At 56.6% G+C, this 263,025-nt stretch overlaps 84 protein-coding genes across 84 annotated transcripts in view; 44 read left to right on the top strand and 40 right to left on the bottom strand.

Moving 5' to 3' along the window:
• The window catches only part of PHYSODRAFT_354313 (hypothetical protein), a 4,043-nt gene extending 1,028 nt beyond the window's left edge, over positions 1-3,015 (top strand). Inside the window, exon 1 of the mRNA XM_009524928.1 lies at positions 1-3,015. This exon is cut by the window's left edge and continues 1,028 nt beyond it. Coding sequence (XP_009523223.1) covers positions 1-1,296 — 1,296 coding nt within the window. The 3' untranslated portion in view covers positions 1,297-3,015.
• Positions 3,016-5,842: 2,827 nt separating this feature from the next.
• Positions 5,843-6,967, top strand: PHYSODRAFT_558872 (hypothetical protein; the record flags this gene model as incomplete). Its single annotated transcript, XM_009524927.1, has 4 exons — positions 5,843-6,019; positions 6,090-6,521; positions 6,607-6,750; positions 6,825-6,967. The coding sequence occupies 4 exons, from the start codon at positions 5,843-5,845 to the stop codon at positions 6,921-6,923; spliced, it is 852 nt and encodes a 283-aa protein (XP_009523222.1). The 3' UTR covers positions 6,924-6,967.
• Positions 6,968-6,997: 30 nt separating this feature from the next.
• Positions 6,998-8,399, bottom strand: PHYSODRAFT_496396 (hypothetical protein; the record flags this gene model as incomplete). The annotated part of the gene is made up of 4 exons (XM_009524926.1): positions 6,998-7,084; positions 7,136-7,291; positions 7,378-7,498; positions 7,546-8,399. 4 exons carry the CDS (start codon positions 8,397-8,399, stop codon positions 6,998-7,000), a joined length of 1,218 nt encoding a protein of 405 aa, XP_009523221.1.
• Positions 8,400-10,566: 2,167 nt separating this feature from the next.
• PHYSODRAFT_410641 (hypothetical protein) lies at positions 10,567-10,815 on the bottom strand (the record flags this gene model as incomplete). The annotated part of the gene is made up of 1 exon (XM_009524925.1): positions 10,567-10,815. A coding segment is annotated over one exon (249 nt), but the record flags the coding sequence as incomplete, so codon positions are not given.
• A 975-nt stretch (positions 10,816-11,790) lies between these two features.
• Positions 11,791-12,396, bottom strand: PHYSODRAFT_403766 (hypothetical protein; the record flags this gene model as incomplete). The annotated part of the gene is made up of 2 exons (XM_009524924.1): positions 11,791-12,149; positions 12,204-12,396. Coding segments are annotated over 2 exons (552 nt in total), but the record flags the coding sequence as incomplete, so codon positions are not given.
• Positions 12,397-12,521: 125 nt separating this feature from the next.
• On the bottom strand, positions 12,522-13,173 carry PHYSODRAFT_384899 (hypothetical protein; the record flags this gene model as incomplete). Its single annotated transcript, XM_009524923.1, has 3 exons — positions 12,522-12,644; positions 12,714-13,073; positions 13,126-13,173. Coding segments are annotated over 3 exons (531 nt in total), but the record flags the coding sequence as incomplete, so codon positions are not given.
• A 2,194-nt stretch (positions 13,174-15,367) lies between these two features.
• Positions 15,368-18,869, top strand: PHYSODRAFT_354312 (hypothetical protein). Its single transcript, XM_009524922.1, has one exon. The coding sequence runs from the start codon at positions 15,385-15,387 to the stop codon at positions 16,945-16,947; it is 1,563 nt and encodes a 520-aa protein (XP_009523217.1). The 5' UTR covers positions 15,368-15,384; the 3' UTR covers positions 16,948-18,869.
• Positions 18,870-19,533: 664 nt separating this feature from the next.
• PHYSODRAFT_298608 (hypothetical protein) lies at positions 19,534-21,531 on the bottom strand (the record flags this gene model as incomplete). The annotated part of the gene is made up of 4 exons (XM_009524921.1): positions 19,534-19,605; positions 19,971-20,233; positions 20,339-21,287; positions 21,361-21,531. 4 exons carry the CDS (start codon positions 21,529-21,531, stop codon positions 19,534-19,536), a joined length of 1,455 nt encoding a protein of 484 aa, XP_009523216.1.
• A 417-nt stretch (positions 21,532-21,948) lies between these two features.
• Positions 21,949-23,876, top strand: PHYSODRAFT_298607 (hypothetical protein; the record flags this gene model as incomplete). Its single annotated transcript, XM_009524920.1, has 4 exons — positions 21,949-22,081; positions 22,162-22,367; positions 22,443-23,551; positions 23,624-23,876. 4 exons carry the CDS (start codon positions 21,949-21,951, stop codon positions 23,874-23,876), a joined length of 1,701 nt encoding a protein of 566 aa, XP_009523215.1.
• Positions 23,877-24,094: 218 nt separating this feature from the next.
• Positions 24,095-25,341, bottom strand: PHYSODRAFT_245857 (hypothetical protein; the record flags this gene model as incomplete). The annotated part of the gene is made up of 2 exons (XM_009524919.1): positions 24,095-25,311; positions 25,335-25,341. The coding sequence occupies 2 exons, from the start codon at positions 25,339-25,341 to the stop codon at positions 24,095-24,097; spliced, it is 1,224 nt and encodes a 407-aa protein (XP_009523214.1).
• A 359-nt stretch (positions 25,342-25,700) lies between these two features.
• On the top strand, positions 25,701-27,407 carry PHYSODRAFT_497016 (hypothetical protein; the record flags this gene model as incomplete). Its single annotated transcript, XM_009524918.1, has 9 exons — positions 25,701-25,793; positions 25,936-26,055; positions 26,137-26,247; positions 26,346-26,405; positions 26,475-26,564; positions 26,650-26,730; positions 26,801-26,958; positions 27,022-27,160; positions 27,246-27,407. The coding sequence occupies 9 exons, from the start codon at positions 25,701-25,703 to the stop codon at positions 27,405-27,407; spliced, it is 1,014 nt and encodes a 337-aa protein (XP_009523213.1).
• Positions 27,408-27,706: 299 nt separating this feature from the next.
• On the top strand, positions 27,707-28,033 carry PHYSODRAFT_328602 (hypothetical protein; the record flags this gene model as incomplete). The annotated part of the gene is made up of 1 exon (XM_009524917.1): positions 27,707-28,033. One exon carries the CDS (start codon positions 27,707-27,709, stop codon positions 28,031-28,033), a length of 327 nt encoding a protein of 108 aa, XP_009523212.1.
• Positions 28,034-28,704: 671 nt separating this feature from the next.
• On the top strand, positions 28,705-30,138 carry PHYSODRAFT_298604 (hypothetical protein; the record flags this gene model as incomplete). The annotated part of the gene is made up of 2 exons (XM_009524916.1): positions 28,705-29,779; positions 29,975-30,138. The coding sequence occupies 2 exons, from the start codon at positions 28,705-28,707 to the stop codon at positions 30,136-30,138; spliced, it is 1,239 nt and encodes a 412-aa protein (XP_009523211.1).
• A 188-nt stretch (positions 30,139-30,326) lies between these two features.
• On the bottom strand, positions 30,327-31,028 carry PHYSODRAFT_245966 (hypothetical protein; the record flags this gene model as incomplete). The annotated part of the gene is made up of 3 exons (XM_009524915.1): positions 30,327-30,500; positions 30,605-30,852; positions 30,923-31,028. The coding sequence occupies 3 exons, from the start codon at positions 31,026-31,028 to the stop codon at positions 30,327-30,329; spliced, it is 528 nt and encodes a 175-aa protein (XP_009523210.1).
• Positions 31,029-31,316: 288 nt separating this feature from the next.
• Positions 31,317-31,760, top strand: PHYSODRAFT_245891 (hypothetical protein; the record flags this gene model as incomplete). The annotated part of the gene is made up of 1 exon (XM_009524914.1): positions 31,317-31,760. The coding sequence occupies one exon, from the start codon at positions 31,317-31,319 to the stop codon at positions 31,758-31,760; it is 444 nt and encodes a 147-aa protein (XP_009523209.1).
• A 1,358-nt stretch (positions 31,761-33,118) lies between these two features.
• PHYSODRAFT_328597 (hypothetical protein) lies at positions 33,119-35,041 on the top strand (the record flags this gene model as incomplete). Its single annotated transcript, XM_009524913.1, has 1 exon — positions 33,119-35,041. The coding sequence occupies one exon, from the start codon at positions 33,119-33,121 to the stop codon at positions 35,039-35,041; it is 1,923 nt and encodes a 640-aa protein (XP_009523208.1).
• Positions 35,042-35,509: 468 nt separating this feature from the next.
• On the top strand, positions 35,510-37,909 carry PHYSODRAFT_328596 (hypothetical protein; the record flags this gene model as incomplete). The annotated part of the gene is made up of 1 exon (XM_009524912.1): positions 35,510-37,909. The coding sequence occupies one exon, from the start codon at positions 35,510-35,512 to the stop codon at positions 37,907-37,909; it is 2,400 nt and encodes a 799-aa protein (XP_009523207.1).
• A 904-nt stretch (positions 37,910-38,813) lies between these two features.
• PHYSODRAFT_285436 (hypothetical protein) lies at positions 38,814-39,473 on the bottom strand. The gene has a single exon (XM_009524911.1). The coding sequence runs from the start codon at positions 39,348-39,350 to the stop codon at positions 38,862-38,864; it is 489 nt and encodes a 162-aa protein (XP_009523206.1). The 5' UTR covers positions 39,351-39,473; the 3' UTR covers positions 38,814-38,861.
• Positions 39,474-49,248: 9,775 nt separating this feature from the next.
• PHYSODRAFT_328592 (hypothetical protein) lies at positions 49,249-50,344 on the bottom strand (the record flags this gene model as incomplete). Its single annotated transcript, XM_009524910.1, has 4 exons — positions 49,249-49,277; positions 49,524-49,800; positions 49,878-50,169; positions 50,235-50,344. 4 exons carry the CDS (start codon positions 50,342-50,344, stop codon positions 49,249-49,251), a joined length of 708 nt encoding a protein of 235 aa, XP_009523205.1.
• Positions 50,345-50,471: 127 nt separating this feature from the next.
• PHYSODRAFT_383918 (hypothetical protein) lies at positions 50,472-51,641 on the top strand (the record flags this gene model as incomplete). The annotated part of the gene is made up of 4 exons (XM_009524909.1): positions 50,472-50,645; positions 50,748-50,966; positions 51,027-51,186; positions 51,301-51,641. Coding segments are annotated over 4 exons (894 nt in total), but the record flags the coding sequence as incomplete, so codon positions are not given.
• A 4,626-nt stretch (positions 51,642-56,267) lies between these two features.
• PHYSODRAFT_492958 (hypothetical protein) lies at positions 56,268-57,149 on the bottom strand (the record flags this gene model as incomplete). The annotated part of the gene is made up of 1 exon (XM_009524908.1): positions 56,268-57,149. One exon carries the CDS (start codon positions 57,147-57,149, stop codon positions 56,268-56,270), a length of 882 nt encoding a protein of 293 aa, XP_009523203.1.
• A 2,160-nt stretch (positions 57,150-59,309) lies between these two features.
• PHYSODRAFT_391499 (hypothetical protein) lies at positions 59,310-59,516 on the bottom strand (the record flags this gene model as incomplete). The annotated part of the gene is made up of 1 exon (XM_009524907.1): positions 59,310-59,516. A coding segment is annotated over one exon (207 nt), but the record flags the coding sequence as incomplete, so codon positions are not given.
• Positions 59,517-59,615: 99 nt separating this feature from the next.
• Positions 59,616-61,012, bottom strand: PHYSODRAFT_419527 (hypothetical protein; the record flags this gene model as incomplete). Its single annotated transcript, XM_009524906.1, has 2 exons — positions 59,616-60,628; positions 60,652-61,012. Coding segments are annotated over 2 exons (1,374 nt in total), but the record flags the coding sequence as incomplete, so codon positions are not given.
• Positions 61,013-61,345: 333 nt separating this feature from the next.
• On the top strand, positions 61,346-62,006 carry PHYSODRAFT_285435 (hypothetical protein). Its single transcript, XM_009524905.1, has one exon. It carries the CDS (start codon positions 61,470-61,472, stop codon positions 61,956-61,958), a length of 489 nt encoding a protein of 162 aa, XP_009523200.1. The 5' UTR covers positions 61,346-61,469; the 3' UTR covers positions 61,959-62,006.
• Positions 62,007-63,092: 1,086 nt separating this feature from the next.
• Positions 63,093-66,222, bottom strand: PHYSODRAFT_558865 (half transporter ABCB family; the record flags this gene model as incomplete). The annotated part of the gene is made up of 1 exon (XM_009524904.1): positions 63,093-66,222. The coding sequence occupies one exon, from the start codon at positions 66,220-66,222 to the stop codon at positions 63,181-63,183; it is 3,042 nt and encodes a 1,013-aa protein (XP_009523199.1). The 3' UTR covers positions 63,093-63,180.
• A 1,725-nt stretch (positions 66,223-67,947) lies between these two features.
• Positions 67,948-70,477, top strand: PHYSODRAFT_494583 (hypothetical protein; the record flags this gene model as incomplete). The annotated part of the gene is made up of 3 exons (XM_009524903.1): positions 67,948-68,675; positions 68,793-70,300; positions 70,383-70,477. 3 exons carry the CDS (start codon positions 67,948-67,950, stop codon positions 70,475-70,477), a joined length of 2,331 nt encoding a protein of 776 aa, XP_009523198.1.
• Positions 70,478-71,196: 719 nt separating this feature from the next.
• PHYSODRAFT_354308 (hypothetical protein) lies at positions 71,197-73,797 on the top strand. Its single transcript, XM_009524902.1, has 2 exons — positions 71,197-72,902; positions 72,994-73,797. Exons 1-2 carry the CDS (start codon positions 72,624-72,626, stop codon positions 73,645-73,647), a joined length of 933 nt encoding a protein of 310 aa, XP_009523197.1. The 5' UTR covers positions 71,197-72,623; the 3' UTR covers positions 73,648-73,797.
• A 316-nt stretch (positions 73,798-74,113) lies between these two features.
• On the top strand, positions 74,114-75,226 carry PHYSODRAFT_245923 (hypothetical protein; the record flags this gene model as incomplete). The annotated part of the gene is made up of 1 exon (XM_009524901.1): positions 74,114-75,226. The coding sequence occupies one exon, from the start codon at positions 74,114-74,116 to the stop codon at positions 75,224-75,226; it is 1,113 nt and encodes a 370-aa protein (XP_009523196.1).
• Positions 75,227-77,887: 2,661 nt separating this feature from the next.
• PHYSODRAFT_298594 (hypothetical protein) lies at positions 77,888-79,533 on the top strand (the record flags this gene model as incomplete). The annotated part of the gene is made up of 3 exons (XM_009524900.1): positions 77,888-77,946; positions 78,060-79,081; positions 79,316-79,533. The coding sequence occupies 3 exons, from the start codon at positions 77,888-77,890 to the stop codon at positions 79,531-79,533; spliced, it is 1,299 nt and encodes a 432-aa protein (XP_009523195.1).
• Positions 79,534-85,261: 5,728 nt separating this feature from the next.
• Positions 85,262-85,681, top strand: PHYSODRAFT_328582 (hypothetical protein; the record flags this gene model as incomplete). Its single annotated transcript, XM_009524899.1, has 1 exon — positions 85,262-85,681. One exon carries the CDS (start codon positions 85,262-85,264, stop codon positions 85,679-85,681), a length of 420 nt encoding a protein of 139 aa, XP_009523194.1.
• Positions 85,682-87,099: 1,418 nt separating this feature from the next.
• PHYSODRAFT_245865 (hypothetical protein) lies at positions 87,100-88,134 on the top strand (the record flags this gene model as incomplete). Its single annotated transcript, XM_009524898.1, has 1 exon — positions 87,100-88,134. One exon carries the CDS (start codon positions 87,100-87,102, stop codon positions 88,132-88,134), a length of 1,035 nt encoding a protein of 344 aa, XP_009523193.1.
• A 215-nt stretch (positions 88,135-88,349) lies between these two features.
• On the top strand, positions 88,350-89,955 carry PHYSODRAFT_328580 (hypothetical protein; the record flags this gene model as incomplete). Its single annotated transcript, XM_009524897.1, has 2 exons — positions 88,350-89,536; positions 89,622-89,955. The coding sequence occupies 2 exons, from the start codon at positions 88,350-88,352 to the stop codon at positions 89,953-89,955; spliced, it is 1,521 nt and encodes a 506-aa protein (XP_009523192.1).
• Positions 89,956-90,139: 184 nt separating this feature from the next.
• Positions 90,140-91,266, bottom strand: PHYSODRAFT_313130 (hypothetical protein; the record flags this gene model as incomplete). The annotated part of the gene is made up of 2 exons (XM_009524896.1): positions 90,140-90,282; positions 90,357-91,266. The coding sequence occupies 2 exons, from the start codon at positions 91,264-91,266 to the stop codon at positions 90,140-90,142; spliced, it is 1,053 nt and encodes a 350-aa protein (XP_009523191.1).
• A 1,036-nt stretch (positions 91,267-92,302) lies between these two features.
• PHYSODRAFT_543825 (hypothetical protein) lies at positions 92,303-93,826 on the top strand (the record flags this gene model as incomplete). The annotated part of the gene is made up of 1 exon (XM_009524895.1): positions 92,303-93,826. A coding segment is annotated over exon 1 (1,329 nt), but the record flags the coding sequence as incomplete, so codon positions are not given.
• Positions 93,827-94,764: 938 nt separating this feature from the next.
• On the bottom strand, positions 94,765-96,002 carry PHYSODRAFT_298590 (hypothetical protein; the record flags this gene model as incomplete). The annotated part of the gene is made up of 3 exons (XM_009524894.1): positions 94,765-95,280; positions 95,330-95,462; positions 95,557-96,002. 3 exons carry the CDS (start codon positions 96,000-96,002, stop codon positions 94,765-94,767), a joined length of 1,095 nt encoding a protein of 364 aa, XP_009523189.1.
• A 74-nt stretch (positions 96,003-96,076) lies between these two features.
• PHYSODRAFT_328576 (hypothetical protein) lies at positions 96,077-97,802 on the top strand (the record flags this gene model as incomplete). The annotated part of the gene is made up of 5 exons (XM_009524893.1): positions 96,077-96,092; positions 96,183-96,446; positions 96,553-96,863; positions 96,910-97,422; positions 97,497-97,802. 5 exons carry the CDS (start codon positions 96,077-96,079, stop codon positions 97,800-97,802), a joined length of 1,410 nt encoding a protein of 469 aa, XP_009523188.1.
• Positions 97,803-98,791: 989 nt separating this feature from the next.
• PHYSODRAFT_376366 (hypothetical protein) lies at positions 98,792-99,853 on the bottom strand (the record flags this gene model as incomplete). Its single annotated transcript, XM_009524892.1, has 2 exons — positions 98,792-99,050; positions 99,516-99,853. Coding segments are annotated over 2 exons (597 nt in total), but the record flags the coding sequence as incomplete, so codon positions are not given.
• Positions 99,854-104,879: 5,026 nt separating this feature from the next.
• Positions 104,880-107,704, top strand: PHYSODRAFT_345470 (hypothetical protein; the record flags this gene model as incomplete). The annotated part of the gene is made up of 7 exons (XM_009524891.1): positions 104,880-104,930; positions 105,041-106,141; positions 106,214-106,549; positions 106,619-106,705; positions 106,778-107,241; positions 107,329-107,485; positions 107,570-107,704. 7 exons carry the CDS (start codon positions 104,880-104,882, stop codon positions 107,702-107,704), a joined length of 2,331 nt encoding a protein of 776 aa, XP_009523186.1.
• A 488-nt stretch (positions 107,705-108,192) lies between these two features.
• On the bottom strand, positions 108,193-108,884 carry PHYSODRAFT_354301 (hypothetical protein). Its single transcript, XM_009524890.1, has one exon. The coding sequence runs from the start codon at positions 108,866-108,868 to the stop codon at positions 108,260-108,262; it is 609 nt and encodes a 202-aa protein (XP_009523185.1). The 5' UTR covers positions 108,869-108,884; the 3' UTR covers positions 108,193-108,259.
• Positions 108,885-110,724: 1,840 nt separating this feature from the next.
• On the top strand, positions 110,725-111,402 carry PHYSODRAFT_489010 (hypothetical protein; the record flags this gene model as incomplete). Its single annotated transcript, XM_009524889.1, has 3 exons — positions 110,725-110,760; positions 110,830-111,151; positions 111,248-111,402. 3 exons carry the CDS (start codon positions 110,725-110,727, stop codon positions 111,400-111,402), a joined length of 513 nt encoding a protein of 170 aa, XP_009523184.1.
• Positions 111,403-111,489: 87 nt separating this feature from the next.
• On the bottom strand, positions 111,490-115,926 carry PHYSODRAFT_493908 (hypothetical protein; the record flags this gene model as incomplete). Its single annotated transcript, XM_009524888.1, has 2 exons — positions 111,490-112,462; positions 112,538-115,926. 2 exons carry the CDS (start codon positions 115,924-115,926, stop codon positions 111,490-111,492), a joined length of 4,362 nt encoding a protein of 1,453 aa, XP_009523183.1.
• Positions 115,927-116,043: 117 nt separating this feature from the next.
• On the top strand, positions 116,044-119,910 carry PHYSODRAFT_313125 (hypothetical protein; the record flags this gene model as incomplete). Its single annotated transcript, XM_009524887.1, has 6 exons — positions 116,044-117,328; positions 117,599-117,711; positions 118,222-118,556; positions 118,665-119,466; positions 119,647-119,820; positions 119,857-119,910. 6 exons carry the CDS (start codon positions 116,044-116,046, stop codon positions 119,908-119,910), a joined length of 2,763 nt encoding a protein of 920 aa, XP_009523182.1.
• Positions 119,911-120,990: 1,080 nt separating this feature from the next.
• PHYSODRAFT_558846 (hypothetical protein) lies at positions 120,991-122,739 on the top strand (the record flags this gene model as incomplete). Its single annotated transcript, XM_009524886.1, has 2 exons — positions 120,991-121,347; positions 121,420-122,739. The coding sequence occupies 2 exons, from the start codon at positions 120,991-120,993 to the stop codon at positions 122,737-122,739; spliced, it is 1,677 nt and encodes a 558-aa protein (XP_009523181.1).
• A 202-nt stretch (positions 122,740-122,941) lies between these two features.
• Positions 122,942-125,337, bottom strand: PHYSODRAFT_298582 (hypothetical protein; the record flags this gene model as incomplete). The annotated part of the gene is made up of 2 exons (XM_009524885.1): positions 122,942-123,001; positions 123,268-125,337. 2 exons carry the CDS (start codon positions 125,335-125,337, stop codon positions 122,942-122,944), a joined length of 2,130 nt encoding a protein of 709 aa, XP_009523180.1.
• A 697-nt stretch (positions 125,338-126,034) lies between these two features.
• PHYSODRAFT_354299 (hypothetical protein) lies at positions 126,035-128,739 on the top strand. The gene is made up of 6 exons (XM_009524884.1): positions 126,035-126,134; positions 126,209-126,283; positions 126,413-126,460; positions 126,536-126,958; positions 127,035-127,103; positions 127,181-128,739. The coding sequence occupies exons 1-6, from the start codon at positions 126,066-126,068 to the stop codon at positions 128,057-128,059; spliced, it is 1,563 nt and encodes a 520-aa protein (XP_009523179.1). The 5' UTR covers positions 126,035-126,065; the 3' UTR covers positions 128,060-128,739.
• Positions 128,740-130,709: 1,970 nt separating this feature from the next.
• PHYSODRAFT_285418 (hypothetical protein) lies at positions 130,710-131,723 on the top strand. The gene is made up of 2 exons (XM_009524883.1): positions 130,710-130,790; positions 131,182-131,723. The coding sequence occupies exons 1-2, from the start codon at positions 130,788-130,790 to the stop codon at positions 131,425-131,427; spliced, it is 249 nt and encodes an 82-aa protein (XP_009523178.1). The 5' UTR covers positions 130,710-130,787; the 3' UTR covers positions 131,428-131,723.
• A 500-nt stretch (positions 131,724-132,223) lies between these two features.
• Positions 132,224-134,796, bottom strand: PHYSODRAFT_328562 (hypothetical protein; the record flags this gene model as incomplete). Its single annotated transcript, XM_009524882.1, has 3 exons — positions 132,224-133,843; positions 133,953-134,141; positions 134,218-134,796. 3 exons carry the CDS (start codon positions 134,794-134,796, stop codon positions 132,224-132,226), a joined length of 2,388 nt encoding a protein of 795 aa, XP_009523177.1.
• Positions 134,797-136,154: 1,358 nt separating this feature from the next.
• Positions 136,155-136,604, top strand: PHYSODRAFT_328561 (hypothetical protein; the record flags this gene model as incomplete). The annotated part of the gene is made up of 1 exon (XM_009524881.1): positions 136,155-136,604. The coding sequence occupies one exon, from the start codon at positions 136,155-136,157 to the stop codon at positions 136,602-136,604; it is 450 nt and encodes a 149-aa protein (XP_009523176.1).
• A 368-nt stretch (positions 136,605-136,972) lies between these two features.
• PHYSODRAFT_438975 (hypothetical protein) lies at positions 136,973-137,914 on the bottom strand (the record flags this gene model as incomplete). The annotated part of the gene is made up of 1 exon (XM_009524880.1): positions 136,973-137,914. A coding segment is annotated over one exon (942 nt), but the record flags the coding sequence as incomplete, so codon positions are not given.
• Positions 137,915-140,054: 2,140 nt separating this feature from the next.
• Positions 140,055-143,548, top strand: PHYSODRAFT_442857 (hypothetical protein; the record flags this gene model as incomplete). Its single annotated transcript, XM_009524879.1, has 6 exons — positions 140,055-140,114; positions 140,203-140,385; positions 140,456-141,662; positions 141,966-142,087; positions 142,148-142,963; positions 143,366-143,548. Coding segments are annotated over 6 exons (2,571 nt in total), but the record flags the coding sequence as incomplete, so codon positions are not given.
• A 908-nt stretch (positions 143,549-144,456) lies between these two features.
• Positions 144,457-145,173, bottom strand: PHYSODRAFT_494165 (hypothetical protein; the record flags this gene model as incomplete). Its single annotated transcript, XM_009524878.1, has 1 exon — positions 144,457-145,173. The coding sequence occupies one exon, from the start codon at positions 145,171-145,173 to the stop codon at positions 144,457-144,459; it is 717 nt and encodes a 238-aa protein (XP_009523173.1).
• Positions 145,174-145,345: 172 nt separating this feature from the next.
• PHYSODRAFT_489197 (hypothetical protein) lies at positions 145,346-146,500 on the bottom strand (the record flags this gene model as incomplete). The annotated part of the gene is made up of 2 exons (XM_009524877.1): positions 145,346-145,481; positions 145,548-146,500. 2 exons carry the CDS (start codon positions 146,498-146,500, stop codon positions 145,346-145,348), a joined length of 1,089 nt encoding a protein of 362 aa, XP_009523172.1.
• A 1,019-nt stretch (positions 146,501-147,519) lies between these two features.
• PHYSODRAFT_359917 (hypothetical protein) lies at positions 147,520-149,856 on the top strand (the record flags this gene model as incomplete). Its single annotated transcript, XM_009524876.1, has 1 exon — positions 147,520-149,856. One exon carries the CDS (start codon positions 147,520-147,522, stop codon positions 149,743-149,745), a length of 2,226 nt encoding a protein of 741 aa, XP_009523171.1. The 3' UTR covers positions 149,746-149,856.
• Positions 149,857-150,809: 953 nt separating this feature from the next.
• PHYSODRAFT_493546 (hypothetical protein) lies at positions 150,810-151,736 on the top strand (the record flags this gene model as incomplete). The annotated part of the gene is made up of 1 exon (XM_009524875.1): positions 150,810-151,736. The coding sequence occupies one exon, from the start codon at positions 150,810-150,812 to the stop codon at positions 151,734-151,736; it is 927 nt and encodes a 308-aa protein (XP_009523170.1).
• A 634-nt stretch (positions 151,737-152,370) lies between these two features.
• Positions 152,371-153,789, top strand: PHYSODRAFT_494417 (hypothetical protein; the record flags this gene model as incomplete). Its single annotated transcript, XM_009524874.1, has 5 exons — positions 152,371-152,583; positions 152,654-152,935; positions 153,004-153,279; positions 153,356-153,541; positions 153,610-153,789. 5 exons carry the CDS (start codon positions 152,371-152,373, stop codon positions 153,787-153,789), a joined length of 1,137 nt encoding a protein of 378 aa, XP_009523169.1.
• A 249-nt stretch (positions 153,790-154,038) lies between these two features.
• Positions 154,039-155,164, top strand: PHYSODRAFT_543804 (hypothetical protein; the record flags this gene model as incomplete). Its single annotated transcript, XM_009524873.1, has 4 exons — positions 154,039-154,071; positions 154,151-154,255; positions 154,322-154,679; positions 154,773-155,164. The coding sequence occupies 4 exons, from the start codon at positions 154,039-154,041 to the stop codon at positions 154,958-154,960; spliced, it is 684 nt and encodes a 227-aa protein (XP_009523168.1). The 3' UTR covers positions 154,961-155,164.
• A 546-nt stretch (positions 155,165-155,710) lies between these two features.
• Positions 155,711-158,069, bottom strand: PHYSODRAFT_354295 (hypothetical protein). Its single transcript, XM_009524872.1, has one exon. The coding sequence runs from the start codon at positions 158,032-158,034 to the stop codon at positions 156,076-156,078; it is 1,959 nt and encodes a 652-aa protein (XP_009523167.1). The 5' UTR covers positions 158,035-158,069; the 3' UTR covers positions 155,711-156,075.
• A 990-nt stretch (positions 158,070-159,059) lies between these two features.
• On the top strand, positions 159,060-159,933 carry PHYSODRAFT_388504 (hypothetical protein; the record flags this gene model as incomplete). Its single annotated transcript, XM_009524871.1, has 3 exons — positions 159,060-159,229; positions 159,325-159,474; positions 159,546-159,933. Coding segments are annotated over 3 exons (708 nt in total), but the record flags the coding sequence as incomplete, so codon positions are not given.
• Positions 159,934-160,317: 384 nt separating this feature from the next.
• Positions 160,318-161,690, bottom strand: PHYSODRAFT_354294 (hypothetical protein). Its single transcript, XM_009524870.1, has 3 exons — positions 161,433-161,690; positions 160,630-161,344; positions 160,318-160,547 (listed from the first exon to the last, which is right to left on the bottom strand). Exons 1-3 carry the CDS (start codon positions 161,663-161,665, stop codon positions 160,470-160,472), a joined length of 1,026 nt encoding a protein of 341 aa, XP_009523165.1. The 5' UTR covers positions 161,666-161,690; the 3' UTR covers positions 160,318-160,469.
• Positions 161,691-161,976: 286 nt separating this feature from the next.
• Positions 161,977-163,597, bottom strand: PHYSODRAFT_543796 (hypothetical protein). Its single transcript, XM_009524869.1, has 2 exons — positions 163,020-163,597; positions 161,977-162,919 (listed from the first exon to the last, which is right to left on the bottom strand). The coding sequence occupies exons 1-2, from the start codon at positions 163,564-163,566 to the stop codon at positions 162,015-162,017; spliced, it is 1,452 nt and encodes a 483-aa protein (XP_009523164.1). The 5' UTR covers positions 163,567-163,597; the 3' UTR covers positions 161,977-162,014.
• A 1,000-nt stretch (positions 163,598-164,597) lies between these two features.
• Positions 164,598-167,808, bottom strand: PHYSODRAFT_496955 (hypothetical protein; the record flags this gene model as incomplete). Its single annotated transcript, XM_009524868.1, has 4 exons — positions 164,598-165,662; positions 166,005-166,151; positions 167,155-167,253; positions 167,332-167,808. 4 exons carry the CDS (start codon positions 167,806-167,808, stop codon positions 164,598-164,600), a joined length of 1,788 nt encoding a protein of 595 aa, XP_009523163.1.
• Positions 167,809-168,140: 332 nt separating this feature from the next.
• PHYSODRAFT_328545 (hypothetical protein) lies at positions 168,141-169,394 on the bottom strand (the record flags this gene model as incomplete). The annotated part of the gene is made up of 2 exons (XM_009524867.1): positions 168,141-168,746; positions 168,792-169,394. The coding sequence occupies 2 exons, from the start codon at positions 169,392-169,394 to the stop codon at positions 168,141-168,143; spliced, it is 1,209 nt and encodes a 402-aa protein (XP_009523162.1).
• Positions 169,395-170,444: 1,050 nt separating this feature from the next.
• PHYSODRAFT_489963 (hypothetical protein) lies at positions 170,445-171,623 on the top strand (the record flags this gene model as incomplete). The annotated part of the gene is made up of 1 exon (XM_009524866.1): positions 170,445-171,623. One exon carries the CDS (start codon positions 170,445-170,447, stop codon positions 171,621-171,623), a length of 1,179 nt encoding a protein of 392 aa, XP_009523161.1.
• An 874-nt stretch (positions 171,624-172,497) lies between these two features.
• Positions 172,498-173,700, top strand: PHYSODRAFT_491051 (hypothetical protein; the record flags this gene model as incomplete). The annotated part of the gene is made up of 1 exon (XM_009524865.1): positions 172,498-173,700. One exon carries the CDS (start codon positions 172,498-172,500, stop codon positions 173,698-173,700), a length of 1,203 nt encoding a protein of 400 aa, XP_009523160.1.
• A 460-nt stretch (positions 173,701-174,160) lies between these two features.
• Positions 174,161-175,451, top strand: PHYSODRAFT_328542 (hypothetical protein; the record flags this gene model as incomplete). The annotated part of the gene is made up of 2 exons (XM_009524864.1): positions 174,161-174,517; positions 174,549-175,451. The coding sequence occupies 2 exons, from the start codon at positions 174,161-174,163 to the stop codon at positions 175,449-175,451; spliced, it is 1,260 nt and encodes a 419-aa protein (XP_009523159.1).
• Positions 175,452-176,079: 628 nt separating this feature from the next.
• PHYSODRAFT_328541 (hypothetical protein) lies at positions 176,080-177,312 on the top strand (the record flags this gene model as incomplete). The annotated part of the gene is made up of 1 exon (XM_009524863.1): positions 176,080-177,312. One exon carries the CDS (start codon positions 176,080-176,082, stop codon positions 177,310-177,312), a length of 1,233 nt encoding a protein of 410 aa, XP_009523158.1.
• A 1,138-nt stretch (positions 177,313-178,450) lies between these two features.
• On the top strand, positions 178,451-179,830 carry PHYSODRAFT_245916 (hypothetical protein; the record flags this gene model as incomplete). Its single annotated transcript, XM_009524862.1, has 1 exon — positions 178,451-179,830. The coding sequence occupies one exon, from the start codon at positions 178,451-178,453 to the stop codon at positions 179,828-179,830; it is 1,380 nt and encodes a 459-aa protein (XP_009523157.1).
• Positions 179,831-179,938: 108 nt separating this feature from the next.
• Positions 179,939-182,298, top strand: PHYSODRAFT_328539 (hypothetical protein; the record flags this gene model as incomplete). The annotated part of the gene is made up of 4 exons (XM_009524861.1): positions 179,939-180,343; positions 180,413-180,937; positions 180,987-182,036; positions 182,113-182,298. 4 exons carry the CDS (start codon positions 179,939-179,941, stop codon positions 182,296-182,298), a joined length of 2,166 nt encoding a protein of 721 aa, XP_009523156.1.
• A 105-nt stretch (positions 182,299-182,403) lies between these two features.
• On the bottom strand, positions 182,404-186,191 carry PHYSODRAFT_313107 (hypothetical protein; the record flags this gene model as incomplete). Its single annotated transcript, XM_009524860.1, has 5 exons — positions 182,404-182,655; positions 182,676-183,095; positions 184,083-184,178; positions 185,775-185,977; positions 186,134-186,191. The coding sequence occupies 5 exons, from the start codon at positions 186,189-186,191 to the stop codon at positions 182,404-182,406; spliced, it is 1,029 nt and encodes a 342-aa protein (XP_009523155.1).
• Positions 186,192-186,295: 104 nt separating this feature from the next.
• PHYSODRAFT_488507 (hypothetical protein) lies at positions 186,296-187,435 on the bottom strand (the record flags this gene model as incomplete). Its single annotated transcript, XM_009524859.1, has 1 exon — positions 186,296-187,435. The coding sequence occupies one exon, from the start codon at positions 187,433-187,435 to the stop codon at positions 186,296-186,298; it is 1,140 nt and encodes a 379-aa protein (XP_009523154.1).
• An 805-nt stretch (positions 187,436-188,240) lies between these two features.
• On the bottom strand, positions 188,241-189,302 carry PHYSODRAFT_298559 (hypothetical protein; the record flags this gene model as incomplete). The annotated part of the gene is made up of 1 exon (XM_009524858.1): positions 188,241-189,302. One exon carries the CDS (start codon positions 189,300-189,302, stop codon positions 188,241-188,243), a length of 1,062 nt encoding a protein of 353 aa, XP_009523153.1.
• Positions 189,303-189,730: 428 nt separating this feature from the next.
• Positions 189,731-191,049, bottom strand: PHYSODRAFT_345458 (hypothetical protein; the record flags this gene model as incomplete). The annotated part of the gene is made up of 3 exons (XM_009524857.1): positions 189,731-190,766; positions 190,836-190,950; positions 191,037-191,049. 3 exons carry the CDS (start codon positions 191,047-191,049, stop codon positions 189,731-189,733), a joined length of 1,164 nt encoding a protein of 387 aa, XP_009523152.1.
• Positions 191,050-191,247: 198 nt separating this feature from the next.
• Positions 191,248-193,785, bottom strand: PHYSODRAFT_285410 (hypothetical protein; the record flags this gene model as incomplete). The annotated part of the gene is made up of 3 exons (XM_009524856.1): positions 191,248-192,214; positions 192,290-192,353; positions 192,411-193,785. 3 exons carry the CDS (start codon positions 193,783-193,785, stop codon positions 191,248-191,250), a joined length of 2,406 nt encoding a protein of 801 aa, XP_009523151.1.
• Positions 193,786-194,987: 1,202 nt separating this feature from the next.
• On the top strand, positions 194,988-202,950 carry PHYSODRAFT_496566 (hypothetical protein; the record flags this gene model as incomplete). The annotated part of the gene is made up of 5 exons (XM_009524855.1): positions 194,988-195,069; positions 195,135-195,365; positions 195,446-195,501; positions 195,565-198,348; positions 198,490-202,950. The coding sequence occupies 5 exons, from the start codon at positions 194,988-194,990 to the stop codon at positions 202,948-202,950; spliced, it is 7,614 nt and encodes a 2,537-aa protein (XP_009523150.1).
• A 3,322-nt stretch (positions 202,951-206,272) lies between these two features.
• On the top strand, positions 206,273-206,704 carry PHYSODRAFT_328534 (hypothetical protein; the record flags this gene model as incomplete). Its single annotated transcript, XM_009524854.1, has 1 exon — positions 206,273-206,704. One exon carries the CDS (start codon positions 206,273-206,275, stop codon positions 206,702-206,704), a length of 432 nt encoding a protein of 143 aa, XP_009523149.1.
• A 78-nt stretch (positions 206,705-206,782) lies between these two features.
• Positions 206,783-207,232, bottom strand: PHYSODRAFT_313101 (hypothetical protein; the record flags this gene model as incomplete). Its single annotated transcript, XM_009524853.1, has 1 exon — positions 206,783-207,232. One exon carries the CDS (start codon positions 207,230-207,232, stop codon positions 206,783-206,785), a length of 450 nt encoding a protein of 149 aa, XP_009523148.1.
• A 3,551-nt stretch (positions 207,233-210,783) lies between these two features.
• Positions 210,784-213,212, bottom strand: PHYSODRAFT_350551 (hypothetical protein; the record flags this gene model as incomplete). Its single annotated transcript, XM_009524852.1, has 2 exons — positions 210,784-212,881; positions 213,009-213,212. 2 exons carry the CDS (start codon positions 213,210-213,212, stop codon positions 211,004-211,006), a joined length of 2,082 nt encoding a protein of 693 aa, XP_009523147.1. The 3' UTR covers positions 210,784-211,003.
• A 23,940-nt stretch (positions 213,213-237,152) lies between these two features.
• PHYSODRAFT_463052 (hypothetical protein) lies at positions 237,153-237,755 on the top strand (the record flags this gene model as incomplete). The annotated part of the gene is made up of 1 exon (XM_009524851.1): positions 237,153-237,755. A coding segment is annotated over one exon (603 nt), but the record flags the coding sequence as incomplete, so codon positions are not given.
• A 1,077-nt stretch (positions 237,756-238,832) lies between these two features.
• PHYSODRAFT_490137 (hypothetical protein) lies at positions 238,833-239,726 on the top strand (the record flags this gene model as incomplete). Its single annotated transcript, XM_009524850.1, has 1 exon — positions 238,833-239,726. One exon carries the CDS (start codon positions 238,833-238,835, stop codon positions 239,724-239,726), a length of 894 nt encoding a protein of 297 aa, XP_009523145.1.
• Positions 239,727-239,992: 266 nt separating this feature from the next.
• PHYSODRAFT_359907 (hypothetical protein) lies at positions 239,993-241,314 on the bottom strand (the record flags this gene model as incomplete). The annotated part of the gene is made up of 1 exon (XM_009524849.1): positions 239,993-241,314. One exon carries the CDS (start codon positions 241,312-241,314, stop codon positions 240,043-240,045), a length of 1,272 nt encoding a protein of 423 aa, XP_009523144.1. The 3' UTR covers positions 239,993-240,042.
• A 531-nt stretch (positions 241,315-241,845) lies between these two features.
• PHYSODRAFT_328528 (hypothetical protein) lies at positions 241,846-244,446 on the bottom strand (the record flags this gene model as incomplete). Its single annotated transcript, XM_009524848.1, has 4 exons — positions 241,846-241,941; positions 242,008-242,156; positions 242,267-242,520; positions 242,654-244,446. The coding sequence occupies 4 exons, from the start codon at positions 244,444-244,446 to the stop codon at positions 241,846-241,848; spliced, it is 2,292 nt and encodes a 763-aa protein (XP_009523143.1).
• A 1,655-nt stretch (positions 244,447-246,101) lies between these two features.
• PHYSODRAFT_285409 (hypothetical protein) lies at positions 246,102-247,389 on the bottom strand. Its single transcript, XM_009524847.1, has one exon. The coding sequence runs from the start codon at positions 247,346-247,348 to the stop codon at positions 246,140-246,142; it is 1,209 nt and encodes a 402-aa protein (XP_009523142.1). The 5' UTR covers positions 247,349-247,389; the 3' UTR covers positions 246,102-246,139.
• Positions 247,390-247,980: 591 nt separating this feature from the next.
• PHYSODRAFT_407887 (hypothetical protein) lies at positions 247,981-249,609 on the bottom strand (the record flags this gene model as incomplete). Its single annotated transcript, XM_009524846.1, has 1 exon — positions 247,981-249,609. A coding segment is annotated over one exon (1,629 nt), but the record flags the coding sequence as incomplete, so codon positions are not given.
• A 459-nt stretch (positions 249,610-250,068) lies between these two features.
• Positions 250,069-251,121, bottom strand: PHYSODRAFT_245930 (hypothetical protein; the record flags this gene model as incomplete). The annotated part of the gene is made up of 3 exons (XM_009524845.1): positions 250,069-250,139; positions 250,207-250,754; positions 250,802-251,121. 3 exons carry the CDS (start codon positions 251,119-251,121, stop codon positions 250,069-250,071), a joined length of 939 nt encoding a protein of 312 aa, XP_009523140.1.
• Between the last annotated feature and the right edge of the window lie 11,904 nt (positions 251,122-263,025).

Below are 263,025 nucleotides of genomic sequence, written 5' to 3'. Positions count from 1 at the left end.
GACAAGGCCACAGCCTTCATGGCAACCAATCTTAACTGTCACCTAGTGCGTGGAAGGCGGGTGCATCTGGCAGACGATGCTGAGAGAAGCGAGCAGGCTCGACGAGGCAGTTTAGCCTCCACATCGTTGGACGAAGACTCTACATCTGATGATAGCGATAGCGAGACGTCCGCCGCATCCGAGTACGTGTACTCAGTGGTGACCCACGGCTGTGCTGCCGCTCACATTATGGGGTTCAAGGAGGGTGGCTTGCGTCGCCTTCAGCAGCAGTTGGTGTCTCAAAGCCCACCGGACCCTCGTCTGCGCGAACGCATTGAAATGAGAGAAGACATTGTGCGCTCGCAGGTGCTGGCTATTGCGGGTGCTTCATTCCTGAATGCCGTAGGTCTGGCTGCAACTCGCGGTGGTCTGCACCGCCAGCGCCTGCAGTTGTCCTGCTCGACGGGCTTTTTGCTGAGTATCGAGTCGTTGCTGAGCACGGTTGGTGCCGAGAAGGGAATGCTTGAGGATATGTCCGAGGGCGTGCGGTGGCTCAACAGTGTTGTCAGCTTCCAGCTTGTCCAGTCTGGAGAGACCAACCCGCGCATGGAAATGTCGAAGTGCGTTAGTGTCACAAGCACCCCAACCGGCGACCACGTCGTGGTTGCGTTCGCTGTCCCGCCTGACGTGTTTGCGAAACTGCCGGAAGTGCTCCAGCAAGGCCACGCGATTAAACTGCACGGAGTTATGTTCACCCAGGGCATCAATGAGATGCAGTCAGTGGCTAATCACTACCTGAACTCCAGTCTGCAGGATGAGCTCAACTTCGAGAGTGTGCAGATGTTGCAGCGGTATTTCCGAGTGTACCAGACCCAAGTGATGGCTGGCGCAGTTGATGACAAGAAGCGGGGAGCAGATCTAGCGGAGCTGGCTGAGCTACAGTCAGAAATTGAAGCGCTGACGGGCCGACTCAACATTCGCACGGAGAATGTGCAGAAGAAGTTCGTGAATATCCTCATCACGTCCAGTGATATCTGTCGGCGTCTAGGGGCAGGACGCACGACGTGCTGCAAGAGCGGCAAGGACCGCACGGCGATGTCCGTGACGCTGGAGACTTCGCGGCTGCTGGTGGACCACTTCCACGTGAGGCAGGGGGTGCACCTTTGCAACGCCATGAGGGAACGCGGCGTGCGGCGGGTCAACGTGTTGGCAAATACCGGCAAAACCAAGTTCGCATTCAACTCGTTCCAGCTCAAGTACATTCCTGACTGCTACAAGCCGCCTCTCGCCTGCGCGGACTCCCACGTGGCTTCTTAAAACAAGCCGTGGGGCTTTGCTGAAAGGTCTAGTAGGTAAGCTTGCCGTGCTCTTAGCCGTCTGTGAATTGAGTTCGTTGTACTCTGTAGGGTCGAGGTGTCAATCCCACAATGGATCGTTCATCATTTTGAGCTCCTTCTCTCGCTTCCGGCTGCGCTGCAACTTCTGGACCTGTGTCATATCCGATGAGTGAGTGAGTGACTCGTCTCCCACGCCAGGACTTCCAAGTGACGCACCGCAAAGCGAAGCTTCTGCTCGTGCTCGCGGTTGCTCTGCTCCAGCTCCTCGACCTTCGCTTGGAGGGCGGCCACTGTCGGGTTGAAGTGGGTGGCTTCGTGGAGCTGCTCCTCCAGCGCGTTGATCTGCTCGCGATACTTCTGACGAAGCTCGTGCTGACAATATTCGTGAGAGAACTGCAGGCCAGTGTAAAAAGCGACGACGGGAACCCAAGGCTCACCTGCTGATGAAGAAGCTGCGCGGCGATTTTCTCTCCGAGTGCTGCCACCTCTGAGCGCTGCGTGCGCAGAGCGTCTTGCTGTTCCAGCAGATGGAGCAGCAGTTCATCTTTCTCACGCGACCCGATTTTCTCCAGCGCCGCTCTTACGGTAGGCGAGGATCCTTCGTCCACACTACCGGTCTGCTCCTGGTCTTTCTCACGTTGCCACAGGGTTCTGAGCTGTATGGCGAGGTCCTCGACGGATGCTGACGGCGAACTGGCGAGATCAGGGCCTGGGTCAGCTTCATCACTTGCCTGTCTGGAGGTTGGCGCGTCCGAGTCGCCCGTCGGATGTTGAGAAGTTCCGGACTGAAGAGCAGCGTGAGCTTCCATGGCTCGTTGCAGACGAATTGCAGCTGGCACCTGGGGACCGATGAGCCAAGCAAAGGTAAAGTGTGGATGATGCTAAGCGAATATGGACGCGGAGGGAGACTTACGACAAGGCGCTCGCTAGATCCATTGCTTCCGCTGAAGAAGGAAGAGCGCGAGTGAGCCATGACCGGCGGCTTCAAAGGTAAGGTGAAGCAACCGTCTTGCGCTCTGTTGGCTTGGTGAAGAGTCGTAACGACCATCGTCATTTACAGACTCGTCACAGAAGTATTTGGAGTCTGTTCGACGGACAGGACGGAACCTGCTGAGTATGATGCGAGAATCCTTTTATTTAGTGGTCTATGAAATGTGCAAAGTTTGGTGAAGGAGGCCGCGGCAGGAAGCGAGCGACTCAGAGATCGAACTCTTCCTCGTGGACGTCAAAGTGGCACATGCCAATAGCCGTGATGGCGTTCTCAGTGGATCGTTTCAATGCTTCCGATCCCGACACAAAGACCCCCACAGTCGAGTTCCCATTGGAAACAACTTCCGGGTGCGTGGCCACGAATTGCTTGTGCGAGTCGTACACTTTCCGCATGAGCTCGTCCATACTTGGGCGATGGCCGACGTCCACCTGGTACTCCGAGATGAGGTCGCGGAATGTGTGCACGTCGCTGGCGTATGGCTGGACACCTCCCGGTGTGACCGACTGCCCGAATGCGTCCACAGTCTCCTTGTTCGTCTTGGCTTCCGCAAAGGTGAAGGCGTAGACCACCAGCATGACGACAAGAATCACCACCACAATCTCCACGAAATTCTGCAGTGGCCAGAGGTTCTTGTCGTCCACCTGTACCTTGGTCCCGTACTTGACCGCGATCCAGATCACCAGCGTCAGGAAGAACGACAGCGTGTACACGACCGCCTTACTGGCGCGATAACGGGTGAGCGGTTGGGCGAACGGCTGAGCTGCTGTGGACGTAATGGTGGTGTCATATCTCGTTGCCGACACGTGCGGCTTCCCAGTGAGTCGGTTGTGATCGATCGGAACGGCGAGCTGGTCGTCGGTTGGTGCGCGTGTGAGACTGAAGTACAGCGTGAAGTGGCTCTGCTGCAGGTCGAGCTGCTTGATCTGCATCAGCAGCGGGTGGATCTCCTCCAGCAGCGACAGCTCACGGAATGTGAAGATGAAGAAGGTCTTCTGACGCAGTGGCGCGCCCTGCCGCAGCTTGAACACCACGTCTTCCAGGATGGCAATCAGCGGAGTGACTCCAATCCCGCCGCCAACGAGGCACAGCGTCGGATACTCGTCGTACAGTTCCAGCGACGCGCCGTAGAAGCCGTCCATGTACACGACCGGAAGTACGTCCTTGGTTTTGCAGTCCTCCGAGTACGCGACGAGCTCCTGTGTCCAGTCACCGAGCGACTTGAGTAGAATGGTTATCGTGTCGGGACTGGTGCGCGGCGACGAGCTGATAGTGAAGGCGTGCCATTGGAGTTTGGAGATTGCGGGCACGTTCAGGTACACGAAGTGCCCGACCTTGTAGTCTCCGGCTATCGTGGAGGAACGGGCGAGCACAACCTTGACGACGTCATGCGAGAGCGTCGTGAATTCGCGCACAGTCACAGGCGTGAAGCCATTGGCGCTGGAGAGCACGCGGCAGAACGTGTAGAGCATGACGGACGGGAACAGCCAGGCGAGCGTGTTGTTCCAGTGGAGTACAACGAACACAGTCGCGAGGATGAAGAGGTGGTGCACCGAGTAGAACGTGTTGTACATCTTGCGGCGCACCCACGGGATGGAGGTGAAGCTGATGGCCAGGAAGCACAGCAGAGCGATGGTACCAAACGTGTTCATCCACCGATCCTTGCCGTCGTCTCCAACCGCGCAGTTCCTGAAGCACGGAAGTGCCTCCTCGACCCACGTGCCCTCCTTGATCCAGGCCCAGTAGAACCCGGTGCAGTGCAGGAAGGCCGTCAGCACAGTGATAACCCCGAGCCAGCGGTGATACTTGATGCCGTTGGCGTACGAGATATTGAGGAACTCCATCCACATGCAGTTGCGCGTGGCGGGGAGGAAGAGGAACGCCATGTTGTAGATGCAGACGAAGCCGAAGGTGAGCGCGACGATCTCCAGGTACCCGACGAAGTCGAGCTCTGGATTCTTCTGCTTCATGCGGGTCACGCGCGCTCGATAGAAGTACTGAAACACGTAGATGTTGCCCCCGATAAGGAACGCGAGGATGAGCAGCTCTCCGATGCTGGTCTGGACCACGCGCCCCATCACGCGCGGCTTGACACGGAGAAATCTGGTTAAGGCGAGCACATAGCGCGATGTGATCCGGCGGACGTTGAAGTGGCGAAGGAACTCGATAAGGAGGATCGACGCGGCCAGCGGGATGAAGCACAAGAAGAAGAAGTACGTGGGCCGAACCATTTCCGAGTGGCCAACCGGAGCGCCCTTCGGTTTGACCGCGGGCACGCCATACCAGGAGCCGATGGTCACGCTCACTTTGGTGGTGTACGAGTCCGAAAAGTGGAAGAGCTGCCCGTACGTGTACAAGAAGATCGACGCCAGGATCACGACCTGGGAGACGTTTCCGAGTGGAGCCAACTTGTCAGCCCAAGCCGAGGGTCCGAACGTTTGACGAGCAGAGCTCCTGTCTTGACCCTGGTCCGCGATGGTCTTGATATTCGTGAATGCTGCATCCGGATCAGGCGAGGCCATGGCGCTGCCTGCCGTCATGGTGGGCTGAAGGTTGGTCGGTGAGAGTTGCTGGAGCTGGGGACTTGCGGGGGAATCGGGAAATGAATCGGAGGAAGGACGACACACGCAACCATTGTTGACTTGGCGCTACTGGACCCTGGACGTTGATAGTACAGGCGGGTCACTACAGCTATGCGACGAGGGTGAACCAGGGATACCGAACGGAGCACAACGTCGCCGTTAAATCGTCCAAAATACCTGCTCAGCATGGCATGGCACGCGCTCCCGGCGGTCTGGACTGGACGACATATAACACACATGCGTTGTTGTATGGCTATGACGGTTAAAGGCACGCGTCGACCAGAGAAACCGCTAGTACTGAGCAGCAGTGTCTGCGTGCCTCAAGCCAATGAATGACCTGGATCGTAACATGCGATTGTTTCCTCGTGTTGCTCGTACGAGGCCACCCCATTGTTCAGGTTTGCATCTTATCTCCAAAGGCATAGTATCGTTGGGAATCCCAACTATTGTACGTTTCGTAGGCAGTTGTTTGAACTAACTACCTGTATGAAGACTGATTGAATGATATTGTAGCGATGTGGGCGAGGAACATCGTTCATACATGAAGCAGATTGCATTGGTTTGCGTTTTGCACAATCCCAAACGGACACTCACAAGGAATGAAACTTTAGTTTTGTTTCATGCCTCAATCTTGCTACGGTTCATTTTAATACCGACATGAATCGATGAAAGCTTAGTGTGAATCACCTCACGTGAAGCGCAGACGTAGTAGGTCACTTGGCACTGAATGATCAGAGCCCACCAACTGATGCTTCCCTGAGGTCTATCGCCGCCACTACAAGGCAAGCTGTGCTACAAGCGTTTAAAAGTAAAGGATAATGCACCTCCATCACTACTGCAGCATCAAATGCACGCCTACGGTTTAGAGAAAAGCTAACCGTGAGCCTGACCATTCACGCTCGTATCATGAAGCGTCGCTATCAGTTGCAGTTCGCCTCTAGGAATCTCCAGAAGATATGAACCAGCGCGAGGCATCGGAGGACGGCGTCCAGCCCGCGAGCGATGCCAAAGAGCTGCGCGAAGAAGATGCGCTCGCAGCGGCGCAAATCGGGATGACGGCGACGCGCAGCAAGTTGGAGAAGCTCATGAGCGGCTTCACCACTTTCGACGACGTCATGCGCATCGGGACGCGGGTAAGATATAGGACTCTTGCTATGCATGCAGCTGTGTGTTGTTGACTGACGACTGCCGGGTGTGATACAGCAACGCCGCGAGAAGGACGAGTATCGGTTGGCCGAGATGCGGCAGGAAATGGGGCGGCTGGAGCACAAACTGGAGGCGGAGATCAAGAAGCGCATCGAGATGAACAAGTCGCTGCAGAACTACTGCGACGAGCAGGTGGCGCACATGACGGAGGCCTTCGAGGCGCTGCTGAGCGACCGCGCCAAGCAGGTGGATGACCGACTCGACCGCCTGACGCAGGAGATCAACGACCTGCAGGCGCTCGTGGCCAAGGAGAAGCGCGACATCCCGCTCATGATCGAGAACAAAACGAACGAGCTGACGCAGAAGCTCGTCGCCTTCATGGACGCGTTCGAGGAGGAGAGACAGCGACGAACGAACCAGGAGGCGATGATTCTCAAGCGCCTGAGTGACCATGAGCACCACACGGCGGAAACCTTCGAGCGGGAGCGGGTACGATACGGAGGGAGCTGTAGACATTGTTTACTTTGTGCTATGCGGCTTAGCGTATCTTCTGTTGTTGGTGCATGGATTGCAGCATGACCGCGAGCTAAAGTACTCGACCCTGAAGAACGCGCTGGACACGTACAGCTCGACTCAGATACGCGGGGATGAACGCTTTCACGCGTTCGCACAGGAGGAGATCGCCAAGATACAGAACGCTCTGGTGGCTGAAGCGCAGGTACAAATTCAGCTCTACTTGTTGTCTGCATTGCCTCAGCTAAACTAAACCCAGACTTTGTATTTCCACGACAGGCTCGCGAGCGCGAAGACGACGAGATCGTGGAGGCTCTCAACCGCTACACCGCCAAACTGCAAGACAGCCTCAAGGTCATCACGAGTCCAGATGCGTAGAATGCACAGGACGATTGCTCGAATGTCCATGTAGAATGCTATGTACTAGTGCTCAATATCGCGCATATCTAAATCTATGCTAGCAGGCGATCCAATTCTTGAGGAGAGGCGAGTTCCTTCTCCTTCAACTGCGAGCGCTCGACCGCTTTCTCTGCCTCTTTCTACCAATTCGGTCGCCCGAACGCCGGGATGAAGCTAGCGATCGAAGTCACCGTGTATCCGCATATCATGCCCTCCCAAAGCCCCAGGAGACTGGGGTGAGACGTGCGGACACCCAAGAAGTAGGCCGAGGGGATCCCAACCAGCCAGGCACCAGCAACCATGCCAACTGCCAGCGGCATCGGTCGCGCCTGAGCCTGCAGAACGGCCTACATACAACATTTGAATTAGTGTAATACTCATAACACTCGTGGTCTTGATCTGCTCAAGGAAACAAAAGCAAAGCGTCACTTACCAGCGCGTAGCAGAAGAACGACAGAATGAAATACGCCAACGCCGCAAGGCCACACACTTGGCTGAAAGTATCGATAACCTCAGGACTGTCGGAGAAAATCCGACCAAGGTGTTTGCGAGAACTGACGATGACCACGCTGTTCAACGCGGTGAGCGTGGCAATGCAGACCCACATATTTGGGCGGCAAGAATCGCCCGCGAAGGCTCACCAGCCCCAAGGTGGTTCCCGATGCGAGTGACCGAGGCATTGATGACAGCGTAGAGGGGGCTTGTGGCGAAGTAGAACAGCTCCATCATGGCGTTGTGCGTTCCGAGTTGAATTTCACCGATCTTCGCGGCAAACAGCGTCAGCACCGTCAGTTGAGCGTTCTCCAACAGCTCCCTAACTGCAAGTGGCATCCCCACGGACACCAAGTTCCACACGATTTCCTTGTCGAGGAAGCTGCTGTCCCAGCGCCAGGAGCATCGTCGGTGATACTTGCGGTACCAGTTCATGTAGGCGACATAGCTAACCAGTCGCAAAGCCACCGCCACCGCTGTGCCCAGCGGACAACCCGCAAACCCAAGCTCGGGTAGTCCGAACCGACCGTAAGTGAGCCCGGCCGCGAAGTATCCGTTGAACGCGACCATGAGCACATCAAACACGGCGGTTGGGAGGACGATGTTCTGCGCCTGGAAGAAACTCGCGAGCACCTGGAACATGCTGCGAGGCCACAGCCACAGCAGCGACAGCCGCCCGTACTGGCCTGCGAGAGACGCCACGTGCTCTGCGACCCCCGCGGTCAGCAGCAAAGTGTCCAGGTTCCACCAGAGCAGCGCCATCGGTGCGCAGACCACCGTGACCAGCAGACACGTGAGCAGCGTGTACTCGCCCACTAAGTGGTAGTTCTTGGCGCCGAAGGCCTGCGAGCAGAGCGAGTTCATGCCGCCGTTGAAGCCCTGCATGAAGACGAGCGTCGACAGGTCCAGGCACAGTTGCGCGTACGCGACGGCCGCGAGCTCGTCCACGCCCAGGTGGCCCATGACGCTGTGGTCTTTTGTGCTGTTGAATGCAAAAGCGATAGTGTATTGAATGCAGCTTCGCGAAGCTCCTGCCGGTTGGTTTCTAGAACGACTGCTAGCACGGCGACTCCTGGCAAGGATCGCCATGCGTCCGTTGTAGATCCTGCGTCCGTTGTGGATTCAAGTCTGAAACTACTCCACACAGCTCCCGAAGACTTGATTATGCTCTGTTGCCGTCTTGCAACGTCTTGCGGTATTTCTTGAGCTTGGTGTCCGAGCAAGTGTCGACGTACCGATCGACGATTTCTGGTACTGCATTGAAGATACCACCGAACTCTTCCCATGAGTCCTCCGTGTCCTCCAGTCCTTGCCAGCTCACGAGCAACTGCCATTCCTTTGCCTGGCGGTTGTACCGCCCATCTCGTACTGCTCGGACGCCCAGCTTTATCCCTTGGAGAGCGACATGGTGCTTGAGCTCTTCGGTGACATCGAGCGTTCCGTCCGCGTAGTGCTTTGGTCTGATGGCATGAACGTCAAACTGCTCACCAGTTAGCAGGTGCTCTATCATGTAGCTGGTAGGGAGCTCTTGGACAATCCGGAACGGTCCGACCCACCGGACCATCAGCTTCTTCCCCGACATCCGTGGTCTGCCCTCGACCACAACACAAAGTCGCCGACTGAAAATGCACATTCCCGGCCCTTCTTCGCTGCTTGTTGTCGTAGTCGGCGCTGCTCCTTCGCGTCAACTACTTCTGCATGGAGTTCGCGTAGACTGTTGCGCAGTGAGTCTAGCTGATCCTCGTATTGATGTAGGTCCCCTTGCGCTACTTCATGCGCTGTCGAACCCGCTCTTGGCTTCAGGACTACGCTCACGATGGGCTCACGGTCCAGCCCGGTGAAAACTTCCAACGGGGACTTCCCCATTAAGGAACGGACTGGTGTCTGGTTCAAGTTGGATTGCACGACCGGTAGTAAATATTCCCAGTTTCGTGAGTCGAGTTGAAATTCGAGCAGGAGTACACGAACGACCTGAAGTATATCCCGATTCAAGCGCTCCACTGTGCCGTTAAGCCAGGGCGAATAAACAGGAACAAATCGCTGCTCAGCCCCTAGCCTGCTCTTGAGATCGCCCATGAGAGTGTTGCGGAAGTGCGATCCGTTATCCGACATCCACGTCTCTGGCAATCCGAATCGTTTGTACCAGTCGAGTACTGCCGTGGCGGCTACTAGCCCGTCGTCACTCTGACATGCCACGAGCTCACAGTAATGGGACAGATCATCCTTTAGGACAAGCAAGTACTGTGACTCGCCGTAGCTGTCCCCCATGGACAGGAAGTCCATATGCAGCAATTCGTTCCGCCGAGTCGCCGTGTGTGTGCTATTCCACGGACGCTGAATTAGCATCCCGCCCTTGACATGCTTGCACAACACTCAGTCAGCCACAAATCGTTCGACACGGTTCCGGAGGTCTGCTATCACGAACTCATCGCTGAGTAATTGTAGCATAGCGTCCGCTCCGCGGTGTGCTCGTACGCCACAGTGAGCAATAATCATCACACGCGTAACGAGACCCTCATCACTGGATGGCAGCCATATTTTACCGCCTGCAGTCCAAATAGCATTCCCGTCCTGCTCAAATCCTGGACCTGGATTATCTGCGGCGGTCTGCGACTTCTTGATCGACTCCAATGTTGGCCACTCGAACTGCTCGTCCTGCAGTGGTCGCAGCCTCGAAAGTGTCGTCCCATTACCCACCCGTGCTGCCTTCACCTGAACGATTCCTCGCTGTGGTGGCTGTCCCTGCGGTGTCCACCGCGATACTATATCCGCCCACAGGTTCCGTTCGCCGTCGATATGCTCAATCGTGTATCGCAAACACGAAATGCGCAGCGCCCACCGGAGTAACTTGCCCCGGGTGTGCTTCTTGACGTCTTCTGAAGGCGAGAAAATCTGAATCAAATTAGAATGGTCACAGAAAGCTTTGAACCCCTTCTCTCTCCAGGATGCAATCCAATGAGATACACGCTCGAACCACGGGGTAGGCTTCCTTCTCGACGACTGACCAGTGCACTTGTGCGCCTCTAAAGACACCACCTTGGCAAATCAAAAGTTCATGGGCTTGTTCTTCAACTGGAACTCCATCTCTCCAATCTCGAACCTGGGTCAGGATAATTGACCACCCGTAGTCACTGGCGTCAGTCAGCAGACAAATTGTTGTCTTATCTTCGGGAAAATAGAGTTCGGCCGAGTTTGCAATACTCTGGAGCGCTTGCGAGTATGCACCTCGTTCATCATCAGACCAAGTGAGGGCTGCTGCTCTTGCTGAGTGCTTGTTTCTGCTGCGGCTCACCAGCGCTCCATTGAGCTTCGACTGCATCGGCTCGAAGACTCGTGCAAAGTCAATCACGCTGTCTCGAATCCAGTTGCACGCACACAGAAAACGCTGGAGGTCAGCTGTCGTTTGAGGCAATGGCAACGACACTAGAGCCGACAGTCGCTCCGGGTCCTGCCGGATGCCTTGGCCATCGATGATCCGGCCGCACCATGACACCTCAAACGCCATCAGCACACTCTTCTTCGCGTTCAATTTCAGGCGATGCTTGGCCGTCAACTCGTAGAAAAGTCTCAGGTTCGCCAGAAACTCTTCCTCCGTCCGGCCGTAGACAATAATGTCATCAATCCAGATGAGAGCTCCTTTGTACAGCAGTGGCTTATATACTGTCTGCATCTGATTCTGGAAATGTAAGGCGGAATCTGTCGCTCCTCGCGGGACACGTAGTGGCGTGTAGACACCATCATGTGTCATAAAGCTGAACATCTCCTGGCACTCCTCCGCGAGCATGATCTGCCAGAATCCCTTGAACATATCGAACTTGGCAATGAACTTCACGCCCGAGACGAACTTCAAAATAATCGAGAAGTGCGGCATGGTACCCGCAATTGGCACTGTCTTGTTGTTGATCTTGATGTAGTTGTTCGTCACCCTGAAGTCTCCGCTACTACCGGGCTTCAGCGCTGGCACTGCATTAGACGCCCACTTACTGAGATTATTTTTTCGCACCAACCCGGACTCAAGCAGCTGAGCGGCGTGGACTTCGAGGAATTGAAGCTGGGCAGGAGGATATCTGCGAGGCTTGCAGCGAACAGGCTCTTCTCCCTTCTTCAGCGTGACAACCAGGGGTTCTACCAGTGCTGGCTCATCATGTCCGATCCGTGTCCGATACAGTCTGCTGAACTCCCTGCTGAGCATAATTACATCATCTCGAAAGTCCTTGTACTGGGAGTCACTTAGCACCTTCTTCACCTCCTCACACATCCGATCCAACTCAAACTTAATCTCTGCATCCACGGTTTCACCCACCTCAGGTTCATCAGGAAAATCATCGTGATTAAGCTCAATACTGGTATTTACGAGCTGCTCGAACGCGCGCTTCACGTCAATGCCCAGTCGTTTCATCACTTTTCGGCTCAGAAGGAATTGTTTTTCACCTTCCACCACCAGACAGTCGAGCTTGTAGAGATTCACTGGCCCTGCAGACGTGCGGATCTGCACGTCAATCTGCGCTGCTTCATGACAAAATGTGACATTGCCGCCGACTCCTTCTACTGGTTCAGGTTCGAGTAGGCGTGTAGTCGTAAGTGTGCGGCCCATCGCCCGCACCTGGTTCACTGCATCCGCCGGGAGAATGCACTTGTCTGCTCCCGTGTCTGGACACATCGATATCTCCACAGCTCCGTTAATAAGGACTGTATACTCCTCGTCATCACTGCCTTTTGCTGGAGATGCGCCTTCTTCTGCTCCACCCCCACATTCCTGCTGCTTACCAACGACCGCTCTCTTCACCTTCCAATTCTTGGACTGCTGTGCCTCCCGTGCAGCTTTCTTCTCATCAGGTGTGGCGACCGGGCAATCCCGCAGCCAATGTTCTCCCTTACAATGTAGGCATCCCGTGCGCGGCGGCGGTCGTCCTTTAGGGCCACTACCTTGTTGGGGCCGTGCAACGTCGCTGCCTCCTGCGTGTAGCGTTGCTTGGATGCTGCCCTTCGGGCTCTGTTGCACCGTTTCACGACGATATTCCCCGGCACAGACACAGCCTTGCCGCTCTTCCGGTTACTTGATTTAGACGTTGTGTGCGCAGCATCAGCTTGTCGGAAACGATTGTAGAATAATTGCTGCAGCTCAGCACGCTCGAGTACCAGTTTGTACAGTAACTGATCGTTAATGCGGATGTGGCGAAACTTGACTAACTCCAGCATCCCTTTGATCTCGTCCCGCAGCATGGGTGGCGACAGGTTATCGACCAGAATCTTGGTCCTCTGCTTCATCCGTGCCACATAGTCATCGTCTGTCGGGGAGCCACGGCCCAGATTCTCGTGGAAGCCGTTGTCGGCAATGATTTTCTCGAACTGCCGGAAATACTTGGACACACGGTCAGGCACATCCTTGACCGTCATGTCCATCTTTAGCTGTTGCGCGAAAAGCGCTGAGGGATTCGCAAGATAGTCGCGATTCGTGATCTCGCACCTCTCCTTGACCTTGCTCATGATGTCCTCGTCCGTGATCTGCGCCTTGTCCTTGCCAATCTCGTACGTAGCGAGGAACGTCATCATGTCAGGATGAATAGCACTGCGTACACTCCGGACGACGGCCTTGTAGTCTTCGCCCGTCCACTCGCAGCGCTCCCTCACGTTCTCCTCGCTCTCGTGCCCTCCGCCACTTCACTAGCGATGCTTGGTCCCAGTCGACCAGCTTTGGCGGCACGATGTACTCGTAGACCGGCTGCGGAACCGTCATCTCCGCGTCGCCGTCGCTATCCAGCCTGAAGCGTGACGACATCTTGGTCTACTTGACTATCGATTGCGAACTGCTCGCAACTAAAGTATACTTTGTGGTTTTTTGTGCTGTTGAATGCAAAAGCGATAGTGTATTGAATGCAGCTTCGCGAAGCTCCTGCCGGTTGGTTTCTAGAACGACTGCTAGCACGGCGACTCCTGGCAAGGATCGCCATGCGTCCGTTGTAGATCCTGCGTCCGTTGTGGATTCAAGTCTGAAACTACTCCACAGACGCTCAGCTCTGTGATGGAGACGGCGAAGTAGCAGTACGTCGACAGAGCGCTGGGCAGCGCCAGCGCCAGCAGCGCGCGGGCTTCCTGTTCCTGTAGGCCGGCCGGCATGGTCGGGAGTAGGTAGAGCAGAATGCGCGATGTGTCGCGTCGTTTCAAGATCAGTGTAGCCATGTCTGCTTCAACTTTGCCAAATGTTGACACACTTTCGGACGAATGCAAATTTGATCTTGGTGGCCCACCAAGAGCAGGGCTGCTAAAGGGGGGATACTTGTTAGACTGTGGTGTGCATATACACGTTTACTGCGAGCAGTATCTGCGACCGGGATACAACTACAAAACAAAAGTACAAAGGCTCTTCTGTTGGTTTGCCTAATCAAATCAAACTTTGACTCAAGGTTTATCACGCAGGATACGTAAAATCGCACAATAGTTCAGCAGTTATTGGTCCGTTACATAGTCACTAAGCAGCATAGCAATGAAATTGCGAGCCCAGACCAGATAAAAAGGGGTCCATGTATCCTCGCTCGGCGCAGTATCCTCGTCAGCAAAGCCAACGCGTAGATAAGTCGTACGCTATCCCAGTCCGTCGCTGGTTCCTCCAACGGTAAAACTACCCACAGAGGTGGCGTGCCGGAGACAGAGGACCGCAGCGGTCTCACCTAGCTTCTGCCAAGGAGGGGGTGAACAGGCCACTCTATCCTCCAAATCAGCTTGACATCCCTCCTCCCACTCGCGCGCGCCCATTGGCCGCCTGTCACATCGTCTGATTACACTTGACAAGAAGATCACTTTCGAGCCCTGCTCCAAGCAAGCCGCGCTTGTCTCCGCCGCCCGCGCGTGTTGACGCGACGCGCTGCCCACAATGAGCCGCGCCCCTCCCCCTCCACCCGCCGCCGCCTCGGAGCGCACGCCGCTGCTGGCGCCGCCTGCTGACGTGCGCCTGACCGTCTCCTCGCCTCCTGCCCACTCGCCGCCCTCCCGCCTGCCGCGCTGGTTCCTACTCGCCATGCTGCTGAGCGTGTGCTGCACGCTGTCGTGGCTGGCGCTGCTGGCGCTGGGGCCGCGCCTGGACCTGCGCCTGGACGCCGCCTCGAGCCTCTACGCGGGCGTGCTCAACTCGCTGCTCGGCAGCTTCCTCTCGGCCAGCGGCTACTGCTGCCAGAAGTACGCGCACATCCGCGTGGCGCGCAACTCGGCGCTGGGCACGGCCACGATGCAGAGCGCGTACCTGGCGGGGCTCTTCCTGCTGGCCGTGGGCACCGTCTCGGCCGTCATCAACCTCGGCATCCTCGGCCAGGCCGTGCAGGCGCCCTTCGCGGCGCTCACGCTCATCTACAGCGCGCTGCTGGGCCGCTTCGTGCTGCGCGAGAGCTTCGGCGTCTACGACCTGCTCTCGAGCGCGCTCATCGTGCTGGGCGTCGGCGTCGACGTGTACGCGGCGCAGCTGGCCGACGTGCCGCAGCAGTCGTACACGCTCAAGTCGCTGGCCCGCCTGCTGGCCCGAGACTCGATTTTCCCGCTGGCCTACACGGTGCTGGCGCTGACGTACGCCACGCTGCTGCTGCGCCGCGTGCACACGGACAAGCTGCAGCGCCACCCCGTGGGGCTGCTCGCCTTCAGCTCGTGCGCGGGCGTCATGGCGGGCTTCACGTCGCTCGCGACCAAGTCGGTCGTGGAGGTGGCCAAGTCGGCGCTGCGCCACGAGGACTGGCTCGTGCTCCTGAACCCGTTCTTCCTGCTCCTGGTGCTCGCCATTCCATGCGCGCTCGTGCCGCAGCTCTTCTTCCTCAACAAGGGGCTCGAGTTCTTCGGCACGCTCAAGTTCATCCCGCTGTACCAGGCGTTCATCATCATCGGCAACATGGGCTGTGGCATGATCTTCTACAACGAGATGGCCAGCTACAGCTCCGACGCGCTCGTGTACTTCCTGGGCGGCATCATGATCACCATCTGCGGCGTCTGCGTCTTGCTCGTCAAGGTGGACTCCGATGGCAATGGAGACGGCCGAAGGTCGACGGCGGTGAAGGCAGTCGACCGCCCCATGGACGAGCTGCTGGACCAGAAGAGCAGGGACAAGGAACGGTTCGAGACGGACTTCACGTTCCAGCAGATGAAGTGGGCGACCGAGGGGGACGGCCCCAAGGCGAACGAGCTGCGCGCGTTCCGCGACTTCCGTGAGTGCCAGGAGGCGATCGTTGAGCTGCTGGTGTCCGCCCGCAAGTCGATTTACTACTCGACCTTCTTGTGTGACTTCACGCAGGTCCTCCACACGACCAATGAGGATCACAAGGACAACACGTTCGTGTCGCTACTGCGCGACGCGGTGAACCGCGGCGTCGACGTACACATCTTGTACAACCCCGTGCGCGACTACGGGACCAACTCGATCGCTGATCTTCGCCTCATCTTGCCGCCGGAAGTGCACTTCGCCTGCTCTGTCAGCGACCTCGGCCCGAGCTGGTTCACGCGATACCTGTCCAACAACTCGCGGTACGCGTTCCACCACCAGAAGTACCTGTGCATCGACGAGGAGACCATCATGGCCACGGGCTGCGACGTGAACACGGAACGTGAGGGCTGGCTGCGCAAGAACCATCTCGGCTACTACTGGCACGAGCTCAGCGTCATCTGCCGCTGTACGTCGGATATGGTGAGATGGATCCACGCTAACCACGAGCCGGCCGAGAAGAAGCGCTACTACGACCAGTTCATGGAGTCGCCCCCGTTCCCGCTCGTGTCTGGAGGCTGGAGAGAGGAAAACTGCATGGTCAACATGATCATGAACGCCAAGCACTCGGTGCAGCTGGAGAGCCAAATCATGATCTCTGGCGGCTCGCTGCAGCACAACCGCATCTGCCCTGCGATCGTGGCGCGTATTAGTCAAGCTCATCGCAAGGGGGAGCCATTCCACGCGCTCATTCTGACTAACGCCGCTCAGAAAGACGAACCATCGTTCCTGGCTCGCACGTACTGCACACTGTCCATTCAGTGGTCGCTCGAGCAGCTTGAGGACTGCGCGTTGGCGTACGGCCTCACATTGGATGAGTTGTGGCAGCACCTTCAAGTCGGCCGTCTCGAGCATGACGGTGTGCTGATCAAGGTGCATTCCAACATCCTCATTGTGGACGGGAAGTACGCGCTGAGGTCGTCGTCGAATCTGGCCGACCGCAGTCTGAGCGCGCGTCCGAACGACACCGAACTGGGTCTCCTCTTCTCGGGCCCCTGCGTGAACAAGCTGCAGCAAGACCTTCTCAACATGTACCTGGGCACGACAGGCGAGAAGTACTCGTGGACTCAAGTGTTCGAGCGCATCAGGGGTACACCCATGACCAAGCCAACCGGGGTCATAAAGCCGTTGGAGAAGAAGACGTGGAGTCCCGTGTTCACGTGGTTCATGATGAACGTCTTCATCTACCTGAGCGAAGGCGCCACAGGCGGCAGGGTCAAGGTGACGTACGAAACCACCGTCATTGGCGAAGACAGGCACGAGTTCGAGACTTAAGAGTGCTTGCTATGCTAGAAAGATATCGCTGGGGATACTTACTGCAACTTACATGTTACTTTCAAGTGTTATTGCCTCCAATACAACTCGCTAATAGCCCATTTCCTTGATGAGGGTTTTGTAGCTCGCCTCTCCATGCGCGGTCGCCTTCGTCTCTGCAGTTGGCGCCGATCTGGACGCGACAAAGCACCGCCGATCGTTAGCTGCGCAGAAACCAATGAGAGAACTACAACACAACGCGAAGTTTGCACGTACGTCTTCTTTGAGGGAAGGCCCATGCCTAAACGTTCTAGCAGCTCATTTCGCGCAGTGCGCACCTGGGAAATCTGTGGGTTAACGTAACATACAACGTTGTCAGTTGATATCGGTGCGGGCGTCTCGAGTCCAATGAAGCTGCGATCTTACCGAAGCGTCCCATGCTGTGTCACTCAAGATCTCGACCACGGCATCGTACTGGAGACACAACACCATATAAGTGCACGCAGAGGAAAAAAACTGCGCACTTGTATCGAGCCACCAACCTTTTCCTCGTCAATGATCTCATCGTGAAGAAGCAGCCGCGTGTAAAGTTTCTCCGCGGTCAGTTTCCGCACCTTGGGGAATTTGTGCCCAAGGAACAGCACCAGAGCTCGCAAAGTCTTGGATTCTGTCTCGGGGTCACTTGGAAGCAAACCAATCAGCACGCTAATCGCAGCACTAAGCTTTGGGACTGCCGTGCACTTCTGAATTTCGTCGCGTAGAGCTGTGTACAACTGTTCCCCAAAGTCGGTTGCAGCCGTAACACTTCCATCTTCCGCCGTCCGCTCTTCAAACAGAAAGCGTAGCAGGTTCGACTCCAGCAGCAGCGCCATCGTCTTCATGAGGGGAATTGTAACGCGGTCGTCCTGGTGGTGTCGTGTCAGCAGCGTCACCAAGAAAAAGCTGAACCGACTCAGCAACCCGAAGTCTTTCGCCTGCAAATGTGCGCGCACCCACTCAAAGAGAGCGTTCTTGGAAGCCTTCACGACACTCTCAGTCAATCCTCCCACGCTGATAACCAGGCCCGCCGCAACTTCTTCCATGAGTTCCGGAATATCCATCATCTTCACGACCAGGGGAAACGTGTCGTGCGCCATGGACCAGTTCACAGTCAGGTTAGGCGGGAATATCTGGTTCTCGAGCTGGAAACGGTCCGGGATGCCGTTGACGCGGGCACTGGCTGAGTGTAGTAATCGGAACAAAATACTTCCAGCTGTCATCCTCATGTTGTCAAGCTTCTCAGCTAATTGCTTCGCCAACGCTCCGAACTGTACATGAACGCAAGGACAAGGTGCACGTTAGTTTCAAGCAACGCAGTGACCACAAGTAGCGCAGCTTACAACTGCGCCCACAAGATCTGGCGACAACCGTCGAGCAAATGGCAGTGACGATGCTGAATTGGGCCTCTTGGTCTCTGCTGCAAGTTGCATGCGGTCGGCAATGTCCGGCATTTGAAACTCCGCCCTGCTGACACAATTGCCGTCGGAGTTCATAGACAGCTTCTCTGCGCGAAGTAGACCGACTCCGTTGGGGCCAAAGTAGTAGTAGCCCAGCGCCGGTTTCTCGAATCTAACGCAGCATAGCGGGTCCGAATCCGACACACCGCTGATTTCTTCAATCTTGCGCTTTCGCTCCGAAAATCCGTCGACAATCACACCTTGACCGTACTCCGTACTCACGACTGCCCCAACAAGACGAAAGTGCTGGTTTTGTGCGTGCGTGCTCTCACCAAGCAGCAGCTTCTCCAAGCCCAGCATTGCCTCTTTGCGAACCCAGGAGCCGACATCTCCACGCTCGTCTAGCCGATAGTCTTGATGGATACACCGAACGAGCGTCTGCACAACCGCATCTTCCATGCCGTGGAGATCAACTTCATTTGGCGGTCGGGAACTCAGGTCTACGAGTGCTTGAACTGCTGCCACCCGGCTTCCGGGATCCTCATCCTCTGTCGCAGGCACCTCAAGCGATGCTGATCGAATGACAGCACCCAAAACTTCCTTTATACATGGCTGAACCAGCTCTTTTGCAGCGACTCCTACTGCACGGATAAATCCTCGGCGAGCAGCAACGTTTGGGTTTGGTGCCTGGACCGATACACCCTTTTCCTTGGAAGCTACCATGATTCCGGAGCGGATGTATCGCGGGATTATTTCCTGCATGTACTTAACATGGGCTGGGCTACCTTTGTCGAATATCCTGGGGCAGTACTGAGCTGTGAAGGCACCGAAGGCGTCAATAGCTGAGTCACGGACACCATCACTCGGGTGGACAAAGCACTCTTCGAGCATTGCTAAATACTTCTTCACGTGAGCAAACCCCAGGCTCAATCGGGAATTCGAGATCACTTCAATCACATTGCACACACCGGTCCGGATCATCTCCCCACCGCGTCCACGGAACAGACGCCGCTTATCCACCTCAATTGGGAGCATCTTGATCTTCTTTTGCAGCTCTCCATCAATAAATACTGGTAGCTGGGCCAAGCAGATTAGCATCTCGGCGATGCTGATCACTGCGCCGTGTCGAACTATGACCTCGGCATCAGGAGATAGAGCAGAAGTCAGCAGTCTAGGAAAAATGCGAGTCATGGCGTGTGGCGGGTCCAGCGCTCCGATCTTTCCTAGTGCCGAGGCAGCGAGGCTACGAATTTGGACGTCCCAATGAACAATCTTCGACTCGATGAGATGTTCCAAGAGTGCGTAACGATACTCCGGGTACTTCGCAACAAACACACTCACATCCAGGTAAGCATGGCGCAAGTTCGCCACGGAAAAATAGTCGGCTTTGGTGAGTAGATCAATGCCATTCGGGAAGTTCGTCCGGCCTTGCCGCCCAACGTTCTCTTGAAACGCCGCGGATGCAGCTCGACGGCAGTTCAGCTCGCGATCGAAAACACAGTTGACCAGCATCGCAGGCGCGAGAACTTGCTTTAGCCACGGCAAAAGCAACGACGGCTCATAGGCTCGCGCGAAAGACCAGCACGCATAGCACGCCGCGTCACGTACGTGAGAGCCGATGCTGTATGTACCCTTGCGAATGTCGTACTTCAAAGCATTAGCGACGCACTCCACGGCATCGGGGAGTCTCTGCGGCAATAACACACCACGGCGTGCAAGTTCTGCTAGCGCTAGACTTGCTCCATGCCAAGCTCCATCGCCCTCCGTCGCCACGAAAAGCTCGAGCACAGACTGAACGATATCGTCGGCAAACTCATACGGTAGACGCCCCGTGATTCGCCCGATTCCCTTCGCAGCGGACCACCGCACCACTGTGTCTTTGTCGCGCAACCCGCACAATAGAACTTCAACTATCTGCTCGAGCTCCTCCACCACTTCGAACGTGCTGTCATCGTCGTCATCGTCTTCAGACGCACCTTGCGCATGGCTTGGCATCGAAGTGACGGTGCTGCCAGCGGTCAGCCCCAACGACTGCATGTTCAGTTCCAGCGAGCGCAGGCCTCGACTGTACCGCCACGACCGAACCTTGGGCAGCAAATACAGCAGCCCCAAACGCTGCACAAGCTTCACGCTGAGCTTCCGGTGCAACGTGCTGCTGCTTGGTCGGTCCGACCGCGCATCGTCCTCAGTGAGGTGGGCGACGAGCTTCATCACGGAGGCGAAATAAATGCGGCTGGCCTCGATGTGCTGCTCGCGGGGTGAGTTCTTGGCGATATGCGCCAGACACAACATGATGCCCGTCACCTTGAACTGTAGCACGCGCATGTCCTTGCCCTCCGACACAGTCATGAGCTCTCTGTTGGCCCAGCTCAGGAACTGCGTCAGGTAGTGCTGCTCCATGTCCGGTCGACTCAGCAGTCGCGACAGACACACGGCCGCTGCGACCTGCGTCGCCCCCGGGTCGCTCAGATAGTCCTTGCAGAGCGTGACGATGTTGGACACGATGGAGATGGCCCCGTTCGAGCTCTCGGCGGCCGAGTCGATGGTGTTGAGGTCGAAGGGCACGAGGCATAGCATCGAGAGCCAGAGCAGCAGCACGTAGCGCGTCTCCCACGCCGAGTGGTCGGCGCGGTCCTGCGACTGCAGCAGCTGCAGCGTCGGCTCGAAGTCGCTCACCTCGTGGGGCAGCAGCTTGACCACCGTCTTGTAGCCGCGCACCTTGCACAGGTGGTACACGAGCTGGAAGAGCTTGTGCAGCCGCGGGTTGCGGTACACCTGGCACGGGAAGGCCACGCCCTCGGCTTGATCTTGAGCTTGAGCTTGGGCCCTCTCGGCCATGACCCGCTTGATCTCCCTGACGATGGGGTCCAGCATCTCGTGCAGAAAGGGGTCCAGCAGGTGCGACTGCTCCAGGTACTTGTCCAGCTGCGGAATTAATTGGGAGGAGGAGGAATTAGCCCAAACACGACAGCATCATCCAGCATCTATAGCAATGTACCGTGCTGGTGACGGAGCTGTGCGCGGCCAGGAAGTCGCGGTCCACGTCGCTCTCGGGCGTCGGTAGCCGCGTCTGCGTCAGCTTCTGCAGCAGCCCGCGCACCTGCTCGCGCTCCTCGAAGAAGCGCCTCTCGCTGCAGCTGTCGCTCTCCAGCGACGGGTCGGCGGACATGGTGGCTGGCTGACTGACTGGCGTCTCGGCACTCGGGATGGCGGTCTAAGCGCAGCGCTGGAGACTCGCGGAAAGTCGAGCGGACCTTTTCGCAATCGACTCACTTCGTCGACATAAAAGTTGCCACAAAATGTTGTGGCCTTAGGGTTTGTCCGAGATAGGGGCTTATATTTTGACGCCATGCTTAACATGTGTCGGGGGTTAAGTTGAAGCGAGTCGATGATGATCAATTCCAGTTGCTCGACGCAGGACGATGGGAATGACTGCAAGATATTAGTTACCCTCCAAGTATGCTTTTTGTATCCGAGTCCATGCCCATGTGCGAGGTCAAAGCCACACTTCGCGTTTGGCAGTCAAGTCGGGGCTCTATTTATACGGCCAATCCGTCCATCGACGCCACCGCAGATCGATCAATTCATGGCGCAGCGTGGAGCAGCATGGACGGAGGACGACGAGCAGGAGGTGAAGCAGTCGCTCCACCAGAAGGAGGCCATCACGGCGCAGATGATCGGCATCATCTCGGCGCGACTCAACTCGCTGCAGACGACAGGTCTGCAAGGCTTGAAGCAGTTAGCTTGCTGCCTCGCTGAAGGCTCACAAACTCACTCGAATGACTACCTTTTGACACAGCGAACAACCGTAAGCACGGGCTCGAGTGCGACCTGCGGGTCAACTCGGACTACTGCTCCAAAATGGTCCCTCCGCTCGTGGACACACTGGAAAGCCGAGGCGCCGCAGCCGCCAAAAGCCGAGCCACCTCGTCCACTACACTGGCGAGCAACCAAGCCATGCTGGAGCGGCTGTTTGGTCCAGACGAGAAGACTCGAACCCACGCGGTAGGAATTTATTGAGAGGGCCTATTGGTTCGCGTTAATGTCCTAACATTTGCTCGGCCTCCGCTCACTATCCAGCAAGTGCTCAAGAAGAAGAAGCTGGAGGTTCACAAGGGCGACAATCGCCGGAATGCGCGAGGACAGATCGAGAAGCAACTGCAGGCGAGCATCGAGGGCCACATCACTCGAACCGTCGAGAGCTTCGTGTATGGGATGAATGACGCAGACTTCAACACTGGCGGGGCGACGAATCTAAGGAGCAGCGTCTACATGAACACCAACCTGCTGCTGCTGCACACGTTCGAGCGGATCCACACCAACCACGGGCGGCGTAACTTCAAGCGCTTTCTATTGTCCGAGTTGTCGGGGGCGCTCTTTGAGGAGGTCTTCTGGCTCGTCTTCTGCCATTTCTACCAGAAGAACTCGCTGGCGCAGCAGCGAGCACTCGCAGACGAGATCAGCTCCAAGTACGTGAAAATGGTGGCTGCACTACGTGGGAACATGGACTACCTGTTTCGCGTTTACCCATACGCCATCGCCAGCGCGGTCTGTTGGGGGTTCCACTACCTCTTTCCAGGCTCTCGCCACCTTTACTCGACCGAGTTCAAGAACGACGTCTACCTCTTCGTGTGCCAATTGTTGCTTGGTCTCAAGATGACGCCGGCCTCGGTGCAATCCATGCGACGGCAATACTTTCCCGAGGAAATTGTGGACGATCTGGGCGCCAAGATCAAGCCTATGGGCAAATTGTCAGGCTCTGCCTCTGCTGGGGCGATAGGCGATGGCGCCACGCAAGGAGGTAGTTCGGCAAGGAATGGAGGCTTTCCTGACATTTCCCACCTCCCGAGACTTCTATCGCCGCAAACCTCGCAATCGCTTGCGAAATCGGCCAGTGAACCGTCCTATCTGGGGAAATTGGCGATCGGAGACAACAGCATCGCCAAGATCCTAGAATCGCCTGCTACACCAGTCTCAAGTGCGGATCTGGACGACGAAGATGGCTTCGGAGCTTCACACCGCCTTCGGCGCCACCAGCAGCGGGCCCTTTTTAACGCGGCTCAGCTGAGCCCTCTCATGAAGCAGTACTTCCGATCGCCGACCAAAAACGCCAAGAAGGCGAGCTTCGTGCTGCGCACCACCCCAGCTGCCGACTGCGTCGTCGGTGGGGAGGAGACATACCACAAAGTGTAAGGGTGTCGTCAAGGGAATGTAGTGCCGTGGCAAGCCTAACTTGTTGTTGTTGATGATGATGTTTACAGTTACCGGCGCAAACCGCAGAAGGGGTACGCGGCCGAAGCGCAGCGGCAACACGAGAAATGTATGCGAGAGATTCAAAAGGAGCAGCGCGACACCAAGCGCGAAATCGCCGCGCTACACGAAACCCGGGACCTCGTGCTCGGCAGCGGGAAAAAGGCACTGCAGGCGTATTGCACTGTTTTGATGAGCCGGAAACATGTGAGCGACGAAGAAGATGTGGCCCCGACCACGGCAGGGTGCGCAACGAACCAGTAGAATGAAAAGAAATAAGAGAAACAACATAAAAACTGGTGGTGGACGTCGACAGTGGCAAAGAATTTAACAGTACTTAAGTATTGGCCACCACTGAAACTCAAAGACGGCGGCTAGACTCAACTGCACAATGCCTTGTATTTGGTTGTTGTCGTGACTCCGCGTCCACCTTTTCTAGGACAACGTGATACTGAAGAACACTACGTGCGCGCTCTGATTACTTATATGTTGGCAGGGTTGAGAATGGCCCACTTCTGGTTCGCGTTGTTGGGCGAGCAGCCGTAGAGCTGCACCTTGTTGTTCTGCTTGGGGTCCGTGTCGAGGCAGAAACCCTGGTGCGCCGCGTGCTTCAGCTTGCCGGTCGAGCTCTCGAACGTCCACTTTTGGTTGGGCTCGTTGTCCATGCAGCGGTAGACGTGCACAATGCCGCCGTCCCAGCCCTGGTAGGCGCCCAGGCAGCGGTCGGCGCTCTTGGAGCGGATTTGCTTGGTGGCCGCGTCGAAGAACCAGGTCTGCTGCTCCTCCACCAGCCAGTCCCCGGACTTGCTCGACATGTACAGACCGGCGTTCTTTTCCGACAGCATCAAGTTGGTGCCAGCGTTGCGGATCGCCTTGGGGTCCTTCCAGCCGATCGTCAGCTGCTGGAAGTTGCTCTTCATCGTGTCGTCCTCCTTGAACACTCCGAAGTTGGCCTCCACGACGTCGTCGCCGTTGGTCACGCGCCACTGCGAGTCGAACGCGGTGTACCAGTAGTACTCCACGTTCATCGAGCGAGCCACCTGGAAGAAGTCCGAGAAGACCTTGGCCTGGTTGGCGGGGGAGGCCACGCCAATCTTGGCGTGCTGACCGTCGGAGCTCCAGCCCACCTCCGAGAGAACCATGCGCTTGTTCTTCTTCGCAGCAGTCACGCGGATAGCGCGAATACGGTCAAGCGTCTTGGCCGCGCCTTCATTCACGTCGACGCCTTCCCAGTAGGCGAACTCGTTGACGGAGTCGACCGCGTCGACCATCTGCGGGTTGTCGTAGAAAATGTCGATGACATCCGCGATGGTGACGGGCGTGTTCTTGCCACGGCTGCGGGGGTAGCTGCGGATCTCGTTCATGTAGCTGATAGCCGTGTTGGCAGTGATCTCCTTGCGGTAGACCGTCTCACTGCCAACGTGCAGGCCAATGACGTTGTTGTCGTAGAGACCCGAGTCAATGAGCGAGGCCAGCTTGGCCTTCTCCTTGAGCAGGTAGTCGTGGCTCTTGGTCGTCCAGATGCCGAGGTGCACCTTGAGACCGGCGTTCTTGGCGGCGGGCAGGATGAGCTCGGCCTGGTTGCAGTCGAGCAGCGAGTAGATGCGGACCTTGTCGGTGATGCCCTTGAGCGCGAACATGTCCTTCTGCACCTCGGCCGCGGACTTGCACTTGGAGCTGTCGGGGCCCAGTCCGGACCCTTGCGCGAGTTGTAGTTGACACCGTGCATTTTCACATCTACGGCTTGCGCCTCTCGGTAAACGAAATGTCATTCTCCAACTTTCCAGCAGGGCAGCAAGTCTCAAGCGAGCTACCCAGCCAAAAAGGATACCCCTTCCTTCGCTCAAGATGAAGCTCTTCTTCCCCGCTTTCGTGGCCTCTGCGCTGCTCATGCTCATGGGCGAGACGGAGTCCCTCAAGTTGCCAAACCAGCAAGAAGCCAAGTACGTCAGCAGAAGCGACGTCACCCATGCGCGTCACCAAACTTAAAATCAATTTTCGTCCAATCCGCCGCGACTCCATCCACCAATCAGGGATCGGATCTCGTGACTAGCCTGTCAAAACTCGAGAAGTATCGACCGACGGAAGATGGCGGCGAGCCTGGGGGCGATGGTGGCGGAGCTCAAGCGCCTGGCGCCGCGGCTGCGCGACTACGAGCCGAGCGACGAATCCTGGCAGCTGGTGAGCTCGCAATTTCCCCGTCCTTTGGCGTCTTTGGGGGCGGTGGCAGCCGACGTCAAGTGTGTCAATCGCTGTCTGGACGCGTGTCGTGGCCTGACGCGAGTGTTCTCGTGCTTTTTTGGCTCATTCCCATTGGCTGCAGGCTGAGAAGAAGGCGCTGGAAGCTCGCGACCAGGTGGAGGCGCTGCTGCGCTCGGCTGAGGGCGTGGCGCAGCTGCGGGGCAGTGGCGCGCTGCAGGACATGAAGAGTCTCGTGCCGGACGTGAGGATGCTCGTGGATGAGGGCAGAAGAAGGGAGGAGGGCGATGGTGCTGATACAGGGACGGTGGTGTTATTGCAACAGGTCACGCGGGAGGAGATCGCAGAGCTCAAGGTGTCAGACTTCGTGCTGGGCATGATCTTTGAGAAACCCTTCGCGGTGTTCGAGCGCGTGTACCGCGGATTCGGCGCGGAGGTTGGTGGCGCATTAGCATTTTTCTTCTTGAATCGAGTTGCTAGATGTTATGCGGTCTATTAGCAGACTGACGGTGGTGTGGTGATTCGTGCGTGTAGTACGCGAAGGAGCTGTCGAGCGAGGCGCGCAAAAGTTCGAACCTCATCAAGTCCTCTTATGTGAGCGGCATGTGCCCAATAAAACGAGGTCAATGTGTATCTCGTGTTTAACCTGTGGTGATGCTCAAGGTGTACGGCGAAATCCTGTTTTTCCCCTTCGCTGACATCATCCGTTGGGTGGCTCCGTCACTTCCTGAGTTTCCCATCTTCTACGACCTGGTACGCCGCCACCGTTACGAGAATGAGTGCTCTAAATTACACATTTTGCTAATCCGGTAGATTTTGTTGCTGTATCTAATAACAGGGCTCTGGCACCGGTAAGGCGGTGATTGCGGCCAGCTTGGTGCATCCGTTTGACCAGGCTATTGGCATCGAGTTGCTGGAGGTGAGCTTTTAGTGCTGTGGAGCTTAACACGTTTAGGACGTGCTCTTATTAGCCTCATTGTTGCGCACAGCCTCTGGTGCACTGCGCCGAAAAGCGGAAGGCCGCTTTAGAAAAGCTGAAGACTCCTCTGCTGAAGACGGATATCGATTTCATTACCGGCAGCCTTCTCACGACCAAGTGGGAGGACGGCGACGTTGTGTTTTGTCACGGCACTTGCTTCAATGACAAGTAAGTGTGCAAGTATGGCGTTGTTACAAGAAGGAAATGTTAACAAAAACTGTGTATTTGAAGGGAATGGGCCCAGATTTCTCTGGCAACTGAAAAGCTCAAGCAGGGGGCGTTTTTCATCTCGACGACGCACGTCTTGCGTACGGGTCTGTTTGAAGTGGTCAAGAGCGTCAACTTCACGATGAGCTGGGGGACGGCTACCGTCTATGTTCACGTACGTTAACACAATAGTGTTTCGTTGCGCTGTCGATTTCGCAACTAACCAACTTTGCTTTACTGATTAACAGCGTCGGCGCAAAATTGGTCGCTGGGCTGCCCAAATGCTGCGAGGCGGCCACTCCACGCGCACCGATCTCTTGCAGCAGCAGCGGTCATCGAACCAAGAGAAGGAGGAAGGCAAGGTTGCGCCACCTAGTGACGACATGAACAGCGCCAGAAAGGACGAGTAAGCTGTTCATGAAAGCGCGGACAACTGTGCTGCAGTTTAAGGCATTGTATTAGAGTGCAGGCTGTGATATACAGATGAGCTGGGTTAGTCTGGTGTTCAAGCGCAATCTTGATGGGATCCTACAGAGTCGCTAGCTCACCTCCTTCATGCTTTTGTAGCTATGTGTGCTTTGAAGCTTTGATGTGCTTCAGTGATCCAACGACGCAAAAGTTATTATACTGCCAAAGTATCCGACGAAGCTTTTTTAATCCGGTAGTTCAGTGCGTCAGGCGTACATGTATATGTAGTGTACGGGACGACATGCCCCAACAGCCGCAAGGCGACCGCAGAAAGCTCGATGGAAGTGCGTGGTGTGAGCCTCCAATTGAGCTGTGGGTCATGCTGTGGGCGAAAAACGTGACGAGCAGCATGGAAAATAAGACCATCAACACGCCAGCAATTGGACGTGCCTACGAGCAGGCCAAGCAGGAGATGCTGAACTCACACGGTCGCCCGATGACGGCTACGCTGCAAAGGGTAGCCGCTCGAATGACTCGTGCGGAATTTCCCGCGGCAGGACCGCAGTCGATGATTCACGTGGGCAATGCGCGGCAGACCCCACTCAGCGTCCTAATGCTGCCGAAGTGATGTGGCTTCAGGTGGCTTTGAGAACAGAGCTGTCCGCTTAGCCGCACTGTATTAATGTGAGTTGAAGGACGTACGTACGCGTGGCTGTAGTGACCATCGGTGGTAGCACTGCATGAGCTTCAGAGGTATTGAAAACAGTAAATTACTTGAGTAGGCAGCCCCAACCGGACGTTCAGCACGTAACAGAACGGGGGTGCCCCTCTTGTCTTCCTACGATAGGTGTCATTTTTGACTAAGGCGCGGGCGACTCTCGGTAGTTGGTCTGTTGTGCCGCGTTCTTAAACCTGCAGGTGCAGCAACAGTCAGCACTTCTCCCCGCTTTTAACGTCCGCGCAGGGAAGGACACGTACACGCCGTTGAAGATGCGCGTCATGGAGGTGACCTCCTCGTCCGTGCGCGCCATCTTCTCCACGTTCTGCGCCAGCAGCGCGACGGACGCGTGCAGCTCCATCAGCTGCGCCGCCAGCGCCGCGTACGCCTCCGTCTTCTCGTGGTCCATCGCGGCAAAATGAAGTGTTGAACCCGTCCCGCAAGCAAATCAAAAATCCGTATTTACACTACTCCAATCCATATTTACTTATATGTTCCCGTAGGTAGCTTGTACCCATGTCAAACGTCAGTCCAGTCGGTTGGTTGCTGGTCATTCGCCGACTTCCGCCGCCGCCGCCGCCATGAAGGACGAAGACGACTTCCGCCTGTCCAAGGCCGCCGAGAACCAGTTGGCGCGCACGCTGCGCAATGAGGAGAGCGGGCGCACGCGCCACACGGGCCGCGACGACCGCGCCACGACGGAGCAGGTGCTGGACCCGCGCACGCGCATGATCCTCTACAAGATGCTCAACCACGGCATCGTGACGGAGATCAACGGCTGCCTGAGCACGGGCAAGGAGGCCAACGTATACCACGCGCGGCTGCCCGACGGCCGCGAGGGCGCCATCAAGGTGTACAAGACGTCCATCCTGGTCTTCAAGGACCGCGAGAAGTACGTCTCGGGCGAGTTCCGCTTCCGCCACGGCTACTCCAAGAGCAACCCGCGCAAAATGGTCAAGCTCTGGGCCGAGAAGGAGATGCGCAACCTGCGGCGCCTGCGCGACGCGGGCATCTACTGCCCCGCGCCCATCCTGCTGCGCTCACACGTGCTGCTCATGGACTTCATCGGTCGCGACGGCTGGGCCGCCCCGCGCCTCAAAGACGCCAAGATCAGCGACTCCAGGTACCGGGAGTGCTACCTCTACTGCGTCAAGATGATGCGCACCATGTACCAGAAGTGCCGCCTCGTGCACGGCGACCTGAGCGAGTACAACATCCTGTACTACAAGACCAAGCTCTACTTCATCGACGTGTCGCAGTCCGTGGAGCACGAGCACCCGAGCGCCAACGATTTCCTGCGCAAGGATTGCCGCAACATCGCAGACTACTTCCGCAAGACCGGCGCGCTTAACCCCATGACCACGCAGGAGCTCTTCGATTTCGTCACGGACTCGCGTATTGCCGACGAGGATGTAGACGACCACCTTGAAGCCATTCAGCGCGTGATCGCTGAGCGCCCCGTGGAGCGGACCAACGAGGAGCAGGTGGACGAGGCTGTTTTCATGAGCACCTTCATCCCGCGCTCGCTGGGCGAAGTGCTGCACTCGGAGCGCGAGCAGCTCGCGTACCAGGAAGGAACGATGGAGAAGTCGTTGGTGACGGCTATTTCCCGTCTCGAAGTTGAGCAGGGGATGGTGCCTGCTCCAGCAATGCAGGGTACGCGCATCATGGATCTGCTGAATGAAGACGACGACGGAGACTCTGATGACGATGAGGAGGATGACGACGACGATGAGGAGGGCGACAGCGACGATGAGTCTGGTAGCGACTACGACGAAGACGATGAGGACGAGGATTCACCTTCTGGAAAGGCAAAGCTCACAGACGAACAGCGCGCTGCGTTCCGGCAAGAAAAGCGTGAGGAACGTGAGAAGATGAAGGCGCTGGAGAAGCAGAACAAGAAGGTCCGCAAGCAGGAGACGAAGGACGAGAAGAAGGCGAAGCGGGCGACAAAGATTCCGAAGCACGTCAAGAAGCGCCACAAGAAGCTTGCGCACCAGAAGAAGAAAAAGTAATCTAGCAATAGAGAACGGTGATCTTTGTATGTGGATGGATGTCTTACACACCTTGGAGTGAACGCAGGCCGGCAGCGTTTAGGTGCAAGGTGCCCGCTCGAATTAGTGCATGGACTGCTTAATGTGGGCCCCGTCGTTCAAGCTGTGCATGCTGCAATTAAGTTTGAAGAAGTAGTGTAAATGCGGCGCTAACGGATACAGGAGTACGCTGCGAACTGTGGCGTGGTCGCCTCGGGAATGGTCCAGTCGAGCACGTTGGCCTCACGCGGCGCGTAGATCTTCACTTGCCGGATGTGCGTGTCGCGTCCGTTCTGATGCATCGCTAGAATCACGATCTGCAAGAAGAACGTGCGCAGCGGAACCTGCCCAAGCGCACCAGCAACGACAACCAAAGGTCAGCAACAGTACTAACCGTCACTTGCCGCTCACTCACTACTTGTACATGTAGCAGTCCGACTAGACGAACCTGCTCTTCGTCCGAGTGCAACGGGATGGAGATCCAGCCGCTGGGCTCGGCAATATGCTGCACGTGGATCTCCTTGAGGTCGTGCACGGTGGAGCCGCTGCGGATGGCGATCTTCTTGGGCGTGTAGCTCTCGTCCAGCTTGTAGTCCAGGTGCAGCGCCACCTCTTTCACTGCCGTCTTGCGGGAGAACTGGATGTTGATCAGATGCGGCTGCACGCCGTCCGACTGCCAGTACGTGTCCATATTGTCTGCCCGTTGGAGACGCAAAAGATCATCAGCTCTATCACCGTCCCAGCACACAAAATCTGCAGCACGCACTGTCACGCAGCTGGTCCACGCCGTTGCCAGGCTTGGCGGAAGACAGCGACCACACGGCGTCGTCTCCCACCTCGCGCATTCCGTCGCCATGCTCCTTGTCCGTCATGCCCAACGGGCTGATCGTAAGTGACTCGGCTGAATGGCCGTTTGATTGGCTGAAAAGGCAAACTTCAAGGCAAGTTGAAGCCGCGCCTTGCCCTGAAAGGCTCACTTGGCCTTTTGCAGCCTGAGCAGCAAGTCAAATGGCAGAAGAAGCGAGCTGCTTTGTGTTTGACGGGACGAACGACTTCCGCCTGTGGCGAGCGCGCGTGGAGAGCGTGCTGATCTCGCTCGGTCTGCTCGGCGACGTCCTCGGCTCAACGGCACTCAGTCGTTCGCGTACAAGGGCAAGCAAATGCAGCCGAAGCTCCGCGAAGCTCTGTCGGACGCGGATGCGCTCAAGGAGGAGAACGATGCTGTGAACTGTATGCGGCGCTTCCTTCACCCGACGGTGGAAACGCAGATTGCAAACCAGAACGCGCATGACTCGTGGGCAACACTCTACGCGCTGTACGGAAGCGGGGGTAGCATCAAGATCAACGACATGTACCGCGCTCTGAGTCGCATGAGGTTCGGCGAGAAGAAGGACGAGTCCATGGACCAGTTTGCCACCCACTGGAACATGACGATGCAGCATTTTGAGCAGGCGACGGGAAGCGAGTTCCCCGCCTCGGTCAGATCTGCCATGTTCGAGGACGCACTGCCTACGTCGTGGCAATCGCTCGTGGCTGGTTGGCAGGGCACTCGACCGATCACGCCGTACTCCGAATTACTTGGGAAGGTGTTGGCGGAAGGCTAGCGCAGCCACGCCAGGCCACGAGAAGATTCCCCCAGGAGCAGACAACGGAGTCTGTCGCGAGCGGCTCCGGAAAGAACAAGGCAGCTCGACGAGAACGAGAAATGTTTTTACTGCTTCCGGACCGACCACTCGTTCGAGCAGTGCAATTAACTGCTGAATGACATCGAGAAAGGTGCGACGCACAACGAGCGGAGCACCTATGCGTGTACTGTAACGAAAGAACGGACGCAGCCGATGGTGGAGGCTCTCGAGGCGTATATCGCTGAAAAGACAAAGCGATCCGCGTATGGGCCGCCGACGTCACAAGGAGACCGAAAGAGGGGGAGTGAAGACGACCGTGGTCGAGGGGGACTACAGTCGACGTAGCCAGTCTCGTCCAGCAGTTCGATGGCGCAGTCCATCCCGTGGAGGGCGACCAACGCAAAATGGTTTTCGGGACGATCGGGGGCGATCACGAAGCGTGTACCGAAGCGACCGAGCGGGTCGATCCCAAAGCGTGTACCGAGGCGACCGAGCCGAGAGATCCCAAAGTGTGTACCGAGGAGACTGAGCCCAGAGATCTCACAGCGTCTATCGTGGTGGGCGATCCGGTCGGTCTCAGAGTATGTATCGCGATCGAGCTGGGCGATCGCAAAGCGTCTATCGAGGCGACCGAGGTGAGAGAGTTCGGGGCGTGGTGACGCCGATTTCTACTTCCCTCCACGGCAGCAGCCCTCATTCGAGCGCCATTTTGGCTCGTAGAGTTGGCAGCGCAAGGCAGCCGGGAGTGCGTAGTGCGTGTACTTGTGTATTGACGAATGAATCCACACTTGCTGTTTGCTGCACGATGCGACGTACTTGTGTTGAGGTCAGAAGTTTAAGCTACGCCGTCGAGCACCAAAATCGATGTTCGAGGGCGCTCCGTCCAGCTCCACTGCAGTGCGGACCTCTAAGCTTTCAAGTCTACCGATCCCATGCTCGAGGCAGATCTCATTGCGACCTTCTCACGAGCAGTGCCGCCGCAGCGAATGGTCCATTCGGGCAACAGACTTCAAGCGACGGCTAGTGTCACACGCCGTCGGTGCCGGCGATGTGCCTCAGCTGCGTACCCCCACATAAACAGAGCGTTTCGCCAGTCAGCGCAGAAAATCGTCTCGCAGTCGTTCTTCGATCCGCGACCACTCGGCAACAAGCAGCAGCAAGCGAGCAAGCAACAAGAACGGCCTCGGCCCCGAGAAGAGGAGGGAGGAAACCGCGGGTCCAAGTAGACAGACCCCCCCCATCCGCCTAATAAGACCCCCCCCCCAGCAGCGAGAAAGCCCGCGTTCCAGGCAGATAGATACAGAGAGAGCGTCAACAGCAGAAGCAGAGCGGAAGATATGGAAGGAGCCGCCGGCAGCAGCAGCAGCAGCGTCCGCGTGTTCGACGGCACGACGGACTTCCGCGTGTGGCGCGCGCGCGTGGAGAACGAGCTCATGCGCTACCACCTCCTGGGCTACGTCATGGTGCGCGGCTACGACGGCAGCCAGCCCTTCACCTTCGACGGGGAGGAGGTGCCGCCCCGGTGCCCCGTGATCCACGTCGACGACGATCAGGCGATGGTCAAGGAGGAGGCGGCGTGCGGCCACAGCTCCGCCGCCGCCGTCGCCCAGGAGAGCCGCCTCAGCCGCTGGGAGGTGCTGCGCGAGAGCGCCGACGCCAAGAGCATCCTGCAGCGCTTCCTGCACCCGGACGTGGAGTGCGCGATCCTGAACAAGAACATCTACGACAGCTGGAAGATGCTCTGCGCGCTGTACGGCAACCGCAGCAGCCCCGGGGCGCATGACGTGTACGAGATGCACCGCGTGCTGCATCACATCCGCCTGGGGGACAAGAAGGGCGAGCCGGTGCGGGAGTTCATCACGAGGTGGGAGATGCTCATGCAGCAGTACGCGCTGGCCACGGGCATCGAGCTCACGGACGGATTCCGCTCCGTCTCTCTCGTACAGACTCTGCCTAGCGCGTGGAGACCCATGGCGGCCTCGTGGAGAGGCATCAGGCCGTTCGTGCCGTATGCGGAGCTGGTTGAGAAAGTGATCGCGACGCGTGAGCGGATGCAGGCTCAGGCAGAGGCGGCAGTGAATGCTCCTAGCAGTGCAACATTGGTGAGACAAACTAGCAACACAGGTAGCAGCAGCCCCGCCGATGGACAAGTTGGGCAGCTACCGGAAAAGGCAGTGGACAAATCTGCTGCGGTGAAGCCTGTGGTCCAAACAGAGACCAAGTTTCGGGAGACGACAGTTGAGATGCCAGCGAACAAGCCAGCGGACCGGCCAGTCAGCAACCCCGCGAAAAAGCCTGGGGAGAAGCCGGCGGAGAAGCGCGCGGCTGAGGCGCCAAGCTCCGAGAAAACATCGAAGACAAGCAAACCAGTCCCGCCGCCCATTGATACAGCGAACAACACGGTGGATCTGACGAGTGGGGAAGTGTCCACCACTTCCTCGTCGGGTGAGAAGAAGACTTCAAGCAGCACTCGCTCGCAGGACGCCTCGAAGAAGTTGTCGGCAGAGCAGTCGGACAAACCATCTCGATCGTCCAAGGACGACAGCAAGCGCGACAAGAGCGACACCTACGAGAAACGCAGCCGCTACGACAAGCACGACACGGAGCGGGGCTACGACAAGTTCGCGTCCTACAGTCGATACGACAAGCCTTCGCACAAGCCCTACAACAAGTATGACAAGAAGTACGACAACGACAGCAACAAGTATGGCGGCCCGGTGTCGTGCTTCTACTGCCTCAAAGTGGGCCACCATATGAAGCGCTGCTGGTACCTCAAGGCGGACATCGAGAACGGCACAACCCACGACAGCCACAACAAGTACTCGTGCACCGTGACGCTGGACCGGAACCAGTACATGGTTCACTGCCTGGAGTCCTACATCGACGAGGAGAACCGAGTGCGCGCCGGATCATCGACGCAACGCAACCGCGGCGACTACGAGGTCTCAGAGAGTGTGGGACGACTCTACAGCCCGCAGCAACAGAACTTCGTGCCGCCACCGCCGCCAGGTGAGCCTCCTTCGTACGCGTTCCGCGACCAGCAGCAGTCCTCCTCCTCGGGCGTAGGCGCGTCGTCCCCCAACTACCGCAAGCGCTCGCACAGCGTGTTCCAGGCGGCCGAGAGCCGCCTCTCGTCTCGAGACCCGCGCCTCAACCGGTCGCACAGCGTCTACCGCAACTCGGACGCCGCTGAGGAGTTTTCGCCGCGGAAACGCTCGCGCGCACCGTCCTTCGAGCGGCAACTCCAATCCTATTACTGAAGCGTCTGTGTCACGATGCGCGACTGCCGAGATGGCTTCGCCTCAGAGTTTCTCAGATCCGTTGTGCGCTGTGATTGGCCAATAGATATCGTACTTATTCGTGCTCCGACTGTAGTGGTGTTCGGGACTGTGATGCGAGGGGGCTGCCATTTACCAGGCGCGAGAGAAAGGAGCGGAGCTGCCGACCGAGCGACGCAGCGACGGCGCGATCCGGGAGCGGCAGCCAGCGAGCGAGCAGCAGCAGCGCGGGAGGAGCGACGACACAGCGCTCGACGCTTAAGGGGAGGGCGGCGCCTGGCCTCTCGCAGGCATGAAAAAGAATACGCTATGGAGGTGCGACTGAGTGACGTGTGACGACCTGATTCAGTTTAGGCTAGTGTTAAAGCGACAGGGAGGTTAGAGAGTGCTAAACGGAAGTGTGGTGTTGCCCGTGTTGCCGTGATGTGGCTCTGCAGAAGCAACAGCTCCATGCCTGCCAGCGACAAGGGCGGTGGCAGTAGTACCACCACGACCACGACGACTACCACCGCCGCCAGCAACAATAGCCTTGGCTCCTCCAACGCCACGTCACTGAACAGCAGCCGGGGAAGCCGCGGCAGCCGCACGAGCCGCCGCAGCACGGGCAGCGCCACGCCCGAGGGCGACGACAAGCTGCCGCCCGGCTGGACGCGCAAGGAGAGCAAGTCGCAGAAGGGCCGGTACTACTTTATCTCGCCCGCGGGCAAGACGCAGTGGGTGCCGCCCCCCACCAAGAGCGCGAGCGCCAAGATCAAGAAGACGTTCAACTGGATGAGCGAGGTGGAGATCTGCTTCCAGGAGGGGCGCCTGGGCGTGAGTCTGCGAGAGGTCCACCAGATGGAGACCATCCTGTACCCGCAGTTCCAGGCCGAGGTGGACGACCTGCCCAAGATCAACGGCAAGGCCGGCCCCGCCGAGCTGCACAACTGGAGCGTCAAGCCGCACAAGCGCCTGACGATCGGCATGCGCGTCATCAGCATCGAAGACGTGTCGCTCGCGGGGCTCACGTACAAGGAGGTGGTGGCCAAGTTGAAGAGCGCGTCCAGACCCGTGCGCATAAAGTTCGCCGACGTGCACAAGGGGACAGTGGAGGAGAACGGCGGGCGCAAGTCCGACGGGGAGAAGAGCGGCAACGGCGCGGGCAATGATCCGAGCAGCACGAGCTACGCCCAGTCGTCCGCCTACATGCTGCAGAAGCAGGAGTACACGCGCGTGCTGGTGACGGGGGAGCTGCACACAGAGATGTGGACGATCGAGAACAAGAAGATGCTGCGCTCGCTCACCCGCATGCAGCACAAGTGGAGTACAGTCTCGAGCGAGTTTGACCTGCTGAACGCGCGGAGAATGGAGCTCCGGAAAGAGAACGAGGCGCTGAAGCACGACAAGGAGAAGTACGAGGTCATGATGAAGAACCTCAAGCTGCAGGCGACGTACGCGATGGAGAATCCGGAGCTTGTGCGGGCCAATGAACTGGCCAAGAGGAATACAGAGCTGAACGACGATATTTCGAAGATGAGTGCAGGTAATAAACGACTGAGGAAGGAGAGGGACGCGCTGCAGGCACAGCTAGATGAACTGGAGAAGCAGCTTGCGAAAGTGGAGCAAAAAGCCAAAGACGAGGATGAAGACCGCGTGCCGGAAGAGGACATATTTGGTATTGAGCCCACTGCCCCGCCGAAGGAGCAGCTATCGGCACTAAAGAAGAAGAGGCGTGGCCTTGAAGACGAGCTGAACAAGGAGCAGCGCAAAGCCAATAAGGTACAGAAGGAGATGGAGCAGCTCACTAAGCACTACGCCAGTCTCGGCAATGAAGAACCGGCGCTCAGCTCCTCGACCTCTTCGTCGTCCTCCTCCTCCCATCGGCAGAGCGATGATAAGGAAAAGAACTCTCTCAGCTCAAGTGGAGTCCGTGAAAAAGGGAGCAGCAGCAGCAGTAATGGTACCAGCAAGCCGAAATCGGAATATGCTGAGCTGGAATCCAAGATTTTGGAGCTGCGTAAGAAGCAGCGCTCCGTCGTGGACACGTTGTCGAAGGCTGCACAGTCAGGAGACCACAAGCTGGCCAAGGAGTGCCAGCGGCGGCGGCAGAAAATTAAGGAGGAGCTCAAGGAGGCACAGGACGAGCTGCACCGGCTCAAAAACCAAGGCAAGTCGGGAACGTCATCGTCACGAACGGAATCCAGTCGCAACCAGAAGCCTTCGACTGAGACTTCAACCGACTTATCCTCGAAGAATAAGTCGCGGCGTTCGGGGTCGATTAGCAAGGACAACTCGAGTCCGTCTACCCCAGACACAAGCGCTGACACGACGTCGGTGACCGGTAGCTCTCGCGCAGGAAAGATGCCGATGCTGAGTGGGTTCTTAGACAAGGGACCTACGGAGTGGGCCGACCGTGGCATCATCAGCGGCATGAAGACGATGCGAGGAGCGCGTGAGCGTTGGTGCGTTATCACTGCCGATGGATTCCTCAAATACTACAAGCGTCGTGGTGACTCCGTCGTCCGTGGTGAGATCAACCTGGCCGACAAGAGCTTCGAGGTCGTCTGCGAAGACATCCGGTATGGCAAGGAGTTTGTGCTGTGTACGGACGAGCAGCAGTCGCACTTCTTCACCCAGAGCCCGCAGGAGTTGAACAACTGGGTGAAGACCTTGCGCGCTGCGAACGCCTATTTACTGAATGCCGCCGCTCCGCCGCTGCCTCCACCTCGGTCGACGCGCGGTGATCCGGACAAGAGAGCAATCACGCGCAGCGACAGCAAGCAGGCGAAGGAGTTCGACCTCGACGGGCTGGAGGCCGCCTTGCCCGAAGAGGACGAACAGTTTTATGGACGAGCTACCCTGGGATTCTAAGAAGTGGTGGCTGTGGTCGCTTAGTGCTGGCGGTAAATGTAATGACTGGTTGTTATGTCACTCGATGCCGGTTGGTGATGTTGTTGTGTGCCCGTTTAGTTGACTGCACCAACGCTTGGAAGTGCCGTGATCGATCAGCAGCATGGCGCCGGCGGTCGGATGGCACGGAGCCTCCTCACTTAGTTAGTCAGCACCACGTTCTCCGGCAAAATGGTGCTGCATCTACGATCAACTAGCGTCAAGAATCCCATACATTGCGGCGGACTCGAATAGAGGTCCAACGCATTGTGTTCATTCCGTGCGGCTTGGGCGAGGAAACAAGAGCAGGTTCGTTCGATCCCAGAAGCGTCTCGGTCGATCCTTTGTATGTTGTTGTAGCTGCAGCCCCGGCCGTCCGCATCAATCTTTCGCCTTTTACTAGAGCCGCACTTCCAGCGATACACGGTACACGAGATCATCCCGCAGCAAGAGAGCGTGCTTGTGCCGTTGAACCCAGCCTATGGTGCAAATGCAAATGTCGCCCAACTTCTCGCTCCGTAGCCGTAAGAATCGGCGTCAAAGGGGGCTCTTCGTACCTGCGCTTCCAGCGTCGTCACTTTTCGTTGGACCTAGCGGCGGAGACGACTGCTTTGACAAATAACAGAGAAGAAGAACGAAGGAAGACGCATCGATCAAAATGCTGGTTAACCGGTGAACATCTCCATAAAATCCATTCATGTGGTTTGAATCTCACTTGTCTGCGGCAGCCCACCGTCTTGTCCTTCTTTTTCGCCACCTTCTTGCTTGCTGCTTGCCGCGTTCTGCACGAGATCAGTCGCCTCGGACGGCCCCCTCCCTTTGGTCTTCGACTGAAACGGGATGACTCAACGGAATACGACGGGAGACCTGGCAAACAGCACAACAAACGCTAGACAAGCACACGCAGCTGAACACACCCACGCTGCCACAGCTCCTACAGCCGTGAACTCAGGTATCTCTCGAAGGAGAGACCCCGCTGCTGCTTCTGCGGAGGGAAGCCAAAGGCTGGTTGTTCGCGACGCGCAGAGCTTCGCGATCGCACCGCCCGATAACGGCGGTCCGCAGCTCCCTGCGACAACACCGATCGTCCTCGAGACGGACTACGCCGTCTTCCTTCGGGGTGGATACTCTGCGAGCGCTGGAATGGGGTGCGCGACTGGTAGTGGCGCTGGTCTTCTTGACGTCCCCGCTTCCGTTCGCGACGCGACCCATGCGCTTCGCGGCGCTCCACATCTAGGATGTCCCTCTCGCGGTAGCCCTCGAACGGAAGAGGGTAGAACTGGGCAACCCCCATTTCATGCGGCGCGCGCGGCGGGTTCCTATTGCGCCCCTGCCTCTCTCGCGCGTTGTCGTCCTCCAGCACCAGCCTACCCGCGAGCTCGGCGAATGGCACGAAAGGCCGGGCACCCAGCCAACTGAGCATGAGTGGCCGCCACTCTCGGCAGCGCGTCCGCAAATATAGCCGACTTGATCGGGGCGGCAAGCTCAACCCCCGCCGCTTGCTCAAACTCTTGCACCTTGAGCTCCCAGTCAACGACGAATTGGCGCATCCGAGCAATAACGCGGAACTGCTCGTAGATGTTGGGGGCGGGTGGCTCCGCCGTACCCTCGCCGAGGTGTATCCCAACTACTGTGAGGGTCAGTCCGTGAGGATGACTAGTTTTCCGATAGGCGGTAAGAACCTAAGGCTGATGTAGCTATTAGTGGGGAGCCGGCGAATGCCGCAGTCTAGATCTCACTTTGAATTCTTCCTTGAGGTGCTGAACCCGCCTCGCCACGCCCTCGAATTCAAGTCGAGGCAAAATATATTCATTTGCCCCCCTTAAGCCGGTGAGATGGACGCATGAGGAAATCGTCCATGTCTCCGAAACACAGCAAAACGGGAAATGAGCTTGCCCACCTTTTGCAAACTGAAGTTGGGCGAATCGCTTGCCTAGCCGCTGCAACTCGGTGTCGCCAACTTGGCGACTTTCCGAGAAGACGCACGAAGGCCCACCAACCGTGGCAGAAACGTCTCGTGCTACAACAACCTAACGGCTTCAACTTGGTGAAGTTCTACCGAGTTGAACCCCGTTAGTTGAAGTTTATGTGCTGCAACACCGCCAAAGGAACACTACTTATTTCGGATCGTCCTTACAATTCGCTGATTTCCGAGTACCGAGTATTATGATCGGACTTTCGAGTACAGACAACTTCCTTCGAGCTCGCTGCATCAACTTGCAAGCATCGACTCTGAATAACGTGCTGCACGCACGGTATCCATATGATAGGGCATCTCCTTGGTACTCACTCGTAATGGGGGCGACCGGTCGATATCATTGCAGGGTAGGCCGCGGTGTCGGCCTTTAATGTGATCCCCGCAGGGGGTAAGTTGAAACCCTATCTAAACTATAGTGTAGTAATACAGGGTGAGGTGAGGTGGGTGCTTGCTTGGATGGCGGAAACTTGCAATCTGATCGAGCTGCCCAACAGGCTAGCGGCGCCTCGAACTCCTGCGATAGCACAGCCCCCGCCAGGCTCCCCGACCCTCGTACATGTGTGTCGATGAGTCACTGTCTCGGATACGTTTGTATTGTGCCCTCCTCCGGTTTTGGTAGGCTCAGTATCTAGGTAAGAAATACTAATGTGCTATTACTCGGACATCATTGAAGTGCACGCGAAAAAAAGTAGCACCAACTTATACTACTGCGCCCCCTGCTATCTTTGTCAAGCTTTGATGAATCCCGCTTATCCCTGGACAGCCCTAACGGACCAGGGCAGGGTTGCAAGATGCGTTGTCTGGGAAGCTCCGCTTCCAGCGTAGAGCCCCTGTGACGGGGCACACAGCACTTCTTAACAGAGGAAGCAGGAGTATACAAACTCCAAGTGAACAGCCGTTCACGTGTCCCTGGTCTGAAGGGGACGACTTGACTTGAAAAGCGGTAGATCTAAGACTGAATGTATTTATAGGTTGGTACAGATTTGGCCTGCATACAAATCCTAAGTTCCCTATAGTTTGTGTCATACAAAAAGTATCTGTTGGCTCTGAGGCCACTTGGGTCACTATCCAGGGGAGTGACCGATGTAGCCATCCCGGAATAGTGGCAGGGTCACTATTCCATGTAACCCCGTTACATCCTCCCCCCTTAGATTCGATCTTATCGACCAATCAGAGCGAGGTTACGCCGGCGACTCACATTTCACTCGCAAAGTCGAAATCCATCGACAACGGCGCGAGCTCTGGCGCCTCGGCTCCCGGGCCTCACAGAGCAACTGGCGCGTCGCCGAGCAAGCCGCAGGGTCTCCACGTCGACTGGAAGCATGCCTCCAAGGCGCAGTGCGCGCAGTGCGAAAGCACCTCCGAAACCGCGGGCCGTAGGGCCGAAGACCAGGGCGGCCACGAGTCGCCCGCGCTGATGGAGGCCACGAAGGCGGCCGAGGAGGTGGTGCGCTCTCGTAGCAGCACGCCGGAGAGTGGCCGTCAGACCGGGGCTTGGAGCAAGTCTCCTGACGCCGCGCAAGGCAAAGAGGAGAGTCCTTGGGGCCATAAAAGCCCGACTCGCGACTGGGAAGCCGCCGTCTTTGACTGCACGATGGTCCAGTACTCCGGTGAGAGTTCACCCGACGACGAGAACGTCTCGGAGGGCAGCACGCACGCTGCCGAAGGCACGGAGCTGGCGGCAGGCGACATGACCAACGCCTCGGCCGACGCAAAGGCCTCGTCAGAGAAGGAGGCGGAGGACGCCGAGTCCGGCTCAGGCGACAGCAAGCCGTCGCACGACGAAGTCGCCATGGCCGACGCTGGGGTGGCCGAGAAGTCGCCGAACGACGCGGGCTCCAAGCCCAAGGAGGTGTTGGCATCCAAGCATCTGACGCTGGCACAAGGTCGTGAGCGTGCCCAAGCGTCGAAAGCGGCTGCCGCTGCGAAGGCCGCCGAGGCCAATGCGAAGAAGCTTTCAGCTTCCAGGTCGCCTCGCGGCTCCAGCTCCAAGCTGTTCATCGACTCGGAGTCTGAGGACGAGGAGGGTGCCGTCCACGAGCCCAAGGAGCTCTCCAACAACCTCGACGAGCAGCAGCAGCAATACCATGCTGCTAGCTCGGGTGCGGATGCCAGGCAGCCGACTGCCACGACTGCCATCGAGTCTTCTTCAGGCGGGGATGCCACGTACCCGCAGGGCTACTTCCCGCCCGAGCCTGGTACTGGTGCGCCAGCGCTGTTGGAGAAGCTCTCGGCTCCTCGTGGCCTTATCAGCGGGTACACCTCAAGGGGTTCCTATGAGCGTGCTCTTGTTGAGAAAGAGCCACTCTTTCTTGGGGACGTTGAAGTCGCCCGGTGTGTGCTACTAGCACCACACAAGCTCACACTGAAGGAGTTCACCACGCTTCGCAAGAAGCCGGAGGACAAGGGTGGACTCCATCCTGTGTGGGATTTCCACTGGGTCAAGCCGAATGACAACATGACCTGGAGCGAGGTGGAAGACCTCTTCTGGCGCTACGTCCAGCGCAAAGGGTATTCCGACCAAGAGTTCAAAGAACTCCGTGAGGATCGCACTCTGTCCGTAATCCTGGACGTGCGCGAGCTCCGCATCGAGTTCGCTCAACTCGTGAGCAAGCGCAAGCTCCACTCGAAGATGGACGAGCTGAAGCAAGAGGCGAGAGCCAAAGCTCGTGAAGAGCGTGGGCGTGGTGCGACTACGTCTGCTACCGTGCGGCGAAGAAGCCAAGGACTACTTACGAAGCTGCCGCTGCTTCTTGTCCCATATCGCAACAGCCTTCGGGCAGTCAGCCTGGAGCTGCTCAACGGACTCCCACGAGTTATCCGACTCAGGGTAACCCCTCCACTTCACGAGCAGCTGGCTCTTGCCATGGAGCCGCCGCTCCCGGACGACTCGTTCCACGTGGTAGTGGATCTGCCCATTACGATCAAGGAGGGCCGGCGGTGGCCTCGCACGGCCATGGCTACGAGCCTGAGGCGACGCAGCCGTATGCTGGGGCCCCGAGTCAGGTGGTGGCCCTGCAGCAAGAGGAGATATGTCTTCTCCGGGACCGTGTGTACGTCCTCGAGATCGCGCTTGGCGTCGGCCTTGGTGGCGAGGCTGCCGCTCGTACTGGTCAGCCTGGTGCCGTGGAGCGGCTCCGTGAGGATGTTGCCGCGCTTTATCAAGAAACTCGCAGTCTCCATGGCCGTGTGGATCGTCGAGCCGACCTGTCGTCTTACGACTCGCTGCGAAACCAGCTCGCTGGCCTTCGGGCCGAGCTTCATGGCCACGCGCCGTATCCGGAGCAGCAGCAGCCCCACTCGTATCAGGTCCAGTTTGGCCAGGGCTCGTACGGGGCCCCTGCGTATGCTGCTCCGATGTACGCCGCGCCGTCTTACGACCAGCGCGCGTATCAAGCGCCTTACCGCGACTCGACGCCGCGCTTCGAGGAGCTGCGCTCTTCTCCACCGGGCCACCCACCGCTTCCTGTGGGGCAGCCAGAGCCAGAGGGTCATGGTACCTCTTAAGACGACCCACGTAAAACGTCGGGTGAGTCGTCATCGACGTGGGAAAGTCTATGGTGTACGCCGCGCCATGCCGGCTGAGGACCGTAAAGGGTCCAATGAAGCGGTGCTTCAGCTTGTTGCTCTCGACCGAGCTAACAGTGTTTAGCGGTAGGTTTCTAGTATCTAGGAGAACTAAATCCCCAACCTTAAACACGTTCATGTTTCCTCTTCCATTTCGGTCAGAGTACTCCTTCTGTTTATCTTGGGCTTGCGCTATGGTGTCTCGCATATGTTCAGCCTGTCTTCAGCAAACGAGGACAGTTGCTTCCGCAAGGTGGCTGGACTCACGTCCGAGACTTGGGAGGAAAAGGTTTTCCGAGCCTCTCCCCCACTTAGAACCGAAGCCCCGGTACTGCCTCGTAATGTGAGCGGCACCTGAGGGTGGCGCAACCCGTTCAGGTAAAAGGGCATAAAGCCCGCCGATGCATGTACCGCATTGTTGAGTGCGAACTCAACCATGGGCAAGCGATCAGCCCAAGAGCGGGGCATCTCCGCGCAGATACTGCGGTGCGTGTCTTCGAGCACGCGATTGACGCGCTCCGTCTGGCCATCCGTCTGCGGGTGGTCCGCCGTCGACATCGACAGTCGTGTGCCGAGAAGGCGAAACAGCGTCTGCCAGAACGTAGCGGTGAACCGCGGGTCTCGATCAGAGACAATGGTCTCGGGCAGACCGTGGTGTCGGAAGACACAGTCCATGAACAGGCGAGCGACCTCGTCGCCAGTGACGGTGTCACGAACTGGAGCAAAGTGGACCATCTTGCTCAGACGGCACACGAAGGCAACAACACCAGTGTTGCCATGTCATCGGCGGAAGTCCGAAGACAAAGTCGAGACTCATCGACTTCCAGCAGTCTGCTGGGACCGGCAGGCTCTGCAATGGTGCCGAGGCGTGACCGGCAGGCTTCACGCGCTGGCACGTCTCGCACGTACCGACGTAGGTGGCGACCCACTTGTACATGTGACGCCACCAAAACATCTGCGAGACAGACGCGTACGTCTTCTCACGGCCGAGATGGCCACTGGATGGAGCGTCGTGCACCTCCATCAGGATGTCGTACTTGAGATCCTCGTCGTTGCGCACGACAATACGGGGAGGATCCTCGGGCTCGACTCTATAGTGGAGCAAACCGTCAGCCCACTCATAGCGGTGCAGCCTTGCACGTTGTCGGGGCGTGAGCCACTCGGCCTATGCTTCCGAGCCAGCGGCCAAGAACCGCACAAGAGGTTCGAGACTGGCATCGTCTCGGTACCCCGGCCTGATGCGATCATACAGATCCGTCGTGACCCGACTAATATGAGCAAGCTCGTAGTCGGGTCGGCGCGACAGCGCGTCGGTAAGCACGTTCAACTTGCCCGGCTTGTACTCGACACGGAAGTTGTATTCCGCGAAGAATGACAGCCAATGCACCATCCGCTGTGAGAGATGCGGCGTGTTGACGGCAGTCCGCAAGGACGCGTGGTCTGTATAAACGACAAAGGGCGTCGAGCCCAGGAGGTGCACTCGGAACTTGACAAGAGCGTACTTCATGGCAAGTAGCTCCTTGTCGTGGACTGGATAGTTCCGTTCGGCTGCCTTGAGCTGCCTGGACTGGAACAAGATGACCCGTTCGCGGCCTTCATCGTCGGCCTGCAATAGCGCACAGCCAATTGCGTAGTCAGACGCATCACAGACTACGCTGAAAGGCTTCGTCTCGTCCGGCAATGCCAGGACTGGCGCGTGCTGTAAGCTCGCTTTGATGTCGTTAAAAGCATCTTGATGGCGACGCTCCCAGCGCCAGTCGACATCCTTCTTCAGGAGATCCGACAAGGGCCGTGCCAGCTTGGCGTAGCCTGCACTATACTTGTGCAGGTAGTTGGCGGCCCAACCACTGTCGTAGGTCCTTCTGCGACCGAGGTGGCGGCCAAGCCGCGATGGTTTTCACCTTCTCCGGGTCCGGCCGGACCCCGGCGCTGCTGACGAAGCAGCCCAGGACCTTGATCTCCTCAGCTGCGAACACACACTTGTCTATGTTGGCGTACAGCTTGTTCGCCCGCATGACTTCGAACACACGTCGAAGGTGCTGGAGATGCACCTCCATGGCCGTCTGGCCTGCCTCGGCACGGCTGTGGACGAAGATGTCGTCAAAGTACGTCTGTGTGAACGCACGCAAAGGTCGGAACAGTTGTGTGACCAAGCGATTGAACGTTGCCGGGGCGTTAGAAAGCCCCTGAGGCATGACCAGCCACTCCCAGAGCATACCGCTCGGCGTGCTCACAGCCGTAAGTGGGATGTCGCTCTCGGGCATCAGGATCTGGTAGTATCTGTCCACCAGGTCCAGCGCGCTATACAGCGTGCAGCCGGCCATGTTGTTGAGCAACACGTCCTTGCGCGGGATCGATGTCTGCGCAGGCACTGTCGCGCTGTTCAGCTTGTTATAAGCCTGAACCAGACGCCACTTTCCGTTCGGTTTGCGAACACAGAAGGTAGGCGTCGAGTGCGGGGACTTCAACTCCCGCACCATGCCTGCCTTCGCCTTGGCGGCAAAGAAGGCATCAATGACTTCACACTGCTCCCGGGGAAGAGGCCATTGCCTCGTGACACAGTACTTCGTGCCCGGCACGAGATCGATCTCGTGCCTGATTCCCCTGTCCGGAGGGAGATTGGACGGTAGATCCTTGGACACCACGTCCTCAAACTCCTTCACCAAGGGGTACACCGGGTCCCGGGGGTTCTTAAGAATCTCAGAGCCCATGCGCGACGCGCGCTGTCTCTGGAACTCCTCCAGGACTGCCTGGTCCATGACCGAGGACGAGTTCAACTCGGCCGACGTGGACTCCGGTCGGAGGAGAACCAACTCTGCGATCTCCCGGGCCTTTAGCTCGGCCAAGAAGTCCTCCATGGCGAGCTCCTCAAGGTTCAGCAACTCTGAAACCTCGGGCAGAGCTGTAAGCTCGACAGCTCCTGTCTTGACCCGACTACCGGTCACGCCGTCGAAGATGTGATAACACTTTCTGCGGCTGGAGCCTTGGCTGGAGACTCGGAGTCTCTGGCGACTGGCGTCGTCGGCCACACAACTAGGCCCGGCTTACGACGTGACCGTCGGGTGTCTTCGTCTCGAGGCGCCGCCTTGACGGCACCACCGATCTTCTCGATCTCGTGCGGAACTACGTTACCCGCCTTGTTCTTGAGCGGAACTTGGTTACCCGCCTTGCTGGGTGGAACTATGTTACCCACCTCGCCGTGTGGAACTTGGTTACCCACACCAGGAGCGCTTCCAGCGACTCCCGCATCAGTTATGGTCTGAGTGACCTCCTGTGGAACTATGTTACCCACATCGGAAGCGCTTGTAGTGCCTTCCTCATCAGTTACGGTCTGAGTGACCTCGCGTGGAACTTGGTTACCCACCCCAACGCTAGCGGCGCCTTCTCCAGCTGCCCTTGCTGCCTGCGGTACTTCGTTACGCGCGTGTGGACCTACGTTACCCACCTGGTAGGTGCTGTCCGGCACCTCCACTCTCAGGCCTTGTCCGGCCCAGTCGGAGTCGTCGTCAGTCTCGACGGACCCCAAGAACTCATTAGACGCTGCTGCGCCCTGGCGGCCCTCGCGGGCGCCCCAGCTGCTGCCAGAGGTGGGAACATGACTCACCAAAGCTCTGTCAGAGCGTGGGGGACGGCTGGTCCCGATGGGCTTGCCGCGCCAGTCGATCCAAGGCTCGTGTTTCTCCGGCCACGGCATGCCAAGGATCAAGTCGTACTTGTCCATGTCTAGGACCAAGAACGACTCCGTGCTGTCGAAGTCCTCGAACTTGACAGTGAGGTCCATGTGGACCCGAGGTACTTCTACCACCGTACCGTCGGCCAGTCTTACCGAGACCAGCCCGTTGCCTTTGCTGCCTCGTAGCGCATCGGCGTACTTGTCGCGATTGCTTGCGACAGTCTGGCGGCGCGCAAAGTTCTTGGACGCCCCAGAGTCGATCAAGATTCTCAGGGGATGACCGTATCCCGGTACACTCGCGTGCGCCCACCGCTGCCCTTCTCCGCTTCGAGAGTACAGAGACTCTCAGGGGCTAAGTCCCCCACCCGCACGCCCCTCATGAAGACTTAGTGTTTCCCCAGTAGGGCGCCCCGCCCCTACTGGTGTCCGGCGTTCCCCTGGTTCCTGGGGCGCGGCTTCTGCCAGCGACCCCTAGAGCCAAAGGGCTTCGAAGAGAACTTCTTCTTCAGTCCTCCCGCGGGACAAGCACGTTTCATGGGAACCGGCCCGTTGATCGCTCCATTGCCGGAGTTACCATTAGGCGCACCGCCAGAGGCAGGGTTGCTCTGCCATACCGTGGCGGGGGTACGAGCCTGCTTGTGGCTGTACTCCTCCTGGAGGGCGATCTGAATCGCCTCCTCCATAGTGTTTGCTTGCACGCGGAACAGTTGCGTGCGGGCAGGACCGACACGCAGACCGTCCATGAACACGGTCACCTTGATGTGTTCAGGCAGGGGGTTCCCCACCAAAGAGGCAGTGAGCACTCGCATCTCCTGGATGTACTCATGCAGCTCGCGCCTTCCTTGTTTGCAGGCGAGGAAGCGCGAACGCTGGCGGTACTCGTAGTTTGCCGGAAGAAACGCGGCCTGCAGCTGCTCGCACAGCTGGGACCATGATGCGAAGCATCCAGGCATCGTCGCTTCACGCGTATACGCCCAACTCTTAGCGCGACCACTAAGGTTGGAGAGCGCAAAGGCGACACGGAGTCGCTCGTCCGAGACGAGAGCCGCGTCCATCGCGAGCTCAACCTCTCGAACCCAGAAGTGAAGGTTTTCTCCTTCCTTCCCTTCGAAGGGGTGAACCTTCAGCCGCAGGGGCTTCGGTTGCACCGGCTTCGGCGCGGCCGCAGTGGCCTGCAGCCCTTGAACGTGGGCGATGAGCCCTCGCTCGTAGGTGTCGAACGCGTTGATACGCTCAACCTGCTCAGCCGGCGTCGCCGCCGCTAAGCTACGCAGGGCATCTGTCCCAAAGATGCCTGCCATCTTACGAACGGACTCGTACTGCGAGTCATTCAGATGGGGAAACTCCGTACGATCCATCTTGACTCACTCGATGAGACCACAGAGGATTCAGGTAGTCCAATCTACCCGCGTAGGCGTAGGATTGACTACAAGTGCTATCAAGTGTGACGGGGCACACAGCACTTCTTAACAGAGGAAGCAGGAGTATACAAACTCCAAGTGAACAGCCGTTCACGTGTCCCTGGTCTGAAGGGGACGACTTGACTTGAAAAGCGGTAGATCTAAGACTGAATGTATTTATAGGTTGGTACAGATTTGGCCTGCATACAAATCCTAAGTTCCCTATAGTTTGTGTCATACAAAATGTATCTGTTGGCTCTGAGGCCACTTGGGTCACTATCCAGGGGAGTGACCGATGTAGCCATCCCGGAATAGTGACAGGGGCACTATTCCATGTAACCCCGTTACAGCCCCAGTAGGAGATTAAGGAGTTTGGGTTTTGCCGTGAAGGGCTCGAGAAGATTCACCTTGACGGCAAGATGGACAACGAAGAACTGAGCAGCAGCTACCGTAGTATATGTTCGAGAACGAGGGTCGGGGAGCCTGGCGGGGGCTGTGCTACCGCAGGAGTTCGAGGCGCCGCTAGCCTGTTGGGCAGCTCGATCAGTTTGCAAGTTTCCGCCATCCAAGCAAGCACCCACCTCACCTCACCCTGTATTACTACACTATAGTTTAGATAGAGTTTCAACATATCCCCTGCGGGGATCACATTAAAGGCCTACACCGCGGCCTACCCTGCAATGATATCGACCGGTTGCCCCCATTACGAGTGAGTACCAAGGATGTAATGATCTGCACGTGCAAGAGCAGAACACAACCACATCATCAGTTGAGTCCGCACGCAGAGAGCCTAAATCGTCGTCTGCATACTCACCGGTTGCGCAAGATCCTGCTCCGGCACGCCTCAGCCAACCACTTCATGTTTAGGATCGAGCGCCATGAGGGTGCCCTCGGGTAGATGGATAGCAGCAAACAGACAAAGACATCAATTCAGTTTCCATTTTACTCGCAACACAACAAGCACAACCAGAACCTTACACTTGGTAGCACTTGCGAAGCCGACGCGCGCTTCAGTCCAGTTCCGGTTCCAGTTCCAGTGCCGCCACGCGTCGCCGGTGTGCACGCCGTCCAGCCTAGTCCGTCCCGCGTTGCCGTTGCGCACGCCGTCTTCCTCGCATCCGTTCTTCGGTGTGCTGCACCTGTACCTCTCGCCGTTCAACTTCTCCGGGTGCGCCGCGTGCGTGACCTTGTCCGCAGCCTCGTCCGCTCGTCGCCGACGGGGCCTCCATTTTCGCCGAGCTCGCTCCTTTTCTTTCTGGGGGAGGAGTGGCGACGCACATTGTCACACTTCACTTCGTGTCGACATCTCATTGGTGCATTTAGCCCAATCACTTCCGCGTGTCCATACGCGGCACCCACCTCGATCTTCCGCTTGTCGCCTCGGCTGTCACTTGCAAACAGTGCGCAGCCGAGTGTAACATCTGCGTCGGTGGCCGTTACGAGTTTAGTAGTAGGAGTCTTTGTGCTCCGAGGCGGGCTCGAGCTAGCGCCGGACGGAATTGCACCAGTTGCTTCCTTCGGGGCACTGGAGCAAGTGGTTGGTACTTGTCGGAAGCAGATCTCCAGGTCGAGCGTCTGTGACTTCGTTGGGGGACATTGTCGGAAGCAGCGCTCCAGGGAGTGCCTGCGACTTCAAACTTTGATTGATTTGGCTGAGGAGCTTGCGCGCCCCAGCCATCTATTGACGACGTGGCTAGCGTAGGCGCAAACATGAATGAAGCAGCGATGCAGCACGCGGACAGCGTGCAGCAGATGTTCGCCTCGCTCGTGGCGATGATGCGCGAGCAACAGCAGTTCATGGCGCAGACAGCGGAGCTGTAGCGCCAGATGGCGGCGACACTGCAACTGCAACAGCAGCAGCAGCAACCACCGTCGCCCGACTCTACTTCTCAAGACACGCGCGAGTACCGTGCCGAGGGCATCTCCATGCCGAAGTTCTCCGGCACCAAGGACGACGACGTCGCGGACTACCTCTTCAGTGCCAAACTGTACTTTGAGTCGAAGAACATCAAGTACGGCGCCGACTCACCGCAGCAACGCCCCCTGTCACTCTTGGTGGCGAACTTGAAGGGGCCAGCAGCAGCGTGGTACCGCGAGTACGTCTCCCACGACGGGAACTTCCTGCACTTGGTCTCGCAGTTCGAGGAGCTGCTGACCAGCGAGTTCATGACCCCCGATCGCCAAGAGCACCTGCGCGACCAGCTCCTACGCCTACGCCAGAACAACTTCGCCTGCCTCGAAGATTATGTGTCGGCCTTCCGGCACATCATCTGCAAGGTAGAGGACATGAGCGATATCGACAAGGTCATGCATTTTCAGAAGGGGTTGGTCGTAGAGATCAGGCAAGAGGTCAGGCTGCGCCAGTTCCGAAACACGACGGACGCGATTTCATTTGCACTGATGTACGACCGAACGCACGCTGTAGGATCGCGTCGAACCCATGCGAACCGCGGAGGTCAAGGTGGCCAACGCTTTCAACAGTCGTTACATCGCATCGAGGAGCCGACACCGATGGAGATTGGAAGCTCGCGCTTCGTTTCTCGCGACGAGTGTCTGCGCAGTAATGTGTGCTTCTACTGCAAGGAACCCGGGCATCGCCTGGCCACGTGTCCAAAGAGGCCAGCGCGCAACAACCCCCGGGGTGTATCTCGTCCTCCACAAGGGCGCGGGTCCTTCCGCGCTAACCAGGGCTCGTTCCGCCGCATTGTCGAAGACGACGTATCCGACGAAGACGAAGACGACGTATCCGACGAAGACGAAGACGACTACGTACACAGCCGTGACGACCACGTCGAGGTCATTGACAGCTTGCAGTTAAACATGGTGTCCATCGCCACCGAGCCGTCACCCAATCGTGAACTGTTGCGATTCGAGGGGGCGATGAACGGGTGGGCAGTGCGAATCTTGATCGACAGCGGTGCAGAGCGCAACATTGTGCGCCCTGGCCTCGCCCAAAACTGTGTTGAGTCCACCAAGGTCACGGCGGAGCGCTTTGACGGTACGACAACGCCGGCCCGTACGGCGCAACAATGTTTGGAGACTATCAGCTTTGCTGGCAGAGACTTCAACGGAGTTTCCCTCATTGAGTGGGAAGTGTCGACAAATCAAGACGTGATCCTCGGGCTTCCATGGCTGGTGCAGTTCAACCCGGTTATCGCATGGCAAACCGGAGTGATGCGGTTCCCCAACAAGCGCTTAGTGCATGATTTAGTTCGGTGAACGACAGTCTCGAGGTAGCGGGACCGTCAGTGGCTTCAGTGGAAGTGAAACCTGAGTTCCTTAAGCACCCCCTGCCCCCGGATCTGCGGCAGCAGCTTGACGCTCGTGTAAAGGCAGGCTACTTCAGTATGCATTTGGGGCCAAGCTCGATAACAGCACTAGAATGTCAGCCATTGCCACGCATCTTTGACAACGAAGGCGATGACGACACGGAGGCATCGTCGTCGTGTGTCCTCTCGGCGGCAGAGTTTGAGACAAAGGTGAGTACGCCGAACTGTATAATGTCACGGTGAAGACGTCGCCCAAGGTGAAGTCCGTGCCGTCGCAGCTTCAAGCAGTACTTGACGAGTTCGCAGATGTCTTTCCGTCAGAGTTGCCGCCTGGATTACCACCGAGCCGCTCAATCGAGCACGAAGTGGTCTTGAAGCCAGGTGCGACGCCCAGCAACCGCGCCCCCTTCCGTCTCTCGAAGGTTGAGCAGGAGGCATTGGACATATTTGTGGCAGAGCTGCTGAAGAAGAACTGTATCGAAGTGTCGGACTCTCCATGGGTATCAAACATCTTTGGCGTGCCCAAAAAGGATCCCGCGACTGGCAAATTCCCATCACGCTTGGAGTGGCTACATTCGAACAATCCGCACATGCCCATTCGATGGGTCATTGACTATCGCTTGGTGAATGCGGCCTCAGAGGTTGCCAAGATACCGCTGCCGCACATCGAGCAGCTCTTTGATCGGAAGGTGGGAGCAGTGATCTTCTCGATTCTCGACCTCGCCAGTGGATACCACCAGATGCGTATGTCTCCGACGTCCAAGCAGTACACGGCATTCAGGACAAACCATGATATATATCATTGGAACGTGGCGCCTATCGGCCTGGCCGGCATGCCGGGCACGTGGACGCGCCTGATGCGCAAGCTGCTGAGCCATCTACTGTTCGCGGTCGTTTATCTGGACGGCATCTGCATCTTCTCGCGGTCGATGGCCGATCACGTCGAGCACTTACGGCAAGTCTGTGAAATCCTTCGGGCTCACAAGCTTTACGCTCGTCCGGACAAGTGCGACTTCGGTCAAGCTTCGGTCGACTTCCTTGGCCACACCATCTCAGCTGATGGCTTGCACGTGGACGCTCGCAAGACTCGAGCCATCGCCGAGTGGACAGAGCCTAGCAACATCAAGGATCTACAGCGCTTCTTGGGCCTCGCCGGATATTATCGTGGCTTCATTCATCAGTTTGCGACACTGGTACTTCCGCTGAGCTCTTTGGTCAAGAAAAATGTGGCGTGGGTATGGGATGACGGTCAGCGCCAGGCTCTCAATGCCATCAAGCTTGCGCTCCAGCACGCACCGGTACTACGTCTGCCAGACTTCGACAAGCCGTTCATTGTGACAACGGATGCTAGTCACGCGTGCATTGGTGGGGTCCTCTCTCAGCTGCATGGCGGCAATGATCTCCCCGTGGCATTTTTTAGCAAGAAGCTTGGTCCGCATGAGCTGAACTGGCCTGTTCACGAGAAGGAACTCTTTGCGATCAAACAAGCACTCACCCGTTGGCGCCATTACCTCCATGGAGTCTCGTTTGAAGTGTACACGGACAACTCGGCGTGTAAGTGGTTTCTACAGCATCCCCGCCTGTCTGGTCGCCTGGCTCGCTGGCTGGACTTTTTTGCGTCCTTCCAGTTCACGCTGCATCATCGTCCAGGCGCTTTGAATGTCGTCGCCGACGCGTTATCGCGCCCCCCTGATGTTTCTTCAAGTCCGGGGGAGGAACCGGAGGCTGGTGAAACCGAACCCGAGCCGCTGGCAGTGTGTACGGCGTGTTTGACGTCGCCGACATGCACGAATATTCGCGACGCGGCATCGCGTCGTACCAAGGCTACGGAGAAGCTCCAAAGCATACCGACTCGCGATCAAGCCGTGATGCTTGCCGTCAAGCAGCCAGCCGCAAGGGCACATGGTGTAGGCACGGCACAGTGGCGTATGAGATTGAACGCAGCATCGATGGAGGACAGCACGGTGATAAGCTCACTCCAACTGGATAACCAAACGATGCGGGCGTTTCAGAAGGCATACAGCAAAGATTCAGTCTACAAGCCGCTGTGGAAGTCCGGTCGCCCGTCGGAAGAGTACGAAATCAATCGCGGGGTGATCTATTTGAAGAGCAACGATAGCCTACGCCGCCTCTGTGTGCCAAACAACCGGAAACTTCGGCTCGATGTCAACAACGCGCATGATGCGGCGATCATGGCGCACCCAGGCATCCGTCGCACTCAGCTTGCTGCGGCACAGTGGTACTTCTGGTCGAGTATGGATCTGGACATCAAAGCCTACGTTCAGAGGTGTGAGTCCTGCATGAGGTACAAGTCAAGCACCGGACGAAGAGCAGGAAAGCTTCAGCCGATCCCGTTGCCCGCTGCGTGTTGGGATGTTGTCTCGACTGACTTCATCACGCATTTGCCTGTGTCCTACGGCTTTGATGCGATCATGGTCGTGGTGGACAAGTTGTCAAAGCGTCCAGTCTACATCCCGACGCACACCACGGCGACTGCGGAAGACATTGCGAAGCTGTTCTTCAACAACGTCATCCGGTACTATGGTATCCCATCGACCATCATCTCCGACCGGGACCCGAAGTTCACGTCGAAGTTCTGGAAAGCACTGGTACAGCTGATGAAGATCAGGACAGCGATGACGACTGCCCACCGAGCGCAGGCCGATGGCCAAACTGAGCGTCAGAATCGGACTCTCGAGGACTCGTTGCGATGCTCTGTTTCGTACCATGGCAACGACTGGAATGAGCACCTGCCCATGATTGGTGTCCAGCTCGTCGAAGCTGTCGCCCTTCTTCGTCGACACCGGTCGTCACCCTAAGAACCCATTGGGTAGTGTGGAGAGCGATCAGCCGGTGGCGAGGTCTCGTGTGGAGTACGCGTCACGATTTGTTCAGCATCGTCAAGAGGTGATCGAACGTGCTCGAAAGAATCTGTTGGATGCGCAAGAGGCTCAAAAGAAGTTCTACGACCGGCGTCGTGCAACAAACCCATTCAAGGTCGGTGATCTAGCCTTGCTGTCGACGCAGGACCTGAACATCTCGCACGCCACCGCGGAAACGACGCTTCGCTCACGGAAGTTCATCCCGCGCTTCATCGGTCCGTACCCGATCCTGGAACTTCACGGCAACGTCGCGCTGCTGGATCTACCGGCCAACTTGAAGCACATCAGCCCACGCTTCAACATCGACAAGCTCAAGGTATACAACAGAAACCCTGATCGCTTCGTCGGCCGTGTGATCCCGAAGTCGACTCCCGTGATTTTCGACGACGCTGGCGAGCCACTACACGTTGTCGAAGCTCTGATCAAGAAGCGCATCTTCAACCGCCAACCTGAGTACTTGGTCAAGTGGCACGGGCTCCCTCACCATGGGAACACGTGGGAACGCGAGCGCGACATCAAACACGTCAGCCACTGGCAAGCGCTGCTAAAAGATCTTCGCCAACGCAATCGAGTGGCACGGGCCTAGTGGAATTCTCTTGAACAGAGTTTTCACGGTACTGTTCCTTACATAAAGGGTCTACGGTACTACCAACTTCAACTTCGGCGACTTCAACGTTTAAGGTGCCGGGACTCGCTCAAATCGGGGGGAGTGTAATGATCTGCACGTGCAAGAGCAGAAAACAACCACATCATCAGTTGAGTCCGCACGCAGAGAGCCCAAGTCGTCGTCTGCATACTCACCGGTTGCGCAAGCTCCTGCTCCGGCACGCCTCAGCCAGCCACTTCATGTTTAGGACCGAACGCCATGAGGGCGCCCTCGGGTAGATGGATAGCAGCAAACAGACAAAGACATCAATTCAGTTTCCATTTTGCTCGCAACACAACAAGCACAACCAGAACCTTACAAAGGAGATGCCCTATCATATGGATACCGTGCGTGCAGCACGTTATTCACATTCGTGAATGCCATCACAACACGCAACGCCTTTAGAGTGGAGACGATGCTTGCAAGTTGATGCAGCGAGCTCGAAGGAAGTTGTCTGTACTCGAAAGTCCGATCATAATACTCGGTACTCGGAAATCAGCGAATTGTAAGGACGATCCGAAATAAGTAGTGTTCCTTTGGCGGTATTGCAGCACATAAACTTCAACTAACGGGGTTCAACTCGGTAGAACTTCACCAAGTTGAAGCCGTTAGGTTGTTGTAGCACGAGACGTTTCTGCCACGGTTGGTGGGCCTTCGTGCGTCTTCTCGGAAAGTCGCCAAGTTGGCGACACCGAGTTGCAGCGGCTAGGCAAGCGATTCGCCCAACTTCAGTTTGCAAAAGGTGGGCAAGCTCATTTCCCGCCCGTTTTGCTGTGTTTCGGAGACATGGACGATTTCCTCATGCGTCCATCTCACCGGCCTAAGGGGGGCAAAATGAATATATTTTGCCTCGACTTGAATTCGAGGGCGTGGCGAGCGGCCCCAATGCCTTGATTTGCGAGTCCGCGCTGGAATGGTGGCGAGGCTAGATCATTCGCTTGGCGAGGTCCCTCGTTGATCTGGCTGATTGCACTGGATACTCTTCGAAACACCGCGACATCCACCGGCTCAGTAGTTTGATCGCGAGGCCATCCGCTTTTCCAGCGAGCAGAGCGCTGGCACCTCCGCTTCTCAAGGAGTGTGTCGAGTAGTTGGACTCGGGTACTCCAGCCTTTCGTGCCGTTCGCTTGATCGCTGTTGCTACTGTTTTCGTGTCGAGCTCCGCGCATAGATACTTGTGTTGGACAGCATTCAGGTCACGACGCGCTCGGAGAATGTGTTTTAAGGCTCGGACCGGGCATAGTGATCGATCGCCAGATTGGTGCATGGTGCGCCATGATCCCCGCCCGTACTGGTCGTTCTTGGCTCCTCGTAGGCCGATTGTGGTTGCGCTTGCGCTTGACGCGGTGGCTTGGTTACCATTCGAGTCAGCGAAGAAAACATCTTTGGTCTGGAGACAATAGAATGATCGCCGCTTGCCGATGGCGAGATATTCAGATCTCCTCAACAGAAAGGAATACCCGATAAGGACGCTGCCCCTCAAAAGGCGATCCCTCGGCTGTGTGAAGTTGAGAGAGCGCCGCAGCAGACGGAGGAATGCGGGCGTAACGGGTTGTTTCTTGCGGACTGGGTCGGACATCCTCTTGATGCCTTGGAGCAGGATGGTCATTTGGGGCGACCGACGAAGCTGCAGGCCACAATAGCGACGGTGATACCAGATGACGCTGGACAACTTCGACTGGATCGTGTTGTGCTGGTTGCCGCGGCGTGCAATGTTTCCACCATATTTCCAGAGATAAATTGCGAAATAAATCAGCTTGTTGGAACTTGCCCGACCGGAGTCTGGTAGCCAGGTGTGCCAGCCCATCAGTTTACAGAGGCGGCGCCATTGCTTCCAGTTTGCGTTGTATTTCATGTTTGACGATCTTGCCGGGGCGTGGCTGCACAGAATCGCTCCCACACGCTTGAGAGATTGTCGAAGGGAGGTACGACGTTCACCTGCGTCCACGCACAAGGAAGATCAGACCACGTTGCCCATAATGGATGAGATTCAGTCCACGCCCGTGACCCCGCATCCGCCATTGTGTTAAGCTTGCCAGGAATGTGGATGGCAGTGAAGAATAGGCCATACTTGAGCTCAACCATAGAGATCAGTCGATTGTAGAGCTGCGCCGTAGGGTGGCGGCTGTACCGACGACTCGCCCACGAAACAGCGCTCATATTGTCGATGTGAAACTGGACGTGGGTGGCTGTGTCGGAGATGCATTCTGCCAGTGCGGTCCCCACAAGAGTGCGGCGAGCACAGCACTCTGAAGTTCGCGTACGTTGATCGAATTCTGGTACGACCCACTCTGGAGCTCTGCGCATTCTTCGCCACTGTATTGCAGTCGGATATACTCACGCCGGCTGGTGTCCAAAGCACACAGACCTGTGTTGGAAGCATCCATCTCCACGATTATGCCCGGGGGCGTAGTTGCAGCAAACTGTGATACTGGAATCCCATTAAACCGGTCTTGGTTGAGCATGACCGCTCTGAACCACCGCAAATCTTCGATGGTATCGGTGTCAAGGGCGCGGGCTCCGTAAGGCAGCATTGCCACGGTTGCCGTGTGAGCCCTCTGGTAAAAGGCCCTAGCGGATGGAAAGCACGAGGCCACGTGGCGAAACACACCGAGAAGCTTCTGGAGGTCGGATTTGGAGGCACGTCCGGCATTGAGAACTTGGTCGACTTTGGTGGTAGCCCTCTGTAGTTTTTCCGCTGGGATGGATACGGTGCCGTCGGCGGCGTCCCACATTAAGCCAGGCGCAACATTCTTGGAGCGCCACGGGGTAAACTTCCGGTCATTGATTGCTGTCGGCCCTAAGACAGTGGCCATTGCTTTTCGTAACGCAACATTGGCATCGTGGCATCTTCCACCCTCATCAATCTCAACACACGTGTGATCATCACACCATACATTCCCACGAAAGGAGGACGCATTGTGGGTCGAGGAGTCCGACGGGCGCGAACCCTCATAAATATCATTGATGGCAGACCCCGCTAAAGAGTAAAAGGCTGGCGACCCACACCAGCCAAAGCCACAGGCCAAATCGATGACTACGTAGTCGTCGATGGCAAAAGCAAACATGTGCACGGCATCGTCGTGGACAGGCACGTGACGAAAGGCACCGGAGACGTCTCCGAGCATCAATAACACGTCAGCATCAGGCTAGGCCGTGCGTAAATCGTGGATCCGGCGCGCAATATCGCGGGGAGGGTTGTAGGAGACTGGCGGGAAGTTGGAGCGATCCGTAAAGTCGTTCACCGATGCCCCATCAGGATATGAGTAGTCGTTAATCATCCGTGTCTCGTTGCCGGCCTTGTCAACCACTCCAACCGGGCTGAGGAATATCTCAGACCACAAGTCGAGCACACTCGCGTTGAGTACGAGATAGCGGCCATCTCGCTGACCCTTCCTGATGTGTTTGAGGACTTCGGCAGCATGAACAATGGCGCTCTTGTGATTGGAGGGCCGAATTACTTGCCGATCCGGCTTCGTCATCGTCCAACGTGGACGTACTCCTTCCCTGACAACGCCATTCCACTGGCAAAATAGGTATGGGTTTGCTGCTGACTTGTTGGACAACTCATACAAGGCTTTGTTGGGCCTACCATCCTCCTTGGTCTGCCCGCGTATCAGACGCACGAACATGGGCAGCGACAGATTTGACCGATACGCCAACATGGTGAGGAACTCGACGGAGTCTGTATCAATCTTGGCGTCCACATGACTGGTAGGAGGGGGTGTCAACCCCAGTGCGGATGCATATTCGGCCAGGTTGGAGAGTCTGTCCCGCTCGGAAATATCAGCGTGGCGATGTAGTAGATGCAAAGTACTTGATAGATCTCGAACATCTCGAGTCCTTGTACACGAGCGCGGTTTTTCACGAACATCAATACTTGATGCAGCTTGATCTGCACAAGCGGGCACAGCACGCAAACACGGGGCACCACTGACATCACTGGAACAGCAGATGATAGTCATTGTTGCGACTGTTCTGCTAGTCCTTTGTACTTTTCGGTGATGTAGGCTTTCACGATTTCAGGAAGGAGCTTGGGTTGAAAGTGCGCGCGCTTGCTGTCAAAGCAGTTCCCATTCCCGTCGCCGGGGCAGCCGACGACCGAGATTGCCTTCATACACAGGCGCTTGTCAGCTTGACGCGGTAGTGCAGATAGCACGGCAGCTGGGATCGATGACGTGCGGGGCTGTCTGTAGACACGGCGGGTGTCATCCTGACCGTGGCGGGCCCGCGGATGGGCATGCTCGAGCTCGCGCTGAGCTCGTCGGACCTGTTCCAGTTCCAATAGATCCTCGTCCTTTCGAGTAAACTCTTGCTTACCGATACTCCGGGCCGCGTCAACGTCGCGCGAGACAATCATACTCCGAAACTTGCTAAACTTGCTCGTGATCCAGAACGCCATAAGCTTCCAGCCGACACTGTCGGAGTCGGACAGGCCTTGGTAAGAGTCGATAAAGCTGATCGCATCGTCAACAAGGTTCACAACCGTCTGAGTGTAAAAGCGCTCAGCAAATTCGCGAAGGGACCGCAATGATCTGCTGACATCGGTGCGCGACCTTGCCGTTTGAGCTGGGCGCAGCGTGTTGCGTTCCGAGAAGTCCGTAAAGCTGACAGTCGAATCATGGGCATTTACGCGAGTCATCAAGTCTGCCGGATGGCAGTGCATCAGTGAGAGTCCATGGACGCCAAATCCAAAGTCGAGTAGGCCATGGCACACGGGTGGCACGGCGAGGAAGGGGGCGTGGACTCGTTGCTGCATACGTTCGAAAATGTAGTTGCACGACTTACCTCGAAATCGCGGGTGTAAAATTGTCCGGCTTACGCGCTGCTGGGTCGCTGATGGTCGAAACGCACCCCGACTGGGCTCATTGTCATCGTCGTTTGAGCTAGGCTCGTCGTCCTCGGTACCATAACCAACTCCATAGTAAAGAAGATCGTCGTGTGCCGATGCACCATCCCGTTCCGGGGCTCTTGATCGCTTACCAAGCATACGATTCTGATTGCGGAACGCCTGGATATCATCATCCGTTGCCTTGCTTGTGATACTCAGTAGGTCATCAGGCATGTGAGATGACATGGGTCGCTGTGGTGCAGCTCCGGAGTCTGATCGATCGGCACGTGGCAGTTGCGGGTCGTTGTAAATGGCTAGAGCGTTCTTTTTGCGCTGACCCATGAGGCAATCGAGAACGTGCTGCCGTCGTACTTGCACCGTTGCCAGATCGTGGGGGCGGATGAGAGGCACGATTATCTCGCCCCAACTTGAAGGGCGTACGTTATCGGGTCGGCCTTGATGATGCGAAGGGGTTCACACAGTGGTACCGTAGTAACTTCCTGCCCGACTTGCACGCTGAGCGATCGGCCGGCGGCCAACATCTCGTAGCGGATCACGACTCCATATGCCCACTGGCCTGTTGAAGGACCGCTGGGTTGAACGAACGCGACGGGTTGTCCCACGTAATCTCCGGGCCAGAGTTCAGCCTCGGCGGCATCGACGACGCGGAGGTCTATCGCAGCGACTGGGAGCTGGAGTTCGTGGCCATCCTTCCCGGCATCAGGGCCCACAACGCGCACCGTCGCGCTATCTCCTTCAACGTGGAGCACCCGAACGTAGCAGAACTCGGTGAGCGTAGGAGCGTGAGCGGGGCCAATGAAGGCGAGCGAGTTGGCGGAAACGGCATACGGGGACATGGTCGCTGGCGTAGATGCAATGGCTGGAGACTAAAGGCGCGGGCTGCTCGAAGAGAAGTCGACTGAAGGGACACGTTGGAAACCGCTGAAAAGCTATTTCAGCACCTCAAGGAAGAATTCAAAGTGAGATCTAGACTGCGGCATTCGCCGGCTCCCCACTAATAGCTACATCAGCCTTAGGTTCTTACCGCCTATCGGAAAACTAGTCATCCTCACGGACTGACCCTCACAGCAGTTGGGATACACCTCGGCGAGGGTACGGCGGAGCCACCCGCCCCCAACATCTACGAGCAGTTCCGCGTTATTGCTCGGATGCGCCAATTCGTCGTTGACTGGGAGCTCAAGGTGCAAGAGTTTGAGCAAGCGGCGGGGGTTGAGCTTGCCGCCCCGATCAAGTCGGCTATATTTGCGGACGCGCTGCCGAGAGTGGCGGCCACTCATGCTCAGTTGGCTGGGTGCCCGGCCTTTCGTGCCATTCGCCGAGCTCGCGGGTAGGCTGGTGCTGGAGGACGACAACGCGCGAGAGAGGCAGGGGCGCAATAGGAACCCGCCGCGCGCGCCGCATGAAATGGGGGTTGCCCAGTTCTACCCTCTTCCGTTCGAGGGCTACCGCGAGAGGGACATCCTAGATGTGGAGCGCCGCGAAGCGCATGGGTCGCGTCGCGAACGGAAGCGGGGACGTCAAGAAGACCAGCGCCACTACCAGTCGCGCACCCCATTCCAGCGCTCGCAGAGTATCCACCCCGAAGGAAGACGGCGTAGTCCGTCTCGAGGACGATCGGTGTTGTCGCAGGGAGCTGCGGACCGCCGTTATCGGGCGGTGCGATCGCGAAGCTCTGCGCGTCGCGAACAACCAGCCTTTGGCTTCCCTCCGCAGAAGCAGCAGCGGGGTCTCTCCTTCGAGAGATACCTGAGTTCACGGCTGTAGGAGCTGTGGCAGCGTGGGTGTGTTCAGCTGCGTGTGCTTGTCTAGCGTTTGTTGTGCTGTTTGCCAGGTCTCCCGTCGTATTCCGTTGAGTCATCCCGTTTCAGTCGAAGACCAAAGGGAGGGGGCCGTCCGAGGCGACTGATCTCGTGCAGAACGCGGCAAGCAGCAAGCAAGAAGGTGGCGAAAAAGAAGGACAAGACGGTGGGCTGCCGCAGACAAGTGAGATTCAAACCACATGAATGGATTTTATGGAGATGTTCACCGGTTAACCAGCATTTTCATCGATGCGTCTTCCTTCGTTCTTCTTCTCTGTTATTTGTCAAAGCAGTCGTCTCCGCCGCTAGGTCCAACGAAAAGTGACGACGCTGGAAGCGCAGGTACGAAGAGCCCCCTTTGACGCCGATTCTTACGGCTACGGAGCGAGAAGTTGGGCGACATTTGCATTTGCACCATAGGCTGGGTTCAACGGCACAAGCACGCTCTCTTGCTGCGGGATGATCTCGTGTACCGTGTATCGCTGGAAGTGCGGCTCTAGTAAAAGGCGAAAGATTGATGCGGACGGCCGGGGCTGCAGCTACAACAACATACAAAGGATCGACCGAGACGCTTCTGGGATCGAACGAACCTGCTCTTGTTTCCTCGCCCAAGCCGCACGGAATGATCACAATGCGTTGGACCTCTATTCGAGTCCGGCGCAATGTATGGGATTCTTGACGCTAGTTGATCGTAGATGCAGCACCATTTTGCCGGAGAACTTGGTGCTGACTAACTAAGTGAGGAGGCTCCATGCCATCCGACCGCCGGCGCCAAACCGCAAATTGCTGCTGATCGATCGAGCACCTGCCCAGGCCGCAGTCGAGAACTTAATAAGCACTTCGGCACCGCAACTTGCGGTGATAAATCCGCAAGGCACGAACAGTTGAGTTCAAACGACATGAAATGCATTTTCGTCCGCATGAGCTGTCTTCGATACAAGTTCGACAAAGCGCGGCTACATTATCGACGTGTTTTCCTTCTACGTGCGCAGAAGATGCCGCCTTTGCTGGGTCCAGTGGAAGCTGTCTTCTTGCAGCGACTCTGGGGGGAGTTGGGTCTTGTAAGTAGCTCTTATCACAGCTAGTCTTCGTGTACTGTAGTACGAACGGACATCGACAGCGGCGCTTGCTTGACGTCGTCGACAACTGCTGCTACGAAATACGAAAAAGTGAGAAACGAGCGCTCTCTACAGCACGAAGTATTTGTTGCGCTCTTCCTCGCTAGCAGCCGACGACGTCGCGCCCCGGTTGTCTTGGGTGCCAGGATACCAGTGAGAACCCTCCACGCTGTTGTTACCTGACCGGCGGTTTGTCAACCCATCTTCGCTCGTCTTGCGACTGCGGTGCGAGTTCCGGTTACCGTAGCGGTACCACGACGTGGTGCCAGCTGGACGATTGCCGTCGCCAACGTCATGTACCACGCGCGAGCTCAAATTCTTGGTGAACTGTTGCAATGCCAACGCGCTGTCCTGCATTTGCTTGGGTTCTACGGCAGCGGCACCGATCGTGTCAGTGTTTCGGCGTGGCGCGGTTCCACGACGGCGGCTCTTGGTCATCGACACCATGTCGGGCTTCTCAACAGGGACGGCCTCCTCCTCCTCCTCGGGCTTCTCAACCTTGTGAACCATCTCGTAGAAGAGACCGCCCTTCTGCACCAGAGCATCGTAGCGGCCCTCTTCCGCAACACGTCCAGCGTTCAGCACCAAAATCTGGTCAGCGTTCAGGGCCGTGGACAAGCGGTGCGTCACCGAGATAATCGTCATGTTCATCTTGCTCGAGAGACGCTCCAACGTTGACACAATTGACGCCTCAGTCTCCGGGTCCAAGGCACTAGTGGCTTCATCGAGAAGAAGAATACTGGGACGACGGCACAGAGCACGAGCCAAACAGATACGCTGGGCCTGACCACCACTGAGATTGCACGTGGCGTGCTGACCCACAACCGTCTCGAATCCGTCCTTGAGGTTGGCAATAAAGTGGCACTCTGCAAGACGCGCAGCCTCTTCGCAGTCCGCATTGGAAGCGTTGATGTTACCGTAGCGAATGTTGTCGAAGATAGTACCATTGAGGATGCCTCCATCCTGGAACACGACGGCGGTCTGGTCCATGAACGACTTCTTGGAGAAGTTGAAAATGTCGTGGCCATCCAGACGGATGCAGCCGCCGTCGGCGTCCTGGAACTGCATCAGACACGCAAGCAGCGTACTCTTACCACAACCAGAGGGGCCAACCACGCACGTGTACGAGCCGCGCGGGATGGTGGCAGTGAGCTCATTCAGGATGTAGTTCTCCGAGGCCTTATCGTACTTGAACACGAGCTTCTCCACGCGGAGGTCCTGCTCCATCTTGGGGAGTGGTGGCATGTCCTTGTCCCCGTCCTCCTCGTTGCTGGACGATCCCAGGCCCACAATAATGTCGTCGACACGCTGCAGACTACTGGCATTACCGATAGCCACACGCATGAAGCCACCCAGCACCGTCACAGGGTTCGAAACACGACTCAGCAACGTGATGAAGCCGAAAAACTCGCCCGAAGACAGCTCCTTGTGCCACACCTTCATCGCCAGCGACGCCGTCATGATAGCCACAAAAATGTACATGGCCGACTCAATGTAAATCTGCACAATGCTCGACCAAAAATCCTTCGAGAACTGACTCTTGCTCAGCGCCGAGCACGTCTTCTTGAAGCGCGTCATCAGCGGGTCCTGAATGGCGTACGCGCGCACAACCTTCTCGCAACCCACGGCGTTCTGGAACTCGGCGGCGACGTACGCGTTCCGAGAGCCGAACTCCTTCGAGCGCTGCGCTGCGAAACCCTGCGGGCCACTGGAGAGCAGCACGGCCGTAAACCCGAACGACATGACTCCGATGCTGACGTCCATGTACAAGGCGTAACCAAAACCGAACACGACAGCCACGAGCGGGTTCAACAGGTTCCAGAAGACGGCCTGCCACAGCGAGTTCACGCGGGCCACATCACTGGAGAACAGGTTGTTCAGGTCACCCTCGGACCGCTCGGCGAAGAACTGCGTGTCCTGGCGCAGGATGATGTTGAGCAGCGCCGACTGCATGGACTCCGTGGCCTTGGAAATCATCTTGGACTGGAAGTAGCCGACCGCGTAGTCGCCCAGTACGAAGGGCACACACAGGGCCAGCACGCCCACGACGCCGAACTTGAGCGTGGACTCGTTCGGGTTGCCCGAGTCGAGCGTGTCGAAGGCGTCCGAGAGCTTGGCCAGGAAGATGGCGAGCGCCGGACTCACGGACGCGTTGATGCAGACCACGAAGAAGCAGAAGATGAGGTCGGCCATCTGGTTGGACCAGTGCCACAGCGTACTGCGCACCACGTCCATGATGCCGTAGGCCAGCGTGGACGAGGACGCGTCGATGTCGCGCAGGTGCGACAGGAACTCGGTGGCCGAGAGGTTGGGCGGGCGGTAGTGCAGCGCGCGCTCGAGGAAGTTCATGAGCTCGTCGCGCGTCATGTCGCCCTCGTCGCGGCCGCAGATGATGACGAGGTCCGTCTCCATCATCTCGATGGACATGGCCGAGATGCCCGGGATGCGGGCCAGCGAGGCCCGGAGCGACTCGATGCTCACGCGGATGTGGTCGCCGTTGGTGCGGAACTTGTGCAGCTTCTTGGAGAAGGTGCGCGCGCGCGGCTTGAGGATCAGGCGCAGCGCCACGATGGTCAGGTAGCCGAGGCACAGCCAGTACTCCTTCTCGCCCATGACGAAGCGCGCGCCGAGGATCACGACCATGGCCAGCAGACACAGCAGGTCGGCGATGTTCGAGTGCGAGCGGAAGAGCGCGAGCCGCAGCCCGAGCACGCGGATGACCATGTCGATGAAGTAGCAGAGCATGAGCCCTGCCGAGAAGAGGCGCGAGGCCTTGGCCGCCACCTCGTCGTGGAACGTGGCCTTCTGCGTGAACGAGATGGTCAGCACCTGCACGAAGAAGTCCAGGAACAGCGCGAACGTCTCCGAGTAGTGCCACTTGCGCGAGTCGATCACGCGCAGGTAGAACAGGCGGTGGCCGTTACCCGGCGCGCTGGTCGCGCCCTTGATGGTGCGCGGGTCCGACGCGTCCGGCAGCGGGCCGCCGATCTTGACGAAGCCGCCGCTGCTGTCGGGCGGCACGCGCTCGAAGTCTGTGGCCTCGCTGCTCATGTCCAGCGCGGAGTGGACGGGGGTCTGCGTGGGCTCGAAGGCGGCGGCCTTGCGCTGCATGCACTGGCGGCCGGGAGGTCAAGCAAGTGGCCCGTGAGCGAGAGAGCGAGAGAGAGCAAGACGAATGCAGGAATGCCTCGACGCCCTATCAGGTCCGCTCACTTGCGCCTCGTATGGGAACTGACTTATGCAGGAAATTTTAGCCGCCAAACGCGAGGTTTCCTAACTTGTCAGGTTTTAGGTAATTCAGGGGCAATTCGGCACCACATGGCGAAACCGTCACGAACTGGATCTTCCCTGACTCGATTTGTGGACCCAAATTCGGCGCTCGACTGGGCTTCAGCTGCAGGAACTAGCCGAGCGCCGCCGCTACGCGGCGGGGATTTTTAGTTAGTTGGCGCTTCACTCGCTATGCTCGCTCCGCTATTGGAGCAGACTGTCTACGCTTCGCTACGGCAGTGGCGGACCCGTTCCGCTCGCCTCGTCGGCTCGCTGCACTACTCTCAATGTCAGGTTAGTACTACAGAGGCTGGTGCGGGGCCGCAGGACCCGCAATATCGTATGAGGGTCGCCTTCGGCGACGGGGCCGCCTTCGCTGCGCTCGGCAGCTACTCGTACTTAGTAGGATCCGTACTTAGTGAATAAGCGTGACGATTTTGTGACGGACGGACAGCGCGTCTTTCTGATTGATTCTTTAGATGATTTAAAGGCCAAGGATCGCTGCAGCAGCGCTTTACTGGAAAGAAACTCGTTGCAACCTGCTAGTAGTATTTTTTTCAGGTCGTTGAGGCTTGCTAGTACTGTACAGCCAACGCTTATGTGAGTGTAAGCAATTTCGACTCAATCGATCTCCCCGTCGCCATGCACTCAAGTCATAGAGCCGCGACCACCTTGGTAACGCACGCCGTGCACAACTACTTCGAAGTACAAAGTAGCTGCTTAATGAATACCATCCACAACTTGCAGCGGATGGCCGCTCGTTCGAACGGCATGCAGCGCTAGCCAAGGTGTCGAGGGTGAGCGCGGGCGCCAGCACCCCGAAATTGGGCTCTAAATTTTGAAAATGGGTCTCCCCCGTCTATGCGCCCGTTAACATGTCAGGTTTGCACCCATGTTGTGGGGCCGCTAGTGGGGGCCTGGTCTCTGCGGGCTCCACTGGGAAGTTCATGCCATTGTTGTGCGGGATCGTTGCCGGCAACACCACGCAAGAAGTGCTGGCACCGCTTTGCCGAGCAGCAGCGGCTTGGGAGGCGGCAAGAGAGCGCGAATATCCGCCCAGGGTCGATCGCTCGCGGGGTCGCCGGCCGCCAGCAGCCTGTCGCCGACTGCTCACAAAGGGGTCCGGAACGGGCTGCTCCGCTTCTTGCAGCAGCAACGGCGCCATTGCTCTGCCGTTTGCACTCTGCGCATTGCGCGACGCCCTTTGAGGACGACCCGTGGGCGCAATTAAGATAACGCAGGGAATAGCCTCGCGGCTGGAGGACGTGAGCAACGGCTCGAGGGGCGAGTTTGGCTCCAGCAACATTGTTTTCCGCCGACGCACTACGGTATACTACGTAGCGATGACGATCTCTCTACGCGAGCGAACACCGACGCAAACAGAGCCCATTCGGGTGTTCAGCGGCAACAACAAGTTGCCTTTTTTGCGGCTCCGTGGCGCCAAGCAATGTCCAAGTGTACCGGTCGGATGGTACAAGTGTGAATTTGGCGCCAAAAGCCCACGACCAATCACAGCACGCGGCTGGTAGTCCCACGCGTCTTCTTCCATTCCTTCGCACTCGCACCATGAGCTACCACCGGCGCGACTACGGCGGGTCCTCCTCGCGCTACGCCAACGGCGGCGCCTTCTCCATCCCGGACTCGGACTTCCAGCGGGACTCGACGCTCAAGCGCCGGCGCCAGCTGTCGCCGCCACGCCCCGTGCACCCGCAGCCGTCGCGCCGCGCCCCGCCGCCTCCGCCTGCTGCGGACGGGGCCATCACCATGCGCGCGCGGTCCAAGTCCAAGTCCCGCGCGCGCGTCATGGCCCGCAAGACGCCGGGCCAGGAGTTCATCGCGCTGGGCAGCAACCGCGTGGGCAGCGCCTCGACGCTCAACACGAACAAGGCCAGCTACTACCGGCCGCCCGTGGCCGAGTCCTACCAGCCCCCTCCTCCGCCGCCTGCTGCTGCAAGCAGTAGAGCGCGCTCTCGCTCGCCCAACGTGCGCGCGAGTCGGTGGGATGCGGCTGCGCCTCAGGCTGCGGCCACGGGACGGCGCAACCCGTCGCCTATTTCCACTCGCACGCGCTCCAAATCCGTCACTAGGGAGAAGGAGGACACGGTCGCGGCCATCCGACGCAGCCAGCGGGAGCGCTCCAAGTCGGCGGCGAGACGCAGCGGCGGCACGCCCTTGATGTCGCGTAAGGAGGCGGCCTACAGCAGCAGCAACGGCCGAGACGTGGAGAGCAGCGAGTCCCGTCGCTCCGGGAAGAAGCGCGAGCGCTCCAAGTCCAAGACACGCGAGCGCTCCAAGTCCAAAGCACGCGAGCGAGAGCGCGGCAGGGACCGCCAGCGGTCTCCGAGTCGGGATCGCCGCTCGCGTCGCTCGAAGACGGCGGATTCCAGTGACGACGAAGAGAAACGGGCGAGACCCTCGTCCTCACGCGGTAGGAAGTCGAGCCTGCAGGAGATCGAGGACGCCATTGCAGACACGGAGCGCGAGCTTCGGCCGAGGAAGAAGGAGCTCGATGAGTTGCAGGAGCAGTTAGAGAAGCTGAAGAAGCGCTTCGAAGCTAAGGAGCTGGAGGTCTACGACCTTCAGGTCGAGCTCAATGCGCTGCGAATGCGTCGGGAGCGGCGTCTTCCCTCGCACCGGAGCGAGAGCAGCCGGAAAGAGAGTCGAGAAGAAAAGTCCTCGAGAAGATCCAGGAGCACAAGCAAGCGACGTGAAAGTCGGCGGTCGAGTAGCCGCACGCGCGCCTCCAAGCGCCCGTGCATCGTGGATGAAGAAGACGAGGATAGTGATGATGACGAGGTTGTTATTATGGATCCTAGCGAGGTGAAGAAAGAGCTGGAGAGCAGTGCCACCACAGCGAAGAGCACGGTGGTGCCGGTTGAGGAAACGATGCCCGACAACTTTTGGGGTCGCTCACACACACCCAAGCTGCTCGCAAATCACCGCTTCCGCGCCATCCCGGACGGCAGCATTCGCAAGGGCCGCCACCTGGCGTTTAACCCGATCCAGCCCCAGATTTTCGCCACGAGTCCTGATGAGGGTGGCCTTATCCTGTGGAGTTACCAGCGCCAAGACCAAGACATCGCAAAGGTGGTGACTCTGATGCCAGCATCTTTCCGCCGGGAGAATCCCTGTGCGGAGGCCATCTCGTGGAGTCCCGATGGAAACCGCATGGCTATGGCGTTCCGGGATCCTGTCGATGGAAAGGGTGAGTTTTGCATTGTGCAGCTCCATCAGTTAAAACTCGAAGACAGCGATACGCCGCAGCCGTTGCCGCGTGATCGTCTTACCTCGAAACGCACTACCCTGCATCAACGAGGTGTTTCTGCGATCGACTGGCTGCCGACTGGGTTTGGACCGGAGACCACAAGCCGCCAAGTGATTACAACCGGTAGCTCCGACCACGCCGTTGTGCTGTGGGAAGAACACGAAGATGCCAGGAAGGGTGGACTGGACTTGAAGTGGAACGTGCTGCACCGCGACCACCGCAGTGAAGTCCGATCGCTCTGCGTGCACTCGAAGCGCGACTGTTTGTACACGGGTGGCCTGGATGGCCTAATGATTCGATATGATCTGAACAAGGGCCGCGCCCAAACCGTTATCGAGCGCCGCAAGCCGAACATCTCCAAGATCAACGCGGTGCTGGAGCACCCGCACAACCCGAACCTGCTTTTGGTCAGCTGTGTGGAGCAGAGCAACCACAACTTGTTGCTGCATGATCTCCGCCAGCGCTACGACCCCAACGGGATGTCGCTGACGTGGCAGGGTGGTGCCATGAGTCAGTACGTTGTGCCGAGGTGGTCGCCTGCAGGCTATCACGTGTCGTGCGGCAGCAAGACGGGTGTGGTGAACATCTGGGACGTGCGCATGCGCGGCGAAAACTACCCTGCAGTGCTGCCGCAGCAGTCTCTTCGCGTCCACCGTAAGTGTCTGCATTCGGGGCCCTATGTGCCGTTCGTTTTTGCTTACCATTTTTGCGTGTCGTTTCCTCTTCTCCTGCACAGACAAAACGGTTCTCCACGCGACTTGGCACCCACGCTACGACGCCATGTTCAGCGTTTCGCACGACCGCACGCTGGGGTTGCTCACATTCCGATAAGCAGGGAAGGCGTTAGGCGGAACAACGCATTAGTTTGATTTAGTTAGTTAGGGACTGCGGATCACAGCGCCTTCGGGTTGCCAGAGCGAAGTTTTGTGCGCTCGGCGTTCGCTCGGCGTTCGCTCGGCGCCCCAAACCAAAAACAAGGCCGCTGTATGTTTTAGCGAGTAGAAGCGGATGGGATTCAGCACTGAATGCCATCCAGAGCCTTGGTCCAACTGTTGCATGCAAGCGTAGTCATCAATGACAAAGAGTTGCCGCCGAAATGCAAGCTGATGTATCCATTAAGCGTGAGGTTTTGCTGCATCCCCACCAGCAAGGACCTGGATGTGCCCATGGGAATGACGCCGGTCTGTCGCCTGCCAAGTGAACCATGACATCACTTTTCACTTGAGGTGAGTATGCAGGATCGTGGCGGATACCCTCGATCGTGCACGATTGTTTGTCTTAGATTGCTCCGAAAATGGCGATCCTCGCACACCCAACGTGGGGCCAGCAGCCAGCGCTTCTCAACACGAAGCACGAGGTGAGCTCCATTCACAGTTTTGACCCTTAGCCAGCAGAAGCGGAAGCAGAGATGGCGTCGGAGCTGCTGCAGAGTTACTACGAGTGGGCGAATGCCACCGAGATCAAGGTGCTCGACTGGGTGGACCCCGAAGGCGGCTGGAAGGTCCACCCCATGGCGGACTACCCGCTCGCCAACTTCGCCAGCGTGTTCGCCATCTGCGTCGGCTACCTGCTCTTCGTCATCTTCGGCACGGTGCGTGCTTGCTGGCTGTCTGCCTGGCTGGCCGTCTGTAGTCCTAGTAAATCACTAACTTGACTGTTGCTGTCGCTGTCGCCGCCTGCAGGCCCTGATGAAGATGGGCATCCCCGCCATCAAGACGAGCCCCATCCAGTTCATCTACAACCCCATCCAGGTCATCGCCTGCTCCTACATGTTCGTGGAGACCGCCATCCAGGCCTACCGCAATGGGTACTCGCCAGCTCCGTGCAACGCCTTCAAGACGGACGCGCCCGTCATGGGCAACGTGCTCTACCTGTTCTACCTGTCCAAGATGCTGGACCTGTGCGACACCTTCTTCATCGTCGTGGGCAAGAAATGGCGCCAGCTCTCGTTCCTGCACGTGTACCACCACCTCTCGGTGCTGCTCATGTACTACATCGTCTTCCGCGTGGCGCAGGACGGCGACTCGTACGCGTCCGTCGTGCTCAACGGCTTCGTGCACACCATCATGTACACGTACTACTTCGTGAGCGCGCACACGCGGGACATTTGGTGGAAGCGCTACCTGACGCTCATTCAGTTGGTGCAGTTCGTGACCATGAACGTGCAGGGCTACCTCATGTACTCGCGCCAGTGCCCAGGCATGCCGCCCAAGATCCCGCTCATCTATCTGGCCTACGTGCAGTCGCTCTTCTGGCTGTTCGTCAACTTCTACGTGCGCTCGTACGTGCTCGCCCCCAAGAAGACCAAGGCGTCCCCGGCCAAGAAGAACCTCTAAGGCGGGCGCCGCTTCTTGTACGAGCTCATACAGTCGTAGTAGTAGGCGCATGCAATGAAAGATGTCCAATTAATGCAGCGTGTTCAACGTGCTATCTTAACGCCATACAAGCAGCGATACAGTGTACAAGTAGTCTATTGGTCCATAGCTGGCCACGGTGCGTCCGCAGATGTCCTCCGCCATCGCCGTGAGCGCCACGCACGTTGCTGCAGCGCCACGCGCCAAGCCGCCACCACCAGCAGCACCGGTGGCCACCACCAGAACCCGCTGTCCCATGTTAAACAGCGCTTGCTTCCTTGGTGGCCCCGCAGCAAGCTTCGATGTTGTTGAGATAGGCGGCGCGTGCCGCCATATCCATCGGCCGTCTGCCTGTCCTCTGCATGGTTGGGTGGCCCCGGTCGCTTTAACATGGGCGCTGCGTCATCGCGGGGCGCAAACGGCTGAGCCTGCCGCTTCAAGATGGCGATGACAGCGGCGCGCTCGGGCCAGAGATGGCGCATGACATCATAACTCGGCGTCGAAATTCATCGACTTTCCCTGTCAAAGGCGATTCACTCGGTCCCAGTATGCTCGACGATGGGTACGTAGACCGACCACCGCAAACGATGGTGCTTCGAGCTTGACACGCAAAGCGAAGCGAAATGCTGACCCCACGCTGTTGGCGGCGCAGGAAGCTCATTCGCGCTTTTGCCGGTTCGCCTCCAGACTCCCAGACACACGAAGCACTCGCGAGCACCATGTCGGCCGACCTGCTGCAGAGCTACTACGACTGGACCAACGCCACCGAGGCCAAGCTGCTCGACTGGGTGGACCCCGAAGGCGGCTGGAAGGTCCACCCCATGGCCGACTACCCGCTCGCCAACTTCGCCAGCGTCTACGCCATCTGCGTCGGCTACCTGCTCTTCGTCATCTTCGGCACGGTGCGTGCTTGCTGGCTGTCTGCCTGGCTGGCCGTCTGTAGTCCTAGTAAATCACTAACTTGACTGTTGCTGTCGCTGTCGCCGCCTGCAGGCCCTGATGAAGATGGGCATCCCCGCCATCAAGACGAGCCCCATCCAGTTCATCTACAACCCCATCCAGGTCATCGCCTGCTCCTACATGTGCGTGGAGGCCGCCATCCAGGCCTACCGCAACGGCTACAGCGCGGCGCCCTGCAACGCCTTCAAGGCGGACGCGCCCGTCATGGGCAACGTGCTCTACCTGTTCTACCTGTCCAAGATGCTGGACCTGTGCGACACGGTCTTCATCATCCTCGGCAAGAAGTGGAAGCAGCTCTCCATCCTGCACGTGTACCACCACCTGACCGTGCTCTTCGTCTACTACGTGACGTTCCGCGCCGCCCAGGACGGCGACTCGTACGCCACCATCGTGCTCAACGGCTTCGTGCACACCATCATGTACACGTACTACTTCGTGAGCGCGCACACGCGCAACATTTGGTGGAAGAAGTACCTCACGCGCATCCAGCTCATCCAGTTCGTGACCATGAACGTGCAGGGCTACCTGACGTACTCGCGCCAGTGCCCGGGCATGCCCCCCAAGGTGCCGCTCATGTACCTCGTGTACGTGCAGTCGCTCTTCTGGCTCTTCATGAACTTCTACATCCGCGCGTACGTCTTCGGCCCCAAGAAGCCCGCCGTCGAGGACGCCAAGAAGAAGCTCTAAGCGGTGGGCGCGCAGTAAAGTAGTCCCCCCGCCCCCAAATGTAGTAGTTTCCTCCCTCCATCCTCTTCCAGCTCGCTTTGCAAAGGATATAAGTAGCGACGGCCCCAAACGCAGTGCGGGGCGCCCTCAAATACATCCCGGCTGAAAGCTTTAGTAGCGTACTGTGTGCTGTAGCTGGTGGTGCTGTCCAGCACGTTGAAGTGGACAGCTGGGTGTTTCGCTTTTCGTAGTGTTCGTGTGGTGTGCACAGCAGTGATTTAGACAAATCACTACATGTTGACTGAAACACGGCGTTTTACAAACGTATCCGCTCATCTAATCGACAGCATTTCAGTTTCCATGCAAGCATGACGCTCTGCTGGTCGGCAGCACTCTTCCCTTGCAGCGCCTGGCCAGTTATCCCGCCATTATCGAAACCGCCCTCCCTCCCCCAAGTCCACGCCTCTTCTCCCTTGCTGTTACAGTCATGGCCGCCGCTCCGCCGCCCGCGCAGGACGAGAACGAGATGGAGACGCCGTACAAGGCCACCACGCCCGTGTGGAACGTCAAGGCCACCATCGTCAAGTACCGCGTGGCGCTGGCCGCCGTGCTGGTCGTGCTCGTCGCGGTGGTCGTCCTGGCCGCGTGCGGCGTCTTCTCCTCTTCTTCCTCTTCGGACGACTCCTCGTCGGCCTCCGCCGCCTCCAACGGCAACGTGACCATCTACCACGCCGGCTCGCTGGTCGGTCTCATGGACGACAAGCTGGCGCCGGCCTTCACGGCCGCCACGGGCGTCGCCACGTCGCTGCTGGCCAAGGGCTCCGTCAAGCTGGCCAACCTCATCGTCAACGGCAGCCAGGCCGACGTGTTCATCAGCGCCGACGCGTCCGTCAACTCGGAGCTGCTCATGGGCGACGCCAACGACAACCTCATCTCGTGGTACATCACCTTCGGCGAGACGTCCATCGGCCTCGGTTACTACCCGGAGTCCCCGTACGCCGACGTCTTCGCGGCGGTGGAGAACGGCTCGCTGCTCTGGTACGAGGCGCTGCTGCAGAACCCCGGCATGAAGCTCGGCCGCACCGACCCCGATGCCGACCCCAAGGGCTACCGCACCGTCATGATGTTCGAGCTGGCCGAGCAATACTACAACACCACTGGCCTGGTGTCGGGGATCTTGGGCAGCGCGACCAACAGAGACCAGATCTTCTCGGAGGAGAACCTGGAGACGTATCTGTCGTCCGGGGACCTGGACGTCGGCTTCTTCTACGCCGTGGAGGCCGGCAGCTTGAGCGGCATCAACTTCATCACACTGCCGGAGGAGATCAACATGGGCAACCCAGCTCACGACGACGAGTACGCCACCGTGTCCTACACCAACTCGGAGACGGGGACGGTCTACAACGGATCGGCGTCCATCTACACGGTGACGATCCTCAACAACGCCACGCACATGTCGGAGGCGGAGGAGTTCGTGGCCTACTTGCTGTCCTCTGACGGGCAGACAATCTTGACGGAGCAAGGAATGCAGGCGGCTAACCTCACTGCCTATGGGGACGCCTCGGCCATCCCCTCGACGATTGCAACGTACCTGTCGTGATGAAAATACGGAGACTCTTGCAACGCGGAAAGATTAAGCATGTTGCACCGGCCTCGTTGTAAAACTGAAATCAAGTATTACTGTGGTTCAACTTTTCGTGTTCTTTGGGGATTTACGCTTTGTGGTTCTCGTTATCGGCACAACATGTATACTACAGTGTAGATCATGCTTGGAGCTGAAGAGCTGGTATCCTGATGAGCCTCTTCCTAGGTGGGAAGGTTATCTAGCTATGCGCTAGATCTGTTTCGGACCACGGTGTCGCTGCTGGCTATTGGCAGAGAAGTTCGACTCACTTCTTTCGGACATGTTGGTGGTGATCCGATTCGGAGATATGGGGGTGGGGGGGGGGGGGGGTCTCGACTGCAACGATGAATCATCGGAGATAAATTCCTCCAGTGAGAGTCTTCGTGGCGCTCGAATTGTTTGTTAGCAACTTTCCAGTCATAACTTGGATGATGACATGCGTTGGCTGGAGGAGGAGACTCATGGCCGTTGTTCGAATGTGGCATACTTCTTCAGCAATGGGTGGTGCCCTCCTGTTCGGACGCTGCTCTGATTTTCGTGCCAGATTCACCTTGTGCCGGAACGCGAAGAGGGCGATCTCATCTAGCCAAGCTTCGTCGTCTTGAGGTTGTGGGGAGTACGGATGTGGAGGTTCAAGCGATTCAGGCGCGCGAGCAGCAACGGTGAGGTCGGTAGCGGCGTAGTCTCGGTCTTCGAATTCGGACGGCCTCGACCAAAACTCGCTGATGTCACTGTAGATGGAGTTTTTGTCGCTGAAGTCGTCGTTGGTGCTGATACAACTCCCGCCATCTTCACACTCGGGCTCGTCGTGGGATGTCAGCGAACTGGTGTTGTTTGGTGGAGTGGCAAAGTAGTCAAGACTGCCCCATGTCCGCCAGCTCGCGAGAATGTCGAGTTCGGTTAGGGACGATGGGCCTCCAGCCTCTAGCATGGGAACCTCTTCAATTGACACGCTGTCACGTTCTACCTCCGACACCGTCTCGAGCGTAGTTGTGTGCTTGGATTGTGTGGTATGGTGTCTTGCCGAACGGACTGGAGCAAGAGGTACCTGGTGTGTCGGCGCGTCCACAACCGCGAATTTGAGCGGGGTGAAAGCGTCCTGGAGCGCCGCCCACCATGTTCCGTACACGGCACTTGTCGGAGCACGCAGCGTCACGCGTTGGCGCGACGAACCGTAGTAGATACCGAGTTGGTAGTGGCGGGCCTCTTTCTCCGACACAGAGGCGAGACTGCATAACTGGTATTTATGGTTCAAAGGGATTCGCAATTTACCCCCGAAGAGCTTTGGGCGAGCGATGGTCAAGAGTCCTCCCTGATAAGGATCAAGCGTGAGCGACACAATTACCCTGTGCCTAGCGTTGCCGAAAGAACAGACAACAATGGTGAGTGGTGCCCATGAGCTGTTTGATCTCAGTTTTGATCAAAATGCTAGTTACTCACCAGAAAAGTCCACACGTCCGTATCTCCATCACACAACGAAGAGTTTGCGAAGCACTCATGTTGTGCTTGCTGTGCTTAGTGCGGTAAGCTGTTGTTGCTCGAGTGCTTTTCGATCTTGTATTGTGCTGAGTGCTATGGCGCAAATCAACAAATGAAGAGAGGTGAAGACTGCCGCACTTCTGACTCGTGGCAGGTTTATCGGGGTTTAGAAAAGTAGGCTAAGTATTAAATAAAAGTTCGGTAGCACTGCTGCGCTGCTGAAATCCAGTGATGACTGCACACAGCGAAGTTTAACAGACCTTTTAAATAGCAGAATTGAGGACCAGCACCAGTTTTGGTGTTTCCTTGCTGCGGATTTTTCAGCTTTTGTACATATCACGAGCGATTGCATGTAGTTGAAGATGCATGTGAGCATCGAGCGCTGTGCTTGAGCTGGTCAATTGATGTAGTTGTGAGCCACAGCACAAATGTGTGAATGTATATCGCTAGTTGAGCTGCACTATTAGACAGCACTTGGTAAAGACGACACCTCTGGGACAGGGCGATGGACAGATATTTTCTGCCCGCAACGCGGTTGCAGCTGTGCTCTGACGCGTTCGCGTTGCCCCGTGCGCGGAGTCCTGGCTAGTTGCCCTGCTGGAGCTTGAGTCTAAAGGGAGGCGGCAGGCTCGACTACAGTTGAAATAGATCTTGAAAGGACGCGAGAGAGGAATGGATACCTTGAACTGTTTATGTTCGTCTACACATGATATGTAGACGAGGTGTAACGGGCATTTCGGTGGTACAGTTCAGCAAAAGTGAGAATTGAAGTGCAACAAAACTGTACGCGGCAGTCAGAGACACAGGGTGCATAGCTCACTCAGGTTTGTTTGATCGTCCACCACAGCCTTGAGCCCGTTTAGCCTTCGTGAAGACGTAGTGGCTAAATGGGCTCAAAGAGAGTCGACGGCTCCGCAATCTTTCGATCTTTAGCGCGCATGGCCACGGTCTCTACAAACCAAAACAGCTGCGGTCTCTGCTTGTGCGTCATCTTGACTTACACGCCGCACTGAAGCGAAAGATTCAGTCGGCTGCCTTTTGTATGGCTCAGTGGACGCATTGGCGGTAGTTTTACAGTCCTCTTCGTCATTCTCCGATTTGCGTCGCAGTAGAATAATAGGACAGCACTAACTTACAGCCAGTGCGGGCCCTAGCAACATGACCGTTTTACCTGATCTTCGTTGTGTTATGAAGATCCGTACTTGCGGGCCTTTCTGGTGCGGTTTGCTTGTGATGGTCTTTCCTGAGGGTTTGTCTCGCTAGAGCCTTCATTCGTGCTGACGAGCCATTGCGCTGTGTGTCCCTGCTTCTTGTTCTGCTTGCCTCGCAGGCACAAGGCCGCCGTCTCGCTCTCGTACCCGAGAGACAAAGCGCACCAAGGCCTGCTAACCATCGACCGCCCCAAGGCCATCGGAGGAGCCTTGGAGATCCCCCTGGACCGCTGTGATCGCATGCCCACACTCGTCTTCGCGTCGGAGAAAGACCAGTACCGCCGACAGTTCTCCGTTTGCTACGGCGTCTGGCGCCGCTGTGTGACTCTGCGTGTAGCCACTGACGCGATCTACAGGGCGTGGTGGGCGGCACTAGAGACTGCGTACATGTCGCTCCATCTGAAGCAAATCACACGGACTCTCGCGACGAATTGCAACGAAGTGGAACTGGAGGAAACGCCCAAGGTGGACGCCGTGATGAATAATTTCCCTCTACTGGAGGTGTCGACTCCGACGTCCGCTGTTGAGATCAACTGCCGCGATGGTTGGCAGCTTGGTGAAGACCCCGACGAACTTGTTGTCGTTGGATCAGCTGGAGAGCTCAAGGTCGACGCGACGCCGGTCGTCTGTCCAAATGACGAGCACAGTATTAGCAGTCAGGCCGTGCTCGGAGTCGCAGCTAGCTACGGCTACCATAGCGACCGCGACGGTGCCAGTAGCTGCATCGGCAGCGACGTCCTGGACTTCCTCCCCGGTGATCTCCGCGATATCATGGAAAACTACTCCAGTGATAGCGCAAATAGCTACAGTACCACCAGTAGCCTCACCAGCAGTGTCCGCGACCATCTCCCGAGTGGAGTCCTCGATCTTCTCGACAATTGCCCCATTCGAACGAATCAAGCCCAGAACAACCAAAGCTGTGGTTTCGATTTGTTTGACGGCGGCCACACTCGACGCAGGGAGAACCTGTTGTACCGTGGATACCACCGCGAAAGCAAGAGCGCGAAGCTTAGCAGCGGCGGCAGCGACGCATCTGTTGGCGGGAGCATGGCACAAACGGAAGATACCACGACTGTGTCGGCCATCACTTCGAGCACCGGCCGCGACGCGCTCGATGATGCGCTATCCGCAATTGGAGCAGGTGAGAGTACGACGGACGATTCACTCGTACTGCCTGGTGGCAGTGTATCCACACCTTTCCAGCGCCTGCTCCTGCGTCAGCAATGGCGAGCAAGGATGAACGCGCGGGGAACCGTTGATGCCGATACGAGTCGCTCTCCCAGTACTTATGGCGTCAGTACCACTGGACTTGACAGGACCTCCGCGCCCAAACCTCACCCTGCAGATAGTGAGCGGCCCAAAAGTCTCACCATAGGTCGGATCGACAAAGCTCGCGTCGAGGAAATTGAGGAATTCGCGTCGCGTCGCGTGTCGGGTTCCGCCCGTGCTTTCAAGAAAACGATCGTGGTTGAGCGTATCACCAAGGCCTGGACGGATGTTGCGCGCTTTGCGTTCCGTCCGGACGCCGATTATGCCCAAACTACAAACCGCGCGAAGAAGACGCACAGCTCGACCGCACACGGCTACAATTAACCAGAGAGAGCGTGGTGCGAGACATCTCCAATGAAAATCTACCGTAAACTCCGTCCGAATATCAAGGGCCACCACCAGCGCCGGCAGTTCGGAGACCGCGTAGACTCATATCGTGCCTATATTTCAGTTCTCGAATTTTGTCAACTTTTCGTGTTTTATTTGCTCGGTAATCTGCTACCACTATTCTCAATGAGAATTTATCATATTCGCATCGGGTCACCGTATGTATTTGAATTTCCATTCGCAAGACATCTGCGAGTAGCCACGCCGAGTTCGTCTATCTGCTACACGATTTTCATGGGGCAAAGCAATTCATTCGCAGGTTAGGAGCCGATTGCCTTACAAGTCGTAGGCTTGTTTGAGGCGCCCTGGGTTGTGGTCGAGGTGGGTAGCTCGCGAGAGTCGTTCCCCGAACGCGAAAATCTGCGAATGACTGTCCGAATAGTACACTGCCTACGGTAATTAGTCTGCTAGACTAGTTTTGATCGAATGGTTCATTGCTCTTAGACAATAAATAGTCTGACCTAGACTATATTTTTGCTAAGACTACTTATGAAGCAACACACACGAAAGAGTCTTACTCGGAGTTTTCATCGACCGACTTACTTAAGTACCTTCGCGGTGTTTCGCAATACAGTAATATCTTGAAGATGCGGGTAGAGCTGGCCAACCGACCAGGTACCATCGATTCCAAGTGAAAGTCCGCATTGAATCATCGCCTTGCGCGCATAGGACATGCCATTTTTGTCCTTTTGAAGGTGACGGCTTTCACCGCCTCTGCAGCAAGCTGGAGGAAAACCTTTTCCCTGGATTTTGAACCACAAACAACAACAAAACTTGCAAAGGCGAAAAAGGTGTGATGGGTCAGTCGTGGTGATTAGAGCCTTGCACCCTTACCCGCATAACACAGGAGAGACTAATTTTGAAGTTGAAGTGGTCAGACTAATTATGAATTCTACAATTTGACCAGTACAATAAATAGTCTGACCAAGACTATTTTCGAACATAGACTATTTCCGCACACAGACTAATTACCGTTGGCAGTGTTACTAGGTACTCCAGTAATCCTATCCTATCACTACACTGTTCTCTATCCTATTCGGTCAATCATAATTTGGTCGTTCCTGGTTCCGATGGTCCAGGGCAGAGACTTGCCGCTACAGTTCATAGGTGTACTGGCGGAATCACTCAGGGAAAACCAATCGAAATTCTGAATAATATGTTGATGATTCTCTTTGTCTTCGATAAAGTTGAAATTTTTTAGATATGTTCGGCGCTTTAAAAGCGCTGACGTGCACCGAGTTCTTTCATTGATCTGCGAGTCCAGATTCTTCGAGACCACAGGAACTCACTGAATGCGGAGCATATATACTGTTTATTGAGTAAATAAACATGTTCCATGGTACATGTAAGAGCATCTCCAACGGTAGTGCAAAACTCAAGGAATTGCACGATATTTGCAAAATTGCAAAGAAATCATCCCCAACGGGGAAGTGATAGGGGTTCAGAAGTAGTGCTGAAGTAACACGTTGAAATCGATAGTGCAATTCCCGGATGGCGTAGTGATTATCGACCTGCTATTCACTACGACCTGCCAGCTATTGCACGCAAAGTGCAAGGCGAAAATACGCATTTATGGACGCCTTCAGCGCGTGCACCCGTCCGAAAGAGGTACACAACGCTCTCACAATACATATACTACTAGTTTCATAGGTACACCGGATGAATAGAAGCTCCCGGGCTTACCGGTAGTTGCTACAGTATGTCGGGCAAATGACTTGCTGTCCCAAATGCATGCTGCAAACAACGGGGGGCCGTTATCGACCTGAAGTGCTCTATAGCTGCCTAGTGCTGGCTATTGTGGTGCCTTTGCCGCGGATAACTTAAGCTACGCTACCCTTTATCGGCCATTGCGGAGGGAGGGCTACCCGCTTTGACTACGCAATTTTGCAATACCGTTGGGGAAGCTGAACTATTGCAAAAAAATTCAAGCGTGATCGTCTTGTTTATGTTGCTAATCGGCCATTCACTTTGCCTTATCACTTTTGCAATTTGCACTACCGTTGGAGATGCTCTAATTGAAGCTTTGAAATGTATATCGGGTCTTTGAATGCGCTACGAAGTCTTTACCTTTCTCCGCAGGCATGGCTCGGTTCAGACTCCGCGCTCTTCTCAGGACCACAGCAACTCATGGAATGCGGAGCAGACATACTGTTGGTAGAGTAAGTAAACATGTACCGCATATCAGTTGGGCGAGTACAGAATGCTCAAGGTTCTTGCAGGTCTGGAAACAACGAAGTAGTCTATCCAGTCTTGCTGGCATAATGCTGCATCTTCCCCACCATTAGCTCGGTTTTCCCAGGCACGAAGCATGATGCAGGTGTGATTGCAGTTTGCCTTTCGCATCCGAGTGCAATGTGATCCTGCCCCAATTCGTCATGTGAATATGAAGCTATTGGCCGGACCCCGGGGTCCCGCATCATGTACCGATGGCGACCGGAATTATTTAATGGGTATCATCACAGCTGGGTACAGGGGTCATGACCCGAGTCACTATCAGATTTGGGACCTAACTATGATACTTTTCTTTTTTTACCTGAACTCATTCGGGACAACACAGAAGGTCGCAATATGGGGTGGAAGTCTGGCATCTCGATCCGCTCCTATGCGGCAGCAACGGCAGCTTCGCGGCAGGGGCAGCAGGCTGATGACAGTGTGGTACAGATGCAGATAGAAGCGAGCGAACGGGCTACCCTACAGGCAACTCTAGATACGCGTCCGATCAACACGAAGAGAAAGTATGAAAGCTATCAGACTGAGTTTCAGAGTTGGTGCAGTGAAAAGCATTTCTGCGATGGAGCTACGGTCACAAAAGGGAAGCTTCACCTTTTCCTGACGGAGCAGGTGGTAGGTCGAGAATCCAAGAAGAAGAAGGGCACGTTCGTTGGCGGTTCGACGGTTTGCGGCTACGTGAATGCCATCGTCGATCTCTACAACCAACAAGTCGCGCTGAAGATTAACTCGAATGTCCATCCCCGGTCTGCTCAAGTCAAGCAGCTGATAAAGAATGTACAAGCCCAAACAACGGAAACACGGAAAAAGAACTGCCAAGATCGTGGTGTTGGTTCGTTGCTCGATAGGTATCACTCTGAGGAGCAATTCCGACAGATTTGTGACACCTTTTTTCCTTTGGGCGATCTGCGTGGGCGGGCGGCGTTTCTGGTATCGCACTTTGGGTTGCTACGCGGGGAGAACGCGCGTGACCTCGAGCTGGCCGACATGTTCTCTGAGGTGCTGGATGGAGAAGGATTTCAGACCTGTATCGCTCTGGTGATACTAATCCAGCACGGAAAGACAAACACGTACGGGAAGCTCCAGCACGTCGGCTATATTCGCAACAAAGATGTTCACGTATGCCCTGTTGGTGCAGTTGCGTTTTACCTATTCGAGCGCTTTCATATCGATTTGGAGCCCTTTCCTTTCTTTCGTACAGCAAAAGATTGGTATGACGTCACGTTTTTGCGTGGTCGCACTCGTCCGAAGTCAATTTCGTACAACACCCACAAGAAACGTTACGAGAGTGTGTTCAATCGTCTCGGATTAACTTTTAACAAGAAGACGCACATCAATAGACAGCAGGGCGTTCGGCAGCTTGAACGCTGCGATGTGGACAGCTCCCAAACTCGAAGACATGGCAGATGGGGGCAAGACACAATGGAGGGTGTATACTCAGCTCCGCTCGCACGGGAAGCTATGCGCGCCTTGTCAGGGCACCCCGCACGTTCGCGGCTGTACTATCTGGAGCGAGCCTGTGTGGATCCTCCCAAAGACCTGCAACGGAAGATTTTCCCTGATCTTGAAACATACAAGAAGAAAATATTGGATGGAGACTGGGAACAAAATTTGGCAGCACGTGGATTTATCGAGTTGCTGGAGTACTTACGGATCGTCGTGCTTGAGGACGCTGCGTTCCTGTATGAGCTCCTGCCCACTACTATTCAACAGCATGAAATGTTTGGTGAACAGTTCCAGCAATACCGCTCTGAGGCACTTGCCAGGGCTAACTCAACTGAGCACCCCGTGGAGATGCAACTTCAAGTTGCAATGCCTTTACTCGCGCAGCAACTAAGTACACAGCACTCCACAGTCATGGATACGATATCATCAGGCCACCGGCAACTAGTCAACTTGGTGGAACACTCGCAGCAGCAACTTACCTCGTTTCTCCAGGGCGAGGTTACTTTCCGGTTGCAACCTGTGCCGGACTCCTCAGGCAGACTCCACAGCCAGACGACAGTACGAGGTGGTGACGGAGTTGAACAATCAGCTGACACCCAACAGCAGCAACAACTGACCCCGCCTCTCAGCTCATCGGCTGTACCACAATACAGTATGAGTCATCAAACATCAACGGTAAAAGAGCTGTGGGTTGAATGGCATGAAGGCTTGGCCAACCGACCTTCTATTGAATGTCTAGAGTCGACATTTGGGACAAAATGGAGATCATCAGCAAAGGAAACGGAGTATTTCTCGAGACGGTTGTATGTCATCAAGTACGTACGCAAGTTGGTTGAGGGGGGATGACAGCCGATGTAGCCATCGCCAAGGCTGACTCTGAACGGGGGCGTCGAAGCATAGATGGATTCTCGAAGTTACTGCGCAGCAAACAAGTTAATTAGTACCCTTCGTGTAGCATTGTAGCATAACATCATACTAATAAAACAACTGCTTACCTGACTGGAGGCTTGAGTGTCTAGATTGAAGGGTCAATGGCTTCTCATCTTCTGGTGTCCATGTCACCGAATCCGATAATGCGTTGGTTAGCCTCCAATTAAAATTCACCGACACTAGAGGCCACCCACTTACATGCTGTGCTGCTGTGTTGCGCGCTGGGCCTGGTAAGTCGAAGTCCAGCGACTCGGGCTCAGGTAGGCTCAGCACAACAAGATAGGTGTGCTTATACAAGAGTAGTTTGCTCTAGTGCACGTCCAGCCTCATGCTCGTGGATACATGCACACCTAGTGAGCTTGTTCTGCAGGTCGAGCGGAAGCGAGCCAAAGCTGCAGCAGCACCTGCACGAACACCTGCACGAAGTGCTATGTAAGCTTTCCCTCACATACAGCAACTGAAACGTGATGGGGCACGACGATCACCTTCTTGTGGGGCTGCCGCAGCCGCTTGGTGGCTATTGGCCACGCGTCGGCGCTCGTGATGTAGAGGACGGTCCCGCTAGCAAAGCAAAATGAGGTAGGTTAGATTCATCACCACGGCTACGAAGAGAGAGCCGAAAAGAGTATGCATGCACAGCAACTCACCGTCCATAACGGACGTCGTACGCGGCGGCAGCGTCGCGGGGTCGACTGGTTCTGGAAGAGTTGTTGAGAAAACGCGAATGTTGAGCCAATAGGAACACAGCAATTAGGTCATGACCTGATTTTGATATTTGCCAGGTGACACGGGGTTAATGTGGTGATACAGTCAAACCTGTTTATATGATCCTCTCTATTTGAGCCATGCCGTTTATTTGATGCAGGCTTTGTCGCTACCAAATATTTCACTTAGTTTTTGTATGATCTCTGTTTATATGCATACAAGGTATATGAGTCACATTTTTGGGAACCAAATTAGGTCTCACCTGTTTATTTGATTCACACTGCTCACGGCCACACACTCTTCAAAGCACCACTGCTCAACACTCAACGCCTACCGCAAGCCTTCTTCGCTCGCCATGTCTCCTCGCACCTGTCTGACGCTAGAACAAAAGCTCCAAGTGCACCTAAAGCTCAAGCAGAATCCTGGCATGAACAACCCCATGCTCGCCGAGTGGATCTACGCAACTTTCAAGGCCCGGGTCAGCCGTGCCACACTCGCCCGACTGCGCAACCTGCCTTCTTCCTACTTCAGCCACGTCGACCTGAGTGCGACCAAGCGGCGCCGAGTGAAATTCCCTCAGTTCGAGCGGGAACTGAGGGAATTTTTCTTTCAGAACGAAGCTAAAACGGCGATGGCGGACGACGTGCTCCTGCTGAAGGCGCATGAGCTGGCGGAGCGCTTAGGAGGAAGAGGAACCCGCAGTTCAACCTGCCATTGCTCTGAGACACTGCATGGAGCTGGCTGCATTTCTGCTGCAATGCGGAGAGCAGACTGACAGAGAACGAAGAGCTTTACAGACCGTGGCCGCTTTGGTTCGAGAGACTACGGTGAAGGCAAAGCGGCAGCGAACTATGCACGATTTCTTTACGTGCACCACATAATTTTTTTAACTGAGTCCATTTTATATGAGTCATTGTAGTAGATGGTCACCAACAGGGCCTCATATAAACAGGTTTGACTGTACCTACGAATACCATGTGTCTAGGTCATGACCTAGTCGTGACTTGGCCTCTGATACTTATTTTTATCGGCGGGGCAGTGATAATATATATAGGTTGTGACATAATTTTTCGAGTTTAGCTAGAGCTCATTTCACCTTCAAGCATCTGCCGCGCGTGGTCTCCTCTTCGCCAACCAAGTATGAAGTCTAGGCGAACTGGAGGTGCAAAGGTTCCTCGGCGCAAACGTGATACTTAAGTATTGAAATCGTCGTGACCACAAAGCTGCTGCATTCGTTCGTTCTGTTAAGCGTCTTGGTGAAAATACGACCAAGCAGATTCAAGCTGACTGCTAGAAGCTAGCGCCTACTACAGCAGCAGCGGCGTCGGGCACGCAAAGTTGCGAACTCTGCAGCTCTGTGCAACTCGAGAGTCGATACTACAAGAGGTACATAGCATAGATACATACATGCAGCACTTGGATTTACCGAATATACCGGCTGCTTATGACAGCTGGCGGGGCCAAACGCTTCATAACATATTATGTGCTTACGACAAGTTCCCTTAATCACACGCGCTGTTGTGGGCTTGTTGAGGCCACCCCAACGACGGTAGGGGAGCAATGTTGCCAACTGTGTCTGTAGCATGTGCACACCAATCCTTCAATGTTTTGCATTTTAATGGCCTTACCTGCGCAGCGCTACAATTACGGTATCACCAGCCTTATTGTGCATGCTGACGCTTGTACGATGGTCGCTTAAGATGCGAACCTGCGCTGGTTTTGGCAACAATTCGCGAATCCCCCACGTTCGTTTCGAAAAGTACGTGCGCCAAAATGCTTATCTGTCGAGAAACGTTGACGAAAAGCTGACATGTGAGTTTGTACTTTAGTAGACTTTAGCGATAAATACGCACTTACAGACGGACGATGTGCACATCGCTCAGCTGGTGTGGACGAATCTGTCCCCTCGGCACGAGAAGCAGATGACTCCTCGAGTGAGGCGATCGCCACACCCGACTTTCCATCCACATTGGGCCTTTGCCTGAGCAGCCAGAAGTGCTGTCGCCGCTGCCACTTGGGAAGCAAAACAATGATTTGAGTTGCAACATCGCACCCCCGTGTTTCCCAGCAAGGGGAGACCGCACCCAAACAGCCGAAAACTGTGCTGTCCGTATGCATGTTACAGTCGAGCACCGAGAAGTTAATCTCCTCCTGCCTTGTCACTCGTTAATCTTCCTTCAAGCACTCGAAACGATGCAGATCATCGCCCCACTCGTGGCTCTCGCCGGCCTTGCAACAGGAGCGCTCGCCGACTCGACATGCAGCGGCCCCAACGTGCGGACCCAGCCGCCTGCAGGTGCCATCGTTGTCGACGCCACGGGCTCCTACAAGAACAGCTTCAAGACTGTATCGGAGGGCGTGGCACGGCTAGACCCCAACACGACGTCGGAGCAGACGATTTTCCTGCGCCCGGGTGTCTACAACGAGCAGGTGCTCATCTCGCCGCTGTCGGGCCCGCTGGTGCTGCAGGGCTTCACTTGCGACGCCTCGACCTACACCAAGAACGAGGTGACCATCACCCAGGCCAAGGCCCAGAAAGACATCCCCGCCGAAGTCAAGGGCGAGGCCCGTAACGACATGACCAGCACGGTGCGCTTCAAGTCGGACAAGGTCAAGGTGTACAACCTCAACATCGCCAACACGGCCGGCAACGTCGGCCAGGCCCTGGCCGTCAACGTGAACGCCACGGACTACGGGTTCTACGCCTGCAACCTGACTGGATACCAGGACACCGTCCTGGCCGACAAGGGAAAGGAGCTGTACGCCAAGACGTACATCAACGGCGCCACCGACTTCGTCTTCGGCCGCTACGCGCAGGCCTGGTTCGAGTCGTGCGACATCGAGACCATCGGCACGGGTTACATCACGGCGAGCGGCCGCGAAGCCGCCAACAGCTCGGCCACGTACGTCTTCAACCGCGCGCGCGTGTTCGGCAAGAGCGGCGTCAACTCGACCGTCCTGGGCCGCCCGTGGCGCCCGTACGCCAAGGTCATCTGGCAGAACAGCGAGCTGGGCGACGTGGTCAAGCCCCAGGGCTGGGCCACTTGGGACGCCACCTCCAGCACTGCCAACGTCGTCTTCAAGGAGTTCAACAACTCGGGCCCCGGCGCCGTCAAGGGCAGCCGAGTGGCGTTCAGCGGCCAGATCGACAAGCCCGTGGCCATCAACGAAGTCCTCGGCGAAGGCTACGAGACCGAGTGGTGGGTCGACACCACATACCTGTCTTAGACGAACAAGTATAGAACACGCGTAAGCATCCATGTTAGTCCAACAACTCTAACCAAGCAATTGAATGATTCTCTACAGCAAAAAAAACTGAAGTTGCCGGCAACTTCAACGTGTTTGTGTGTGGTGCACATCAACGACACCATTTTGGGCCTATCGGCGGCCTTTGACACCGTGGCCTCACCGCGGCACTTCACTTCAGAATTTCCCGAGCCGACATGATGCTGGCCGTGCTGCGGAAGCCGTGGACGCTGCTGCTGCCGCGCCTGGACTGGCTGCTGACGCCCGACGCGCTGCTGCAGCTGCTGATCCTGTGGCCGCTGGAGCTGTACGAAGCTGTGGCCATCCTGCCCGTGAGCTTCCTGCGGCGCCACGTGCCCGTGCTGGGCGGCGCGCTCGTGGTGCTCATGGCGCTGCACGGCATCCTGCTGCGGCTGTTCCTGGAGCTGCTGCGCGCCATCTTCGCGCGCGTCACGTACTCGCGCGACCCGGAGCTGACGTTCCGCAGCTTCTGGCGCGCCGTGCAGGACCACTACGCGTCGCTCGAGCCGCGGCGCGTGGACTGGCAGCTCGTGCGCCAGCTCTTCGGAGACGCCATCCAGCCCGCCACCAGCGACGATGACCTGTGGATCGCGCTGCAGGAGAGCGTCTCGCTGTGCGACGACCCGTCGCTGGCGGTCTCGCGGGCCGCGGGCGCTGCGGCGGGCGCGTCGGCCGGCCCCCGGACGCTCACGGTGCGCGGCCACAAGCTGCCCACTGCGGCGGCGCTCAAGTTCCAGCAGCAGACGCTGGCCGCGATTGAGAGAGAGCACCTCACACAGGGAGGCCGCAGGATCGCCAACGACCGCTTCGTCTGCGGCATCCTGAACGCCGAGACGTGTCCTGGCTGGAGGATCGGGTACATTTGTCTTACGGCCATGCAGGGCTTCGTCAAGTTCCCGCTGCCCCGAGTGGACGCCCTCATGCCGTCGTGGACGAGAGGGGGTCCTGGGTTGAAGGGTGCAGGTGCAGGTGCAGGGCAGACGCTGCTGGAGGTGGACGGCAAGGCTGGAGCTGGCAAGGGCGGAGCTCTGGCCGGCAGTTCCGCCGTGGCTGTGCCTGAGATCTATGACCTGGAGTCGATGCGCTGGTCGTTGGAAGCGATCTTGCTGGGACTGGGAGATGTGGATGGGCTCATCTTGGACTTGCGCTTCAATCAAGGTGGAGGCTCACACGTGGCTGCATTGACGGTAGCGTCGTTCTTTGCCAGTGAGAACAAAGCGGCGCTGGCCTTTTCGAAGGACGAGAAACTACCAGGCGCCAGTCCGAGATTCTCCAAGCGGAAGAAATACTACATCCCGTACACTTCGCGCTGCTCGCGATATCGCGGCCCTCTCGCTGTGCTCCAGAGCCAATACACACGTGGGTAAGGATGCGCTGTAACTCAAACCGTGTCGTGGATGAATGATCGAGTCTAACGAATTTGTTTGCTGTTGCTTTCATTGGAACAGCACGGCGGAGCTACTGTGTCTATCGCTGATGAAGCGCCCGCTTACATGCCGCATTGGCGCTACCACTGCGGGAAGCTTGTCACCCACACGCCAGCTCCGTTTGCCGAACTACTGGACCGTTGAGATTCCGCACCAGCGGATCTTCAGTCCGGACAACACGCTGTACGAGGGCGTGGGTATTCCCCCTACCAAGGTCGTCCCCGACATGGAAGTATACCCGGCTCAAATGAGCAACGGCAGCTCTCCTAAGAAGCAGAAAACCGCAGCTGCTGCCTCAAGTGCCGCCTTCGACCCCTGTATCAGGAAGGCGATCGACCACATCATGGATGTTTGAGGCAGCGCTGGCCAAGTTGCAGCACAGTCTGATACGATTCCATTATTCCCCGATGATATTTAGCTCATATTTTCAACCTCGTGGGCGATTCCTGTTGTTCTGAATGGTCTATCTCCATTTGACCACAAAAAGCTTTGCACATTCAAGACAACGCACTCATCGAAGCAACGCTATATCAGTACCTTCAATACGGCGTGCTCGATTGCTGCAGTCCGTCGGCCCCGGTAGCCCCTGCAGAACTCGCTCCGGGAGAGTAGAGGTAATGGTACATTTGGTCGTGCAACCGGACATGGTTCCGTGACACGATCGAAGTCCCGTCCAAGCGAACTGCCAAAAGAGAACAAGCGTCAGTCATGTCAGATGCAAACTTGAGCTAATGGCGTTGTAGACAAAGATCGCACCTTCGATGTCGATGTCGTAGCTGAATTTCTTGTTGGCCACAAAGTGAAGATTGCCGCTCACACTCTGCGACGCGTTGACCGCGACTGGGGTGGTGAGCAGCAGTCGGCACTGGTACCAGTGCGTTCCAGCATCGTGAGGTGCGGTGCTCAACACTACGCGCGCGTCGGAGCCCAAGAAGTCCACAGTGAACCAGCAGCCGAGGCCGTGCATGATCGCAGTCCTCTCCACCACAAAGTGGAAGGGGAAGTCGAAGGTGTCGAGCTGCTCCTTGGTCACATCTGCAAAGTCCAGCACATGCTCAGCCGGGCGAGAGCTCAGCAGAATCTCCGGCGGGAAGTAGCCGACCACGGGCTGCGAAAAGTGGTTGTCCATGGCTCGGGCCCGCAGACTCGAGAGGTTTAGCCCGTAGAAGTCCTGCTGCTGCCAGAACGCCACCTTGGTCATTTGCTCCCGGTAGATGCTGTCGTCCGAGAAGGGCGACACGAACATGGTGCCCGTGGACGGGAACATCTTGAAGCTCGGCGTCGGCCGCCGCCACTTCTTGCCGGCCGCCACGAAGGTCTCGAGCATGCGCTCGTGCACGAGGAAGAAGCCCATGGGCTCGGACACCACCACGTCCACCTGCTCGGGCAGCTCCACGTCCTCCATCTTGCCCTTGATGACCGTGATGCGGTCGCTCAGGCCGTTGGCCGCCACCAGCTCGCGCGCGCACTCGGCCATGTTGCTCAGCTCCACGGCGTACACTTTGCGCGCGCCGGCCTTGACGGCGAAGAAGGCCAGGATGCCCGAGCCCGTGCCCACGTCCAGCACCACCTTGTCGCGGAAGTCCGACGGGTTGGAGAGCATCGCGCGCTCGTACGTGCCCGTGCGCACGTGGTCCTGCAGCATGTTCTGCTGGTGCAGCAGCATGCCGTAGTACTGCGAGAACGGGTTGTCCTCGTCCGGCTCGTCGCCGTCCTTGGTAGCGAGTTTGCTGCTGGTATTGGACTCTGCAGCTGCAGGCGTCTGGGCGCCGCCGGTCTTCCGCCACGCCTCCGTGTCCTCGGGAGACGCCATGGTCCGCTGCTCCGCCATTTCCTGGTCGCGCTGATGGATCTCGCAGCGAGCGATTGGCTAACACTAAGTACGAAGGTTTGGTGCTGTATGTTGAAGTGGTTGGGTTGAGACTCTCGACTTGAGAGTCTCACTTGCCTTGATGCGAGCGAATGTACCCTGCAGAACTGTTGAACGTCTGATGCAGGCAAAATCGCTGTCTTCTGTCGTCGCTGCTAACACCATTAGGTGCTGATGCTTAGCTTGGTAGCGTGTGCCGAGTGCACTACGTACATTCTCTTCTCATCGGCCCTGTTCCGGCTTACCAGGAGAGTCGTTCTCTTGTTGTAGTCACCGAGCCATTTGAGGGCCTGAACTAAAAAGCGACCAACGACTTGCTGCCACTGTCGAGCGTTTTTGTGGTTTTTGCAGACGGAAGCTCTTCTGTTCTCGAGCGTTCGCGTGAAGCTCGCCATCGCTCCATCGGAGTTTGATGCCAACACAGCGAGCACAATCACCTGCGAGTTTCGCTGACGAGAGTCGCAAAGGGATTTTTCACTGAATAATTTTCTGCTCGTTTCGACGAGTGTGACATTGTCTGTGTGGCGTTGTTGGGCACACGTGGTGATCGAAAGGATGGCCGATCCCTCTCGACCGCCGGCACCGCAAATGCTTGAGCTGTCTGCATTCGAACTGCAAAAAGCTCCATCAGCTGACATGGCCAACGGGGTTCTCTACAGTGGTGACGGCTTCGTGGCAGCCTGGGAGCGCTTGGCCGCAAACGATATGCGAGACGCTGAATGGCAATGAGTGGTAACAAGAATCCTGGTGTAAGATGTTGCGGCGTTCCCATGGCGTGGCATCGCACGGCCGCAACATTCAGTTCGCACACACAATAGCGGCAAAGCCAATTCCCCTTTCCGGGCCAACCAGATGCCGCGCATGCCATGCCAATCGCCTGTGCAGAGCTTCTTGCCCGCTGTGCGCTGCTGCGACGTGATCCGCTGCTGCTTCATGCTGCCTCTGTCACTTTCCATTTCTTCAGCGAGGCGTTAACTCCTCTGCGAAGACTTACCCCAGCTGACCTCGACATCGTAGTATCTTCGTCATGAAGCTCTTCCTCCCTACCCTCGTCGCCTCCGTGGCGCTCATGCTCAACGGCGGTGCCAACGCCCTCAACGTCAAGATGCCCGGCGTCAACTACAACTCGCGCAAGGGTCCGGACTGGGCCCCCGACAGCTCCAAGTGCAAGACCGCGGCCGAGGTGCAGAAGGACATGTTCGCGCTCAAGGGCGTCGCCGACAAGGTGCGCATCTACTCGCTGGTGGACTGCAACCAGGCTGAGCTGGTGCTGCCGGCCGCCAAGAACGCCGGCCTGAAGGTTCACCTTGGTATCTGGACGACGGCCAGTCACGACTACCTACTGCAGGAGAAGGCCAAGCTCGCTAGCCTGATCGATTCGGGTCTCTATGACGACAATGTCATCGGCCTGCACGTTGGCAGTGAGACCATCTACCGCGAGGAGATCAACGCGGACACCGCCATCAGCTACATGAAGGAGATCCGTGACTACATCCGCAGCCGTGGCAAGAACACGTGGGTCTCCATTGCCGACGTTATTGACGTCTACAACGCCAACCCGCAGCTTGTTGACGCCGTGGACTACGTTTCCGTGAACCAGTTCTCCTTTTGGGAGCGCTCTGATGTGAACGAAGGTGCGGCCATCACCCTCGACCGTCTTAAGAGCCTGCGTGTTGCGGCGGCCAAGAAGGGCAAGAAGATCGTTATCTCCGAGACGGGCTGGAGCTCGGGCGGCTCGGATCCCGCTGCGGGTGTGGCGTCTCCCGCCAACCAGGCCAAGTTCTTCTCGGACTTCTATCAGATGGCCCGCTCGCACAACTTCGACTACTACTGGTACGTCGCGTTCGACTCCAAGTGGCGCGTGACGAACGGCGGCAAGGAAGTGGAGGCGGACTTCGGCATCTTCCAGGAGGACGACACCATGAAGAGCAACTTCCAGGGCCTGACCATCGGCTGGAAGGACCCCAAGGCGATCCGCAATGCTGGTACCAACCTTCTGCTGTCGGAGAACGGTGGCAACGTCTACATGTCGGGCAAGTCGAACGAGTGGCTGGTGCAGGAGCAGCAGGTGTGGTTCTTCGACTCGGCCACGCAGCAGGTGCGCTCCAAGAGCAGCGACCGCTGCCTGGACGCCTACCAGGCCTGGGACGGCGGCATTGTTCACGTGTACCGCTGCATGGACAACGAGAACAACCAGAAGTGGACGTATGACGCGACGACTGGCCAGTTGAAGCACGCCAAGCACCAGGGCTTCTGCCTCGACACGGACCCTGCGCAGAACAACAAGCTGCAGCTGTACGGGTGCTCGCCCAACAACGCCAATCAGCAGTGGGGTGTCATGGACCCCAGTGCCATATCCGACAACTGGGTCTTCTCAGACGGCTCGGTTCGCTTCTACACGATGGAGTCGTCGAAGCCCTTTGCGCAGGTCGTTCGCAGCGGCGACAACGTCGCCATTGGCTTTGGCGGCAGCAACGTGGCTGGCTCCCAGTGGTTCTACGACCCCAGCACGCACCTCGTCAAGGCGAAGGATAGCAGCATGTGTCTCGACGCTTACCAGCCTTGGGATGGCGGCATCGTGCACGTGTACGCGTGCAACGTCAACGAGGTCAACCAGCGCTGGAACTTGGACCCAGCCACAAACCAGTTGAAGCACCTGACCCACGCGGGCTTCTGCCTCGACGCCGATCTCTCGGCCAACAACGGCGCCGGCAAGCTGCAGCTTTGGGGGTGCCTCCTGAACAACAACAACCAGGTGTGGCGCATGATCCCGGCGTCTGCTACAGCCGCGACGGTGCACAGCTCCAGCTCCAGCGACGCTTATCTGCAGCCGACCTCGACGGACACGGTCGTGGGAGCTGCATCGACCGGGAAGTCCGAGCAGAACTGGTTCTGGGACGCCAACTCGAACCGCTTGATTTCCAAGATCAACGCGCAGTGCCTGGACGCTTACGAAGCCTGGCAGGGCGGCCGCGTGCACACTTACGCCTGCATCGCCACCGAGGGCAACCAGAAGTGGAGCTATGATGCCACCAACCAAATGGTCAAGCACGTCAAGCACTTGGGCTTCTGTCTGGCGTTCGACAACCTCAACAACAAGCTTCTGCAGCTCAAGAGCTGCAATGCCGGTGACAACACGCAGCGCATCCGCATTGAGGCCGCATAAGCCGTCGGTGAGCCGAATTGTGCTTCCGTCTGCAGTTTTGAACTAAGGAGTTGATAGACGCCCACATGGCGCGATGTAAATGTCCATTTTAATGCCACAAACCCGCACAGTACTATCAGGTCGATCGATTACACGCTATCTCGCTTTCTCGTATTGCCAGGCAGCTTGGGGAAGAACGGAACCTGCAGCTTCGTGTCCAGCGGTGCGAGCTTGGGGAGCTTGTCGCCCTCCTCCGTGTTGGCGGCTGAATTTGACGCAATGCTCAGCCATGCCAGACTCAGGTACGAGTGCATCACATCGGGGACTGTGTCGGGATACTTGCACAGCCCGCCGAAGGGGAACTGGCACGTGTAGATGAACTGCTTGCAGCTGGGGATGTCCACTAGCGAGTGCTTGCCTAGCAGGTCGAGCGTCGCTCCGTTCCAGAACGCGTAGCACGAGTCCGGGCTCTTGTTGCAGCGGCCCTGGAAGCCGCCCTGCTGTCGGAAGACCAGCCATCGCACCAGCTCCGACTGCTCGCAGTTGAGCTGCATCATCCGTCCGGACAGGAACAGCGACGCGATGGCTGTAAACATCGCTCCTCCGTGCGATTCAGCGCCAGGGCTGAGGCCGATGCCTCCATCGTAGTTCTGCCAGCCAAGCAGCTCTTGGTAAGCAACGAACAAGCAGCCCCCTACGGAAACCGGTACGTACCAGACACGAGTTGACGAAGCGCACCATCGCCGCCAGATCAACGCCCGACCAGTCGTCCAGGACGTACGAGATCGCGCACGCGCAGTAGACGAAGCGCATGTCCTCCTCCGAGCCTACGTTCACGGACGAGAAGCTGCAAAGAGCAGAGCAAAATCCCCCACCATCAGCCTATCTATCCATCTACAGTTGCTAGCCAGCCATTGTCGCTGCCAGTATCTGTACTGTACCACCCCGTCTTCTTGTTCTGCAGGTGCTTGAGGGAGCTGGTGATGGCCGCCTTGTTCACGCGACTGAGGTCGTCCCCGAGCGTGCGCAGGATGCAGAGCGCCGCGTACGTGGACGCGATGCTGCTCGAGTCGTAGATCTCGCTCTGGTACTCGGCGGGCGGGCAGCCGAACGCGTTCCCCATGAAGGTGCCGCCTCGGAAGCCGCAGTCGCCCGCGTTGAGGCTCGCGTCGTGGCAGTCGGGCGGCACCTGCAGACTGAGCACCCAGTCCACGATCTGGCGCTTGTCCAGGCGCTCCAGCTCCCCCAGCAGCGCCAGCCCGTGCACGCAGAAGAAGGCCAGCACCACGCGCTGCGAGTCCTGCGACGCGTACGGCGCCGGCAGCGACCGCAGGTTCTTGAGGAAGTAGCGCGCGTGCAGCTCGCGGTCGAACTGCGGCGTCGCCATCGCGGCGGCGGCTGATGATGAAATTGTAGATTGAAGCATTTCAGCCAATGGCCGCGGTGGAATGATTGAATCGGATGAACACGATACTTGGTAAGTTACATGTAGTTGGACTTTTCACTTTGAGATTCGAGGCGAGTGCACGATGGATTCCGTTTCGGCAACACTGTGGTGCCAACGTAGACGAGCTCGACTTCGCTGCACTTTGTGGGAATTCTGCCGACTGGGCAGGTGTGGTCGTGAGAAAGAGTTTGGATAAGCTCGATGAGGGCTGCATCCTGCAGTTGTGTGGGAATCCTGCACTGTGGGCTGGCGAACTTGTAAAGACGAAGCTCGGCATCGCTAGCGACAGCAAGCCCGACGTCCCTCAGCAGGTTGCGTTGTGTGGGAACCCCGGAGACTGGGCTGGCGAGATCGTGGCCGCGATCAGGAAGCCCTCGAGAGGAGGTTTGCTCACAGCCGAGTGCGTCGAGGCACTGTGCGAATTGGGCCAAGGAGGCCATATTCGGAATGGAAAACCAGTTGACTATAACGTCAGCGTGTGTGGTTGCAGCGTGTGGGAACCCCGCTCGCTGGGCGCGCACGATTGTGCTTCGAGGTAGAAGCTCAGGTCTCAACAACGCTCAGTGTAATGAGGCGTTGTGCGCGAATGAAGCGGAGTGGGCGAGCACGGTTATCCGACGCAACGTCATCTGCCGCGAGCGCTATCTCAAAAGGTTGTGCTTGAACCCAGCTCCGTGGGCCTCGGCGGCTCTAAAGAATCTCCGCCACATCCTGATCCGTAACCACACGCGAGACTTGTGCGAGAACTCGGGTGAGTGGGCGAAGGAGATCTTGACACAAGAGCTTAAGCGAGGCAACGAGGTCAAAGACGTTTTGGATTGACCGGTTGTGTGGGAACTCGGCGGAGTGGGCTGGCATTATGGTAGATTCGATGTGCGATAGCCCCGAGTTGCTGGACTTCCACCGCCTTTCGATGAACCCTGCTCTGTGGGCGATCAAGAAGCTGCTCGAGCACTCGGACAAGATCGATTTCCAGGCCATATCGACAAATAGATTCCCACTGGAGCCAAGCTTGAACGAACCCGAAGCGGAGCTAGACCCTACCAGTAACGAAACGAGCGCCGGGATAGCTTACCACAAGATCGTGACGTACAACGCTATCGAGCAGAAGCTGCTAGTCGGCTACTTTGGTACAGCCACAAAGCCGAGCAACGAGACCTTCGAGCTCCTGGACGCAGCGATATGCGCTAACCCAACGCTCGCGGAGGGTTTGTTGGGCGAAACCTCTCTGGGGAAGCTGCACACTCTGCGCGAGGAGCGGAACCGCTTGGTTCACGCAGTCACTGCGACTGCCGAAGACGGTAACACCGCCCTCGATGCTCAAGCGGAAGAAGATGAGGAGAAAGAGGACGAGAAAGCGGTCAGCCTGGCAGAGCGGTGCCATCAGTTGGAGGAAGAAGCTGCCAAGTTGCGGTCGACTATCAATGACTGGAGGGATCCCTTGCTGTCCTTGCAGCCAAGATCGGAAGGAAGAAAGAGGCGGAAGCGGTCAACAGGGTCCGTTTGCAGCAAATGCGCATGCTGATGGACGAGGAAGCGGAGGAGGAGCGCCACTTCCAGGAGCTCCAAGAGGAGGCCGAGAGGCAGCAGCGCAAGATCCTGGAGGATATGGAGCGCAAGCGCCGCGACTGGAGCAGAATCGAGCCGCTCGCCACGCGAAGGCGGTGGCGGCGCCGACCGTCGGCCCTGCCATCACGGCTCGCTATGCAATGCAATGCAATGATTTACGTGTTCGCGTAGCCAAATTACACCTGCGCTAGTCTCAGTTTAGCTAGTCGGCGGCATAGTGTGGTGCCCGCATACGTCGAGTCTCCTTTGGCTGGCAGTGAGTCAGCAATGGTAGTCATGAGGGCCTTCCATTTACGTCGGTCTTGGGCAAGCAGTCGAAGTCTCTCCAAGTCTGAGCTGGTGCGGAGGCGGTACCCACACCCACTAGCATCAAGGTCCTGATCAAGGACAAGGGGCAGTGTGGTACGGGGTCTACCTCTCCACTTGCTGCTGTCTGAGGAAGAGAAATACGCCTTCATCTGGATAAACGCCGGGATATCTTGTGGTCGCCGTAGAATGTGCCCGAGAAGCCCCCACCTCGCAGATGTGATCCGGTGACGGAGCGGCCGCTCGTCACACGTTGCGTAGAGATCAGCGTTGGAGATGTGGTACGGGTAACGCACATTGAGGACAGACCGTAGCTGGCGACGGTAAAAGCTTTCGAGTCGGTGAAGCTCCGTTGGTGTAAGCGCCCAGGTCCCGCAGTAGTAGAGTAGTATCGGCAGTACGTAGCAGTTGTAGAGGCGAATTCGTGTCGTGTCTGTAATACGGTGCGATCTCAGCCAGACCGTCCAGAGCCGCCGAAGAGCAGCCGCAGCGAGTATTTTCCGACGCGATACGTCATCGGCATCTCCGAGCAACGAGCCAAGCTTCCGCGTAGACCTCCATGCTTCTTCCTCTGCGCGAGCGTGGGGGTCGGCACTGGCAGGTGTCAGGCAGCGGCGGAGAATTGTGTGCTCCGTCTTTGCCGCGTTCATTTGAAGCGACCAGCGCGCGAATATTTCCGGGGCATGGGTCTGGATGAGCTCGACGAGGGCGGGGTCCCGACAGATAAAGTCGGCATCGTCCGCATACACGATCATTTGCTGGAGCAGGTCCGGCGGCATTGCAGGGTGACTAGCTAGATCGCTAAGTGCTGCTTCTAGGTAGATAACAAATAATACTGGTGAGAGTGAGTCGCCCTGTGGCGTACCTGTGTTGCTGCCGAATGGTTGCAGGATCTGGTGGCCGATGCGGAGTGAAAGCGTTGTGTCGGATAGTAAGAGTCGAATCAGCCGGATTTCGTCGTCGTGTAGAAACTGCTGTAGAACTTTGAGGAGTTTGGCACGGTCGATCGTGTCGAACGCGCGCGAGAAGTCGATACCCAGTACATGAACGATTTCGCGATACTTTTGTACCCGTGCGCACAGCCACTTGCGGGCACACACCGCGTCAGCCGTACTGCGGCTCTTACGGAAGCCACTTTGGTGGCCTGAGAGAAACTTGTCGACCGCGGGTGTGATGCGGCGGAGAACGATGAGTGACACCGCTTTGCGAATAGTGTTCAGGAGAACTATCGGGCGTAGGCTTTAGCACTGCCCTCGTGGCTTGTTCGGCTTCTGGAGACACAGCAGGATACCTTGGCCCAGTGGGATGGGTTCACCGCGTTCGAAGCTGCGGTTTAGTGGATGTGCGAGTCGTGGAGCAACGTCAGCAGCGGCATACTTGAGTAGTTCACCAGGAATAGCATCGGGGCCAGCAGCACGACCGTTGTTCAGTCGAAGGAGGGCACCACGGACTTCGTCCGGCGTGATTGGGCATGAGCTGTTGGGTCTGGCGATATTTAAGCTTGATCTGGATTTAGAAATTGTTCTTGGAAGTGATCTCGGACAATTTTGTTAGCTGTGTGTTCTGTGAAGTATATACTTACCTGGTGAGTCTTGAATTAGAAGCTGCTGTGTCGGTTTGCGGGCGAGATCGCGGACGGCAACGAACATTTTGTGAGAGTCGCTTGAAGCCTCGATGCGTGAAACCTTTTCGTCGAGGGCCATGTTAGCGAGGTCACAGCAGCGAGTGCGGATCTGGTGTAGGATCTTGTTTCGCTGAGAGCGCAGCAGCGCTGTGTTGGCCGATGTGTCGTTGTAAATGCGGAGCCGGAGCTGGCGTTGTTGCTCGGACAGCGCGGCGAGCAGCGGATCGTCGTAGCTGCGGCAGCGTCGTTGATCCGGCGAAGAAAACCCGATGGTCTGCGATGCTGCTTCGGGTAGCTTCGCAAAAGTGTCCTCCCATTGCAGGTTGATAGTGGATCCATCGTCAGCGTCTGCGGGGGGGGGTAGGATCCGTTTAACGGCTGATGCGTAAGCGGTTCTGGAGTCGTTGTTGTGAACTAACTCGCTGCGTGCGAGGTGAACAGTTGTGCCGCTTGTGCGACGCGACGGAAACCGGAGGCGACGGATGTGCTTGAGCTCAAAGTCCGCGGTGACGATCTTGTGGTCGGACGGGGTGATGGCCCCACCCCAGGACTGGGCATCTAGACAGAACCGTCTACAACTCTGAGGGCAGAGTACGTAGTCGATTTGATTGTAGACACAGTGTGTCCGCTTGCGCTGGCTCCAGGTGGTCTTGTTTTTCGCTCGCTTGGGAAAGGCTGTATTGGTAGCAAAGAGTTGATAAGTATCACAAAAGGCAGCCATGAGGTGGCCATTCCGGTTACGCGTGCCTCGTGCATGAGGCCCGATAAACGTTTCTCCGGTTGTTTTCTGCTCGAGTTTTGCGTTAAAGTCTCCGGTAATCATGGTGATATCTCTGCGGGGGAATTGGTCCATGGCTGCTCGAAGGTCTGCGTAGAAAGCATCTACTTCAGTTAGTGGGCGCCCGCTGTGTGGAGCGTAGGCCGTGACGATGTTGATGGGTCCTGTGTTAGGTAGCCGCATCTGCAAGATGCCGATACGGTCGCTGTGAGCCCAGCACCGACGGAGGTAAGGAGTAACGCGAGGAGAGATGGCAAATCCAACTCCGTAGCGCTCTTCCTGTGTTGGCAACGTTAGTAGTAAGTAGTCTCCGACCTCAAAGCGCCCCAGCTCATACAGCTTGGTCTCTTGGAGGCCAAGGATATCGATCTGGTAGCGGCGCAGGTCTTGGGGAAGCGTTTCAAACTGCTTGTTTAGCGAACCTAGGGACTGCACATTGAACGAGCCTATTCTAAGGCGGTTAGTGCGGTCAGTGCGGTTAGAACGATACGGAAGGGGGGTTGTGACGGGTATTACTGCTGGTGAAGGTGGCTGCCAAAGGGAGAGACTCGCAAGGGACTTGCAGACGCCCGAGAGCGCCTGCCGGAAGCCCGTGAGCGGCATTCGCCGCCGTCCACGCGTTCCGGGGGAGGGCGTCACCCCAACCCCAACCAAAATCTCGCTATGCAGGCTTTATAAATTGGTTTGTCGTCCAGCTCACTTTGCCAGCTCAGTGGAGCTGGATCGCTCGCTCGATGCACCACAGACGGTAGGCGGCCTTGAAGGCGTTGATGACCAGGCCCTCGCTGACCGGGCGCAAGCTGACCAGCTCGAGTTGGCGCTGTCCGCGCTCCATGAACGGGAAACGAAGGGCCAGGCGCTCCAGATACTGGCCGACGAGCGTCTCCACGTGGCGGCGAGTGTGGGAGTTTCTCGAAACGGGGATAAAGAACAGGAACACAACACCGTCGCTCCCGGCGTAGGCTCGATACTGTTGACCCAACTCCAGCATGCGTGCTTGGACGTTGTGGCTCTCGCCATACTTGCACACCCAGAACCCGGGGCGGCTGTCGGGCAGGAAGCGCTCACGGACTGCGATAATGCAGAAGTACATACCTGGAGCCGCTCGCAACTCCGCCAGCAGCGGCTCCGGCAGCGGCGGCAGCCTCGGGATGAAGGTCGCGCGTGGAGCACGGCGCATGGCTCGCTCCGTCGCGCGCACGAGTATAGCGCGCATGTGCGGGATGCGTATTAGCTGCGCCAGCGCCACGTACAGACGGTAGCGACGGGGTTCGGCGGCGCCCCAGGCACCTCCAGGCCCGTGGCATGTGAAAACGTCCACACGTCGAGGGCGTTCTCGGCGATGACGCCAAGTTGCGAGCCGCGGCGGTACGCACGGCGGTGCAGGTCCACGATGAAGCTGCTACACGAGGACGACCAGACCTCGGTAAGTACACGGACTCTCCGCGGCCGACGAGCATGGCCGCAAAGCGTCGCATGTCCACCTCGTCATTCCGGAGGAAATTCATGGTTGGGGGGGATTCTCGGGCTGCTGCCAGCAGGCGGTCGAGTCGGGCGATAGCTTGGCGGGCAGTGCGCATTCAGTCGGTTGCCTCACGGGGAGCAGCGAGGTGCTCAGCGGCGAGGAGGCCGGAGTGGTGTCGGAGTTCGGCTCGGTGGACGACGGCGAGTCGGAAAGCAGCAGCTTCCCCAGCGGCGAGTTCTCGGGCGACAGTGGCGAAGTCCCCGGCGGCGAGGTCGTTGGTGGTGGGGTCGAGCAGGTTGGTGTGCGCTTGAGCCGGTGAATTGGCAAGTCTGGTTACTAGTGGTCTGTGCGCTGGTCGGGTTTGCTTGCCCCCTGTAGGTCCCCGTAGCGAGCGAGCGTAGCGTCCAAGGGCGTCCGAGCCCAAGCGAGCCGACTTCAACGAGCCCGAGCCGGCTCGCCGAAAAGGTGGCCAAGTTCGCGGCCACCTTTTCGGCAAGATCGCAGTTATTTGCCAATGAAAACGATCAACAATGGACACAAAAGTATCCGCCCCTCCCTCCAGATAAGAATGCACCTTGCGTACCCGCTCATCACAGTGTGATGACCGAGCGAAACGATCTACTCGGATTCGACGCCCGAATGTTCGACTCCAGGATTACGAAGTGGAGATTCCTGCGAGTTTAGTGATTGAGGCTGTGAATGTACTCATGGAGCCGCAGAGTGTTGACGAGGCCCTGCAAGGCCCCGACGCTGAGAAGTGGATAGAGGCGTTGGAGAAGGAGTACTATGATTTGATGCGCAACAATGCGTGGGTGTTGGTGGAGCGTCCCAAAGGCAAGAAGATTCTGGATAGAAAATGGGTCTTTGTGCGGAAGCGAAACCACAAGGGCGAAGTGGTTCGACAGGAGTTCGGTGTGAACTTCTGGGAGACTTATGCTCCGGTGGTCTCGCATGAATCTGTGAAGTTGGTGCTGCTCTTGGCGCTCCACTACGGGTTGCCGTGCGAGCACGTCGACTTTGTGACGGCGTTTCTGAACGGTCCGATTGGAGAAGACGTGGAGATCTACATGGAGATGCCCGACTACTTCAACGACGGGTCTGGTCGCGTCTGTAGGCTGTTACGAAGTTTGTATGGGTTAAAACAAGCGCCATTGATCTGGTACTGGATGCTGGACAAGTACTTGCGATCTTGTGGCTTTAAGAGATCAAAGATGGACAATGGAGTCTACTGGCGTGTAGTGGGAGGAAGTCCCATCTTTCTTACGGTCTACGTAGATGATGTGATCATTGCTGCGAATGCCGAGAACATCAAGCTGATCGTTGGTGAGCTTGAACGAAAGTTCAACATCAAGGACTTGGCGTCTGTGAGCTTGTTGTTGGGCATGGAGATCAAGTACATCCCAGGCCAGGCGATGTGGATCTCGCAGCGCGGGCAGATTGAGAAGATTTTGACACGGTTTCAGATGGACAAGTGTCGTGCGGTGGCTACGCCACAGGCGCTGGGACCACTGCCGCTGCCCGCCACATCGGACGAGGAGGATGTGAACGACACGAACGTGCCGTACCGCGCCATTGTTGGCTGCCTACAGTATCTTGTGCAGTGTACGCGTCCTGACCTGGCGAACGCGGTGCGTGCGTTGGGCAAGTACTTGAACAAGTACACGCACGAGAACTACACCATGGTGAAGCGGGTACTGCGGTACTTGCGAGGGACCTCGGACTTCGGTCTCGTGTGGGAGAAGAAGGAGTCGCCCGACTTGCGCTTTGTGGCGTACGCAGACGCCGATCTCGGAAACGAGAAGGACGACAGACACTCGATCACGGGCTACGTGTTGCAGTTGAACGGCTGCACGTATGCGTACAAATCCCGCAAGCAGCGGATTGTGACGGATGACACGTGCTGTGCCGAGTTTGTCGCTGCGAGTGAGTGCTCCACGATGATAGTGTGGACGCACAACTTGTGCAAGGAGTTGAACCTGGCACGGTACCACCCGACGGTGCTGTACCAGGACAACCAGGCTACGATCACCGTGCTGACTGAGATCAAGGGCAACTACAAGACGAAGAGCGTGGACCTGAAGTACCACAAGGTGCGCGACTTCCACGAGCGCGGAGAGTTTAAAGTGGTCTACTGTCCGTCGAGCGAGAACCTCGCGGACATCTTTACGAAGGCACTGGGTCCGACGCTGTTTTGCAAGTTTCGGGAGCAGCTGAACGTGATGCCGCTACCGACTGCCATTGAGGATGGAAATGCAGATGGTTGCAGCTAGCTTGCGAGCTAGAAGGACGAGGGCTGAGAGCATGGCAGACTCGAAGTGGGAGTGTGAAGATGGCGTGTCGAGCTCCGCCAGCTCACAGCACTTTGAAGTTCAAGGGTGCCTGCGTTTAGTCCCTGTGTGCGACTGAGTACTTTGTATGCGACCGTTAGTTTCTGCCTTTTTGTATAACTGTAGAGGGGGTTGTCACCTGAGAGGTTTTCTCCCCCTCAATCCCATTCTTTCTCCGTGGGAAGCAAGTGTCTTTCGGTTGTTCCTCTCCGCTCGTACGCGGTCACTCCCTCTATATCTGCCTACAACTTAACAAGTGGTCTGTGTATTCACTACAATGCTCAGCCATTGGTCAAAAGTCGGTCGGGCCAATCGCATCGGCGCCACGATAAACCTCGCCCAACCAAAACGCGTCCTTGTTAAAAAGAGAGGGTGGCACGAAGTTAACACTTCGTAACTAAAAGGTGGCCGGCCGACCAGCTCGCCGACTGACCGGCGCTCAGTATGGGCTCCGCAAGCTGGTCGGCGCGCCGTCGTAAATCAGAAAAAAACCACTACGCCACCTTTGCGAGTGGCGCGTTAATCGGTCCTGCAACTGTCTACATACGGGACATATGTTGACTGTAGATTCACTACAGAACATTATGGCAATTCAACGAATTAGTGTTTGTTGAACTGCAAGCCAACACCCTTATCCTGCAACTGGTCTACACCGGATACCACCCAAATACAAGCCGCTTTTAGAAATGACCCGATCGCTTTAGAAACGTCAATCTTCCCCTCTTCAATCAACACTGCGCAAGGCGAGATGGCGGCCACGTACGACGTCAACTGCGAGCTGCGTGGGCACGAGGGCGCGGTGCGTGTCTCTCTTGCGTTAACCTCCTCTTAATCTGCATTGTCTTCTCTCTCTGCTCACGCTGTTCGCCTCTTCCGCCTCGCTCTGTGCCTCTCGCGATCCGCCTCCAGGTGCGCTGCATCGCGGCCCTCCCGAACGACCTCCTGGTGACCGGCGCCATGGACTCCGTGGCGCGCGTGTGGCTGCGCGACTCCAGCTCCGCCGTCGGCGGCTTCGTGGCCATGGAGAGTGCCACCATCTTCGACCACGAGCACTGGGTCACGGCCAGCGTGGCGCTGGACGGCGGCGGCTTCGCCACGGGCAGCATGGACAAGAACATCCGGCTCTTCGACGCGCAGGGCCAGCGCTACGCGCTGCTGCGCGGCCACGAGGGCGGCGTCATCTCGCTGACCACGTCGGCGGACGGGAAGCTGCTACTCTCGGGCAGCTGGGACGGCACGGCGCGCGTCTGGAGCCTCGAGACGCAGCAGTGTCTGCACGTGCTGAGCGGCCACGAGAACGGCGTGTGCGTGCTGGGCCTACCCGACGGCTCGCTGGTCACGGGCTCTACGGGGCAGCAGGTGGGCAACACTGTGGCGGACTTCAAGCTGCGGTTCTGGGCCAAAGAGACTTTCGCGCTGACCAAGACGCTGGCGGACCACCAAGGGCCCATTCGGCAGCTGGTCCTGGTGCCCGATATCGGCTTCGTGAGCTGCTCCAACGACGGGTCTATCAAGCTGCGGACGCTGGACGGAGCGGTGGTGGCCAGTATGGAGCACCCGCTGAACGCGGAGGGCAAGCCGGGCTTTGTGTTGGGCGTGGCCGTGCTGAGCAACGGGTTCGTGGTGTCGGCCAGTGAGGACTGCACGGCGCGCGTGTGGTCACCTGAAGGAGCGCTGCTGCAGACGGTGGAGCACCCCGGAGGCCTGTGGTGTGTCACTGCACTGCCGAATGGAGACTTTGCGACTGGATGCGACGACAAGGTGGTACGCGTGTTCACGCATGATGCGGTGCGTGTGGACGCCGACGCGATGGCGTCGTTCCAGGCAGCAGTGGAGGAGGCTCGGATTGCGAAGACGCGCGGACCCAGTGGCGTGGAGATCGAGGCCCTTCCTGACTACGACCAGCGTGCTAGTGTGAACGGAAACTCGGACGGCCAGGTTCAGATGTTCCGACGCGACACGAAAGCGTGGGCTTGCCAATGGAGTGGGCCTTCGAGAACTTGGATTGATGTACGCTACTCTGTTGCGGGATGTTTTGGCTCCTGGAGGTGATGTACTGACTTGAATGCATTATTGGCACAGATTGGTGAGGTTACCGGTACTGGCGGCGGCAGTGTGGTGGACGGCGAGGCCTATGATATGGTTATCCCCGTTGAGGTTGAGCTGCCCGGCGGTCTCAAGAAGCTTGAGATCGGCTACAACCAGGGCCAGAATCCGTTCACGGTAGCGCAGGAGTTCATCGACAAGCACATGCTGGACCAGGCATATCTGCGTGAAATTGCGGATTACATCACGCAGCGTGCTGGCGAGTATCGCCCTCCTGTTTTGGGAAACAACGACGGCGTGAACTCGGCTCCTAGTGGCGGCGTTCAGAGTGAGCCTGTTGCCACTGGACCGCAATGCAAATACTTCCCAGTGGTAAGCATGTTCAATTCTCGCCAAAAGCGCTCACATCGTGACTGACAAGATGCATGCTGTTATTGCTAGTCCGGATACAACACTTTTGAAACGATTAAGATCTCCAAACTCATGAGCACGCTGCGTCAGTTTAATGACAAGCTGAAGGAATCAAACGTACGTGCCATCGGTATGCACTGGAAGATATCGCAGGACCAACCGTGACGTTTTGTTGCTCACCTTTTGCAGGAGACTGCAACTCTTTCCGACTCGCAGCTGATTGCCCTGGAGCAGATTGTACACACAGTGCAGGGCACCGCTTTTTACCACTCGAGCAAATTTGCACCTCTTGAAGTTGCTACACTCAAGGGTGCACTTGACAAATGGCCTGCAAAATTCGCCTTCCCAGCTCTGGATCTTCTCCGACTTGTGCTGGTGCATCCTCAAGGCCCAATTGCACTCGAAGCTGGCTTAGATACACTTGTAAGCCAGGTTCTTAGCGTGGGACTGCACGCAGGTCCTGCGAAGGGTGAAGATGCCATTCCAGTAGCAACACGGATGCTGTCGCTGCGTGTGCTCGCCAATATGTTCCTGCACGACGCTGCGCGCATGGCCGTACTGGCTCACAAGACGGAGGTGCTGAGCAAGTTGCCGTCGTTCCAGGCATTCCACCACAAGCTCGTGGCCCTTAGCCTTTCGACTGTGCTGCTGAAGTAAGTTATGCTTTGCGTTGTGATGGTCCGATGGCACATTTTTCAAAGGAACAAGGGGTCTGACTGGCTTGTGGCTTTGTCGTCTAGCTTCGCGCGTGTACAGGCAGCCTCGCCCGGCTCCCTGACGCCTGATGACCAAGTCGTCGTGGTCTCATTGGCAGCAGACCTGCTCAACGGCTCGTACACTATCCAGGAGTTGGGCGAAGACACGATCCTGCGATCACTCGTGGCTATCGGCACGCTGGTACGTTTCGTGTGTCAGTTGCTTGTTTGCTTTTGCGATGGTCTGTTCTAACCTTCTTGGTGGCGTTTCCTACCCTCCCTGCAGGCGCTTAGTGGCGACGCAAAGGCCAAGGAAGCGGCGGGCATCCATGTAGCCATCTTCACAGCGGCGAAGGCTGGCGAGGTCACTTCGCCAGCGGTACAAGAATGCCTGGCAGAGCTGCAGCAGCTCCTAGGCTAAAGGCTGGCAGTATCCTACAGGTAGACTTAACCAGTTTGGCATTGTTGAACCGCAATTGAAAACGACGTGGCTTTTGCTCGTTTGTTTGTGGGGTGCATTGTCACCACCACGGCGTGTTTCCAGTGTTTTTTGTTTTACTGCTTTCTCTCATGCAAAATAGAGCAAAATAAATAGCCCATCGAGTGCACTGGTGGAAGACCACCGCATCTGCGGTGGGTGGGGCTTGGATGCCTCTTCTTGCTGGGGGTGGATAGATGGGGGTGGATAGATAGAGATGAGTAGACTGGATGGCAGACCGAAACTCCACTGCTAGGAGCTGCTGCCGCTTGCCTTTTTATGGTTGTGCCCCTGGACGATGAGGTTGTGTTTTTTTTCTGGGCTGAGTGAGGACTGGACTGGACGTGGGCGAATGGGGGCGTAGTGCGATGTTCTGTTGTGCTGAGCTGCGCTGGGGGCCGTTGCGTTGCACGCTGCATGATGCGATGTCAAGGGGTTTTGTGTGCTGGGAGTGAGGATGAGAAGGAACTAACCGAAGCTCGGTACGAAGTCGAGTCTTCACGAGCCCGTGTAACTCCCGGTCGATGAGCGCAGCACGAGGTCGCTGAAGTGCACGCGCAGTGGGGACGACACGTCGATACTGCGGCGACAGAAGAGGCCGAGGCCGCTGGCCCACGACTTGGAGGAAGACGACGACGAGCACGACTGGGAGCGCTCGCGTCCGCCGGAGCTGCAGGACACGGCGGCGTCTCCAGGCCAGTGGATGGGCTGGAAGCTCTCGGGGATGTTGATGGAGGCGGAGCGGTAGGGCGCGTTGCTCTTCTCCGTCTCGCTCTCCAGCTCGGGGATGGCCTCGTCCTCCTCATGCCGCTGGTCCCTCGTGCGGTGGAGCGACAGGTTGCCCATCAGACACGCGGGCGCTGTGACGGAGCGCTCGTAGGCGTTCGACTTGGGCCGCTTGGCCACGGGGCGGATCACGCGCGCGAGGCCCGTGGGCATGTCGAACGTCTTGCGCTTGCGGCTGGCGTTGGGTCGGAACACGGCGACGGGCTTCTCCTCCGCCAGGAGGTCGTCAGCGTCGAGCGCCTCGGGCTCCTCCAGCTCCTCCTCGTCGTCCTCACGGCTGCGCTTGCGGAGGGCCTCGCGACGCACCAGAACGGCGGCCATGGGGTTGGCCGGCCGCTCCACGTCCACGCCGTCAATCGAGTGGAAGATGCGCGAGCCGCCGCTGTGCAGTCGCGGGGAGAGCGAGGCGACGGCGACGGCGACGGCGACGGCGACGGCGGGGACGTCAACGTCCCTCTCCTCTTGCTGCTCCTCCTCGAAGGCGAACATGAGCTCCTCGTCCTCCCCCTCGCTGAAGTCGGCGGGCCGGGCGTCGAGGTTCATGGCGGTTGTGTGCGAAGGCTTGGGGCGACCCAGCGCTGAGCTGCTTGCGGCTGACTGCGCGTCTTGCGGAATGAGCTTCTCTTCTCGCTGGAAGCTCCAAGCGCAGGTGCTGCACCTGCTGCGCGTTTTGTGTCCAAGAAACCAAAATAGGGCACGTCAACATTAGCGCATACTGAGCCCGGGTCATATTTGAGTGGTACAAGGTACCAAATGCACAAAAAGTAGTCCGGGCGCGGACCAAAACACTGACCAGCGCCAAAAATGCGGCTCATAACGGCTGGGTGTGCGAAGGAGAGCGGCGATGGCGTAGGTCGCCGCTGAGCATTTTCCACAGCGCCCATGCTCCCATACTTCCGTACAGACCTTGGCCTCGGTAAACGGCGGCTTTTTGATATTTGGGGCGCCGTGCCAGCCCGAGGTGACACGTGAAAATACAAAGCCTGAAACATGCCTATCAAGTCGCGTCACCTCGAGACTCGCTCTCCAGGGCATAGCATATTTTTAAGGCTACATGGGGGTAATGGAGGTAGGGAGCGACCTTGATTGTCATGCGGTAAAGCATTGAGCAGCCCGTTACGATGGCAGATAGAGGATGGGACGGCCGCGAGCTCTTAGAGGTCATGGAGCTCTTCGGCTAAAAAGCCTACCAGACTGGTACTGGGTTCGGACGGGTTGGGGACCTTAAATTGAGACCGGAGCCGTCTCGAGTTGGTCACACGCTCCTGCAGAGTACAGCTTGCACCGACAACAATAGGCCCGATATTTTTGCTAGACAGCCGAGTTCTGGGCAGCGCTAGATGGCGTTGCTGTCTTATCGGCTCAATTGCATTGAAAAGCTCAAACCTTGGCGAATTGGTACTTGGTAAAGAGGCAAGCTAAATGCAGGCAGCATAAAGGGAGATAAATGCGGCCCAGAGTCGACTTGAAAGTAAGTAGTTGCCTGCACGCACGTATTCTTGGCCAAAATCTTGTCGTAGCCTGTCCATGCAAAAGCTCCTTTGAGCAGCTCCATCATGCTGCGAGGATCTCTGAAGAGTATGACGTAATGCACAGAAGATTGCCTCTTTGCCTCGCGGTTCCTTCTCAGGAGCTACAGTTTCTCGCCTGTCACGCGGTACTTGCAACGACCCCAACTTCGCGTTTCCGCAGTGGAATAAGCCTGCGTCTGAGAATTTCGTGGCAATTACTAGAGAAGGCGTTGTGATGTATAACCGTCGAACTGGATGATAATGGGGCATGGGACGTTGGGGCGGGGGGGGGGCCGAGTGGCCCCTCTACTTTCCATTGCGAACAAGTCAACTCAAACCCGGGCCGGGTAAGCAGTGGAATGAACAATGCGGGAAACCACCTTCCGGCTCGCTGCACCTACTTCCAGCTCATGCTACAAAAACTCTCCGACTGCTAGAGCACGGTGTGTCTGTCTGTACTCGCATGAAAGGCGCGAAGCCACAGCAACTGTAAGACTTTGGCAGAGCCTTTCAATTTCTCGCCACGTCAGATTGGTACCACGTTAGTGGTACAGCTATCAATTGTAGAACGTTCCCCAAATAGCGGGATCTGATTGGCTGGTACGAAAGGTCGCGACCCTTCGCGTGCATGACCGCACTTCCAGCAGTTGGCTGGGATCAAACGCCATGGCGGAGCTGCCGATCCAGATCTCCCGGCTGCCCGTGCAACCCGCAGCGGCGCCCAAGCCCGTGAATCCGACTGCAAATGCCACAGGCAGCGTCGGGTTCAAGCTGTCGCTGCTGACGCCTCGCAAGCCCTCGCTGCACTGCTGCCTCGTCTTCCGCAACTTCTACGTGGCCTGGCTGCGGATCGTGCAGGTCAACACCGATGGCTCGAGCACGGAGCTGGCCATGGCCTACCCGCTCATGCAGCATGTGCACTGCGAAGACGATGCGCAGACCTGGCAGATCATCAAGCTGGACCAGCTGCCCGTGAGCTGGAATCCACACGTCTTCGACAGCCTCTGCGTGTATCTGTCGCAGCCGTCGCCGCTGTGGGAGGCCTGGGAGCTGCGCAATGTCAAGTTGTACGTACTGCCTGAGGAACCGGACGGTGGAGGAGAGGAGCTTTCGTCGACACGGCTAGGATCGGTGAGTCTGTCGAGGCTGGAGAAAAAAGGCAGTCTTGGGCGGAGCGGGAGCGCCGCAGAGGACCGCCTCACGCAGCTGCTAGAACGGCGAACCTCTCGTTCAACTTTAGGGCAGGGCGGCGTTGGATTTGATGCCTCTGTAAATCCTGTCGAGGAGCAAGCCACTCGCTGTTTAGATTTAGTGCTGAGGCTACGCGAGCTGCTGCAGAACTAAACACCCATCAGAACAACTTTTACTGTGCAACACCTTGTCCAGCAACGAGATATCGAGTTATTTGCTCGGCTTTGGCCACCAAAATCACTAATCTTCTGTTGCAGGGCATGTGTCGCGTTTGGTTTGTTTGGCGATGGCTCGGAGCTGTGCGACTTGGCGCCTTCGCTGCTCATACACGGCGGACGGGACAATCTCCGACAGGAAAAGTGAGCTCTGATCTGTAGCTACCGCCTGCACAACGCTCTCGTAACGAAGCCCACGAACCATTCGAGGAGTCCACGCATCAGTAGGTAATGCAGCACTGACCGAAGTATTGGATGTGTTGGCAGAATGGCCGAGTTGTCCTCTTGCACCACGTCCCCACGAGAAAACCTTGCCCCGCTGGGTTACAGCTAGCGAGTGAGCACTTCCGCAGGCGAGGAGCTTCAATTCCACCCCTGCAAGAGCTGGAATTCGTGTCGGGTGCGCAACGAAGCTGTAGGTAGCATCGGTAAGAGCCTCATATCCGTCCTGGAAAAGAGGGGGCTCAGCATCTAGCGTATCGTTAGCGACATCAGCTCCCGGAACTTCCCCCAAGCCCAATCGTCCATTCTCAGCATCACCCCACGCATACGTCGTGCCCCCAACGCGCAATTCAAACTGCACCTCCGTTATAAGCTCGCATTTCTCAGAAGCACTAGCCGTCGATGGAGCTCCGGACAGCGACCACTGTTTAACGAGCGATTTAGGCAATTCCCTGGGAGGTTCCCCGAGGCTGGACAAGCGAGACGCAGCTCGCAGTCGCTGTCCGTGCTCATGCGGGATCAACCCCACAAGCTGATGCTTCTTAGCAAGATGAGTTGGCAGAGCCATACCAAGCGATCGTCGAAGTCTTGCCTGGGCGGGCTCCAACGATTTTTCGTTCTCCACGAACATCACGGCAGCCGCTCCATTCGCAAACGCCCCGCGAGCTCTAGCTGCGGCTGTGTCTATGCGGTAGAAGAACCGCGCCATAAGTGGCGGTGGTGGCTGCAACGCAAATGACGGCACGACAGACTGCATGGAGGGGCGACGCGGTGGGCTTGCACCACCTTGTTGCGGTGTAAGAGTGCTGGGCGAGGTGAGAACGTGATCCAGAAGTTCTTGAACGGTCCACAAGGTGCGACGCGTGGAATCCCCTTCGTCAGGCTCAGACACGGAGCTACCGTCTCCGTAAGAGCCTACGACGACGGCTTGGGCCTGTTTTGTGACCATGAAAACCGGGACAAACACCCCCGAGTCCTCGGCGAATTGCAGCGCGAACGCGTCGGCGTCAAACAAATCGAGAACAACGAGCACAGCGAGGGCCCCAGCCTCCTGGAGCTCCAGAACACGGTGCCCGATCTCACTGATAATGGTTTCAGCTTCCAGTTCCGCCTCGCTTTCGGTTCCGATGGGCCCCGATGAAGTTGGGTCATCACCCCCGGCCACAGCCGACGCCAATGGTGCCAGGACACTTTGGTCGATCTCCAGCACGAAAACGCTGTTCATCTCCGTCGGCGCCACCGTGGGCTTCTTCTTCGTCACTGACCGCGCGCGGAGTTGCTGCTGCTTGAGACGCTTGGCCGCTGCCTCCATCTCCGGATGAAATACGTGCGTGCTGAATCCACGACGTCCGACGGCGTGTTTTGCCGTGTTTGACCCGCACACTGCCAACTCAAGCACCACCCCAGCGGCCGATGTCTCACTGAGTACGTCGTCATCACCAGCTTCATCGATTCGAGTGTCTCCGCTACTCGTTCCAGGCCTAGAGGCTGGAGTATTGTTGTTGCTGTTGAAATTCAAGGGAAGGCGGAAGTGCATGTAGAACCCGGCAGGCTTGCCGCGCGGCATGGCAACCAGTCGGTTTGCCACTCGACCCCGTAGCCATTGATCAACACCCTGCGCGTACGTATTCGCGGCGTTGTTTGTACTCCCGGATGCACTGGCCAGTAGGCGCAATGAGCGAGGATCGAAATCTGCCAGTCGATCGAGACTCAAGGCGAATCGCTCAGCTCGTTTCTGCCACAGAGCGCCCATGTCAGTCTCCTTAGTGCTGGTGCCAGTTCCAGGGCGAGACGGTGATTCATCAAGAGCTTCTCCCTCTTCTTCTTCTTCTTTCCCATTGTCTTCATCAACGTCATCAGCATCGAGATCAACAACACAGCAGACCCACGTGGTGGCGTTGGCCCCGTCGGTTCCCACAAACTCGCTCTCAATAGCGTCGAGAGAGCTCGATGACCCCGCCAAAGGCTCCACGAAGAAACCAGTCTCCTCCTCTCCGTGCTCGAGAGCCTGGACGGGCCCGTTCGTGCGAGTTGCCAGCTTCATCCAGACACTTGCACCTTCCGCGAGCATGTGCTGGTCCCCGACTGCGACTTGCCGGAGACGCAGAGCCGAAACGCCGATCGTTTCTTCAGGCACGAAGGCGTGCTCTCTGTCTACACCGCGTCGCCTGCCCCAGTTCCCCCACTCAAAGAGCCTCGAACCAGATCGCTCGGTACTCAAAGCCACCGAGTGGTTACCCCGGCACGCGACTTGGGTGATCCGCACGTCGCTCAGAGCTAGCACTGGCTCGGGCTGTGCTAAGTAGGTGTACGCCGAGCTGATCATGTGCCGGTCAGCTAGCGCAACCTGGTAGAACTCGTGCGTCTCGCCATGGCCGAGTTGGCCTTCGGACGCTTCACCCCACGTGAAGACGTCTCCGGCGCGACTCAGTGCCATACAATAGTAGTCTCCGCTGCACACGTGCGCTACTGGAATGGGCTCTGCCTGCTGAGCAGCGCAACCTTCGAAGTACAGCAGTCTCGTTGGTGACGCCAGGTAGTCCTCGTCTTCGCCTGTGCGCTCGTCGTAGTACGACGTGTATCGTACGCGGCCGGACGTGCGCGCAGCCAGAGTCTCCGCTGATCCGTGGCCCAGTTGTCCGTGGTCGTTAAAGCCCCAGGAGAACACCATGCCGTCTTCAGTGAGTGCAAGCGCGTGCCGCAAGCCACAAGCCACTTCGACCACGCGCGCTGGTAGTCGAACCTGCAGTCGGCGCGGAGTTGCGTGAGTGAGGCAGACCATTTGACTCGCATTGTTGCTGCTGTCTTGATCAGCGTGCAGGCGGGGAAGGCATCGCCCCCACGCGAATATCGAGCGGCCATCGTCCTGCACGCCCAACGCAAATGTCGACGACGCAGCCAGCGTTGTGAGCTTCGCATTGAGAGTCACGAAAGCTCCGATGAGTCGAACGGGAGCTCCAGCATTGACGCCCTTCCTCTTGTCTGGACGAGTCTCCGCAGCTGCGATGCCAATGCTCGGGCCAGAGCCAGCAGCGAACACGCCGCCATTTAGCGCGGCTCGCTCGATCTCCGCTCGGACCTCGAGCTCTCGCGCAACGCGTCGGTGCTTGAAAAAATCCTGGAGTTGAGCTGCAGATTTGTGCCGCTGCGCCACTCGGTCTTGGGCGCGGCGTTGCGCGTCATACAGCGAACATCGGCGTCTCCACGTGGACTGGATCAGCAGCGCGGCGCTACCACGACGGCGTTCCTTGCGGCCCTCGAACGTCACGTAGCGACACAGTAGCGTCTCATACAGCTCCGTTTGGCGCGAGAAGTGAGACGGACAAGGCTCGAATGTGAGCGGATTGCGGAGCTCCTCGCCCGAGAAGAGCGCCAAGAACTGGTGCAGTGCCGGCGTAGCAGCCACGTACGCCTGCAATTCTTCGCTCGACACGCTCTTGGTTGCCGCCGCATCGGATGTCGACGCAGGCGTCTCCGAACGCGAGCTCACGATGCTCTGCATGCAGTGGAACGCACTCTGTCGGGCAAATGAAGCCACGCGGAGCTCGTGAGTCTGCCAGACTCGAGCCACGCCCTGCGTCGCTCGCCCCACGCCGTTCATGATACACAGCAGCATGCGCGCGACGTCCGTCTCCTTCAGGCGTTGAGCACTAGTGTACGCCATTGCCTTGCTGCTGGAAGAAGTCGCGGGGTCGTGGAACAACTCCAACAGCAGCGTCAGCTTCTCGTGGAAGTCCCAGATCGCGCGGGAGGTCACAACCATCGCGGCGAGGAACTCGAGCGCGTACAGGCGACGGCCTCGTCCGTCGGCGAACGTGAGGAAAATGTGCTGCATGTGCTTCTCCAAGATCGGCGGTGGGTCCTTCGCAGCGTGCTCGACGTCGCTGGAGTGACGTTCGTGCTGCTGGTTGCCCCGCACTGGAGGGGTCATGATATCGGAGACTTTCGGTCGCGAGGCTTTCGAGCCTCTGTCGGTTGGTCGTTTGCCTCCCCCAACGTCGAGCCACAGCAAGAACTCGTCCAACGTCAGCAAACCTGTCGACCCCGCCTTGCTGTGGAGACGCAGATGCAGACGTCGAGTATCTTGTGCCGTGAACCATTGGGCCAGAGGCTCCAGCTGCGGCCACAGCGCCAGGTCCTGCTTCGAGTAGTGCATCCCGCATTGCAGGCCTTGCCACGACAGCGACTTGGACGCGGAGCTGTGGCCCGAGGGCAACACGCGCGAGCTGGCCATCCCCATGGCGAGCAGCGGACGGACGGTCAGACAGACGATCTTGACTTGAAACGATCCGACAGAGTCTCCGATAAATTTATCGGCCTTGGCGTCACCTCACAGCGTCGACTGTCCTGCTGCACAATGGTGAGGGCCGATGCAGTTCCGTTGACTCGGTCTCCAGCCGAAATCTCGGCGCTCAACTCGCTGCGCAGTCTGCCGGAGCTTCTGCTCTACTCCCGCCGTCCCCAATCGGCCAATGCCAGCGATCGTGGGCGGAGCTTGGTCGTCACGTCCAGCGTGGCAGCGCTTCGCTCGCTTTGTAGCACTCATGGACGACGATCATCGATTACGGACGCTGCACCTCCGACTGAACTCGGATCGTTGGAGAGGTGGCTCGCGCTCGCCGAGATCTCGGCGAAACTTGACGACGACATGCAGAACCTCGAGCGGGAGATTCAAACGCATGAGCGCAAGCGCACCGCACTCGCATCGGTGAGAGGCGACGGGTCCAGCGCAACGAGACTGCCGCCACCTGAAGCTTGCGAGCTCGGACCCAAGCTGCAGTGTCTGCAGGAGGTGCTGGGGACGGCGCGCTTTCGAGCGTATTGCCGCGACTTGTTCGTCTTGGTGAGGAACCTCCGCCTCCGTCTAGAGCTCCATGGCGTTCGCATGCGCGACTTCGAGCGGCAGTTGTGTCGAGAGCGCTCCGTGTCCGTGGAGAAGCTTCTGTGGCTGTTGAACGAGACCAAGCGCTGTCTTCAGTCGAACGCTGAAGATGACGTGCCACCGATTGAACACGCCGACTACGCGCTATTGCTGCAGCACTGCAGTGACCCCAGCAATCCTGAAGCTGCCGTCGTCACGGAGGAGTTCACGGCGTTGCTACGCAGCCTCCCGCTAGAGAGGGCGACGCTCGTGAGGTACGTGTTCGAGCAGCTCGCTGACACTCGAAGAGGAGAGGGCTACCGACCTCCTCCAGATCACACCAAGATCCACCACATCCAAGCCGCCGTCAAACTACAGCGCAGTCACTGCTCCGCTGGAGAACTCCAAGCTGCTGAGGCCTGGCTCGAAGTCGTGGGGTCCGATGCCATCACGCTTCAGGACCTGGTCCAGTTTCACCTCACCGTCAACGACGCCAACGTCACCGAAGACGCCGAGTTCGTGCGCTTCGTGCAGCGGATGTGGGGCTTTGACCCCCTGGCTGTGAAGGACGCGGACCGAGGGGAAGCGATACAGCAACTGCTGGAGAACTACACAGCGAGGTGTCACCTGGTTGAGCTCGTCGCTCGTAAACGCGAGCTGCTCGCGAAAATCCCTGCTGCCCAGGCTCGGATACGCTCCGCTAGCGTGCTCCTAGAGTCTGAGTTACAACATCTCCGAGTGCTGCAGGCTCCAGCAGGACTGAGTCGCTGGCTGCAGTGCGGTGGGAGCATTAATCCACGACTAGGCAGCGTACTGGTACTGCTACGTGAGCTGACGCTCTCGGGGCAAGTGCTCACATCGATTCCGGAGTTTGTGGGCTCGTTGAAAGAGCTGCAGGTTCTGGATCTCCGCGATAACCGGATTGGAACCATCTCTCCGATGCTGGGGGCCATGAAAACCCTCCGGAGGTTGGATCTGTCGGATAATTTACTGCGTGATGTAAGTTTCACCCAAGCTGACGAGATGTGGAGTCAACTGGAAATCCTCGCAGACCTTAAGCTGAGCGGGAACAAGTTGACCTCTCTACCCAGTGCGCTTGTAGCCATTCCAAGTCTTACGACGCTCGATCTCTCTAGGAACTCACTGCGAGCAATTCGACGGGAAGTAGTTCAGCTCTGGAAGGGCCGAAGTCGCCTGGAGACTCTGGATCTGCACGCCAATTCTCTCACCGCATTGCCCGAAGAAATTCACGTTTTGTTCGGGACGTTGCGTCGACTAATTCTCCATCAAAACCACCTCGCCAGCTTGCCGAGCAGAATATCCGAGTTGATCAGGCTGGAAGAGTTATCGCTATCGCAGAACCAGCTCTCGGGTGAATCGGTGGCGTCCTATCCACTGCCGGAGGGGCTCCTGGCCATCTCGCTCGCGCAGAACCAACTTCGTGTGGCTCCTTGCCTCGTTGTCGTCCATACAGAAGGCAAAGGGCCTCCTCCCAATCGGAATAGCAGCGTCATAACCATTGACATGCGTGGCAATCGTCTACGAAGCGTAGTGGATTGGTCGCCGCTGGTGCTAACAACCTGCCAATCCCTCCATCTCCAGAATAATGCTCTGCGTGAGCTCCCTGACGGCTTCTTCGGCGCACTGCCGGCTTTGCGAGTGTGCGAATTGCAGTGCAACCAGCTTCGAAATCTCCCGGCGGGGATCACAGAGTGTACTCAGCTTCGAGTTCTTGACGTGCACGACAACTGTCTGCAGTCGCTACCCAAGGAGCTGGTGCAGTTGACGTCGCTCGAAGTTCTCAACGCAGCCGAGAACGACCTCACTGAGATTCCCCTCGAGTGGCACGCGTTCGAGACTCAAAACGATGGCGCGAGGGTGCTCCACTCTCTGATGCTGCGTCGAAATCCGCTGCATAACAAAATCCTCAAGGCCATTGTGGACGGCAGCACCGACGGCGCACCATCCACCTCCAGAGTCCATTCGACCGCTACATCCGATGACCCGGCGTGTGAAGGAGTCATCAAGAAACTGCTAGACTGTCTCCGGGATGCAAGCATCGTGCAGCGCGGCTTAGATACTGGAAGAGCGCGTGCCCGTAAGGCTTGGGTCGATAGTGACGAAGACGATGAGGATGGTCCAGCGGAGCGGGGTAACAGACCCAAGTGGCGCGGGGTAGCTCGTGACGTGAACCTCTACCTCGAGCAGCGTCTTCGAGCGATGCAGCGCCCACCTGCCAGCGGTAAATCGTCCTCGTTGGTGGTGGACGCGAAGAGCTTCGAGCGGATGATGCGGACGCTGCCGTTCACAAGCTCAAAGCCCGAGCTGGCACACCTTGTAAGACGCTTTCGGGTGAAGCACGAGGACGAAGAAGATCGGGGCAAAAGTACCAAGCAGGTCGACGGCCTCGCGTTCCTGCAGGCGATCGAGCGATTCGGGCGGTGGCGATCGATTTCAATGCCGTCGAAGCGACAGATGAGCTCGGTTGCCAAGCCCACGATCGACTCGGCAGGACCGATTGTTCAGTATCTCGCAGTGCTGCACCGCCGCATGCAGGAGGAGGAGCAGGAGCGTCGAGACCGAGACAACCCGCAGTCTCTAAGCCCCAAAGCGAGACCACAGTCACGCGTAACACTCCGCTCCAAGCAGAAGCAGCGGGTGAAGGAGACGCCTCGATCGAAGGATGCGAAGACTGCGAAGCGCAAGCCGCCGCCCAGGTCCAACCAAGAGCAGGACCCGCCACCGTTCGACAAGCCCAGCAAAACTCGGGCCGACGTGATTGCGGACCGCCAGCGACAGCGCATCCAGGTGCTCGAACAGCAGCTCGTTGACCAGAAGCTGCTCCTGCTAGCGCATCAGAAGCCCGCTGCAAGTACAAGTAGCAAGGGCCCAGCCATCGCCCCAGCCGATCTCCACACAGTATCGGAAGAGGAGAATCTCCTTGAGAGCGACGAGAGGAGGGGGAAGGCAAGCGCAGCTAATGGTGACGACGACGGCAGTGAGCGGTTCGTCATCGTCAGTGTTAAATGCCTGCATCTGCCCGGGACAGACGAGGTCGGCGGGCACCACGCGGTGCCAAAAGCCCCGGCGCGCGTGGAGTTGCGTCTTCGGCCAGATGATTCTGTGCTGCGTTTGAAGCAGCAGCTTGAAACCCGCACTGGGGTGCCAGTAGATCACCAAATAATCGTCGCCAACAGCGCGAGCCGAGGGGCGCCCGCCATCCGGCTGCGGAACGGTGCTGCGCTGCGCGAGTACTCGGAGCATGTGGGTGGCGTGAGCAGATGGTCGCTGTCGCTGCTCATCGGGCAGAGCCTGCCGCTGGCACGTGGGGACTCTGCCACCGGAGGGATGACGGCCTTGTGATTTCCAAGCTGCGGCCACGAAATAAAGCCGAGAGAGACGAGAAGCATCCGCCACCATGCAAGCTACACAGTCAACGTTGACATGATGCTATAATACGTATCCGCGGAAAGCGTCTCCACAAACTCAATGGCAATTGCAAGCAGACGCAGCTTCCTATACCACTGCAGTCGCTGCGTCCGGCCCTGGACACCGTAGAGTCAACGCTGTCAGCACTTCAAGCAAAGCGAAGGTCCGCCTCGACGATCGTCGGCACGTTGTTGCTGCGTCAGCTCAGCGCTTTCGTCACGTTGCCCACGCGCGTCTTTGCCTCGTGACGAGTGCTCGGACTCGCATAAGAAAACACCGACGCCACGTTCAAATGGACGTGCATGCATACTGGTGTTGGCTGCACGATCTCAGGCCGAGCACCTCGGACGGACGGCTTCACACGCTGTGTTGTTCTTCTGGAGCAGATGAGTTCGCCGGGCGGCGGCTCTCATTTGAGGCGACTCACAGCTCCCCAGGAAGGCATTCAGCGGATACTTTTGCCTGCTCCTATTAATACGTTGCAGCCGGAGTCGCACCTACCGCCTGTTAGCTTTTCACGCGTCACAGATGCTGACTACTTGGTTCCATACAAATGTCAAGCCTAAATTCTGACTAGTCTGTAGCCATGTCTGCGAAGGCAGAAGAGCTTGGAAATATTAGAGCTCAAGGGCCGGTACGAGACCGCCAGCCGCCCCGAGTCTGGCACAGGTCTCGACGCCCAGAAGGTGCGTGCGTGGATGAAGAGCTACTTTGGCGAGACCACAGGGCCAAGAACACCGGCCAGCCGGAGCCCCAACTGACAAAAAACTGCAGCCGAAAGCTCCGGGGGTAGGCCGTGTTTGCTCCGGCTCCTCTCGGGCGCTGGTCATCGTCGCCATCTCCATGCGTCACTCGACAAAACGCTCTCTTTCGCGTCCGTCTCGACGGTTGTCCCCCTGCACTTTTACTCTTGACTCCGGTCGAGTATTTTCGTCGTGGGCTAGTGATTCCACACACGCAGTGAAGTTGCGTACAGCTCGGCACTTTGTACTATCGATCCACAACACACACACAATGGCCACTCGTACGCGTCGCCCGCGCGGTCTTTCAGCGAACCACGTGAATGAGGAGGAGCGGCTTCAGATGATCATGAACGACAAGTCCACTCTGTCGTCGGTGCGGCTGCTGGGCAAGGAGAACTGGGTCAAGATGGAGGAGCGCCCCAACTGCTTCTACTGCGCGCGCAAGTTCCGCCCGTTCTCCATTAAGCGCCACTGTCGCTCTTGCGGCGAGGTCGTCTGCTCCAACTGCTACCGGCGACGGAAGGTGAGCGTGACCCCGACGCTGGAAGTCACGGTGCGTCTGTGCTTCGACTGCATCGACAAAGCCATGCTGCTAGCCGAGAGCGAGATCATCAACGCCAGCACCCCCGTGATCGAAGTCTCGCAGTCCAACAGAGTGGAGGTGGAAGTCCCGGAAGAAATAGTCGAAGAAAAGAGCAAGGCCCCGGATACCAAGAGGACGTTCCGGGACAGTGTGCAGACGACCAGCACCAGCACGTCGCTATGCAGTCGCTTCTCGGACTTCTCGTGCTGCGATAACTGGAGTGACGTTAGTAGTGACAGGAGCGACACCAGTAGTCTCGGTGGCAGTGGCGGCCCCATCCCGGCCAGTCAGCGCGGCAGTCGGCGCGGAGGTCCCGTGATCCCGGCCACGGACGTGATCGAGTTCCTGCCGGAAGAGGAGCAGTTTGAGATCTACGAAGGCCGCCGCCACGAAATCCTCGCGAAGTTCAAGGTGCTCGACACCGAGCCAGAGAAGGAATACGACGCGCTGTGCGAACTCGTCCGTCAAGTAATGGAGTGCAGCGTGGCGGCGGTGGCGTTCATGGACCAGACTCGGCAATGGTACAAGGCGCGATACGGCATCGCTCAGGCGGAGCTGCCGCGAGAGATTTCGTTCTGCTCGCAGCTCCTGCAGACGCCGCTGCCCACCATCATCATGGACGCGTCCAAGGACCCGCGTTTTAGCGAGAACCCTCTCGTCAAGGGCTCGGCCAACATCAGATTCTACGCGTCGACCCCAATCTGCGACCCTGACACGGGGATTGTCATCGGCTCGGTGTTCGTCATGGACCCGATTCCAAAGCCCAAGCTGCCACTGCGCGCCATGGAGGTGTTATCCTACGTGTCTTCAGCAGCTGAGAAGCTTCTGCAAGGCAAAGACCCCTCGCCCGTCCCGTCATCCGTGAAGCAGAAGAGGAACTCGTCAGCGAGTCGCCGTGAGTCGACGCCGCCATTCCCGGAAATCCGTGCTGCATCGCTGCAAAGTGTACCGGAAGAGGTCGAAGACGGAGACTTCCGCGTCACGCAGCCGAGATCGAACGCCTCCAGCGTGTCTTCAACCGGCAGCCTGCGCAACAGCCAACGCGGCAGCTTACGCCGATCAGGCCCGAAGCCTCCGCTGCCAACCCCAACGTCTTCTGGGTCGAGCAAGTCTTCGACCATGTCCACTTCGAAGCTCAGCATCACCGATCTGGTCTCTTCCGATTCGAAGACCATGACCACGACGCAGCAGCCGGTCCCTGCCCAGTTCCAGAGCCTCAACTCGTCATGCATGGAGATCTTCAACCGGATCACGTCGACCCAGCAACTACTGGCACAGCAGCACGATACCCTGTTGGCCACGCTGACGCAGCACTCGACACGCATCAGCTCCATCGAGCAAACTGTGGATCGGATTGAAGGCATCTTGTCCACACATCGGACCCAGTACATGCCGCAGCTCGTAGACGCATCCAGTCGACGGCCGACTGACATGTAGGTCGCGTGGCGTGAAGGTATATGGTGTCGTGAGAACCCGTTGTTGTCGAGTCCACTTCATCGGAAGAGGGAGAGGTGTAGCATAGTTGGCGCACAGCGATGTCTTGTAGCGCTTGAACAAAATATATTTGTTTCTCTCAAAATCCTACTTACACAGCTCTAGCGCTGCCGAAAGCAGCGGGATCCAGCACGGATGAATCATTTCACAAGTTGTTATCATCCCTGGTTGCGTTTTGAGCCAGATCTGCTATTTGGCAGAAAGTCTGCATCACACAGTGCAGGGACACCTCGCCCTCATATTGAACACCAATTGAGGAGGGGCGTTTTAGGTTCACTGCTTCTCCGCATCACTGCCAGCATCGTCTTCATCCCCCTCCGCCTCATCATCATCGAAGTCTTCGTCTTCGTCTTCGTCTTCATCGAAGTCGTCGTCTTCGTCATCGAAATCTTCGTCATCATCATCATAATCTTCTTCTCTGTCCATCTCGTCATTCAGCTCCGTGGAGAGGTCCTCTCCATCAAGCAACACGCCGAGCTCAAGAAGCTCATCCTTGTACTTGGCAACTTCCTTCGCGTAGCGATTACCGTGGCGCAAGTGACGCAACCGAAGGCCCAGATTCAGACCCCAGGCAGACTGGGGGTACGGGTCTTCGCTTGGCACAAGAAAACTGCCATCCATGTCTTCGCAACTGCCATGCAGTTTTGCATAGGCCTGGAATGCGGCCAACAGCACATCCTTCCAGTACTGTTCGGCATGGGGAGTAAGCTTCCCTCCGCCGAGAGGGTGAGCGTGACGGTGCTTTTCGCTTGCTGATGCCGCCTTCTTCTTGCCCTCTTGTGTCTGGAACGGAAGCAGTCCGGTTGTTCGGCGGTTGAACTGGAACAGCCACGCGCCCAGCTCAAAGTTCTTGGCCACCTCAGGATAGCGCGGATCGTCCGCGGGCACTACAAAATTCCGCGGGACCTCCGCGTCTTCGCCGTTGATTTCCTTGTACACCTTGACACTCGGGTCGACGATGTCGCGTCTAGTCGCAGCCGTGGACTTGTAGATGCTCCACACAAAGCCGATCTTGTCGAGACGATCACGGTACATCTCGACCTGCTGTGCGTGCTGGTGGCGATTGCGTATGTTGCGCACGGTGTGGCCGAGCTTCGTCCCCCAAGACGGTTGCGGCCATCTACCCTCAGACGGCACGATGAAGCCTTGGGGCACGTGAGTGTCTCCGTAGATCTCCGCATACACCTCTAGCGCCGGTAGGACACGGTCTACGAAGTAGCTCTCGAACGCGTTGAACTTGAAGCCGATCGCCTCCAGTTCCGGTAGCACATCAATCGCGTCGGTGCTGGTGCGGCCGTTGCGTCGAATTCGCACCACCTGCTTCCCCAACTGATAGCCGCGCAGTGTCTTGGGCCAGGACTCGTCGTTCGTAGGCACCACCCACCAGGACGGCACGTCGCAGTGACCGAACTTGGCTTTGTATATTCTGAGCGCCGGCAGCAGCTCCTTCGCCCACTTGCCGAAGAGCGACTCCCACGCGTAGCCGAGCTCTTTGAGCCGCTGCTTGTCCTGCTGCATCTCCTCGCGGAAGATGCGTCTGGAGTTGATGGTTTTCACGATGTATCCGAGCTTGATCCCCCACGCGCGCTCGGGCCACGGAGCCTCGCTGGGCACCACAAAGTCCTCCGGGATGAACACGTCGCCGTCGAACAGCGCCGGGTACAGCTCCAGCGCGGGCATGAGCGCGTCGCGCCAGATCTCATAGGACAGTCCGTCCTCGAAAAAGTTGATGTTCCTGAGGTCGGCCATCTCGCGCGGGGTCAGCGCCTGCTCCTCCAAGTTGGCCTTGACCTTGGCCACGACGTGGCCGAGTCGGTAGCCCCAGCTCACCTCGGGCCACTGCGGGTCGTCGGCGGGCACCTTGAACGTGTGGTGCACCGAGCAGTGGCCGTAGAGCTGGCGGTACGTCTCCATGGCCCGGAGGAACTGCATGCGCCACTTCCACTGCGCGTCGCTCCAGACGAAGCCCATGTCGTCCAGCTGCTGCTTGCGCTGCTCCGAGAGGCCGTCCTCCACGTCGCGACGCAGCAGCTGGCACTGCGAGCCGAGCTTGATGCCCCAGGCCGCGCGCGGCCAGCGCTCGTCGCCCACGGGGATCTGGAAGCTCTGGCGCACGAACAGGTGGCCCTCCAGCTCCTGGAAGACCTTGAGCGACGGGATGATCTGCACCTCCCACACGTAGCTCTTCCAGTCGTCGTACGGGAAGCCGATGGTGCGCAGCAGCGCGCACTTGAACGGGCTGCAGCGGCCGCGCGTGAACAGCCGCAGGCGGTTGCCCAGGTCCATGCCCCACGTCTCGCGCGGCCACGGCGACGTCTCCGCCTCCGCGTCGCTGGCCGGCAAGGGCACCACGAACTCGAAGGGCACGGTGAAGTGGCCCTCCAGGCGGTTGAAGACCTGCAGCGCGGCCAGGAACTGGCGGTCGCGGTCCGACTTGGGCACGACCGGTGTGCTGGACGACGATGTGGTGGTGGACGCAGCGCTGGAGAAGCAGCGGCGCAGCGGCGCAGGCCGCCGCCCGAGCGACAGCAGCCGCTTCATGCTCGTTGTGTGGTGCTGGTAAAAAGCCTGTACTCGTAAAAGTTCGCACATGGACCAAATTGTATATTTTAGTCTAGCCTCAAAATTTGTGCACTGCTTCAACTTGCTGTACCGCTGGTAGTGGTACACATGCTGTCCGATGGGAAGAGCGGAGGTGACAGCCAAGCACGAGCGCCACGTGCCCGGAAAATGGCCGTGGCGCGCAATGCCAGAGCTGTTTTGTTTTGCGGTTGCAGCTGATGGTGGTCAGGTAATGTGTGCGTTAAATTGCCGAGATGACCCCCTTCGAAGTTGGAGGTATCTTCACCAATTGACGCTTTGTTAAACGCGGCGAAGAGGGACCAGCAGTGGTATCGGATACGGATACCGTATCCACTCTACGCCAACGGCGACTTGTCAAACATGGCCAAAGTCTTACCCGCCGCGAGAGCTGCGCGAACAAAGTCTGCATTGCATCGCTGCTTGCGAGCTAGCTACGTTGGCGGCAGTCGATGCACCGTAGCACCGTAACGTCAACACGGTCACAAAACTGACAAAACTGTCCAAAAAATGAGCTGACCCAAAATCTGTGCAAATAACCTCGAACGAGGTTTTTTCGATATTGAAGTTTTGATTGCATCAAACGCCGGCGGCTGATGCACGCTCGCCCCGTAACGCTGATGACCGGCGCAGCCCCGGGAGCCATTTCCGCTTTTGCGCCGCGCCGAGCCCTTCCTCTTGACGCCACCATGCTGCACCGCGTGTCCCGCTCCGTCGTCTCCGCCCGCCCCGCGCGCGCCTTCTCCACGTCCTCCGTGGTGCGTCCCCCTTCTCCTTGTTCTCCTTGCTTGGTATCCGTGCCGCCGCCACTAACGACTGCGCCCCTCTGCAGGAGCGCGTGCCGCTCTTCATCGACGGCAAGTTCGTGCAGTCCAAGACCGACAAGTGGATCGACCTGCGCAACCCGGTACGTACGCCGCGCCGCCGACGTGGCCACGGGAGATGGGCGCGCAGATCTGCTGCAAACCGGCAATCGTAGAGTCTTGCCTGACCTTGTTGATCATGTTACGCTGCTGCTGCTGTTGCTGCGTTGCAGGCGACGAACGAGGTCATCTGCCAGGTACCGGAGGCCACGCAGGATGAGGTAGGTCGGCCCTGCTCCGCTCTACCGTCTCGCGCTGCTGCTCTGCTCTGACTGACGACGCCGACGTGTCTGCAGATGCGCCAAGCCACGGAGGCCGCCGCCCGCGCCTACAAGACGTGGAAGGAGGTGGGCGTGCAGCACCGCCAGCGCGTCATGCTCAAGCTGCAGCACCTGATCCGCGAGCACACGGAGGAGCTCGCTCTGTCCATCACCAACGAGCAGGGCAAGACGCTGGCCGACGCGCGCGGCGACGTCTTCCGCGGCCTCGAGGTGGTCGAGCACACGTGCGGCGCCGCCACGCTCATGATGGGCGAGACGGCCGAGAACCTCGCCACGTCGCTCGACACGTACTCGTACAAGCAGCCGCTGGGCGTTTGTGCCGGCATCTGCCCCTTCAACTTCCCGGCCATGATCCCGCTCTGGATGTTCCCCACCGGCACGGTCACGGGCAACACGTACGTGCTAAAACCCTCGGAGAAGGACCCCGGCGCCTCGATGGTGAGTGGCTGCAACGACCAGCCTGAAAAGCCATCACAGTCTAACTCATCATTGTGTGTCATCATGTTTGCTGTAGATTCTGGCTCGCCTCGCCAAGGAGGCTGGTCTCCCGGACGGCGTGCTCAACATCATTCACGGCGCTCACGTAAGATACGCCAAGTCAAGTTGAAGTTGAAGCGTTTCAGCAGGTGCTAACCCTTGTGCACTCGTTCCTTTCAACAGGACACTGTCAACTTCATCTGCGACGCACCAGAGATCAAGGCCATCTCGTTCGTCGGCGGTAACCAGGCCGGCGAGTACATCCACTCGCGCGGCAGCGCAAACGGCAAGCGCGTGCAGGCCAACCTCGGCGCCAAGAACCACGCTGTCATCATGCCTGACTGCGACAAGGAGCAGGCCGTCGGCGCTCTTGCTGGCGCGGCTTTTGGAGCTGCTGGCCAGCGTTGCATGGCCCTTTCGGTGGTTGTGTTTGTCGGCAAGTCCAAGGAGTGGGTGCACGACATCGTGCAGAAGGCCAAGGAAATGAAGGTGAACGGCGGCCTGGAGCCCGGCACGGACGTGGGCCCGCTCATCACTGTCGCGGCGAAGGAGCGCGCGGAACGCCTCATCCAAGAAGGTGTCGACAATGGCGCCGAGCTTCTGCTGGACGGACGCAACATCAAGGTTCCCAAATACCCGAACGGCAACTTCGTGGGCCCGACGATCCTGAACAACGTTGGCGTAGACAACCCTGCCTACGTGGAGGAGATTTTCGCCCCCGTGTTGGTGTGCACGTCGGTGGACACGCTGGAAGAAGCGATCGAGCTGATCAACCGCAACCCGTACGGCAACGGCACCTCGATCTTCACGTCTTCGGGTGCGGCCGCCCGTAAATTCCAGCACGAGATTGACGTGGGCCAGGTCGGCATCAACGTGCCGATCCCTGTGCCTCTCCCGATGTTCTCGTTCACCGGCTCGCGTGCATCGATCCGTGGCGACCTGAACTTCTACGGCAAGGCTGGCATCAACTTCTATACGCAGATCAAGACAGTCACGTCGCTGTGGGACTACAACGAGAAGACCCGTTACAGCGCAGTGATGCCGACGCTCGGCCAGAAGTAAAACAACCAAGCCAGACGTAGATACCATGCCTGCGCCAAGACAACCCAGCCCCAACAAAAAGACCATGCCCCGCGTGAAGTGAGTGAGTGATAAATGCAATTGATGGATTGACACTCCTTTAGCTTTGTGTATCTTAACGTCTTCGTCCACCCCCTCGGCCTCCACCTCTGCCTCCCCCTCGGCCCCCTCCTCGGCCACCTCCACGTCTGCCGTAGTAGCCGCCGCCACCGCCTCCCCCGAAGTCATCACGATCCGTTCTCTCTTCATCCGCCTCTGAAATTTTCGTCTCCTCGAGCTTGCGGCCGTCGGGCTCGTTCAGCGTGCATCGGTTGCCTTGGTACTGGGTGACGAACATCTCCAGTTGTCCAGCTGCGTTGGCGGCACCAGTCTTGGCGTTCTTGCTCAGCCGCGGGCACACGTCGCGAGCGATGAGAATGAGCAGCTTGTGGAACTGCTTCTTGTAGTCGAGTAGCAGCTCGAAGCCCGCCACTTCCAGAATGGTCAGGGTCAGAGCACCTGTCATGAGGTGAGGTGGCTCGTTCACCAGCCGCGCCAGCCACGTCCAGCAATCGCCGAGTTGTAGCCCCGGTGGCGACGGACTGCCGTCCCAGGGAGTAGTTTGCCGCACAGCAGCTAGCACAGCCGAGATCATGGTCATGCGCCTTGTGTACTCCGTCACGTGTTCGAGGCCATCCGGGTCCGAGCTTTCGCCCACGGCCTTCTGGAAGCCCACCGACATCTTGTACTCGGCGATGGTCTGAGACGCGTGCTTTTCCGGGTTGTCTGGGATTGTGAAGACACACTTCTGGTGGAAGTAACCCAGCATGACGTCTGTCAGCTCCGGTGTTTGCACACAGCACATTTTTATCACGTGTGCAATGGGGTAGCATGATCTGCAGTGAATAAGCCCGTACTGTTAGATGAGAGCGCTCACGTGCGCATACAAATACAAGACACACAAACGTACTTGTAGTCTGCACGACCCTCCACCTGCTTAGCCAGGCTTGAGGCAACCATGTCGAGGGCGAATTTGAAGTACGCCTCGCCGGATGTTTTGGCCATCTGCAAAGGAATCGAAGTCACCCGTTAGCATTTTAGCAACAACATCCAGATAAACGCCCGTACCCAAATTGCCTACCTGAAGGAGCTGCTGAATTTTGCTCACAACGTTTTTGATAGCTGATGGAGCGGCGGCAATTTGGTTGCATGCACCGGCCTGAACGAAGCAATGCGTCGGTAAGTCATTCACTAGCATGGTTCAGACGACAGAACAATGAAGGTACTCACCTTGCGCCTGATGTTCATGCGGATCTTCTTCACGGCAGGGTCGGGATTCTCCAGAATTTCGGTGGTGTGGCGTTGGAGGTCTTCCAGCCGCTTAATGCGAGCATGCCCTTCTTCAACGTATTTCTTCGCCTGGGCTGCAGCCTCCTTCTCCGCAGCCTTCTTTGCAGCTTCCTCCTTCTCACGTTCAGCCCCCTGCTTCTTCTGCGCTGCAGCACGTTCAGCAGCTTGGGCCTTCGCCTTGGCTTGCGCCTCCTCCACCTCCTGCGCCGCCTTCCGCTGTGCCTCCGCAGCCTCTTCCTTCTCCTTTACCTCCTGCAACTCCTGCAGAATTGCAGCACATAACACAAACAGTTAGCTCACCTTGCAGCTCTGCATCAGAAGATACACCAAGACGTCCCCACCTTCTCGCGAGCTTCTTCTTCCCGGCGTACGGCCGCTTCCTCTCGCTCTCTCGCCTCCTCCTCTCGTCGCTGCTCCTGCTCCCGCGCTTGCTGATACGCGCGCAGCTCCTTCTCCACGCTGTCAAGCGCCGACCTCTCCTTGGACCGGATCTGCACACCGAAATAACAACAATACATGATCACTATCTTTTTTCACCTCGCTCTGTTCAACGCCAAGGTGAGTAAGTAGATACCTGCTGCAACTTGGCCGACGCCTCCCTCTCCAGCTGCTGCTGCTCTCTGAGCACGTCCATCTGCTCACCACTCCGCGCAGAGTCCGCGTTCACCCGGCGCAGCTGCGCGTCCGCGTCCTGCCGAGCGCTCTGCAGCGTTTGGCACAGCGCCTTGTACGCGCCGCTGCTGGTCACGGCCTGCACCGCCTTGCGCTCGCACGAGCGCTCCACCTGCTTCACCAGCTCCTGCCGCGACTTGGCCGTGAGCTGCAGCGTCCCCAGCGCCGCCGTCGCCGCGTGGACGCTGCTGTCGCTGGCCGCCAGCCTCGAGTCCGAGCCTTCGCTCACGTCGTCGTCGTCCTCGTCGTCCTCGTCGTCGCTGGACGTCGTAGAACTGTCCGCGCTTGGCGCGCGCAGCCGCCGCCGGCCTGCAGCATCTGCGCGGGGCTTCTCCACGTCCTGCACGTCGTAGTAGCTCGCCGCGGCGGGCTGCTCATCCAGCGCTAAGGCGCCGAGCCTCATGGCGCTCAATATTGATGTCTACAATGGTCCCGATGGGCATTTTGCGACGGCTATTTTGGTATTTTAGTCGGCCCAATTGTCGACACTTGGCGTTTGTATGCGCGCATTTTGGGTACCTCAAAATCCCAAAATGCGTGGCACACACCATTTGAACCGCGAGCTCGAACCGTAACCGCGGGCGCGGACCGCCGACCTCTCCACCATTCATATCGCGCCAAAGGCCTTGTCCGAGCTTCCGCAGCGCACCCGAGCCAAGGCAAAACCACTCGCCTTCTTCCTTTCTTCGTGACCCAGAACAGCGCAATCATGGTAAGCTTCTGCGTCCACGTGCGGCAGCCACAGACAGGTCGATGAGCGGGAGCGGAAAGCAGAGAGAGAGCAGCGGGAGCAATGTGGGCAAGGATGGATGCACAAAAATTGAGCTGGCAACTCAATCCTCATCCAGGCAGCCAGCGGCAGCGGCAGCGAAAGAAAAAAAATTAAAATACAGGATCGACGAGCTACGGACGGACGATGCAGCCACTAGCAGCAGCCACACAATGACCTAAAACTGGTCCGCCCAATGCAACGCGCGCTCTCTCCAGCTCTCAGCGCTCAATTATTGACTACCTGTAGCATGCTGTCAACGACCTTGACAATGGGCCCCACCCAACCAGACAGATCAGCGATGCTAACGAGGTGTTTGTGCTATTGCCGACAGTCTCGTGACCTTCTGCACCCGTCCGCCGCCGAGGAGGCCTCCAAGCACAAGCTTCGCCGCCTCGTACAGGCCCCCAACTCGTACTTCATGGACGTCAAGTGCCCTGGCTGCTTCAACATCACGACCGTGTTCTCACACGCCCAGACCGTCGTGCTGTGCGGCTCGTGCTCGGTGATGCTCTGCCAGCCTACGGGCGGTAAGGCTCGCCTCACGGACGGCTGCCAGTACCGCAAGAAGACGGAGTAAGTTTATTCGTGGACCACTCAGGAGCCGCCCCCGCCTGCGATGGCGGGGAGCAGCAACTAGACGCTCGACGACGCAGGGACGGAGAAAGAACCAAGCAAGAAAGCAAGTTGGCCACGCCCGCTCGGACCTTTTCAGCTCGCACGCCCACTCGCTTCGGCTCGCTCGGGGACTCGATGTGTCTGTGGAGGAGAGGAAGCCGCTCAGTCTTTTTTGGCTGGATGGATCGGGTTGGCACGCTGCATCTTGAGCAAGGAGGTAGCTGCTAACGTGAATCGAGGGACGTAAGAGTTGATTATTTTGCGGGCTTTCATTCGGTTGCCTGGTCGACTGTCAGTCGACGTCGTCGTCTCTTGTGTTGGTGGTGCTCTGTCCTGACGGTCGGCCCTGCTCGGCATGTTGGATACGCGTTTGATGCTCATCACAAAATAGGGTCCCCCACCTAGTGACGAGACCGGCCTCCATAATGGGGGAGAGATCAGAGTTGCACAAGGTTCTTGTTTTTTCTTTTGTTTTTTTCTTTGTTATCACTTCACCCTAGTGCTGGTCGGGCGTCATCTCATCTCCACGTCCAGCTTGCCGTGTTTGCCATACCTTTCTGCATTGCATATACAAAACGCCCTGAGCTGCACACGAGCGGCCACCGCTCACTATCTGCTCGCCAGCCGGAAGAGCTACCCACACTCACGCCCGGCCCCTTATGTTCAATTAACTTTTCTCCATGGAGCCGTCGTCTCGCTCGTCTGCGCGCCGCTTGTCGGTTGCTTCAACTCGGCTGAACAGCGCATTGCTTGCACATTTACGCGTGGATAGCAGTTCTATCCTTTTCCGCCACGAGCCACGTGCTGTCGTCCTCCAGGTCCAGACGCTCAGCAAGCGCCATGATGGATCCGGTCTCCAGCAAGTACGACACGAGTTTGTCGTTAGCATTCACCATCTCGTCCAGCACGTCGACATTGACCTCATCTTCCAGCGTGGCCTCCTCTTCATCGCCAGGGGTGGTCGCGCCGCCGTCTTCCTCCTCTTCGTTCGATCCGGTTGAGCCGTTCTCCGAGGCGGAGTCGTCTGCATCATGCCGTCGACGCCTATTTCCTCCCCCTCCACCGCCTCCGGACTTTGTCGACGAAGCCTCATCCGACGACGAGTTATCCTGCTGCTGGCCCTTTTGTTGCTGGTTCTGCTTTGATCCCTTCCCGTTGCTCGGAGCCGCCTTCTGACCGCGGAGGAGCGCCGCCTTGCGCTCCTTGGTACGCTGCCGCTTCTTTTGACGCTTGCTACGCTTCGAAGCCTGGCGTGCCTGCTTCTCGTTTGTCTCCTTCTCCGTCTCCTCCTTCCAAAGGCTCTCCTGATACTTGAGGTGGAATACCGTGCAGTCGCAGTTCTTGCACACGTTACACTTGCACTCCGCGCAGAAGAATGTGTCGTTCGAGTGTTTCGAGAACGGTCCAAGGCAGATAGCACACGTAACGAAGTGCTGCTGCCAGATGCGCGACGCCCGCTTCGCCACCGTAGCCGACTTGTGTGATACCAAGGTCTCTATGTTCGCGGAAGCCATGAGGCTTGCGTACGGATTGGGGGAGTCCGTACGCTTCGCCTCCAGCTCCCCGACCTGAAGAATGCGTTCCAAGCCTTCTAGCGCCATCATTACCATGCTTGTCTCCTCCAGGAGATTGCCTAGAATCTGAATACAGCCCTGATTCACGAGATACTCGATCTGACTATCCGAACCGCACGACGTGGCGTTAAGGACTACCCAGCAAGCTTCGCTCTTCACCTCGGCATCAGTCGTGTCCGACGCCGCAAGTCCCATCAACGAAGGAATGCAGCCAGAGTCAAGCACGCACTGGATTTGGTCGACGGTACCGGCGGCGATGTTTGACAGGGTCCAGCATGCCTCCTTCTGGATCTCACGGTTCGAGTGTGCGATTAATCTCCGCAGCGACGGCACGGCGCCACACTCAATTATGTGCTGCGTGTAGTCGTGGTCATCTTCAGCGCACACAATGTTCCCAATCGCGCGAAGGGCTGGCTTCGTCACTCGCCAGGACGAGTGACTCAGGAGCTCAACCAGCCGGAAGCACACGTCGGAGTCCACCACAGCCTGAATGTGAGTGCTCGGCCCATCGCACAAGTGCGAGAACGCCCAGCACACGTGACTCAGAATCTCAGTGTCCGTGCTGGTAAGCATCTTAGCCAGGTACGGCAGAATGAGCCCGATGTCAAACACTGGCCGCGGCTGGCCATCACACAGGTTGCTGATCGTCCACGTCAAGATACGAAGCAGCGACAGACGGTCCCACGAGGTCTTCTTAAGGTTGTTCACCAGCGGCGTCAGCGCACCGGCACTCAGCACAAGGTCCCTCGTCGCAGCGCCTTCGCCGGCCAAGTTTCCCAGAACCCACACGGACTGCTCCAGCACCTACTCGAGCCACCACCGCAACGTACACCACAACCTCAGCAACCAGCCCACAACGCGGCGAGACGAGGAGAGGGGAGGAGACCAATCCTCGTATTGACCTCATGCCTACCTCTTCATTGGTCGAGTCCAGCAAGGACACGAGAGTGGGGATCACGCCATTCTGAAGCAGCACGGACGTGTTGTCCGTGGCCCCCGCAGCGATGTTCGTAAGCGCCCACAGCGCTTCAACTTGCAGCGTCGGTCGGTCTCTCAGACGCAGCCACTTGATGAGTCGCGGCGTCCAGTTCTTCTCCAGCATCTTCCGTATCGACACACGAAAGCTCTAGTCAGTACGACGGCGACCGCATAGTACAATAGGCCAAGCTACCCTTTACCTGACGGATCAGCAGATCGCGCTCCGACGACAGCAAGACGCGCAACTTCTTGGCCGCTTCAAGTTGGACGTCTGCGTCCTCCGAGTTGAGGCCCGCGTCAATCTGGTTCAGGTCTCCCTGGAACGTGGGCGAGGCCGCGAGGGCCGAGCCCGCGGAGGTCCCATCCAGTCCATTGCCCCCCAGGGTGCCGCCGGCCAGGCTGCTGAGACTGCCGTTGGCCAGCAGACTGGCCCCGTGCGAGAGGTGGTGGTGGTGGTGGTGGCCGTGCGAGTGCAGCGAGAACTGCGGCGGCTGCGCGGGGGCCGCGACGCCAGGCTTGCCAGCGCCTCCCATGTGGTGGATCGTGGTGGTCGTGGACGTCACGAGCGTGGCGTTGCCCCCGCGGTGCGTGGCCTGGTGGTGGTGCACGATGTCGCCGTTCTCGGCGCGGTGGGCGCTGGACGTGGCCTTCTTGAGCGACAGATTGGCCTGCGACAAGGTGCTGGGCAGCGCCGCCACGGCTGCGGCCGTGAGCTCCGCCACGTCGGTGGGGGACAGGAACGCTTTCTGGCTGCTGCTCGCCTTGAACGAGCCGCTCATCCGCTCCGAGCGCTGGTCGGAGCGTGCAATAACGTCGAGGGGGCGCCTTCTACGAGCGCACTCTGCCTGCTACACACACGATCACAGAGAGGCTTAGACGGCTGGTCGGCGCGCGGCGGATACGCGGCGGATCGCGGCGAGACCGACACGAGGCGAAGGCCAGATCGCGCCTGCAGCCCGCAGTCGGCTCGGCCGAGCGGGAACCCGCCCACAGCAGCTGGGAGCAGCCGCGCAACGCACCTCCTTTAAGACCCCAGAGGCCGCTTTGAGCTCCTCGGCGTCTTCTTCTCTTTGGTCGCGGGGTCGCCGGGCCGCTAATTCCCACGAGATAGCGCAATTCGTAGCGGTTTATCTAATACGTACCTTTGACCTATGATGATATATATAGGGATACTTTGCCGCTACAAATTATATGTAGACGTTGAAGCATATGCATGGACGTATATAAAGATATACGGGTCCTAGGTCATTTGCTTGTCAGCGGCGACTTGAAGGAAGGACCGAGGTCTCGTCAGTGCGAGCCCGTGCCCGGAGGCGGATGAGTGAGGGCTGAGACCAGAGATCCATGTGATGCGGTGCGTGTGGGGGCGTTTATCTTGGCCGCAGTATCGCGTCCCGAAAAAATGTGCGAGGAGACCATACTCTTCAGAAGTCATTGGACCGGTCCAGAGCACAGTTCGCCGTTGGGTCAACGCTGCATTTCTGCCAGCTCGCTTCCACAAATGCATGGAGCGAAAGAGAAGGCGCCAATGCCGTCGGAAGCTCTCGCAAGGGGGGAACTTGGGCGGCGTTGTGGCATTGTGGTGCTCGCCCTGCTCTCGACGAAGTGAACCCATGTCGGAAACGAATGGCTACAGGTACCATCTTTTGAGCACACCCGACAGATTGTCCTAGGGAAACAACATCTTATGAGCTTGAAGCGATGCGATCAGCAAGATGTACCTTTGCAGCCGCTGCTACGTGTAGTCTGTCCATTTACAACCGCTGTTGGCTGGGACGGCGACAGCTCAAAACTGTTGCAGATTGTGGCCCAGACAAGTCGGAAAGCATCGATCTCATCGTCGGACAGACTGCTACGAGCTCTCGGTATTGACACAGCGGACAGCAGCAGCGCAAGCGAGGGGGGGGGTCCTGGTTGCTGGAGATGTGTCTCTGGAAACCTGGAACCGACTTGCTCAGCTTGACGCGCTGCCTCGTGGGCTTGAGCTCCGCCAGTTGCTGTGGGATGACGGCAACGTCTGGATCGTGGAGCCTGCGATTGAAGACCCCCACGAAGTCGCGGAGAGCTACTGCAGGCGTGTACTCGGCCGCACGTTAGGACGGAACTTCGTTGACACTGGGCACAAGAAACTCACTGGATGTCGCTCGGACGGCACCCGAGTGACCGGGCCGTCCGAAGCGGCGTGCCGGGAATACAGGTACCGCAAGGAATCTCTTACAGTTCCTGGGTGACGGTGATCATCGAGGTGCTGCACAGGCAATCGTGGAGTCAGGTCTACCCGAAGGTGGAAATGTACCGACGGCTTCCAGGCGTTCAGTACGTCTTCTCTGTGAAGATGTCCGAGCAGCTCAGCTGCTGGTCGTACGAGCTCTACGATGTTGGGGGTGGCGTTCCCCCTTTGCTGGACCAGGCTGCGCGTCACTCGTTCGACATCAGAACAACGCAAGCTGAGGATCTCAATGTGGCTGAGTTGGAGTCGAGGCGCGTTCTGGGGCTTGCCCACGGAGATCCGTTGTCACAAGACGTCCCTGAGACTGTTAGAATCGACGTGCTCCAGCTCGCAATGGACGTTTTCAACAGCGTGTGAGCGTTGGCTGCTACTGTAGCGAAGCCAACAGTTTTCACGTGTTCTCAGTCATCAATTTATCATTCTTAGTGTTCACGAGCGTACTGTTATCCCGAACACAGGATTCGAAGCTCTCGGCTGCATTATTCAAGAAAAAATCTGGCAGGTAATGGCGCGTAAATAAATAAATGCATTCCAGACTACTCTGCTGCTACTCGTACGGTGTGCTCAGTAGCCAACTTAGGGATGAGAACGAGTAGTTCCCAAAACGGCTCATTCAAAGTGCCCACATCTATGCTCAAGTAAGATAAACGAACGCGTTTGGGCTTGGCGCAAGGTGTACAGCTTGAAACATCAAGAACCTGAAGATATTTTAGTCAAACGGCTCATCCGCCCGAGCGGTGCACGCACAGCTGCCGAGACGTCATCGTCCCGAAGAGAGCAGAGCCTCCGGCGCTCCAGCTGCCGTTCGCGACGGCATGCTTGATGTCCACCACCGGCATGGACGCGCCAGCCACACTCAGCGACGTTGGCTCCGGGCCACGGGCTTCGCGGTGGTTAGCGACGTTCCACAACATCACACGCTCGACATCTTGCGACCACGAGGCTACCACAGAGGTGCCGTCAGCCTCCGACCACATCGCCGACCGGGACAAGACGGACGCCGCCTTGTGGCCCCCAAACTCCACTCGTGGTGCCAGCTGCCCTCCCCCAACCGTTCGAAGGTCGAACACGCTGTGTTTTGTCGGAGTAGCTCGTGACGACATCACTACTTGGCCCGGGTGCAGCTGGTTCGACGCTAGCGAGAAGCATGCCTGGTCACTCGGCACGTGCGAAAACGGCGTTGCAGCGACTGATCCATTGCCCACCGGTCCATTAGCGGTGGGCGGAGCATCTGCAACACTTCTCCACACCGAAAGCCCGCGGAATGTGGCTGCTGCGAGCCCCTCGGTATACGGTCCGTCGTGGTTGCAAAATAATTTAATAGAGTGCACGGGCTGCCGTTCGGGGAGTGAAAAGCTCTTGACGATCGCCTGGTCGCCTGCAAACGATTTTCTCATGTCGTACTTGACCACAGTGCCGTCTTGAAACCCACAGAACATTGCATAGGGGTCCGATTCGCTAAAGCTGCAGGACCAGCCCTGGCGCCGGCCTGGGGGGAGTGCCACCTGCGCCGCCACCTTCTTGTCTTGAATGCTGGTCAAAACAAGCTTGCCATCAAACGCGACAGTAAGCACTAATCGACCGGACGAGTGAATGACGAGATCGCGCACGTCTGACGTGTGTATAGGCACTTGCATTCTGCGCCTCGGATCCTGAGTGACCAGCAACAATATGCCATGAGAACCTTCAGCCAGCTTCTCCCCAACGCACACGAAGTCGCACGCCCGATTAATGCTGAATACGCGAGCACTTAACAGCGGCACGTCGAACAGCGGCTTGTACTTGCCTATCCTCGCGGTGAAGGCATCGTGAATTGGCTGTGGTGATGTCGGCGATGTAAATGAAACAACTGGTCCAGGTGTGCGTCGTATTTGCTGAGGTTGGGCCGAATATGGAGGCGGAGTTTGCGACTGCGAAACTTGCACTGCAGCTTGTCTAGCTGGGGGAGTTGTAGCCACATTAGCACTCGCGACAGTCACTTGGTTAGTTGGGGGAGTCATGGTCACGCCATTAGCACTCGTTGCAACGGCTTGGCCGCCCCGCTTCGCCTGGCTTGCCGCATAGGCGCGATCATATCGGTCCAGCCTTGTCTGCATATTGGCCACTCCATGTCTGTAATTTGCCAGTGACTGCTTCATCGTAATGGACTCCTTGGTCTTTGCATCCAGCAGCTTCTTGAGCGTCGCGACTTCCGTCTCCAGTCTCGTGCTCTTCTTCTTCTCCTCTTCATACTTCACCGTCATATCTTCCAGCCCGGAGTTGTCCACGACCGCTACATGGTCCGAGAACAAGGGGCAAATGTCCGTGCGCCGCAATGGCGCGCTGCAGTTGGGACACGTCCTCTTCTCGTTGATCCAGCGCTCGATGCACTTCTTGCCGAACAAGTGGCCGCAGCGCAGCGCCACGAGGCGGTGCCGCCCCACGATGGTGCAGTCCTCGCAGCAGATGGTGCACTCCGTGGGCTCTGCCTTCGTCTCCACGAGCGGCCGCTTGCGCTTCCGGGACGCGGCGCTGGGGTCCTCCAGTAGTCTGCGGGCCGCTGCCGCCACTTCCGCCGCCGCCTCCGCCTCCGTGAGGATCTGGATGTCGTCGTCGTCGTCGTCTGCGACCGTCTGCACTGCACCAGCAGACGCAGACGCAGCAGCGGCAGCTGGAGGCGACGACGTGAGGTTGACCACCGACGCCGCGGAAGAAGAAGGCCACGGCGACGCGTCGGACGCCGAAAACTCACTCTCACTCACGCTCTCGTTGTCACTATCGCTCCTGCTGCCGTCGCTGTCGCCGGCGAAGAAGGCGTCCTCATCGTCGGAGCTAGCGCCGCCAAACAGCGTCTCGACACCGCGCGGCATCAGTCTGGTTATAAAGCTGAGTAAGAGTTGGTCCGAGTAAATATAGTCCGACACAAACTATTTTTGATCACGATCTATTTTTCATTTCTGAAGCCAAAAACAAGTTGACAAGCATGGGGCTGCGCAGTCGGCAGCGCCGCCTTGCCGGTGTCACTCGCGAGGACGCGTACGACCCCGAGTCCACTAGCTTGCGCTCGCAGTCGCTGGAAGGTCGGAGGTTATTTGCTGGGGGAATCACAACGCGCAAGACCCAGAGCACTGACCCAATTTGTTGTGTGTTTTCAATCGACAGAGCACCTCCGAGCGTCCATCGACGATGTGGACGCCTTCAATTTGATGTGGAAGGTGCGCACGTTGCCTCTTTCTCTTTGAAGATGACACAGTACTAACTTGTTGCCATTGCACAGAGCACCGTGGGCTATGCCGGCCTCGTGCTGGCCGGATACGAAGCCATCTTGATGTACCAGCTGCTAACGGGCAGCTCGCCCACGAGCCGCCTGCCGCTGTGCCTCGTGCTCAAGCTTGTGGCCTTCGCCAGCATCCTAAGTACGCGCGAGTACGTGCGCACGGGCCGCAGCTCGAATCTCGGCCAGAGCCTCTTCTTCTCGGGCAGCTACGTGCTCATCTGGCTGTGCTGCTCGGCGCTGCTGCATCTGAGCTTCTCGGCCGTGGAGGCCTCACCGCTCTGCATCCTGTACTTCCTGGCCAGCTTCGGCGTGCTCCGACTCATCGGAGACAACACCAAGGCCGAGGTGGCGCGAGCGCAGCAGCTCGAGAAGCTCCAGCGCCTCGTAGGCCTGATGTAGCCATCTCTGGAAGATTAGTGTAGGTTTGATAACCGTACTTAGTGTGACTAGTCAATTTTCAAACGTTTGAACTTCATTTCTCGAACGTCAACGCAGCGGTCAAAGGCAACAGCTCTGCTGCTGCCTTGTCTGCGTGTCTGGAGCTCGCCACGATGGCGGACCGCTTGATCCACCAGCGCGTGTTCAAAGTGTCCAAGGAGCTGAACCGACTGGTACGCTTTGCACGCTACAACTCGCTCTACAGCGCGCGTTATTCAATGCGCAAGGCCAATGCTTGCTCACCCGCTGTTACTTCTACAGGATATGTTGTGCGAGCAGCACCGCCGCCACATCGGCCACCGCGACGGCCAGCCGGACTGGGAGCAGCCACGCACGCCTGCCGGCAAGGCCAACGCGCGACACCAGACCACGCCAGCGTTCTTCGCGTGGAACCAAGAGCCTCAGCAGAGATCGCAGTCGACATGGCAACCCCAGACGCCGCAGGTACGTTAGCTGTGCAGTGTTGTTGAGGTCGTTACTTAAAAGTCATGAGGTTGACTGTAATTTGCTGCAGAAGGTGGCGCGGACGTTGGACATGACGCCGACGAGAGGGCGGGGAACGGAGGATGACGCAGAGCCTGCGCCGGAGAGGTCGCCCTTTGAGAGATCGAGGGAGGAAGAACGCGAGTCAGCTGCGGTGCTGCCGCCGCCTTCCGACCACGTGGAAGATGAAGGTATGGACGAGGATACGGCTATCGAGGTCGACGGTGAGGACAGGTCCGAGGAGGAGGAGCAGGCTGTCGACGGAGTGAGGTCTGTGGCTGTTAGCCCTGCCAAAGAAGATATCCTGGACCGAGTGGCCCCTTCAAGTTCTGCTGCTTCCGCAGTGCAGACGCGGGCTTCAAACCCGTCGCTGACTGTGGATGCGCATTCGTCGTCCTACCGTCCGCCTTCGAGTCCGCGGTACAGACATGGACGACGACTTCTCGAGAGCGATGTCGCTGTGCCATCATCGTGTTCCCAGGGATATGCAGCTGGGGTGACTACGGAGCAGGCGGATCGCTACAGGATGAGCCGGTCGAGCGGCAAGAGGTTCCGGTCTCCGGCTAAGCCTACGTTGTTGTGGGACGATCTCTGCAACAGCTACATCCATCAGAGCGGAGGTAACAGCACCAACAGCACTAGTCAAAACGCCCCCAGCTTTTCGCACAAGCGCCTGGCGCGTTCTGCTGCCGAACGAACGTTTGGCGGTTCTTCCGTATTTCGGACGCTCAACATGGACACGTACGCCTGGCCTCGATCTGGTGAGCGCCGACATGTTTTGTCTGGGCCCGAGGCCATGGACGTTGCTAACCGAGCGATGCGCGAGTTTCTCGGGGAACGCGACCAAGAATCAAAGCAATCCGAGCCACCTGTGCAGCCTCGACAACGCACCGCTCAACACGGCAGTGTGGTGCCGGCCGCTGAAGCTGTTGAAGACGTGGCTAGTGCTTCAGGCAGCGGCAACAAGAAGAGCAAGAGAGTGTCTTTCGGCGGCAACAGTACGTATCCGCAGCCTCGAACTCTTCCGGTACTCGCCGACAAAACGACACAGACAGACGACTCGCTTCTGACAGCTCGAAACGCCAGAAAGCAGAGACCTGACGCCCCCAATGCTTCTCAGCGCTCGCCAGCCCGCTGTCCTGCGTGTGATACAACTGTCGGTGACTCCGAGCGCCCAAGAAAAGTACCAAGAGGTCCTGAAGATACTTCAGCCCAGGGTCCCCAACACAACTTCCGGCGTAGTAGCAGCAGCTTCAGCCAGCATTTGACAAACCCGATCTTACTGAACCCGCGATACCCACCGGAGCCTACGACCTTCCGCGGGAGGTCGACGTACTCTTCTGCATTCAATGGCAGATTGGCGTGGCGATAGCGCTCGGGCTAAAGCGCATTAAAACCTAGTAAGCGGTGTCCCTATGAATGATGTTGCATTTCAACGCAAAGAATGGTTCCCAAAAATACTCCTCCATCTTGAAAGCAAGCTTCCCCAGCGAGACGTAGCTCTTGAAGTGCCATTGGAATCGACATGGCGACTGTGGAAGAGCTGCTGGGTCTTGAGGATTCAAGGAAGCAACAGTTAGTGCGGATTTACCCCAAGTATGTCCGCCTACGCCAAGGCAGCGAGATCCGCTACCGACTGAAGCTCACGCGACCGCCATCGAAGGTAACATGACAAGCAAGTTTGTCCTGAGATGAAATGCAACAGCTAACATTTCACGTGCAGGGCAAGGCCGTGACGATCCACGTGCGGGTGATCATGAACAAGATTGGCATCACGGCGTCACCGACACAGCTCGTTGTCACGTCCAAGAACTGGAGACAAACCCGCGAGGTTACAGTCACGAGCTCGGTGGACTCGGAGTTGCGCACTTTTCAAATTCACCACAAGATTAATGAGACGTACGACGAGGTCTACAACGCCACAGCGCTGCTGCCTTCACTGTTCGTCTCTGTGCTGCAGAAGGAGGCCACCTTCCTCTTCGGCTTTGGTTGCGGCAATGACGGACGATTGGGCACGAACGGGGACAGCAGCATAACGACACCAACGCCATTTTCCAGTCGGTGGCTGCATCCTCTGCAGCTTGCATGCGGCAAGGCTCACTCGGCCATCGTGGACGTGTACTCCAATCTGTACTGCTTCGGCTTGGGCGAGAATGGGCAACTGGGGCAGGGTGAAGACAACTTGGAGTCATCGGAAGAACCGGTGCGTATTCTTCAGCTCACGTCGACGTGCGTGCAGTTCGTGGCATGCGGGGCCAACCATACACTTTGCATGAGCGTCGATGGGCGAGTCTACGCCTGGGGCGACAACAGCTTTGGGCAGCTAGGAATGGGCACCAAGTCCGCGCTGCCCGTGGGAACTCCGTATCGAGTGGAGAAGCTGGTGAGCGTTCGAGGAATCGCTTGCGGGGGCGGGCAGTCCTTCATCTTGACGAAGAACAATGTGTTGGCGTCCGGTAGTAACGTTGCGGGGCAGCTTGGAATGGGCGACCGCATCGACCGGACCAGCTTCGAGCACATCCCGTTCTTTCGCAAGGTGGTTGGAACAATCGATCCACTAGCTGAATCAAGCCCCGAATCATGGCCTGAGGTGGACCCCACACCAGAAGACGTTGAGTTATCCTGTGGGGTGTATCACGCGCTGGCACTCAGTGGGTCTCGCGTGTACTCTTGGGGCATTGGCGACGATGGGCGCTTGGGACACGGAGACCACGAAAGCCGCTTGGTTCCGACGCTCATTAACTCGCTTAAAGACACACCGGTGGCAGTTGTTGCGTGCGGAGGAAGCCACAGCGGCGTCGTGACCACCAGCGGAGACGTCTTCACGTGGGGCAGCGGCTCGCAGGGCCAGCTTGGACTTGGCAAAACTCGCTCACGATGTGTACCAACTCGCGTACGGGTATTGCAGGACGTGGGAGTCACTCAGCTTGCATTCGGGGAGTGGCATTCCATGGCACTATGCGAGAATGGCACTTTGTTTGCTTGGGGGTTCGGCGAGGAAGGACAGTTGGGACTTCCTGATGAAGATCTGGAGCCTACTCGACGAGTAGCCTTGCTCCCCGTAGTAGTTCACGCGCTCTCAGGAACGGGAGCTACAATGATATCGTGCGGAGGATCGCACACGTTCGTCGTAACTGTGCAGGAAAATCGTCGGCAACAACTCGCCCAAATGCACCGACGAGCATCGCAGCTGAACGTGCAGCAAGAAGAGCTGCGGTTAGCAGCAATTACCACTCTCGGGCGCCGCTTATCCCGAAGAATGACCTATGAGCGCCACGCAAGTGATCGAGCTATTGCCAAGGAGAAACTCCAGTCGCAACAACAACAAGCCAAGAAGAAAGCCGACTCGTTTGTGCGCAAATGCAACAGCGCGCGTCGAGCAGAGCCATTGCCCCATCCAGTGGACCCGGCTGTGGTCGAGTCATTTTCGTGGAAGTCGCGCCCTCTGTCGTCCCGGTTGTCAGTGCGCAACGCGTTTCGTCAGCAGAACCGCGAGATGGAGGACTGGCGGGAGTCCATGGCGCCTCCCGATGTGCTTCCTCCGAGAACACGGAGCAGATTGGGTGTGTCACCACGTCTTCTTCGACTGAGCGAGCAAGTCGGTCGCCGTAGGAAGCCAGCAGAGAACCCTGCCGACACTCAAGCCGTCGCCGACGCGGTGGACGCTGCGACAGCGAACTGCTTGCGTCTTGGCAGCATGGGCTACTGCATGGAGTCCGGAAGCCCCAAAGCATCCGCTCGGCACGACCAAAGTGACGAGGACGACGACGCTCTGCACATTACGGAGATCGCCGACGGTCTGCGAGTCGAAACCACTGCTGGTCTTGGTGGCGGTGATGGGTCGAACGACGACGACTATGACGAAGACAGCGACGACGAGATCTCGCTGTTCCCTACGAGTGGTAGATACCGCAGCTGCCAGGCCATGGAGACCGACATCCGAACCAGACACTCACACTAGCATAGCCTATCGACGGGTGAATGGATAGCATAGATTAGTTAGGCGACGGTCTCACCTTATTCTTCGTCACGTCAAATGGCTTCACACCTGCTCCTCTCTTCGTCGCGATAGAACTCGGACAGTCGAATCTCGAGCCGCGCCGGCTCCACTGGGGGCAAGCTGCCGACGTTTGCGATAACCTCCGGCGGGATCGGGGCGTACGCGGGCACCCCACTCACTCGAGCGAACTTGCAGACGTTGGCCATTGCGCCAACCGACATGGCCCCCAGCGGGTCAATGGGCAGAGGTGGGGCCGCACTGGGGGAGGTCAACAGGGCTCTCGGGGGACGCGAGGGGGCAACCCCCCCTGCAGCTCCAGCTTGGGCAGGCTGAGAGCCGCACACCTGCTGCTTCTTCCATTGGTAGTAGTCCGAGAACGGGCCGCCGGGCTTCAGGAAGGCGAAGTCCGGGTTGTCGCGCTCCCGCTGCCTAGCGGTGGCTTCGAACGCGTCTCCGTTGCGGGCCACGAACTCCACGAGGCGGTCAATGCGGTTCCGCACCTCGGGCGGGAGGTTGCCCATTGCCACGGGCTCTGGAGCGGCCGCGAACCTGCTGCCGGGCACTGGAGCATTGGCCTGGATCGGTGGCGGACGGAACGGCACACCTGGTACGGCCGGCCCCGAGGCGAATGGCGCACCGTTCGTCGCGCCTTGAGCGCGCGCAGCAGCTGCGATGGAGGCCAGACGCGCCGCCTCCTTGGCCTGTGCGATGCGCGCCTGGAACTGCTGCTCCAGCTGCGCCGAGGACATCGGCGGACCGCTCATGTTGCTACAATAATGCGAATGCGAATGTACCACATACGGGGTACTGTATCTAGGATAGCTGTAGGAATGGGTAGGTGTATTTATAGGTTGGCAGTTGAAGTCGCTTCTCGTCTCTTCACTTCAACTTTGACTTGACCGTCCGCTCTACTACATGTAGTTAGAAGTTGCGCCCGTTGCACTGGTTGTCGCTGCCGCTCCACTCGCAGAACCAGAGCAGGCCGCAGAAACCCTGCTGGCTGAAGAGCTGGCAGAAGGGCTGCGTGCGAGGCGCGCGCGGCTGGATCGGGGCCGAGCTCGCCGGAGCGGCGGTGGTCGCAGCAGGGCTCGTCGTTGCCGGAGACGAAGTGGCAGGCGCCGACGTTGTAGCGGACGAGTCCGGGGCTGTGTACGCTGTCAACTGGATGCGGTAGTCGCCCGAGCAGTACTCGAAGGGCGCGGACGCCGTGATAGTCGCGCAGTCGGTCTGCGTGGTCGGGCCCTCGCTCGAGATGTTCGAAGGCTTCTCGTAGCACGTGCGAATCGACGAGAGGCTGTTGTTGCCGTCCACCGACGAGCACAACACGATAACGTCGTGGTCGTACAGCGCCTCGATCTCCGCCAGCGTCGTCTGCGGCGTGGCCTGGGCCGCCCACTTGTTGATCTGCTCGGTGGCGGAGCTCAAACGCTCGGCCGTGTTGAGCGTGGCCGTGAAGTACGTGACCGCAGCCGACATGAAGTCGTCCCCGTCGGCGTGGTAGCACAAGCCGCGCTTCTGGAACTCGTGGTCGTAGATCTCGCACAGCGTGTCGTAGGTCGACTCCTGCGTGGCGTCCACCCACTTGTCGCCCATGGTGGCGAGGAGGTCGCTCTCGAGCAGCGCAAACTCGGCCGCGTCGTACGGCTGGTTGGTGACCGTCGAGTTCGGGTTGCAGCAGCTCACGTAGCCGTCGTTGCAGTTGGGCCACAGGCCGTGGATCGTCAGCTCGCTCTTGGCTCGACTGGCCACGCAGCTCGTGCCGTTCGGGTACACGTCGACGTTCTGGTGCGAGATGGTCTCGTCATAGCCCTTGAGCAGGTCGCGGCAGAACTGCGGCACAAAGAGCTGCTCCAGCACGAGGTAGTCGAAGTCGCCGGGCGTCTCGGTCTTGGCCAGGCAGTCGGCGGCGGAAGTCAGGCACGTCTTGGACGGCGCCGAGCAGATATCCACACACTCGGCGGTGGGGTTGGTGGAGGACCAACCGCCGGCGTAGTTGGTGGCAGTACCGCCGATAGCCTGGAAGTCGGCGGCAAGAAGCGTGGAGGCGAGGAGAGCAGTGGCAAAGCTAGTGCGCATGACTGTCGTCTAGAGCTCGTCGGGTACTCGGGGACAGTGAGTGCGAGGAGGCAAATTCCGTTATGAGCTTCTCGGGTTGGTGATATGCCGATGTTGATGGTTGGCAGGCAGACGCATGCAGCGCGGATCTATCGCCATCGTGCATCCGCGCTCATGGGTCAAGCAAGCAACGAGGGCGCGGTCCTTGAAGCGAGTCCTTGCACGCGCGTGAAATCAACGGAGTTGTCCGGTCGTCTCCAGTCTCCGGTCGCGTTGACCAGCGAGACTCGCTGCGAGTGCCCCAAGGTTTCCCTGTCTCTGGCTTTCACGGCGCGAAGTCCGTTGACACGCACCCCACAAGGACGAGGCAAAGAGGGCGAATGAGAGGGAACCCTCATCAATTGCCCGCAGTGCAAGATACACCTGACAAGTATGCGCGAAAACCTGGCCGATGCATGTTCGCAAGGCGCCATCAAGACACTGGTTGGTGTCCGTCGCAGAGCCAACCGGGTCATCGACAACGCGACGCCTGTATCTCCCTATGCCGGCGCTACGTGCACGTCGAGAGCATTTTTATCAAGTCTCTCTCTATCTCATGCGCGCGCCGTGACTTACTTTTGAAAAGGAAGAGCTTCACGACAACGCCGACCGTTTGGCTCTGCCAGAGCCTCTGGTGTCCATGTCCACCACAGAGTGGCGCCCTGCTGCCAATGTTGCGCCCGTTGTCGCACACACATGTAGCGACCAAGTTGGTCGACGTTAAAAAACTTCGAGTTGGAGCAGGGTGCAATCGTCCCGCTAGTCGAGTCTCTCCTAGCGTCGCCATTGTCGAGATCTCGAGATGAGCTTTCGTCGAGAGACGCTTCAAGACGCATGTTCGTTCACGTGCGCTTTGCGAGCCAAGCTTGTTTGTGTGATCGCGCGCAGCCGTTACGTCCACTCAAATCTGTTAGGAGCAGCAGAGGTGGGGCTCAGTTTGGTTTCGAGGTTCAATAGAGAGGGGGCAAATCGGAACCAGAGGAAAAAGTTCGGCAGCAGCGATGGCGTCCGTGAGCAGCGACGGCAGCAGAGCGACGGAGGGCCAGGCGCTGGCCCTGGACGAGCTCCTGGGCGACTTCGAGGTCAAGCAGCGCGGCCTGCTGCTCGTGGCCATCGACAAGGCCGTGGACAAGGCCATGAAGAAGCAGAGCGAGATGCTGGACGCCGTCAAGACCAAGGTAGAGGCGCGCCACCGCCAGGCCGTGGACGAGCTGCGCGACGAGATGGCGCGCACGCAGCCGTCCTTCCTGGACACGGTCATCGGCCGCACGCTCAGCGCCGAGAACAACGCGGGCCTGGCCAGCTGGATCGCGGACGGCGCGCTCAAGGAGCAGGCCCTGAGCTACATTTCCAAGCTGCGCAGCCACCTCGAGGCGGGCCAGGGCAACGCCTTCCGCAGCGACTTCGAGGCGCTGCTGACCGTGTACATGGAGTATCTCAAGATCCCCATGACGCGCGGCAACAGGCTCAATAATCGTATGGAGGACTTGCACGAAGCGCTCTACAACAAGGCTGACTATAACGACGACCTAGTTAATCTCGTGTACCGCGTGCGCTGGGGCTGCCAGGGCGTGCGCTCCATTGGTAATGCGCGCTCGCACGACGCGACGCCGCTCTCGGAGAGCGAGACGCTCGAGCTCTGCGGCTGCATTAGTGCTATCGGCGCGGCCATGCCGACGCTCACGCTCGCGTTTGACGTTTGCAAGCGCAAACCGGACGCGCCGCCGCTCCCGAGCGACGCGAAGCTATCGATGAATGGTAATTCCTCCGGCGTAGATATGGCCATGCTGGCGCAGCTTCGTCAAGCGGCGGGCGACTCTGGCGGCGACCAAGGATCGTTCGACTTCGACTTCATTATCCAGCTAATGGCTAACAATGGCATCAACGTCAACTCGGCCATGCAATCGCCGCCTCAACTGTTTCAAGACTCCCAGCCTAATCGAGTGCCATCGTTACCGCCAGGATTTAGTAATGGCAGCCTAGGTCTATCCAGCCAAGGCCTGTTCGGCAGCCAAGGCCTCTCCGGCCAGGGTCTGTCCGGCCAAGGTTTATCAAGCCAGGGTCTATCGAGCCAAGGTCTATCAAGCCAAAGTTTATCCAGCCAAAGTCTATCCAGTCAAGCGCCCCCACTGCCGCCCGGACCGCCGGGCTTGGACTTGAACAGTTTGAACTTGAACAGTCTCAATGGTTTGAACTTGAACGGCAACTCCACCCAAGCGCCGTCATTATCGCGTCTAGGCTCCATCGGTAGCACTACCAGCAACTCGAGTCAGCAGCCGCCGCTGCCTCCAGGATACAATGACAATTCCGGAGGAGTGTGGTCTAATCCGCCACTTCCGACTGGAAGTCCGCAGAAGCAGCCTCCGCTCCCTCCTGGATCGGAAAGTCCGCTGAGATCACCGCATCCGTTGAGGGCTGAGAGCCCGACGAAGAGTGCGTCGCAGCCCCCGCTGCCGCCTGGAGCTGATAGTCCCCAAAAGCGAATGGCTCAAGCTTCATCTGCTGGTTTTGTCAAGAAACAGAGTGACGTGCCTACTCAAGCGATGCTGGCCCTCGTGCCAACGTTCACGTTCTATCACGACCGACCGACTGAATTGCCCAAGGAGAGCGATCGTGTCCGTAAGGCCATGTTTGCTCGCATGCTTAATCATATGGACGAGTTGCCCAAGGCGACGCTGTGTCCGCTCTTGCCAGGCCACGACCCAACGTGTCCGCTGTCGCACACGTACATCGAGGTCATGGCGTACAACCCGCTGTACAAGCGCCTAATTTGCCGTCAGCCGTCTCACTACTGGGGAAGCCAAATCCAGGAAGACGAGAGCTGCGTGTGCGTGCACGTGGATACCGGGGTCACTTGGGACTGGATGGATGAGTCGCGCGATAAGCGCATGTACTGCGCTCGCGGCTCCAAGTGCACCAACACCAAGTGCATCAAGTCGCACTCGTTCGAGGAAATGTGCTGGTACAACCCGTCGTACAAGATTAAGCGCTGCACGGTGCGCGCCCACGATCACATCGCCCGCGCGCGAGGCACGATCGCGCCGCCGCTCGACTGCAGCTACTACCACATCGAGGAGGGCAAGAACGCCGACAAACGCGAGTTCACGGCCGAGTACGACCACGTGGGCAAGGACATCAAGATGCTCTTCATCGAGCGCTCGCACAAGCCTCTCGCTGACCGCCTCGAGGCTGTGCGCTACGCCCGCGCCAACAATCTCAACTTGTGAGGTGGGCAGGCTCTCCACGGGCTGCGTTGAGCAGTGGCCCCCTGCATATTCTTCATTTCTCTACTTGGTTTCGCGCCAAGCGTGCATGTTAATTCTCACTTAGCTTAGCTTAGCCTTGATTTTGGTAGACGGCTCGGCGTCTTTGACCAAGACTGGTAGCTATCGTCGAGCAGTCGACACACTTCGCGGCAATAAGCCGCAAAGAAGCTATGTATGCATTTGCTATTAAAAATGTGTTTTGCCTGTTGTTGTTGTTCTTGTTCTTGGTTGTGCAGGTAGTCCACAGCAGCAAATGGCTACAACCAGTGTAATGCCATGCATGCATGGGAAGCGTGTAATCCTGTACTAAGTAGTACAGTAACTGTACCATGGTATCCATGGATAGTTCGCCAGTGGATTTTCAACTTCTTGTTGTCACGGATCAAGCGAACCGCCGATAGCTGATAGCGTTTGGTTGAGCGCTGCAGCATAGAGAGCTTTAGTTTCACTTGCTGACTCAAAGCTCTGCTTGTCGATGCCTCTACGAAATGACTGAAGACTCGACGAATTTGAACATGTAGTGCGCTGCACTGCATGAGCCGACTAACTTCCAGCGGTCGAGGTCGAACTTAGTTCAAGGACAAGTTGTTGACGTGACCGGGTTGGCTACTTTCATCGACAGCAGCTGGACTCGATTGCCCTCCCTGTCATACACACGCGAGCTTTTCGGTTCTGCCGATGCGCGTCAATCGACTCGAATCGAGTCCACTCGATTGAATCGAGTGGACGGCTGCCCAGCGGAGACCGTCGGCGACTAACGAATGCCACGGTGCCAAGATGTGCCATCAAGCATGCAACGGCGACGCGTTACTGTCTGGGTGGAGTTGCCACCGACAAGTCGACACCCGACACCAAGGCGCATCGGACAGTGCACCAGTGGTGGGATTTGCGCCTCGAGCCTCGGGCCAAGGCGCCGTCTGCCGCGATGACTGCGCTTCCCGACGCCGGCGCGCAAGACCTTGCCCCGATCGCTGAGCCACAACGCAATTCGCCCGCTCAAGCACAAGCAAGTCATCTCGCCCAAGATGTTCACCACCTTCGCCACCGCCCTCCTCGCGTCCACGCTGCTGGCCGCCGACTTTCAGGCCTCGAGCGCCGCGGCCACCAACTACGCCGGCGGTTGGTCCACGGCCGAGTGTGTGGACATCTGCTCGGCGCCGTCCAAGACGTGCCTGACTTCCGCCGCCGACTGCCTGGCCAAGACCGAGACGCCCGGCGACTTCGACTACCTCGTGCTGGAGCAGCTCTTCGTGCCGCAGTTCTGCCGCGACTTGCTCAAGGGCGTCGACTCCACCATCTCGCACCAGAACATCGACGTGTACCCGAACGGCACGGCCTGCGTGCCGAGCGTGGTCAAGAGCGAGCTGACGATCCACGGCCTGTGGCCCAACTACAACGACGGCTACGTGAGCTGCTGCAACCCGAGCGCGTCGGTGGCCAACGACCCCTACAACGCCCACGACTTCGCCGCGGCCCAGAGCACGCTGCTGGCCACCATGGGCCAGAAGTGGGTGGACGCCACGCAGGCCACCACGTACGACTCGCTGTGCGAAATCTACAACCACGAGTTCCAGAAGCACGGGCTCTGCTACGCCGCGGCCGGCGACGACTACATCTCGGCCGCTGTGACCTACTTCGAGGCCACGCTCAACACGGCGGAGCGCATCAGCTCGGCCACCGAGCAGATCAACAAATGGGCGGCCCAGGCCACCCCGCAGACGACGCTGGCAGAGATCGAGGCGCTGTACGACCACAGCGTCATGGTGCTGTGCTCGGCCGTGGACGGCAACAACCAACTGTCGGCCATCCGCACGTGCTACCAGAAGCCTTCCAACATCACGAACGAGGGCCCGACCACGCAGATCGACTGCGCTGCTGCCACGGCCACCTCCACGTTCTCCGTCTGCTCCAGCGACTCGCCGATCACGCTGACGGCGTACACCTCGGCTTAGACCCCCCCCTGCAGCCGATAGACGTATCGGCTGCAGTCTGCTAGTATAAAGTTCAATGCACCGTTGATCCAAAGTGTGTTCCCGTCCCAGGGCTTCCGTCCCAGAGAGAAGCTGTCGCAGTATGGCAAAGCCCACTAGATTAACACGATGGCAGACATCAGAGAGGAACTTTCGCTTAAGTTCTTTTCTAACTGTCGGATCCTTCGGCAATCTACTTTCCCAGTTTGAGCTACCCCGGCCAAGAACCGACACAACTGGAATTGCAGTGGAACGCGCAAGGGATCTCGTCCGCTAACTCGTCTGCAATGGTGTCTCAAGTGCTTTTGGTGCGTTTTGCTTATCTGCTGGCGATTGTCAAGGCGAACCTGTTCATTAAATCAAGTTGATACCCAGCGACTGCAGCGAGGGCATTCCTCCTCGTCGAGACTGCTGTCAATGAAGTCAAGTGGTAGCTCTTTGAACCGTTCAAGCAAGTTGGCGTCGCGCTGGCAGCTGAATCCTGCGCAAAAGGTAGCTACAGTGCACTGTTGGAGTCGCATCGACTTTGATCTTAACTGTGAGCTTCTTGTCGTCGTCGATGTAGCGTCACTCGGCGTCATGGACTTCGAGCATGCTGAGTATGTCGAAGAAGTCAATGATGGAGTCACCGTTGCCGTGGTGGCTCTTTGGTACGGCGGGTCTGATCGCAACGACACTTACGGTCGGTGCTGCGGCACGGCTCACGCGAACCGGAGGGTCGACGCTGTACTGGAAGCCACATTTCCTGCACCCGAGGACGGACACCGAGTGGCGCGACGAGTTCGATGTCTACCATGACTTCTGTGCTCGCTCTCAACGCACCCCAATGGTAACGTCTAAGTGCCATGATAGCTCGGATGTATTGCGGTGCTGACACCCCTTTCGTGCTCTTCTGCTAGACGCTCGAGGAGTTCAAGCACAACTACAAGTGGGAATCGGCTCATCGTACGCTTGGTCAATTGACAGCGCTCTCGTTCGTGGGGCCACTCGCGTACTTTGTCATGAAAGGCAAGATTCCGATTCCCGCTCAAGCTCCTCTGGCGCTTGTCGCTGGCCTGGGGGCCACCCAGCTATATATCGGCCGGGAAATGGTGGCGCACAACGTCAAGCCTAGACGCAAGAAAGGTGGGCACGACCAAGACCCAACGTTTGAGGGGGCCACTTTCTTCCTGCCAGTCCATGTAAGTATCTTGGTGCTTTTGCTTTGATGTTACACAGCTTGCTCACAGTAGTGGTCGATTCGATGCAGTCGGCGTTGTCGCTAGCGAACTTCTCGCTCTTAGTGTGGACCGGGCTGGGAATCGTTTCACCTGTATCGAGAGCCATCACCGTGCGTGGGCTCATGACGCCCGGCGTGCTGACAGAGATGAGCGAGGTTCGCAAGCACTTTGTGGCCTTGACGGGGCTTGTGGCCGGCACGATCTTCGCGGGCTCGCTCGTGGCGGAGATCGACGGCGGACGCGAGTTCCAAACGTTCCCCAAGATGGGCAACCGCTGGATCCCGCACGGCCTCTTCGAGCATAAAGTAAGTCGCAGTAGCAACATCTTCACGCGTGTACTTTTACGCTAACCTTATACGTGGTGAACTTTACCTATCATAGCCGCTGCTTCGCAACTTTCACGACAACGTGGCGCTCGTCCAACTCGACCACCGCCTGCTGGCGCTGACCACGCTGGCAGCGTACACGACGGTGTTCCTCAAGGCGCGGAAGCCCAACGTCTGGACGAACCTCCCGGAGGACGCCAAGCGCGCGATGATGTTGGCTTTCGCAGCTGCGGGTGGCCAGGTACGGGTAGCTTGAGCTGGTATTGCGTGCCGTATCGGTTCTAACGATCGTGCTTTGCCAATTTGCAGGTGGTCATGGGCGCGACGATGCTGGTGAACGAGGTCCCGACGCCACTGGCGATGGTGCACCAGGGCGGAGCGGCGCTGGTGCTCGGCTCGTCGCTGTGGGTGGTGCACTCGCTTCGGTTCGCGCGGCCCGGCGGCCTGCTGGGCGCTGCCGTCGCCACCGCAGCGTCCAAGGTCGTCTGAGCTGGATCGGAATCTGTGACGTGTGCTAGTTGAAGTTGGGTCCGATCGGCGATACCATTGGCTGCGATAGTTCGCTCTTTTCAACGAATCGAATGACAGTGCGTGTTTTTACTTTGAGTCCCGTAAGTATCGCCTGAATACTTACCTGCGTAGAGACCTTCAAGTGCAGACGAAAGGCTTGGCGATCGACTCTCTCTCTCATTCACGCTCTTGCATCGCATTGCACACACGCGCCTCTCCTCCTCCACCATGAACCAATACGTCGACCACACGCTCCTCAAGGTGCTGCAACGCATCGCGCAGCCTGCATGGTCTCAAGTCAACGCAGTGGAGACCTGACCGATCTTTTGTGTGTCAACAGGCGGACGCGCAGCCATCGCAGATCAAGACGCTGTGCCAGGAGGCTGCCCAGTACTCCTTCTGCTCTGTATGCGTCAACTCGTCGTACGCAGCGCTGGCCCGCAAGGTGGGGACGCTGTAACGGTCAAATCCTGTTGTGTGGTGTCGTGTCTGACTGTGGCTTCTGTGGCAGACGCTCGATGAGCTCAAGGACAGCAGTAAGTCGCACGTGAAGGTGTGCTGCGTCGTCGGCTTCCCGTTGGGCGCGGCCACGACCGCCACCAAGGCGTTCGAGGCCCAGCAGTGCCTGGACGCCGGTGCCGAGGAGATCGACATGGTCATCAACGTTGGTATGCTGCACGCCGAGGAGTACGACTTTGTGCTGCGCGACATCTGCGCGGTCGTCGCTGTCTGCAAGGAGCGCGGCGCCATCAGCAAAGTGATCCTCGAGACGGCGCTGCTGACCACGGAGCAGATCCGCAAGGCAAGCGAGCTGGCAATCGCTGCCGGCGCAGACTTTATCAAGACGTCCACGGGATTCTCCACGCGCGGTGCGTTTGATTGCACCGCTTGCAGCCTCGAATTCAAATGTTGTACTGCAGAACTAACTATCGGCTCGTGTGTTGCTGGCTGTATCGGAGCAGGCGCGAGCGAGGAGGACGTGAAACTCATGGCGAGCATCGCCAAGCCCGCGGGCAAGCAGGTGAAGGCCAGCGGCGGCATCCGCTCGGCCGCTGACGCCGAGAAGATGATCGCACTCGGAGCCACGCGGCTGGGCACGAGCGCCGGCGTCAAGATCGCCCAAGGGCAGCAGAGCTCCGACGCGTACTAGGCAAACGATGGATACATTTCCTCTGTCAAAGTGTCTCATAATTTGATTGCGTAGCGCTCTGCGCGAGTAGTGATTGGCTATTAATAGTGGAGCCGATGCACGAGGAGCTCATTGTCCATTTCGACTTCGACGGGCAGGAAGACAGACAACCACGTCCGCCATGTTCACGGGTATGGTATCAATACACTGCATCCTTCCTCACGCAGCCATACAAAAACTAAGTATGCATTCCTGACACCGCGCGCCTGTCGTGCAGGCATCATCGAGGAGATCGGCACGGTCGTGTCCATGCAGGAGCGCGACGACCTGCTGCTGTGGAACGGGGAGCGCGGCACGGGCTTCGAGCTGGTGGTGCGCGTGACGGTGGCGCTGGAGGGCGCGTACTTGGGCTGCAGCATCGCCGTGAACGGCACGTGCCTGACGGCCACAAGCATCTCCGAGGACCGCGTGGCGTTCGGCGTGGCGCCCGAGACGCTGCGCCGCACCAACCTGGGGCAGCTGAAGGCCGGCGACAAGGTGAACGTGGAGCGCAGCATGGGCGTGGACGCGCGCAACAGCGGCCACTTCGTGCAGGGCCACGTGGACGGTACGGGCGCCATCCTGTCCTTCACGCGCGAGGACGACTCGCTCTGGGTGCGCATCTCGGCGGCGCCCGAGATCCTGCGCGACGTGGTGCCCAAGGGCTACATCGCCATCGACGGCACGAGCCTCACCGTGTGCGAGGTGGACCGCACCAACGGCTGGTTCTCCATCATGCTCATCTCGCACACGCAGAACCACATCATCCTGCCGCTCAAGAAGGTTGGCGACCTCGTCAACCTCGAGCCCGACGTGCTGGGCAAGTACGCCTCGCGCTCCATGGGGGGCGTGCTGGAGCGCGTGGACGCGCTCGAGCGCCAGCTGCAGATCACCCAGAGCGTCACGGCGGGACTCGCGCTGGTGGCGACTGCGCTCACTGTAGCGCTCGCCCTTCGGAAGTGAGTAGGTAGCTGTAAGTACATAGAAATCCTTTTCAATGCATGTCAAGGTGAGGAGCGAGGTGTGGCGAGTTCGCGTTAAACATTATTCCTCAAAAAGACCGTCGTGGCGTGTGGTGGGTCCTGCGCTAAAGCTCGCTATGTCTCCATTTTCGGGTGGAAGATGCCGCCAGCAAGCAGCAGGTTGCGCGGCGTGAAGTGCACGCGGTACATGGGCGTCTGCTTCGAGCGCAGCGTCTTGAGCAGGAAGCGCGAGGACGGCAGCTCCTGCACTGCGCCTGGCCGCACCATGGGCACAGGCTTCACGAAGCGACTCCGGCCAGGAAGCTGCGAGTCATTTGCCACGCTGACGTCAGAGGAACTGACGTGCAAGTCGGCCATCGCACCAGACAGCGCCGAGTAGGTCGAGGGCTGCTCGGTGAGCGCCTTCATATCCCAGAGACGCACCGTCGAGTCCATGCCACCACTTGCTAATATAGTACTCTCCTGGCTGAAGTCCAACGACGTGACCATGGCCTTGTGGCCCATGAGGGTCTCCAGACGCTTGCCGGCCTGCAGATCCCAAATGTTGATGTACTGGTCTTCTCCTGAACTGGCGAGGTAGCGGCCATTGCGCGAGAACGCAAGGCACTGCACGCCACGGAAGTGGCCCGTGAACACACGGACGCACTTGCCCGACTGCACGTCCCACAGCCGAACAGTCTTGTCGCTGGAGCCCGTCGCCAGGTAGTTGTGGTTCGGGTGGAATCGAACGCAGTCCACATCCGACAAATGGCCAGCGAAAACGCGAAGTGGCGTCATGTGATCCGTACTCCAAAGCCGCGCGGTCCGGTCCATGGAGCAAGTCGCAAAGTAATATCCGAGCGGCGCGAAAGTTACATCCCACACGGGGGCGCCTTGATGCGAGCGATACACGACCAGGTTGCTCTTCGCTGCCAGACTCCACAGCCGAACTGTCGAGTCAGCTGACGCCGTTAGTGCGAATCGATTGTCAGGAGAAAAACTAGCACCATACACAGCGCTCGAGTGGCCTCGAAGCACAGCCATCTTCTCTTCTTCCTCGGCCTCCGTGTATGATGGTCCCGCGTTGCCATGATACGCGGACCCCGTGGCTGTTCCAAGAGGCTGGTCGTCGTTGCGCCAAACACGGAAGGAGGCATCGTCACAGGCGGCGCCTACCATCGTCACATCATCGCTGAAGCACATGTTGTTGATGTGTGTTGCTGAATTGAGCAGGGTAAAGCACAAGGCTGATGGGAGCGCGCCTCGGCTGACTGGTGCGCGAACCCGAATGTCCTCCAGGATGTGCTCCTTCATGTTTGCGGGTACGCGCAGCACGAGTTTCTCCAATACATCCGCGTTGAACGCATTTTTTCGATCCGGTAGAGGACCCGTTTCTTCCAGCAACTCCTTCTTCTTGCCTGCGGTGCCATCACTCGACAACTTTACACGCTTGTGTTTGCGCTGCGCATCAGCAGAGGATGCGGCTGCCTTGCCTTTATCGCCAGCTTTCGAGCTGTCCGCACCGGACTTCTTGTCACCATCGGCTGCTCCACTAGCATCACCGGCCCCTCCAGCGGAGTTACCACCCGCTACTCCGTTGGAAGTACCAGTTCCACCTTCCTTCCCTGCTTCAGCGCCACCTTCTCCTTCCTCAGCTGATGGATCATGCACTTTACGCTCGGGTAGAACACCCCAGGTCACAGGGATGGCGTTTAGATCGTGCACAGTGTAGCCACCGCTACCTGCTGAGCCCACCGCGTTGCTGCCAGTAGCACGCACCATATAGTCTACATCATACGCGCCCGTCGTCAGCGGCATGGCAATCTCGCTCTCGCTGGGATTCTCGGACGCAGCAACAGCCTGTGCAAGTTCATCTGACGTCTTGTATCCGCTAGCTGCGTCGTCCTTCGGCTCCAAATTGTTTAGTACCCCTAAGTCGCCCGGTGTAACAGCATCCTGTAGCTGCTGGATCTGAATGCCTGGCTGGTTCGACGTCACCACGAGGTTTACGCGCTCGTTGACAATCGAGAGCAGCAGGAAAAGCCGCTCCTGGCTCAGAAATGTATTGAGCAGCTCGAACGACAGCAAACTCATCTCCACGTTGAACTTGCTGTGCAGCACCTCGCGCACGTACTCGTTCTCGCGCAAATGCTGCGGCGAAAACACGAGACTGAGCGTGCGCAGCTCCTCCAAGTGCAGCCTCGTGTGGTCTGCTGAAAACTTGTGGAAGAAGCTCCTTCCTGCCTCTACGAAACCCTTGGACAGCAGCTCCAGAAAGCAGTGCACGAAGATCGGAAAGGCCACCGCGTGCAGCTCGTTGCGGTACATGTCCAGCGAGTTGCAGATCCAGTCTAGCAGCTTGCCATACGCCTCATCATAAACCTCCGGGTTCCCGCTCGTGAGACCGTAAAACAGCTAGAGCAGCACAAAGCAGCCACAGCAACAGCGTCAGCACAAAACGGTCGTTAAATCCGCTCCCTGACGGCTACAACCACCGTTCTTTCAGGAGCAAGCAGCTAAGTCGCAGCTGATGCAGTAGCAATAGCTACTACCGCCGCATTAATTGGCATTGCAACGCACCAAGTGGTTCGCCGTGCAGGCCTCCGTGCTGAGTCCCAGCTGCCGCGCGTACTTGTCGATGCTGGCGTCTTCTATCCGGGCCGCGTTGTCTCCAAGCAGCCGTCGGCGCTCCTCCTCTGTCGCTTGAGGCGAGACCGCTGGAGCCTGATGCGCGCCGCCCTTCGACACGTGATAGCCACGGGACTGCAGATACTTGAGCAGGAGTTCGTCCATGACGGCGGCGTTGGCATCGCCTCTCGCAGGGCTCTCCAGCGCGCGCAGGGCCGCCACAGCGTGGGCCCGAGCGGGAGACGCCTGCGAGATGAGCGGAGACGGCGTCAGGCGCGGCGAGGCCCCGTGGCCCGCGGGGGAGGCGAGCGACGGCATGGAACTCGGGCCTCCTTCCAACAACAGAGCAAAAGACAGACTGACCTCAAGCGCCCCCTTTGCAGCGAATGCAGCCGTCTTTACAGTACATTTGATGTGGTGTACACAGTGGGTGAAGCGAATGCGCACTTTATCGCGTAGATCACTTTTCTGATACTCTCTGCGAGTCAAGCATGGCGCTAGTGCAGGAGGTGCTGCTGCTGGCGGCTGCCTGCGTGTCCTGCGCGGGCTGCGGCTTCTTGCTGGCCATGTGGAGGCGCGTGGAGGCCCCCAACTACGTCAGCCGCCGCATCGTCACGTCGCTGGGGCTTGCGGGGCTCGTCACCGCCGTCGCCTTCGCCATGTGCGTCACTCACACCAGGACCAGGTTTTGATAGGCCTGGTACAGTTTTACCTAATCCGATGCTATGCATTGCATTGCAATCTGCTGCCTCTCAGGTCCCTGGTGGTGAACGGCTTTGGGCAGAACTACAGACAGCACGAAGGACTCTGCTACGCGCAGGCGCTGACGCTGCAGTACTTCTACTTGGCGTCGTACCTCTGGACCGCGTGCTTCGCCTTCCACCTCTACCAGATCATTGTCAAGCGGTGCGTTGGACGTCAATGTTACGCTGTTATTGTGTTGAGTTCGAGACAGTGGTGACGGTTGATGCTGTGAGCAGGAATGAGTACCCGGAGGAGTTCCTGTGGGTGTATCGCGGCGTTGGGTGGGGGCTGCCTGGAGTGGTGCTGGTATATCTGGTGCTGCGTCAGCTAACGGGTCATCTAGGCGTGGGTGGAGCAGACCGTCGATGGTGCTGGATCGCGGTCCACACGACGCACGAAGAAGAAGGAGAAGACCCGCTCGTTTGGCGGCGGGAAGGAGCGCTGCAACAGCTCCTGCTGTTCTACGCCCCTGTCCTCTGCGTGTTCGTCTTCAACGTGGGCGTTTATCACCATATCCTCAAGTTCCTGTATATGGATCCTATGGCGCCACGCTTCCGCGACAAAGTCAAGATCTACCTCGGCATCTTCTTCCTGTGCTCGATCTGGGGAGTGATCAACCGGTTGGTGCAGCTCTTCCGCGCCGACCACACGGCGAATGAGTTTCTAAGTGTGATGGAGAGCGTCTGCGACCCGTTGCAGCCACTATTGAACGCAGTGGCGTACGGCACGAACAAGCAGTCGCTGGAGACGTACAAGGAACGGTTCTGCCCGTGCTGGATCTACTCAACGCTGCCGTCATCCGATGAAGAAGAGTCCTCTGGCATCGACGAGTCTCCGTTGCTACCAGTCACCGATACACCGGAGGCCCCGCCGTTGGACCCTTTAGACCGCGAGTTCGGCCACTACTTCGACCAGCGCGCACCACGCAGCAAGCCGCACCGCCATCACCACACGAGGCGATGAAGTGAACAATAGCAAGACCAAATACGGCTTGGCACGAACGCTCAGACGCAGCACAAACTAGCGCAGACGTAGCTTAATTAAACGCAGGTTGATAACAGGAATGGCACTAGAGCTAACGCCTTCCGACCTAACTGTCTTGATCTGTTTCTTTCGATGCTTCATCGGTCTGTCGAGGAACTATTCGCTCGCCGAGCTTAGAAGAGCGACGGCGAGGAGCTTCCGGTCGTCCGGGCCTGCGAGCCGTGCTCAGCCTTAACCTTGAGGTAGTAGTCCTGCAGTTGTCAAGCAAACAGTGGTTAGTTTATGTATCCGCTACACGCCTTTACTTCCAACCATTGATCAACGTCAACGTACCCAGATGCATTTCCGCTTGTTGGCGTCCTGCAGGAGCTTGACCACCTCCGGCACGAGCTCCAGCGTCTGCTCCGCCGTGAACTTGTTCTCCAGGTAGCCGACAAACTGCTCGTCCGTGCATCGGTTCTGGCCGTAGTCCTTGCAGCTGGTCTTGAACTCGTCCACGCCAGCGGGGCCGGAGATGCTCTCGATGAGGCGCAGCACGCGGTCGTACACGACCTGCACGTCGGGGCCAACGGCGGCCGCCGGCATGCGGTCCACGAAGGGCGACATGAGCTTATTCTTGAGGTTCTGCACATTGCCCGTGGGCGGGATGCTCACCACGCGCTGCAGCGCGTCGTATAGCTGCGAGGCAGCCGCGGGCTGGTCGACGGCGCCCGTGAGGATCTCGGTGGGGGAGATCTCGCGGCCGTAGAACTTCTTGTTGATGTCCGCGCGCGCCATGATGCCCGAGCCCTGCAGCCCCACGCCGCCGAATAGACCCTTGCTGTGGCTGTACGTGTAGTTGGGGGCGACGCCCGAGGCGCTGAAGTTGGCGTTGGCGCCGGCCGCGCGGCCGTACGGGCCGGCGGCGAACTCGAGGTTGGCGCCCGCGGACAGCTGGCCCTTCTGCATGAAGCTCTTGACGGCCGTGTCCGAGTTGAGGATGATCATGAACTCGATCATCTGCGCGCCCATCTCGGCGCCGAAGCCCATGCCGGCCGTGCCGATGGCGCTGCACAAAAATCAAAGAGATCCAATACAACCTATAACGTTAGTGACGCTCGCCTCCTCACACGCAGCATCTCTTCAGGGAGACGCACCTCGGCGCGGACCAGCGCCCGTCCTCCAGCTTCGAGATGACCACGCCCGTGCCGACCTTGCCCGTCCAGATGAAGCCGGCCTTGACGACCGTGAGGAAGGCCAGGCCCTTGGCCTCGTGCAGCAGGTCGATGGGGATGCGCTTGTCCTGCTCCAGGCTCGGGTTGAAGAGGTGCTCGAGCGTCTGCTCCGCCGCGCGGATCGCGCCCTCCATGGTGGTGATCTGGTCCGTCATGGCTTCTTGTGTTACTTTGTCCGAAGAGATCCGATTCTGTTGTGGGGGCTCCAAGCCGAGCACCGACCTCCGTTCTGAGTCAAACACTACATATGGATTCTCTGGTGTCGCATTTCTGGTCGAAGAATCTGCGAATCGCGCGCTGCGAGTGGCCAAAATTGTGGCCCCATCATTTGACGTTAGACAAAAGTTGCGATGATGGCACGCCGGCAGGGTCCGCAATCCCGCCGATGATCCGCAAGATGGCTCCGCTACTGTTGCCCCCAGTGATCACGCCGGCGACGATGGATAGTTGCAAGGCGGGGCGTCATACTCGTTCATCGTGTGTATATATTGTACGCTTAGCCTGTTAGATCCGCATCCGCGCGAGATAGTCGCCCAGCGTGGGCGTGTTGGTGAGCTCGAGCATGGCCTGGCCCAGCTGCTCGTAGTCCCTGCGCTCGTTGTACATCTGCGCGCTGATGCGCACGTAGAGTTCGTTCTGGAACGGCACCACGCGCACCACGATGCGGTACTGGTCGTCCAGGAAGTCCATGATCGCGTCGCACAGCGGCAGCGCCTCGTCGTGCGACATCGGCGCGCCCGCCGACGTGGTCGGCCACTCCACGGGAATGCGCACGTTACATACAAACGGCGCGCGCTGCCACGCCGGCAGCAAGATGTTCGTCTTCCACGTCATGGCCAGGTACTCGCCGGCCCAGTCCATCAGCGACTTGTTGTGCGCGTACACGCGACTCACCCCAACGCTCTCATAGAAGTCCAGCGCCGACACGAGCGTCAGGAAGTTGGCTTCATCTCTCGTGCCCTGGATCGCAAACTCCTCCACGAACCCTTGACCATACGCCAGCGAGGTCACCACGGGGCGCACGGTGTTCTGGTACGCCTTGCTTACGTGCAGGAACGAGCAGGACTTGCAGCCGAAGAGCCACTTATACGCCGTCCCCACGTAAAAATCGGCGCCCAGCTCGTTCAAATTCAGCGGAAGCTGTCCGGGCGCGCTGGCGCCGTCCACCAGCACAGGGATATTCCGCGCGTGGAAGATCGGGATGAGCTTCTCCAGGGGCAGGACGAAGCCTGTTGTGCTGGCGATGTGGTCCAGCACCGCGAGTCGCGTGTTGGGCGTGATCGCATCGGCTACCTGTTGAACTAGCGCGTCGTAGCTCTCGATGGGCAGCACAACGTCCACCACCTTGAGCTCCACGAACTCCTGCGTGCAGTAACAAAGATGGCGCAGCGTGTTGAGCACGGCTGAGTCTGAGGAAATGACAGCAAGAGCAACCACACGATTAGAATCGCTCTAGAATGATGCAAGGAACCAGCAAAGCTTGATGGCGTGGCGTGGCCGGGAACTTACATGTGAGGTTGAGGCACAGCACTTCGTCGTCGTTCTGCAGGTCCAGCGACTGCAGCACGGCGTTCATGCCCGTGGTGGCGTTGGTTACGAAGACGAGGTCCTCGGCGTCGGCGTGCACGAAGCGCGCGAGGTGCGACGCCGCCTGGCGCAGCATCACGGGCACCTCACGGCGCATGAAACGGTCCGGGTTCATCTCCATCTTGTTGACGAAGTGGGCCTGCGCCTGCATCACAGGCTTGGGCGCCACGCCGTACGCGTTGTGGTTGAGGAAGATGGTGTTGGGCTCAAGGCTGAACACGTTGCGGCACTCGCGGCCCAGCACGAGGTTGCGCAGATAGCGGCGGCTGTCGGGCCACAGCGTTGTCATGCCCTGGGCGCAATACTCTTCCCCGAGCGACTGCTGTGCGGCGGCGTCCTGCGTCGTCGACGAGTCCTGCGGCGGCTGCGGCTTGGGCGCAACGGAAGCGGCGGTGGCAGCGCTGTCCTGCGTGGGCGGAGGCGTGGAGCCCGCGGCGGTGGGGGCGACGGGGGTGGCCGCCGTCTTCATGCTGGTCTGAGGCGCGCGAGCTGGAGCTCCCGCTGCTGCTTTGAGTGTCTGGAGCCTTTTCGACTTGTGACGGCGTTGGACGCAGTCGCCAGAAGATGGGCGGAGGCGAATAGTTGGCGAACTGGCTAATTTGTGGTGTAAATAGGAGAGACGGTGGGCTAAAACGGAGGTGATTCCAGGCTTATGGAACGGATGTTAGGCCTTGCCCGACTGCCATGCGACGTGTCTATTCTACAGTTCGGCCGCTCTAAATGTAAACCCGAGTCTTTGGGCCGCTAAGACCGCGGGAGGAGGTAGGTAAAGCGCGATCAGGCGGCGGACACTCCGTTTTAGAGGGCTACGTTTCGATATTCTCCGCGATAACAGGTTCAACGCGCACCCCTCCGACGTGGAATAGAAGAGCGTGTTGCTTGGCCTGCCTCTGCATGGCCGTCAAGGTGCCGCTGATTGGCGGCGGACCGAGACGCCCGTGACTGGGCCACCCCGCTGCAGGCCATTGGCTGGCGCGCTTGACATCGGTAATCGATACGCTTACAGCTTTGTTGCGTGCGCGAACAACACATCGACGCGGCACCGCAGACGAACGGCGGGGCCCATGGTCGAGCGCGGCGCAGTGGAGACCAAGCGCGACCGCAGCGGAGACCAAGCGCGACCGCAGCGGAGACTGTGGGCACCGCTATAAAGGGGCAGGAAACGACTGGATCTGGGATGGCTACAGCGTGACGCGTCGCCGTGACGGCTCGCGTAATGTATTGCTTTTCAGAGAACTGCAACCCCGGAATGATAAGATCTGATACATCGTTTCTCGCAGAGCACAAAAATTGTAAATCCCAGCTTTTTAACCAGCAAAATGATCAGAAACAGTCGTTGCCTCCAATCTTTGCTTTGACGGGGTACGCGATATTACAGGGATAACGGTGGATGAGCCATTTGGTGTAAGCGTACACAAATGTTTCCATACGTTGAAGAAGTCATTCTGACTAACTTCTCTCGTCAGTGACGATGATCATTCGCCTGCTGGCAAGGAAGACTCAGCAGTAGCCGCCGCAATAGCGGTCGTCTCCCGGGATCCGCGCTGGGCCGACCTTCACCTCGATGGCGCGCAGCAGGCCGTTCTTGCGCGCCGCCTCGGGACCGTCCTTCCAGATCAGGTGGTCGTACGACGTGACCGCCTCCATGAAGAAGAGCTGGTGCTTGCCCTCGGCGTCCGTGCCCAGCTGACACGCAAACACCGAGTTCTTGATCCCGTTGGCCCCGAACCCGATCACGTCCAGGATCTCGCCGCCCTCCTTCACGCGCACGAGGCCGCCGCCGGTCTGGTACAGCCCGGACTGCACGATGCTGGCCCACACGCACCCTTCCGCGTCCAGACAGATGCCATCAACGAGCGAGCCCACGTCGGCCCACAGCCGGCCGTTCGAGAGCCTGCCGTCCTCGCCGATATCGAACGCGGTCAGGCGGCCCTCAAAGGTCTCGCCAGCGATCAGCGTCTTGCCGTCCGGGGTGATGACCATCCCGTTCGGAAACACGACACCGGTGGCTTCCACTCGAACAGCTCCGTCTGTACCGACACTGACGATGGCCGAGCTAGCGATCGACATGAGGTCGGCGTGGTGGAAACCGAAGCTGCCGAGGTAGGCGCGACCAGAAGTCGACACGACCATATCATTGGCGCGAACCTGGGTCACGGCCTTCACGTCCGCGAAGAGCTCTGTGGCGTTGGCGTCTTCGTTGTGCACGAGCACTTGGCGCTTGTTCATGGACGAGATCAGCATCCGACCGTCTGGCAGCCAGCCCAAGCCAGACAGCATGTCTTCCGGGTCGTCGTACACCACCGACCTCTTGCCAGTTGCCAGCGAGTACTTGATCACCTTCTTGTCGTGCATGTCGGTGAAGTACACTTCTCCTGTCGGGGTGCGGAAGCGCGGGCCTTCGCCGTAGACGATGTCGTCCAGCAGCGTCCGTGCTTGCGGCGCGTGAGGGTCCTCTGCCCACAGTTTGCGTCCGAGCCAGTATCCGAGGAAGCGGAACGGGAAAACCAGCATTCGGACATTGGGGAACACCTTGGGGAAGAGCTCTTGCTGTTGCGTGGTCTTCTTCGCGTCGGAGATCGGCTCATGCTCCAGCTCGGGCTCCTTGGCTGAATCAGCTGGTGTGGACATGGTTTTAGAGCTTGTTGGACTGGAGGATGTTTTCTCGACGACGCAAATCGAAGAGTGAAGCGAAAGAGGTTAGTGCAGCCTGGGCACACACCGAAACAACGCTATGGATCTGCCGCGCATACGACCTCACGTGCGGGAAACTCTGGAAGACGTTGATGTTGAAGTAGTGGGCAACTTCAACATGACCAAGTTGACGTGAACTAGCTGCGATCCTAGCAATACCCTCCGCAGTAGTTGTCAGTAGTTGTCGTTGCCAGGGATTCGCGCCGGGCCGACCGCGACTTCGATGGCCCTGACCTGGCCGTTCTTCTTAGCTGCTTCGGGGCCGTCTTTGAAGATCACGTGGTCGTACGAGGTCACAGACTCCATGAAAAAGAGCTGGTGCTTGCCCTCGGCGTCGGTGCCGAGCTGGCAGGCGAACGTCTCCCCAACGATGAGCGTCTTGCCGTCTGGAGTGATGACCATGCCATTGGGGAACACCACCCCGGTCGCCTCGACACGAACTGCTCCGTCCATCCCAACGCTGGCGATGGCGGCGCTCGCTACCGTCTTGAAATCCGCGTGGCGACCACCATATCGTTGGCACGGACTCTGGTTACGTCCTTCACGTCGGCGTACACTTCGGCCGTCCATGCAGCTTCGTCGTGTACGAGCACCTGGCGCTTGTTCATGGACGAGATCAGTAGACGTCCGTCGGGTAGCCATCCAAGCCCTGACAGCATGTCCTCGGGTCGTCATATACGAGCGTCCTCTCTCCAGAGGCCAGAGCGTACTTGATCACCTTCTTGTCGTGCATATCGGTGAAGTAGAGCTCACCGGTTGAAAGGCGGAAACGCGGACCTTCGCCGTAGATGACGTCTTCGAGCAGCGTACGCGCTTTCGGCTCGTTGGGGTCTTCGAACCAAAGTCTGCGCCCAAGCCAATACCCAAGGAAGCGGAAGGGGAAGAAGAGCATGCGGATGTTCGGCGAGACTTTTCTGGAAGAGCTCCTGCTGCTGCTGCTTGGTCACATCGGACGGCACCAGCGGATCCTGTTCCTGCTCGGGCTGGAACGAAACTTTCTTGGTAGACATTGCGAGCGAGCGTAGATGGATGCTTGCGTTGGTGTTGGGGTGGAGGGAAGTTGCTTTGTGAGAACTATTCATGTTAAAGATGTATCAGGAGCTCATTGAAATCTTCTACTTCAGCGTGACTTCAACTAGACCAGGTTGACGTGAGGCCAACGTTAGCGCAGCCCTCCGCAGTAGTTGTCGTCCCCGGGAATCCGTGCTGGTCCGACACTCACCTCGATCGCTCTCACCGTCCCATTTTTCTTGGCGGCCTCGCGACCGTCTTTAAAGATGAAATGGTCGAAGCTGGTGACGGCCTCCATGAAGAAGAGCTGGTGCTTGCCGTCCTCGTCCGTCCCCAACTGGCACGCGAAGACCGAGTTCTTGATCCCATTCGCGCCAAAGCCCAGTACTTCCAGCACCTGGCCACCCTCCTGCACACGCAGCAGACCCCCTGCAGTCGGGTAGAATCCTGACTGGGGGATGCTAGCCCAGACGCAGCCTTCAGCGTCGAGGCAGATGCCGTCAACGAAGGACCCGACGTTGGCCCACACGCGGCGGTTGCTCAGTCTCCCATCCTCGCCGATATCAAACGCTGTTAGGAGTCCCGCGAAGGTCTCCGCAACAATGAGCGTCTTACCGTCTGGGGTGATCACCATGCCGTTGGGGAAGATCATGTCCGGGGCCTCCACGCGGATGTCGCGGTTGACACCAACGCTGATGACTGCAGATCTCGAGTAAGCCGCCACGTTGGTCATGTCGAAGCCGAAGCTGCCGACGTACGCGCGGCCTGACCGAGCCACCACCATGTCGTTGGCTCTGAACGCGGTCACGTCTCTCACATCTGCGTACACTTCCGTTGCGCTGGTTTCCTTGTCGTGCACGAGTATGCGGCGGTTGTTCATGGACACGATGAGCATTCGCCCGTCCGGGAGCCAGCCCAGGCCCGACAGCATGTCGTCCGGGTCCTCGTACACCAGCTCGGTCTTGCGCGTCGACAGCGCGTACTTGAGCACCTTCCGGCCGTGCATGTCGACGAAGTAGAGCTCGCGCGACGCCACGCGGAAGCGCGGGCCTTCGCCGTAAATGATGTTGTCCACGAGGGTCTGCGCCAGCTTGGTCTTCGGGTCGGGCGTCCAGATCTTCCACTGCAGCCAGTAGCCTAGGAAGCGCAGCGGCAGGAACAGTACGCGCAGGTTGGGGATCGCCCACGAGAAGAGGTTTGCCCTCACGACGAGCTCCTGGTGCTCGGCCGGCGGCGCCATGGCGGGCGCGTAGCTTCTTTCGCTTTATGCGTGTGAGGATTTGTCGATCCGTGGAATGTGGTCGGAGGGAGGGAAGGCCCGCCAACGGGGCGCGTGGCTCACGCCCTCGCTGCGTCCAAGTGCCTTGATGACAGCACTTGACTGCGCTCGCTGCAGTTCCAGTCCCGACTTTCGAGCGACGAGGTGGAGACAGTTGACAGCGCCGATGAAAACAGCGTCTTGCTACGCTGTGCAGCTTTCGGCAGCTGGAGGACGACGCTCTCGTCCGCCTTGCGCACACACCGACAGCAAACGGTTTGCCGCTTCGTGGCCACTTGGCGCTTGTGAGGGAAATACGCGCTCAGCTTCTTGGAGTCTGCGCAACGCCAGCAAATGACGCGCTGGCAGACTGAGCAGCTCTTGTCGAGTGTGAAGCAGCCCCCAAGCCAGCGTCTGCAGAGACTGCAACAGCTCGGGTCGATCTCGCTGTCCAGACTACGGCTGCTGTCGCTGAGCTGCGCGAGCTTCTTCATCTGCGAGCACTTGCGGATGCGGGCGACGGAGATCGTCGCTTCGACGCTCAAGTAGCTCTGGATGGCCGGGTGCATGCGGCCGTTGAGCTGCCAGAACGCGCGGACGTGCACCTCGACGGTGTTTGGGCTCTTCTGGCGGTAGACGTGGTAGAGTGAGACGTTGCCGCGAACGAGCTCGCGGTCCTCCATCTTCTAGGTGGCGGGGACGACCACCGAGTGGACGATGTGGTAGCCGACTCGCTCTCCGTCGATGGTTGTCGTCGTGCCAGTGGACTTGACGTACGTGAAGTCCCGAGCTCGGACGAAAGGACGGACAGCGGCTGGGCCTGCGTTCACGGCCCACTTGAGCGTGAGGCTACGCCACGGGTCTTGAGGTGTGGGCGTGAGGATGGAGGCCAGCACGCAGCAGTCGACGACGTTGTCTCCGATGCACGAGCTCTTGAGCATCGCGTCCTCTGCGGTGGGGCTCACGACGCCGTGCATGACGTCGTCCAGGGTGCCGGAGATGGTCCCGGTGCAGAGGAGAGCTTGAATCTGGCCGGGAACTGGCGGCTCGAAGCTGGAGACTCTGCCGTTCTCCTCGACCATGGCCACGCTCTTGTCGTGGCAGGTGGCGTCGACTGCGTGGTCGCGGTAGATGTTCAAGCCGCCTCGATGCTTGACCAGTTTCCAGGCGTCTCGAGTGTCGTTGGTCACGTCTCCGTGGCAGTCTTTGACGAAGCAGTCGTAGTCGTGGAGCGCGGCGGCAGTGAGCGTGTTGGTGAAGCGTCGAAGCAGGTTGGACTCGCCGACGTCGAGGGTTCTCGTGGGGTATGGCTGGTGCCGAAGCGGGAACGTCATGGGGGGGCGGCGTCCTGCTCTCGGGGATGTTAAACGAGAAGTGATGGAAGCTGGAGGCGAGACATTTTGACCGACAAAGGCTGGCTGTAGCCTTCACTAAAGGCCCCTTAAGGCCTTGGTCAAGTGATGCGCCATTGGTTTGCGCAGGTAATGCGCCATTATGAGGTGACGAGCAGCGAGTTAGCGTGGGCGGAAGATCAAACAGATGCAGCGAGCCCCTCACTGTCGGATTCTGAGAGATCGAGGGTGGATCGCTGCTGCTAGCTCTATATAGTGAAGCTAACGGGCATCGGGCTGCTCTCACGGATAGCCCCACCGTCTAGCGGCATCAAAGTCCAGTATATAGAACGGTCCGCATCATGTGGACCATCCTGGGTTAGTGCTTGAAGCTTGGGGCTTTGCTTTATCGAATGTTAAACCACAGCACTGCTTCACTTGGAGCATCGACTTCACTTGTCTTATCGATCCTGCCAACCTCGCAGCTCTACAGCTGCAATGCTGTTCGCAGTTAAACTTTGTTTCGGTGAAGATATGCTCTTTGTGCATGGCTACTTCGATTTGTAAGTTGAAGCGGTTAGCCCAGCCACTTCAACAGGTGGTGTAAACGAGTCCGCCACCGCAGATTGCCCAGGCAGCGCGAAGCCGCCGTAGCCTCCTGCTTTCCGTTTAACATTCCTGTGCAGCAAATTTTCATCTGAATGAAAAGCTAGCACTTCGCCACTTGAATCACCTCGCTAGTGGAAACCTCGCCTCGAGATCTGCTTCGGGGTCGACATCTCGTGGTGCGGAGCTAGGCTCGCCCAGAACGACGCTTTCCGCTTCAGACTCGGTGAACCGACTACCCGTGCTGACTCCATACCCATCAAGCTGCAAGTCCCACGTTGGGCTCCATTATCGAAACGCAATCGCAGTCTCGGGCCCATACTCGGCGGATGCCGGCTCGCTTGAATCAGACGCTCGATTTCGAGCTGGACACGCTCGCCAACCTGGATCGACGAACGCTGCGCGTCCAGCGACCGAAGCCATATCCAGAGTTGAAGTCGCCCGATCATGACCAAGTTTCCGCTCGAGCATGCTCCGTTTCCGTCCATTCGCCTCAGCGACACCGACCGGAAGAACGTCGTCGAGCTAGCCGACATGTTCGTGTCCCACACGATCGAGGACTACGAGGCGCACCTCACCGACAGCAACGGCATCGTGGACACAGCCAAGTGGGTGCGCATCAAGCAGTTCGAGGACGTCGTGGTCTTCCAGGACCGAGAGGCGCTCAAGGAGCGGCGACTGTCCCGCGTCAACCTCTCACGAGATCGCGCGCCCGCCAACGAGCCGCTCAAGCTGCTCTGGTTCGGCACTGTGCGCGGCAACCTCGACGACGTCATGTACGCCGTCGTCAACCGCACGGCCGAGGAGGCCAAAGTCAATGCCGCGTACGTCGAGAGCACGATCCTCGACTTCGCGCTGCTCGACACGCTCGTGCACCCGACGGTGGACGACCCGTTCCGTGGCCTCCAGATCAAGTGGGCGGTGAACGGCGGCCCCGCGCTCATGCGCTCGATGGTGCGGTGCCGAGACTTCGTCTACGTCGAGGCGACGGGCACGACCACCATTTCGACGGGCGAGCGCATTGGCTTCCACCTCCTGCACTCCATCGTCATCCCCGGAGCGCCGGAGCTCCACGAGCACAAACTCGTTCGAGGTGACCTCACGCTCTTCCATTTCTACCGTCAGCGGAGCGAAGAGGTCGTCGAGACGTACGTCAAGGCCTTCGTGGACCTCAAGGGCGACATGCCGCTCGGGGTCGCGACCAAACTGGCGACCAACGGCCTGGTGTCGGTGTGGAAGCTCGGGGAGTACGCACTGATGAAGAAGCTTAACTGGCATCTGGCCCAGAGACGATCGACGCTACCGACGCCCATAGTCGAGTTCTGCCGCGTGTGCAAGAAGATCATCCGAGGTAGCATGGTGCGTCGACGCACGTGCAAGATCTGCGCCAGCCACTGCTGCGCTCGCTGCTGCGTGCCCAAGAAGATGTTCTTCGTGCCGGCGTGCAGTCGAGCGGCGGCGCACAAGACCGCGCACTTCTGCACGGAGTGCATCAAGCTGGCGTCGTACGCGAACGGCGCGGACATTGCGCTGGGCGAGCTGTCCGAGGCCAGCGGCCAGATCAAGGCGTACACGTACTGGGCCACCATCTCGCCGACGTCGTCCACGTCCTCCATGATGTTGTAGGCCGGCAGGCGAATTGTTAAGCGTGTATTGTAGTTGTAGCTGTAGCGTTGGATGGTAATAAGAGGCATGCACGTCGCTTGCTTGCTAACGAGTGGAGGGAGTTCAACAACCGGCGTCTGTCACACGGTGGACTTGACACGGACGGGTGGTGCTAACGGGTCCAGCTGTCATTACGAGACCAGGCATCGACCTCAAAGCGTTGAAGACACCTTTACCCCGTCAGAAGCGCCTAGCACACCGGCCAGCTATGGGCCACTTCGTTGACATTGCGCTGCAATGCGTTGGTCAGATAGACAGAGCGCGGTCGACAGTGCGCGGTCGACAGTGCGCTGGCAGTGGTGCTATGAATCACCTCGCGCCGGCGCCGGTGGATTTTCAGGCAGCAAGGCGCTAAGCTTCCGCCTCTGAAGCAGTCAACCGCGCTTTGGCTGCTGTCGCCTTGGCGCCGAGAGCGCGAGCCGAAGGGTGCCGAAGATGTCGAGTGGCGAAGCGAACATTACCATCAGATGACTGCAATTTGGAACTCGCGAAAACCTGCCACCCTACTTAGGTTCGCAAAAGCTTTACGTATAAGTATTGTGCAGGTACTTGAATATAAAGACTTCTATGTATACCTCAATATCGTATCACTAGGTTACAAATGAACCACTATACCAGCTATCAAAGGCACGTTACTGCTTTATATCGTTATAAAGAACCAACGCACTTCAAGGATACGACGATGACTGCCGCGACGGCGGCATCTGTTCCCTCGTCGCGTGAGACCTAGCCAGCAGCTCGCCATCGTCGTCAGCGCTGTCATTGCCGGTGTTGACGATCGCTCGATGCTCATTTCCAAACTGACCGTCAACAGCGCAAGTCTCGACTTCCGGCCATGAAGTTCCCGCTGGCGCACGCGCCGTTCGCGCCGCTGCACCTCGGCGAGTGCGACAAGAGGGAGGCGGTGGAGCTGGCCGACATCTTCGTGCAGCAGACGCTGGCCGACTACGAGACGCACCTGGACATGCAGCACGGCGTCGTGGACGAGGTCCGATGGAAGATGGTCAAGCGCTTTGAGGACGTCGTCGTGTACCAGGACCGCGAGGCGATGCGGCCTCGACGCTTGACCCGCTCGGGCTCGGGCTACGAGCACCAGGAGACGCCCCGCGAGATGCAGAAGCTGCTGTGGTTCGGCTCGGTGCAGGGCAGTTTGGACGACATCATGTACGGGGTCGTGAACCCCACGGTCCAGGAGGCCAAGGTGAAATCGTCCTACGTCGGCAACAACGTGCTGGACTTTGCGGTACTCGAGACCATCGTCCGCCCGACGGTGGACGACCCGTTCCGCGGCCTCCAGATCAAGTGGGCGGTGAACGGCGGCCCCGCGCTCATGCGCTCGATGGTGCGGTGTCGAGACTTTGTGTACCTCGAGTCCACGGGCATGACGACGAGCTCCAAGGGCGAGCGCTTCGGCTACCACATCCTGCACTCCATTGCGGTGCCCGGGGCCCCGGAGCTGCACGAGCACAAGATCATTCGCGGCAACATGACGCTGTATCATTTGTATCGGCAGAAGAGTCCCGGCGTGGTGGAGACGTACGTCAAGGCCTTCATCGACGTGATGGGGGACATGCCCTCGAGCATCGCCACGCTCGTGTCGGCCAAGGGGGTCGTATCCGTCTGGAAGCTGGGCGACTACGCCGAGATGAAGAAGCTCATGTGGCTCCTGAAGCAGCACAAGGCCGTGCCGCCGCTCCTTCAGGACTGCAGCTCGGGCTTCTGTCGCGTGTGCCACAAAGACGTCAGCGGGCCGCTCACGCGCCAGCAGAGCTGCTGCATTTGCTCGAGCTGCGTCTGCACACGCTGCAGCGTGCCGAAAAGGCTGCATCACATGTCGCCGCTCAGTCGGACGGTCCTGCAGACGTCCGTGGCGGTTTGCACCCCGTGCATGCGGACGGTGGTGACGACCAGTTGCCTGGACGTTGCGCTGGCTGAGGTGGCCAGGGGCGGCCACATCGGAGAGGACTTCCACGACGGCGGCTCCATCAAGGGAACGTCTTCACCCTCGTCGTCGCCCGCGTCCTCACACGCGTGGTGAATTGCCAGCGTAGTTAATGTACACAAACTTGTAAATGAATGAAATAGCCTAGCGTAGTGAAGAAACAAACTTGAAGATAAGTAGAGTCAAATAATACGTGAACGTTCAGGACGGTCAACGGAAGCCGTCAAGAGAGCAGAGCGAAGGTGGTCCGAGTTCAAGTGAGACCGTCGAGAGTCGGCGCGGTCCCAAGGGATCCGCTACGAGTCCCGCGTGCGTCAGCGTGGTATGCGTGGCGTGTCCGCAGCCAGTTGATTCTTGCCCGCTCCATCGCTTTCTGCTTGGGGGAAACTCAGCTAACGCTTGTCATGGTTGTGGCGTGTTCGATTAAGTGATGAGGCCGTGAGCATTCGAGCTCCTCGTCTGAGCGCGGGGCCTGCCTCCATGAGTGAGCAACAAAGGGCACTTTTCGATTCTCCTCGTCAATCTGCCAGTCGCTTCAAGCTGATAGCCATAGTGAATGCTGTCGGCCTCCTCGAAGCGCTTCCCGCTGTCCGCATCCATATTTGCACCGCTGCGGCTTTCGCAGCCCGACGAGACGGCGATCGCCAACATCGCCAATGACCTCCTCGTCTCGACGCTCGTGGACTACGAAATTCTGCAGCTCCGCGAGGGCGGCGTCATGAACCCAGCGAGGTGGAGGGCCGTGAAGCGCTTCGACAACCTCGTCGGGTACCAGAAGCGCGAACGCCGTCGGCAGCTCAGCGACGTCGATTTGGACGCGGATCGCTGCCCCAGACTTGTCTGGCGTGGCACTTTGGACGGCAGTCTGGGCGACATCATGTACGGGGTCGTCAACCAAAGCGACGGAGACGCGGTACGTTAGCAGCAACATCGTCGACTCGAAGGTGCTGGCCTCGATCGCGACGGCGAACCCATCGGACCCGTTCAAGGGGCTCCAGGTCAAGTGGATGGTGTCTGCATTCGGCCCGGGACTGAAGCGGCTGGTTCGACTGCGCGACTTTGTGTTCCTCGAGGCCACGGGCGTCACCCTGCGCTCTTCGGGCGAGCGCGTGGGCTACCACCTGATCCACTCCATCTCGATCCCGCCACTGCGTCCGCTGTATGAGCACAACCTCGTGCGCGGCAGCATTTCGCTCCTGCACCTCTTTCGAGAGAGGTCGTCGAACACCGTGGAGCTCTACACCAAAGCGTCGCTCGATCTGATGGGGAATATGCCGTCGAGACTGGCCATGTACGCTGCTTGCAAGACGATGGAGGCCATGGAGCGACTCCCAGTCTGCTCACAGATGAAGAAGCTCGCGTGGATGCTTCGAACCACAACGAGACCGCGTCCTCCGTCGGCGAAGCTGTCGCACGATTACTCGTCCTGCCGACTGTGTCAGAAGGACTTGCATGGAGAGCACAGCCTTTGCAGTCGAATGAGGCATTGTCGGATCTGCTCGGCCAGTGTCTGCTCCAAGTGCTGCCGCTCGAAGTCGCTAAGGTTAGTGGACCCGGCCACTGGCGAACTCAGAAAACAAAACGTGCGCTACTGCACCGAGTGCATCCGCAGAGCGACCAGCTCAAGCGGCGTGCAAGTCCAGACTGACGAGCTGACCCAGGCGACATGGGCGACCACCTTCACCGATACGCGCTCGACGCTGTCGCTGTCGTCGTCCGAGAGAGCCCGAGACTCGTTCAGAGGAGCCGAAGAGGTCTGGTCCGATTCGTTCATGGACAATTACTCAACGTTGTCGATCTCCAGCTCGGAAACTTCACGAGACTCGTTCCGAGGAGTACACGTGTGATCTCACAGCAGAGTGAGCGCTGGCATCATGTTTATTTGAGTGTCGATAAGACTTGATCGTTTTCGAACTAAAATGTCTTCAACGCCTAGGTCCTGATATGGTTTGTGTCCTTCCTACCAACCGAAAGCACCGAACCAAGCACCCTGGAGCTCCTGTTGAAGCGAACAACGAGGATCGGTCGTTGCGAACGTCACGCACGCACATGCGCGCGCAACCGGCAGCTGCTGTTGGCTTCAGCTGGTGAGAGGTGTTATCAACAGCCACGCATGCACGCTTACGAAATTACTGCCGACGACTGTAAAGCACACACGTCAATCGGTTGCGTCTAGCCTGACATCTTGCTGCGCTAAAGCGCAGAGAGCGCTCGCCTTCGTCCACCTTCGGCCAGTTGTCGACCTGAGCCGCCAATTGGTGTGTCCGTTCCTTGAGCCCGAGTTCTTATCACTGATCAGGACCAGGGGTCTTTCAGCCGACACTCGCCTCTTACGAAGAGGAAGGTATACCTAAGCTTTTGGCGCCGTGGTCGGAAGAGGAGTCGACAGCAGAGGTATCAGGACGAGTATCTTCTATCTATCTAGCCACTTCGCTTTTCGCCTCAGCCGCCCCACTCCGCAGCAGACCAGCAGCCATGAAGTTCCCGCTGTCGGCGTGTCCGTTCCAGGCGCTCGATCTCACCGACACGGAGAAGAGCACCCTCAAGTCCATCTCGGATGGAATTCTGTCCGAGACCATCGCCGAGTACGAGCGGATGCTGGTGCAGGGCAACGGCGTCTTGGACACCGAGCGCTGGAAGCTCATCAAGCGGAAGGAGAACATCGCGGCCTACCACGACCGATGCGCACTCGCAGTGACGCTCCAAGCCTCGAGCAGCATGGCTAAGCTGGGCCCCGACAGTACGGAAGACCCGGTCGCGCCTCCCCCGGCCCCCACAGCAAAGGTCCCGATGCATCGAGTTCTGTGGCACGGTACCATCAACTGCGACCTGGACGACCTTATGCTGGGCGTGGTGAACCAGAACGCAGACATGTGGAAGGTCAAGTCTTCGTACGTGGAGGACAATGGACTCGACTACTTCCTTCTGGCGTCGATCAACGAGCGCAGCATCGAGAAGCCCTTCGACGGTCTGCAGGTCAAGTGGACGGTGAACGACATGGGTCCTCTCGTAGCCAAGCCGATCATGCGTCCTCGAGACTTCGTGTTCCTCGAAAGTACGGGAATCACTCAGTCACCGACCACCGGCGAGCGGATGGGTTACCACATTGTTCACTCACTCGAGATGCCTGGCGTCCCTGAGCTCCCCGAGTACAAGTTAGTGCGTGGCAAGCTCGAGCTGTACCACATCTTCAGGCAAAAGAGCAAGGGCGTCGTTGAAGTTTACGCGCGCGCGCTGTGCGATTTGCAGGGCGAGATGCCGTCGACTAGCGTGACGCTGTTTACTGCTGAAGCCATGTCGACTTTGACGCTCACAGCCTTCTGCGCCGAGCGACACAAGGTCATGTGGCTGCTGCACACGATGGAGCCGTGCGAGAGCGGGAAGCCGTCGCTGGATCTGTGCAGCGTGTGTACGAAGGACCTGAGCAAGAGCCTGCTCCCGTTCATGAACAAGGCCTGTCGGATCTGCTCTGGGCGCATATGCGCGCGATGCAGGATCCCCAAGCGCCTGAGCTTCCTCAACCGACGCACGCGTGGAGTTATCAAGAAAACCATCGACGTCTGCACTCGGTGCGTGCACACAGCCGCCCACATGAACGCGCTCAGGGTCGCGCAGGGCGAGCTGTCCCTCGAAAACCCCAACTCTATCTTCTACGAATCCGCCATCAATCGAAGTGCGTCCTCCGTCTCCTCGGTCTCGTCGGGCTAAGCTTCAGATTGATATGTTGACGACCGATTTGCAAGCAGATCGAAGTGCTCAGTAAGTTTGAACACCCCCATCGGTCAGTTGATGAGAACTCTAGTGTGTATTTGTGCGTGGTCATAACATGATAATGCATTATCTAAACTATACATGAAATGCGCGCCGAAGTAGTCGGCATGCAGAGCTGCAACTTAATGGTACGGACGATACAGACATTTTTTCGCGTCGAGCTAGGACGATCTCGTCCACCCACCAGCAGGGATCCCGAAAAATAAATACGCCCGGAAGTATATTTGTATTTTCGGAATCAATATTTTATTGTAGGTATACCTCCTTGGTTTATCCGGTATTTATTCCAGCTTTAGATCAAAACTTCTAGATTTTATTTCTGCGGTTGAATATATCCTTCATGATTGAGAAGTTTTTCCCCCTAATTTTCATTGTGTTAACGCCATCAAATTTTCCCTTTATGCTAAAATGATGTTGTTCAGCAACCTTAACACGCATGTGGCGACCGTGGGCAGTGTTAGTAAGAACCCATGAAGGTGCAGCAATTTACTGAATAATTTACTGCGTCAGCACCGGGTCTTCAGATATTTATTTCTTCTCTTCTTGGTATACAAACAAATACGTATTTCGTTAACTTGAGAAAAATAGATATATATCGTATTTTCGGCATGCCCGCCCACCAGGGACACCTTACGTCAGGAAAACCGGCACGTACATCCAAACAACCGACTGAAAGCCCGCATCTGGAATACACGAAGAGTTTGTCGCGTGAATGGCTCCGGCCTTGCTTGCACTGGGGGTTATGGGCGCTACGACACACTATGGCCGTAGTGCATTTCCTCTTCCACGGACCAACAGTTCCGGTTTGCGGTCGTTAAACATACGGCTATAGGATGTTTTCGATGAAGCCTTGAATTTACCACGAGCTCCAGCGTTCATATGGATTGATTTGACCGTACACGTCGCAGCTCCGCATCATTTTCAACACCTGTACGAGCCTTAGACTGCCAGCCGATGGGGGACTTGTGGGCTCAACGTTCACTTCACTTCACAAGTCGACCGAAGTCTCCATTCACCAAACTTCTTTGCGCTGCAGCAAGCGCACAGATTTATACACTAGCGCTGTCGGGAGTCAATGATGAAGACTTGTCCGTTCGAGACGCCCCTCTCGCTGTCGGCGCGTGATCGTCGATCCATGAGCAACATTGCTCAGCGCTGCATCGATGAAACCATGGCCGACTACGAGCACGTCCTGGCCAGCAAGAGCGGGCTCCCCGTTTCGACTCGTTGGAAGCATGTCAAACGCAAACAGAACATCACGGTGTACCAGGACCAACTCATCATCGAGGAGATCAAGCGCCGAAAGCGTAAGGCCAAGTCGCTCGGAGAACTGAACGAGACGGCTCGAGTCGGAGAGGAGTTCTCCAAAAGTGTGGGCCCAGGCACGTGCCTTCCTCCTGCCGAGACGGAGGTGAACGAGTCCACGGAGCTGCCCAAGATGACTTGGATGGGGACGGTCGAGTGCGAGCTGGACGACCTCATGTACGGCATCGTCAGCCAGAACGACGAGGTCACGCGCATCAAGGCCTCGTACTCGGGGGACGACATTCAGGACTTCGCCACGCTGGCGTCTTTGGAGACGGCGACGCCCAGCGACCCGTTCCATGGACTGCAGCTCAAGTGGGAGGTCCTCTCCAAGGCGAAACCAGTCTGGCATCGCCGCGACTTTGTGTACCTCGAAGCTACAGGCATCACCAAGTGCCGGTCTACGGGGCAACGCATCGGGTACCAGATCCTGCACTCGCTGGATGTCCGTGGCGTGCCTGAACTCCCTGGACGCAAGTTGACTCGCGGCAAGATGACCATCTACCAGCTCTTCCGCCAGAAGTCCAAGGGCACCGTCGAGGTCTACGCCAAGGCGTCCATCGACCTCGCAGGCGACGTTCCAGCCAGCATGACGTCCTTCGCAACGATCGAGGCCGCGAACTCGGTCAACAAGGCGGCAAAGTGCGCTCGTAAGCGCAAACTCAACTGGCTGCTGGCCACGGCCGAAACAAACGCGGTCAACTATGGGGCAGACCTCAACGGTTCGTACTGCAGCGTGTGCAGCCGAGAGCTGCGCTCAGCCTTCGGCCGCAAGAGCTACTTCGACTGCCAGATCTGCATCAACCGCGTGTGCCACCGCTGCCACGTCCGTCAGAAGCTCAACTTCGTCGACACAGACAAGAACGCGTTCGCCATCAAGCAGAAGGCGCTCGACTTGTGTACGCGCTGCGTGCACACTTCCACACAGATGAACGCTCGTCGAGTGGCTCTCGAGGAGCGCGCGTTCGAAGATCCAGCTGCAATGTACAAGTACATTTCTCGTCCTAGGAAGCTGACGTTGCTGGCCGAGAGCGAGTGCGTTAAGGAGATCGAGATTTCGAAAAGAACAACGGAGCAAGAAATGGATTGCCCCAGTCAGAAGACCGATCTCCTGGAACGAGCTACAAAAGTGCTCCATCGCTTCTTCTAAGCTAAAAAGTGAGCTCATCCATCGGAAGATGAATAGTTAGTAGGATGCTGTAAATTAAATACTAAGTATAGTGATGATTGAGGTTTCCCGTCCCATACTCAGCTTCCAATGCCTGAACGATTCGCCACCCACAGCGACGCAGAGAACGAGAGAAATTCTTCAGATGAGGAGGACGAGTTGGGTCCTGTCAACGGCAAGTGGCCTTTTGGTGGCGTCGGCAGGTCGTTCGACGTACCAGTTCCGTCGGGGGCTACGTGCATGAAGATCAACAAAGTTCTGGCTCAGGCAGAGGCAAACGCGGGCGAATACACGTTCGGTGGGGTGGCAGAAGCGTTGCCAGCGCTGCCAGGACTCGTCGTGGAGGACGTGGGGCAAATTTCAGTGCCTCTAACAGAATCATGCGCGAAGAAGCTGATCGACAAGTGCGAGAAATCCTGCTATGGCCACAACTTCGACACCAAGATGGACGAAAACGTCCGCAAGAGCTGGCAGGTCGAACCCGAGCGTGTGCAGGTCAACAACCCCTTGTGGCAGAGCGGCATCGACGAACTAACGCAGCATATTGCGGAGCGTCTTGGCTAGAACTCGGTCCCGATGCAGTGTTCGCTGTACAAGATGCTGGTGTATGGGGAAGGAGGCCACTTTGTAAAGCACCAGGATACGGAGAAAGAGGACGGCATGGTGGCGACGCTCGTGATCCAGCTCCCCAGTACGCACGAAGGCGGAGATTTGGTCATTTATCGAGGTGGTGAGCCCAAGTACCGTCACGATTTCGGCAAGAAAGACGGCTCGGCTGCCTTCCTGCCGCACTATGCGGTGCATTACGCAGACGCGGATCATTCCCTGGAAGAGGTGACGAAGGGATATCGACTGGCTTTGGTGTATTCGCTGTGCTTGCCGCTGTCGATGCGTCACCTCAAGCGAGATCATGAACAGCTTCTGAGTGAGGAACTGGCTGATGCTCTTAGTACCATTGGACCTGAAGCGGAATCGTTTGCGCTGTTGTTAGTGCACGAGTACACGGAGAAGAGCATCGGAGACTTGGGCTCAGGAGCGCTGAAGGGCATCGATCGGGCGAGGTTTGTTGCGCTCGAGGAGTCGAATGCTGTTGACAGAAAGATGCAGTTCTACATTCATTGCTCGGTTGACGCATGAGATCGAGTATTTCGGCCAAGATGGCCTCGAAATGTGCGCGTGGGAGGAAACCAGTCGCAAGCATTCCATCACTTGGTTCTCCACCTCTGGCCAATGCTTTGGCGTCAAGAAGAAACCGACGATTAAGATAAACTTCCTGAATCCGGGCCACGAAACATTTTACGCGCTGTGGCGGCCGCACGGCAGCAGCGAAGAGCACGGATACATGGGAAACCACGGACCAAGCAAGAACACGATGTATTACCGATACGCGGTCGTGGCGTGGCCGGCCGCTCAAGACGTAAGGAATGCGCTGCAGTTTATCAATACTGAAGCTGCCGTTAATGCTCTGAAAACGCAGAAGCCGATTGATGCTGGGGCGCTTGGCGAGATTATGAGCAAGATCCAGGCAAAGTTGGAGAAGAAGAAATACAGGCCCAAACCCATATCGACCGAGTTTTGCCAAGCGATATGCGAAGTTCTGGTGACTGCCGGTGACGTGGCAGTTGTGAGCAAGTTCTTCCGCAAGAGCTTCAACAAGCTCTGCGCCCGACTGCAAGATTGCAAGACTGTGATCCCTGTCCTCGTTTCGATGTTGCGCTCGTTGAACTGGAATGATGTTGGAGCTGCAGTTCTGGAATCGTTAGGCCAGATGCACCGTCCAACCAGTGTGGCAATTAGTGTGTTCGTCGCTAATGGGTTGGATGATGGAGAAGCCAAGACGGCGTTGATGCAGTTTGCGATGGAGAAGGCAGTGCAATTGAGCAATGGACTCGCGTCGTGTTCGGCCAGGTGTGCCGAGATACTGTGGAAGTGGGCATTCTGCTTGGACGACACGGACGCATTGAATACCTTCGCGGACAAGATGATGAAGCTACAGCCAACTTCGGTTGATGTAGCGACTCAAGCGTTGGTACAGTGCTCGCAGGAGATGGCCGCGAAAGGAGACAGACCTGCCGCTTTGAAAGCTATTGCGGATAATTGGGTTTCGTGGTTGAAAGCCCAAATTCAGGATCTTGAGAAACCTTTTTCGTGGGAAATGCCCGACGCAAAATTTCCGGGCAACGCCCAGGTGCAGACGTTTTTAAGGGGTCCTGCTGAATCAATGACGACGAAGGAAGTGCGCAGCTCCGAGAAGCTGCGCAGAGCAAGGAGAAGCGTCGTACATGATGGCAGCCTCGGAGGAGGATGGTACGGCATTTGTGACCATCACGAAGACGAAAGCGTGGTTTTCTGCGCGCCAGAAGAAACTATCGCAGTACATGACGGAGCTCAATGTTTTGACCACGCACTTCGGTCAAGCTGATGAAGCGGACGAAATGCGTGATATCTAGATTGAGATTTTGTTTTGCCTATATTTTTTAAGTGACGAAGTCGAGCATTTTTGTTCTCTTTCGTTATCGCCTTCCTCGTAACCGCTAGGACCAACTTGGGCCCTATTATCTTTTCCCCAAGCGCTGCAGGATGCACTTCTTCATCGTGTTCCCGAACGAAACCGTGCTTTCCTGCAGCTCTTGCATCGCGTCAGGCGACAGATTCATTGCACTACGTCGAATCTTCGAACACGACCACCGGGAGGCGGCAACCACAAACTCTTTTCCCTCGTTTCCACCCCTATCAGATGAAAGCGGGTGCAGGAAAGAGCGGATCATGAAGACCGTGGTCGTGTCTCGCCTAGCTCGTTCCTCTGGCTTGTACGGATAAACATGACCGAGTTGGACTCCACCAGGGTCCCCTGCGTTGTCGACGTCACCGCCCGCATCTGCGAGATGTCTCTCGCGTCGGCCTCGTCGTCTTCACGGATGGTAACGCTACCAAACATCTCCGAGACGACGATCTCAGAGCTATGAGCAACGTCGATGAATGCGTCAAACACCATTCGGGCACTCACGCCGTGGACGGCTCTGTTTTCGAAGATAACGAGGCAAAAGTCCTCCTCTGGCATGTTATTGCGCTCTTCTTGGAAATATGTCGACCTGGGATCGAGCCCTTGGCTTCTTGCACTGATGAACCGCATCGCCTCCCGCAATTTCTGGGCTTTGAGTGCCACCAACGTCTTGTGACGTTCAATCGGATCGGACCCCAACCGAATAATCGTATGTGCCGGCTGTAGCGAGGCGACGTTCTGCTGCTGTAAGACACCAGAAACAGTAAAACAAATCAGCTCTCTCAACATTTCAAGGCCACGCAGTAAAAAAACTACAACTGGTTTGCGGCCTTTGGCCCGCGGTGTTCGCAGTTCGGTCGCTTTTTTTTACTGTATCCCAAAACCTGTAGAGTAGAAAACTTTATTTACTACTAGTAGTACTATGTAGTAGCTGTAGAAGAGCGGTGCGTGAAGAAGTTCTTGAATCTTAGCACATGCTCTATTTTTTGTATTGTGAAGTACCATGCGTCCAATTGCTGGGTCGCTTACGCTGCTCGATCTGCCGTGGCGGATCTGCATGAACTCACACTACAGATATTCATGCTACATACTTGCACAGCTTCAAGCTGCCAGACTGAACTTCAGTTCATGTTGAATGTATAATTTGTTTATTTTTCTCGGGTTATCGGGGCTATATGTCCAATTGTGACGCCTGCAACTTGATTTTGTAGAATTGCTATACTGACTTCCACGCCGTTTAGCTCTCCTCACTTCGAAATCGGCTCGCAACAAACAGTCTGCACCCACTATCATTAATCAATAGCGATAATTTTGTTTACTCAACGACAGTTTATCATTGCTGCTGCTGTGGCATCCGACATGTACATGTAGATGTCGTATCGTAGAAATGACAGTCACTTGTCTAAACTAACTTTGCCAATACGACGACGACCCTGCTCGCTTGCTGCTCCGATACGGTCGATTCTTCGCAGATTACATTGATTGACTGATCACCCCTCTTTATTATTGGTGCTGCCTGGTTAGCTTATCGCCGAAAGCATGCTCTGAAGCTCTAATGAATCGGAGGTTGCGCTGCTATGCTCTAATATAATTGCTGTAGAACTGTCATTGCTGTTGTTTCAAATGGCTCTTTAACCGATAATGCAACATAAAACCTTATGTTGCATTATCTCAAACATCCGCAGGGGCGCAAACGACAGTTCTTACGAACTGCGAACAATGTCGTCTTACCAAGTTAGCTGCGAGCATCGCCTGCAAATTGGCAAGTTCCAGGTGCTGCTCCTGAATAAACTCTTGCAGCACGCGGTTTCCCCCAGGGATGGTAAACTTTCTTTTATTTATTTTCTTATTTCTTCTTTTATTGAAAAAGAAGATTGGTCGATTTTCTTCTTTTTTCTTATATTGTAGCCAATTTTCAAGCTGTTAGTTGATACGAGGGGAAAGGTCCAAAACGAGCTAGAAAGGAGCAGTAACTATTGTGCTTTGCATACTTTTTGGCACTTCGGACTGTAACTCATACGACTTATGGAGCATGACTTATCTATAAATCGTACTCGAGTACGAATTGCTATAAGTCGTGGATGGTCAATGAGCACTAAGTAGTGCACAAACGCCATCTCCTGCATGATTTAGCACATCCAGCATGGATTAGCATCCGTTTGGCACTTTCTAAAAGTGCCATTTCCGAGCCAAATCGGGCTCGAAGCACGACTTGAGCAACTTGCATGCAAAGCCTCCATAATTTACCACTAAGTACGAGCACTAACTAGTGCACTAGTTAGGAGGGCAAACTGGATGCAAAGCACAATACGGTATAATACTTCGAAGTAGTTCATTTGTTGTCTATTCACAGAGTTTTGAAGTCATAGGTCACTCCAACAAAGTGACGACTACATCCTTGTTATACTGGGAGGACAGTTTTAGCTGGCTGAACAGCCTAACCAATTTTATTTCAGCGGCCCCCCCCCCCAACTTTGATTGGCAAATGTCGCCTGAGTCCATAGTCCACAGATTATGGCTACCGTAATATCAAGGAGTTTGTACGTTTCGTGGCTGATTGTTCCCAGAATGTCGACCGTATCCGTAGCGTGCACCACACTATGTAGTGAGCAGTTCTTGAATTTATGAAATTTATTCGGAAAATCAGAACTAGGATAGCTGCATTTTTTCGTTATAAGCTAACATTTACTCAAAATCATTGAAATAACAACTAACGGATTGCACTCTTTCCTACACTGTTCTCCCACCCTTCATGTCCAATATATTCAACAAAATGCCTGCTATTTTTTCAGGTATGCTGCCGACTCTGTCTGCGTCGTATATCTATATCCAACGCGAAGGCAACAGTATTATGATCCAGGTCCGGTCGAACCGGTGTGCGCGCTTCCTCGAGGACCTTGCCGCTCGATTCTTGCCGCACCCGCCACCGATAAGGAAGATAGAGTAGCCAAGCTGCGTAAACGCACAAATACACAACTTGTTTCCTTTTGCTCACTCTGTTTTCGCCGAATTGAGACTGAGCACCTACTTGCTCAATGCACTGTGGCTGCGCCAACCACTCGAACTACTTCAACACCTGTCTGCTGCTCCGCAGCTTCTCCTCACTTGTCTCCACGACCTCTCTCCGTCTCCAGCACCTTCGCTCCATGAGACGACCACCGCCGTTGCGCCAACGGCGCCAACCGGAGGCGAATCGTAACAAACAGTATTAGTGTAGCAACGCCAACTTCAACGGCGCAGCAAGCAGACAAAGTGGTAGGGACGCGGGTTAGGTAGGTAAACACACACATATGCTCGCTGTAATTTGAGAACCCGAAAATCTTCTTTTATCTTCTTATACTTAGTATCCTTGAGAAAAAATATCATTTTTGATCGGCTTTCTTTTAACATCCTTAGTTTCCCCCCGCCGTGCGTTCATTCGACTTGAGCAGCTTTCCCCTGCTCCAGCAGCACCCAATACTTGAGTTCGTCGAGCTGCTTCTGCAGCTTGTCCACTTGACCCGTTAGCTCTCCTTTCTGCTCTCGCCGAATGTCGTATGCCGTTTTGCGCTTTTTCACCGGCGTGGAGCTTTCCGGCTTGCTGCGTGTGCGACTCACAGCAGCGTCTTGATCGTGCTCAGAGGCGACTACATCGGGACGCTGCAGACTGAACGACGAGGCCCCCTGCATGCCGGGCCGTGAGCGATACTCGCGTCAACGCGGATCTGCCCGAATCGTGGGGAGAAGTAGAGAAGAAGACACTTCTTTCTTGGTCAACACTTCGGCCGTAGGACCCCACTCACTCACCTGAGTCAATAGAGACACCACTTCGTCAGCACCTTCAATCGATATGACCCCCATCCTGTTGCTGTTGATGCGCTGTTGTAAATTACATACTTGAATACTTTTTACCTTCCAGCGTACACTTTCTCGTTATCTTGGTAACTTCGTACTGCAACTTCCCGTCAATATCCTCCGCAGTAGTTTGGATTCGATGGCATGAGTGCAGGGCCCACCGCCACTCGCGTCCGCTTGAGCGTGCTATTCTTATGTGCTGTCCGTCGCCCGTGCATGAACACGGTCGCCTCCTTGGACGCCACCGACTCGACGAAATACAGGTGCGGCTCCTTGCCCGTGACGTCCAACCCAAGCGTACACGCGTGCACTCTGCGTGAGATGCCGTTGCGTCGGAAGCCCAGCAGGTCCGTGACTTTGCCGCCTTCTCGCACGCGAACGAGCGCTCCCCCTCGTGACTCGTACGCGCCCATCTGCGGCACGCTGACCCAGACGCAGCCTTCCGCGTCGAGGCTGATGCCTCCGAGCAACGTGCCCATCTTGGCCCACACCCGGCGGCCAGTCAACGTGCCGTTCTCGTTGATGGTAAATGCGGTGAGTCTCCCGGCCAGCGCCTCGCCCACTATGAGCGTGTTGCCGTCCGGGGTGATGACCATCCCGTTCGGCAACAGCAGATCCGTGGCCTCCACGCGCACCCTCCTGTCCGAGGGGTCGATGCTCACGAGGGTCGTGGAGCAGCAGCTCTTCATCTTGGCCAGGTCGAAGCCGGCGTTGCTCAGATACACGCGACCCGACGCGGCCACCACCAGCTCGTTGGCGCGGAACTGCGTGACGCTCGACACGTCCGCGTAGAGCTGCACGCAGCTGGCCGCCTGGTCCAGCACCAAAACCTGTCGGCTCTTCATGCGCACGATGAGCATGCGCCCGTCGGGCAGCCACCCGATGGCCGACACGAAGTCCTCGATGTCCTCGTACACGACGCCCACGCTCTCGGTGGCCAGCGAGTAGCGCAGCACCTTCTTGCCGAACATGTCGACGAAGTACAGCGTCTGCTCCTCGCGGCGGAAGCGCGGGCTGTTGCCCTGCATGAGGCCGCTGACCATGAGCGACGCCACGCGCTCCTCGTCCCGGCCGCTGAGTCGGTTGCGCGGCACCAGGTGAAGTCGGCGCGCGGCCCATTGCCACAGCAGCTTCCGCGGGAACACGAGCCGGAACACGTTGGGCACGCGCTTCTTGAACAGCTCCGGGTCGTGCTCGATGGCCTCGGCGGCCGAGCTTGGCCCGCACAGCGCGAGGTGCTCGAAGGCCATGGAAGTGGGTGGAGCGAAGTATCCGGCGGCCTGCCGGTAGGTAGTGTACCACGCGGGGCAAGTTGAAAACTGAAGCGCTCGTCACGCGCGCACAAAAGCTTGAGGTCAACTCGGTGGAGCTCATATCCCACATCACAGCACAGTCGGCTTCCTGCCTGGCTCCGAAATCAGGATGGACGATCTACTTCCGTCCAGCGAGCTTGACAGCTCCATGACAACGGACACCGACCACGCATCTATCAGCGCGGCAATAGAGCACGGGTGCTGGGCAGCAAGGGCATCGCGACAACGCTATCTCGGTGCGGTCAATTGCTCTCTCGACGCTCCGAGTACTTTACGGGGCGGCGTCTTGACGCGTTGGGATGGAGAGATGTCGGTCAGTCGCTCCATCCTCCTCCCTATCCACATCAGCGACGATCGACTGCAACACGAATGCGACCGCACTTGTCAAACCGCCTCATGACGAGCACACCAGCGATTCGGACTGAAAATTGCTGGAAGCACGCAATGGTCATCACCTCGGATGAAGTCAATTAGCTACGCGGCAGTCAGTTCCTGGCGAGATTCTAGGTGAGTTGAGCCCCACAATATAATAGATAAGAACGCGGTACAAGACACTTTGGGTGGCTTTTTATCGGCAAAGCCCGGGAAGCCCATGGAGTGCTTGCTTGCTCGAACTCGGCTGTACTCAAGACCTTGTCGGGCGCTGGACTCCCATCTCGCAGGCACATTGCCAGGACTGCAAGCAAAGCTGTGGGCATGGAGGCGGAGCATCGGAGCGAGCAAATACTTTATTGACATTGACCTAGATAACTTCTTTACATGCAAGTGTACAATGCGTGTGTGTGTGTGGGGGGGGTGCGTTCTTGAGCGGGAGCACGGCCGCCAGCTCGTGGCAATGCAGCTTGGCGTCCTCGTATCCCATGGCGAAGCGCTCCTCGTGCGTGGCCACGTCCACCGACAAGTGAAATGCCGCCACTGACTGCGAGCGCCAATTCCACGGCTTGATGATGAGCCGCTTCACTTGCGCTTCGGACGTTGGGGCGATGGTTTCGTGCGGGCTCGTCAGCATCGGCATCGAGTTGAACACCTTATTAGCGATGTTCTTGCCCCAGGCGCCAGGGATCAGGTACCTGGCGATCGCAGTCGAGGCCGAGCGCGTGTAGTCGAGAATCGTCTGCGCCGTGTGGAAGGAGAGGTCGGCCCACGTCGAGTACTCGTCGCAGGCGACTCCTTTGAAGTTGGTGAAGGCGCCGTCGACGTACCATTGGCCGCGGTGCGAGATGCACGGCTTGCCCGAGAGCGCGAACGGCACGAGCGATGAGGCCATGATGGAGCGCGTGAGGTCCTCCAGGCTCTCCCAGGACGTGAGCTTCTCGGCCGTCATGGACGGGAACCTGGTCAACGCGATGGTCAGGCGGCGCTGCTCCACGCGCTTGTGGATGTCCTTGTCGTCCCGCCAGAGTTCGAGCAGCGTCTGCTCCACGATGGAGGCGTAGCGCCCGTAGCCCGAGTACCATCTCGGCGTCGTGATGACTTTGGCCTGGGTCTCTTTGATCACGCGCCAGGCCTCGCGGACGGGCGTCTCGGACGCCAGCAGCGCCGCGGCCCACGAGCCGCCCGAGCAGCCGGAGAAGCTGCAGTTGGACAGGTCGAACGTGTCCTGGATGAAGGCGGCCACGCCCATCTGATAGACGAACACGCCCGCGGACGCCGAGAAGGCGATCTCAACCGGAGGCGGCGACGCGGCGTCTTCCTGTTGGGCCGATACTTCGACGTCCAGCTCTTCGTCGCTGCAGCAGTCCGTCTCGACCGCCGACAGGTCCGAGGCGCGGAGCTTCTCCTCGACGCCGGTGCTGTGCATCATATCTGCTTTGCTTTGGCTTGTTCCGGTGGTGCGGATCTGCGTTGCCTGCCGACTTGAGCGTGAATGCGAGAATGAACTCTGGAGTCCAGAGTCTGGACGCGTCGCGCATTGCTCGCGGCGAGCTGCAGCCTGCAGCAGAAAGCATGGCGATCGTCTAGCTCATCGCAACGGATCCGCTGACGAAATGTGCCGGTGCTACGCACCACTCATGAGTAACTCCGCATATAGCATTTTGTATGGTCTAACAAGTGCTGTGGAGACAGACCCCGATAATTCGAGATTACATCACCGCCTCCCGCTTACTCCGTCGTCTACAACTCGTCGACAGAAGATGACTACATGTACACCAAAGTTGCCTTTTATTGCTCGGATCTCAATTGCACTTTAGATTTACCGTTTGACTACTGTAGCTATTAGGTAGCTCCACCTTAGCTGCAGCCCGGGCAGTTGTGCAGCGAGTCGTGCACGTACATATCGCACTCGGAGCAGAAGACGTTCTGGCAGGTGGTGCACTCGTACGCGGTGCCCTCTCCATCCAGCCCCAGCGGCAGCAGGCAGCCGAAGCACTTCTTCTGGACGAGTGAGGGCGTGACCTTGGCTCCCTTCTCGCCAGTCACTCCGGAGCGCAGCAGATGCTGTGTGAACTTGGCCACCGGGAACAAGTGGTGGTAGGAGCGCGCAAGGTGAGGCGACGACACGAGGGGCAGGTTACACACTTGGCAGGTCGTCGGCAGGTCGCAGCTCTTGGACTTGCAGCGCGGACACAGATACCCCACCGTCGTGAACGCTTGGTGGCAGGTGCAGAGCGATAGCGCGCCGCTGCGTCGCTGCGGGAAACCCATCTCCACCAGCGTCGCGAAGCGCGAGGCCGCGGTCGCGACTGTAGGCGACGGGAAGGTGAACGCCGTCATGAGCCTCTTCATGTGCTCGGCGTCCACTGCAACATGGTACGTGCCATCGGTTCCGTCGGCGATGCGACGCAGCAGGTGCATCTCGGCTCCGATGCCGATGAACGACACGCGGATGTTCTCCCGCTTGAGCGACGCCAGCGTCTGGAAGATGTCGCCCGGGTCGGCCGTCACGAGGTTGCCGTAGACCACCACGATCTCCCGACTGCCGTAGGCGGGCACGGTTTTGAGCGAGCTCTTGGCGATCTCCAGCGCGTTCTGCAGCGACGGCTCCTTATCCACGGCCAGCGCGGCCGCGATGCGCTCCATGTGCGTGTTGGGGTTGCCCGACAGGTCGCTGAGCTTCTCGGCCGTCATGCCCTTGATGCCGATGACCCCCAGCTGGGAGATGGGGTTCTGGTCGAAGTAGTCCTTGACGAACTGCTGCAGCACGTCGCTGGCGCAGGCCAGGCGGTGCGGCTTCCAGTCCTTGGTGGCCATGCCGCGCGACAGGTCCATCACCACGTACGTGTAGCGGATCAGGCCCTTGCGCACATTGCGCGCGATCTCCAGTCGACTAGACAGGGTAAGCGTTGTAAGTGCAGGTTAGTGAAACACGACGATGAGCGACCAGTTTAGTGCGCACCGTTGCCGCTGCTGCTTCTTGACCGCCTGGTCGATCTTGAGGTTGCCCGAGTCGTCCTCCTCGATGACGTCCCAGCTGCGCTCCAGCGCGCCCTCCCACGCATACCCGGTCGACGCTGAGGCAGAACAAGGCAGCAACAGACCAGTTTAGTGCACTGCAGCCACACAAAAGCGAGCCCAGAGATGAACTGCCGCGCCTCACCTTCCTCCTCCATGTTCACCTGTAGATTGTGCCGCGATAGAAAATGGCATGTACCATAGTTGTGGTACGATTAGTATGTAGCCATTTGATGCGATGGCTACATCATGTTGAAGTGGACTGCAGGTTGGTGCTATTACTCGATAAGTTACTGCAAAAGAGTGTGGAGAAGTAGAAGTCCTCCGATAAATCAACGGGCGATACCCCCCCGCACTTAGACGAAGAACGTGGTGGTCTTGCGCATCTCCGGTGCGGCCTCCACGGGGCTTTCACACACGGACGAGTACGCGACCGACGGAGACGAGGACGACGGCTCGATGCCCGCGGTGCCCAACGAACTGGCCGAGAAGACGGACAAGTGCTGCATCTCGATGGACCGGCGGTCGCTGGGCTCCAGGACGCCCACGCTGAAGGACGTCTGCGGCGTCGACGAGAAGCTCCTGCTCTGGGATGAGTCGCTGCTGAAGCCGCTTTCGCCCGTGCAGCCGCTGCCCAAGAGGCTGCTACGGCCGTGGCGGAAGCTCAGGTCGTCGCTGTTGCCGCACATGTCGAACATCCTGTCGCGCACGAAATCCGCCAGTCGAGTCGCGTACTCGTCGGGGGGCACGGCGCTCACGTCGTGGGTGTCCTTGCACAGCAGCAAGCCCAAGAACCACCGCTGAAGCGTCCAGCGCCAGTTGTAGCGCTGCAGCATGTCCACGATGCCGAGGTAGTAGACGTCGCTCCGGTCGTGAGAATTGACCCCGTTCCGGTACGTCCGGTGTGGATCGCGTTCGGCATAGCAGACCCCGAGCAGGATGCTGTAGTCGATGATGCCGCGACTGGCGAGGAACACGAAGTCGCTGCAGAGTTGGTCCTGCTGCAGGCGCGTGTTTGCGTCGGACAGCGAGAGGCCCGAGCTGATCTTGAGGAAGTCGATGTCCATTAGCAGCTGCTTGATAGGCTTCCTCTCCTTGGCCAGCTCAATAAGTCGCTCCATCTCTGTGGCGCTTACCGCCTGCCGTCGATCCCGGTTGCCCTTGAGGTCGAATCGCTGCTGCACAGCCCCTTCGTTGAAGAGGTTCTGCATCACGACAAAGTACATTCGACGCGTGCCGATGGGTAGAGAGATGGAGTGGCAGCCGAAGTAGCGGCATAGCATCGATTTCGGGTTCGACTGCAGGTACTCGTGATAGTGAGGCCTGGTAGTTCGCAACAAGGACCGAGTTAGTTGTGAGCCACTAGAACCGTAAGAGATACAAATTGTCATAACGCACAAGATTGCTCGTAACGTGTCGAACTCCTCCTTGGGCACACTTTTCACCATGAACTGCATATTTGCTGGGCAAAACAATAAGTAAGTGTTTCCTACCATGAAGACAGTAGAAAAACTCTCACCGGTGAAGTAGAAGATGTTGCCGCTCTTGCCCTCAGACCCGTGCTCGCTGAGAATCTGTGACGGGTCGAACGACTCCCTGTAAAAGTCCTGGTCGATGTTGAACTGTGCGCGAATGCGGTGGAAGATCTTCGGCGCGCAGTCCTTAAAGTTGAGCATGGTGCTGTTCTTCTTGCCGTAGACGACCACGCCCATATTTTCAACGTGGTTGTAGTCGTTGTAGCTGACTCTCGAGTAGCAATCGCCAAGATCCATCGCGAACGCTTCCGTGTCTGATCCCGTGACCTCAGCACTGACGCTTCCATCGGCAGGGTTCTTCTCGCGCTTTTGCGCCGTCTCGATTGAGCTCATGATCCCCATGGACATGTACCTCATCACGTCCATGCGTAGTTTGTTCGATACATCGATTTTATCCTGCGTGTGTATCGCTGGGGCTCCCCCCGACGTAGACGTCAGCGTCGCACCTCCAGCCTCGATCTGCGTGATGGTTGTCCGGGACTGGTTGCTAGCATTGCTGATGTCTGGGTTGCTCTCGACCGCGCTCTGGGCCTTCAACGGCGCCTTGAACACCCCCGCGTCTCGACAGAAGAGCGCAAAGAGCGCCAGCGTTTCAAGCACGAGTGAGAGCTGATCCAGCGCGTTCGGCGTCATCCTGCCGAACTCCGTCCCGAGCTGCACTAAGTAAATAACAAACGCGACGATGGTGTGGATCCCAAACACCCCGAGGTACGGCAGAATGCGCTTGGCCATCCGTAGCGTCGTCGCGTGGGCGAGATTTTCGAGAATCCGGATGCGGCGCCAGCACTGGACGAGCGCGAACACGATGTAGAGCAGCACGAAGTACGCCGGCAGGTCGAAGTAGAGCATCACGTTGGCCGTGAGGTCCGTCTGGAAGGCGCCGAGGATGTAGCGGAACACGAAGCAGTAGACGAGCGACACGGGCCACGCGTAGATGTGGTGCATGACGTTGTCGGCGTTGAACGGCAGGAACGGGTTGGACAGCGAGAAGATGAGGTCGAGCGCCAGCATGAGGAACCACAGCGTCGAGGCCGTGTTGAAGAAGAAATAGCACCAGAAGAACAAGGGCACGTAGTTCTCCAGCACGCCGGCATCGTGGCCCAGCTCCTCGTTGGCGATGCGGCTGAGCGTGGCCGGCAGCGGGCCGCCGACGTCGTCCGGGTCCAGCAGAATGTACCATGCGTGCAGTCCCACGCGCATGATGCTGGCGATGCTGACGCTGAGGAAGATGCTCATGAGCACCAGGCCCGGGTGCACTCTGGTGCTGGGATACCTGACGAAGAAGTAGATCATGGCCCCGCTGGACAGCAGCCCCGACACGAGCGCCGTGAGCTGCCAGGCGATGAAGAGGTGGTCCATCGCGGCTCGGATCCGTTACTGGTCCCTGACTGACTGACTGGCTAACGACTTGAGCTCCGGCCGGTGATCGCGCTCGACTCGACTCGATCGAGTGCCGCGCGCGACCTGAGCAAGTGTCGGTGGCGTTTTTATTCCTCGTGGGCCCAACCTCCAGGCTCCCAAGACGCGATGAGGAGCTCCGGCAGCGAGGAAAACGCTTAATGAACATGCCAGCAGGGCTCAGCGAGCGTTGCACTGGCTCAATGGGCTCGCTCGCTCACGGACTGTTTCGTCCAGCAGCAGCAAGCAGGCGTTCGTTCTCTTTTCTATTTTTTTCTTATTTGAGAGAGCTCTTGGCTTTTGGGGGCAGGGAGCTGCATGAGTTAATGCTCACGTGGGGCTGGGAAGGAACTCGACCCGAGCGTTCTGCTGCTCGACGCAAACCCCCGACGTTCAAGAGGCTGGCGTTGGCGGGCTCTGGACCGACCCGCCCGATCGAATCTGCACAGGACAGATAGCCCGGCCGCCAAGACGATCCGGGTCGACTGCGTTGCACGATGCCGACGCGGGGCTGGACCATGTTCCTCGGCGTTTGCTGACTTAAATGCTAGCGGCCGATAAAAGACCGAAGACAGGCGAGCAAGCGGGGAGCAGTGAGCGAGCAAGCGGTGCTGTGGCGCCGGGGCGGCCAGTTACAGCGGCGAACCCCGCGCACTCTAAATTAACGCAGAAGAGCCCAAGCGCGTTCATTCTGATTAGGGTATCAACAGTGCGCGCGCATCGTCCTGTTTGAGTCTGTGTGCCGACGCCGAGCGTGGAGGACCGAAAGCCTTCGGGCTAGCTAGCCTCCGTAGTTGGTAGTAGAGGGATTCGAGCTGTGGCAGAAGCGGCCTTCAACTCGCGTCCACCGCCGCCCTCATAGCAGATGCAGCAGCTGCAGCGCTGGACGAGAAGCGAGAGCGACGGTAAGGTATTGCAGCCCACTAGCTCCGCGGCCATGCGACCAGCTCCATATCCGGGCGGCGTGCGTCCAGCAGCTTCAACTTCAACTTCTGAAGTGAAGAAGTGCATAGCCGTGCGCGAGGTCGTGTCAGGCTCAGTGTGTGCGCCACACAAACATCGATGATCTTCAGAAGACGCAAAAGAGGATACTTTTTGGTGCTCGAGCCGCCATCGCAGTCCTGTGCTGCTCTAGACCCGTTCTCGGGACCCTTTATGCTGCTATGGGCGCTGCCAATGGCACCCAGTTCCGCCTCGTAGACGCGGAGGTGGAGCTGCGTCGAGAGACGAGGGACTTCGCGCGCTGTGAGTGGGCGGAGATCTTGATAGTGGCAATGGAGTGCTGACGCTAGACTTTTGTGCCGCGCCAGGGACGCTCGCGGACGTGGAGGAGCTGCATCGCCGCTTCAAGAAAACCTTCGGCTTCGCAGTCACCGCGAGTCAGTTCGAGAGCTTGTTGCTGCTCAAGGCGCCCGACAGTGTGGGGATCGAGGAGATCTTCGAGGTGCTGGACGCCAATCGCGACGGCCGCGTGGACGGCTTGGAGCTGCTCGCGGCGCTGGCCTGTGTGTGTCGCGCGTCGTTCGAGGACAAGGCCCGCTGTACGTATTTGCTGTGGAGAGTGAAGGGGGTGGTCGGCCACTTAGCTGATGGTTTTGTAATATGCTCTGGTGTGTCGTAGTCGCCTTTGATCTGTTTGACTTCAATCACAATGGATCGCTGTCGCTAGCTGAGCTGGTCAGTGTATACCGTCGCTACACTGCTATATGATTAAGCTGACAGCTTACGCTGTGTTGCTAGGCCCTGCTGATGAAGTCCGTGTTGATCGGCATGACGCTTTTGACCGGCGGCGGGCCCGAAAGCTCCACTCTGTACCCGCAATCTACGCCGGATGCCAAGAGCTCAATGGAGGCAATGCTGCTGTGCCTCAGACTAGCGGAGAACGCATTTGCTCGCGTAGACGAATCATCGGCTGTTCTGGGCTTCGAGGCCTTTATCGCGTGGGCTCGAAGCAACCGCGAGTTCATGCTTCAGGTGGAGAGATTCCGCCTCATTGCGGAGAAGGCCATCGGCTTTGAAGACGCTCTGTCGCTCCCAGACGGTAGTGACGACGACTCGGATCTGGACGTCGAGGAGGTAGCGCTTTCAGACAAGACGGAAGACTCTAACCAGCAAAACCAGCCTGCGATCAGCCGAAAGCGAGCAGAAATCCCGCAGCCGTGGATGATCGAGCCTACAGCCCAGCCACATCAAAACTTCAGCGTCTCTGCGTGCAAGAATAACGGAATGCCACCGCCTGCAAACCTCGAGCTGGAGTGGGTACACGGTACAAGTGGACCATCAGCTCGGAACGCGTGCCGCTTGCTCGCTACAGGCGAGGTGGTGTACTTTGTGGGGAGTTACGTCGTGTTGTATTCCTCCGAGCGCCACGAGCAGCGCTACTACTGCGGGCACAGACGTGCCATCGGCTGCTTGGATGTGAATGCTGCCGGGGAAATCGTCGCTACGGGTGACGCCTGCTCCTCCAATACGCCAGCCAACAGGGGAGGGGCTGAAATCCACGTGTGGAATGCTCGCACGCTTCAGTGCCTTGCAGTACTGCGCAACTTTCACCCTGCAGGAGTCGCCCACCTTAGTTTTCCTGCTGCTGCGTCAGCAGCTACTGCCACACTTCGACAAACGCAGGCGCTTTCGCTCGGAGATCGCACTGGAGCTGGGGGGAACTCGTCGTCGGTGCTGAGCAGCAGCTTGATGAAGAAGAAGCCGCAAGAGACTGAAGCACTGATCGCCTCCATCGGCAGCGACGCTAGCGCCTCCATGGCGTTGTGGAACTGGCAGAAGGAAGCAGTCGTGGCATCAGGTCGAGCGCACCCGGCAGCTACTGGAAGAAGAGCTCGAGCCTCTGGCAGAGGGAAGCGGCCGCTAGCTCTTGCTCTGAACGAAGACGGCGACGAGATCGTCGTCGTTGGAGCACATTTCGTGGTGTTCCACCAAGTCGCTGGCCGGTTCTTCAAGCACAAGAAGCCTCACTGGCATGGCACGGTCGATCCGCCACTACGTACCGTTCCAGTGTGTCTGAGTGCCGTTTACTACGGCATCCAGACTGCCGTTATCGGCACAGCACGTGGTGAACTGCTGCTCTTCGAGCGGCATACGCTTACGCGATGTGTTCAAGCTCACGATACGCAGACGAGCGTCAACGTGTGCCTGTTATCCTGTCAGTCGATGGTCCTCTTTTCAGCGGGCAAGGACGGCCAGATCAAGCAATGGGACTCCACACTGCGCTCCATCGGGCAGTCGCTGGATCTCCAAGCTCTGGTGCGCGTTCCAGAGGTGAAACCCTCGTCGGCATCGTCGTCCAGACCCGAGAGCGTCCTCGAAGGCGACGACTTCCGCATTTGCTCGCTCGATTACGACGCCCAGCGGAAGAAGTTCCTCGTAGCTACGAGGACAGGAAACATCTTCGAGATGGATGACGAAGTATCGGACGCCTCTGTCGGCACGTTTAGATGGCGTATAGTAGCGTCGGGGCATACAGGAAAACCCACACGCAGCATTGCGACTGCTAGTACCGTTGGAGGGTGTTTTGCCTCGTGTGGCGTCGGTGAGCGCTTCGTGAAGCTCTGGAGTCTTCGTCGTCGAGCGTTTGTACAGCATTTACGCTTTCCAGGCGCCACTGTAGCCCCCAGTGCGCTGGAATTCAGTAGCGATGGAGAGCGCTTAGCTGTGGGCAGCGAGGACGGGACTGTAATGCTCGCACGACGAGCTGGAGCGGCGTCAAGCGGTGCCATGACGATCGAGACGACGATGAAGAACACGAGTTCGGGTGTGGTCGCCATGCGCTTCGGGCCTCTGACAACGACAACGGGGCTTCTACTGGCTGTGACGCGCGAGAACGGCTTCACCTACCTCTACAGACTCGAGCCTGGGGGCCGTAAATTGTCTCGGCACATGTTGCTAAAGCCCCAAGCAGGTGAGGGCCCTGCTGGGAGTTCATACGACCTAACACCCGCTCACGCTCTGGACTTCAGCATCGACGGCGCCTTCCTTCGGACGCAGCATGGGAGCTCGTCGCTGTACTTCTGGGACCTTCGACAGCGCGCCGGAACCCGCGTGACATCGATGGCCACCCTCCGCGACGTTCAATGGCATACAAACAGCACTTCTATCGGTGGACTGCCGCTCGGACCCCAAGATCTGGACGGGGGAGTGAGCGTTGACGCCAATTCCACTCGAGGCCTAACGCTCCTCCTCAACAGCGACGGCGACATCAATCTGGCCCCATTTCCGTGCCCACCTCCGACTTCAGCGGCCGAGGACAGCTCGGAGCATTGCTGGCTGTCGAGAATGGTGCCTCAAGCTCACCTCACGAAGCCAAACTCACTGTTCTCTTCGACAACGTGCCAGCCGCCAGTGTGCGGGAGGTTTGCCTTACGTGGCAGTCTCATCATCACTGGGAGTCAATTCGACCCTGCGATCTGCCAGTGGCGCGTGCTGAAAGAGCTCGGAGATGTCCAGCCTCGACCGGAGTGTATCTACAACCAGGGACTTCGTAAACGACTGCACGTATTGGGCTTGAAAGACGTCTACTTCGACTACGGAAGGTTGGACGACGATGAAGAAGACGACCAAGATGCGAATGGCCGACAGCGTATTCTACCGCGAAAGACTGGGGGTGACGTCTCCCACGCTGTCGTTGTGCGAGGGTCGGATGGCTCAACGCAGCGCTCCGAAGCCCCTGATCTAGCCCTGACATTATCCTACGTGTACGGATTCAACCACCGCAGCATGAGCTTGAACCAGTCGCTCGCGTGTCTTGGAAACGGCTCCTACGTGTATGGCGCGGGGTCTTTGCTGGTTGTGCGGCACCTGCACTCTTTCGGTACTAGACAACGCATCGTGACGCCAGGCCTTCAGCACTCCGTTTCGTGCCTGGTAAAACATCCTTCTGAGCCGGTTCTAGCTGTCGGAAGCCGAAGAGATGACCGCGTTGTGCTCTTACGCACGGAGAAAGCCGCAGCCTCCAGTAACTCATCAGGCGAAACCTTCCAGCAAGTCGGAACGCTCAAGCCTAGCGTCATCCCCACCACCAGCCTCAAGTCCGACAAGAAGACTCTCATTGTCGTGGCCTTCTGCGACTCCAACGACAGCAACACCCGAACTGTCCAAAGCGACTTGGCTGCTGTCATCTGGAAACACGCCCGCATCCACGTCCACACACTCGTCTTTTACGCCTGGAAGCGTCAGCTCAAGCTGGCGCATGCATCCATGACGCGGTTGCCCGTGCTCTTTGCGAAATTCGCGGGATCGTCGGATACAGGAGTGAGCTTCGTGAGCGGAGGCGTCGACCACGTCACGTTTTGGCACTTGAATCCGGCGACAGGGCACGTGACAGCGCAGCAAGGAGTGTTCGGTCGCCACGCACTGGTGCAGACCATGCTGTGCTGCGCTCATGTCGCCCCCTTTGTACTGACGGGAGGCGAAGACGGTTCTGTTGTGCTTTGGGAGAGTGGAGTAGCGGCGCACACCATTCACGCGTCAAGTTCGTCCCGACACAGCTCTGGTGGAGACGGAGTTGTGGCGTTAGAGCACTTACCAACGTCTCAAGTAGTGCTGGGAGCTCTACGCAATGGCTCACTAGCAGTTTGGAAGTACACGACTGCACGTAGTCCTACTCGTGGCACCAGATCGGCTGGAAGTCGAGTTCAAGCGAGCACGTTCCTTCAGCAGGTCCAAGTGATCGCGGTCTATGATCCTACCAAGACAATCGCTTCCAGCGCAATGTCACCGCTGTTTAACGCCACGGGCTTTACTACTTCACCACCCACAGATGATGTACATGTCCAAGGCATGGCTCTGTTGGACGATGCAGCGGTGGCTGCCGTGATCCTTAGCAACGGTGAAGTGCTTTCGGTCGATTTGGAGTCGATTCTCGAAGCCTCGGCTGGAACAAACCAAAGTATTCCTTCAGTCGCAACTGAGGCTGGGGAGAAAGGTCAAACTCTCTTGAGCTTCAGCAGCGAAATAAATGACGTCGTATTGCACCCCAGAGACTTACGATGGGCTTCTGCAAGTGCTGACGGGCACGTTTACGTCTGGAATCTCCACACAAATCTGCTGACCCAACAGCAATTGATGCCCAGCGCACCGCGTTCGTTGGCGTGGAGCGCGACGGGAGAGCACCTGGCCGTCTCTCTCAACAACGGCTGCGTTGTGATTCTGAATGGAACAACACTCGAGCCATTGGTGCAGTTTGCCTGCGGTGACATGGAGACTGCTTCGAATGGACAAGCAAGAATGACCCCATTTCCAAAGTGGTGCAGTATGGCCAAGTACTCGCCATTATGCAGTCAGCCGGGGTCGAATATGAGTCGCAACTGGCTGGCGCTAGCGTGTCGAGACTACAACATCTACGTGTACTCTTGGGATGGCTCGGAGGCTGATAGTTCACCTCCAGTTTACACTCTTCAACACACATTTGTGGGTCACACGGCACCAATCGAGGCGTTAGGCTTCTCTTTGAATGGTGAGTGGCTCCAGTCCGCGACCTCGAGCAATGACCGTCAACTGCTGCGGTGGTCACTACAGAAGGACCCTCCTTCAAATGAGAATAACTCCCTCAAACGAGATGTAGCAGCTGGATGGGAGCTTCTTGACGATGCGTGGGCCTCATGGACAGCAACTTTCGCCGGTCCCGTCGAGGGACTCACAGAGTGTTGCGGAGTCGGCAAGACAACAACGTTAGCGCGCATCAACAGCGAGGCTGCAATTTCAAAAGACTCGGAGAGTTCTTCAGTCGTTAGCGACTGGAGTTCGCCGCTGCCCGTGGCAGTTGTGGGGCTTGACAATGGCCACCTGATGCTCGCGTGGTACCCGCTCACGCGTGGAGATGTCGCCACCCCAGCGTATTCAACCGAGTCCGATCGTTTCAACGACCCCGCGGTTGTGACGAAGGAATATGTGGGCTGCTTCTCACGCGGGTCTCTGATACGACGCGTGGGCTTCAGCTTCGCAAACGCGTTCGTCGTAGCACTAGCGCGGAATGCAAGCGGGAGCACGCAGGTGTTGATCTGGAAGACCGACTACGACGACGAGTTGCGTCTGCGCCAGCGGTTTGCACTGAAATCCACAGTGTCTTTAGACACAGATCCAGACTGGTGCATGAGCCCCGTTGACAGGACGCTCTATGAGGAATGCATTCGGCTTTCACGCAGCAATGAACCGACTTCAAAGATCGCTCAACAGGTCGAAGAGAGTCACGACAAGTGGGCGGTTGCTGAGAACGAGCTCGACAGTCCTATCACCGGCGAAGAACTCAACTTGGAGTTCGTCTACGGCCTCAATCCTGGCGCCACTGGCAGTCGAAATGTGTTTTACGCCGACGACGCGTGGGAAATTGTATACGCTGCTGGCGCCTGCGGGGTTGTGTACAACACGAAGACGCAAACGCAGCTACTGAATTACCGAGCGGAGTCTGAACGTCACACCATCATCTCAGCGTTGGCTGTGCATCCGAAGGGGGATCTGGTTGCCTCGGGTGAATGCCTCGTTACTCGCCACCTCAAGCCGCCTGAAATCATCATTTGGGACGCCAATAGCGGCAGCACAATCGTTCGGATCGCTACCAAGCATCGCCCTGGAGTTTTACTGCTGGAATTTAGTCCTGATGGCCATCGCCTTGCATCGGTTGGCATGGGAGTGGACCATAGGATGGCGATCTACGCCATTTCAGGCGGTGAGAGCGAAGGCGGTCGACTCCGCGCGACGTTGCTCGTGACTTGCAAGACCTCCACTCGAAGGGTCTGGGGCTTGAGCTTCGGCGACGACGGCGAGCTCGTGACGTGCGGAGATCAGCACATTCTCTTCTGGCAGCAGAGCTCAACGAACTCTGGACGGGGCGGTGAGGATGACAATCGACCTACAGGCTTGAAGAGCGGCCTATTAACCAGTCACAAGGAGTGCAACCCGCAAGCCACACTGCTGCAGATCGCCCACATGTCTGGACGAGCGCGCGTGGTGGTGTCGAGCCAAGCGGACGGGAGTTTGTACCTTTGGAAGGACCGCGTCTGTGTGGGAGTTCGACGCGATGCACACGGTGACGCTTCTATTCCAGCGCTGGCTGTTGATCGCAAGCACTCGTTGTTGTACTCGGCAGGAGCCGATTCACGCATCTGCTGTTGGAATGCACAGCTCGAGCTCGTTCGAGTCGTGGCCGATATCTCACAGCTCAATGCTGGGATCCCACTAACCAGCACAAAGCTCCAGTCGCTGGCAGTTCGAGACGGTCATGTGTTGTTCTCCACTGCAGGAACTGAAGTGTGTGAGCTGGTGGAAGCAGGGTTCTCGAGGTCGCAGGAGAAAGACTGGCGGCTCCACGTTTACATTCGAGGTCATGCTCACGGTCAACTCTGTGGGCTTGCAGTTCACCCGTGTAAGCGCGCGCAATTCGCGTCTGCTGGAGACGATGGCGTCGTCCGCCTTTGGGATGCAGCTACTCGCTCACTGTTGGCTTTCCACAGCTGGGAGTCGGCGTCGGAGTTTGCAACCGGTGGCAGCAATGAGCTGCGTGCGTTGGCGTTCTCCGCTGATGGCAAACACCTGGCTGTGGGGACCATTGACGGCGTTGTTCGTGTGCTCACCGCTGCACTTGACGCCGTCGTGACGCAGTGGAGCTGCTTGCAGGACCAGCAACAAGCCCACGCCGTCTTGTCGCTGCAATACTCGGCCGATGGGAAGCTGCTGGCCGTCGGGTGCCAGGACGGCGCTGTGCACGTGTACAACGCGGCTAGTTATCGCAAGGTCACGATTCTAAGGGGGTCGATGCAAACTGCGGACTCGATTCGACTCGACTTCGCTCGGGATCGGGCGGTGCTTAGCGTGCAGTGCAGTGGTGGAGCTGGGGAGCAGGAACTCCACTTCTGGGAACTTGGTTCGTGGCGAGGGTTGCCAGCTGCTCAAGTGCGTGACGTCCACTGGGAATCCAAGCGATACCCGTCCCTCGTGAGCGGCTCAACGCACTGCGAAGACTTCAACGGTGCAGCGATGGCAACGGATGGACACGCGACGGCCGTCACGAACTGGGCCGTCACCAAGAACGAGCACTTCCTGCTGTCCACGGGAGGCGCCGATCGCGTCGTCTGCCAGTTCCGTCTTCCACCTCACTCCGGTCCACCGAGTGCAGCATAATTGCTTGATCATCAAATAATGTCCACCTGGACGTCCATATTACTCAGAAATAATATTCTCTACTCGATGGAGTAGTACTTTCCTCATAAATTAGTAGTGGTGGAAATTAATTTTAGCAAGTATTGTGCTTTGCACGAACTTTGGCATGAGATTAAGGGCTCTAAACCTCCTTCCCGGTGATCATATCTCGCAGCCTAACTCGAAGTTAAAGTTAAGCTAATCAACGGCCAGTACCAAACACAACGCAGAGCAAGAACGGAGCGGTTGCCACTGCAAGAATAAATCGGTTGTCGCTGCAAGAAAACAAACCGATAAGGTCCCCGATAGAATGGCGCCAACTCCTTGCATAATAGTAAGCACCGATTTCGGCGGGGACGTTTTCTTTCGCTCTCTTCGTCGTGGCCTTGCGCGTTAAACCAAGCTCGAATTTCAGAGCACGGCATATAGTAGCAGTAGAAAATTTCTACTATAAATGTTTGGTAGTGCAGGAAACGCTGACTTTAATGCTGCTTGCAGCTCCTCGATATAAAAACAGGGATGTTCTTCAATATTGTAGACGTAGTTTAGTACTACGATAGATCGCCAACGCATGTCAATCATCGACTAGAAAGCAATCAGACAAAGCGAGCGAGTTAGAATTAGAATTAGAATGTCAGGGCCGTAGTATTGTCGGATTTACTCCAGCCATTCAACGAAAGTGAGCATAACTCAACGTTAACTCGTTGTCTTAGCAGCTATTCTATCTTAAATCGACGAGTTAGCCTCCTAACTCAATGATGGGCTAATCACCTTGATTTGCTAAAACAACGAATTACGTCGTTGTTTAGACAGAAAACATGCAAGGCACAATAGTGGTACTACTACTATTTAAATTATAACAATAGTAGAAACATTTGTTAGTAGTGAGGTATCGACGGTACAAATATGACTACTAATATCACTGTTGACCATTCGCTGACCTCCGCGACCCAAGTACACGTAAAAGTTCCTTCAAAGCTGAACAACGTTCCAAACGTGAAAATTGCGCTTTCCATCTCGTCTGGTCGGCTCGGAGACAATCTTATCGTACTTTTCTTTGCTGAATATTGCGGTCAGGGCATTGCTCGATACCCAAGCGGTAGATTGTTACAGACTGTAGAAGTCGTAAGCTGCAAGTTACAGCTTACGACTTCTGAGCAATTTTACGAAATATTTTTGCTTCTTCGGAAAGATGTTGTGCCCAATACGACAACCCTGTAAGGAACAGGAGGAAATCACAGCGCGAGTGTATGTGGGGAGAAGATCATCGGCATACATTTACCCAGGTGAACGGCTAACAAGGAGCTGAAGCATTACCTAGCCGAAAACAAGAAAAATTCCACCCGCAAATTGTTTGGGGCATGATACTCGCAACGTAAAGGCCAACCCAACTGCCAGCGCCTTACGTTGGGGCAAGCAGGTTCTAGTTGATAAGCACACTAACTTCAAGGGAATATACGTACTTAAGATTTTAAGCACACCACTCGCTACCACTGAAGTCGGTGGCATGTATTTATTTTATTTTTCACTGTTAATGCCAGTCACACTCGGAGTGAGCACTGCTATGCGGTGGCATGTAACTGGGAGCAGGGGCGGTCCCTCGATGAGCTGCTGAGTGTGGGTTCATGGGAAAAGGTTCTTTTGCGTTAAAGTCCCTGTGAACGCGGCTGCGGACTCAGCATGTCAAGTTGCTTAATACCATCAAAGCGACAGAGAAACCCACGAACAGAGCGTTACCTTCGATCTACCTTGCATTTGACGCATAACTCGTTGCCGCTTTAATGTCAGTCACATACACAGCACGGAGAAGCCTCCGATATTGCAATCGCTCTTCGCGCACTTTATGACACGATCATGTCAGGTTGGAAATCGAAGTAAGAGTCCTGACTGGAGCGTGGCCACTTACTCGCGTATTGAAGAATTGATACATTAGTACTAATATCCATGTTTCTTTCGGCTACTAATCAACTACTGTAAAACCTCTAATTGTGCCCCTGGGATACTAGCTCAGTACCCCACGCAGGGTGGGGTACAATATTAGAGGGTGGGGTACAAACAAAGCGAGCAGTGCCTCATGTAACCCTGATTAAATATTCCCCACCTGAAAACCCTCGATTAAAAACTTGCAGCTAAGCGATTCATATCGAACTCCTTCCAAAATCAGCTTTCACCCTTGTGTTGGATGCAAATCGATTTGTCTCAAGTTACTGGTTTGCGGGCTTTGGCCCGCGATGTTCGCAGTTCGGTCGCTTTTTTTTCTGGATTCCAAAACCTGCACGGTAGAAAAACTTTATTTACTACTGATAGTACTATGAAGTAGCGCTACGCTTGCCGTAGAAGAGCGCTGCATGAATAAGTTCTTGAATTTTAGCACATGCTCTTATTTTTGTGCTGTGAAGTATCATGCGTCCATTTGCTGGGTCGCTTACGCTGCTCGATCTACCGTGGTGGATCTACATGAACTCACACTACTGCTACATGTATTCATACTGCATACTGCACAGCTTCAAGCTGCCAGACTGAACTTCGGTTCAATGTTGAATATATAAGGTGTTTTTTTCTGGGGTTATATGTCCAGTTGTGACGCCTGCAACTTGATTTTGTAGAATTGCTATACTGACTTCCATGTCGTTTAGCTCTCCTCACTAGTCGACTCCCAACAAACACTCTGCGCCCACTACCATTAATCAATAGCGATAATTTTGTTTTACTCAACGTCGGTTTATTGTTGTAGATATTGTATCTTAGAAATGACAGCCACATGTCTAAACTAACTTAGCCGATACGACGGCGACTCTGCTCGCTTGCTGCCCCGATACGGTCGATTCCTCACAGATTACATTGATTGACTGATCACCCCTCTTTATTATCGCTGCGCCTGGTTAGTTTATCGCCAAAAACATGCTCTGAGCTCGTTTGCGCTGCTATGCTGTACTATAACTGCTGTAGAACTGTCATTGCTGTTGTTTCAAATGGCTCTTTAACCGATAATGCACCATAAAACCTTATGTTGCATTATCTCAAACATCCGCAGGGGCGCAAACGACAGTTCTTACGAACTGCGAATATAGATTGTAGTGTTCAGGAACTCTGCGGTATAACTCTCTGTATATGTGTGAGAGCAATAACGGTAATTGTATGGATAGTATTTTCTGCGAACAATGAATAATAATAGTATTAGTAATAGTAGTACCAATATGCCTACTAGGATTTCTGGATATATTTCATTCTCTCGATAGTAGTACCCCCAAAATACTAATTTTGAAGTACTATAGAATAGAACTGTTTCAGTTTTCGATTTGAGATGGACACCGACCCGATGGAGGCCGAGAGCCTTCCTGCGCCGCCGGCTACGACGCCACCGGCGCGTGATCTCAACGCGCACATTGCGGAAGACGAAGAGGAGATGCCGCTCTTGTTCATGGACGAACTTCCATCCAATTTCCAGCAGAACGCGCAGCTGGCCGCCATCGCGACGTTCATGGCCGACAGCGACGACGACGCAGCAGCAGAAGACGACGAAGAAGACGCTTCGAGGGCGGGGGACGGCGGCAAACAGCGCCGTCAGAGGCAGCAGAAGTCCGCACGTTCGAGACGGCGACAAGAGCCCTATGCCAAGCCTTTGGCCAAGGGTAAAGAACCCAAAAGCAAGAAAAATAGGGACACTTCGAAAGCTGCCGACACCAAGGAGCTGCAGCTCTTTCTGTCTATGTTTCATGTCAGCAAAGCGGGCTAAAGCTTCTTTATGAACGTCACGCTGCGTTTGATGCTATTGCTAGATTCTATGGGCCAAAACTTATAGTTTACTGGGGTGCTACTGCTCGACGGTTGGTCGGTACAGCTCGCTGATGCGCGCAGCCCACGCGAGGTGCTGGTCGTTGTCGAGCTGGCGACGCGGGGGAGGAGACGGTGGGGGCTTCCGTTGAGTAACTCGAGAAGAACGGGGCTGGAGGAGGGGCTTCGTGGAAGTTGCTACCGGGGCTCGAGAGGAACGGGGCTGGTGGACGGGTTTGGTGGAAGCTGAAGTAGGTCGGGACTTTGACGCAGAGGGAGCTCGTCGCTGGCGTTGCAGCAGCTTCTCGATGCCTGGGGAGACTGCGCTCGTGGCCCAGTACGGCTTGGACCTGGATCTAGAGCGTTGGTTGTTGTCGCTGCCGGGCTTGACTCGGGGGACGAAGTGAGACGGCGAGTCTTGGTTCGAGACCACCTGCTGCACGAACTCGCTCATGAAAAGTTGCTGTTGCAGACGCAGCGCACGATCCATTTCAGTCTCAGCGTTCAGGTCCTGGAGGTCGCCACCATCGGATCTCTCGTCGGGGGCTTCATGTGCGTCCCCTGCGCCGTAGTGAGGAGGGAGGTCGCTCAGCAAGTCCTCGCTGCGACTGGTATGGAGATGGCTGTCGTCGCATTGGGACGCAACATGAACGCGGACTGATTCGTGGTCTTCTCCCTGCCCCTCCTCCTCTTCTGGTGGTCGAAGCATTGGAGGCGCAAACGCCAACGATGACTTCATCCGCTGGCGTAGCGTCGGGCGAGCACTTGGCTTTCGAGCGCTACCGTTTGATACCGAAGCGTTTGCGTCGGAACGCGGAGCCGCTTGCACTTTGCTTGGGGTTTCTCCAGTTGGCCCGAATGAATAACTCGGTCTTTGCTCGAACGTGAGCTTCTCGCCTCGCTGGATGTTGTACGCACCCACGCCTACGAGTCGACATTTGAAGTGTGAGTCAGGTTATCATCATGTTGTTCAAATACTACGAGAAAGGAGCTTCTTACCAGGCAAATCCCTCGACATGAAATGGCTGCGGAGGTCGGCAGTTGCGTGTGATTTGTTGCTTGGGGACTTACTCGCGAGTTTGGCGATGCTGGACTTGGGCTTAGGAATTGACGGAGCGAAGGTCCAGTACGATGGCGCTGTCATAGCGTACGGAGGGGGGAACTGGGTCTGCACGGTGCCACTTTCGCTCTGATCGTCGTTTTCTTCTGGAACGGACGACTCTGGGTATGGAGGTGGGAACTTCGGTGCGTCTTGTGGCGGATCGTTCACCTGGTCATCTCTAGATGGTGGCAGGGTTTGAGTTATGTAAACTTGATCACCAGATTGGAGCTGGATCGCTGTCAGCGCCTCGACGAAGTGCCTCAGCTTGTCCGACATCGCGGAGTCAACGTCGATGTTGTTGTCGAGCTAAGCACAGAGCAAGTCACGCATCAGATCACGTGGTGCAATTCAAACCAGGGATGTCTACGCACCATGATAAGCACACTTTGTTGACAAGCAACGGCGGCGAGGTATGTGGCACGAATCGCCGGGTTTACAGCATAAATCTTCGCGTCTTGGTCCAGCTCCGAGTCGATGGTCGGTAGAGTTTGCCGGAGTTGCGTAATTGCTGCTTCGAGCTGTTGCTGCAACTGGCTTGCAGGTTTCTCGCATTCGTCCCCAGCCTGCTCTATGGGCGATTCAAATGGGTCGATCGTTTCTCCTGAAGGTTCGTTAACTTCTGCCTCAGATGTACTGGGTACGCTTCCGTGAGCTGCGTGGATCGACGTGACCTCTTCGCCACCTGGGGGGTTGTCGGTGGGCTCGGCAGGGTCCTGAGGGGTATCGTCGGATCCCGAATCTCGCTTTGTCGTTGATTTCGAGGAACTTCTTCTCTTAACCATCGTCTTTCGCTTTACTTGTGTTGAGCTTGAAGTACGGTCGCTTATTACACGAGGAAGCGATTCTGTAGACTGTGAATGGAGTCGTGATCTCTCAGCTGCTATGATATCGATCAGGAATCGAAAAAATACAAGTCGTTGCGCACACACCACACTGGAAAGCTGTGTCTTCGCGACAAGCTCGACCTGGACATAATAAAAGTTATACGTCAGTGACAAGATCACCCAAATAAAACACAATTGCCGCACGTACTGGTAGGAAGAGCAGGAAGTTTTGGTAGTCCTCAGCTTGTCGCTCTGTCGACATGACTTCATTAACAGCAATGCACGTCAGCAAATCTTGAGCAAGATCTACCGAAGACCGCAGACGCTGCTTCAGGGGAACATCAGGGGGTTCTTTCATCTGGTAATTCGAAAGCTGTACCACCAAATCTTGCACCTTTGACGATAGAGGCAATAGCGTAAGCTGCTTCTGGAGATGTCGGTTCACAATGGCTAGCTTGTCCTCGTTCAGATGCCTCTTCGTGATCTTCATGACCAAGCTTCGCAATTGCGGCAGCTGCCCGAATGGGATGAACCAGCTCGCCTGTAGCTGCGTATTCATCGGTATCCCTTCAGCAGGCCCAGCATCGTGGGTATTCGTGAAACCTAGAGGTCCAGCTACAGTCCCTCTTCGAGTATTAGAGCTTGAAGACGCTGGCTCATGGGGATCGAAGAGCTCGCGGAGCAGAATCTCGAGCTCCCCCTGCGTTATGTAGACGCCTTGCGTCGGTGGGTTTCCAGGCTCTTCAGGCTCTTCCATCGCAGTCGCGTAAAGATGTCGGAAAAATTTACACGTTTCGTCAAGAGCCTTCTCGGTGCAAAAGCGAACTTGGGTCAATGAAAATCCGGCCCGTTCGAATGGAGAGAGGATCGGGATTTGGGTTTGTGGTCGACGAGAAGCTTTGGTTCGGTCCCGCTTCGTTGCTGCGTTGCTTACCGCGGTATCGCGTAATACGCGCTCTCGATATCGTCTCTGACTGGCTTGGATTTGTTCGTCTAGCTTCCGTTCTCGCGCCAACTTTGCCTTGAACGAAATCCGTGACGACACGGAAGCTGCCGTGGAGTCTGCAACGGATTGATTGTCCGCCTGCGAGTCCGCGTCTTCGTATCCTTCTTCATAGCGCGGCCCGAAGATCTGCGCCCACGCAGCCTTCGTGTCAGCAGCAAACTCCGCGGTGAGTGAATCTAAGAAGCCCGATGGCTTTGCAGGCAAGGAAGCTGAGCTTTGCTGAGATGACAGCTCCGCTTCAACTGGTTCCACACTGTCAACATCTTCAGGTGCTGGAGTTTCATCTTGTGATCCAGCTTCTTCGGTAGTAGGTTGCTGTTCCGTGTTTGCTCCAACTGAGGCAGAAGGATCAGCGGGTGATTCAGGTTTTTCAACGGAGCGTACTTGATTTTCGTTCGCAAGGACAGCGGCAGCTTCACTAGATTCTACCACAACTTTCACCCCGTCGAGTTCTTCTGCTGGCTCCGATGGCAAGACTTCCTGAGCTGCAGCCGCCGCGGGGCCATCAGGAGTACCCGAGGCCGACGATTCATCTTGGTGAGCTACTTCACTGACATCGTTGCAATCTGCAGTTTCGGCTGCTCCGGGGTCAGCAACAGGCACAGCATCAAGAACCGGCTCGTGTTGAAACTGAGCTTCATCGCATTGCTCGGTCGAAGGAGACGCTAGTTGACCGATATCTGTCGCTGCTGGCGGCGACGTCGATTCAGCTTGGGACGCAACTTCAACACTTTGATTCGGTGAACGGGGTGCAGCTTCATCGATAGTTGGAGAGGCCTCATCAGGTTTCAACGAGGTTTGCTCAACCTCCGGGGTTGGCAATGCTTCCGAATTGCCTTCGTCACTCGTGGAAGTTGGTGTCTCCACCTCAACAGCATTGGCGTTGTCGCCATCGATTTTCGCGACTGCATCGGTGCTGGCCCCGCCTTCGTTGTTGTCTACCTCAGCGCTGGTCATCCATTCCTCGTTTTGCGTCGCAGTTCTGCTGCTTTACGGCGTGGGCACAGGAATCGCGCCAAACACCAAGGATAGAAGAGACCCCCCACTCTACAACCCGAAATACGTGAAGCCGTTTCGCGAAAACCACGAAGTCGAATACACTTGTTACTAGTAGTAAATGTATCGTCGCGTTAGCTAAATAATTACTGTGCGCTGGTTGTGAGTCACAACTTGTGACAGACACTCAACACGTCGAAATGGTTCACTTACTGCTTCACCATACCTCGTCTCTCTCTTCACTGTTTGTGCTCTGAAAGATTCCTCCTATACGGTTCATAGTTGTCGTCTGATATTCATTGCAATCAATTGATTGGCCTCCTTTAACCTTCGTCACTCCATCGGGGGCTCCGGGAACGGCTCGTTCGTGAGCAGGTAGCGCCAGATCAGCCAGCCGAAGCACTCGACGTGGAGCGTCACGCGGTGGCCGTTGCCGAACATGATCACCATGGATCCCGCCAGCGGTGGCGTGGACTTGGTGGTCCACGAAATGAAGTAGAGGTTGGAGGTCGGCGAGAAGGGCTGGATGTCGAACTCCGAGAAGCGGTCGCCCGGTGGCAGGCGGAATAGCCACGCCCAGAACGATCGAATCTTGCCCTTGTTGCGCATCCGCAGCGAAGTACGCCAGAAGTCCTTGATGCTCTCAATGCCGTAGTAGCAGCGCGAGGGCATCGACACGGCCAGCACCGAGTTCAGGTCCCAAATTGAGTCGGCGTCCAGAACAAAGTCCTTGGGCAGACTCTGCGTGAAAATCTCCTTGATCTTGAGCAAGATATCCATCTGAATGCCGCGCGTCAACGACGCGCGCTGCTCCTCGTCCAGCTCCGTGTTCTTCACGAGCATCTCGGACAGTGCCTGGTTTTCCGCAGCCAGCGACTCGGCTTTGTGCTGCAGATACTCGAGCTTCAAAGCTTGACGCTGTCGGCACTTCTTCACGGCTGCACGGTTGCGCTCGCGCTTCTGCTCGGACGAGTAGTTCATGCTCTTGCGACCGCAGCGGCGCTTGGGCTGCGAGTCCGAATCCTTTCCTTCCGAAGGCGATGCGACGGCGGCAGTGTCCACTGCGGATTTCTTCTTGGCTCTGGCCTTGGTAGTCTTCGCCGCTGCTCCCGGTACGTCGGTCGTTAACGTGGCTCCAGCAGCAGCGGCAGCAGGCGACGACGTCTCGTCAGATCGTGCTCGCTTCGCCTTGCGCTCGACGGGCAGACTCGGCCGTGGTCGGCCTAACTGGGCGCTGCTACTTTGCTGCAGGCCACGAACAACATCCGAGTCGTTACTTCTCACGCTGGGCGATAGGTTGGCGTAGTCGTTGTTCTGAGAGATGGCGGATCCTGTGGGGGTCGGCACCAGCTCCTCATACACCGCGCGGCTCTCAGGTCCACGGCGATCGCGCGGCAGGTCTGCATCGTGGAATGGCCGTCTAACAGCCAGCAAGGCGTTACTGTCACTGATGCGGTCGGCCGGCTGCGGTCTCCTCGGCATCAGCTGGTTGGGCCGCTGTCGCTGCTGAGGCGGCGGCTGCGCGTACTCGCGGCGTCGTGACATCGGCGCGGCTGAGGTGGGCGGCGTGTCCACTTCATCCGGATACATGTCCAGCATAGCTGACTCCAGCGGCAACTCGTCCATCCTGGCTCCAAACCCGGGGCTGTGGGTAGCTGGCGACGGCGCGTTGAAGCGTCGGTTCTGCATGAGTCTCGAGGCATGGGCCTCCTTCATGCCGCCGCCCGCGCGCATCCCGAAGGACTCGAGCGGCGACGACGTGGACACGCCCGGCGGCGGGGTGCTGCGCGGGATCCGGCGCGGCGGGTCGAAGGGCAGGTCGTCCATGGGGTCGCGGCCCCTCACGTCCCTCGTGTAGAGCTCGTGCTCCGGGTGGCTGGTCGCGCGTCGGTACATGTGCGTGGGGTCTCCGAACTCGCGCTGCATGGCTCTCTGGTACTGGCGCTGCTGGTGGTAGCGCTGCAGCTGGGCCTGGCTGTGGCGCGGCGGCTCCAGGTCGTAGCCCATCTGGAAGGCGCGCGCACGCGCGGCCTCGTAGTCGTCGGCCGAGTCCTGCAGCACGTCCAGGTCGAGCGGGGGGTCTCCCGGGAAGGCACGCGGCCCGCGCATGACGCCGCCGGCCTTGGGCGTTCTGGAGCGGAAGGCGCTTGAGTCTTCGTGGGCGGGCGACCCGTCGAAGGGCCAGTCGTTGAAGCCCAGCGGTGTCTGCGTCTCCAGCGCTGCGCCAACGTCAATAACAATAAATACTGAGTAACTTTACGAAACGACATAGAAACTATTAATTTCTCTCTCTGTCGATGAACGTACGCGGCGGCCAGCGGCGCGGCGCGGAGGGCGCGTGCGGAGGCGGCTCTCGGCCGGCCATGAGGGGGCGGCGGCTCTGGCTGGGGCGGCGCGGCACGGGCTGCAGCGTCTTGACCAGGTCGCTGGCGGACAGGAAGGCGTCGCCCGCGTCCTCGTCCGCGTCCGGGTCCGCGTCCCAGCGCGACAGGTGGCGGTCCGTTGTCGGCGGGGCGGCGCGGAAGCGGCCGGGCGAGTGCATCGATCGGCGGGAGGAAGCGAGGCGAGGGCAACGGGTTGCGGCTGTGGCTGTGGCTGGGATCCGAAGCGAGAATGGCGCTCCGTCGGGGAGTTACAAAAGATTACACGGCTCGCGCTTACTCAGCAGAGAGAAGGTGGTTATTCTTGCACCGCATGCGGTCTGGCGGCGGAGACGGCAATAAAAACGGAAACCTGATCGGGGGCATGAGGGCTATTATGGAATAGACATACAATATCAAGTGCACTGTCCCTTGTGAGAACTGATATTTGGAGATACTGAATGGATCGGGCTGGAGATGGGGAGAATGGGATCTGGGGATCGTATGCGTTGCCATAAGTTGAGTCCAGTTTTCTATGGGGCGGTAAAGACACGAATTCTAAAGCATCGCCGAAAACGGGCGCGTGTGAAGCTGAGGCGCTCGTTGCCGCTGTAAGTGAGCACTTGGCTTGGACATGCTGTGTTCTTGGCAGCGGGACAAAGCTCTCGTTCGCGGCCGCCGCGGCGCTGTCTTCGCTGTTGTCACCTATCGTCTCGTGACACGAGACAATCCATCGTGAAATCGCGTGATTCGCTTACACGTACAGCAGCTCTGACCTGGGGACAAGCCACTACAGACGCATCCCGGGTCCATTCCCTGTGGGCGTCTTTGCGAGGCGGCGCTTTCCATTACCTGGGACTTGGGGCGGTCGTCAGCGGCTGGGACGGGATGCTTGCTGGACGAGGCACCTCCCCCGCAGGCCAAGCTCGGTCAATTGAGCCGGGTGAGTCAAAAATGCAGGGCGGCATGCTATTGCACAGTTCGGCTCCAGCGACGCCACCGGCTGAAGCGCCGCGTGTGAATCGATGTCTGTAAACCCTTACTAAAGCGCTGGGCCCGCGATGTGGTTGCTGCTGTTCCTATGTCTCGCGCGGAAACCTGCTACAGTGTTACATTATTGTCGTACGGCCACGTTGAGTTAGTAGGTCCAAGCGTATTCTTCTTATTTTCGAGAACTAAAGGTTGACTCCCGGTGCGCATTCCTCTGTATTAGTCTTCACTGCAAGGGGGGTCACTTGGTAGGCGCACAGCAATCAGCGCGAGCAAACCACAGCAATCGAAACCGCCCACCCGCTCATTTACACGCGTAAATTGCACTTTGCCAACCTGCGGCTGAACTCAAGTTATACGCCGCGCACCACCTCGAGTGGAAATGCCAAAAAGGGTTTCTGGACCGAGGCGCGTGAAAAGTATTGCGTGACGGAAGTCCCGCGATCGACACAGAAGCATCGGCAGCGAAGGGCGTAGATAATAGTAGGTAAAGCAAGGAAGAGCAGTCTGTGGTCCACACGAATACCTACAGCAAGGCTCGAGGCAGGCAGGGCACACTACAGGTAGGCACACTAATTACACTTTCATGCCAAGACTCACCTTCGAGGTTGCATGGTCATGAAAGAGCAATACTGTAGGCCTCACACGCTGCGACGTTTTCCTGACGGCACAGCATGAGGCTTTGCTGTTGTGTTTCTAACATTTTGGAGAAAACATTACAATGAAATTGTTTTTCCCAGATTTGTTCGCAAACGGGCCTGAATCTCTCCAAACATCTAAAGACAGAGATGTTCCAGTCTGTGTGTGAAAGTCCGTGTGAAGCCATGGCGACAAAATTAGGGTGGTCCACATATCGTACTTAGACTGCCGAGCGAAGCGACGGCGGCCCCGTCGCCGAAGGCGACCCCAATACGATATTGCGGGGCCGCAGGACCCGCCCCAGCCTCTGAATTACTAACCTAACATTGCGAGTAGTGCAGCGAGCCGACGAGGCGAGCGGAACGGGTGCAAAACAACTAACTACAATATAAATTCTATCCGCCGCGCAGCGGCGGCGCTCGGCTAGTCTCTCCAAACATCTAAGACAGAGATCTGTACGTGTGTCCGTAAGTCCGTGTGAAGCCCGTGACAACATAATAAGGTGGTCCACATAATCGTACCTGAGCGAAGCGAAGGCGGCCCCGTCGCCGAAGGCGACCCCAATACGATATTGCGGGGCCGCAGGACCCGCCCCAGCCTCGGTATTTCTAACCTAACATAGCGAGTAGTGCAGCGAGCCGACGAGGCGAGCGGAACGGGTGCATAGCAACTAACAAATATATAAATTCTATCCGCCGCGTAGCGGTGGCGCTCGGCTAGTTCTCCGTCCTCTAACCGAGAATCCTGTCTGTCGGTCATCGCGTCACGCTTTCTGCCTATACAGCCTAGACCTGTCAATTAGTCTACTCTACCGCGGCCTTATTGCATACATTATTCACTCATGCCGCAGCCCACCAACAGGACGGGTGCCGCCTTCGCTACGCTCGGCAGCTTGGGTGGGCCGCCTTCGGCGTCCAAGGCTGTCTATGTACGATTATGTGGACCACCTTATTATGTTGTCACGGGCTTCACACGGACTTACGGACACACGTACAGATCTCTGTCTTAGATGTTTGGAGAGACTAGCCGAGCGCCACCGCTATGCGGCGGTAGTTATGTGGTTAGTTGCAGTAGAGTGGACCGCCCACCTCCGGTGGGCTTTATCCGGTTCAAATGCTTTTAATTTCGATTGTGTGCACGTAAAAAGTGTTGTGTTAGAAGTACTGTTACATAGTAGAGTTACGTAGCTGGCATTAGCTTAACCAATGTTTCCACGTTACAGTTACTGCAAATAGATCTATGTTGTTGTACGGTACGGTGCCGTAAAGCGTGTCCACATCGCCACGATTTATTAACCCGACTACAACGTCGTCTCGTAGTGCATATTTAAATAATTTGTATTTCGTGTAATGTGATCAAAAGAAACGTTGGCATAAGCTTCATGTCGTCGTGGTAGGGTGGCTTGATTTGATATATCTATGTACGATATGTTCACATAAGTCTGTGTACGTCTTGAATTACCAAGTGTATCACTACTATAGTTTTCTGTTAATTGGTTCGTAGGTGTAGCTATGCATTCTGTACCCGGGCAATTAGCCCAAATCACAATTAAAATGTCGCTATTCTTCTACTTAACATTCTACTTAGTGCCTCTGTTGTTATAAAACACCGTTTCCGTATTTTGCTATATCGTTTGGGCATTATCTCCGCTCCAAAAAAATGTATTCAGCTCCGGGCTACGTTAGCTTCTACGTGGATCGCTTCAAAACTCAGGAATTCACCAGTTTCTTGTTCTACTACACACCGAAGATTAGCATTTTAGTGTACCACGTTCTACTACACGGCGAACGTTAGCATTTTAGTGTACCACCTGCAGTACAATAGCTAAGATTTTAAAAGTATGAAGTTCGCACCCCGAAACTATGCACGTTTCCGTTATGCTGATTCCGTTTCCTGAATGTATATCCGTCCAATAACACGGTTATTGAAGGAATCTCAGCGTAAACTATGATAAGAATCTCCCGCTCAGTGAATGTCAGAATACATGTATCTTCGACCCCACTAACGCATTATCCTACCGCTACACACTGTACCTGCAATATATAAACGGGCTTCAGCCAATGTAGCTATATGCCCTCGTAACATGAACACTAAGCACCGAAAGTATTACAGTAAAAGTGTTCTGCACGTGTTAGTAATAATCTGTGCACTCCTTCCACTACGTGTACTCGCACTGGTATCGCTTACTTCCCGCTGTTATCACTTACTGCACACTGGTTTCGCTTACTACACCATACTACCACTTACTACGCGTTGCTATCGCATACTACGTACTGTTATCGCTTACTACGCTCGTGACAGTTACTTTTACAGCAAACCTCGTTAGGGCTATTATTCTAAGTAGAAGTGCGGGCCCAGCTATCGCTGCTACGCCGTGGGCCAAATTTAATTAATATCAGATGGTCCGAAAAGTATTAGGCAGCGGGGGTGATACATGTTTATCGCCCCCGTTCCGCTCGCTTCGTCGGCTCGCTGCACTACTCGCAGCGTTATTAGTAACTTTGAAGTTGGGCGGGCCCTGCGGCCCGCTACAATGCGCGCGGATGCCGCCTCCGCTGCGCTCGGCAGCGTTGGGGTGGGGCGTCCAAGGCTGTCTATGTACGATTATGTGGACCACCTTTAAACTGGACAACCGGCTTCACACGGACTTTCACACGGACAGATAGATCTCTCTATTAGTTGTTGTAGACTAGCGCTCTGGGCGCCCGCTACGCGGACGCTAGGGCTTGATTTGTTAGATTGCCCGCCTCCACTTCGCTGCGGCGGGTAAGTCTTGACGCATTTGGAGTTTACCTACTTATCTACTCAGTCAAACGTTTATATAATTACGTGTATAATTATTTGTGTACTCACTTGCTTTTTCTCAGATTGGTAACATGTATTTGAGTTAATTATGTGTCTCAAATATCTCGCGATACACTATGTTTTGTGTGTGAACATTCCCTTCCTCGTCGATTGCCTCCGGGTCCACTGCAATCTTGATCGCCTTCCTTGATGTAACTCTCGACAGCGCCACGTAGAGTTGTCCGTGAGCAAAGACGGGTGACTCTAAGTAAATTTCCACGTGATGGATAGACTGTCCTTGGGCCTTGTTAATAGTCATCGCGAAAGCTGGTACAACTGGAAATTGCTTGCGCTTGAGCTTGAACGGGAACTCTATCGTCATTTTCTGTGTAGAAGATGATCCGCGGAATGAAGACCTTTTTCCCCTTTCCCCTTGAAAGGTCCCGACATTACAATTGCTTCGATGCTTTTCTCGCGCAGAGACAACACGCGAAGCCGTGTTCCGTTGCACAATCCAGCATCGCTGTTCAGGTTTCGAATCATGATGATGGGAGCGCCAACCTTTAGAACTATCCTGTGCGGGGGGATGCCAGAAAAGTTTAGCGAGTTTAAGAACTCTTGCTCAAACATATTCGGGTCCGCAACTCCCTCCAGCGAATCATTGGAGAGATACTCCCTTGTGTCTCCCGAAAGACGCCCAGACACCATGTCATTGATACGCCTGACACTTGCGTTCGTAGGTGCTAGAATGGCTCGTTCAACGAAGTACTCATCTGGTAAGTTATTGTTTTCTACGCCTGGGTAGATAGCGTCAATAAGAGCGTTGACATTACGCTCTCGGCGACTGTCATCTGGGTCCTCTGTGTCTTCATGATCCTCTGGCGGTAGAAGATTAAAGTTGGGCGGCGCCCCCATCTCGTCACTCTCTTTTGTTTCTTCATCAACCACTGACGATGATTCGGTTTTTCCCGGTATGATGCACATATCGCGTGGAAGGCAAATATCGTTTTCACCGATTTTCGAGTTGACTGGATAGTGGCCCTCGCCTATCTGGAGTAAGAAACCAGAGAATTCGGCTAACTCGGCTGCGCTGACCTGGTCAGGAGCTGTCCTCACACGCACGTTCTCCGTTAGCCGCACTTGACGCAAATGCCCCCAGAGTGGTGAAGATTTGAAACAGGCCTTCACTGTCTCGGCCCTCGTAGCGTCCTTCAGGACTGGCAAAATCTGGTGATGATCTCCACTGAACACCATCACCTTTCCTCCAAACGGCTCAGCCTCATTATGCATGATATCGCGAAATGTTCTATCCACAGCCTCAAAGCACGCGCGGTTCATCATTGGTGCCTCGTCCCAAATGATCAGACTTGACTCTCTAACCATTCTCGCTTTAGCACTCTGCCAGGATAGACTGCAGGTTGCAAACTCGGACAACTTGAGCGGAATTCGAAGCGTCGAGTGGGCTGTGTGGCCCCCTGTCAAAAGTGTAGCGGCAATACCACTGGAAGCCACAGCAATTGCAACCTTGCGTTGCAAGCGAACATGAGCAAGTATCTGCTCCAACAGGAACGACTTGCCAGTACCACCCGGCCCATCCACAAAAAATAGTTTCTGCCTTTGTACCGGATGATGCACCGCTTCAATCACTTGGTCGAAGACTTCCTTCTGGTTCTCGTTCATTCGATCAGCTAGCATAGCGGTCTCTTCGAGATCACTTGTGCTATACGCGTCGAGTTCATGGTGGATGATATCAACCGGCCGAGCATCTTGTTCATCAACCTCCGCCGCGACATCGCTGTAGAACGACAAATCAGGAAGACCGTAGTTTTCGAGTGTCTTTCCGTTTGAATCTAGGTATTTGGCCACATCCAGCAAGGCTTTGTACTCAGCCATCCTTAGGCGAAAGTCCACCTCGCGTTCAATGTTTTTTCCGCATCATAATGCTCGATCTGCCGAACAATATCCTCGGACATTTGCACCTTGAAGTTGTCCCAAAGTTCTCTGGCGTTGCGCGGCAGCGAATACACCAGGATATTTTAAATAGCTGCCTCAGTTCATTAGCCATCTTGAACAATGCCGACTCCGCCAGACAGTCTTGTCACTCTTGGTCGTTTTCCAAGTACCCTGCAGCTGCAGCCGCCTCTTGATAAGTGGAATACAAATGACCATTAATCCTTCGGAGGTCCTCGAGAGATTTAGGAGACCGCCTGTGACACAACAAAAGTCGCAGGTAAAACCTGTCCGGATCTTGAGGTGACACATGCACCATGCGTCCCAGCGAAGCCACGTATTGTTTATACGGTTGCCAGTGCTTTCTGCCCTCGGTAACCCAGCGGTATTTTGTAGGGACGTCTTTGTACAGAAGATCGGCCGTTCCAATGGGGTCGTTTGTACACAACTTGAAAAATGCAGTTAGCATCGTATTGACGCCAGTCCGCACCAAGTTTCGCAGTTGTCGATTCGTCGCGTGCTGTCGATATGCAACCAAGCTCATACCCTCCAAGTGAACGGGTAAGTTCACAACTGAGTGCGTAGACCCTTGAGTTGGATGTTCAAACAGCCGCATACAGGCTTCAACAGGCGAAATGTAGCGCCCGAGCAAATACTGAAGAATCTCGTTGGCTTGAATCTCTTCTCCTTTAATAGTGATCGTGTTCATATCCGAGCCCTTGTACACGTACTTGTAGATGTACTTGACAGTCCTGTTTGTCGAACAGACTTCGACGTTGATGTGGCAATTGTATTTCTGCGATATAAATGGGTTGTATGGCACAATCCATTGGTTGATCGTCGCACTGTCCCACACTTTACCTTTGTGGACCACAAACCCACCGGAACGGCGTTTCCGACGGTATCCAGGACTCTTATCCTGGACCATGGTCGTTATCTCGGTAAGGGGCTTGGGGAACTTCTAAGAGCACCTACCGTTCTTCATGCAGGGGCAGTTCAGATTCTGTCTTCCACATGGACCGTGCATCATACTTGAGATCACCGTTTCGTAAAGTTCGGGGTGCTTCTCCTTATCAGGGAGCTCTGTCGACACTAATCGGTCCCCGTCTTTTGCGGACACGGGTCTATCTTCAGGTCGCAGAATTAGCAAAAGGTGCGACAGAGCTAAGTCTTAGTACGGCGGCGGGTGCCAGCTGCAATCTTTCTTATCCTAAAAAGGCGTTTAAAACACCCCTGATTAAGGATGGTAACGGGTTTAAAGCTGAAAGCCACAGTACTACAGTATAATCATGCCAAATAATTAAATCGGACACTCATACAAAGTAGTAATGTTGTGGATTCAGAGCGACTGTACGGCGGCTGCGCCGTCCGTGGGTGTCTCGGCGCGGAGTGGGCCGTCTCGTAGGTATGGCGGCCTACTGCAACATCCCACGGACTCTTGAATAGGTGTCCCTAAGAACGCCTAATAAGCACCAGTCTACCCCTAATTCCGTACTATAAACCCTCGACTGCCATGAAGGTACCAGTTATCCCAACAGGCGGAACTCCCGAAACCGTAAAGTAGTTTATTTATGTATGGACATGCAGTACTCACTGTTGTGTGTGTCCGCTGCCGCTGCAGTTCGCAACTCGCTTCTCTACGCCAGGCGCCCTCCGCTCGCTGCCTCGGTCCGTCCGTCCGCCGCGCGCCAACTTTCAAATGGGGGATGTGATAATCACGCCCGCTAAAGTCCGACCGGCTGCGTGTAAGTCCAAATTTTAGCGTGATTGTGGCTATTTTTGTAATTTCGTAGATAGTTAAAAAGCCTGTTCCAGTCGACTTGATGAGTGAATAATGTATGCTATAAGGCCGCGGTAGCGTAGTCTAATTGACAGGTCTAGGCTGTAGCGGCGGAAAGCGTGACGCGATGACCGACAGACAGGATTCTCGGTTAGAGGACGGAGAATTATCACATCCCCCATTTGAAAGTTGGCGCGCGGCGGACGGACGGACCGAGGCAGCGAGCGGAGGGCGCCTGGCGTAGAGAAGCGAGTGGCGAACTGCAGCGGCAGCGGACACACACAACAGTGAGTACTGCATGTCCATACATAAATAAACTACTTTACGGTTTCGGGAGTTCCGCCTGTTGGGATAACTGGTACCTTCATGGCAGTCGAGGGTTTATAGTACGGAATTAGGGGTAGACTGGTGCTTATTAGGCGTTCTTAGGGACACCTATTCAAGAGTCCGTGGGATGTTGCAGTAGGCCGCCATACCTACGAGACGGCCCACTCCGCGCCGAGACACCCACGGACGGCGCAGCCGCCGTACAGTCGCTCTGAATCCACAACATTACTACTTTGTATGAGTGTCCGATTTAATTATTTGGCATGATTATACTGTAGTACTGTGGCTTTCAGCTTTAAACCCGTTACCATCCTTAATCAGGGGTGTTTTAAACGCCTTTTTAGGATAAGAAAGATTGCAGCTGGCACCCGCCGCCGTACTAAGACTTAGCTCTGTCGCACCTTTTGCTAATTCTGCGACCTGAAGATAGACCCGTGTCCGCAAAAGACGGGGACCGATTAGTGTCGACAGAGCTCCCTGATAAGGAGAAGCACCCCGAACTTTACGAAACGGTGATCTCAAGTATGATGCACGGTCCATGTGGAAGACAGAATCTGAACTGCCCCTGCATGAAGAACGGTAGGTGCTCTTAGAAGTTCCCCAAGCCCCTTACCGAGATAACGACCATGGTCCAGGATAAGAGTCCTGGATACCGTCGGAAACGCCGTTCCGGTGGGTTTGTGGTCCACAAAGGTAAAGTGTGGGACAGTGCGACGATCAACCAATGGATTGTGCCATACAACCCATTTATATCGCAGAAATACAATTGCCACATCAACGTCGAAGTCTGTTCGACAAACAGGACTGTCAAGTACATCTACAAGTACGTGTACAAGGGCTCGGATATGAACACGATCACTATTAAAGGAGAAGAGATTCAAGCCAACGAGATTCTTCAGTATTTGCTCGGGCGCTACATTTCGCCTGTTGAAGCCTGTATGCGGCTGTTTGAACATCCAACTCAAGGGTCTACGCACTCAGTTGTGAACTTACCCGTTCACTTGGAGGGTATGAGCTTGGTTGCATATCGACAGCACGCGACGAATCGACAACTGCGAAACTTGGTGCGGACTAGCGTCAATACGATGCTAACTGCATTTTTCAAGTTGTGTACAAACGACCCCATTGGAACGGCCGATCTTCTGTACAAAGACGTCCCTACAAAATACCGCTGGGTTACCGAGGGCAGAAAGCACTGGCAACCGTATAAACAATACGTGGCTTCGCTGGGACGCATGGTGCATGTGTCACCTCAAGATCCGGACAGGTTTTACCTGCGACTTTTGTTGTGTCACAGGCGGTCTCCTAAATCTCTCGAGGACCTCCGAAGGATTAATGGTCATTTGTATTCCACTTATCAAGAGGCGGCTGCAGCTGCAGGGTACTTGGAAAACGACCAAGAGTGACAAGACTGTCTGGCGGAGTCGGCATTGTTCAAGATGGCTAATGAACTGAGGCAGCTATTTAAAATATCCTGGTGTATTCGCTGCCGCGCAACGCCAGAGAACTTTGGGACAACTTCAAGGTGCAAATGTCCGAGGATATTGTTCGGCAGATCGAGCATTATGATGCGGAAAAAACATTGAACGCGAGGTGGACTTTCGCCTAAGGATGGCTGAGTACAAAGCCTTGCTGGATGTGGCCAAATACCTAGATTCAAACGGAAAGACACTCGAAAACTACGGTCTTCCTGATTTGTCGTTCTACAGCGATGTCGCGGCGGAGGTTGATGAACAAGATGCTCGGCCGGTTGATATCATCCACCATGAACTCGACGCGTATAGCACAAGTGATCTCGAAGAGACCGCTATGCTAGCTGATCGAATGAACGAGAACCAGAAGGAAGTCTTCGACCAAGTGATTGAAGCGGTGCATCATCCGGTACAAAGGCAGAAACTATTTTTTGTGGATGGGCCGGGTGGTACTGGCAAGTCGTTCCTGTTGGAGCAGATACTTGCTCATGTTCGCTTGCAACGCAAGGTTGCAATTGCTGTGGCTTCCAGTGGTATTGCCGCTACACTTTTGACAGGGGGCCACACAGCCCACTCGACGCTTCGAATTCCGCTCAAGTTGTCCGAGTTTGCAACCTGCAGTCTATCCTGGCAGAGTGCTAAAGCGAGAATGGTTAGAGAGTCAAGTCTGATCATTTGGGACGAGGCACCAATGATGAACCGCGCGTGCTTTGAGGCTGTGGATAGAACATTTCGCGATATCATGCATAATGAGGCTGAGCCGTTTGGAGGAAAGGTGATGGTGTTCAGTGGAGATCATCACCAGATTTTGCCAGTCCTGAAGGACGCTACGAGGGCCGAGACAGTGAAGGCCTGTTTCAAATCTTCACCACTCTGGGGGCATTTGCGTCAAGTGCGGCTAACGGAGAACGTGCGTGTGAGGACAGCTCCTGACCAGGTCAGCGCAGCCGAGTTAGCCGAATTCTCTGGTTTCTTACTCCAGATAGGCGAGGGCCACTATCCAGTCAACTCGAAAATCGGTGAAAACGATATTTGCCTTCCACGCGATATGTGCATCATACCGGGAAAAACCGAATCATCGTCAGTGGTTGATGAAGAAACAAAAGAGAGTGACGAGATGGGGGCGCCGCCCAACTTTAATCTTCTACCGCCAGAGGATCATGAAGACACAGAGGACCCAGATGACAGTCGCCGAGAGCGTAATGTCAACGCTCTTATTGACGCTATCTACCCAGGCGTAGAAAACAATAACTTACCAGATGAGTACTTCGTTGAACGAGCCATTCTAGCACCTACGAACGCAAGTGTCAGGCGTATCAATGACATGGTGTCTGGGCGTCTTTCGGGAGACACAAGGGAGTATCTCTCCAATGATTCGCTGGAGGGAGTTGCGGACCCGAATATGTTTGAGCAAGAGTTCTTAAACTCGCTAAACTTTTCTGGCATCCCCCCGCACAGGATAGTTCTAAAGGTTGGCGCTCCCATCATCATGATTCGAAACCTGAACAGCGATGCTGGATTGTGCAACGGAACACGGCTTCGCGTGTTGTCTCTGCGCGAGAAAAGCATCGAAGCAATTGTAATGTCGGGACCTTTCAAGGGGAAAGGGGAAAAAGGTCTTCATTCCGCGGATCATCTTCTACACAGAAAATGACGATAGAGTTCCCGTTCAAGCTCAAGCGCAAGCAATTTCCAGTTGTACCAGCTTTCGCGATGACCATTAACAAGGCCCAAGGACAGTCTATCCATCACGTGGAAATTTACTTAGAGTCACCCGTCTTTGCTCACGGACAACTCTACGTGGCGCTGTCGAGAGTTACATCAAGGAAGGCGATCAAGATTGCAGTGGACCCGGAGGCAATCGACGAGGAAGGGAATGTTCACACACAAAACATAGTGTATCGCGAGATATTTGAGACACATAATTAACTCAAATACATGTTACCAATCTGAGAAAAAGCAAGTGAGTACACAAATAATTATACACGTAATTATATAAACGTTTGACTGAGTAGATAAGTAGGTAAACTCCAAATGCGTCAAGACTTACCCGCCGCAGCGAAGTGGAGGCGGGCAATCTAACAAATCAAGCCCTAGCGTCCGCGTAGCGGGCGCCCAGAGCGCTAGTCTACAACAACTAATAGAGAGATCTATCTGTCCGTGTGAAAGTCCGTGTGAAGCCGGTTGTCCAGTTTAAAGGTGGTCCACATAATCGTACATAGACAGCCTTGGACGCCCCACCCCAACGCTGCCGAGCGCAGCGGAGGCGGCATCCGCGCGCATTGTAGCGGGCCGCAGGGCCCGCCCAACTTCAAAGTTACTAATAACGCTGCGAGTAGTGCAGCGAGCCGACGAAGCGAGCGGAACGGGGGCGATAAACATGTATCACCCCCGCTGCCTAATACTTTTCGGACCATCTGATATTAATTAAATTTGGCCCACGGCGTAGCAGCGATAGCTGGGCCCGCACTTCTACTTAGAATAATAGCCCTAACGAGGTTTGCTGTAAAAGTAACTGTCACGAGCGTAGTAAGCGATAACAGTACGTAGTATGCGATAGCAACGCGTAGTAAGTGGTAGTATGGTGTAGTAAGCGAAACCAGTGTGCAGTAAGTGATAACAGCGGGAAGTAAGCGATACCAGTGCGAGTACACGTAGTGGAAGGAGTGCACAGATTATTACTAACACGTGCAGAACACTTTTACTGTAATACTTTCGGTGCTTAGTGTTCATGTTACGAGGGCATATAGCTACATTGGCTGAAGCCCGTTTATATATTGCAGGTACAGTGTGTAGCGGTAGGATAATGCGTTAGTGGGGTCGAAGATACATGTATTCTGACATTCACTGAGCGGGAGATTCTTATCATAGTTTACGCTGAGATTCCTTCAATAACCGTGTTATTGGACGGATATACATTCAGGAAACGGAATCAGCATAACGGAAACGTGCATAGTTTCGGGGTGCGAACTTCATACTTTTAAAATCTTAGCTATTGTACTGCAGGTGGTACACTAAAATGCTAACGTTCGCCGTGTAGTAGAACGTGGTACACTAAAATGCTAATCTTCGGTGTGTAGTAGAACAAGAAACTGGTGAATTCCTGAGTTTTGAAGCGATCCACGTAGAAGCTAACGTAGCCCGGAGCTGAATACATTTTTTTGGAGCGGAGATAATGCCCAAACGATATAGCAAAATACGGAAACGGTGTTTTATAACAACAGAGGCACTAAGTAGAATGTTAAGTAGAAGAATAGCGACATTTTAATTGTGATTTGGGCTAATTGCCCGGGTACAGAATGCATAGCTACACCTACGAACCAATTAACAGAAAACTATAGTAGTGATACACTTGGTAATTCAAGACGTACACAGACTTATGTGAACATATCGTACATAGATATATCAAATCAAGCCACCCTACCACGACGACATGAAGCTTATGCCAACGTTTCTTTTGATCACATTACACGAAATACAAATTATTTAAATATGCACTACGAGACGACGTTGTAGTCGGGTTAATAAATCGTGGCGATGTGGACACGCTTTACGGCACCGTACCGTACAACAACATAGATCTATTTGCAGTAACTGTAACGTGGAAACATTGGTTAAGCTAATGCCAGCTACGTAACTCTACTATGTAACAGTACTTCTAACACAACACTTTTTACGTGCACACAATCGAAATTAAAAGCATTTGAACCGGATAAAGCCCACCGGAGGTGGGCGGTCCACTCTACTGCAACTAACCACATAACTACCGCCGCATAGCGGCGGCGCTCGGCTAGTCTCTCCAAACATCTAAGACAGAGATCTGTACGTGTGTCCGTAAGTCCGTGTGAAGCCCGTGACAACATAATAAGGTGGTCCACATAATCGTACATAGACAGCCTTGGACGCCGAAGGCGGCCCACCCAAGCTGCCGAGCGTAGCGAAGGCGGCACCCGTGGCTGCGGCACCCCCGGGCGACCGTGCTGCTGTGCGCTGCTCGCCTGGGACACCTTCACTGACCCTACTGTTTGGGTAATCTTGCGGCGTTGGCTAGCGTGCGTGTACGGCTCTCATTAAATATAATTAGCATTTTTGCTCTTTTAACGTATTTAAGGTGTCACCAATTTAATTTAATATTTAAAAGAATTATTAATGTTGGCCACACTAGAGGCTGAATGCATTTTTGCCCCCAGTTTGAATTTCGGCCTCGCGCGCGCCACGACGCCGACGAGGTACGCTGCGTGTATGCATGTTAGTTAGCCACACAAGTCACCACCACCACCCCGCACAGATAGTCCGAGGCTCCTGGGGCTGCTTAGGGGGAAGTGTCATCCTAGCGGGGGTTGCCTCGCTAGGCGGAAGCTGTGCTTAGGGGTTTCTAAAAAATATTGGTCTGATTTGGGTAGGACTATATATATCGTCATACACATTTTGGACCTTTACAGAGTATTTAAACCCACCGCCCACTCTGGCGAGTAGCATAACGCAAATTATCAAAATCGGACACATTTTGGTAATTTATATTGGCACCGGTCTATTGACAACAAACCCGAACGCGAACCGGTTGAGCTGGCCGTAGTGGGTCCTTTGGCCCATGCGACCAAGCCATTCTCATGAATGCGCAAAAGGATATCGCACGAAGACCCTCAGTACTGCCCGGGCGCTCAACCCTGACTTGCCGACTGCACGTTTGCGAGCGAATTCACTTCGGTGTTTCGTGTCGGTTACTTCGTTCTATGAGATAGAAAACTTCGATGGGAGCCGCACCCCCCGGGCAGTACGCAGATGTCCAACGAAACCAAGCTGCATGGAAGACTACTGCTATGTGCAGTGTACTTAGACTTTATGTCTAACGCGTCACGTTACTCGGTTTCGTGTTCGCAGTAAGCCATGACCCGCCAGCCCGAACGCCAACGCACGCGATCTGAAATCAAAGCAGCCCTGTAGCATAATGCAAGTGTGAACAAGACACCCGATGATACAGAGGAGCCAGATGAACGGAGAAAGCGTAAGCAACGGAAGTCCCGGGTAAAGCGCGGATTGGAGAAAGAACTTGCAGCTCTCAGCATTGACGGGGACGGCAGTAGTGATCCCGAGCCTATGCCTCCGGGCACCGTGGTTGTTGAGCAACCTACAGTGGAGCAGGAAGGCAAGACGGAGGAGGATGACCCGCTGGAGCACCAGCGTCGTTTTGCGGCTGCATACGCAGAAGGGCTTCGCGTTGCTGAGGCAGAGGCTGCACAGGCAGCCGTATCGACCCCCTCCTCTGCTGACAGAGCGGCCGCCGATCGAGCCCGAAAGGCCGAACGTCAAAGGGTTCGGAGAGCTAACATGACTACATCGCAGAAGGAGCGTACCAAAGCTAAAAACCGAGAACGCGCGCGCGCTTCAAGGGCTAATATGACGGATTCTCAGAGAGCTGCAGCGAGGGAGGCTGACCGTATCCGAAAGCAGGCAAGCCGCGCACATCAAAAACCTGCGGATCGGGATCGAGCACGTGACCGCAATCGTTCGTCGGTACAGGAACACCGCGCAGCGCAATCAGAAGCCGACCGCGATGTTACGCGACAGCTTCACCGCGATAGTAAGGCCGCTAGACGCGCAAGTCAGGCCGAAGCAGTACATAGCGCCGCTAGAGAGCTGAACCGTGAACGTATAGCAGCACTACGTGCCTCGCAGACGGAAGCAAGGCGAGCGGTATCGCAAGCAAGCGAGCGAGAACGGCAAGCGGACAGACGTGCACGCTAACGGAGCAGGAACTCGAGGCTCAGCGCGAACAGAACCGCACTCGACGCAGGGCTGTTAAGCATCGCCACCGCACGCCAACCATGAAGACTTCCGGGTTGCCAACGTTAGGGGGCAGCACATCGTCAACGGCCGCCACAAACTACCTCCCACAACCATGTGCCGGTTGTGCCACGCTTGGAAATGGCCGGGCGAGTCCGAGTTCAATTGCTGCATGCGGGGCAGGGTGAGACTGCCTCCGCTTCGTGCTGCACCTCCGCGCCTTTTGGAGTGGTATCGGGACGACAAGTTCCGCCGCAACATCCGGGTGTACAACCAGCCGTTTGCATTTACGTCCATCGGTGCTTCATCCAGCGATAGACGATTTCGAGAAGTTGCCCAAGACGAGGATGTCGCAGGACAAGGTGGCGTTTACACGTACCGTATCCAAGGAGCGATGAGTCATTACCTGGGATCTATGCTGCCTTACGTGGACCGCGCTACGGGTGAGAGGATGGATCCCAAGTTCGCGCAGATCTACATAGTGGATCCCGTGATGCAAGAGCGCGCCAAGCGACGAAAAAGCATTTATGCAGACCTGGACAACGTGGCGTTGAAGGACATCGAGGATATCATGAAGCGGTGTAATCCGTTTGCACAGCAATTTCTTAACTTCGGTGAGAAGCTGCGAGCGGATTTGGCAAAAGGCATCCCCATAATCGACATTAAGTACAAGCTCCACGCGAAGCCATCCCAACCGGGAACGCACAACTTGCCCACTGTTTCCGAAGTCGGCGCCGTTGTTGTCACGGATGGTAACGTTCCCAAGCCACGTGACTTGCTTCTCTACGCACGGGACCATCAACTGTTGCGTCTATTTGAGACCGACGAGAAGTACGATCCTCTTCAGTATCCTCTGCTGTTTCCCTACGGGGACCTTATTCGACCTGTACGCAGACGGAGCCCTATACCGGAAGAAACGGAAGATGGCTTTGCGCGAACACACATCTTATCGGTTGTTCCAGAAGGATTGCGATGCATCGGCTCTTTTCCAAGGTGGGCGGCTGTTCCAGCAGTGGGTGGTCGACCAGCGAGCTAAGTGTGAACAGGAACAGTTGCGATGCGTGGCTACGCATCAGAAGGAGATCCGTGCGGACCAGTATCACGGAGTTCAAGACGCGTTGCTCAATGAGACGACTGTGGCGCTAGGTGAAGGAGAAGTTATTGTGTCTGAATTCAATCGGGATACCGGCGAGTTGGTACACCCAGACCGGAGCCGCAACGAACAAGATGAACACTTTCTGGGCCAAATCGGTAAACAGGTTATCCTTCCAGATTCGCACGTCGGTGGCCCGCGCTACATGTACAAGGCGTACCAAGACTCGATGGCTATTGTTCGTGAGTACGGGAAGCCTGACGTGTTCCTTACCAAGACGTGCAATCCCAAGTGGGACGAAATCGTAGAGAAGCTCCCCGAGGGCCAAACCGCACAAGATCGCCCGGATATTGTTGCTCGGGTCTGGCAACAGAAGCTCAAGACCATCTTGGCGGATTTGGATGAAGGTATTATCGGACGCCTAAAGGCACGAATTTACGTAGTGGGGTTTCAGAAGCGTGGCCTTCCACACGCCCACATCCTCACGGTTCTGGCGGATGAAGACAAGCCTCGGACTCGCGAGATTATTGACAAGTTGGTGTCCGCTGAAGTGCCTGACAAGGACATCAATCCTGATCTATTCAAAACGATCATGAGTTGCATGATGCATGGTCCGTGTGGAGCAGCGAACCCTAGGAGCCCATGCATGATGGACGGAAAGTGCACTAAGGGGTATCCGAATCCGTTGGTAGAAGTGACTCGAGCGAACAAAGATGGGTACCCTGTGTACAGGCGTCGCCGGCGTGAACCAGGGGTTCTGACGTACAAAGGCAAGACCTGCGACAACGAAACAGTGAACCAGCGGGTGGTTCCGTACAACCCGTACCTTTCGCAGAAGTACAATTGCCACATCAACGTGGAGGTGTGCACGGCAATTACAGCGGTGAAGTATCTGTACAAGTACGTCTACAAAGGGTCCGACCAAGCTGTGATTACCATTGAAGCCGTGCGTGACCCCAACGACCCCCGTGTGGAGCCAAACGACATTGTACGGTTTCTAAACGCCAGATACATATCCCCGGTAGAGGCGTGCATGCGCCTTTTGGCGTACGAGATCCAAGGCAAGACGCACTCCGTTACGAAGCTTACCGTCCACTTGGAAGATGACCAGACAGTTGTTTTCCAACCCACCGAGGATTCTGCAACGGTCGCAGCTCGAGGGAAACGTACAATGCTGACGAGCTTTTTCGAGCTATGCGCGAGCGAAGATCCAAAGAACCAGATCGCCAAGTCCATGTTGTACCAAGATATCCCAAAGAAGTTTTGCTGGGATGACACGGAGAAAAAGTGGATTCGCAGAACTAACGACCAGGCGGCGATTGGTCGTTTGATCCATGTTTCCCCCAAGGATATCGAACGCTTCTATTTGCGAGTACTACTATGTCACCGTAAAGACCCGACTTCCTTCAAGGACGTACGAACTGTGAATGGTATCGTTTACAAAACGTATCATTTGGCGGCGAAGCACGCCGGATTTCTGGATGGAGATCAAGAGTGGGTGGCTTGCATGTCGGAGGCCGCTACGTTTAAGATACCGAAGCAACTGCGCCAGCTGTTCGCAACTATTTTAGTTTATTCACAGGTAGCAGACGTTCGGGCATTGTGGGATCAATTCTACAAGGAGCTTTCGCGTGACATCGCGCAAAAGTACAAGGATCTTGAAGGCCAAACCAAGGTGGTTACCATTCAATTCCACACGCTCAAGCGGCTTAACAAAAACCTGCAAATAAGCGGATATGCCGTACATGACTTCGACCTCCCGCAGTTGAGCGAGCATCGGGCTTTGGTGCTGAAATCTCTGCTGGAAAACAACCTTATCCGCCGGGAACTAAAGGGATATGACCACGACATGTTACAAAGTGTTCATGACCGTACCAGCGAACTAAACGAAGGGCAACGTGCTATCTACGAGAGGGATATGGACGCAGTGGAATGTCCCCAAGTTGGAAAGAAGCTATTCTTCATCGACGGACCAGGTGGTACCAAAAAATCGACACTGCTGAAGCATATCCTCGCGAGTGTCCGTCTTTCTGGGAAAATCGCGATCGCGGTGGCGTCTAGCGGGATTGCTGCTTTACTGATGATGGGTGGGCGTACCGCACACTCTACGTTCAAGATTCCTCTCAAGTTGAATGAATACTCAACTTGCTCGATTTACAAGCAGTCCAAGCTCGGGAGGTTAATTCAAGAGGCCAGTCTGATCATTTGGGACGAGGCGCCAATGACACACCGCCACGCCTTCGAAGCTGTCGACCGGAGTCTACGCGACATCATGGACAATGAGCAAGAACCGTTCGGAGGCAAAACGTTCGTACTGTCAGTCGATTTTCGGCAAATTCTTCCCGTCGTTGTGAGAGGCACGCCCGCAGAAACGATTGACGCCTGTCTGAAGTCGTCATGTCTGTGGCAGCACTTCGAACAAGTACACCTCACCGAGAATATGCGAGTGCGATCGGCCCACAGCTCAAGTACAGCGGCTGAACTGGCAGCCTTTTCGGAATTCCTATTACAAGTTGGCGAAGGCAGACACGAGGTGAACCCTGCTCTTGGAGGCGACTATATGAAGATACCGCGCGACATGTTGGTCGAGAACCCGCCTGAAGTACCCAACGTGGACGCTGAGATCGTGCCAGGCGCTATCCCAATCGGGCTTACTCGGATGGTTGACGCCATGTACGCTGATATCAATAACCCGGACATCGCAACTGATGACTACTTCGCGAGCCGTACTATCTTGACGACGACGAATGCTATGGTTCAACGTATTAACGATGCGGTGTCTGCGCGCCTGGAAGGTGATGCCCAAGATTATCTCTCCATTGATTCGGTACAAGATGACCAAGACAGCAACTTCTTCGACCAAGAAGTCCTGAATTCTGTCAACATCAACGGTATCCCGCCACACCGACTGACGCTTAAGGTGGGAGCACCAATCATGCTCATGCGAAACTTGAACCCGGACTTAGGCCTATTTAACGGCACGCGACTACGGGTGGTGGCGCTAAAACCTCATGCCATCCACGCCACGATCATGACGGGGGAGCGTCGCGGAAAAGACGTGCTGATTCCCAGGATTGTATTCATAAGTGATGACAACGCTCGAGACTTCCCGTTTCGCTTGAGGCGCAAGCAGTTCCCGGTACAGCCTGTATTCGCGATGACGATCAACAAGGCCCAAGGACAAACGGTGTTTAACCTCGGATTGTACCTGGCGTCTCCCTGCTTCTCACACGGCCAGCTGTATGTCGCGCTTTCCCGGGTTACTGCGCGCTCCAAGATCAAGGTGTTGATTGAATACCCCGAGTTAGAAGAGGATGACGGAGCGTACACAGCGAATATCGTGTACAGGCAGATTTTCGAGACGGCGTAGTCATGGTGAAGGAGGGCATCCTGCATATAACATTGAATAATATGTATTCGTTTGCATTTGAAGTTAGTTTGTTTTACAAGTTTTATACAACACACCTGACTAATAAGCCCACCGGAGCGAAGCGGAGGTGGGCGACACTTACTACTATGCCTAACCACCAAACCTTCCGCCGCGTAGCGGCGGCGCTCGGCTAGTCTACAACAACTAATAGAGAGATCTGTCCGTCTGTCAGTCCGTGTGTCACGCATGGCGACAAAATTAGGGTGGTCCACATAATCATACATAGACAGTCTTGGTCGCCGAAGGCGGCACCCGCGTGCGTTCTAGCGGGCCGCCCGGCCCGCCCTACAACTATGTACTAATAACACGGCGAGTAGTGCAGCGAGCCGACGAGGCGAGGCGACTACGTCACCCCCGCCGTGACGCTTGGCCTAATATAATACTTTTCGGAACACCTGCTATTAATTAAAATGGGCCCACCGCGTAGTAGCACAGTCCGCTTAAACATATAATAGCACTGCGAGCAGTGCATAGTGGCAGCGATAGCTGGGCTTGCCCTACTACATAGTACAATTATAATTCAGCGAACTTGCTTAAATATAAGCACATTGTAAGCCATAGCAGCGCATAGTTAGCTATAGCAGCGCGTAGTCAGCGATAGGAGCACGTAGTAAGCGATCTGAATGTATAGTTAGCGATAGCAGCACGTAGAAAGCTATAGGAGCACGTAGTAGGTGATAGCATCAACGTTGTAAGTGATTGCAGTGCGAGTAAACGTAGCGGAAGGCGTGCACGAGATTATTACTAACATGAGCAGCATACTTTTACTGTAATACTTTAGGGATGGATACATTATAGCTACAGCGGCGCTCTGCGTTCATCTTGGGGGGGATATTTAGCTACACTTGCTTAAACGCGTTTCGTATATCTTTAAGGTACAATGTGTAGCGTTAGGAGAATGCGTTAGTGGGGTAGTAGATAATATTCACTAAGTGGAAGCCTTTTATTATAGTTTACGCTGGGATTCCTTTTCTAACCGTGTTATGGGGCGGATATACACGCAGGAAACCGAATTAACAAAGCGCAAACGTGACTTTATAACTATATAGTTACGAGTGCGAACTCTCTATTTCTTACCTACTGTAATGCAGGTGGTACACTAAAATGGTAATGTTCGCCGCGTAGTAGAATAATACCACGTCTAAAACAATGAGTTTTGAAGTAGACCACGCAGTAGTTAGCGCAGCCCGCAGCTACGTTTTGGCGGAACATACGAAATACTAAAACGATGATGTATGCTCGGTTATATAAGATCACAAGCACTTAATGTAATGCCAAGTACAGGAAGAGCGAAGCCCATACTTTGATTGTTGCGGGGGCTTATAGTCGAATGCAGAATGAATGTATTATTGCCTACGAACTAAAAACAGAGAGCTACGGTGGGATGATAAACTGAACAAACAACACGTAAGACATCTTATGTGAGCACACATAAGATACCAACACCAGATCGATCTACCCTACCATGGCATATTGCTCATGTTCATTTCTACTAAACTCACAGTAAACGCAGATTGTGAGATATGTACTGTGCGGTACTTTGTAATTCGGGTTAACCAGTTGCGACGGGAGCACAGGACCGTACAATAGAGAATGCTTTACCCTGCAACATGCATCTACTCATAGTCCACTGACGTTGGAATAGCTATTACCAGCCACGTCACTCTACTGATAGTACTTCAAACCTATAAACAATTTTACATGTACACAATCGAAATGAATACCATTTGAATTTTAAAAAAGCCCACCGGAGCGAAGCGGAGGTGGGCGGCCCTTACTACTGCGACTAACCACAAAACTACCGCCGCGTAGCGGCGGCGCTCGGCTAGTCCTAAGTATCAATCAGAAAGACGCGCTGTCCGTGTGTAGATCACGTGAATTCCTATTGGCTGAAATTGCTGCCGAGCGCAGCGAAGGCGACCCCCTCATACGATATTGCGGGACCGCCCAACCTCTGTAGAAGTAACTAAACATTGAGAGTAGTGCAGCGAGCCGACGAGGCGAGCGGAACGGGTCCGCCACTGCCGTAGCGAAGCGTTGGTAGCCTTCTCCAATAGCGGAGCGAACATAGCGAGCGAAGCGCCAACTAACTAAAACTCCCCGCCGCGCAGCGGCGGCGCTCGGCTAGTATGGGAAATGCTAAAGCCATCGACATTACCAATACGTACCACTAATCTGGTATATCCAATCTGATGCAGTCGGTAGCTGCAGTTTAGAGCCCCGAGACAGACTGACGTACTAGGGCCCCGAGAAAGACATGGAGTACATCAACTACTAGTTCCCTGAGGCGGTCACCGAGTACGTAAAGTTCTAGCGCCGCAAGACGGCCATGGAGTACCCGAAGTGCTCGAGCCCCGAGACGGCCATCGAGTGCATGTCGTACTCCGAGTACATGCCGTACTAGAGCCCGGAGACGTACTCCGAGTACGTAAAGTACTAGAGCCCCGAGACGTGCTCCGAGTACGTAAAGTACTCGGAGTACGACATGCACTCGATGGCCGTCTCGGGGATCTAGTACTTCAGGCAATCGGTACCCGTCTCGGGGCTCGACCTCTTCGGGTACTCCATGGCCGTCTTGCGGCGCTAGAACTTTACGTACTCGGTGACCACCTCAGGGAACTAGTAGTTGATGTACTCCATGTCTCTCTCGGGGCCCTAGTACGTCAGTCTGTCTCGGGGCTCTAGTACTCGGCAGATGGTGATTGCCAGAGCCTAAACTGCAGCTACCGACTGCATCAGATTGGATGTACCAGATTAGTGGTACGTATTGGTAATGTCACGGGTCTCTAGTACTTTTGTCTCGTGGCTTTAGCATTTCCCCCTGAATATCCTCGTACGCAGCAGTAAGAGCAGGCCCTCCGACAATTCGACTGCAATGAAATTTAAGTAAATCAACAAATTAACTCATTGTAGGGAAGTTCTTGGTACGGATACATACATTATTCCTGCTGACCGCGCAATATCGTACCACTACGGCCTGCATCTCACTTTGTAGCGTTCACTACGTCTGCTACCGTCTTCACACCCCACAGCTGGCGGTTCACCTTGAGGAAAAGAATGGTCTCCAGGTGAACAGGAAGCAATCCTGCGGGAATGCGGAGGCCTACGAAGTGTTAAGACAGCAAGCTGCGGCTGGTTCTGTGGCTGCGCCTGGCAGGGACCGAGGTTTATAGTACAGCAGGGGGTACAAAATTATGTTTGACGGTTTTCTCGACGTGTGTTATTGATATTTTTCGAGGTAGCAAAAAAAAATAATTCCATACAAACCCTTACTATTTAGTTGGTTCAAGTCGTTGCACTTCACGCTTCAACTGCACAAGACTTCAAACTGATTCCGACGGATGAGCCTCAGCGGGGCGAAGTCGAGAGAAGCAGAGGTGCTACTGCGACAAGGAGCACAGCATCTACGAGCGACTCAAAACTAATGCGTTAAGTCGAATGTCAGCTCTTTATGTTGCACTGTCCCGAACGGCTTCGCATCGCTCCCAGCTAGTAGAGTGTACTTGGTTTGTTCGCGCCGGCCCCAGCTTTCGATCTAAGGACAGTCTGAAGCACAAATCTTGGCAAATAGACTACACGATGCATTGTACTCCATTTTGAATCGCCTGAACATAGGCGGGCAGCCTCTAGTCCACTCGGACGACTGGAATAGCTGTTGTTGTGTAGCTGCTCCTAAGTCTTATCCGCCTACGCTGCGGCATCACTCCACGAGACCAAACGCTCGGGTCAAAGCGCGAGGACGACCATCGCAGATAAATATAAGTGCCAAGTGGTGGCACGCATAACTCGACCGCTCTTCCGAGGCTCAGAAACCTTGGGCTTTTGGGGGGTCAAGAGAACCTAACTATCTGCGCTCTGCGTAGTATTGCGTCCATGGCGTCCAGCATCCCGAAGCCGCGGGCGTCTCTGACGGCAGCGCAAGGCTTGTCGCCCGTGATGCGCGTTCCGCTGGGCAGTCGAGTCGTTCTCTCTCGTAGACGCAATGGCACCGTCAGATATGTCGGCAAACTCGCCAACGAATCGGGCGAATGGTATGGCGTGGCTCTGGACGAGCCCAAAGGCGACACCGACGGCACCCGGGGCAAGGAGCGATACTTCTACTGCCCGACAAACCACGGCGTCTTCGTGCGACGGAAGGAGATCTACTGCGTCAAAGAGCCCGGCAACATTCTCAAGGGCCCACCGTCCCCCATTACCGACGACAGCAGCAGTTGCAGCAGCAGTGCCTCCGCTGACCAGCACGCAGAAGGACAAGCCGCGCCTACAAACTCCGATGGATCGGCGTCGCCGTTGATGAAAACCTTCAAGGGCTTCCGTAAACAGCTCGACTTTATATCTCTGAGAACAATTGGGCCAGGCAGAAGCAGAGACGCGAGCCCAGCGACTTCGCCAGCATCAAGCACGCCGCCGTCTCCTTCAGCGAAATCGGGTCTGAGGCCACCGTCGCCGTTTCGACGCTTTTCATCTTTTACTCAGGAATTGCCACAACCGCTGAGCCCTGGAAGCAAGCTCGCTCCTGACGATCGACGGAGGCAGTCAGCTATCCCGCTGTCACCCAAGCCGGCCCCTGTCCGACGAACCAGCAGCTTCAGGGAACCAAGCTCGCACCCCGTCGACGACTCCGTTCGACCGGCTGAAAGCACGTCATCAATGCGCTTAAGCAGCTTCCAGCAGCTAGCGAGTACAGGCCATTCAGCAAGCGAGGATTCAACGCCAACCACGGTGGCAGGCGATAGTGAGACGTCGCTGTCATCTCTTATCGGGTCAATGAATGAGATCTGGCCCACAGTCGGTGAACCTGAAGGTTTGCTCTTCTCGATGCAGGCCACGACAGCAGTGGCAACAGATGAGCAGAATGGGGACCTTCAAGTAATAAGCGAGGAGGTTTCATCCTCCAGTCGCGCTAGCAGCTTCACCGCAGCTCTGGCCGAAGAAAACGCAACTGGGAACAGCGGCATCAGCAGTGCAGAGACGTCTACAATTTCCTCCTCCTGTCAAACTGACAGCGCCGCCGAAGAGATTAGCATCATTGCTGAAACACAGGAGCTATCCGCAGTACCCCTGGAGCAGCTGGACGCCATCCCTGAATCAATCTGCCCCAATGAAAGCCAAACCAGCGAGACATTGACAACAGAAGTCACGTCCGAAATCCTCTCGGCCGGGCGTACCAGTGCGTTTCACATTCCACCGATCGATATCAGCGCGATTCCAAGATCCAGCGAGATTGTCGTAGCAAGACGCTCGCCTTCAGCATCTCCTCGCGAGTTATCTCCTACCTGCGCTCGCTGTTCCCGTCACAACAGTCCTACCGACTCCCAGCTCGACGGATCTCGAACAACTTCGACCGAGAGGACCCGTTCCTTTCGCTTGGGGCGCTCAAGCAGCTTCCGGGTTCCTGCCAGCCAGGACGGATCACCTCGACGCTCTCCAACGTCGTCCTCTGATAGCTCGCCCTCTCGACGTTCCAACAGCCTCTCGAAGTTATCCTTCGACCATGTTGATGCATTCGACGATGGTAGCGAAGACGGCCAGGGCTCGCCTGTTGACAGCATCATGCCGAGTCCTCGTGACGATATCAGTGAGGCTTCCGCAGCGTCTGCGCCTGAACCGCGCGTGAAAGGCTTCTCGCTACAGAGGAGTCCGCGCGGCCGACAGGAACTCACTGCAGTGGAGTCGCTCTCTCCGGACAAGAAGCTGGTCGAGGCCGACTCCGGGTCTGGAGAGCGGCCGCTGTTTTTCCGGCGCACGAACGTCGGGCGATCCACGATGGAGCGTCGATCAAGCTACAGTTCCTTCTCGACGTCGTCGTCATCGTCGCCGCCCAAGTCGCCGATGTCGAACAGCTCCACGAACGCAGGGTCGCGGTCATCTCGTGTGGCAGATTTGGAGAGGGAGATCACGGCGATGCGGTCGAGCCACGAAAACATCGTGGCCGTGCTGCGAGCGACGAACAAGCAGCACGCAGCCAACGTGCTGGAACTGCGCGCGCAGGTGGCAGCTCTCACCGAGGGGAACCTTTGGCTCGAGCGCCAACTCACCGCCAAAGGGGAACTGGTCCGGGAGCTGCGCGAGATGGAGAAGCAGCAGCAGCGCGACACGGTCAGCGTGAGTGAAGTCCAGAAGATCCTCGAGATCAAGGACGCGCAGATCCAGACGCTCGAGCGCGAAATGGCCCAACTGCGGCAGCGGCTGGCCCGCCTCGAATCGGACAAGGACAGCCAGCTCTACCAGCAGTTCCAGCACTTTGAAGCGCGGCGGGAACGCGACGAGAAGCGTATCAACGAGCTTCGGAAGGAGGTTTTGGCCATGGTGCGTCCTTGTGTAGACTGTCACAGTGATGCATCGCAACTAACCCGTGACGTGCTTTGTGCCTCGCAGTGCAACGAGAGATTCGAACTGCAGTCCGAAATGCGCGACCTCAAGGAGATGACGCTACGATTCTTTTGAAAGAAACTTTAAAGTTAAGCATGAAACCAGTACTCCCGTCGTTTGTTGTTGTTGCCGAATTGATTGCCATCAACTTATAAAAACCACACGTAGATCTATCGAGGAGGGGGCAGCAAGCGATCGATGTTGAAGTGCTCGCGCCTGCAGCAGCAAGCTGCTTTCCACTCCCCAGTGACGGCTCCGACCGTCGATAGATATCTGACTGACCTAACTACTTGCAACCCGCAGCGATGTGCAGCCGCGATACGGTGTTGGGCTGAGCTCACGCACTCGCGCACGTATGCAGAACGCGCGCGGTGCTGGTGGCAGGGCCGCTTTACGCCTGCAGGTCCTTGGCACGGACCTTCTTTTGGTTCTTCTTCCGCTTCTCCTTGCGGCGCTGGTTACGCGCCTTCTTCTGCGACTCCGACAGCCGCTGCACGCGGCCCACGTCGTCCACGCCATCGGGCGACTCGAAGCCGTCGCTCGACGTCGACGCCGTCGAGACCGGGGCCTGCGAGATGGACTTCCTGCTCTTGCTGCGCTTCTTCTTCTTGGGCTTCTTCTCCGTCGCCGCCTCCTCCATCTGCTTGGCCGCAGTCGTGAGCGTCACCACCGAAGCGTTCTTCTCCGTCATCTCCACCTTGAACGAGTGCGAGTCGTCGCCCTTGCTCGTGATCGTCACCGTCTTGCCCACCACCGTCTTGTTCGCCGTCGGCTGGCTCGTCACATTCGTCTCGACAACCGTCGAGCCGCCCGTCGTCGTAGTCGTCGTGGTCGTCGTAGTGGCCGGCTTGGCCTCCTCCTTGATCTCCTCGACCTTCGTCTCCTCCTTCTTCTCCTCAACCTTCTCCTCCTTCTCCTCCTCGACCTTCACCTCCTTCTCCTCCTCGACCTTCACCTCCTCAACCTTCTCGACCTTGGCCTCTTCAACCTTCTCCTCCTTTTTCTGCTCCACCTTGGTCTCAACCTTCACTTCCTCCACCTTCTTCTCTTCAACCTTGGCCTCCTTCTTCTCCTCAGCGACGGGGGCCTTCTTGGCGTCCATGGCGTTGTCCTTGATGGCGGACACCACGGCGGCGCCGAACGCGGCGTTCACGAGGGCCTTCTTGCCGTCCTGGGCCTTGTCCGAGAGCTTGGTCTTCTTCTCCTCGGCCTTGGGCTCGGGCTCCTGCGCGGGCTCCTCACTGGCGCTCTCGTCGCTGGCCGTCTGCTCCTGCTCCTCGTCCTTCTTCTGCTTGAGCTGCTGCTGCTTCTTGGCCTCCTTGAAGCGCTTGTCCACCTCTAGGTACTCGCGCAGCAGCTTGGCCACCGTCTCGGGGCGCTTCTTCTGCTGGTAGAACTTGAGCACGGCCTGCAGGAAGGCGTCCAGGCGCGGCTGGCGCTCCTCGGGCTTGGGCGAGAAGAAGAAGCCGCCCTTGGGCGGGAAGTCGAACTTGAAGCCGCGCTCGGCGGAGCGCAGCTTGTCGTAGAAGGCCAGGTACTTGCTGTAGCGGATGCCCACCGTCCAGGACGCGCCGTCCAGCGTCACCACGGTCGTGTACGCGTGGAAGGACGTGTAGTCGAAGCCCGTCACGCGCGCGGAGAGCGTGGCCAGCGAAGTCGCCATCGTGGTCGTCACTGCAATTACACTCTCGGAGACGTGTGCGCCCCAGGCCGAAGAATCTCGAATGGCCAGCCTCGAGCCAAGGTGAGTGGCTTAGCCAAAGGTGCTCGAGACCATGCGCAGGGCACGCCCTCCCTCGCCGGTGCGCAGAAAGTAGCCGGACTTGGATTTGCTGTCGTCGTGATGTGTCAAGCAGCACATTGGCGCTGGCATTGGTGCTGGGGACTGAAGCCAGGTCTATGCAGCCTCGCGCCTTGTTTGGCCAAATTCTACGCGCGCGGCACCATCTTCGACACTGCAGGCCCGACGATAGGGCGCGGCGGCCTGTGCAGGGCGAGCTCGGGCTTCCTCGCAGGCACGTCACCAAGCTGTGCGGCGGCTGGGCTGGCAGCGCTTCTACCTGGTCATCCACAGCATTGCATTGCCAGCTTCAGCATTTGCGCTGCCGGAAGGTCGCCATGTCTTTTGATGTGTGCCCACGATTGCAACACCAGTTGAATGGGCCTATCCGCGAATGGGTAAAATGACTTTTTCTTATCCGTGCATGGCTTGGCTTTGGTGGCGCTTCCTGGCGGCATGGCCCGACGGCTTCAGTCGCCGCCGGAAGAGCTCGATCTTGGTAGAAGCGATCTGCCCATATTGAAGACGCCCGCAGCTCGAGGCCAGGGTTCTTAGATTCCGACCGCTGGGCATTACTCTCGCTGCGTTCGTGATGATGCCCGTGGCGTGGCGGGCTGCCACGTACCAAGCCATCTTCAAGCTCTCCTGGCCCCAAGTTCTGGATCGCCTGGATGCAACAGGTGACGGCACGCTAGTGACGGCGCATTTAGCGCCCGAGTTGGACGCTGGACGTCCGCGTTGACACCGGGACAACCAGCACGCTTCTGTGAGCGTTCTGCCCGCGGGACGAGCCCAGAAATCGGTCTCAGATTGAGACAGACTGGCAGACACCGACGCGGCGACGGCGGCGAGCTCGGGCCGCCATTGACTCGGCCGCGATTCGGCGCTGAAAGCTTCGGCGAACGCTTTCGCGCGCGCACGACAGAGCACAATGTGCTGCACTGCGGATACCCCGCAAGAGTCGGTGGAGATGGCTTCGAGATCGGCTTGGCGTCGCAGCCAGCAGCGCTGGACTTGTATTTGCGATCTTCTGCGGCGTGGGTGACTTGGCTGCTGTCGGCGCTGGCCTTGTGGGCAGCCTTGATGCTGCTTGCTCACGGTGGTGGGGCCAGCACAGCGCGGGGCAGTGGTGTGCATTTGGTACGTGTGGCTACTTGTCTTCAGGACGAACTTACTTACATTATATCTTATATGTTACTACTGCTGCGCGGGCTGGCACTACACGATGATGCCGTCGCTCTGGCGCTGCGGCAAGGAGTACCGGGACGTGCCAATGTCGCAGTTGAACCCCTGGAAGAAGACCGGGTGGCGGTATCGCTGCAGGCGCAGGTTCAGTTCCTGTTCGGCGCGCAGCAGCTCAGCCTCGGCCGCCTCTGCGTCGGCCTTCGCGCGCGCCTCCGCATCAGCGCGAGCTTGTGCTTCGGCTGCCTCAGCCTTAGCCTTGTCCTCCGCTTCGGCTTGTGCTCGAGCGGCAGCCTCCTTCTCCTCCTGCTCCTTCTTGGCGGCGGCCGCGGCCTCCTGCTCCTCCTTCTCCTTCTCGGCAGCCGACGGGCCGAACGTGCCCATGCGGCGGAACCAGCTCACCACGGGGTTTTCAGACTCGGCTTCCGTTTTGGTTGGTTCAGTGGCGGTATCCTCTTCATCATCGTCCTCCTCCGACGATGAAGACTCGCCATCTTGGACGGACTCCTCTGACGCTGGCACCTCCGTTTCGGTCGTTTCGGTCGTACAAGCCGCAGATGAATCCTCCTGTGCGACGACGTCCTGCTCGGGCTCCGTAACTGGTGCGTCGGCACTGGCCACCACCGGCTCGACGAAAGCCACTTCTTGCGCGACTATCGTAACGCCCTCGGACACCTCCGAAACAGCCACCATAGTCTCAGCAGGCTGAGCGGCGGCAGCGGAGGGCTCAACCTGTGCGATTGGATCCAGCGGTGCCGCGGGCTTGTCTTCCTCGGTCGGAGCAGCAAGGTTCTCCTCACTCTCGGGGACGGCGATCTCCTGGGTCCCCACTGTCAGTGTCGTGTCCGCAGCTTGGATTTCCTCCTCCTTGGCGTCGACAGGCTGTTGGTTGTCGGTAGCGTCCTCCACCTCGACAACCTCGGCCTCCTCGTTGGCATCGGCGGGCTGCTCTACCGTCAGCTGCTCCATCTCTTTGGGCTTGGCCTGCTCCTCCTTGGCGGCCTTGGCCTTCTCGACGTTCTCCTTCATCGTCGACACCACCGCGGCCTGAATGGCTCCGTTGACGAGCGTTCGGCGACGCAGCATGGCGATGTAGTTCTTGGCAACGGCACCGCCGGTCAGCTCCGGGTCGTGCTGGGTCGGCTCCAGCGGGGCCTTGCCCGACTGCGACTTGGGCGAGGCAATGGCCTCCTCGACCGCAGCAGGCTTCTCCTCGAGCTCGAGCTCGACGTTATTCTCCTGAACCGCAGGAGCCCCCTGCTCGGATTTGACCTCCCGGGTCACTTCCACTTCAACGTCCTCCGCTTCAACTTGGTTGTCCTCTTCCACAACTTCAGTTTTCTCAGAGTGGTCCTCCTCGGCGTGATCGTGTTCGTCACTCTCGTGGCCACTCTCCAGGAAGTCGTCGTCGTCGTCGTGGCCGGGCAGGGGCGTGTCCAGCAGCAGCTCCTCGGCCACGGAGCTGCCCTCGCTGGCCGTGCGCTCCTCGTCGTCCTTGAGGTCCAGGTGCTCGGGGATCTGCAGCAGCTCGCCCAGCAGCGCCTCCATGCGCTTGGGGTGGCCGCGCATGTCGAAGTAGGCCAGCGTGCTCAGCAGGAAGTCGTCCAGCTGCTCCTGCCGCTCCTCGGGCGGCGGCGAGAAGAAGAGCCCGCCCTTGGGCGGGAAGTCCACGTTGAAGTGCTTCTCGAGCGCCGTGAGCCGCGTGTAGAACTGGTAGAACGTGTTGTAGCGGATGGCCAGCGTCCACACGCGGCCGTCCACCTCCACCTCCGTCGTGTAGGCGTGGAACGTGGTGTAGTCAAAGCCCGTCACGCGCGCGTCGATCTCCCTCATGGCTCGTGCTGCTTGGGTGCGAACCAGACTCTAACTTGCAGTCGCCCGCTTGACCGAATCAGCGCAGATCGGAAAGTGAGGCGATGCAGCCATTGGAGTTTTGCCGACCTGCAGCGGCATGCGAAGAAGGCCTTGGATGGCCTCGCCCACATGGCCACAAAGCTCTCGCTGCTGAACAGAGCGGCCATCTTGAAGTTGAAACGATCGCTGGTTGAATGATCTTAGCCGGGCCGCTGACAAAACGTGCACACATAACGTGGCTGCTGCAGATCTTTTTCAAGTGAAGGCGTCGACGTTGCAGCGGCGGGAGTTCGCATGCAGGCGATGTACACATACAGTATCACGCAGTCTCCACGATGTCGGTGTATCGGGCGAGAAGGTTGGCGACGACCAAAAAAATGTCAATTCCACAATCTGGTTGTATTGCAAATGTTGCCATCGTTGTGAAACCACCCGATCAAATTTGTGTGGCATTGTATGGTAGTTCTGCCAACGCCATTGTATATCTCCCGTGTTGTTAGAAGATACGCAATATCCTCATGACCACCGGGCACACATCATCTGGGGTAGTGTTCACAATTCCTTTTTAACAAAAATATGTTTAATTTGACATGTTAACATATTTTTTGCCAAGTGTGCCACCCGCTTCGTTAGTCGCACGTGAATTGAGAAACCAGAGCGCAACCTGTCGAAGAGGGGCGACTCGTCCAACGAGGGAGGCTGCAGAGAGCGTTTGAGACCTTCTGCGGGTGGACCAAGAGGAAAATGATGGAAACCAGTTCCTGAAGCGGATTCGATTATAGACTGCGGAGCTTCTCGACGTCAACATCTGCGCTACGACTTGCGGCGACAGCGCCCGAAAATACATTTACCCTCGTCAAAATGCAAGTAGCGTGTGTTCAGCGGCAGATGTTGCCTTCGGCGACCCAGGTTGGGCTGGTGCCGCCGATACAGTAAGTTCACGTGGCCCCTCAAGTAATGGTGCACCTTTTGTCACTCTGACGATCCGCGTACTATTATTTTTAAGATGGAGGGTGGCTAAAATGTCGCTATTTTTGAAAAAAATCGCAAATTTGCATACGTCAGGAGTTGCGGCTGGGCTAAAAATCGGGCGGATAATTCGGCCGGAGGTAAAAGGCAAGTGAAAAGACTGCAACTTGCTCCGACACTTGCGGGAAGATCGCCATCGGCCCGTTTGCCGCGCGACTTAGCCTTTTCAAATACGGCTCGGTTGGCCAAGCACTTCCGACGGGCTTCCGGGGGCGTTGCGGTACTCTTCACCAAATTTGCGCGCTCATTTGAGCCGAGCTCTGGCAGCCCTGTGAATTGTGACAGTGATGGCTGACGCGCGCCGCGCCGTTCCACCCGAGTGGCGCCGCAACACGGGCCGAAGCTCGTTTTTGCCGGGGCACAGAGTTTTTTCGCCCAGCGGCAAATCCGATCGCGGGCTGCTGTCTCAGAGCCGCATGGTCAATTGTGTACAAAAAGCACTTTGACCCGGATGTCCACACGTTGAAGTGATCCATCTGAGATCGACGCATTGCGATCTAGACGATCTAGATTGGATCGTCCAGATGCGGATCCACTGCAAGGAGGGGCGGTTACTGGCGTCACTAACTTTGGAGCCATGTGGAAAAACTGAAGATACAGTAGCTAAATGGACAAATAGTATTATGGGCGAGCGATTGCCGCCTTATCTGCGCGCGAGCACCATGGGCAGCAGCAGCGCCACACAGAGCACCACCAGGTTCGTCTTCTTCATGCAGCGGCGCCGCACGAACGCGAGCAGCGACTTGGGCAGGTACGCCGCGAGCCAGGACGATGCGCTGCTGCTGCTGACCGCGAGGTCCTGCTCCTCCTTCTTCTCCACCTCCTGCTTCGGCGCACCAGCGCTCGTGTCAGCCAGGCTCTTTTTGGCGGCCTGCGGCTCTGATGATACGGGCTCCTCCTTCTGAGCAATCGGCTCGACGACTGGCTGCGGCTCGGGCAGCACCGCTTCCGGTTGCTCTGCCCGGGGCTCAGCGGCAGTCTCTGCTGCTACTGCTGCTACCTCCTGGGCGATGGCCGCCGCTTCTTCAGCACTCGCAACCTCTTCAGGAGCAGAAGGCTCTGTCTCCGTGGCTGCTTGTTCCTCGACGGGAGCAGGTTCCTCCTCCTGCTTCACCTCAAGTGCCGCCTCCGCTTCCTCCGCAGGAGCGGGCGTCTCCACGTCGTCTTCGTGGGCAATGGCAGTCTCCACCTCCTCCACCGGACGAGCCTCGTCAGCTACTGGACTGGCAAGCTGCACCGGCTCGGGGGCCGCAACGACCTCCACCTTTTTGGCAGCAGCAGCAGAAACAGCTTCTGGCTTCGTATCTTGGACAGGATCTTGTTCGGCCGGTCCAGCAGGAGCTGCGTCTGCTGCGCCCTTGGCCTCGGCTGCGACTGGTTGTGTCTTCTCCTTCTCCTCCTGCTCCTGCTCCTCCTGCTCGAGGCTGAAGCTGTCGGAGCTGCTGGGCGGCTCGTGCATGGGCTCGTCCAGCACGCTCTCGGTGCTCGTGGACACGTCGTCGTCCTCGTGCTCGGGCGAGCGGAGGTGGCGCGGCACCTTGAGCAGGTCGCACAGCAGCTCCTCGATCTCCGCGGGGTGGCCGCGCGCTGCGTAGTGGGCCAGCACCTGCTGCAGGAAGGCCTCGAGCTGCTCCTGGCGCTCCTCGGGCTTGGGCGTAAAGAAGAGCGTGCCCTTGGGCGGGAACGCGGCGTGGAAGGCCTTGTCGGCCAGCAGCAGCTGGTCGTAGAACTCGTGGAACTTGCTGTAGCGCAGCCCCAGCCGCCAACGGTGGCCGTCCACGTTCACCTCCGTCGTGTACGCGTGGAAGGACGAGTGGTAGAAGCCCGTGACGTGCGCCGAGATGGCCTTCATCCTGACTGCCTGGACTCGGCTGGGGGGGCGGACGTGTGCGCGCTACAGCGCAAAAGCGAAAGTGCCAGCCACTCGACACTGGAGTCCACGCCCGCGGTGGACGCGTCAGGCAGCGGCAATTTTTTGCTGCAATGCTTATCTGGCCCTTTTTCTCGCAAATCAGCTCCACCGCGCGCCCTGTTTCCGGCCAGATCATGGGCGAGCGGCGCCGCCTTTGCGACACCTTGAAGGCGGAGGTGACGGGGCGCGGGGCAACGCGTTGCTCATGGGGAGGCAGCGAGCGCGGCGCTTGACTTACGCGGCGGAAATCAAGGGCGCTAATGGCATGTAACGAGGCATTTCGGGGCGCTTGCTGCTTGGGGTCAGATAACTTTAGGATTGTTTGGATATTTTTTCAGAAATTTACCATATGTGACAGTGTAGGCTCACGCTCCGAATAGTGGCCCCGATCTTGAGCGGCCGTTGAAGCGAGTGGTCAAGGGCAGCAATGCTGCTCAAGACTCCCGTTCACAGCCCCTTCAGTGAGGCTTGCGCATTAGAAGTCAATGTCGTAGTCGACACCTGGCCAGACACGCTCATAACGCACTTTAGTAGATCTGCAGCCAAAAGTACAAGGAACCGGCGGCGGCCTCACCGTAATGCATCAGCGGCATTTGCAAGATGAACACGGTCCACACGAATAAGTGGCCTTGCAAGAGGCGCCACTGCGACTCAAAGACGAACGCAAGCTGGTAGAGGGGGCAGACCCCAAACTGCTTGGTGAGAAGTACAAGCAGGCCGGCGAACCCTGCGATCTCGACTGTCCCGAACAAAAGGATGTTGATAACATCCTGGTCCAACTTCTCGGGGGTTGATGCTGCTGTTTGCGGGTAATATGCCGCCACTGGAAGATTGAAAAGAATGAACAGGTATACAGCGTAGAGCATCGGCAGAATACACTCAATGTACTCGGTCAAGAGAAGGTATTCCGAATGAAAGAGGGCTTGAAGTGCATCCCACACAGCCTGCTCCATCTCCGTTTGGGACGTACGAGTACGTAGACAATTGGCCGAAAGGCTAGGCGTCAACGTCGTGGTGCGATAGCGCTCAAAGTCTTGACCAGCTTGAAATATCTGAGCTTGTTTCGGGCTCACTGTGGCAGACGAAGGTAGTGTAGGCAACGCAGTATTGCGGACCATATTATGGCTAGTAGTCCGAAAGGTGTTCATGAAAGCTGTGCTTTCATCTGATAGAGGCAGAGGAAAGGGAGCAAAGACTCGAATACGGCAGCCATGCCACGAATCATCGCAGGACTTTTCGAAAACTCCCCGCACCATTCCTGGTAAGTCCTCAATGTAGCTCTTGTCACTTGATCGCCGCTTCATCCGAGTCTTTTTAACGGCTTTGGCTTGCTTGAAAATATCACGCAGTGCAACTAGAACGTGAAAACTGTCGAACGCAATAATGAAGACCGTAGTGGCGATCGATTTCGACATCTGCATGCAAATTGCCACGTAAAAAACGTTGAAAACATCCACCGAGAAAACCACCGTCGGTCCAACGAATTCATGGAGACCTTCCGCTGCCATCGCAAGGATAATCTTGGTGACCTTCTTGAAAAGTGGCAACACAATGATAAATATCGTTGGCTGGGTCCCCGATAGGTGATAACATACTGCGGTAAACGCCGGATACGCCATCGCCACAGCCCCCTTGGCAAAAAGAATAATTGCTTGAGCCTGAAGCTGCTGACGAAGTACCGGAGACTCGACAAGCAGTCGACGGCCAATTACCAGAAGTGTAAATACCCACCCTAAAACCATATAGGGCCCCACCATGATAATATATCCAAACGGAATCGGGAAGGCCCACATGGCAGCAACAAACATCGCCACTGATATGTCGGTAGCAGCGGTCCCCAACGCGATGACAATAGCTCCGCAATTTGAAATAGTCCCTGGTAGTATTTGCTCCTGTACTTGAGCGACAGCGCCTACTGTCACGGTAGCTGTTGCCAGGAAATACCGAATCCAAAAGGCGTAATTTGCTTGCCATCCTTCCGAAGGGGACTTCAGAGGTATACTGTCGATCAGCAGGGTCACGACTACCGCAGGAATTGGCGAAATAATGCAAACAGCAATCGCGCGTAGCAGCGAAGTTCGCTGATAGTTGTCGCGAAATGCCAGCAGCCGCTCGACCGAGTACTCGCTTCGGTGCCCGATGTGGCTTCGATGCCACAATGCCGCTATCCAGTTGTACACTGCAGCAAATATGCTGAGCTTTGCCTTTACCTCCTGCGCTTGGGCCTGGGGCCGGACCTTCGTCGAGTAGAGAATCATGAGCTGCGGTCTTTGCCACGTCTAAAAACAAAATGGCACGAATAAACAAGGTGTTAGAGGCTGAGTAGGGAGGATTTCCGTTGCTTGATCGAATTCCGTCGTCGCTGTAAAGTGAGGATGTAATGTCAAGGTTGATGAGTCAAAGCATACAAGTCTTCATAGTCTTCAATGAAGACTAACACACCCACATACTTAAAGTAGTGCATTAAATAGTTTCATACGTCCTGTTTTCCATGTGCAAGTAGGTGAAGGAAGAGTGACTTCGACACGAATCAACTGGAGTCTCCTCCCCTGACTCGAGTGCGTTATTACCAGCTTCAACACTGGGGCTGAGCACAGACCAGTCACTGCTCGCAGACGCTAACATGGGCACGCTGCGAGTCATTGCGCGGCCTACTGGCATCACATTTGAGTCTTCCTTTTCCATTTCTCGACGGGCGCGTTGCGCTTGCCGACGCGCTTTCCAGATCGAGCTCAGCGCCACGATCAGTAGCATGAATTCCATCGCCACAAGAAGCACAGGCGCCAGCAGATCGATACCTTTGCGCTCAACGTACTTGGCCGAGTTTCGTACGAGGAAACTAACAGCCACGAGGTATCTGAGACGCTCAGCGAGGTACGTGGCGCCAGTGATGTCCACTGCGTCCACGTAGGCGATCATGGCGTGCAGAACGCAGACGACCAGGAGGAAGTAGACGACGATAAAATTCTTGCTCGCCTCCGTCGTAGAAACGACCAGGTGGACGATGCCCAGTGGCGCGAGGAAGTCGTTGAAGCGGTCCCAAAACACCTGCAGCGCGATACTCGCCTTCTCATTTCGGGACCCCTTGATGGCGTCGGCTCCGGGCAGCCCAACTGCGGACCGACCAAGGCCCTGCAGTGCTCGACCCAAACTGTCGACAGCTCGTGCTGCTGCGATTGCACAGATAAGATCCGCCACCAGCGCGTTCACGCCTCTTTTGAATGTGTACAGGTTGGCCTGGACAAAGACAACGGCGAACACGTAGATGGACACGGGTAGCAGCATTAACTTTGCGGCTACGACGCCCACCGCAAAGTAGTTCGGACTGTCGTCACTGCTCTGTTGCCTTCCCACGCGGTATTCCTCGCGCGTTTGGACGAGTACAAGACATACCACCGAGCAAGCAGCGAGACGCCCAGCACTGTGGAAAACCCAATAGCGAAATTCACTGCAGTTCTGTCCACTTGGTCCATGAGTTGATTTTCATCGCTAGCAGTCGCTTCCGCTCCCAACAGACTCCGCATGACTTGCATCTCAGCGGCGTCCGTGGTCTCGTAAAAGTTGAGCACCACTAGCACCGAATACGCGCAGTCAAGGAAGGCGTAAATCCACTCCTTGCGTGGAACTCCCTCAAGAACGGCTTTCTTCCGGACCCCGAGGCGTTTGAGCTCAAGACACTGCTTCACGACGCTCTCCGATCGTTCTGGTGGCATGCGATGAGGATCATGATCCACTGCTCGACACTCGCCTGGAGTTACAGCAGCGACCTCGACGCCTTGACCACGCTGCTCGGTGGGGCTTGGGAAGAACTCGCTGCTTGGAGTGCAGCCATTAGCATTAGTTGGCGTCAACGTGAGTCTCCGAGCCCTCGCTACTCGTCTCCGTTCACGGCGCGCGTGACGACCTTCGTGCAGCCGAAACGCAGTAAGCACGACGTCGGCGCCTGCGATGTTGTCACGGAACTATACTGTTCCGTGAAGGTAAGTTTGTAGAAGAAAGCAACGGACGACCCTAAAGGCAAAGATCGTGAAGCCACTCGAGCCGAGATCTCGAAACCACTCGAGAAGATCTCGCGACCCTCGGCAGTAGGTAGAGCTAGCGAGCCCCCACAATACACACTTTGATATTTTCCCTCTATTGCAATAGTCCTGCCAACAACGTCTACAAGCTCAGTATCGCCTGGCGGAGTCCCTGTCAAAGTCCTCCGTCCGTATCCTTCTCCTACGCTTCCTCCGACCGCAACGTGGTGCCCCTAAACGAAGTCCTGTCTGGACGGGGGTTCACCATTAGAAACGTCGTTTGTACATCTTTCATCGTTCATATACGTACTGGTTCGACTCGGCGTTACTGCTGACTTAGTTTAAAAAAAGTGTTGAGAATGTATGAAATGTATGGCTGAGCTCAGATTTCTTTAACTGGTACGACTAAAATGCTCCTTGGTCTACAGAGCGAGCCATGAATACTGTATCTTCCTGGTGGGCACGCTACGCTAACGGACACCACGTGTGTGTTATATTCTGCTTGGCGCATTAGCTCGGAAGTTTGCTGCATTGCGGGTGCGGCATCCGCAATGCAGCAAATCTTGCAGGACATGTTGTCCTGCAAAAGCACTAAAGATTGACTTTGCCAAGCTTGTGCCAATAATACTAGATTTTGTGTAGGATTTGACGCCGGGATGTTTCGATTTGGAAAATACAGGACATTCCGTCCTGCGCTTATGCTCGTGAGCCAGATCGATGTCCTGCAAAATCTGGAGAATGATTCTTGAACGGATTTTACAGGACATTACCAGGACACACAAAATTGTAGTATTTTGTCCAATCAGAATTAAATTAACATAGCATCGCAGTTTTGCCTGTGTTTGGCCTCACCGCAACAGCAAACATGCCATAGGCTGCCCCACCTGCACAATAGTATAACTTTACCTCTTCATCATCAAGAAAAGCTGGCCGAGACTGGGCCGGCGTAGGCGGTTGTAATTTATTGCCGAGTCGGCGTTGAAGCACGCTAATACGACCAGCTCTTCTTCGACAAGGACATCGTCAGCGATATGGCGCTCAACAAAAGTCTAATTCTATGCTCACCACCCACGCCGATGACTCCGTCCTACTCGTATCAGGAAACAAAGTGGCCGAGGGCTTCGAGTACAGGTGATTCGGTCTCGGGTGGCATGCTGGCCTGGATCTCGACGGGCAGGAGATGACGCGCGCAGACCAGCAACCATCAAGACTGAGGGCTCGCTACGGTAGCGTCGTGGGCGACTTCGTTGAGGACGATCACGATCACGACAACTAGCTGGTACGGCAGCTCTGGTATGGGCGTTCGGCGGAGGCTCAAACGTGGGCGGCTTCAGCGGGTCAGACCCTAAGGGAAGGTGCTGCAATTGCTCTTCGCTATCCAGGGACTTTACACATACAACGGTCATGGCAAGCGTCGACACAGCGTGTGCCCCCGCAATTAAATGTTGCGATTAGCAATGGGTAATGGAGAGCTATTGTTTGTACATCTTTCAGCGTTCATATACGTACTGGTTCGACTCGGCGTTACTGGTGACTTAGTTAAAAAAAAGGTGTTGAGAATGTATGAAATGTATGGCTGAGCTTAGATTTCTTTAACTGGTACGACTAAAATGCTCCTTGGTCTACAGAGCGAGCCATGAATACTGTATCTTCCTGGTGGGCACGCTACGCTAACGGACACCACGTGTGTGTTATATTCTGCTTGGCGCATTAGCTCGGAAGTTTGCTGCATTGCGGGTGCGGCATCCGCAATGCAGCAAATCTTGCAGGACATGTTGTCCTGCAAAAGCACTAAAGATTGACTTTGCCAAGCTTGTGCCAATAATACTAGATTTTGTGTAGGATTTGACGCCGGGATGTTTCGATTTGGAAAATACAGGACATTCCGTCCTGCGCTTATGCTCGTGAGCCAGATCGATGTCCTGCAAAATCTGGAGAATGATTCTTGAACGGATTTTACAGGACATTACCAGGACACACAAAATTGTAGTATTTTGTCCAATCAGAATTAAATTAACATAGCATCGCAGTTTTGCCTGTGTTTGGCCTCACCGCAACAGCAAACATGCCATAGGCTGCCCCACCTGCACAATAGTATAACTTTACCTCTTCATCATCAAGAAAAGCTGGCCGAGACTGGGCCGGCGTAGGCGGTTGTAATTTATTGCCGAGTCGGCGTTGAAGCACGCTAATACGACCAGCTCTTCTTCGACAAGGACATCGTCAGCGATATGGCGCTCAACAAAAGTCTAATTCTATGCTCACCACCCACGCCGATGACTCCGTCCTACTCGTATCAGGAAACAAAGTGGCCGAGGGCTTCGAGTACAGGTGATTCGGTCTCGGGTGGCATGCTGGCCTGGATCTCGACGGGCAGGAGATGACGCGCGCAGACCAGCAACCATCAAGACTGAGGGCTCGCTACGGTAGCGTCGTGGGCGACTTCGTTGAGGACGATCACGATCACGACAACTAGCTGGTACGGCAGCTCTGGTATGGGCGTTCGGCGGAGGCTCAAACGTGGGCGGCTTCAGCGGGTCAGACCCTAAGGGAAGGTGCTGCAATTGCTCTTCGCTATCCAGGGACTTTACACATACAACAGTCATGGCAAGCGTCGACACAGCGTGTGCCCCCGCAATTAAATGTTGCGATTAGCAATGGGTAATGGAGAGCTATTGTTTGTACATCTTTCAGCGTTCATATACGTACTGGTTCGACTCGGCGTTACTGCTGACTTAGTTTAAAAAAAGTGTTGAGAATGTATGAAATGTATGGCTGAGCTTAGATTTCTTTAACTGGTACGACTAAAATGCTCCTTGGTCTACAGAGCGAGCCATGAATACTGTATCTTCCTGGTGGGCACGCTACGCTAACGGACACCACGTGTGTGTTATATTCTGCTTGGCGCATTAGCTCGGAAGTTTGCTGCATTGCGGGTGCGGCATCCGCAATGCAGCAAATCTTGCAGGACATGTTGTCCTGCAAAAGCACTACAGATTGACTTTGCCAAGCTTGTGCCAATAATACTAGATTTTGTGTAGGATTTGACGCCGGGATGTTTCGATTTGGAAAATACAGGACATTCCGTCCTGCGCTTATGCTCGTGAGCCAGATCGATGTCCTGCAAAATCTGGAGAATGATTCTTGAACGGATTTTACAGGACATTACCAGGACACACAAAATTGTAGTATTTTGTCCAATCAGAATTAAATTAACATAGCATCGCAGTTTTGCCTGTGTTTGGCCTCACCGCAACAGCAAACATGCCATAGGCTGCCCCACCTGCACAATAGTATAACTTTACCTCTTCATCATCAAGAAAAGCTGGCCGAGACTGGGCCGGCGTAGGCGGTTGTAATTTATTGCCGAGTCGGCGTTGAAGCACGCTAATACGACCAGCTCTTCTTCGACAAGGACATCGTCAGCGATATGGCGCTCAACAAAAGTCTAATTCTATGCTCACCACCCACGCCGATGACTCCGTCCTACTCGTATCAGGAAACAAAGTGGCCGAGGGCTTCGAGTACAGGTGATTCGGTCTCGGGTGGCATGCTGGCCTGGATCTCGACGGGCAGGAGATGACGCGCGCAGACCAGCAACCATCAAGACTGAGGGCTCGCTACGGTAGCGTCGTGGGCGACTTCGTTGAGGACGATCACGATCACGACAACTAGCTGGTACGGCAGCTCTGGTATGGGCGTTCGGCGGAGGCTCAAACGTGGGCGGCTTCAGCGGGTCAGACCCTAAGGGAAGGTGCTGCAATTGCTCTTCGCTATCCAGGGACACTACACATACAACAGTCATGGCAAGCGTCGACACAGCGTGTGCCCCCGCAATTAAATGTTGCGATTAGCAATGGGTAATGGAGAGCTATTGTTTGTACATCTTTCAGCGTTCATATACGTACTGGTTCGACTCGGCGTTACTGGTGACTTAGTTAAAAAAAAATTGACTTTGCCAAGCTTGTGCCAATAATACTAGATTTTGTGTAGGATTTGACGCCGGGATGTTTCGATTTGGAAAATACAGGACATTCCGTCCTGCGCTTACGCTCGTGAGCCAGATCGATGTCCTGCAAAATCTGGAGAATGATTCTTGAACGGATTTTACAGGACATTACCAGGACACACAAAATTGTAGTATTTTGTCCAATCAGAATTAAATTAACATAGCATCGCAGTTTTGCCTGTGTTTGGCCTCACCGCAACAGCAAACATGCCATAGGCTGCCCCACCTGCACAATAGTATAACTTTACCTCTTCATCATCAAGAATAGCTGGCCGAGACTGGGCCGGCGTAGGCGGTTGTAATTTATTGCCGAGTCGGCGTTGAAGCACGCTAATACGACCAGCTCTTCTTCGACAAGGACATCGTCAGCGATATGGCGCTCAACAAAAGTCTAATTCTATGCTCACCACCCACGCCGATGACTCCGTCCTACTCGTATCAGGAAACAAAGTGGCCGAGGGCTTCGAGTACAGGTGATTCGGTCTCGGGTGGCATGCTGGCCTGGATCTCGACGGGCAGGAGATGACGCGCGCAGACCAGCAACCATCAAGACTGAGGGCTCGCTACGGTAGCGTCGTGGGCGACTTCGTTGAGGACGATCACGATCACGACAACTAGCTGGTACGGCAGCTCTGGTATGGGCGTTCGGCGGAGGCTCAAACGTGGGCGGCTTCAGCGGGTCAGACCCTAAGGGAAGGTGCTGCAATTGCTCTTCGCTATCCAGGGACACTACACATACAACAGTCATGGCAAGCGTCGACACAGCGTGTGCCCCCGCAATTAAATGTTGCGATTAGCAATGGGTAATGGAGAGCTATTGTTTGTACATCTTTCAGCGTTCATATACGTACTGGTTCGACTCGGCGTTACTGGTGACTTAGTTAAAAAAAAAGTGTTGAGAATGTATGAAATGTATGGCTGAGCTTAGATTTCTTTAACTGGTACGACTAAAATGCTCCTTGGTCTACAGAGCGAGCCATGAATACTGTATCTTCCTGGTGGGCACGCTACGCTAACGGACACCACGTGTGTGTTATATTCTGCTTGGCGCATTAGCTCGGAAGTTTGCTGCATTGCGGGTGCGGCATCCGCAATGCAGCAAATCTTGCAGGACATGTTGTCCTGCAAAAGCACTAAAGATTGACTTTGCCAAGCTTGTGCCAATAATACTAGATTTTGTGTAGGATTTGACGCCGGGATGTTTCGATTTGGAAAATACAGGACATTCCGTCCTGCGCTTATGCTCGTGAGCCAGATCGATGTCCTGCAAAATCTGGAGAATGATTCTTGAACGGATTTTACAGGACATTACCAGGACACACAAAATTGTAGTATTTTGTCCAATCAGAATTAAATTAACATAGCATCGCAGTTTTGCCTGTGTTTGGCCTCACCGCAACAGCAAACATGCCATAGGCTGCCCCACCTGCACAATAGTATAACTTTACCTCTTCATCATCAAGAAAAGCTGGCCGAGACTGGGCCGGCGTAGGCGGTTGTAATTTATTGCCGAGTCGGCGTTGAAGCACGCTAATACGACCAACTCTTCTTCGACAAGGACATCGTCAGCGATATGGCGCTCAACAAAAGTCTAATTCTATGCTCACCACCCACGCCGATGACTCCGTCCTACTCGTATCAGGAAACAAAGTGGCCGAGGGCTTCGAGTACAGGTGATTCGGTCTCGGGTGGCATGCTGGCCTGGATCTCGACGGGCAGGAGATGACGCGCGCAGACCAGCAACCATCAAGACTGAGGGCTCGCTACGGTAGCGTCGTGGGCGACTTCGTTGAGGACGATCACGATCACGACAACTAGCTGGTACGGCAGCTCTGGTATGGGCGTTCGGCGGAGGCTCAAACGTGGGCGGCTTCAGCGGGTCAGACCCTAAGGGAAGGTGCTGCAATTGCTCTTCGCTATCCAGGGACACTACACATACAACAATCATGGCAAGCGTCGACACAGCGTGTGCCCCCGCAATTAAATGTTGCGATTAGCAATGGGTAATGGAGAGCTATTGTTTGTACATCTTTCAGCGTTCATATACGTACTGGTTCGACTCGGCGTTACTGCTGACTTAGTTAAAAAAAGTGTTGAGAATGTATGAAATGTATGGCTGAGCTCAGATTTCTTTAACTGGTACGACTAAAATGCTCCTTGGTCTACAGAGCGAGCCATGAATACTGTATCTTCCTGGTGGGCACGCTACGCTAACGGACACCACGTGTGTGTTATATTCTGCTTGGCGCATTAGCTCGGAAGTTTGCTGCATTGCGGGTGCGGCATCCGCAATGCAGCAAATCTTGCAGGACATGTTGTCCTGCAAAAGCACTACAGATTGACTTTGCCAAGCTTGTGCCAATAATACTAGATTTTGTGTAGGATTTGACGCCGGGATGTTTCGATTTGGAAAATACAGGACATTCCGTCCTGCGCTTATGCTCGTGAGCCAGATCGATGTCCTGCAAAATCTGGAGAATGATTCTTGAACGGATTTTACAGGACATTACCAGGACACACAAAATTGTAGTATTTTGTCCAATCAGAATTAAATTAACATAGCATCGCAGTTTTGCCTGTGTTTGGCCTCACCGCAACAGCAAACATGCCATAGGCTGCCCCACCTGCACAATAGTATAACTTTACCTCTTCATCATCAAGAAAAGCTGGCCGAGACTGGGCCGGCGTAGGCGGTTGTAATTTATTGCCGAGTCGGCGTTGAAGCACGCTAATACGACCAGCTCTTCTTCGACAAGGACATCGTCAGCGATATGGCGCTCAACAAAAGTCTAATTCTATGCTCACCACCCACGCCGATGACTCCGTCCTACTCGTATCAGGAAACAAAGTGGCCGAGGGCTTCGAGTACAGGTGATTCGGTCTCGGGTGGCATGCTGGCCTGGATCTCGACGGGCAGGAGATGACGCGCGCAGACCAGCAACCATCAAGACTGAGGGCTCGCTACGGTAGCGTCGTGGGCGACTTCGTTGAGGACGATCACGATCACGACAACTAGCTGGTACGGCAGCTCTGGTATGGGCGTTCGGCGGAGGCTCAAACGTGGGCGGCTTCAGCGGGTCAGACCCTAAGGGAAGGTGCTGCAATTGCTCTTCGCTATCCAGGGACTTTACACATACAACGGTCATGGCAAGCGTCGACACAGCGTGTGCCCCCGCAATTAAATGTTGCGATTAGCAATGGGTAATGGAGAGCTATTGTTTGTACATCTTTCAGCGTTCATATACGTACTGGTTCGACTCGGCGTTACTGGTGACTTAGTTAAAAAAAAGTGTTGAGAATGTATGAAATGTATGGCTGAGCTTAGATTTCTTTAACTGGTACGACTAAAATGCTCCTTGGTCTACAGAGCGAGCCATGAATACTGTATCTTCCTGGTGGGCACGCTACGCTAACGGACACCACGTGTGTGTTATATTCTGCTTGGCGCATTAGCTCGGAAGTTTGCTGCATTGCGGGTGCGGCATCCGCAATGCAGCAAATCTTGCAGGACATGTTGTCCTGCAAAAGCACTACAGATTGACTTTGCCAAGCTTGTGCCAATAATACTAGATTTTGTGTAGGATTTGACGCCGGGATGTTTCGATTTGGAAAATACAGGACATTCCGTCCTGCGCTTATGCTCGTGAGCCAGATCGATGTCCTGCAAAATCCATGCTGGCCTGGATCTCGACGGGCAGGAGATGACGCGCGCAGACCAGCAACCATCAAGACTGAGGGCTCGCTACGGTAGCGTCGTGGGCGACTTCGTTGAGGACGATCACGATCACGACAACTAGCTGGTACGGCAGCTCTGGTATGGGCGTTCGGCGGAGGCTCAAACGTGGGCGGCTTCAGCGGGTCAGACCCTAAGGGAAGGTGCTGCAATTGCTCTTCGCTATCCAGGGACACTACACATACAACGGTCATGGCAAGCGTCGACACAGCGTGTGCCCCCGCAATTAAATGTTGCGATTAGCAATGGGTAATGGAGAGCTATTGTTTGTACATCTTTCAGCGTTCATATACGTACTGGTTCGACTCGGCGTTACTGGTGACTTAGTTAAAAAAAAGTGTTGAGAATGTATGAAATGTATGGCTGAGCTTAGATTTCTTTAACTGGTACGACTAAAATGCTCCTTGGTCTACAGAGCGAGCCATGAATACTGTATCTTCCTGGTGGGCACGCTACGCTAACGGACACCACGTGTGTGTTATATTCTGCTTGGCGCATTAGCTCGGAAGTTTGCTGCATTGCGGGTGCGGCATCCGCAATGCAGCAAATCTTGCAGGACATGTTGTCCTGCAAAAGCACTACAGATTGACTTTGCCAAGCTTGTGCCAATAATACTAGATTTTGTGTAGGATTTGACGCCGGGATGTTTCGATTTGGAAAATACAGGACATTCCGTCCTGCGCTTATGCTCGTGAGCCAGATCGATGTCCTGCAAAATCTGGAGAATGATTCTTGAACGGATTTTACAGGACATTACCAGGACACACAAAATTGTAGTATTTTGTCCAATCAGAATTAAATTAACATAGCATCGCAGTTTTGCCTGTGTTTGGCCTCACCGCAACAGCAAACATGCCATAGGCTGCCCCACCTGCACAATAGTATAACTTTACCTCTTCATCATCAAGAAAAGCTGGCCGAGACTGGGCCGGCGTAGGCGGTTGTAATTTATTGCCGAGTCGGCGTTGAAGCACGCTAATACGACCAGCTCTTCTTCGACAAGGACATCGTCAGCGATATGGCGCTCAACAAAAGTCTAATTCTATGCTCACCACCCACGCCGATGACTCCGTCCTACTCGTATCAGGAAACAAAGTGGCCGAGGGCTTCGAGTACAGGTGATTCGGTCTCGGGTGGCATGCTGGCCTGGATCTCGACGGGCAGGAGATGACGCGCGCAGACCAGCAACCATCAAGACTGAGGGCTCGCTACGGTAGCGTCGTGGGCGACTTCGTTGAGGACGATCACGATCACGACAACTAGCTGGTACGGCAGCTCTGGTATGGGCGTTCGGCGGAGGCTCAAACGTGGGCGGCTTCAGCGGGTCAGACCCTAAGGGAAGGTGCTGCAATTGCTCTTCGCTATCCAGGGACTTTACACATACAACGGTCATGGCAAGCGTCGACACAGCGTGTGCCCCCGCAATTAAATGTTGCGATTAGCAATGGGTAATGGAGAGCTATTGTTTGTACATCTTTCAGCGTTCATATACGTACTGGTTCGACTCGGCGTTACTGGTGACTTAGTTAAAAAAAAAGTGTTGAGAATGTATGAAATGTATGGCTGAGCTTAGATTTCTTTAACTGGTACGACTAAAATGCTCCTTGGTCTACAGAGCGAGCCATGAATACTGTATCTTCCTGGTGGGCACGCTACGCTAACGGACACCACGTGTGTGTTATATTCTGCTTGGCGCATTAGCTCGGAAGTTTGCTGCATTGCGGGTGCGGCATCCGCAATGCAGCAAATCTTGCAGGACATGTTGTCCTGCAAAAGCACTAAAGATTGACTTTGCCAAGCTTGTGCCAATAATACTAGATTTTGTGTAGGATTTGACGCCGGGATGTTTCGATTTGGAAAATACAGGACATTCCGTCCTGCGCTTATGCTCGTGAGCCAGATCGATGTCCTGCAAAATCTGGAGAATGATTCTTGAACGGATTTTACAGGACATTACCAGGACACACAAAATTGTAGTATTTTGTCCAATCAGAATTAAATTAACATAGCATCGCAGTTTTGCCTGTGTTTGGCCTCACCGCAACAGCAAACATGCCATAGGCTGCCCCACCTGCACAATAGTATAACTTTACCTCTTCATCATCAAGAAAAGCTGGCCGAGACTGGGCCGGCGTAGGCGGTTGTAATTTATTGCCGAGTCGGCGTTGAAGCACGCTAATACGACCAGCTCTTCTTCGACAAGGACATCGTCAGCGATATGGCGCTCAACAAAAGTCTAATTCTATGCTCACCACCCACGCCGATGACTCCGTCCTACTCGTATCAGGAAACAAAGTGGCCGAGGGCTTCGAGTACAGGTGATTCGGTCTCGGGTGGCATGCTGGCCTGGATCTCGACGGGCAGGAGATGACGCGCGCAGACCAGCAACCATCAAGACTGAGGGCTCGCTACGGTAGCGTCGTGGGCGACTTCGTTGAGGACGATCACGATCACGACAACTAGCTGGTACGGCAGCTCTGGTATGGGCGTTCGGCGGAGGCTCAAACGTGGGCGGCTTCAGCGGGTCAGACCCTAAGGGAAGGTGCTGCAATTGCTCTTCGCTATCCAGGGACACTACACATACAACAGTCATGGCAAGCGTCGACACAGCGTGTGCCCCCGCAATTAAATGTTGCGATTAGCAATGGGTAATGGAGAGCTATTGTTTGTACATCTTTCAGCGTTCATATACGTACTGGTTCGACTCGGCGTTACTGCTGACTTAGTTAAAAAAAAAAAGGTGTTGAGAATGTATGAAATGTATGGCTGAGCTTAGATTTCTTTAACTGGTACGACTAAAATGCTCCTTGGTCTACAGAGCGAGCCATGAATACTGTATCTTCCTGGTGGGCACGCTACGCTAACGGACACCACGTGTGTGTTATATTCTGCTTGGCGCATTAGCTCGGAAGTTTGCTGCATTGCGGGTGCGGCATCCGCAATGCAGCAAATCTTGCAGGACATGTTGTCCTGCAAAAGCACTACAGATTGACTTTGCCAAGCTTGTGCCAATAATACTAGATTTTGTGTAGGATTTGACGCCGGGATGTTTCGATTTGGAAAATACAGGACATTCCGTCCTGCGCTTATGCTCGTGAGCCAGATCGATGTCCTGCAAAATCTGGAGAATGATTCTTGAACGGATTTTACAGGACATTACCAGGACACACAAAATTGTAGTATTTTGTCCAATCAGAATTAAATTAACATAGCATCGCAGTTTTGCCTGTGTTTGGCCTCACCGCAACAGCAAACATGCCATAGGCTGCCCCACCTGCACAATAGTATAACTTTACCTCTTCATCATCAAGAAAAGCTGGCCGAGACTGGGCCGGCGTAGGCGGTTGTAATTTATTGCCGAGTCGGCGTTGAAGCACGCTAATACGACCAGCTCTTCTTCGACAAGGACATCGTCAGCGATATGGCGCTCAACAAAAGTCTAATTCTATGCTCACCACCCACGCCGATGACTCCGTCCTACTCGTATCAGGAAACAAAGTGGCCGAGGGCTTCGAGTACAGGTGATTCGGTCTCGGGTGGCATGCTGGCCTGGATCTCGACGGGCAGGAGATGACGCGCGCAGACCAGCAACCATCAAGACTGAGGGCTCGCTACGGTAGCGTCGTGGGCGACTTCGTTGAGGACGATCACGATCACGACAACTAGCTGGTACGGCAGCTCTGGTATGGGCGTTCGGCGGAGGCTCAAACGTGGGCGGCTTCAGCGGGTCAGACCCTAAGGGAAGGTGCTGCAATTGCTCTTCGCTATCCAGGGACTTTACACATACAACAGTCATGGCAAGCGTCGACACAGCGTGTGCCCCCGCAATTAAATGTTGCGATTAGCAATGGGTAAT

This window comes from Phytophthora sojae, assembly GCF_000149755.1.
Source record: "Phytophthora sojae unplaced genomic scaffold PHYSOscaffold_3, whole genome shotgun sequence".
Classification (NCBI taxonomy): Eukaryota; Oomycota; class Peronosporomycetes; order Peronosporales; family Peronosporaceae; genus Phytophthora; species Phytophthora sojae.
Note: the sequence above shows the minus strand (reverse complement) of the source record. Positions and strands in the feature narration are given on the sequence as shown.

Coding starts and splice junctions, on each gene's coding strand:
- PHYSODRAFT_354312 (XM_009524922.1), top strand. CDS start 15,385: ATGATCACCATCTGCGGCGTCTGCGTCTTGCTCGTCAAGGTGGACTCC.
- PHYSODRAFT_285436 (XM_009524911.1), bottom strand. CDS start 39,350: ATGCTCAGTTGGCTGGGTGCCCGGCCTTTCGTGCCATTCGCCGAGCTC.
- PHYSODRAFT_285435 (XM_009524905.1), top strand. CDS start 61,470: ATGCTCAGTTGGCTGGGTGCCCGGCCTTTCGTGCCATTCGCCGAGCTC.
- PHYSODRAFT_354308 (XM_009524902.1), top strand. CDS start 72,624: ATGCTGACCCCACGCTGTTGGCGGCGCAGGAAGCTCATTCGCGCTTTT. Junction 72,903..72,993: donor TCTTCGTCATCTTCGGCACG/GTGCGTGCTTGC, acceptor CGCCGCCTGCAG/GCCCTGATGAAGATGGGCAT.
- PHYSODRAFT_354301 (XM_009524890.1), bottom strand. CDS start 108,868: ATGGCCGCCGTTCTGGTGCGTCGCGAGGCCCTCCGCAAGCGCAGCCGT.
- PHYSODRAFT_354299 (XM_009524884.1), top strand. CDS start 126,066: ATGCTGCACCGCGTGTCCCGCTCCGTCGTCTCCGCCCGCCCCGCGCGC. Junction 126,284..126,412: donor GGATCGACCTGCGCAACCCG/GTACGTACGCCG, acceptor GCTGCGTTGCAG/GCGACGAACGAGGTCATCTG. Junction 126,959..127,034: donor AGGACCCCGGCGCCTCGATG/GTGAGTGGCTGC, acceptor TGTTTGCTGTAG/ATTCTGGCTCGCCTCGCCAA.
- PHYSODRAFT_354295 (XM_009524872.1), bottom strand. CDS start 158,034: ATGAGTTTGCTGTCGTTCGAGCTGCTCAATACATTTCTGAGCCAGGAG.
- PHYSODRAFT_354294 (XM_009524870.1), bottom strand. CDS start 161,665: ATGACGGACCAGATCACCACCATGGAGGGCGCGATCCGCGCGGCGGAG. Junction 161,345..161,432: donor GGGCGCTGGTCCGCGCCGAG/GTGCGTCTCCCT, acceptor ATTTTTGTGCAG/CGCCATCGGCACGGCCGGCA. Junction 160,548..160,629: donor ACAAGCGGAAATGCATCTGG/GTACGTTGACGT, acceptor TGACAACTGCAG/GACTACTACCTCAAGGTTAA.
- PHYSODRAFT_543796 (XM_009524869.1), bottom strand. CDS start 163,566: ATGAAGACGGCGGCCACCCCCGTCGCCCCCACCGCCGCGGGCTCCACG. Junction 162,920..163,019: donor GCTGTGCCTCAACCTCACAT/GTAAGTTCCCGG, acceptor TCATTTCCTCAG/ACTCAGCCGTGCTCAACACG.
- PHYSODRAFT_285409 (XM_009524847.1), bottom strand. CDS start 247,348: ATGAAGGCCATCTCGGCGCACGTCACGGGCTTCTACCACTCGTCCTTC.